A 288,358-nucleotide genomic window follows, 5' to 3' on the forward strand; every position below is an offset into this window, starting at 1 on the left:
ACTGCTTGCAGCCATCTCGTAGCTATTTGGAAATTAAAAAGTATCGTTTGAAGTGGTGTGCTGTGCCGAGGATTGCGGTGAGATTGTTCAGTTGACCGAGGGTCCGCCGTGACCACTGTTATCTGCCATTGAGGATTTTGAAGTGTGCAGCGTTCTGTTCATACACAAAGCTTTTTATTGGAGTTTGTTTGTGAGTGCAACTTTTGGAGGTTTACTTATGTGTTTATATTAAACTGGTCTTACGTTTTTACACTATTGTGCACCTCTCTTTTTTTGCATTGCTACTTGGAACATCCTTACATTTAATACTGGAATTCATTGACTGGTGACACCGTGGAGATATTTTTATTTCAAGCTCGTTAGCCAAACACGAGAGTGGGAGGCATAGCATTGTGGTGAGTGTCCACTGTGAGGGGGATTGGAGCACTGAACACTGAGGGTGTGGTGGAAGTTCTGAAAAGTGGATTAAACACACTGAAGCTATATGAACTTTTTTCTTTATACTTCACGTCTTTTATGTTTCAACACGGACTTTTTTTCACTTAAATTTATTATTAATATATAATAATTTTGTTGCATGTTTTCAATGTATGAGTTCAATCACTTTCAATTGTGTTATCACATTGTACACTTGCATATTTTTAGTTTTGAATATTTATTTATTCTCATAGCGCTGTGGTTTTATATTGGCACTTGATGTTTATAATATATTCCTTTATTTTTCACATATTATTTATTTAAACAGCAGCTAGGCGCTTTAATTTCTTTTCCACATTGGCGCAGTAGTGGGTTATCAGTCGGGCGCTTTTGTGATATCCCAATTACTACACCAATGGGAATTGGTAAGCATCTTTTCACTAGTTGCTGGAAGATTGTACCTTACCATTCTGGGCTTACTTCAGAGCAAACAAATGCGTCTTAAGCGCCATACACACGGGTCTAATATTTGTCCAATAAGAACCGGGCGACAGCCCGTGTGTACACCAGCCTGTCCGTCAGAAGCTGACCAGTGGGGGAACAGTCCCCCTGTCGGAACACAATAGCTCAGCGGGGTGATTGCTGTACTTGCATCCCAAGCTCCTTGTTGTGCAATAATGCGCTAGTCCTAGATGAATATAATTTCTTTCAATGGGCCCATTCACACCTGAGCATTGTTTGTTTCCTGTCATATGAAGTGCAAAATAGTATGAGCTTCTTTGGGGAAGGAATGCCTATTTTTGGTGCTGTAGACTTTTTTTTATAATAACCACTTCTCCTTGCAAACATTTTTCAGTTGCATAACGTTTGTGGGTCTCTTTGTATAAATTTCCCATTTCAAAACTAGCCTACAAAGTTTCAATGGCAATTAAGTCAGGGCTGTGACTAGAAAAGCCCATGCCTCTCCATTACGCCCCCCCCCCCCTTTTTTTTTTTTTTTTTTAAAGCTATTGAAGAATTTGCTAGTTTTGCTTTTGCATGTTTATTGTGTTTTAAGACTTCTTTCCAGAATTTCATGAGCTGTGACAGTGATAAAATGGATGGATATCTGAGGGGCATTAGCACAGGAGACATTATGCTCCTCTCCCTGGTATATACTGCATAAACCTGTTTTGTGTTGCTTGCTGGGGGCAGAAACTTTATGGTCATTGTGTGTAATCATCTGTCTAAAAACTCAACTTTGTGCTCGAGACAGGAATGAACTTTCATGACTTCTTTAACCACTAGGCTACCGTCCGCCGTCAAATGACGGTGCAACGACAAGCCTCTTGTTCTGGGAGGACGTCGTATGACTTCCTCACCTTCCCGAGCCACTAGGGGGCGCGCGCACCCGCCGCAACACTGGGAACCTGATGTCCGCTGGGCACCCGCGATTGCCCAGTAACTGAGCAGGACCGTGGATTTCTGTGTGTAAACACAGAGATCCACGTTCTGCCAGGGAGAGGAGACCGATGGTGTGTCCCTTGTACATAGGGACACCGGTCACCTCCCCCTACAGTTAGAAATACTCACTAGGGTACACATTTAACCCGTTGATTGCCCCCTAGTGTTAACCCAATCCCTGCCAGTCATATTTACACAGTAATCAGTGCATAGTTATATTATAAATGTGAATGGTCCCAAAATAGTGTCAAGTGTCCGATGTGTCTGCCACAATATTGCAGTCACGATAAAAGTCGCGGCCATTACTAGTAATAAAAATGCTATAAATCTATCCCCTATCTTGTAGCCGCTATAACTTTTGTGCAAGCCAATCAATATACGCTTATTGTGATTTTTTTTTTTTTAATAAACAAAAATATGTAGAAGAATACGTATCGGCCAAAACTGAGGAAAACATTTGTTTTATTTATATATTTTTGGGGGATATTTATTATAACAAAAAGTAAAAAAATTGCTTTTTTTTTCAAAATTGTCACTCTTATGTTTATAGCGCAAGAAATAAAAACTGTAGAGGTGATCAAATACCACCAATAGAAAGCTCTATTTGTGGGAAAAAAATTATTAAAATTTCATTTGGGTACAGTGTTGCATGACCACGCAATTGTCAAAGTGTGACAGCGCTGAAAAATGGCTTGGGTAGAAATGGGGTGAACGTGCCCAGTATTGAGGTGGTTAATGATGACTCAAGGATGTGATTTACTGGGACCCAACTGAGGGTGTTTTAAGACTGGGCAAGACCTTGTTGCGAAAGATTTAAGGAAAGAATGATTGTGGTATTTAATACAGCTTTCTGTCATCTTACCCTCTTTTTCCTTGAATTTACGAATATTCCTATTCCTTCTTAGAACCTATGTATACCCATTTGTAAATAAACTCAACACTTCTTTTAAGATCCAGTTGTCCTTCGTTAAAATCAAGCCATCTCTGATTGATAGAGAACTTTGTTCATTGAGGTACGGCTACACAATTATAAGAGACTACGCCCCCTCCCATCTGCTGAGACAGAGGATCCGAGCTTGTGATGTCACGCAGCCACGGTGGTGAGCGATCGGACGCGCTCAATACATGTAACAAGCGAATTTTGTTTTTATATCTAGTAAGTGTCCTCTTTTAGAGGGGTTTTATAGCAGAGAGCACTCATGTCAGCTGTGTTTTTTGATTACATGATAGATGAGTCCCTTGAAGTGGAGGAACAGCTGAATAATTCCGGAGATCAATCCCCTATCTGAGGGACGCATTAGGTGGAGTGGAGATTGTGAAAGGAAGAAATTAAACAGCTGAGTCCTGATAGAAAGAAAAGATATTTGGGGAGTGAAAATAAAGGGTTAATTTTGAGTCTTAGTGACTTATCCTTGAGGTGAGCAGATAAAATAGCTGGTGGTGTGCACAAGCAATAAGAATTATTGAGAAGCACAGTGATATAATTACACTGAAGCACTACTATCAAGATTTTATATTGATTTATGGGACATTTATTATGATTTTTTTTATTTTTATTAATTTGAATTTTATTGCATGTATGTATAGCATTGAATTATTACTGCTGCACTGTGTGCCTTTTGGTACATATAGATAGATGGATTTTTAAAGTCTACAGTGGCTGCAATTTTGCACTTGATTAGGGTGGCACGGATTGTTTCACCCATTTGTAAGACCCCTGTCACACTGGGGTGGTGCAGGCATTAGCGGTTAAGCGCTGCCAGTTTTAGTGCCGCTTTACTACTGTTCTAGCAACACTTTTTGGCCACTAGAGGGGTGATTTTTAACTCCTGCAAGTGGCTGAAGGAAGGGTTAATGGCCCCCATGTTGCGGTGCTTCTGCAGCGCTGCCTATTCATTTCAATGGGCAGGTACAGTGTATAAACCACTCCCACTCCGCCCCGAAGATGCTGCCTCAGGACTCTTTATTTTATTTTTCTCCCTCGTCCTGCAAGCACACCGCCCCAGTGTGAAAGCACTCCAGCTTTCGCACTGGGGTGGCTTGAGAGGTGCTTTTCAGGCGCTATTTTTAGCACTAAAATGCCTCAAAAGCCCCAGTGCGATAGCGGTCTGAGGAACTGGAGTCTGCTCACATAATTTTGTAATAAAAACATGTTTGTCATTCTGAAGCTTCCCTCCAACCACTTTGCATAATTTTTTATATATACTGTGATTCTGTACTTGCCAAATATGCTTCAGCAATTCCCCCCTCCACGAAGTTGCTGCAGCCGTTTTAACTGTGGGCAGCTGAAGCTGCTGCCTGTTCACTTCCTGGATTTACACAGACACGCACAGAGGCACACCTGCAGCTCTCATTGGCCCTTTTTATGACCCCCCCGGCAAACACTCTCTCGTGAGAGCTGTGCATGATGACATAAGCCTAGGCTAATGACCAGACAAGAAACAGGAAGTGGGCTGTATAAGGTATTTCCCCACAGAAAGAAAATGTTTTACTATCCAAAGGTAAAACAAGGGCAGAAGATTTAATAGATGGAAAGATGAAAAAATTACTGAAGGTCCACTTTAACCGCTTGCCGACCGGCTCATGCTGATATACGTCGGCAGAATGGCACGTACAGGCATATCAACGTACCTGTACGGCGCCTTTAAGACGTCGCATTGTGCGCTCCGTGAGTGTGATTGCGGGTCCTGCGGACTCTTATGTCCGTGGGGATACCAGTGATTGTCTCAAGGAGAGGAAGAACTAATGTAAACAAGCATTTCCCCATTCTTCCTAGTGACCACCGGACACTGATCACAGCTCCCTGTAATCAGGAGCAGTAAACAGTGTCGTGACACGAATAGCCCCGCCCCCTTAGAACACATCCCTAGGACACACTTGCCCCTCCTGGTTAACCCCTTCACTGCCAGTCACATTTATACAGAAATAAGTGCATATTTATAGCACCGATCGCTTTGTAAACGTGAATGGTCCCAAAATAGCACCAAAAGTGTCGAATATGTCTGCCATAATGTCGCAGTCACGATAAAAATCGCTGATCGCTGCCATTACTAATAAAAATGCCATAAAACTATACCCTATTTTGTAAACGCTATAACTTTTGCGCAAGCCAATCAATAAACGCTTATTGCGGATTTTTTTTACAGAAATATGTAGAATAATACATATCGTCCTAAACTGAGGGGAAAAAAATATTTAATATATTTTTTGGGGATATTTAATATAGCAAAAAGTCAAAAATATTGCTTTTTTCTCAAAATGTTTGCATTTTTGTTTTGTTTATAGCGCAAAAAATAAAAACTGCAGAGGTGATCAATTACCGCTAAAAGATAGCTTTATTTGTGAGGGGAAAAAGGACATTGATTTTGTTTGGAAGCCACGTCGCACGACCGTGCAATTGTCAGTTAAAGCGACGCAGTGACGAATCGCAAAAAGTGCTGTGGTCTTGTGCCAGCCAAATGGTCCGGGGCTGAAGTGGTTAAAGAAACCCTATCCTTAAATCTTTCTAATTTTCAAATTAAAACTCAGAATGACAACGAAAGGGTAAATTCAATTATACATGCTGCAATTTTGAAAACTTGCTCTGTTCACACCTTTTCTCCCCTGTTTCAATGCTGTTCAAATCAACAATTCCCTGAGGTGTGGAATACAAGTTTACACACTTCCTTCATACCTGCACATACTCTGACTAGTGAACAAAGTGTGCCAAGACGAAACAGGCACAAGTGGTTTCTTGCATTATAAAAGACTGATTTCGTCTTGAAGGCCAGCTCATGAATTTTCCCTGTGCAACCTCCGGTCCTTCTAAACACCCCCTTATATTGCTCTATTTACATTTTTGCCATCACTTGTCCTGTAACTAGAGAAATTACTTCAGCAACTGACGCAGACATCACTGGGAGCTTGCTGCTGATCCGCTAAAATTTTTACATGTATGGAGTGGGCACAGGTGTGGGAGATCAGTAATGAAGGTCTGCTTTGTGGCGCTGACATGTTAAAAAAAAAAAAGATAGTGGCACCCAGAAGCATTTCCACAATATTTGGGGCATGAAATAAGTTGTGTACAATGATAACTATGAGGTAAAATATTTAACATATTTGTAAAAAAAAAAAGGGGGACAGGGTTTATCGAATTAGAACTTAGCGTGTCTTCATTTATTTGACTCTGCTTCTCTGCATCCCAGGTTTCTGCCCACCGCCAGTCTCCATCCTGCAGAATTTTGCTCTATTGAAGTATATGGAGCTTTAATTTGGCAATAAACGATAATATGGCTTCACCATGGCAGTTCTCTTTTTTTACCTTTTTGGTTTCATGTCTTCATCCAATGCTGAGGCCCCGTACACACGACCGAGTTTCTCGGCAGAATTCAGACAGAAACTCGATCGGAACCGTATTCTGCCGAGAAACCCGGTCGTGTGTACACTTTTGGCCGAGGAAGCAGACGAGGAACTCGTCGAGCCAAATAGAGAACATGTTCTCTATTTCCTTGTTGGTCAATGGGAAAACTTGGCTCGCCGAGATCCTCGGCGGCTTCACAAGGAACTCGACGAGCAAAACGATGTGTTTTGCCCGTCGAGTTCCTCGGACGTGTGTACGGGGCCTGAGTGTTTTTTCCTCTGCTGGACACTGGATGTCTGTTTCTCATAGAGATACATGCGCGTTTGACCATTATAGTCTTTGGTCCTACAGATCTGGTAAGATGCATCTGACAACACTACAATTGTGCTCATAAGTTTACCTGGCAGAATTTATGATTTCTTATTAATCTTTCAGGGAATATAAGTGATAACACAAAAATATTTCTTTCACTCGTGGTTAGTGTTTGGCTGAAGCCGTTTATTGACAATCAATGGTGTTTACTCTTTTTAAATCACAATGACAACAAACTACCCAAATGATCCTGGTCAAAAGTTTACATACCCCATGATTTTGGCCTGATAACATGGACACAAGTTGACACAAAGGGTTTGAATGGCTAATAAAGGTAACCATCCTCATCTGTGATTTGTGTGCTTGTAATGTGTGTGTGTGTATATAAAAGGTCAATGAGTTTCTGGACTCCTGACAGACCCTTGCATCTTTCATCCAGTGCTGCACTGACATTTCTGGATTCTGGGTCATGGGTAAAGCAAAAGAATTGTCAAAGGATCTGCGGGTTAACCACTTGGTTACCGCCCCATAGTCAAAAGACGTCCTGTTTTTAAAGATGGATATCTCGGTAACGGCAGTAGCTGCTGCCACAACCGAGGTATCCATCTTTAGTGCCAACGGTACTGTAAACGATAACGGCGGTCTCCGCTGCCGTCGGTAGCGGCGGAGGCGATCGGGTCCGTTCGGCAGCTGACTGGGGTTGCGAGTGATGGAAAAATTTCCTTCACCCGTCCCCATAGCTCTGCTGGGCAGAAGTGACGTCAAAACGTCAGTCCCGCCCAGCGTCTTAAAGCAACATTTTTTTTTTTTTTGGTCATTTGAAAAAATTAGTTTCAAATTTTTTTTTTCTTGAATTTTAGTCTAAATATGAGATCTGAGGTCTTTTTGACCCCAGATCTCATATTTAAGAGGACCTGTCATGCTTTTTTCTATTACAAGGGATGTTTACATTCCTTGTAATAGGAATAAAAGTGATAATTTTTTTATTTGTGTACAAAAATTATAAACTAAATAAAAATAAATAAGAAAACAAAAAATATTTTTTTTTAAAACGCCCCGTCCCGACGAGCTTGCGCACAGAAGCGAACGCATACGCGAGTAGCGCCCGCATATGAAAACGGTGTTCAAACCACACAAGTGAGGTATCGCCGCGATCGTTAGAGCGAGAGCAATAATTCTAGCCCTAGACCTACTGTCACTCAAAAAATGCAACCTGTAGAATTTTTTAAACGTCGCCTATCGAGATTTTTAAGGGTAAAAGTTTGACGCCATGCCACGAGCGGGCGCAATTTTTAAGCATGACATGTTGGGTATCATTTTACTCGGCGTAACATTATCTTTCACAATATATAAAACAATTGGGCAAAATTTATTGTTGTCTTATTTTTTAATTCAAAAAAGTGTTTTTTTTTCCAAAAAAAGTGTGCTTGTAAGACCGTTGTGCAAATACGGTGTGATAAAAAGTATTGCAATGACTGCCATTTTATTCTCTAGGGTGTTAGAAAATATATATATATAATGTTTGGGGGTTTTAAGTAATTTTCTAGCAAAGGGTGTTAGAATATATATATATATAATGTTTGGGGGTTTTAAGTAATTTTCTAGCAAAAAAAAATGTTTTAGTCTCGTAAACACTGAATCTGAAAAACAGGCTCGGTAATCAAGTGGTTAAAGTAGTTGAACTGTATAAAACAGGAAAGGGCTATAAAAAGATATCCAAGGAATTGAGAATGCCAATCAGCAGTGTTCAAACTCTAATCAAGAAGTGGAAAATGAGCGGTTCTGTTGAAACCAAACCACGGTCAGGTAGACCAACTAAAATTTCAGCCACAACTGCCAGGGAAATTGTTCGGGATGCAAAGAAAAACCCAGAAATAAATTCAGGTGAAATACAGGACTCTCTGAAAACATGTGGTGTGGCTGTTTCAAGATGCAAAATAAAGAAGGCACTTGAAGAAAGAAGGGCTGCTTGGTCGAGTCGCCAGAAGAAAGCCATTACTACACAATTGCCACAAAGTATCCCGCTTACAATACGTCAAATAACACAGAGACAAGCCTCAAACCTTCTGGCACAAAGTCATTTGGAGTGATAAGATCAAAATTTAGTTTTTTTGCCACAACCATAAATGCTACATTTGGAGTGTCAACAAGGCCAAAAATAAAGGTACACCATTCCTACTGTGAAACACGGAGGTGGATTGCTGATGTGTGAGCTACAAAGGCACAGGAAATTTGGCAATTGATAGCAAGACGAATGCAGTATGTTATCAAAAAATACTGGAGGAACATTTGCATTCATCAGCCAGGAAGCTGCACATGGAACGTACTTGGACATTACAACATGACAATGATCCAAAACACAAGGCCACGCCGACCTGTCATTAGCTACAGCAGAATAAAGTGAAGGTTCTGGAGTGGCCATTTCCGTCTCCTGACCTCAATATCACTGAGCCACTCTGGGGAGATCTCAAATGTGCAGTTCATGCAAGACAGCCCAAGAATTTACAGAAACTGGAGGCTTTTTGCCAAGAGGAATGGGCAGCTTCTGAGAAGATAAAGAGCCTCATCCATAAATGCCACAATTACTTTTTTTGCCTTTTTCAATTTTTTTTTGCACTTTATGAACTCGTTAAAGCGGGATTCCACCCACATTTTTTTTTTAAAGTCAGCAGCTACTAACAGTGTAGTTGCTGATTTTTAATTAAGACACTTACCTGTCCTAGTCGCCCGCGATGTTCCCCGACGGCGATCGCTCAGTCCTGGCGCCTCCATCCTTACTAAGGGAAACAGGTAGTGAAGCCTTACGTCTTCACCGCCTGTTTCCTACTGCGCATGCGTGACTCGCACAGTGCTTTGTGAATGGGCGGCTGCCTCCTGGGATACACACAGTTCCCAGAAGGCAGCGCGGCTCATTCACAAGAAGACACGGCAACGTAGGATGAGCCAGAAGATCCACCGCGGTGGAAGAAGAGGCAGAGCATAGCAACCGACCTTTCAGGTGAGTATAACTTTTATTTTATTTTTTTAAGATTTTTAGGGATAAAAGAAAAAAACGGGTGGAACTCCACTTTCAGTTTATATGGTCTCTAATTTGACCTGATTGGTCCTTATGGTTTGCATATTTACTTTATATGCACTTAGGAGTTGTGCTTTATATGCGTTTTGATATGTTTATATGTCGCATTACTTTTTACTTTGTTTATTAGTGCTGCTTACCTTAATTTTTCATTGATATTAGACTGGTATCACCGTTTACTAAGCTGCTTATTTAATTTGATTTAGCACAGTGTTCCTAGATATTTTCCATTCTCCATCATTTTCCTAGGTGAATGACATCAGTGCCCCCAGCGCCTCCTGGGGGCACTGATGTCATTGGGGGTTGGCATATCTCTGTCTCATCAATGGGCTGTGCCAAAAACCAGAAGAGCAAGTGCAGCTCCCAGTGACATCACAAAGTAATATGGCTGTAGAGAAGAAGCTTTCAGCAGGACAATGCTGGATCCTCTGTGGATGAGTTTAAGTGTGATCATCTAAGCATTAGGTAAGGGGACAGTGCAATTATTCTTTAACTGTGGAAGCTATGCCCATAGGCAGGCAGGCAGAAGGCAAAGACTAGCCATCAGCATTCACTATGGACTCCCTTATGAATTACCATGCCTTGTTCTGCCGTTTGGGTCAGGACTTTGCTTCCTTGCATTAGAGCAGACCCCCACATTGATAACTGATGGGTGAATAATGCAGCAGTAGAAGAGAACAAATCCACAGAATTAATAGAGCAGATGCAGAGACACTATTGCACAGTAGACCCCCAGGTACAGCTTCTTCTTCAGCAAGGAGAACCAGAGAAGCACAGTTGTGACATCCACTAATCCCTTTCCAAACCTTGTGAGACTAGCAGTCAGAGGTATATAGTACATTGTCTTAGATGCTGCCATGCTGCAGATGAACAGTCATGTTGGTATTGTCCTCTGTATCGGAAATAACTTTTTGCAATCAGTTTTGTGTAACCTTCTACCAGTCTGACATCACCTCAGTGACATTCTTGATCACTTCTTCATATAACATTTCAGTTGCAAAATGTTTGTGGGTTTCCTTGCATATTTTTCCCATTTGCCTACAAAATTTCAATGGCAATCAAATCAAGTCTGTAATGCCCCGTACACACAATCGGAATTTCCGATGGCCTAAAATCTAATGGAATTTTTCGTTGGAATTCCGTTCAAGCTGTCTTGCATACTGTCAGACCAAATTCCGACCGTCCAAAACGCGGTGACGTAAAACACTACGACGAGCCGAGAAAAATTACGTTTAATGCTTCCGAGCATGCGTTGACTTGATTCTGAGCATGCGTGGGTTTTTTCTCCGTCGGAGTTGCACACAGACTATAGGAATTTCCTATCGTTTTTTTTCCCCATCTGAAAAAAATAAAACATGTTCTATTTCTAAACACCCACACACGATCGAAAATTGACTTTTTTTATCGGAAATTTTGATCGTGTGTATGCGACATTATGCTCCATTTCTTCTTTTTTGCATCATATATTGATACATTTGCTTTGGATGATTATTGTGTTTGAAAGACTCCTTTCCAGTTCAACTTTTGGCCAGATGGCCTCACATTCGAATAAAGAACACTTTGATATTAGGCAATATGTGTAGCTGACTTGATGGCTGCAAGCTGCCCAGGCCCTGGAGCAGGAAAGCATCCTCCTAACTTTAACCTTTTCACCACCATACCTCACAGTTGTTATGAGGGGATTTTCCTAAAATACTGTCTTTGGTTTGCAGCAACAATGTCTACTGTTGGGCCCCATGTACACTGCTGTTGCTAAACTGACGTTCAGAGGCAGTTGGACACTGTTTTCAACTGCCTCTGAACTAATTCAATGTTATCTTATGTGTACATGTACACAGGTTTGTTTACTGTCGTTTTTAGGCAGTTGGGTTTTATAGGCTTTTTTTTTAAAGCAAAAAAACATGAGTTCGGACACCAAAGTTTCCATCTTTTCAGGCGAAAAACGCGATAACCCGCGTTTATCCACGTTTTGTTTATAGTCGTTTTTTTTCAAATGCTTCTAGACGCAAACGCAGCTAAACGCGGCATGTAAACGCAGCTAAGCGGACATTTTTAGACACTGGTCTAAAAGCAGTCAAGTTAAATCGAGTCAAGTTAAATCGTTCAGGAGAGATTGGACCATGTCCTGTGTACATGAAGCATTACTATGGCCAAACTCTTTGATTCGTCTTCAGCCCATCCTGTTCAAGAAAGCCTGGCCTGTGCATACACTGTATGTTTAGTGGCAAACTAAAATCTTGCTGTTTTTGACACAGCAAAGGCTTTTGGTTATCGCATCTCTCGGTGCAATCTTTTTCTGATTGTAAATGCATTCACTTTGATTCCAGCTGTTGCAAGAGTTACATGAACACACTGCAGTGAAATTTTGGAGTTCTTGGAGGCTTTTAGCATCAGTCAGCTCATGCATTGAATTTCTGGGCAGGCCAGTGCTGGACTAACAATTTGAAATCTACGTCACTTTTGGGCTCCATGCACACTGTCTTTTTTTTTTTAACCTAAAAAAACACTGGTTATGGTGTTTTTATACTAGAGTTTAGAAACATTTAGCATTTTATTGGCGTTTTTTGCAGTTCCTTTTCATGTATTACTTTTTCCTGATTTCAGTGCGATTTTATCTTTCATAGATAGACTAATGTAAATCACACTGAAGTCGCGTGACCATATCCGCACGACTTTGAGCCACTTTCACTTCATTAAAAAAATAATTATTTTCAACCCCTTCCAAGTTAAATAAGAGTGAAGGTCCCCTCCAATCCATATCATGCACTTCAAACTTGGTATGGTATGATTTTTTTTTATATTTTTATTTTTATTGCATGGTGTCCCTGTCTCCCCCCCCAAAAAAAAAACCATACCAGGCCCTTGTCTGCATGCAACCCGGCAGGCCAGGAAAGGGGGTTGACAAGTGGAGCTGAAGTCGCAATCGGACCAAATCGCAACGATTTAAAGTTGCACTCGGTGTGAACAGTTAAGGAGGGGAGCAGAAAAAAACGCTGTTAGCATTTTTAGGAACTTTTTTTCTTTTTTTTTTTTTTTTCTTTTTGCTGGAAGGACTCTCCAAAAAAAACTATACAAAAACAATTATTTTCTGCTCCTAAATGCTAAAACTCAAAAAACGCTAATAGCCTAAAGCAGTGTGTGTGGACACATAGGATTACACTATTTTAGCTTTTAGAAGCAGAAAAAAAATTCTACTCTAGGAGCTTAAAAAAACACTAGTGTGCATGGAGCCTTTGATTATTTATTTAACTTACAGTGGAATAATTATTTAATTTTTTTAGGATCTAAAGTATTCATACCCCCTTTTTTCACATTTTGTCATGTTGCAACCAAAAACGTAAATGTATTTTATGTGCTAGACCAACACAAAGTGGCATATAATTGTGAAGTGGAAGAAAATAAATGGTTTTCAATTTTTTTTTTACAAATAACTATATGAAAAATGTGGCCTGCATTTGTATTTAGCCCCCTTTACTCTGATACACCTAACTAAAGTTGTGGGGAAGTTTAAAGCAGTGTTAGATTATAAAAAAAAAAATACTCCAAGCTTTGAACTGTTCAATCCATCATCCAAAAATTGAAAGAGTATGGCACAACTGCAAACCTACCAAGACATGGCCATCACTTAAACTGACAGGCCGGGCAAAGAGAGCATTCATCAGAAAAGCAGCCAAGAGTCCCATTTTAACTCTGGAGGAGCTGTAGAGATCCACAGCTCAGGTGGGAGAATCTGTAAACAGGACAACTATTAATTGTGCACTCCACAAATCTGGCCTTTATGGAAGAGTGGCAAGAAGAAAGCCATTGTTGAAAGAAAGCCATAAGTTTAATTCGCAGTTTGCGAGAAGCCATGTAGGGGACCCAGCAAATGTGGAAAAAGGTGCTCTGGTCAGATGGGACAAAAAATTTACTTTTTGGCCTAAAAGCAAAATGCTATGTGTGGCGGAAAATTAACACTGCACATCACCCTGAACACACCATACCCACTGTGAAACATGGTGATGGCAGCATCATGTTGTGAGGATGCTTTTCTTCAGCAGGGACAGGGAAGTTGGCCAGAGTTGATGGTAAGCTGTATGGAGCCAAATACAGGGCAATCTTGGAAGAGAACCTGTTAGTCTACCAACTTTGGGCATCTAATCATCTTTTTCAGAGACAAACCCAAAATGATTTGCAGCTGTAATTGCAGCAAAAGGTGATTCTACAAAGTATTGACTAGGGTTGCACCAATACCACTTTTTGAAGACTGAGTACACGTACCGATACTTTTATTCAAGTACTTGCCGATACTACTTTTTTATTTTTTATTTATGTATGTTTATGTGACAGTAGCACCAATATGTGGCATGAACTGTCAGTAGGTTTTTATTTTAATTATTTTTACAATTTTATTTTTTACAATTAATTGACCCCTGGCATCTCCCCTTTTGAGACAAGGAAAGGAACTAATGACACACATTTCCCAATCAATTTCTCTGCAGCCTCATCTGCACTGAAGATGAATTGACAGGAGACAGAGGCTCCTGTTCAATTGTAAACTTAAGCATTGTAAACCGCCTTTACGAACTATTAGTTATGAATGGACCGAGTCAATGTACACTGACTCTGCATTCGGAAAAGGAAGGAGCCAGTAAATGATAGATTTGCAAGCAGTTACAAGCACAAATCTCCCTGACGGCCACGGGAGAGGGAGGAGGAGAAGCAGCTGTCAGAAAAGTTATACAGGGAGATCGGTGATTGTAACTGCCCCCACTGCCACACCAATCATCTGTGAGCCCCCCCCAGTTTCACTGAGAATGCTGGGTGTACTGGCTTCCTGCCAGGTATCGGGTCAAGCATCAGAGGATTTGTACAAGTTCTTCTACACATGCTCTGTATCGGCATCTGTGCAACCCTAGTATTGACTCTGGGTAGAATACAAATGCACACCACACTTTTTAGATATTTATTTGTAAAAAAAAAATGTAAAACCCTATATCATTTTCCTTCCACTTCACAATTATGTGCCACTTTGTGTTGGTCCATCACATAAAATCCCAATAAAATACATTTATGTTTTTGGTTGTAACAAAATGTGGAAAATTTTCAATGGGGTATGAATACTTTTTCAAGGCACTGTATTTATTTTTTACATATGCGAATTTACATTTTTGTTAACGTACTTTTATAATAGTAGTCCCTAAGGACAGCATGATGGCTACTTTCTAAGCGAGTTCGGTAATACTATAGTTAACTGAACACACGCAGATAAACTTGAATGGTTTAGTTATTTTTCAATATGAAACTGTTAACATTAATTGTACCTGGAAGCTATGCTAGGGATACACACAAGCTCTGCTTCTTAAACCAAGCCAACCTGTTCTTCCTGATTTTTTTCTAACTTGCTGCCAAGCATTTGAGATTTAGTAATAAACCAGTACACATTGTATATCTAAGCTAAAGTATATGGAACAAACATTGTTTTTAATTGGGTAATGTGGGTTCAAAATGTAATTGGGTAATGTGGCTCAAAATGTAATTCTCAGACTAGAATGGTAGATTATCATTCTGTGGTTGACAAGTGTTAGTATGTTTTCACTTCCAGAGTCCTGGTGAAGCGAGATTGGAGAGATTTCTGGAACAGAGATGAAAGATGTTCATCTGGTTGGCAGTTTGTCTGTGCCATACCACACCGGAAATTTGTTCTGATAAACATTCTGGAGAGAAGGAACACATGAAAAGATTCAGATTAATACTTGCAATATAAGGTTTCTTTTTCTTATGGACAATTTTGTGCTGCATCTGAAAGCCCAACAACGAGACTTGTGAAACATTTTTCCAGAGTCTCTCCTGTCATTTTTGCTTGCAAATGTACTATGAATACAAGTGCAATGGGTTAGAGGTTGGGAAGGAATATTACCCATCCAATCCTTCAAAAAAAGAAATGTAACATTTTTTTTTTGTTGGAGGGAGGAATTGAAAGAAGCAAAGGTTTTTAATGTGCGACATGTACTGACATAACTGAATTAATATGGTGCAGGTACCCAGGAGACTGGCACTTACATATAAGTAGGATGGCCGTAGGCCAGACTAGAGGGTGCCAGGTGACACATCAATGGGGTGAAAATTTCCTTGTGGGGGGGTGTCTCATTCTTGGCAGTCCTACAGCAAGGTTCTCGGGGTACTGGACATGTCGGACACCAGAGCTGGACATAGGGGAGATACACCTGGTTGACAGCTCACCTGAGAGGTTGAAACCCTGCACAAGTAATGCCTGTGACTACACACAGGAGCATGCTCCATTAGATAAAGGCTACCAGGGTAACAGTATGCCTTCACCACATGGCGCTTCAACATCTCACAGTGGTTGATAAAAAAGCTATTACCATATATGTGCTGAGTATACACTGAATCAAGTGAGGTCATTGTACCAGTGGCTTACTCCCAGAGATGTGCGGACACAGCATGAGATTAATTCAGGATGCTTATTTCTGAGGAGTATATGAAAGAGGAGGGATGTATTCAGCACTATATTGGGGGGGGGGGGGGAATAGGAGCTGGGATGGGTGTTAAGGGGGTGGACATCGGTCTCCTGAGAAACAAACTCTTAGCCATAGATTCAGACAGTAAGCAGGGCTTTGTTACTTGGAGAGAGATTGGTGGCATTATTAACATTCAACAAAGTCACATAATTACCTTGTTAAAGTGGCTCAAGATTTTATCCAGTATTTTAAGAGGCTGGTAGATAGTGTGGTGATACAGGGCAAAAATATGTCATGGGCTCTGGTGTGCACGCAGGGGAAGGCGAAGTTATCAACCAGCATCAAGCTGATTGTGCAATCCCTGTAAGAGCGGCAGTGGCCTTAGAAATTGGCATCACCGCTCAGAAAGACTTTGCCAAAACACGTTGCTTACACTAATCCAAAGTGGTGGTTGAATGCCTTGATGGGCTGTATTAGTTTGGATTGTGAAAGGTGTTATGCTGCCTCATTGACCCCATATACAGAAGTGCCGACTAATATATTTGGTGGCATCAATGGGTTTACTGACTGGAGAGTCTACCTTGTTGCTTTTGAGGCTAAATTAGCCACATTTGATCAGAGAGGATGGAAGCTGGAGGCAGGTTGATATTTCTCTGTGTCGAAGGCGTGACCATGAAGTTTTTTTGAATGCCAGGTCAATACGCGGTTGTGAATGAGAAATGTTGGGAAGATATTTCACTCTGGGTCCTGGATCGAGAGATCATTGCTGAGAAGGAAGCACCTGGGTATTATTTGGGACATAGAGGAGTTTGTTTCTTTGTCCTAAAGGATACCAATGTAGCATTGGTCATGGAACTAGGGTGTTCCTTGAACCTAACAAAATAGGTAGAGGTGCATGGGTATATCTTGGGCATGGTCTCTGAAATCCAAGCACAGGGATGGAATTTTGTGGGTTTTGTCATTGTTTCAAGTTGTGTAATGTTGGACTCGACATTTATATAGAAAGGTATCCCATTTATCCCATTATTTATTTATATGCAAGTTAAGGGACGAATTGACGGTAAGTGCTCTTCGTACAAGTTAGAGGCTTTGCTGCCAATTCAGAGCCCTGAAATACCGCTGACGTGCCAAAATTGCTGTAGGAAAGGCCATTGTGAGCAAGCCTGCCTAATCCTGACCCGTATCTAAAGTGAAGAGTTATAGGAGGTTGGGAGCAGGATGCGTCATTTGAACACACACACGCACATACACACACACACATATATAGGTAATGAGTTGATTTATGTTAAGTTATGGTATGGTACGGTACCTCCTCGAGACTCTGTATCTGAAAGCTGGTTAATATGTTGCTCTGAGTGTGTGCTGGTAAATGGTGAGTGAATGGACACCCCTTGCCTGTATTGCACCGGAAAGGAAAAGGTACAGAAGACACAGAATGGCGACATGGAAGCTGTCGCTGAAGAATGATGGCGGTATGTCACTCGGCAAAGCGGCACATTGGGAAACGCAACACGTTAAGACAGTTATGGACTGTTCTATAGGAGCCGTGTCCGAAGAAGGGTGATATGCGCCCTTTAGGCGCAAAGCAGCATATGTTGGAAGGCTACATGGTTTAATATATTTCTGTCCCATATGGCACTCCCTGGTTGATACAGGCAGCTGGCCCCACCAGTTACTTTCCAAAGCTTTGGAGGATATCAGAATCTGCATCTGAAAGTTAGACGTTTAACAAAGGCTTGACTCCGGGCCGACTGGTGTGAAGTACGCGGCAAGTAAGCTTCAAAGAGAGCCATGGCTGCCAGGATGATTGATGACGGTAGGTTACAAAGATCAAAGGATCAACAGGCACTTGGAGATGATACACGGACAATGCTGCCCCTAGAGGCCAATACGGCATGACGGACAGTAATATAATCCATGGAGGAGGACTGCCTCGTAAATACATTGATTCGTCCAAAAAACTAGATGGGCTGACAATGGGGTGGGTCTGGAGGGTGTGTGATTGAAGTTTAAAAAGGGCTGACTAAGATAGAGAGCTCTCTTTTGCCATCCTGAGCCCAGCTGATGAAACACTATCTTGAGGAAAGCATTGTGATAAGTTTCTTTGATATTCTTTTGTCATATACTCTGTACAATTTTCGATCGTATTTTCATGCTAACATATTCTTATTTACTTCCCAAGAAAATAGGATGTTGTTTTATTAAGCAGTAAATTTGTTTTCATGGCTAACCTTATATCATTGTGCTTATCAGCGTTTAAATAAACTAGCTAACAATGGGAATAGACAAGTTAATACATATATGCAATAGAGTGAATCGTAATCACCTTCGGAATAATATTTATTGTAGCAATCACTTCAACACCCATAAGTGAAAATGTCCAAATGGGACCCAAAGTGTCAATATTTTGTGTGGTCAGCATTATTTTCCAGCACTGCCCTAACCCTCATGGGCATGGAGTTCACCAGAGCTTCACAGGTTGCCACTGAAGTCCTCTTCCACTCCTCCATGACAACATCACGGAGATGGTGGATGTTAGTGACCTTGCGCTCCTCCACCTTTTGTTTGAGGATGCCTCACAGATGCCCAATAGGGTTTAGGTCTGGGGGCATGCTTGGCCTTTACCCTCAGCTTCTTTAGCAAGGCAGTGGTCATATTGGAGGTTTGTTTGGGGTCGTTGTCATGTTGGAATACTGCCCTGCGGCCCAGTCTCCGATGGGAGGGGATCATGCTCTGCTTCAGCATGTCACAGTACATGTTGGCATTAATGGTTCCCTCAATGAATTGTAGCTCGCCAGTCCTGGCAGCACTCATGCAGCCCCAGACCATGACACTCCCACCTCCATGCTTGACTGTAGGCAGGTACACTAATGTATAGAAGGATACCAATCACCTATAGTACACGGTTCAGGCGACTAATAGGACACATAAAGCCTCGTACACACAATAGGTTAACCAGAGGATAACGGTCTAAAGGACTGTTGTCCTAGGTTAACCTATGAAGCTGACTGATGGTCCGTCGTGCGTACACACCATCAGTTAAAAAACTGATCGCGTCAGAACGCGGTGATGTAAAACACAACTACGTGCTAAAAAAAAAACAAAGTTCAATGCCTCCAAGCATGCGCCGACTTGATTCTGAGCAAAATTCCTGGACTGCCGCACTCCTTGAAACAATTGGGTAGATTCAGAAAGAGTTAGGCCGGCTTATCAGTAGATAAGCCGACCTAACTCCGAATCTACGCCGCCGTATGTTTAAGCGTATGCTCAAACAGAGATACGCTTAAACATATCTAAGATAGGCCGGCTTGCGCCGTCCTATCTTAGATTGCAATTTTTCGGATGGCCGCTAGGTGGCGCTTCCATTGCGGCCGGCGTAGATGATGTAAATGAGCTTGTACGCCGATTCACGAACGTACGCCAGGCCGCCGCAGTCGAATTACGTTGTTTCTGTAAGGCCTTAGGCGGCCTAAAGTTATTCCACCTATGAGGTGGAATAACAATGTTAACTGCTTGCCGACCAGCCGCCGTCATTCTACGGCGGCAGGTCGGCTCTGCTGGGCGAGAGCCCGTAGCTATACGGCGGCTCTCTGAGCCGCCACTAGGGGCGCGTGCTCGCCGCCGGAGGCGCGCACGCGCGCTCGCCCCCGACTCCCGTGCGTGTGCCCGGCGGGCGCGATCGCCGCCGGGCACACGCGATCGCTCGTTACAGAGCGGGGACCGGGAGCTGTGTGTGTAAACACACAGCTCTCGGTCCTGTCAGCGGGGGAAATGCTGATCTTCTGTTCATACAATGTATGAACAGAGGATCAGTGTTTCCCCTAGTGAGGCCACACCCCCCCCCCACAGTAAGAACACACCCAGGCATACTTAACCCCTTCCCCGCCCCCTAGTGTTAACCCCTTCACTGCCAGTGGCATTTTTATAGTAATCCAATGCATTTTTATAGCACTGATCGCTATAAAAATGCCAATGGTCCCAAAAATGTGTCAAAAGTGTCCGAAGTGTCCGCCATAATGTCGCAGTACCGAAAAAAAAATCGCTGATCGCCGCCATTACTAGTAAAAAAAAATATTAATAAAAATGCCATAAAAATACCCCCTATTTTGTAAACGCTATAACTTTTGTGCAAACCAATCAATTAACGCTTATTGCGGGTTTTTTTACGAAAAATATATAGAAAAATATGTATCGGCCTAAACTGAGGAAAAAATATGTTTTTTTATATATTTTTGGGGGATATTTATTATGGCAAAAAGTAAAAAATATTATTTTTTTTCAAAATTGTCGCTATATTTTTGTTTATAGCGCAAAAAATAAAAACCGCAAAGGTGATCAAATACCACCAATAGAAAGCTCTATTTGTGGGAAAAAAAGGACGCCAATTTTGTTTGGGAGCCACATCGCACGACCGCGCAATTGTCTGTTAAAGCGACACAGTCCCGAATCGCAAAAAGGTCTCTGGTCTTTGGGCAGCAATATGGTCCGGGGGGTAAGTGGTTAAAGTATGGCCGCCGTTCCCGCCGCGAGGTTCGAATTTTTTACGTCGTTTGCGATACCACTGACCTCTCAGTTCTCGATCTTCAGTGAGCAGGGAGACGGTGACTTTCAGTCATCGGCTCTCTCCTCTGCCTCCCCAGCATTTACTAGAGCGCTAGGCTGTGGAAGGGATGGTGGCCTCTGGCTCAGTCTCCCAGTGGCACATTTAAGTTGGTATCTCTCCAGAGCCTGGACCAGCTTACTGATGTGGGCCTGAGCCCACTGCCAGCTGAATCTGGGTCACAGTCATGCAAAACTAACTGCACTCTTGTGATCCACAAGAGAAGTAGGGCCAAAAGAACTTTGGCCCTACTTCTCCTTTAGAGCCGGTTCACACTGGGGCGACTTGCAATCCGACTTCATGTCGCCTCAAGTCGTCCCAAGTCGCGCTGTCGAGAAAAACAATGGAAGTGAATGGGAGCGGTGTTATTACACACGACTCAAGGCAATCCGACTTCATAAAAGGTTCCTGTACTACTTCAATCCGACTTGTAGGCGATTTGTACCCATTGATTTCAATAGAAGTCGCCTCAGAAGTCGGATCACTGTCTTAACTGAAGCGACTTTCCAGGAAGATAACATACATTTCTCAGGCAAACCTCTCCCTCCCCCTCCCTCCCCCTCCCTCTCCCAGAGCTGATTGTTGTTTTATTGGCCACTGGAATGTCTCCTGTCCTGGAGACGACTTCAATTTGTGTTGTAAATCGCCCCAGATCGCCCTGTGGTTCATGTTCAAGTCGTGTCGGAGTAGCCTCTGAAAGTCGCGCTGGAAGTCGTGTCGCCCTAGTGTGAACCGACTAGCCCATGCATAGTATTGTCATGGTGACTTTTTTGAAGATTTTATTTAGGAGTAGGTATCTACTGAACTACTTTCCAGATAACGTTGCATTTGTAAACAGCATCACACAGCATGACTGGAAGTTATTAGGAGGAAATGCCATAGTAACACTTTGTAAGATAAAAACAGCTGGCCTTATTATTAATGAAAACCAATGCGTGCACATTTTTAGACAAGTGCTTAGTTTATGCTGTCATATTTATTTATTTTTTGCTTTTTTTTTAGGTTTCATGCACGCTAATTGAAGATATCTGACTTCACAATACTTGTCTCTGATATTAATGTAAATGTCAGGCTGACGCTGGTGGGTAGTAACACTAAAAAGAGGAGAATTGGAGGTTACCATCTAACAGATTCACAAGACACTGTTTTCTGCTTAATTTTAAAGCCTAAATATACGTCAAGATGATGAGATTCATTGAGGATGAAGTGCGAGACGCTTGAAAGCCCTTCTTTTTGCATATGTCAGAATGAAAACACTTTCAAAGCTATGGGATATTTGCATATACTGCTCTGTAGGATTTACCTTTCAAAGCTCTTCTCCCAAGAGATAGAAAGAGAGAGAGAGGATTGTTCTAATTTCTAAACCTTATCAAGGACAAGGGCATACAGTGGGAAACAAGGACATCCCGCTGAATTTCCCTGGCTAATTAATTCCAGTCTTGTTAAATTCTCTTATTATTGGTGTTTAAGCAGATGCTGCCTTAATTGTAAAACTAAAAAAAAAAAAAAATTGACTTCGGAAAGGTTGCTTAAGCTGTGCTCTTCTGTTTCCATCATAAGTCCTGCAGGGTTGGAAACAAGGATACAAATGCTATAAAAGGTCAATAAATATAAAATATGTCTGTTGACTAGCTCTTAATAATATCAATAAACATAAAATAGTGGGAACAGGAAGTAGAATGTGCAGAGACCAGAAGCATTGAGCTCCCAACACAGTTTTTCAATCATATTTCCTGGGGTTCTTATTCAGGGTTTCCTGGTTGCAGAGTTGTGACATCAGTGCTACATAAGAAATCGCAAGGCTGCGCCTCTCCTTTGTGCTTTCGCAACTGCAGGCATGTTGGGTCGATACTACACATATGGTGAGATTGCCCCAAGATCAGGGGCCGATGGAATATAATCTTTTATACTATAAGGAAAACTACGGGCTTGCCCATCCGAAAGACCCCTCAATTTGCTCTTTTAAAGTTCCCGTACCCCCGGGACCCCGAAACTGGTCCAACTTTTTTCATGTTTATTCTCCTTGGGACCAAGCTAACGATCGCTCGAGCCTGAAAACAATCTACTGTTTCCTTTCTCTTGAACAAAAGGAAAATATCATGGATTATGGCCCAGGAAAAAACAGTTAGCATCCTCTTGGATACTGCTGACAAACATGATGCCATCTAGGAACCTTGGACCAGATACATATCTCTGACACCTACCACCTCTCAACGTCTTCAAGTATTTTTTTCCAATTTTTTTTTTTTCCTTCTCTCTCTCTCTCTCTCTCTCTCTCTCTCTCTCTCTCTCTCTCTCTCTCTCTCTCTCTCTCTCTCTCTCTCACAATTTTTTCCTCCTCCAAAGGGGAGGCATTTACAGCTCATTACGATAGCAGATTGGTTAGAAACCTAGATCTTCAGATTGAAACCACCTGTTTATCGTACTCCCGCATGTATGAATCCCTTTGGCTTATGATAGTAAATACAAATGTCTAGTCAAGGTAGTCATACAATGTATTTCAAAATTAGTATTGTTGTTCTCTTCCCTTTTTGTTTTTATTTATTTTTGGCTAGGGATGAGCGGAACACCCCCCCCCCCCCGGTTCGGTTCGCACCAGAACATGCGAACAGGCAAAAATCTGTTCGAACACGTTCGAAAAAGTGCTAATTTTAAAGGTTAATATGCAAGTTATTGTCATAAAAAGTGTTTGAGGAACTGGGTCCTGCCCCAGGGAACATGTATCAATGCAAAAAAAGTTTTAAAAACTGACTTTTTTTGGGAGAAGTGATTTTAATAATGTTTGAAGTGAAACAATAAAAGTGAAATATTCCTTTAAATTTCGTACCTGGGGTGTGTGTATAGTATGCCTGTAAAGTAGCAGGTGTTTCCCGTGTTTAGAACTGTCCCTGCACAAAATGTAATTTCTAAAGGGAAAAAAAGTAATTTAAAACCACTTGTGGCTATAATGAATTGTCGGGTCCCGGCAATACAGATCAAAGTCATTGAAAAAAACGTCAGGGGTTCCCCCCACAGTCCATTACCAGGCCCTTTGGGTCTGGTATGAATATTAAGGGAAACCCCCGAACCAAAAGAAAAGTGTGGGGTTCCCCCCAAATTCCATATCAGGCCCTTCAGGTCATTTTAAGGGGAACCCTGCACCAAAATTAAAAAACAAAATGGCGTGGGGTATGCCCCAAAAATTCATACCAGACCCTTATCCGAGCACGCAACCTGGCAGGCCGCAGGAAAAGAGGGGGGGGACAAGAGAGCGCCCCCCCCTCCTGAACTGTACCAGGCCACATGCCCTCAACATAGGGAGGATGTCCCCATGTTGATGGGGACAAGAGCCTCATCTCCACAACCCTTGCCTGGTGGTTGTGGGGGGTCGGCGGGCGGGGGGCTTATCGAAATCTAGGGGACCCCCAGATTCCGGCCCTCCATATGTGAATTGGTAACGGGGTACATTGTACCACTACCATTTCACAAAAGAAAGTGTAAAAAATGTTAAAAATGTTAAAGTCCTTTATTAAAAATACAAAATCCAAAAACCATTCCAGCGTTGTAATCCATTCACTACGTCCCGCGGTGATCCATTTTACAGCGATGCCCCAGTCTTGACTCCACACGAAAACCCCCATGATGCGAAAGAGGGGGCGGGGTCACCGTCCACGTCATTTGGTAACCCCCGACTTTCTCCAGCAAGCAGGGGTTACACAATGACATGGGGCGGGGTCACCCATCCACATCATTGGGTAACTCCCCGGACTGCTAGGTTGCGTGCTCGGACAAGGGTCTTGTTTGGATTTTTTTAAAATTTTGGTGCGGGTTCCCCTTAATATCCATACCAGACCTGAAGGGCCTGATATGGAATTTGTGGCGGACCCCCACGCTTTTTTTTGGGGTTCTGGGGGGGGGGGCCCTGCTGTTTTTTTCAACTTTGATCTGTATTGCCGGGACCCGACAATTCATGAATAGCCACAAGTAGTTTTAAATGACTTTTTTTCCTTTAGAAATTAATTTTTTTGCAGGAAAAGTTCTAAACACAGGAAAAATGCGCTACTTTACAAGCATACTATACACACACCCCAGGTACGAAATTTAAAGGAATATCTCACTTTTATTGTTTCAATTTAAGCATTATTAAAATCACTGCTCCCAAAAAAACGGACGTTTTAAAAACTTTTTTTTAAAAACCTTTTTTTTTGCATTGATACATGTCCCCTAGGGAAGGACCCAGGTCCCCAAACACTTTTTATGACAATAACTTGCATATTAACCTTTAAAATTAGCACTTTTTATTTCTCCCATAGACTTTTGCTGATATCTCAATAGAAAACGATTGAAAGCAAAGAAATTGTAAAGCTCTGTACTAACTACGGTCAAAAATAGAATAGATAATAAATGACAGTCTCACCAATAGATAGAATACGAATGTTTAGAAATTGGTAGTATACCTCACTAGGGATGAGCCTACCTGAACATTTGGCTAGCAAGATTCGGTGGGAATTTCTGCCTCACCTCAACAACTACCGACAGACAAATGGATCTGTCAGCAAGTAAGACAGGGCCACACACGGGATCATGGTGCCTATGCATGGACCTCTGTTACCTGCTGGTTTCTTTCCTTGGCTGCTCCAACTTTGATAGACCCTGTCTTACTTGCTGACAGATCCATTTGTCTGTCGGTAGTTGTTGAGGTGGTTACCCCCCCTCTACTGTTTGGCCAATTGTTAATCTGCTATTTGGAGTCCATTCCAGTCCAAGGTCTGCCAGTGGGATCCTGGTTCATACACACTGTTTACCAACAGTTTGTGCTATATTTTTACCTCCGTACCTTTAGACACAACGAGTACCTACCACATGCCCGGGAGGCTGGTTAGGTCCAAAACGTTGTACATTCCTTACCACACAATCAGTGGTTGGATCGACTCTTTGAGATTCGATTGACCCACCTTTATGCTCCTGATGAAGCATCCTGTACGCGAAACATGTCGAGAGTAAAAGCAAGATCTACTATTATGCATATTGGATTCAGCTTCAAACACTAATGCCCTGTACACACGATTAGTCCATCCGATGAAAACGGTCTGATGGAAAATTTGCTTTGATATACAAGTGCTTTTGATTACAATCATTCTTACGGAAAAATTATGCTTGCAATCCAAGGTTTTACTGTAGCATGGTGAGGAAGGTTTGTGGTCCAAGATAATAGGACAGTCAAAATTAGAAGCAGCCCCCCCCCCCCCCGGAAGCAGTGTGGCCGCTGGACTAATTTGCTTCTCAGCCCAGTCCGCCTAATTCCGTGCTGCCCCCCTGCAAAGTGCTGCCCTAGGCATGGGCCTTGTTAGCCTAGGCTAGGACACAGCATTGATACTAAATACCTTGGAATGTCCACTTTCCAAAAGGGGTCATTTGGAGGATATTTGTAATATGCTGGCATTTTCAGGTTTTAAGAAAGTAGATCAGGATTGATACATTTTCAGATATACAGTGGGTATAGAAAATAATCACACCCTTTAAAATAATAACATTTTGTTGCTTGCAGCCTGAAATGAAAACCGACACAGTTTTTGTTTTATCAACCTGTATTTTCTTAGTGCAACTTATAACACCCAAGTGAAAGATATAGCACCAACATGTCAAAAAAATAAAAAAATTAAAATAAAAAACAGAATTACTGAGAGACTGTCACTGTGACTCAGGAGCGGACGTGTCGTGTTGGCGAGGTGTCATCATCATCATCTTCGCTGCTGCACACTTCTGTCAGTGTCACTGAGAGAGTCAATTTCATGTGTGTTTGCCTGCCCATTTTAATTCCTTGCAATAATATCTATAATATCTACCTTATATCACACTGATAATTGCATATTGTACTTGTTTGTAGCCTAAATACTGAAATTGGCACTTAAAACTGTAATTTTGACTTTTGGAAATGCCAGTAAAGACTTGACTGTGCCAGTAAATTTTTGGTGTTGTGTTCAATCTGGTAGGTTGGCAACACTGCTCGCTAACTCTATGGGCCCGATTCCCGAATAAACTTTCACACATGGATGGAACGGGAGAATGATCTTGGGGAAACTATTGACCAGTCAGACCGGAGCAAGACTTGGCTGGTCACTTCAAAATGCTCTCTCAATGAGGAGAATGCATACAGGGTTCTATCGTGTTGGTATATGACACCAGACCATATTGATTATTCTGGTGCCTCTCCAAGTGATTTATAACTCGGTGGGGGTGGCTTAACTGGAGGAAAACAGAGATCTGTGTTTCTGCTTAGCAGAAACACAAGATCTCCATTTTCCTCTCTGATAGAACAGCGGTCTGCCTTGTTTACATAGGTAGACTGCCGTTCTGCCTCTCCTATCAATGATCGTGGATCCCGGCGGACATTGTTCCTGCCGGAACCACTGATTGGCTCCCGCTGTGTCCAATCACAGTATATACAGGTACGTTGTTTCACACATCCGGACCGCCCTGCCACAGTAAATGTGCAGTGGATGGTCTGGAAGTGGTTAAAGGAGAAGTATGGCCAAAGCTTTTATGGCTATACTTCTCCTATGGATCACAGGAGTGCAGTTTGTTTTGCACTCCTGTGACCCATTTTCAGCCGACAGCAGGCAAAAGCTTGTTGTTGGCTGACATCACTCAACCAGTCCAGGCTGGGGAAAGATCCCGACTTTATAGTCGGGATCCACCCAGATGCCTAGACGGAGAGCTGGCTCAGCCTCTCAGCTGTGCCGCTGTGAGACTCCGCTGCTCCCTCCTCTCCCCTAGCCTGGTGCTTCAGTGAGTGCTTGAGGGACAGAGCAAAGAGCCTGTGACTAACAGTTACCACTCTCTGCTCAGAGCGGAGAAGAGAACTGAGCCATCAACGGTATTTAAGCGCTTAGTTCTCAGTGCAGAGGTGGCGGGGAACAGTTGCTCTGAGATGAGTATACATTTTTTGATGTAAACCTAGAACTTCTCTTTTAATGACACTTATGCTAAACTTCTCAAGGTTTGGACCCCATTGGTGAGTTACAACAGTCATTTGAACCTTGACTATTCTCTGCTTGTATATTGCCTTGGCAGGCATACTCACAATTGGGGTGTTGGCAAGTCCTCAGTCCCTAGGCCTCATACACACTGGACGTTTTAGAAACTCTTCTATGCTTTTTTCCTCCTGGTAGCAAAAATGCTTGTAAACTCATCAGGGCCGATCCTAGGGTCACAAGTACCTGGGTGCAGAAATATTAACCTGGGATCCTTACATGATCTCTTAACAATAAGCAAAATACAGGAAGAGAAGCAGAGTACTTTATTGGGACCTGGAGGGGAGTCTCTCTGATGGACACAGAGAGGGTTTCTGCTAGAGAGTCTGTTAGAAAGACACTCAGACATACTACAGACATGATACAGAAGATGGTCAGAGACTGTAGACATGATACAGGAGATGGTCAGAGACCACAGACATGGTACAGGAGATGCTCAGAGACTGCAGACATAGTACAGGAGACGGCAAGAGACTGCAGACATAGTACAGGAGATGATCAGATACTGCAGACAGAGTACAGGAGATGGTCAGAGACTGCAGACAGAGTACAGGAGATGGTCAGAGACTGCAGACAGAGTACAGGAGACGGCCAGAGACTGCAGACATAGTACAGGAGATGATCAGAGACTGCAGACATAGTACAGGAGATGGTCAGATACTGCAGACAGAGTGCAGGAGATGGTCAGAGACTGCAGACATAGTACAGGAGATGGTTAGAGACTGCAGACATAGTACAGGAGATAGTCAGAGACTGCAGACATGATATAGGAGATGGCCAGAGACTGCAGACATAGTACAGGAGATGGTCAGAGACTGCAGACATGATATAGGAGATGGCCAGAGACTGCAGACATAGTACAGGAGACGATCAGAGACTGTAGACATGATATAGGAGATGGCCAGAGACTGCAGACATAGTACAGGAGATGGTCAGAGACTGCAGACATGGTACAGGAGATAGTCCATTAGACCCCTTTCACACTGGAGGCATTTTTCAGGTGCTTTAGCATTAAAAATAGCGCCTAAAAAAAAGCCTCATCTACAATCCCAGTGTGAGAGCCTGAGTGCTTTCACACTGGGGCGGCGCGCTGGCAGGACGTCCAAAATATTCCTGCAAGTAGCTTCTTTGAGGCGCTTTAGGAGCGGTGTATACATTGAAATCAATGGGCAGTGCCTGCAAGGTGCTTCGGCACTGGCACCTTTGAACCCTTTATTTGGCCGCTAGTGGGGGTTAAATGTACCTCTAAAATGACGGTAAAGCGCCGCTAAAACTAGCGGCGGTTTATCGCCGATGCCCCCGCACTGTCACTGTGAAAGGGATCTTGGTACATCTCATTATACATCACATCTGTAGATGGACTACTGAGGCGCAGGAATGGGCAGGGGCTGTGTATCCTATGCAATCTATCATGCCATAAAACATATAGAGCAGGGACAGCCCAGAGCACATGTAAAGGGATGCTGGGGATGCCATCACACAGCACACTGAACACTGTGACTCACCTTGGTTCTCTCTCTGTACAGCCCGAGATAGAGATGGGAGGGGGAGGCATTCCAAATGGAGTTGGTGGAGACAGTGCGGGATCCAAAACTCCCAGTGTGAGGAATTCATTCCTGCACATCAGCACTCGGGAGCCACTAAACACTAGAACCCTTGTGTCAGGAAGAGGAGCGGTCCCTCCCCCGAACACTGCCAGGCTGGACGGGCTGCCCTATGCTCACACATCAGTTCTGGACGAACACACATCTATGCTCAGAACCCTAGTTCTGGACTGACACAAACAAGGAAAGAAAGAGGGAGGGGAGAACTCTGGCACTTCGGCGCCCCCACCTCTGCAGGCGCCTGGGTGCAAAGCACCCTGCCTAGGATCGGCCCTGAAACTCATGTAACGCATCTAGGTGCATCAAGTGCTTGGGCATTTGTTTAATTGGCCAGAATAATAATTTACTAGCACCTAGGCACGTTTAGATGCGCTACACACGTATAGGTGCCTCAACGTTTTTATTTTTTGTCAAAACTTTGCTGCTTCTGAACGCACTGGCTGTGTTCTTTTTTCTGCCTCTAAATGCCTATGTGTGCACAGACACATAAGCCTCATACACACAATCGGACTTCCATCAGACAAATCCGTGGAATTTTGTCCGAAGGGCGTTGGCCGCGAACTTGTTCTGCACACAGAGGGCAGAACTTTTTCAGCCAGCATACAGCAGCTCTTTAGCGCCACCCTTTGGGCAACTTCTGCTAATGTTGTCTGATGTTTAGCATTGGTTCGGAGCATGCGTTTTTGTACTTTGGATTTTAGTCCGACGGACTTGTGTACACACGATCGGATAATCTGACGGAACACATTTGTCGTCGGACAATTTGAGAGCAGGACTAACCAACATTTGTTGTCAGAAATTCCGACAACAATTGTCCGATGGAGCATACAGACGGTCAGATTATGCGACAAAACACGTCCATCACACAATTGTTGTCGGAATATCGGATTGTGTGTACAGGCCTATAGGCTAACATGCAGGGGCGTTTAGAGCTGCTCGTTAAAACCCCCGCCAAATTACCCTAGGAGCAGCAGAAAAAATGTCCAGTGTGCATGAGGCCTAAAGTTCTTCTTCCCCTCTGCTGTGTTTCTCCTATTCCTCTCTAAGGACCCTTTTACACCTAACGCAGTGGGATGCATTTTGGACTGCACGCCATCTGCATAGACAGCCCAAAATCAAGGCTATCCTATGGGCATAGTTCACACCATTGCAGTGCACTGCAGAAAAGTACAGCAAGCTGCATTTTTCCAAACCACAAACACAAAATCACCTGCAAATGCACTGCAACACATCACAGTACAAATTAGAAGCCCAAGGAAAGAAAGAAGAAGGAAGTGACCTCACAGGACAAATGCAGATAGAAAAACGTGCTTCAACTGTAAAATGTGCATCTAATGAATGCATAGGTGCAAGGAAAAACTGCTCAATTACTTGCAGTCACTGGAGTGAACGGGCCCCCAGGCTGGGTTAACACCGGCGCACTGTGATTTGGGAGCAGCGCCATTTATCTGCATTTTGCATGTGGTTTTAGGTGCACTCTCATTGACTTCTATTAAACCGTGCATTTTCTGAAAGAACATCAAAGATGCTGCATGCAGGATGCACTTTCATGAAATCGCAGGGTCTAAAGGCCCATTCACACCAGAAACTGCACATACCGGTGTGTTTTTGTCTGCATGTCTACATGTATTTGAAGCGGTCTCGATGCATGTTTGGTGTGCACTTGAATGCGTTTTGCGCTGCGTTTGCAGTGCATTTTTCTATATGTTTTTGGGCTTGGCTGTCTTGGCTTAAAGCAAAGTTCCAGCCTCTGATAAAAAATATAAATATTGTAGCTGCTGACTTTTAATATAAGGACACTTACCTGACCATCGGCTCGGGTGCAGGCACCAGCATTGCAACTAAGGCCCCTTTCACACTGACACGTTTTTCAGGCGGTATACCGCTAAAAAAAGCGCCTAAATACCGACTGAAAAAATCCTGCCCTGCAGTCTTCAGTGTGAAAGCCCGGAGGCTTTCACACTGAAGCGGTGCACTAGCAGGACCGATCCAAAAGTCCTGCTAGCCACATCTTTGGAGCGGTGAAGGAGCGGTGTGTTTACCGCTCCTCCACCTCTCCTTCCCATTAAAAGCAATGGGAAACTACAGTAATACCGGCAGAGGCGCATTGCCGGCGGTATTAACCCTTTTTCGGCCACTAGCGGGGGCTAGCGGCCGAATATCGTGGTAAAAACGACGGTACAGCGGCGCTAAAAATAGCAATGACAATGTACCTTGACGCAGGGAGGTAGGACAGAAGACCTGCAGGAAAACAAACAAAAGTTACAAAACAGCAAAAGAAAAAAAAAGAAAAAAAGGGGGGGGGGGTATTGGAGGGGGTGTGGTGGCCGATTGATTAAGAGCTAGTTAGTTTCAATTTAGCCTGGAACTTTGCTTGAAAGGGGTGTGGTGCAGTGCATTTGTAGAGCTTTTGTAGCGTGTTGTCTGCATTTGTGGTGTGAACTGCGTTGAACTGCAATGAACTATGCCATTAAGATTACATTGGGCTGTCTATGCAGTATGAATACAATTCAAAATGTATCCAACTGCATTCGGTGTGAAAAGGCCCTTGTAGAAATCAAATGTGTGCACTGAACACAGGTAAATTGCACCCCACGCAAACCGCAGCCCACTGATGTGAACCGGGTCTTACTCCTTTCTTGCCCTTTCCTTTATTCAACTCAATTTATAGTCACTTGGGCTCATAATGTGCATTTTAACCCCTTAGTCAGATTTTGCTCCCTGAGTCCTTTAAAACCCTTTTCACACTGGGGCCAGGGCCGCGGCCGCATCAGCGCTACTCATTTTAGCGGCGCTTTACCACTGTTTAGACCCCTTTCACACTGAGGTGGTTTTCAAGTGTTTTAGCGCTATATATAGAGCCTATTAACCACTTCCCGACCGCCGCATGTATATGTACGTCCACAGAATGGCACGTACAGGCAAATGGGCGTACATGTACGTCCTTGCCTTTCCGCGGGTCCGATCGGGACCCCCCCCGCTACATGCGGTGGTCGGGTTTCCTCGGGGAGCGATCCGGGACGACGGCGCGGCTATTTGTTTATAGCCGCTCCGTCGCGATCGCTCCCCGGAGCTGAAGAACGGGGAGAGCCGTATGTATAATAAACAATGCAATTTAAATGCATTTTTTGCTGTGAAAATGACAATGGTCCCAAAAATGTGTCAAAATTGTCCGAAGTGTCCGCCATAATGTCGCACGAAAAAAATCGCTGATCGCCGCCATTAGTAGTAAAAAAAAAATAATTAATAAAAATGCAATAAAACTATCCCCTATTTTGTAAACGCTATAAATTTTGCGCAAACCAATCGATAAACGCTTATTGCGATTTTTTTTACTAAAAATAGGTCGAAGAATACGTATCGGCCTAAACTGAGGGAAATTTTTTTTTTATATATGTTTTTGGGGGATATTTATTATAACAAAAAGTAAAAAATATTGCATTTTTTTCAAAATTGTCGCTTTATTTTTGTTTATAGCGCAAAAAATAAAAACAGCAGAGGTGATCAAATACCACCAAAAGAAAGCTCTATTTGTGGGGAAAAAATTACGCCAATTTTGTTTGGGAGCCACGTCGCACGACTGCGCAATTGTCTGTTAAAGCGACGCAGTGCCGAATCGCAAAACCTGGCCTGGGCATTTAGCTGCCTAAAGGTCCGGGGCTTAAGTGGTTAAGCGCCTCCCATTCATTTCAGTGCAGTGGTGGCTGGTGCTCCAAAATTGGGGGGGGGGGCGCAAACAAACAACAAGTGAAAAATTCTTAAAAAAAACATCAATTGCAGCCTCAATGTGCCATCAAACACAGCCACTGTGCCATCAAACGCAGCCACTGTGCCCATCAATTACCGCCACGTTGCCCATCAAACACAGCCACTGTGCCCATCAAATGCAGCCACTGTGCCCATCAAACGCAGCCACTGTGCCCATCAATTTCCGCCACTTTGCCCATCAAACACAGCCACTGTGCCCATCAAATGCAGCGACTGTGCCATATCAAACGCAGCCACTGTGCCATATCAAAGCTCCCACTATGCCCCATCAAATGCTCCCACTGTTCCCCATCAAATGCTCCCACTGTGCCATCAAATGCTCCCACTGTGTCATCAAATGCTCCTAATGTGCCCATCAAATGCTGCCAGTGTGCCCCCCCTGCCTGCCATCTGCCTGGAGCTTACCCTGTCTCGGTGGGGCAGCGGGTGACGGCGGCGGGCGGTGAACAGCGAGCGGTGTCCTCCATGCTCCTCGATGTCTTCTCTCATCCTCTGGTATGATTGGACACCTGATGTTCAATCACAGCGCCTGTCGTTTCAGCCAATCAGGTGACGGGTAACAGACCCGAGCACCTGATTGGCGGAGAGGCGAATATTCATTCACTTTTCTAACACAGCTGGGTTAAATGCGAGCACCAAGCATGGCGCTCGCTGTTTACCTTTTTTGATGCCTATTAGAGTCTATGGCTCTAATCAGGTGCTTCAACCGCCCCCGTCCCTGTACTTCAGACGCCTGGCGCCTGAAAAGGGGTCGGGCGTCTGAATAGAGGGTGGCAGCGGCAGCCATAGATAGATTCATGCAATGCATGAATCTGAAACAACCGCCCCCTATTCAAAAAAAAAAGAAAACGTTTTGCCTATAGTTCTACTTTAAGGCGCTTAGCTTCTGTTCGACCAGCCTGTTGAGAAATGTTTGCACTATCAGTGCTGCAGACTATAGCGAGCAGTGCTGATCAGTGTATTCTAAGGTCAGGAAAGTCTCCTGACTGGCAAAAAACAAAGGTATCCACCTCAAGTATGTGAATGGGGGAATCTAGTCAGTTCAAAAATGCAAAAAGTGACTGATATATATATGACCAGTGTGACCTTGTGGGTGTACATGCAAACATGCACACCCTCCAATGCAGGGCGAAGATGGCATTCTCTGCGTACCATGTGGGACTGACTGGTCCAGGCATTTCTATAGAGACACATAGGTGACCAGAACAGGCCATGTGCATGCTTGATGTATGTGGACATACTGTAAACACACCTAATAGACCTATATGGCCGTTTACTGTACGCTACGTCCAGACTAGGTAAAAGTAAGACCTGTGCATATAGCACGCGGCCAGGCTGCACACTCCACTAATATCTGCACTCATAGCACCGCCCCCTAGTATAGCCATCTTCCGCATCACTCAAGCTGCTCTCCGAGGGCGGAGCTTACCGTAGTCACGTGCTCCGCCTACTGAACGGGACTGGGTAGCTGCGCAGATACGTGTGGACCGTTACTTCTCCGTTGAAGGCAAGGAGCTGGCGACAAGGTCCTGTGGAGGGTAAGACTAGTGTTTAAGTGTGCTGGGTATTCTCCCATCGCTAGGAGGGTGTCTCTGACTAGGTTACATACATCTGATAGGGTGTCTAGTGGTCCTGGAGAAAATACTAGAACCATCAGTACAGTATGTGACGGCATGCAGGGGTATCAGCTAGGTCTGTTAGGTGTGTTTACAGTATGTCTACTTACATCAAGCATGCACATGGCCTGTTCTGGTCACCTAGGTGTGTCTCTATAGAAATGCCTGGACCAGTCCCACATGGTACCCAGAGAATGCCATCTTCGCCCTGCATTGGAAGGCGTGCATGTTTACCCCACACCCACAAGGTCACACTGGCTATATATATATATATATATATATAAATATATATCAGTCACTTTTTGCATTTTTGAACTGACTAGATTCCCCCATCCACATACTTGAGGTGGATAGAGGAATCCATCCAATAGTACCTTTGTTTTCTGCCAGTGAGGAGACTTTCCTGACCTTAGAATACACTGATCAGCACTGCTGGCTATAGTCTGCAGCACTGATAGTGCAAACATTTCCCAACAGGCTGGCCGAACAGAAGCTATGCGCCTTAAAGTAGAACTATAGGCAAAATTTTTTTTCCATTTTGGATAAAGTAAAGGTAGGTTACAACTCCTGTAAGGTTTATTTTTTACCATCTTTGGCCTGTGCGGAAATTTCCCTTCACTTCCTGTACCATAGCTAAAACAGGAAAGGAGAGGAAATCTCTGCAAATAAAAGTGGGATGTTCATCAGAAAATGAAGTCCTGCTAGATGACTTCAGGCTGACCCCTTTTGCAGAAAAAAGATTAAAAGAGAAGTATGGGTTTCTCCCCCCCCCCCCCTATTAATACTTACCTAAGTGCATGCATCATGGGTTCAATGCTGCATCTGTCCCCTGGCGTCTCTACACTGAGAACCGAGCGATCGAACATCGCAGATGGCTCGGTTCTCACAGCTCCGTGTGCAGAGAGCTGTAGACTGTCAGTCACAGCTCTCCGCTCTTCTCCCTCCTCGCTCACTGGAGCGCTGAGCTGTGGAGGGGCGGGGAGTGGCCGGCTCAGGCTCTCAGCAGCTCTCTGGGAGGCTGAGACGGGTGTCAGTCAAGGCACCTGGCGGATCCAAACTTCATTGTCGCTATCCCTGGACTGATTGATATCTGTACCGTCAGCAGAAAGTGGACTTTTTTACCTGCAAAAAAATGTGCATTTATTATTTTTTTTCTAAAAAGTGAACTTATCCTTTAACCTCCTGAGGCCCGCGCTATAGCCGAATGACGGCTACAGCGCGGACCTGAAAATCCAAGTGGACGTCAATTGACGTCTGCCCCTTTGCTCGTTCCCCGAGCGCGCAGCGGGGAAACTGTGCTGGCCGTGTCCCTTGGACACAGCCAATCACAGATCGCTGTGAATGGCCAATCGGAGTGGCCGTTCGGTAGGCGATCTGTGCGGCCAATGAGAGATGATCTCATATGTAAACATATGAGATCATTTCTCATTGCCGGCTCTCACAGACAGCGTGCTGTCAGGGAGAGGAGACCGATCTGTGTCTCTTGTACATAGGGACACAGATCGGTCACCTCCCCCAGTCACCTCCCTTCCCCCACAGTTAGAACACTAAGCAGTATACACATTTAACCCCTTCCTCACCCCCTAGTGTTAACCCCTTCAATGCCAGTCACATTTATACAGTAATTAGTGCATATTTATAGCACTGATCGCAGTATAAATGTGAATGGCGCCAAAAATGTGTCAAAAGTGTCCGATGTACCGCCATAATGTCGCCATCCCAATAAAAATCGCAGATCGCCGCCATTACTAGTAAAAAAAAATAATAATAAAAAATAATAATTCTGTCCCCTATTTTGTGGGCGCTATAATTTTTCGCAAACCAGTCGCTTATTGCAATTTTTTTTTTTTTTTACCAAAAATATATAGAAGAATACGTATCGGCCTAGACTGAAAAAAATGTTTTTTAAAAAAAAAAAAAATGAGATATTAATTATAGCAACAAGTAAAAAATATTGTATTTTTTTTCAAAATTGTCGTTCTTTTTTGTTTATAGCGCAAAAAATAAAAACCGCATAGGTGATCAAATACCACCAAAAGAAAGCTCTACTTGTGGGGAAAAAAGGACGTCAATTTTGTTTGGGAGCCACGTCGCACGACCGCGCAATTATCCGTTAAAGCGACGCAGTGCCGGAAGCTGAAATTTCACCTGGGCAGGAGGGGGTTATATGTGCACAGTAAGCAAGTGGTTAAGCAATGTCTTTCTGGAAAGTGACTTCCCCTCTGCTGCTGGAAACAGAGAATCACTTGCACAGCACCACGATGTGCCAGTTCACACTTATGCGCTGTAAATTCGGTGTAAATTTAAAGCGGTACACAGTGCAAATTAACATCGCGATTTTATTGCTTGCCACGTGCGATTTCAATGCAAAATTGGTGCGAATTTGTGAGGGGAGTGATTTAATTCTCTATGTCTAGGCAAAAAAAATAAAAAATTGCAGTGATGTGAACACTGGACTGCGATTTCAATCTGGTTCTATACAAGTCTATTGAGCTGAAATTCACGCTGTACTGAACTTGAACAGGAACCCTTTTTTGAACCGGATGAAATTTGCACCGCATATATGTGAACAGCCTTCATTAGAGATAAGGCTTTTTTACATGACATGCGTATCTATGCTTTTTTGGATCGCATCTGATCCGCATAGAATTTGCATAAGTGTGAACCGGCAATCAGAAATAGCTTTGTATATTTTTTTAAATGAATACAAAGCATGCTCTGATTGGCCGAGGTGCAAAGACAGACAGGTGGCTACACAGTTTCCACCTTGGCCAATCAGAAGGCTTTTCAGGCTTTACTTTGCAGCCATCATTTACATCATAAGTGCTCAACCTGTGGTTCTCCAGCTGTTGCTGAAGTCCCATCATGCCTTTGCCTTCATGAGTAATTATTCTAATGCCGCGTACACACCATCACTTTATGTGATGAAAAAAAATGACGTTTTTAAAAACGTCACTTTAATTGACTGTGTGTGGGGGAAAACTTCGTTTTATGTCTTGTAAAAAACGACCAAAAAAAATTGAAGCATGCTTCAATTTTATGTGTCGTTTTTCAAAAGTGCACTTTTTACTTCACAGAAATTGACCGTGTGTAGCAAAAAACGTCGTTTTCTAAGACGTTTTTTCATCCACGCATGCCCAGAAGCAAGCTTCAATGGTAAAACGTGGTGGAACGTAACCTCACTTTGCAAGATCATTGTGAGAAAACGATGGTGTGTAGGCAACTTCGTCTTTGAAAATTGAAGTTTCAAAAACGTCATTTTTTACTTCACAGAAAGTGTCGTTTTTTTTTCATCACATAAAGTGATGGTGTGTACGCGGCATAACTGTCAGCCTTGCAATGCCTCATGGGACTTGTATTTCCCCAACAAGTGGAGGACCATAGGTTGAGAACCCATGATTTACATACATAGCTGCGCACACTGCATGTACTTACTTATGTATGTAGGGGGCTTTTGAATTTTTTTTCAGTATTTTTTTATTTACAGTATTCTTATTAGTATTTACAGTAGTATTATTTACTCTTGTACTTGTTTTCTTTCCCCTCTTTTTTATTTTTTTATTGTGTGGTAGTGGGTGCAATAAATTATGCTTGAGCAGCTCTGTTCTTGGCCATAGCAGCCGAGGAATGACAGCTCTGAACCCAAAAGTATTTGCAATCACTGGAGGGGAGAACAGCAAACAAACACAGAATCATTGTATATTATGTCACTTCCAGGGTCAGAGCTCTTATTCCCTGGCTGAACATCTGTTTACTGATCTCCATACACTGTTCCTGGTGAGACCTGCCATGCCTGTCCCCGGCCTGCAGGTGGGACAGCGGAGCCCAAAATCCATGGCAGGTTTATTTCAGGAGTGTGTGGAAGTGATGGGGCAGCTGTAAAGCCGTCGGTCGGCTTAATAAATGTAAGCACAGTATATAGCAGCCTGGAGTGTATGTAAAAGCCTGCGCTTCTTATGTGGTAAGCCTTATATTAATGGCAGCCAAATAGTTAAAGTGGAGTTCCACCCTGAAAAAAGAAAATACACCAAAATGCTGCAAAAAAATCGAAAAAAAAAACAATTTTTCTTTTTACTCACCCGAAATAGCGGTTGCTATGCAGAAATCCAAATCTGCCTCTTTCTTATCCGCGGTGGGTCTTCTTCTGCATCCTCCTCGCGTTGTGGTGAATGGGGCGCGCTGCCTTCTGGGAAGTGTGTTTAATCCCAGAGAGCAGCTGCCCATTCACAAATCGTCGCGAGACTCGCGCATGAGCAGTAGGAAACGGGCAGCGAAGCCGCAAGGTGGCGTGGGACCTGCAATGATCGAGGGATCGGCATCGGGGGGGCCATCATCGCGGGCACCTAGGACAGGTAAGTGTCCTTATAAAAAGTGCCGCAAGGTGGCGCGGGACCTGCAATGATCGAGGGATCGGCATCGGGGGGGCCATCATCGCGGGCACCTAGGACAGGTAAGTGTTCTTATAAAAAGTCAGCAGCTACAGTGTTTGTAGCTGCTGACTTTTAAGGAAAATCGTGGGGTGGAATCCCGCTTTAAAAACTGGAGCTTTCCAGACCTGTGTTAGATGATCTATGGGTGACCAGATGTAAATGGATTTGCATCTGTATACATCAGACTATCTCAGATCCATCAAGTTTAGGTCTGATAATATAGAAAAGAAAATGCAGACCTTTTAAAAAAAAAATTCTCTGGACGGACTCTTAAGTAATCGGATCCCTATTTATACCTTGTCACCCACAGACTAACATGGAGTTACCGATTACAGTGGGGCAAAAAAGTATTTCTCTTATCGTCCATGGACAGACACAGCTCCTTAAATCTTGACAAGTGGGTTATGTTCCCTGTTTACAGGAGAGGACTAGGCAGAAACATGTTAGATAATTAAATACATGTTACATTAACAGAGTTGAACAGCCCCGCCCAGGGGGCGGTCCCTCCAGACATAACCCTCCTCACTGCAGCATGCAGCCTCAGCTTCATTCTGCCTATCAAGGAGAAGGACGTATGGCTCCCTTTGGGCCCAGCGCCCTGAGGAGAAATTTTATTTTATTTTACCTTTTCCCTTGCTGCATTTCTAACATTGCCGCTGTCGGGGGGGAGGGGGCATTTCTGAGGGGACTGTGTTATCTGGCCTGTGTTTTTTCTTTTTTGTATGGGGCTTTCCTGTGAGGGTTTTTTCACTGTTAAAAAGCCCTAGGAGGCTTTTCCTGTTTAAACTGCCGGCAGCGCTGGGCAGTCTCCTCCTGATGTGAGTCTCCTGGTTACCCCTGATCAGTGCAGCAAGTGGGTGAGAGGCCCTGAATAGGAGCTTTTGTTTATTTGTAAGGACAGGTGTGCATATTATACATACACACCATGTAAATATTATTAATATTTGGAGTCAGTATCTGGGTCCTTCCCCAACATGCTGGTGGTGGCAGCAGGTGTTAGCACCTGGCATTCCCACAGAGGTTTTATTGTTAGTCCTGGACACGTTTGTGCCAGGGTGGGGGTGGACTGCGGACGGGCGGTAAATAAAAGAGTGCCCCCTTCCCCCGTTATCCCCTGGGGAATGCTCTGTTATGGAGCCATGGACCAGGTACCTGGGTAGTAAAAAAAAAAAAGGCATTTATGGGTGCGCTTCTCACTGCTGCAAGGGACTCTCTTAAGCTGGATAGTGCAGCTGGGGTTCTGCCGAGGGCTCGGTCTTTTTTGGATCACACAAATCAGACTGCTCTGTGTAGGTTTTTTCCTTCTGTGCCCTTCTTTGATAATTTCTAAGAGGCGGAATGAGAACAGCCGCTGAGGGCTTTTGTAGTCCCTCACCGCCGGGCGGTTCAGTGCCCCTTTGAGGAGAGCCTTTTCAAAAGGTGGGCTTCTTCTCCGGTGGTGGACCCTCCAGGTGTTATGTATAGGTGACCACTCTCCCTCCGGCCATTTTGTCGTAGCCGTGCTATGGCGCAGCTTACATTGCAGTTGGCCATTTTACTGTGGCCGCGTTCTGAACGCTTGGCGGCCATCTTGGAGTAGTCCTGACCCCTAGTGCTGTATACAATTCACAGAGTGAGCATTGCACCAGACAATGGAGGAGCACCGACTCTCTCCCGAAGTTATTAGGCTAGCGGACCAGCTGGTCCAGGGCCTCATATAGGTCTGTGATGCTTCATTTCATGCTGCGCCCTTTTTATCCAGGGCTTCTGTTTCAGAATGGTTTTATGCACACGGTGGTGTAGTGGTCAACTCCATTACTTGGCAGCAAGAGAGTCATTGGTTGGAATCCGGACACTGACGCCAATCTGCCTGGAGCTGGCATTGTCGCTCCCTGTGTCTGCGTGGGTTCCTCCGGGTACTCCGGTTTCCTCCAAAGGCATGTATGCATATACACCTACATACTATTCATACACACTATGGGTGTGTATTATTTAGGGGGCAACCTCCTCAGGCCGTCAAAGGCCCAGCTGGGGGAGTAATCCATCCCTGGGTGCGTAAGCCGATTACGCCGGCACCCAAATCCTGCCAATATATGTAGCCTTCCCTCCCTGTCTCTAGGTGGGAGGGGCGACTTGCAGGTTCACAATTCGGTGAAACCTCCCTGCTCTCCGACCAGTGGGTCTGCGAGGTGGTCTCTTCAGAGTACTAGACCAGTGGGTCTGCGAGGTGGTCTCTTCAGAGTACTAGATAGGGTTTCCTCCTATCCACAGAACAAAGTTCTTTCCTCGTGTCTTCCTCTCCCGGCCCGTCGGTCTGCCTTGGGCAGTGTGGGACTTGCTAAGCTGCAAGGTAATTTTACCTTTCCTGCAGGACAAAAGGTTTGGGATTTTCTATGGGCCTCAGGCCCTAAATACCTTTTGTGAATGTCGGGTAGTTCCGCATGGAATCCATTTGTTCGGTGGTAGTTGCGCTCCATCCGGGGGGACGTCCTGGCGTCCTCGGACATCAGGGACGCATACATGCATGTCCCGTTTTGCGCATGTCACAGTGTTTTTTTCTGTGCTTCGTGATGAGAGAGGGTCTCTGTCAGCCTGTGGCCCTCCCTTTTGATCTGGCGTAAGCACCATGGGTTTTCAGCTGGGAGCTCGCACTTATCCTAACTTTGTTGGGACAGCGAGGCTTTGCCTCATTGTAAAAAATTGTGGTAGATGGCGCACGATTATCAATGCATCTAATAACGATCAATGGTAAATGGCATATAGTCCATAAAAATGCAAAGAATTTGATCAATAGTCCATAAAAGTCCAATTTATAGTCCAAAAGATATATATAACAGCACTAGCGGCAGCAACCCTATAGCAGAAGCAGGCTCTGGAAAATATTGTAAAAGAAGGAGAGATGCGCCCATCTAAGTGCAGTAAACATAAAATTTAATAAGGAATGACATAAAACGAACAGCCAAGTGACTACTCACAATCATCACAAGTTTGAAGGGCATGTAGGTAATGGTGGCCGACCCGATGTCACTGGGGTGGTCAGCAGTTCATAGGTCTCAATCCGCTAACACAGGATCGTGGGGGCGCTGGATGTCACAAGAGCGGTGGAAGTCCCAACGGTCCCGTACCTCAGAAGCCTTGACACGCCACGGGAGAGCAGGGAACCAAGAAGCACTGTTAGAGACTGCGTGCATGTCGGCGTGGAACGCAGCGAGCCGTCGTCACACCGGTAGTGACGTGGGGAGCCGGGCCAGCCAATGGGATGACGCGTTTCACAGCTCTGCTGTTTCCTCAGATCCATCTGATCTGAGGAAACAGCGGAACTGTGAAACGCGTCATCCCATTGGCTGGCCCGGCTCCCCACGTCACTTCCTGATTGAGACCTATGAACTGCTGACCACCCCAGTGACATCGGGTTGGCCACTATTACCTACATGCCCTTCAAACTTGTGATGATTGTGAGTAGTCACTTGGCTGTTCGTTTTATGTCATTCCTTATTAAATTTTATGTTTACTGCACTTAGATCTCTCCTTCTTTTACAGGCTTTGCCTCATTGGCTACTTGGACGACTTTCTTCTGAGAGCAGCTTCTGTCTCAGACCTAGTGGATGTGTTATTCCCATTCAGACCCTCCGAAGATTCGGGTGGGTGTTAAACGTTTAGGCCAAAAGGTGTAGCTCAGTGGCAGCAAGCCACTCCATGTGTGCGACCCAGGGTTCAAATCCTGGGCATGCTAGGTTCCGACTCAGTGTCGGAGTATCTAGGGTTGATCCGGACTCCTCGTGGCGAAGGTCCTTTTTCCCCTGGAGAAATTGCAGACTCAGCGGTGAAGGTATTGGCATCACACAATCTGTCTTCTCTCCGGGCGCCTGATGGTCCGGGGCCCGTGGGTAGCCTCCACACTCGGGTTTTCCACTGGAAATACTGTCCAGTAATGGATTTCAGATCCATTGATTTCAATGGGCAGGAGCGGTAAACACACCGCTCCAAAGATGCGGTTAGAAGGACTTTTGGAACGGTCCTGCTAGTGCACCGCTTCAGTGTGAAAGCCTTCGGGCTTTCACACTGAAGACTGCCGGGCAGGATTTTTTCAGGCGTTATTTAGGCGCTTTTTTTAGAGCTAAAACGCCTGAAAAACGCCTTGGTGTGAAAGGGGCCTAATTCAGTTGGCCGAGTGAAAGAGTCCTAAGGTTACAGGTTTACTTTACTTGTCATATACTGTATGCAACATAATGGGGGTGCTTCTACCATCTTTTACCCACTAGAGCTTATTTTATTTTTATTTTGTATTCTTTCCTTTTCCTTTTTTACCTCTACTTTTTTATTACTGTATATGTCAACATATAGCTTCTCAGATTTTACTTGTAATGCAGATGTGACATAATTCTGTGTCCAGGCTCGGACATTATTCCATATCTATCCCTGTTCATTCCAGTGGCGAAAATCTGCTGATTCTTGCCGCTGGAATATGCTAGCTGCAGGTAATCGGCCAGGCGAAAGAGGCCTTACTGGTGCTTACTTTTTTTGGGTTTAGTTAATCAATAAATAGAAAAGCAGGAGTAAAGCTTCATGCACACAATTGGACTTTCCGATGGTTGTGATGATAGGCTGTTGTCTGATAATCCGACCGTTTGTACGCTCTATCGGACAATTTTTGTCAAATTTTCCGCCAACAAATGTTGGATAGCATGCTTTAAAATTGTTTGCCAACAAATGTGTGTACACAAGGCCATCGGACAAAATGCCAAAGTACAAACACGCATTCTCAGAAGCAATGCTAACCGTGACACAACATTAGCAGAAGTTGCCCAAAGGGTGGCGCTAAAGAGCTGAAAAACAACTTAGTTTCGTGTTTGTTGGCCAGCAATTCTTTGCCGTTTGTATGCAAGACAAGTTCATGGCCAACGCCCTTTGGACAAAAGTCCTACCCTTTGTCCGCGGAAAATCCGATCGTGTGTATCAGGCTTTAAGAATAACAACTCGGGAGCACACACCTTCAAAAACAAGTCAGCAGTGGTATCACTAATATTTCTTTCCTAGTAAATTTTCTTTACGTTAAAGCTAAACTCCAGCTTTTGTTACACTTTAAATCGTTTGTCCCTCACTAAGATGTGGGGCTGCTGTATGTGTGGTATAAACTGTATGTAGCTGAGGCTACATACAGCATACAGTACTGTGTTCTGGGTGTGAGCTGAGACTTCCTGTCTAGAGTAATACTGGAACACAGTAGAGTCTATCTGTTTGGTGCTTAGCAATTTATAGAAAGCAATGTATTCTAGTAATGAATACAAATCTTCTCTCTGAGACAGAGAGCGGACTGATGATGTCACAGCCTCTGACTGAATTTAGAGAGGTGGGCTGATGTCACAACTTCTGACAAAATCTGCAGTTTAGCTGTAAAATATTTGTTACCCTAGAAAGAAAAATGGATCTTGCTCCTTTAAAGCATGTTATACAGCAAAGTGTTTGTGCTGTGTAATTTCTCCCCCTGTAATCACCTGGCTGATCCTGCCTGGTTCTGCCCTCCCCTCTGTAAACTGACCACAGTTTATCATGGCTGCTAAGCCCTGACACCATGGTCAGTTTACGTGCCTCCGTCATCTGCAGCTCTTCTGTCCTCCTCCCCCTCTCCCTCCCTGCCTGTCAACTTGTGACAGTGCCCGCCCCTTCCACTCCTGCTGCTAAAATTACTTTTAATGTGTCATACAATCCTGTGTGTATTTGCTAATCCTAGGGCCCTGTCTCTTATAAAAATAATGCCGTCTATACCTAAATTCAGAACGCCGCTCGACACTCATGTGACCAGCCAACTCTCTCCTCCTCTCCTCCTGGCTGATGTCTAGCTCGAGAGAGAGGGGAGAGGCAGCCGGTCACATGAGCGCCGAGTGGTGCTCTGAAATCAGGTATAGACGGCATTTATTTATTTATTTTTTATAAAACACAGAGACTGGGCACACAGTATTAGGAAACAGAGAGGATTATATAAAGATATGACAGTGGCTTAAAGCGGTGGTTCACCCGTAGAGGGCACTTTTCCCCCTTAGATTCCTGCTCGTTTTTACTAGGGGAATCGGCTATTTGTTTTAAAATATGAGCATTACTTACCGTTTACGAGATGCATCCTCTTCGTCGCTTCTGGGTATGGGCTGCGGGACTGGGCGTTCCTTCTTGATTGACAGGCTTCCGAGAGGCTTCCGACGGTCGCATCCATCGCGTCACGATTTTCCGAAAGAAGCCGAACGTCGGTGCGCAGGCGCAGTATAGAGCCGCACCAACGTTCGGCTTCTTTCGGCTACGAGTGACGCGATGGATGCGACCGTCGGAAGCCTCTCGGAAGACTGTCAATCAAGAAGGAACACCCGCTCCCGAAGACCCATACCCCGGAAGCGACGGAGAAGATGCATCTCGAAAACGGGTAAGTACAGCTCATATTTTAATACAAATAGCCGATTCCCCTAGACCGAACGAGCAGGAAGCTAAGGGAAGAAAAAAAAAAAAAAAAAAAAAGAAATGGTTGAACTCCCGCTTTAACAACCACTTTAACTTAAAGAAAGTGTTAAATTAGGAAATAAATATTAGTGATACAACTGCTGAATTGTTTTTAAAGGTGTGTGCTCCCAGGTTGGCAGCTATGAACTATATAAAGTGTAACAAAAGCTTGAGTTCAGCTTTAAACCTCTTACCTCTCATACCACTGACATAATGTTCAAGTGGAACTCCAAGAATGATCTTTTTTGCAAACCAGCTTGGCTCTATGTAAGTATTCTTATCTAATATCCGGAGGTCCATTGGGGATGCTAAAAATCACTAGTAGTCGGCTCCAAGTATTATTGCTGTGCACACTGACACTGGGGGGCCACTTGCTTGGACACAATCTCCAACTCTTCCAATCAGAGAACACCTTGTATATTTATAAAAAAAAATACAAGGTGGTCTATGAACGGTGAAAATACTGACCAAGTGACTCCCTGTGTTCAGTATGCAGAAGGGAAGCTGCACCCAGAAGATCATGGCTATCATGGACTACTACAGTGAAGATTATGGCTATCATGGACTACTACTAGAGGTGCACCGAATGGAAATTATGGGGCCGAAACTAAGGATGCACCTGGCCGAAACCAACAGTTTTTAAAAATATATATATATTTATATATAGTTGTATTTTCCACTTTTTAATTAATATCATGAATTGAAATAAGTATGAATTAAGATAAAAAACCTTCTGTGTGCAGCAGCCGCCCTCCAGCACCCCCTAATACCTACCTGAGCCCCATCTTTGTCCAGTGATATCCACAAGTTCCTCAACCGTTCGGGAACTCTCTGCCTGATTAGCTGAGACACAGCAGTGGTGCCATTGTCTCCCGCTACTGTCAATCAAAGTCAGTTAGCCAATCAGTAGAGGGGGGGGGCGGCGCCGATCTGGGGCTCCGTGTCTGAATGGATACAGGGAGCTGTGGCTCGGGTGCCCCCATAGTAAGCTGCTTGCTGTGGGGGCACTTGACAAGAGAAAGGGGCCAAGAGCAGCTGCGGGGACCCGAAAAGAGGAGGATCTGGGCTGCTCTGTGCAAAACTACTGCACAGAGCAGGTAAGTATAACATGATTGTTATTTTTAGATGGAAAAAAAATTGACTTTACAATCACTTTAAATTCTAGGTACCATGTCTTCACACTGGCCCGTTGTGCTTCCGCTGTGGTGTTAATCTTGCTTGCCGGTCAGTTAAAAAAACACACCAATAACGCACCTCCCCTTTGAAATGCATAAAAAAAAAACAAGAGCGCATTAATAACGCACCCGTGTTACGATTTTGGCCTGTGGCACTCTGGATAATGCTTGCAAAAAAGATAAATCCTGGGGTTTTGCATTAAAGCCTAAGTGCAGCCAAAACAACAAACATAAAAATCAGCACAAGGGACATAACTAGCAGTCGGTAGGATGTGTCCCTTGTGCTGATGTCTTTTTTTTGTTGGAATTCTCCTCTGTCTATGCCCCCCCCCCCCTGTAATGTTTTGGTACAGCAGGGATTAATACAAATAAAAGGCTTTCACAGGCTCTCGTCAAGGGCATACACAGTGCTACTTTATGGGTTGTATGGAATGAAGGAAAGGTGAATATGTACTGCTGGGGTACCATGCCCTGCATGAGCAAAGCACAGATTTTCGTTGAGGGTAATGGGCCCTGTAAAGAAGATCTTAATTTTTAAATACAGTTAGGAATTCTATTTGTCTGCAAAAAAAATTATAATCCTCAGATTGTTTTGATTAATATGAAGTACCTATCCATTAGTGCTATGTTTAACCATGACCATATATATTTCAGAGAAACTTGCAAAGTGTGGACATGGATCCTCCAAACATTCTGAAATTACCAGAGGAGCGTGACTGTATCAGTCCATTGGGACTGTTTGAAAAATTCGGGCTGGAATCTCTAGTACACACGTCAGATGATTCTGACTCTGATGTACAGTTTGTGTCAGAGTTGGTACCTCCACATATCACCCGGAAGAGTAAGAATTCCACAGATAGGCGTGTTTCTCAGGATTTGGATAAAGCTTCAATTTACACTAACTTGATCACCACCATTAAAAAAGTAAGTTTTATGAGCTTATGTTCCATACTTCTGTTCATTGCCATTATTTTTATTTCTGCCCCATTTTCTTAGCTCTCTGTTGATTTCCACCATTGTAGAAGCATTGTATTCCCAACAATTTGTAAAAGGGTCTCCTATGGAGCACAAGATCAAAAGCCCAGAAGCTACACAATTTAGCTCCTGGGCTTAGCGCTGAACCCCGGCTATCATTGTCAGTGGTTCCAGTACTAACGCAAACGGGGGCCTCAGAAACCACTGCGATGGAGTGCCATTTTAAAATGGTGCTGGGGACTCAAGTGATTGTAGCTGGAGCTCCTAACATAATGTAAAAGTATGCAGAGCATTTTTGCACATTATGGCTTGTTTACCTTACAAAGTGCCCACCTCCAGCAATGTGACTTTCCACGTTCCCATCACTTCATCGCCGGTCCTTCTGTTTCCTGGGTCTGGAGTCTTTATTTGTCTTGATTGGTTGGTATGATGTAACTCCCATGCATATGTGTGCACGGCTGCCACTATACGATTTGTAAAGAACTGGGGAATAGATTTTATGGCAGAAGAGATGTATAGTGTCTCTGCTATCATAAATACCTAACTTCTAGATTTTTTTACATTGCAAGTTTAGTTCCCCTTTAATAGCTGACAATAACCTCTATAATGTAATTCATACAAACTTATGTTATGTGACTATGCATTCTGAAATTAAAAACTTGCTCCAGGGGTGAACAGTTGTTGTGGCAGCCTTGCTATGAAGTTAAAGCAAAACTATAGGCAAATATTTTTTTTTTTCATTTTGGATAGCGCAAGGATAGAGTATAACCCCTGTTAGATTTTTTTTTCGCTATCTCTGTCCCATTTTGGAGATTTCCTTTCACTTCCTGGCCCATAACCAAAACAGGAAGTCAGAGGAAAATTAAGAAAATTCCCTGGGGATACCCAGGTCACCAGAACTAGTGTCTTCATTGGAGGATTTCCCCTCTATTATTTTTCTGGGGACAACCCATAATTTGTGTTTTCTTTTACTTTTACTTTCAATGATAATGGTAAACAGGAAAAATAGAGAGGATGAATCTCCCTAACAAGGGAACAGACAGCCAGTGCCGATCCTGACCTCCCTGGGGCCCTAAGCTAAGCAAAATGACATGTCACATAAATTTGAGAAGGGGGGGGGCAGTTGGGAAGCGGGGGGTGTTCTGCTGTCGGAAATTACATCTTACATTAAAGTGAGAAGCGGGGGGTGCTGACTTCTTACCTCTTCTCCCATGCAGCCAGCGAGTTGAGAAGCGGGGTTAGGGGCCCGAAAATGACTTCTCACCAGGCGGGGCCTCTAGTAATTTGGGGGGCCCTCCGCAGCAATAAAAAACCGACAAGCATTTAAGCATTTTTTTTCCTCTCCACTCGATCCAAAGCTAAAAAAATTGTTTTACCTTTAGTTAATTTAATCCATTGTTCATGAGAAGTACACATTCAAAGTATACCTGAAATATGTGGTAGTCTGTCATTAAAATGGAAAAAAAAAAACATTCACTAACATACAGTATGTGGTCATTATATGAGTACATCTATCATCCTGACAGTTTGATATCTGATCAATGCTAATTAGATACTGGTTGGCTTTCAGACTGTTTTTGCTCCTGGTATATAGAGTAATTATTTTCAAATTCTCTAAAACAGCCATTATAACAAACTAATTTTGGGAACCTTTAGATACCAGCTGGTCTGACAAACATCACAGTTTTTTTTGCTTTTAGTGGTTTGCAGGGATGCCAGGGCTTTTATCAAGCTTGTCCCTTATCCAACCACATTTCTGAAAAATGTGCACGTTTATCAACGAATATTCACAGATTGGAGCATTAGAGTAACACGCAGAAAAACACATATTTCTGCATATTACTGTAACACATAGCAATGATAAGTGTGGGTTGTTGTTGAGCCATGCAGTGTGCATGGCAACCTAATGCACTATACAGTGGCAGCCAATGCATGTGGCGTATGTTGCAGTGCCATATCTGCTTTTTTGTGCTTTAAGGTATGCCACCAGTCTATTCAAAATTATTTCAGGTATTTTAGTACAACACATACCGTATATACTCGAGTATAAGCCGACCAGAGTATAAGCGAGGCACCTAATTTTACCCCCAAAAAATGGGAAAACGTATTGACTCGAGTATAAGCCTAGGGTGAGAATGCAGCAGCCACTGTAAGCGGAAATGAGGGTCAACAATGCCCATTTTCACGCCTCACTGTGCCCATTGCAACCTCACTGTGCCCATTGCTACCTCACTGTGCCCAACCTCACTATGCCCATTGCCACCTCACTGTGCCCATTGCAGCCTTTCTTTGCCCGAGTCAGTGTACCTGAAATTCTTGACAGGCTGCGGGCGTCCATTCATTATTTAAAAGTCGCGGTCTCCTCCTGGTCCCGTTCCTTGATAGGCGTTTCCCAGCAACCTATCACAGATGTCTTCTCATCCTCGGACTTGGTTTCCCAGCAAACACTGTGTTCAGTGTTCCGCCTATCACGGACGTTCTCTTGTCCGAGGATGAAAAGGCATCTGTGATTGGCGGAACACTGAACACAGTGTCTGCTGGGAAACCGAGTCTAAGGATGAGAGGACATCCGTTATAGGCGGAACACTGAACACAGTGTCTGCTGGGAAACGTCTATCACGGAAGGGACCAGGGGGAAGCCACGACTTTTAAACAATGGACGCTTGCAGCCTTTCGTGTACACTGATTTGAGTATAAGCCGAGGGGGGTATTTTCAGCCCTAAAAAAAGGGCTGAAAAACTTGGCTTATACTCAAAGATATATAAGGTAATTTGAAGGGGGCCTAACAGTATTCTTTTAAGCCCAAACCAGTAATATGGTCTATAAGCATTTTTTTTATTAGCCAAAGGCCCACTTAGAGTGGTTGTAAACACTCTTATAAACCCAGTGATGTGAATCGCCTCAGATGATATACAAGGTTGAAACACAAATCTTCCTACATAAGTTTTACTTGTTTATCTGCAGTCTTCTCTTCTCTACACCCCTTCAAAGGGCTGAATTAAGATCAAATCCTTCTGCATCTGTTAGTAGCACATAGGAGGGGGCAGGGAGCTGCAGTTTGAGCGAATGTACAGCATTTGAGTGGATTGGAGGAAAGGGAGATTGGAGGAAAGGGACACTTCCCCTTCACACATGGCACAGGAACGAAGAAACGATGCAGAGCTGTGTTGTGAATAGGCAAGCTGTGCGCTGAGCTCTTCTCCCCGTCACCATTTTATCTCGTGTTAGGACAGCTTGTCTGAAGTGACATGTGCTGATAACAGAGGAAGGAAGCACCAGAGAGAAATGACACTTAGAGCTTTTACAGAGATACAAGTAAACACTACAGATATATAGTATGTTCTTTGTTCAGATTACTGAGCATTACAACCACTTTAAATACTTCAGTTTAGTTAGACGCTGAGATGTAATGTAAACAAGGGCATAGCTATTGCTATGAATAAACCTACCACCACAGCGCTCAGGTAACTTCAGCTTCCAGTCCATTTATAGATGGACAATCAGGTGTACAGTTCCAAAGACAAAGGAGAGGACCATAAGAAAAACCTGAGATATTGTAGCTTCCTTTAGTGATCTGGGCAGATTCAAGCTGAACATGAAGACAAAAAGAAAGGATCCCATGAAAAACATAGCTACATTTATTGAATAAAAGGTTATAGGTTGAGCTTTCTTAAGATCATTCATTTTATATACCTTATCCATAAATTAGTTTTTGGAGCAATTCTTTTTCAACTAGTGGAATTGACTTTTGGAATTGTGGAATCTGTGTGGTCCAACCCTAAATCCAAAAAGACCAGTATCCTGATCATAATCCTGAACATGGCTAAATGGCAGACCATGGGTATTGGCATTATAATACTTAATTAATGATGACTGGATTCTTGTTAAGGGGCCATCCAGTGTAACAATAATGCCATCTATATAGCGGCTGTAACATATAATTTTACAGGCAAATTAGTTATTATTCCCAAAAGAACAATGTTCCTAATACCCCATAGATAGATTTGCGTAGCAGGGCGCAAAACTTGTTCCCATAGCCATTCCGTGAATTTGTAGATAATATAACCCCTTAAATACAAAATAATTATGTTCATAACAGAACTTGGCTGCCTCTAGGATGAACTGGTCTTGGGCACCATGCCTCCCTATATCACTAGTAAGGAAATGTTTCATAGCTCTAACTGATAAATGCCGGTAAGACATTGGGCATTTTGATGCCGGTTTTATTTTTACTGCCTCTCCCCTGTCCCAAGCCTATTTAAAAAATTGGTACTGTATAGGGACTGGTTTGAAAAACAAGGAACTCTTTTGGAGATGCGTTACTGCCCCTCTGACAGTAATGAGTTCCCCTCTGACACATAACGGGGGTGGCGGACGTCATACAAAGTGAATACCAGCTGTCATGCGTGGCAGGTCAATCTTGAGCCGGCTTTGGGACCTTTCATCACTGCTGCTGCCAACAATCCCTTGCCCTGGAACATAGTCTGCTTTCTAGCTGCCCACATACAGAGCTGCTGTGATGTAAGTGTTCTTTAATTTTTTTTTTTTTATAAATATGGATATGTTTTTCATGGGATCACATGTCTTTTTTGCCCGTCTTTTTGTTTTCATGTTTAACTATAGCTAAAGCAGACTATGTGAGTGCTATGGGGCCCAGCAGCATTGGAGGCCCAGGACTGCCTTGCTACTCAATGGTTTATGCAGGTAGCAACATTTGACAAATATATTTGGATAAAATGTATATGTAGTTTAGGGGGCTGTATATAATTGCCCTGAAAGCAACAGGCGTTCTATATTACTAGAATAACATCCTTTGCAGATTGGAGATTAGAGAAACAGGGGGAACCCTTAATGGTTTTGCTATGGGACCCCATCACACAGAATGAATGTGCACTTATATTCCAAATCAAGTTTACTCTCTAACCCAGGGGTCCCCAACCACCAGGCTGCGGCCCACTACTGGGCCGTGGCCTCTCTGCAGCGGGGCCGCGGGGGGTAGGCGGATGAGAAACCCGGGTGGATCAGAGAAGTGGGTGAGCGGATGAGAGACATCACCGCTCTTCCACCTGCAGAGCGCGGGCCTCTTCAATGACTGAGGTGTGGCGGGAGAGCAGAGAAATTACATCATCTCCTACCGCCCGCCCCACATCACCGCTGTTCCGCCCGCAAAGTGCGGGCCTCTTCAAAGACTGAGGTGCGGTGGGGGAGCAGAGAAATTATATCATCTCCCACTGCCCGCACCGCATCACCGATCTCCTGCCCTCACTTAGAACCAATCACTGTACAGAGACCTGCCTCTGTTCTAAATGGACCAGTGCTGCCACCAATGCTGTGACAATCCACATCTGGTAGCACTGGCAGGCGACATGGCAAGTGACATCCACATCTGGTGACAGGCAGCATGGCAAGTGACATCCTCATCTGGTGGCAGGCGATGTGACAAGTGACATACTCATCTGGTAGTAGACAGCATGGCAAGTGACATTCTCATTTGGTGGCAGGCAGCGTGGCAAGTGACATTCTCATCTGGTGGCAGGCGATGTGACAAGTGACATACTCATCTGGTAGTAGACAGCATAGCAAGTGACATTCTCATTTGGTGGCAGGCAGCGTGGCAAGTGACATTCTCATCTGGTGGCAGGCGACTTGGCAGGTGACATTCTCATCTGGTGACAGGCAGCGTGGCAAGTGACATCCTCATCTGGTGGCAGGCAGCATGGCCAGTGACAATCTTCATCTGGTGGCAGGCAGCATGGAAAGTGACATCCTCATCTGGTGGCAGGCAGCGTGGCAAGTGACATCCTCATCTGGTGACAGGCAGTGTGGCAAGTGACAAACCGCATCTGGTGGCAGGCAGTGCTCCCACTGATTCTGCATTATAGTGAGTTGAACTATTTAATTTTATATTACAATGTAATAATATAAATAATTTGCTTCAGTTATCCTGACACCATAACAACCATGGTGCCGGGATGATTGATGCGGCAACACCAGCCATTGCCCCGACAAATTGTCTACGAAAAATCGATTAACAGTTCTTCAGATTAGAGTTACTTAGAAGCTCTGGTGCTAGAATTATGGATCTCACTCCAGCGTGTACAGTGATATATAACATTGGTAGGGTAGTCACCATTTTCGTATGTAGGCACTCAACACATGTGTTTTTGCTTGTGTGGAGGGTGACTCTAGAATTTATTTTATGTCTCTTTGAATTAAATTATTGTATATTTTTACCTTGTATTGAGTAAGTTTTGAGTGTAACTTAATTTCCCTGTTGGAATAAAGTATTCTGTAAATGTTTAAACATAACTTTATTGCTATAAGTGACCAATAGCCCCCTGTGTGATTGCATATAGGGGACATATTCTCCTTTTGGAGACATCTTGGGTCTCCCCTGTACTCCACTGCAGCTGATGGGAACACAGATTGTGGTCTATCAGCTGTGATCCTAAAGAATGACAGGGCTAGACCAGGCAGTGGTATCATACATGTCACTGCCGACCCATTTACAGGAGGATGTTCGTAGAGCTCACACCTCCATTCCCAGTGAAACCTTCCATGACCACACCAGGTCCACAGTGGGATAGCAGAGCACGGTATATATTGGGGGGTGGGGGGGCTCTCATATAAGGGTGGCAAATTACTGATGGTTGTGGAAGTGATTGGGTGGCTTCACAGCTGCTTTTCGCCATTTTAAAACGGCACTGAGACTCAAGTGGTTAAAGAGGAAGTAAACCCTCTTTTTTTTTTTTTAACACCATGCAAGACAAAGGCATAATGAGCTAGTATACATAGCATACTAGCTCATTATGAAGTACTTACCTGAGATTGAAGCCCCCGCAGCGGTGCTCGATGCCCTTCTCCAACGCCATCTCTCCGCTAGTCAATTCCGCATATCACGTCTCCGGCGCTGTCACTGGCCCGAGCCGCGATGACGTCACTTCGGCGCATGTGCGCGGGTGCCGCCACTAACGTCATGATCTCTGTTAGCAGCGCTACGCTCAGTGCACCAGCACCCCGTTGTCTACGGCACATGCGCCGTAAACATTAGTGCCTTTCTTTTGCAAATATCTCCTAAGCTGTGTAGGTTTAGGAGATATTTATTGCACCTACACCTACAGGTAAGCCTAGATTAAGGCTTACCTGTAGGTTTAACCACCTGCTTACTGGGAACTTAAACCCCCTTCGTTCCGGGACCAATTTTCAGCTTTCAGCGCTCTCACACTTTGAATGTTAATTACTCAGTCATACAACATTGTATCCAAATTTATTTTTTGTCCTTTTTTTCATACAAACAGAGCTTTCTTTTGGTGGTATTTGATAACCTATGGACTTTTTATTTTTTGCGCTATAAATGAAATAAGACCGAAAATTTTGAAAAAAAATGAATTTTTCTTAGTTTATGCGATAAGATTTAGCAAAATATGAATTTTTCTTCATAAATTTTGGCCACAATTTATACTGCTACATATCTTTGGTAAAAAATAACCCAAATTAGTGGATATTATTTGCTCTTTGTGAAAGTTAGAGAGTCTACAAGCTATGGTGCAAATCATAAAAAAATTATCACACCTGTTGTACCAGTGCCTATCTAACTTCTTGGGGGCCCTGAACACGCCAGGAAAGTACAAATACCCCCCAAATGACCCCTTTTTAGAAAGTAGACATTCCAAGGTATTTAGTAAGATGCATGATGAGGTTTTTGATGTTGTAATTTTTTCCCATAATTCTTTGCAAAATGAATATTTTTTTTATTTATTTTTTCCCCCTCACACAATTGTCATTGTAATAGGTTATTTCTCTCACATGGCATGTGTATACCACAAATGACACCCGAAAATACATTCTGCTACTCCTCCTGAGTATGGCGATACCACATATGTGGGACTTTTTCCCCGCCTGGCCACATACAGAGCCCCAATATGCAGGGAGCACCATCAGGTGTTCTAGGAGCATAAATTACACATCTAACTTGTTGACTACCTATTACACTTTTGAAGGCCATGGAGCACCTGGACAATGGAAATGCTCACAAAGTGACCCCATTTTGGAAAGCTAACATCCCAGCGTATAATCTATGAGGCATAATGAGTCTTTTGAACGATTCATTTTTTTCCAAAAGTTTTTGGAAAATGTGGAAAAAAAATGAAAACGCAATTTTTTTACGCAAGGTTGTCCATTTATAAGATATTGCCAACACATAGCCTGTATATAGCAAAACTGACACCCCAAAATACATTCTGCTACTCCTCCTGAGTATGGCGATACCACATATGTGGGACTTTTTCACAGCCTGGCCACATACAGAGCCCCAATATGCAGGGAGCACCATCAGGTGTTCTAGGAGCATAAATTACACATCTAACTTGTTGACTACCTATTACACTTTTGAAGGCCCTGGAGCACCTGGACAATGGAAATGCCCACAAAGTGACCCCATTTTGGAAAGCTAACACCCCAACGTATAATCTATGAGGCATAATGAGTCTTTTGAACGATTCATTTTTTTCCAAACGTTTTTGGAAAATGTGGAAAAAAAATGAAAACGCAATTTTTTTACGCAAAGTTGTCCATTTATAAGATATTGCCAACACATAGCCTGTACATCAGGTGTTCTAGGAGCATACATTACACATCTAACTTGTTGACTACCTATTACACTTTTGAAGGCCCTGGAGCACCTGGACAATGGAAATGCCCAACAGGTGTTCTAAGGACACATAGCATGCACATGGCAAGAATTACACCCCAAAATACATTATGCTAAGCAAAGGGTAAACAAAAAAAATTACCTGTGGTTTTAGTAGTGCAGTTGTCCACGGGACGATAGCACTGGTCCAGGCAGCAGGCAGGGACTTGGTCAGCAAAAGCAAATGCAATTGTCCAGGCAACAGGCAGGGATATTGTCCATAGTCAGTACAGGCATGATGGCATAGGTCCTACAGGCAGCAGGCAGAAGTAGGGCCTCGTTCAGGACAGAATGGGGACAGGGGTAGAGGCTTCTCCCACCCAAATCTCTTTGAAGCCTCCGGGCAACCAGACCCTAATCTAGAATGAGAAAACAAACAATAGTTTTCTTCATCCAGAAAAACAATTCTGGAGCCCCTCACATATGCGAGACCCCTGTGCTATGAATCCCACTAGTCCACTGGAAGGGTAAAAGATCAGTTCAAGAGGCAGGCAAAAAGAATGGTCAAACAGTCCAAGGTCAGTTCCAGATCAGGCAGAGGTATAAACAGAATCGGTAGGCATAAGCATGGTCAAATAACAGTCCAGGGTCAGTTCCATATCAGGCAGAGGTATAAACAGAATCGGTAGGCATAAGCGTGGTCAAATAACAGTCCAGGGTCAGTTCCAGATCAGGCAGAGGTATAAACAAAATCGGTAGGCAGAATCGTGGTCAAATAACAAGCCAGGGTCATAAGCAGAGGTATAAGGGGTGTGAAGGTAAATGGCAGGAAGGGACTAATAATTTAGACGGGTATGGTAACGGCTGAAACAGCCAACTACGCAGAGGCCTGGTTTGGAAGGGCATTGGGGACAATAAAAAGTGGTGTCTCTTCTCACTCCTTCTTTGGAGCACACCCGGCATCTTTTTTGGGATTTTTGGCCTGTTGGTCTGGGAGGGATTTTATCTGGGAAGTGGCGCTCGTAGAGTCGGCTTACCACATCGGATCGAATGTTTGCTGATGGGTTGCTGGGGTATAAAAGGGCAGTGGTGATTTCCTTCTGGAAGTAAAGGTAGGATTTGGGTCTTGGAGTGGATTTCCGATATAATACATAGGTACATGGCCAAATTGAACAAGTAAATGGAAACTTTCTTGTACCACTGGTATGATTTTCTTGTGGAAAGATAGGGTTCCAGCATTTGGTCGTTCAAATCGACCCCCCCCATGAACTTATTGTATTCGTGGATACATTTTGGTTTCTGTATTCGCCCATTCCTCCTCGTTCTGGTCTCAACGAATGTGTTGTTGTGGATGGTAGAAAGCACGTACACATCCCTTTTGTCCCTCCATTTCACGGCCAGAACTTCCTCATTGCGTAAACTCGCCGTCTCCCCTTTTTTAAATTTTTTGGTGACAAGGCTTTGAGGAAAGCACTTCTGGTTCGACCGTACGGTGCCGCATGCTGGTGTCTTCTTTCGGAAAAGGTTTCGGAACAGGGGCAAACTTGTATAAAAATTGTCCACATACAAGTGGTATCCTTTCTCCATGAGTGGGTTTAGGAGTTCCCAAACAATTTTCCCGCTGGTCCCAATATAGTCTGGACAATTAGGGGGGTGTAGCTGGCTGTCCTTTCCTTTGTATACGTTGAAGGCATATGTATATCCTGTGGCTCGGTCGCACAATTTATAGAGCTTCACCCCATAGCGGGCCCTTTTGGAGGGAATAAATTGTTTTATGCCGAGCCTGCCAGAAAATTTTACAAGTGACTCGTCAACGCATATGTTTTGGTCCGGGGTAAACAACTGGGGGAAAATTTGGGAAAAATAATCAAGTAGTGGCCGAATTTTATAAAGTTTGTCAAAATTTGGGTCATCTCGGGGAGGGCACTGGGTATTGTCATTGTAGTGTAGGAATCTCATGATACTTTGATATCTGGACCTGGGCATTTTTGAGGAAAAGATGGGCATGTGGTAGATGGGGCGGTTTGACCAATACGAACGTACTTGGCTTTTATGGTTTAGTCCCATACAAAATACGAGGCCTAAAAATGTTTTGAACTCCTCCACTGTTATGGGTCTCCACTGGAAGGGACGGGCATAATAGGACGTGGGGTTACTTGATATGAATTGATCCGCATAAAGATGTCCACTTGGACTCCTGGCTGGGCCGTGAAAGGGGGAATGTTGGCTTCTCCTGAATTAGGAGGAAGCCACAAGGGGTACTGAAGGGAATAGGGAAGGCTGGCATGGGACCTAACCCTTTGGGACTGAGGTGCCACCCCACTGGTACGTAACCTTGCTTGCCGAGGTATTGCGGTTCTGGTGGATGGCACAGCGGTGCTGGTGGATGGCACTGCGGTGCTGGTGGATGGCACTGCCTCCTTAGCAATACGCCTACGTCTGGCGGGGGGACCCTCCTCCTCTTCTTCCTCCTCCTCCTTCTCCGGGGATGTCTCTGCTCCACTGCTAACTACCGGCTCGTAGTTAACGTCAGATTCGTTGTCTGAATTTGCAGGGGAATCCGAATCGCAGAGCTCCCCGTTGCTCCCGTCGGCCGCAATAATTTCATACGCCTGCTGGGCTGAAAATGATCTTTTAGCCATTGTTGGCACTGATGACACTGACGTGGCACTGACGGCAAATGGGACTGGCAGATGGCACGGGCAGATGGCACTGATGGCAGGTAGCACTAATGGCAGGTAGCACTAATGGCAGGTAGCTAATGGCAGGTAGCACTGATGGCAAATGGCACAGGTAGATGGCACGGGCAGATGGCACTGATGGCAGATGGCACTGATGGCAGATGGCACAGGCAGATGGCACAGGCAGATGGCACGGGCAGATGGCACGGGCACTGATGGCAGATGGCACTGATGGCTGATGGCACTGATGGCAGATTGCACTGGCAGGTAGCACTGGTAGCAGATTGCACTGATGGCAGATGGCAGGGGCAGGTGGCACGGGCAGATGGCAGGTGGCACTGATGGCAGGGGCAGGTGGCAGTGATGGCAGGGGCAGGTGGCACTGATGGCAGGGGCAGATGGCACTGATGGCAGGGGCAGGTGGCACTGATGGCAGGGGCACTGATGTGAATACACTGGCAGGTGGCACTGGGTGATTTCACTGGCAAGGTGGCACTGGCAGGGACTGTGGGCACTTTTTTTTGCGTGTTTACACTCACTGTAAACTCACTGAGAACCGTTATACTGATCTCTCCTCACACGCTGTCTGTGTGTGAGGAGAGAAAGCCGGCGATGAGAGATGATCTCATTTGTTTACATTTGAGATCATCTCTCATTGGACGGCTAGATCGAGTGCTGAATGACCGCTGTGATTGGCCATTCAGCACGATCTGTGATTGGCTGTGTCCAAGGGACACGGCCAACACAGTTTTTCGCCGATGCGCGCTCGCGGGGGCGCGCAGGGAGACGAAAAAGAAATGACGTCCAAAGACGTCCTGTTGGCACCTCAGAACCGCGCTGTTGACGTCTTTTGTCAATAGCGCGGGTCTGAAGTGGTTAAAGTGGTCTGTAAGGGTTTAAAACCACTTTGAGCTTTAAAGGAAACCTGTATTGAGAGAAATTGGTATACTGCCAATGCCATTGCTGACTACCTGAAAAGGTTAGTTGCCTGGCTTCTTTGCTGGTGTAATGGTTTCACTGTTGAGCTGATTACCAAAAATAACCAGTGGGTGGGTCCATAGCTTCTATTAAGTCCTCTGCCATGTCCTGTCAGTCAAAAATTGGGCGGGCCAGATGGAGAATTTGTCTTTCAGTTCCCCCTAAGGCTCTGCCTGCTCAATGACACAAGTAATTTCACTTTTATGGACAATACCATGTTTGGGTGATGACACTACTGTCCTCAGCCCATTTGTTTTGATCGGGGAATCTCCTGGCCAACAGCTGAATAGGGCCAGGGATATTGTAATATTTGGGAAGCTGTCACATATATAACAACTTTGCTCTTTCTGACTCCTGGCCTACATCTGTACACCAGCTCAAAGCAGGTCATAATTACAGCTAGTTTCCCAAACTGTGAGTTGGCAATAATTCATTAAGAACCTGTCACTACCATAGCAAAAGGTTCTTAAAGTGGGAAATCTATTTAGGGTCTCTAATCATGCAGAGGTTAAATAGTGGATGTGTGCCTTTGCCTGGGAAGAAGGTTCCAAGGTTTGATCATATGTTGTCAAACAGGTTCATCTGTGCATTACCACCCTTACAGAAGGAAGAAAGATTTTGCAATTGTACTAAAAACCTGTAGAATTCCCTTGCATACCGTATTTTCCGACGTATAAGACGACTTTCTGGATGCAAAAAAAATGCATCCAAAGTCGGGGGTCATCTTATACGCCGGGTACGGTCTCCGTGCTGCGAGAGTGTCAATGGTTTAACCAGTTCCGGACCGCCTCATGTACATATACGTCAGCAGAATGGCACGGACAGGCACATCAACGTACCTGTACGTGCTCTGCTTGACGTGGGTCGGGGGTCCAATCGGGACCCCCCCGGTACTTGCGGCGGTCCGGTAATTTTCAGGAGCGATCCGGGATGAGGGGGCAGCGGTTCGTTTTTGTCCGCCCCCTCCGGATCGCTCCCCAGCCAATCCGCTTCCTCCCCCGCCCTCCTCCGCCTGCATTGTAAACACAGGCAGAGGAGGAAGTGATGTCACCGCTCCTCCCGCCGGTATATTCGTCCGGCGGAGGAGCGGAGACATCACACAGTGAGTACACAAGCACTACACTGACACCTGTACACATAGGCATACAATCCCCCCCCCCCCCGGTCACCCCCCCAGCCCCCCCGTCACACTGTCACTAAATAGCAGTGATCATTTACTGATCACTGCATTTAGTGTCAGTGTGACAGGCAGTTAGTGTCAGGCAGTTAGTGTTAGGTCCAGGATAGCCCCCTACCCCCCCAATAAAGGTTTTAACCCCTTGATCACCCCCTAGTTAATCCTTTCACCCCCCTTTTGCCAGCGTCACTAAGCGATCGTTTTTCTGATCGCTGTATTAGTGTCGCTCGTGCCACTAGGTAGCTAGTTTTTTTTTGAGGTTCGCCGCCATGTTTTTATAGCATTAGAAAATTTATGGGGGTACCTAACGCTATAAAAACATGGCGGCGAACCTAAAAAAAAACTAGCTACCTAGTGGCACGAGCGACACTAATACAGCGATCAGAAAAACGATCGCTTAGTGACGCTGGCAAAAGGGGGGTGAAAGGGTTAACTAGGGGGTGATCAAGGGGTTAAAACCTTTTTTGGGGGGGGGGTAGGGGGCTACCCTGGACCTAACACTTTTAACCCCTTGATCACCCCCTAGTTAACCCTTTCACCCCCCTTTTGCCAGCGTCACTAAGCGATCGTTTTTCTGATCGCTGTATTAGTGTCGCTCGTGCCGCTAGGTAGCTAGTTATTTTTTGAGGTTCGCCCGCCAGGTTTTTATAGCGTTAGGTACCCCCATACATTTTCTAATAAATGTTTTAACCCCTGATTGCCCCTAGAGTTAACCCTTTCACCCCCCTATTGCCAGCGTCACTAAGCGATCGTTTTTCTGATCGCTGTATTAGTATCGCTGGTGCCGCTAGGTAGCTAGTTATTTTTTGAGGTTCGCCCGCCAGGTTTTTATAGCGTTAGGTACCCCCATACATTTTCTAATAAATGTTTTAACCCCTGATTGCCCCTAGAGTTAACCCTTTCACCCCCCTATTGCCAGCGTCACTAAGCGATCGTTTTTCTGATCGCTGTATTAGTGTCGCTGGTGCCGCTAGGTAGCTAGTTATTTTTTGAGGTTCGCCCGCCAGGTTTTTATAGCGTTAGGTACCCCCATACATTTTCTAATAAAGGTTTTAACCCCTGATTGCCCCTAGAGTTAACCCTTTCACCCCCTATTGCCAGCGTCACTAAGCGATCGTTTTTCTGATCGCTGTATTAGTGTCGCTGGTGCCGCTAGGTAGCTAGTTATTTTTTGAGGTTCGCCCGCCAGATTTTTATAGCGTTAGGTACCCCCATACATTTTCTAATAAAGGTTTTAACCCCTGATTGCCCCTAGAGTTAACCCTTTCACCCCCTATTGCCAGCGTCACTAAGCGATCGTTTTTCTGATCGCTGTATTAGTGTCGCTTGTGCCGCTAGGTAGCTAGTTATTTTTTGAGGTTCGCCCGCCAGGTTTTTATAGCGTTAGGTACCCCCATACATTTTCTAATAAAGGTTTTAACCCCTGATTGCCCCTAGAGTTAACCCTTTTACCCCCTATTACCAGCGTCACTAAGCGATCGTTTTTCTGATGGCTGTATTAGTGCCGCTAGGTAGCTAGTTATTTTTTGAGGTTCGCCCGCTAGGTTTTTATAGCGTTAGGTACCCCCATACATTTTCTAATAAAGGTTTTAACCCCTGATTGCCCCTAGAGTTAACCCTTTCACCCCCCTATTGCCAGCGTCACTAAGCGATAATTTTTCTGATCGCTGTATTAGTGTCGCTGGTGCCGCTAGGTAGCTAGTTAGTGCCAGTAACGCTTACACCCACGCGCAAAGCATACTCCCCCCATATGTGGAATTACACCCCAAAATACATTCTGCTGCTTCTCCTGAGTACGGGGATACCACATGTGTGAGACTTTTTGGGAGCCTAGCCGCGTACGGGACCCCAAAAACCAATCACCGCCTTCAGGCTTTCTAAGGGTGTACATTTTTGATTTCACTCCTCACTACCTATCACAGTTTCGAAGGCCATAAAATGCCAAAATAGCACAAAAACCCCCCAAATGACCCCATTTTGGAAAGTAGACACCCCAAGCTATTTTCTGAGAGGGATGTCGAGTCCATGGAATATTTTATATTTTGACACAAGTTGCGGGAATATGATAAACTGATTTTTTTTTGCACAAAGTTGTCACTAAATGATATATTTCTCACACATGCCATGGTTATATGTGGAATTGCACCCCAAAATACATTCTGCTGCTTCTCCTGAGTACGGGGATACCACATGTGTGGGACTTTTTGGGAGCCTAGCCGCGTACGGGGCCCCGAAAAGCCTTCAAGATTTCTAAGGGCATACATTTTTGATTTCACTCCTCACTACCTATCATAGTTTTGAAGGCCATAAAATGCCAAGATGGCACACAACCCCCCCAAATGACCCCATTTTGGAAAGAAGACACCCCAAGCTATTTGCTGAGAGGCATGTTGAGTCCATGGAATATTAATTTTTTTTGCCCCAAGTGATTGAATATTGACCAAAAAAAAAAAAAAATTACAAAACGTTGTCACTAAATTATATATTTCTCACACATGCTATGGTTATATGTGGAATTGCACCCCAAAATACATTCTGCTGCTTCTCCTGAGTACGGAAATACCACATGTGTGGGACTTTTTGGGAGCCTAGCCAAGTACGGGACCCCAAAAACCAATCACCGCCTTCAAGATTTGTGTGAGTGAAATCAAAAATGTATGTCCTTAGAAATCTTGAAGGTGGTGATTGGTTTTCGGGGTCCCGTACGCGGCTAAGCTCCCAAAAAGTCCCACACATGTGGTATCCCCCTACTCAGGAGAAGCAGCAGAATGTATTTTGGGGTGCAATACCACATATAACCATGGCATGTGTGAGAAATATATCATTTAGTGACAACGTTTTGTAATTTATTTTTTATTTATTTTTTTTGGTCAATATTCAATCACTTGGGGCAAAAAAATTAAATATTCCATGGACTCAACATGCCTCTCAGCAAATAGCTTGGGGTGTCTTCTTTCCAAAATGGGGTCATTTGGGGGGGTTGTGTGCCATCTTGGCATTGTATGGCCTTCAAAACTATGATAGGTAGTGAGGAGTGAAATCAAAAATTTATGCCCTTAGAAATCTTGAAGGTGGTGATTGGATTTCGGGGTCCCGTACGCGGCTAGGCTCCCAAAAAGTCCCACACATGTGGTATCCCTGTACTCAGGAGAAGCAGCAGAATGTATTTTGGGGTGCAATTCCACATATAACCATGGCATGTGTGAGAAATATATCATTTAGTGACAACTTTGTGCAAAAAAAAATCAGTTTGTCATATTCCCACAACTTGTGTCAAAATATAAAATATTCCATGGACTCGACATGCCTCTCGGCAATTAGCTTGGGGTGTCTACTTTCCAAAATGGGGTCATTTGGGGGGGTTTTGTGCTATTTTGGCATTTTATGGCCTTCGAAACTGTGATAGGTAGTGAGGAGTGAAATCAAAAATTTGCGCCCTTAGAAATGCTGAAAGCGGTGCTTGGTTTTCGGTGTCCCGTATGTGGCTAGGCTTCCAAAAAGTCCCACACATGTGGTATACCCGTACTCCGAAGAAGCAGCAGAATGTATTTTGGGGTGCAATTCCACATATAACCATGGCATGTGTGAGCAATTTAGTGACACTTTTTTGTAAATTTTTTTTTTTTTTTTTGGTCATTATTCAATCACTTGGGACAAAAAAAAAAATATTCAATGGACTCAACATACCTCTCAGCAGTTTCCTTGGGGTGTCTACTTTCCAAAATGGGGTCATTTGGGGGGGGTTTTGTACTGCCTTGCCATTTTAGCACCTCAAGAAATGAGATAGGCAGTCATAAAATAAAAGTTGTGTAAATTCCAGAAAATGTACCCTAGTTTGTAGACACTGTAATTTTTGCGAAAACCAATAAATATACGCTTATTGCGATTTTTTTTACAAAAGACATGTGGCTGAATACATTTTGGCCTAAATGTTTGACTAAAATTTAGTTTATTCGATATTTTTTACTTTTTGTTATAAGAAAAATCATTTTTTTTCAAAATTTTCGGTCTTTTTACGTTTATATCGCAAAAAATCGCATAGGCAATCAAATACCATCAAAAGAAAGCTCTATTTGTGGGAAGAAAATTTTCGTTTCGGTACAACATTGCATGACCGCGCAATTACCAGTTAAAGCAGCACAGTGACAAACTGTAAAAACACCTTGGGTCTTTAGACAGCGTATTGGTCCGGGGCTTAAGTGGTTAAAAGACGCTCCTTCTCCTCAGTGTGTTCTGTGAGAGGCGGAACACAAAATTTCCCAGCAGCGCCTCTGTTCTGTGTTCCTCCTATCACAGATGCCTTCTCATCCTCGGACGAGATGAGAAGACGTCCGTGATAGGCGGAACACAGAACAGAGGCGCTGCTGGAAAATGTTGTGTTCCGCCTAACACAGGACAGTCTGAGGAGAAGGCGCGTCTTTTAAATCATTGACGCGCGCAGCACGGAGACTGTCACCGCACCGCCTCGCCTCGCCTGAAGTCTATCCAGAAAAAAAAGTGAGTGATGGCACTGTTTGCAGTGATTGCACAGTGGGGGCAAGTTCAGGCACAGTGGGGGCAAGCTCAGGCACAGAGAGGGGGCAAGCCCAGGCTCAGAGAGGGGGCAAGCCCAGGCACAGAGAGGGGGCAAGCTCAGGCACAGAGAGGGGGCAAGCTCAGGCACAGTGAGGGGCAAGTGATGGCACAGTGAGGGGCAAGTGATGGCACAGTGAGGGGCAAGTGATGGCACAGTGGGGGCAAGTGATGGCACAGTGTGGGCATGTAATGTAATGGCACAGTGAGGAATGTAATGTAATGGCACAGTGAGGAATGTAATGTAATGGCACAGTGAGGAATGTAATGTAATGGCACAGTGAGGAATGTAATGTAATGGCACAGTGAGGAATGTAATGTAATGGCACAGTGAGGAATGTAATGTAATGGCACAGTGAGATTTGAAAAAGCCTGTTTCTGTCAGCGGTTCTGGCTACCCCTCAGCTTCCAGAAAGACTAGTAAGAAGGGGGTAGTCTTATACAGTGAGTATATCCCAAAACCAAAATTTTTCCTGGAAAATTAGGGGGTCGTCTTATACGCCCAGTCGTCTTATACGCTGGAAAATACGGTAGTTCTGAAATATATTGCATAGACATTTATTCTCTTTTTAAAGCCTTATTAGTTGACAGAAAGCTTCTTTGTATATAAAAAATTGCAATAGCATGAGCTAAAAAAAATTGAGATTTGACAAGGTAATTGGTTGTCTGAAATAGATTTAGTTTTCTATAAATGGGGCAATTTTTTTTATTTTACTATAATAGCAAGTAATTTGCAGTAATTTATTTTGTTAAATGATTGTAAAGCTACATTTTTGTTTTTATTAAAATAACAACTGTGCAATGGTATTAAAAAAAGCAATCCCAAACCTCTTTTAAGGGGTTCTGCATGGGTCCTCTCCTAATAGCAAGCCACTTGCTATGGGGTACTTATGTGGTCACACTCCCAAGCACTGCTTGATCCCACCCCCTGCTCCCTCCTCACAGGATTTGACTGGCATACCGGGCCTATTCTGGCACTTCTCTCCTACATGTACAAATCATCATTCTTTTGCTAGAAAATTACTCAGAACCCCCAAACATTATATATGTTTTTTTAGCAGACACACTAAAGTGATGGTAATTGCAACTTTTTATCTTGCACGGTATTTGCGCAATCATTTTTCAAACACCTTTCTTTGGGAAAAAATAACAAAACAGTAAAGTTAGTCCAATTTTTTTGCACACACTCATGGAATGGAGCCAAACTTCGATGCTTAAAAATCTCCATAGGCGATTCTTTACAGATTACCAGTTTAGAGTTACAGAGGAGGTCTAGTGCTAGAATTGTTGCACACTCTCTAACGCACGCGTCGATACCTCACATATTTGGTTTGAATGGCGTTTACATATGTGGGCGGGACTTACATGTGCGCTAGCTTCTGAGCACGAGCTACCAGGCACAGGGACGTTTTACATTTTTTTTTTCTTATTATTTCACATTGGGATTGCAGATGAGGCTTCTTTCAAGCGCTTTTTTTAACAGGATGTTTTAGGCGAGGCCGCGATTTCGGCCTAGCCCGCAGAGCGCCTTTTCCCAGGATCGCGGCGAGCTGCGGGAAGGATGTTTTAGGCGAGGCCGCGACTTCGGCCTAGTCCGCAGAGCGCCTTTTCCCCAGAATCGCGGCGGACTAGGCCGAAGCCGCGGCCTCGCCTAAAAACTTAGGACCGGCGCTACGCGGACCAGGCCGAAGCTGCGGCCTCGCCTAAAACATCCTGCCCGCAGCTCGCCGTGATCCTGGGAAAAGGCCATGAGTGGCATCCGGCCTGATGCCGCTCGCGGCCTTTTCCCAGGATCGCGGCGAGCTGTGATCTTCTGCCTTAGCTCCGTCAGTAGTGATGCTGCCTCCCGAACCCAGGGTTCCCATGCCTGAACGATTCACTGGGGATCGAATCAAGTTTCGGGACTTCCGTAACGCTTGTCAATTGTATTTTGCCCTGCAACCCCAAACCTTCTCTTTAGAGGCCACAAAAGTGGGATTCGTAGTCTCGCTACTCCAAGGGGAACTCCAAACTTGGGCGCACCGTTTGTTGGAGGAGAATGGCACCCAAACAGAGACTTTTCTGGCTTTCTTCCAGACTATGGCGCAACTCTACGACAATCCCCAAAGGAGTGTTGATACTCAGTGGAACAGCGCAGCTCTGCGACTTCAGTTACGTTTAGGCCTTTCAGAAGCCCTGAAAGACGAGCTGGCCCGAATCGGGGTACCTGACACCTTAGAGGATCTGATCTCCAAGGCCATACAGATCGACAAAGACTACGAGAACGACGGGTGGAACGATCTTCCCAGCAGAGTCGCCCAGTGTGGGTCACTACTAAGGCTCCCATGCCTGTTTCCCACTATTTACCACCTGTCTCTCGGAGTCCTGCTGGTTCTCTGGACACTTCTGAACCTATGCAACTTGGTGTCATGCGACCCACCTTACCTCCTGAAAAACGGGCATGCCGCCGCCAATTGAACTTGTGCCTCTATTGCGGTGAAGCGGGCCGCAACTGTCCCGCTAAAATGCGTAAGTGCCATTCTTCAGCTCCTGTTAATGTTTCCGCTCTCTCAGCCAACACAACCCACCTTGCTCTCTCTCATTACAGCTCCAAGAAAAGACGGTTCCAGTCAACGCCATTATTGACTCTGGTGCGTGCAGCTGCTTTATTGATGCCACCTTTGCTGACCTGCATAAAATTCCTCTACGAGAAAAGGATTTTAGACTCTCTGTCTTTCTGGCTGATGGCTCCCACATAAAGTCAGGACAAGTGACCCGGGAGACCCTTCCTCTGCCTGCCACTACCTCTTCTAACCATAAGGAACTGTTAATCCTGGATGTCATTTCCTCCCCTCTGTTTCCAGTGATGCTAGGCATACCCTGGCTCCGGGTACATAACCCACAGGTTTACTGGATATCCGAGGATATACTGTTTCCATCTCGTTACTGTCAGAAACATTGCCTACCCGGACTCCCCAGTCCGTCCCCCACTTTGCTATGTTTGAACTCTGATCCCAATCTGCTCCAGTCTGTTCCGGAATCATACCACGAGTTCATCGATGTTTTCAGTAAAAAGAGGGCAGACTCCCTTCCGCCTCACCGCCTTTATGACTGCCCGATCGAGCTCCTTCCCGGGGGGCGAGATTCCTTTTGGGCGCATCTTCCCACTCTCCGAAAAAGAACAGGACGCCTTAAGGGTTTACATCGATGAAAATCTAAACAAGGGGTTCATCCGCCCATCCACCTCACCAGCCGGCGCCGGAATATTCTTTGTCACCAAGAAGGATCAGACCCTTCGTCCATGTGTTGACTACCGAGAACTTAACAACATCACGGTTAAAAACCGTTACCCACTGCCTCTGATACCTGAACTATTCCAAAAACTGAGATCTGCCATTATTTTTACTAAGCTGGACCTGAGGTGGGCTTACAACTTGATCCACATCAGGGACGGTGATGAATGGAAAACAGCCTTTCGTACCCGATATGGCCACTACGAGTACTTGGTCATGCCTTTCGGGTTATGCAACACTCCCGCTACTTTTCAGCATTTTGTCAATGACGTGTTTAGAGATTTTTTGGACATCTTCATCATCCTTTACCTGGATGACATTCTTGTCTTCTCCGGCTCACTAGATAAACATCGGGAGCATGTCTGTAAAGTTTTGAATCGCCTCCGCTTGCATGGCCTATACGCAAAGGCAGAGAAATGCGAATTTGAGCAACAGACCATCCAGTTCCTGGGCCTGGTGATCTCCCCGACGGGAATCGAGATGGATCCGAAAAATGTATCTGCTATCCTGGACTGGCCAGTACCCCTGGACAAGAAGGGGTACAACGTTTTATAGGGTTCGCAAATTTCTATAGGAGATTCATTAAGGGATTCTCTGCAATCGTTGCACCCATTACGCAGATTAATAAACAGATTCTTCCAAGCCTTCCAATATCTCCCTAGATTCCAGGGATGGTTTACTCTGGAGAGGAAGCCAGATTTTTGTACCAGAGGATATCCGGGTAGAAGTTCTGAAGCTCCTCCATGATCATCCACTGGCAGGGCACTTCGGGGTTCGTAAGACCCTTGAATTGGTGCGTCGCACCTTCTGGTGGCCCGGCCTAGAGGACTTTTGCAGATCCTATATCAATACTTGCCCTATCTGTAACCGGAATAAAACACCTAAGAACCAAGCCTGGGGTCTACTGAAGCCTTTACCCGTGCCCGATAGACCATGGAAAATGGTCGCCATGGACTTTATTGTAGAGCTTCCTTGACCAAGGCCCAAGCTGACAGTAAGAGGTTTTTCGACAAGAAAAGGAGAGGAGAACTGAATCTTAAACCAGGTGATCAGGTATGGCTTTCTACAAACAATCTCAGGTTAGCTTGCCCATCCAAGAAATTGGAACCTAAGTTTTTGGGACCTTTTCCAGTCAAGAGAAAGATCAATGTAGTTTCATGAACTATCTTTACCTGACTCTCTTAAAATGCATCCTGTGTTCCATGTCTCTCTACTAAAGCCTGCAGCTCCTGACCCCTTTCCTAATAGGGGGACCAGACCTCCCGAACCTGTTCATGTTGATGGCTGCGAGGAATATGTGGTGGAAGCCATTCTGGACTGTAGGAAGCGGCAAGGGCAAAAACAGTTCCTGGTTAAGTGGAAGGGATATGGGCCAGAAGACAATTCCTGGGAACCCAAAGGTAATATCCATGCCAAGAGACTGATACGTGCATTTTTTCTTGCCCATCCTGACAAGAAGGCCCGACTAGGCATCCGGAGGCTGCCCCTTGGGGGGGGGGGGGGGAAATGTCAGGAACCTACCTCTCAATCCTGGCGGACTACCATTCAGTTGAGACAGCAGCGCTTGCCTGTAACTGCACGCCATAGCACGTCCAATGCGCGCGCGTGCACAACGGGAAGGTGCGCGGCGGGAGCGCGCGTGCACGTTGATTCGGCTTGGTGCCAAATCTCCTTTAAAAGCTCACCAGTTTTCCCAGCACATTGCTGTCTGATCTGCAGCTTTTGAGTACTAATCTGCATCTGAACCTGATTGTCTCTTTAAACCTTCTGACCCGGCTTGTTGACCATCCGTACCTCTCCAACCTCGGCTTCCGTTGACCCTGCTCCATTGATTGATCCACCGCTACCAGACCCTCCTGCCTGTATCACGACTACGCTTCAGCCTTCCGTACCTGATTACCTGATTATCCGTTGTGACCCGGCTTGCCTGACTCTGCTATTACCTGCTGTCCACTAACCAGCTTACCTTACCAGCTTGTTGCCGTTGTACCTGCACTTCCAGTTAGGGTCGCTGACCCACTCCCTCCGCTTCAGTGGTCTCCAGCCCCACCGCTCCAGAAGGGATCAGCAACCCGCATCTACTACACGCTACTCCGGCACTCCTACCCCGCCGTGCTCCCGAGCTCGCTGTCCTCAGCAGCTCGTGAGCCGGAGACGTAAGAGAGGCCTTCTCCTGCGATCAGGCTCTGGCTACCAGGTACGTGGTACATAACAAGCACCTTTAGGCTTTCAATGGCATGTGTTAGATATTGTCATTGCCTGGATGCATAGCGGGGCCAAAATTCAATGAGCACCTTCAGGCTTTCAATGGGCATACATTTTTCATCAGATTTTCTGACTACCTATCAAGTTTCTTCAGGCCTTGAAGTGGGAAGACAGAGCAGCGGCCACAAAATGAAGCCCTTTTATAAAGTATACCCTCCAGCATATTTATTTGGAGGCATGGTAAGCCGCATAAAATTTAAATATATATTTTTTTGCACTCAGCTGACAAGCTGACAAGACATGCTCTGCTGTTTTTTTTGCCTTCCTCTGGATCAACTGTGGGTATAGAATTGGGTATATGGGATTTACGATATTTTTTATTTTATTTATTTTTATGGTTGAACTATATGGACTTGTTTCTTTTTTCAACCTATGTAACTATGTATATGCAGTTTCACAGGGTGAATAGCGCTACCATTTTTTTTAACCCTCCCAAGATTAAAACTGTATTTAACTGTGCATCAATTAACTGGTAATAAATATGAGATTATCTCAAAGTTGTAAGCATATTATACCCATCTTCAGGCATAATTGTTTGCACAGCATGTGGTAAACTATGGATGTGCATCTCATTAACAAAATATATGTATTCCTGATGGTCTAATGAGTTATATACTGTAGATGGATCAGTTGAATTACTGATGGAAGGATTCCTGCTGATTTTCATTAACAGCAGCAAACATAGAAATATACAGTACATATATTAGTTTAAATATATTATAGTAGTAGATGTATTGGCACCTGTTGGCTGGTGCAATTTCACAAAGGGGCCTCAGTGACTGCTTGCCTCTTTCTTCCTGCTGGCCAGGGCTCTGTGTAAAGCAGATAAAGGAGAAGGTGGTAACTAGACATAGCCTGCACTAGGGTTGTCCCGATACCACTTTTTTAAGACCGAGTACAAGTACCATTACTTTTTTTCAAGTACTCGCCGATACCAAATACCGATACTTTTTTTTTTAATGTCATGTGACAGTCTTTTTTTTTTACACAATTTGTATTTTTTACTACTTTTTTTTTAGGGGGGTAGTGGATTGTCAGTGTGTGTTTTTTTTCTATTATTATTATTATTATTATTTACATATTTTTTTTTTATTGCAATTTTTTTTCTTTTTTTTAATTAGCCCTGTTGGGGGGCTTTGGTGAGATATCAGGGGTCTTAACAGACCTCTGATATCTCCCCTTTAAGACAGAGAAAGGGACTATGGATACAGATTGCCCAGTCCCTTTCTCAGCTGCACTGGAAATGAATGGACAGGAGACAGAGGCTCCTATCCATTCATAAACTGAAGCATCGTAAACACAGTTTACAATGCTCAGTCATATGAATGGACAGAGTCAGTGATCACTGACTCTGTTCATTCAGAAAAGGTAGGAGCTGGGTTTAGCGGCTCCTACCGCTGCTCTCCATCTTGACAGAGGGGGCGGAGGAGGACAAGGAGGGGGGACACAGATCACGGAGGGGGGCATCAGCGGCACGGAGGGGGAGAGCAAAACAGAGGACAGCAGCGGCACGGAGGGGGAGAACAGAGGACGGCAGCGGCACTGAGGGGGAGAACAGAGGACGGCAGCGGCACTGAGGGGGAGAACAGAGGACGGCAGCGGCACGGAGGGGGGGAACAGAGGACGGCAGCGGCACGGAGGGGGAGAACAGAGGATGGCAGCGGCACGGAGGGGGAGAACAGAGGACGGCAGCGGCACGGAGGGGGACACAGGAGCATGGAGGTAGAGTCAGGTATCGGTAAAGTATCGTAGCATTTTCCCGAGTACAAGTACTCGGGGAAATGCTTGGTATCTGTCCCGATACCGATACTAGTATCGGTATCGGGACAACCCTAGCCTGCACCAGCTGACAGGTAAGCATTTCAGCGGTGCAAGGGGAGTGTTTTATAACGGGCAGTGCAGGAAACATTAAATACAAAAAAGGTACAGCGCTAAAAATATTGAGTGATAATAACCAAATAAGTGAAAAATAGTGACAAATTCAAAAGAATGTGAATAAGATGATATAAAATAAACGTTTGAAACCAATATTATATCAATGTAAAAGTCCCAAGTAGTGAAGTGGTTAATAATTTGAAAAAAATATTAACCACTTCACTACTTGGGACTTTTACATTGATATAATATTGGTTTCAAACGTTTATTTTATATAATCTTATTCACATTCTTTTGAATTTGTCACTATTTTTCACTTATTTGGTTATTATCACTCAATATTTTTAGCGCTGTACCTTTTTTGTATTTTATGTCTTTTTTACTATGGGTATCTTGAGTAATAGGTACTAGCGGCTTCTTTAATTAGGTTAATATATATTTATTCACGTGTTAGCGCAGTGTTTTTTTCCCTAGGTAAAGAATCTCTTATATACCTAGTGCAGAAAACATTGGTGCTATAGTCCAGATTTGCAGGAGTCAGCTTTAAATTCTTAACTGCTCTTCTAGGAATAAACTATTTCAAAATGTTTCACCATCACTAATATCAGCATTCTTTTAACTGTGATTTGAAAACGTTGAACATACACATTTGTACATGTAGCAGTATGTATGGTATATATTGTGGAGGTGACATGATCAAAGATGAGAATAAAAGGTCAAATTGAAGTAACTTAATGGATAGATAGTCAATTTTTATAATTTTATGCTTTCTGTGACATGAACCTGTTCAACAAGGGGGCCCTAATTGGTAATACGTCATTGTTTTTCAGTGACCGCATGTGTTCCTTTAATGCATTGTATAAAAAAACTGCAAGCTGTTTTTTTGACAGTAGCTTACCCCTTTCTTCTCTGCATTATAATCCATCACATCTTGTCGGTAGGGTTAACTCATTTACATGATGTCACTTGGTAATATCGCTGCATTACAGCATGTTTTCTCTTTATGACTCAGGAGGAAGACTTTGTCCAGGCAAATGGTGTCAAAGTTGTATTTTATGTATGTATTTTATTTTTTCTTGTCTTTCTTTTATTTAGGTTAATCTTTGTTGCAAAGACATCAATATTTAAGGTCATGATGGCTTTTGCAATTAGGAAAGAAAGATTTTCAATGCACCGACCCATATTTACAAGCTTGTGAACCACAATTTAGCATTCATTTTAATTGCACCTTGAAAAAAACATTGTTTGATTTGCGGAACAAGTAAATAGATAGACTTGAATGCTTGTTGAATTAAATGGATGCAAATAACGGAGAAGTAGCTTCTGTTGTGTTTTGAAATTAGTTTTTGAGAAACTTTGTATGATTGTTCTCGGAAAAGGCAGATCTGACTACGTGACATAATCCTTGAAGGTTATAATTCTAAACAACTAATTAAATAGCATTTATGTTGCTCTTAACTCTTTCACAAGCAGAGCTCATTTATGCCTAGATGCTTAGTACAAATTTAGCAGCATGAGTGTGTTTATTAGTTAAATTTTTTTTATCCAAAAAACTAATTTATTGTAAAAGAGAACCAATAGAATGGCATAGTATAGTACACATCAGGAAGTACATAGGTAGTGTCCAGAGTATTACATTTCAATGCAGAATTAACCATCAGATCCCATCAGGGTAAGTACAGTAGTGATATAATCACATAGCATCAACATTTAAGGCGTAGGAGGCATAGATAGTGTTGAGGACAGGATCACAGGAAATCACCACAGAAGGCCTACACATAACAATGCTTCCATCTAGGGTGGGATGTAATTTCAAACAGAACATACGGATACATATATATATATATATATATATATATATATATATATATATATATATATATATATATATATATATATATAGGAAACTGCTAAATATTGAATACAAAACACAGAGCCCCCAGGGCAGTATCATACAGCACAGGTGTTTGGCTGCTTGAGCCACCTATCTCGGAAATCAACTTGGTGGGTTCCGTACCTGTTATTATACCTACCAAAGGTAGGGACTGGAGAGTAGGAAATGTGTCTGGGAATTCGGCATGGCAGAATAACATATGGTTCGGTAGATCAAATTCCTCTTTCAGGGTTTGTAATGTCCTTGGGCCTGTAGATGTGAGTACCTGATGAAGGCGGAGGACTCCTTTAGAGGCCCATAAATCAATACTAGGGATGGAAGTACGCTCAGATAACTGAAGATTATGCCTAGGGGAACGTGCATAAGCGGCAGTGCTGATCCATTTCAGGGCCAGCTCCCAGACTTGTCTATGGTGTTGCAGGAAAGGCTTATATGAAGTCAAGGCTCCCGACCGTGCACCCACTCGATCACCTGTAGGGGGCAGCCTGGCACTCGGTTTGACTGTCTGCAAACTAACATCTGGTAGTGGTCATATTCAGTCTTACCTAAGTGGTAAAATTGAGATAGTTGGGTTGCCAGATAATAATAGTGGAGGTCAGATAGGGCAGTCCTTCCCACGGTGGTCAGATTCTTAAGTGTAGCCAGGGCAGTTTAAGTCTACTCAAACCTCGATTTTAAGAGGGAGTAGCGCTTGGGAGTGCCAAAACATGTATAAGAATTTGGGTAGAAGAATCATTTTTACAAGGTTTATTCTTCCTGTAACCTGTAGAAGTCTCGCCCAGGACTGTGTGTGAAACTTAAAAGTAGTGCATCTCTGTTAAAAAAAAAAACTTAAAAGTAGTAGCAGTTCAATATTGTTTACAATATAATCCTTCAGCTCTCTAGTGACCTGGACCCCCAGATATATGGATGCCACTCTACATAGCGGGAGATTAGTGGAGCTACGAGTTAGGGGGTATAAATCTAAAGGGAGGATTTGTAATTTACTCCAGTTTATATGCAGCCCAGAGTCTACCCCAAACGCCTTGATAACATGCAGGGTGGTTTGCAGTGAAGGGCTGGAATCCTCCAGGTAAAGTATCATGTCATCTGCATACAATCTCATGGTTTCCACAAGGTGACCTGAACAGGGACCACAGATATCAATGTGCATTGTACGTGAAATGGCCATGGGTTCAGCTGCTAGGGCTTCTAACAATAGGGATTAGGGCAACCATGCCAGGTTTGGAGAGCAAATGTAACAGGGTGCCCAATTAAAAAAAACACAAGTGTATTTGGCAAGAAATGCCCGCTGTAACTGTAACTGTAACAGGAGAGTCATCCATCCCCAACATAGGCAACAAATGGAAAAGGCCTGAAGAGGCAACTTCACATGTAGAAGATGGAGTCTGGGGAGAGTCTTCCACAAAAATTAAAGGCAGTGCAACTAGGGAAGAAGGCAGAGTACACATGGCATCCAGGGCTTGAGGGTGTCATCATGTAGGGTGATTTCTGTCAGTGTCACATTGATAAAGCCAGCTCAGGGTCTTTGAAAAAATCCACCTGTAGGCGGATAGAAAACAGCATGGTGTACTTTAGATGATGAATTTGAAAGAGCTGTTTGACATCTGTGAAGTGGGAGTGTTGCTTATGGACCTCCACCAATAAGTCTGGGAACTCTGACACTCTAAAATTTTGAAAGTGGATGTTGCCCCTTTTCCTTTTAAGCCAGAGAACAATGTCCTGATCTATTTTAATTCAGTAGTTTAGCTATAAGGGTACGGAAAGGTGCACTCTCCGGGGGCTGTCGAGTTGGCATTTGGCGTGCACTCTCCATCACAAAGGTGGTAGAGAAGGCTGCCCTGTCAAAGGTAGTGGTCAGCAGGTTCTTCAAGAAGGTAGCTGGGTTAGAGCCTTCTGAGTGCTCGAGAAGGACAATGAATCAGAGATTGAAGCGTCGGGCACGGTTCTAAATGTCGTCCTGCTTCTGAGTGAGCTGCTGGATCTGGTGCTGCACGGCCTCATAGATGTGCTGTAGGGGGATGAAGATTATTCTCTACATATCTGATCTGTGCATGTCCTGCCTGATAAGGGATATGTCCACCTCTATTTTCACCATCAGAGTGATCTGGCATGTTGAGATAGCCTCAAGCACTTTTGTTGTGTTGGCTGTGGCAGGCTATTGAGCTCCTCAGCGGATGTAGTGGCGGCGCCATCCAGGGAAGGCGTAGATGGAGCAGCTTTGCGGGGAGGCGACTTGAGGAGGGAGATTGACTGTTCTCCAAGCAACGGAGAAGTATAGAAATAGCGGCAGCAGGCACTTAGAACACTAAGGCCCCTTTCACATTGAGGCGTTTTTCATGCGGTACAGCGCTAAAAATAGCGCTGCTATACCGCATGAAAAAAACCTGCCCTGTACTGTTCAATGTGAAAGCCCGAAGGCTTTCACACTGAAGCGGTGCGCTAGCAGGAGCGCTCCAAAAGTCCTGCTAGCCGCATCTTTACTGCGGTATAGGAGCGGTGTGTTAACCGCTCCTATACCGCGCCTTCCCATTGAAATCAATGGGAGTACCGCGGTATTAACCCTTTTTCGGCCGCTAGCGGGGGTTAAAACCTCACCGCTAGCGCCCGAATATCGCGGTAAATACGACGGTATAGCCACGCTACAAATAGCGCGGCTATACCGTCACCGCGGCTCTATCCCCAATGTGAAAGCAGCCTAAAGGCAGGATAAACCGGGAGCAGAGCTCAGCACACGTATGTCCTACTGCGCTGCTATCCAGACCACCCCCCCCCCATTAGTTATTATTAACTATATTTAAAGATTGAAAAAATGAGACCAAGTGAGTATAGGGTAAAGGCTGCTTGAGACCTATTTCCTATCAATAGTCACAATGTCATAATGTAAAAGCATATTTATTAACATAAAACAATATAAAGTATATTGTTTTATGTTAATAAATATGCTTTTACATTATTCTATGGTCATGTTATCAGTGCCTTGAAAATCCTAGCCAACACCTTTTTGACCTGTGACTATTGATAGGAAATAGGTCTCAAGCAGCCTTTACCCTATACTCACCTGGTCTAATTTTTTCAGTTGTATATTCTGGATGATGGCACATTGATATATACCTTTACCAGTCTTAATTGAGGCTATACTCTCCCCTTTTGCCTATATTTAAAGATGTTATTTGGTACACTGATAGAAATAAAAAAAACTTGTTCTGTTTATAAATGCATAAAGATGTAGTAAGCATTAGAAATGTATTTTAAATACATTTTTATGGAGTATTCTGTAATCCCTTACAGGGGAGCCATTGGAGGATAAAGCAAAGCTGAACTCAGGGCACAAAAAAATGATTTCAATATATTCCTCAAATCCATATAGGATATAAATCTACTTTGTCTGCACCAAACACTTTTGCAAACCAAGATATTACTATCCTTTACTGTCTGCCCTCATATTGTAAAGCACTGCCAAAACTGTTGGCGCTATACAAATCCTGTATAATAATAGTATTAGGCTAGCTAGGTTGGAGGTAACGCTAGATCAAAAGTAATTTGTATTCTCCATGTTACAGCAAACAGAAGTCAGTATTGCGACTTAAGCGTACCGTTTCCGCGGATAAATCCTCTCGAGGATTTCAGCGGATTTCCATGCGATGGAGTGTACTCACCATCGCATTGAAATCCGCGCCGAAATCCTCTGGCGATGACGTGTCGCGCCGTCGCCGCGATTATGACGCGGCGACGTTCGCGACCCTGTCATATAAGGAATTCCACGCATGCGTCTAATCATTACGACGCATGCGGGGGATCCCTTCGGACGGATGGATCCGGTGAGTCTATACAGACCAGCGGATCCATCCGTTGGGATGGATTCCAGCGGATAGATTTGTTTAGCATGTCAGCAAATATTTATCTGCTGGAATCCATCCCAGGGGATAAATATCCGCTGAAACAGATCCGCTGGAGTGTACACACCATAGGATCTATCCGCTGAAACCCATTCGCTGGGATTTTTCAGCGGATGGATTCTATTGTGTGTATGGGGCCTTAGTGTCATATTGGGATTTAGCTCTTGGAAAATTAATGTCTGCGTGTGTCAGCATTCTGACAATGGATTGCTGTCTTTCCTCAGTAATTTTGCAAGATCTGCGTCCTGATTGTACACTTAACATCTATCACCCAGATAGCACATATTTAATCTGAAGCCCTGATGAATAGGTGCTCAAATGTGTTGGTTATCAATCAAAAAAATCTACATAACCACACCTGATCATTCTAGTGATCATTCTAGTGATCCATTTTATTTTGATATCCATTTCCTTGTTACTTTACATTGTGCTTGTCAAGGTTCCCTGCTGCTTAATTGTTTAGATCTCTACACTACTGAATGTAAAACCAACTACAGTTAGTTTTTTTCTGAGATGTCAATGCATTTGCTTGTAGGTCTAGTATTGACACTCAATATATACACAAAGTTTAATTTTAGTGCATACAAACACAATATATTACCCATTTTTTTAATACAAAAGATGAGGTTGCGTCATAAAAATAGGTACCAAACATGTCCATCTTTAAAATTGTGTCTGTGTGTGAAACAGTGACAAACTACAATGCCCAAAAATTTCTATAGACAAATTGCAATTGTAATTTTCGTACACGGGCAGTGTTGACACACATGTTTACGTGGGGCTATAACATCTGTGATTTTTTTTATTTTACTGCTAGCACATAGGGACTGACAAGCCCTTATGTGTTACCATCATGGAAGTAACAGGCTCTCTTTAATGGTTATTCACTGCAAAGAGATGTTCACCGATCATCATATGCTCACCCTGATAACACTACCTGTGGAATGGCCCATTTCAGCTGTTCAAAACAGCTCCAGTAGAAATAAGACAGTTTTGAGTGTGTGTGAGACCCTTTTCACACTGCAGCAGTTTTCAGACGTTTTAAAAATAGAAAAAATGGAGTTTACAGTCACTCTAAGTGAACCTTTTCATCTTGAATAGATATGAAATTAAAACTACTTTGATAGAGAGCATGATCTGAATGTTCTATTATACCCCTTCTCTTATTAAAATGATAGGTGAGGGCAGACATCTTTTTAACCTGTAAATTTCACCTTTCCCAATAAAAAAAAATTGAAACATTCTTTGCACTGTGATCTTTAGGACAAAGCATACACATTTGCACCTGTAGGTATATGTCTATTTTTTTCTGAAATTCAAGTCTATTCTGATTAGCCTTTGACAGTGGGGAAAATAGTTATTTGATCCCCTGCAGATTTTGTAAGTTTGCCCATTTACAACGCAATGAAGGGTCTATAATTTTATCATATGTGTATTTGAAATGATAGAGGCATAATATCAACCAAAAATCCAGAAAAAACACATGATACAAATGTTATAAATTGAGTTTTAGTTCAGTGTGTAAAATTAGTATTTGATCCCCTACCGACCAACAATAATTCTGGCTCCTAAAGTATGTGCTCATGTGGTACACAGATTAGTCCTGTCAATTTAAGAAGGTGCTTGACAACTTGTTATGTGTATAAAAGACACCTGTCCACAGAATCTCTTTCATGGGCAAGATCAAAGAACTGTCAAAGGATGTCAGGGTTGTTGTAGACCTGCACAAGGCTGGAATGGGCTACAAGACCATCAGCAAGAAGCTTGGTGAGAAGGAATAAACGGTTGGAGCGATTATTTTCATATGGAAGAAATACAAAATAAGCATCAATTGTCTTCAGTCCATTCAAGATTTCACCTCATGGGGTAAGGATGATCATGAGAAAAGTGAGGGATCAGCCCAGAACTACACAAGGAGCTTGTGAATGATCTCAAGGCAGTTGGGACCAAAGTCACCAAAGAAACTATTGATAACACAATACGCCTCCATGCATTGAAATCCTGCAGTGCCGGCAAGGTCCCTCCTCCTCAAGTAGGCACATGTAAATGCGAATCTGAAGTGTGCCATTGAACATCTAAATTATTCAGAGGAGGATTGAGAGAAAGTGCTGTGGTCAGGTGAGACCAAAATTGAGCTCTTTGGCATTAACTCAACTTGATGTCATGGAAAAAAACAACGTTTTTCTCAACATGATTTGTCGTGATTCCTCTTAAGCCTGCCTTGCATACACACGACCGTGAAAAAAAAAGCTTGAGCAAAGCGCAGTGACGTACAACACGTACAACGGCACTATAAAGGTGAAGTTCCATTTGAATGGTGCCACCCTTTGGGCAGCTTTTGCTAATGTCCCCGTCTCATAACTTGCTTCTGAGCATGCGCATTTTTTCCCCCTCGTTAAAGCATACACACTATCGTTTTTCACGACGTGAAAAACTACGAGAAAAAATAGAGCAGGTTCTAAATTTTTAACGCCTTACAACCCCTTTTAGGATTTGGAGAAGATCTGTAAAGAGGAGTGAACCAAAATCACTCCTGAGATGTGTGCAAATCTGGTCACCAACTACAAGAAACATCGTACCTCTGTGGTTGCTAACAAGGGTTTCTCCACCAAGTGCTAAGTCATAATTTGCTTGGGGGTCAAATACTTATTTTACACACTGAACTGCAACTCAATTTATAATATTTGTATCATGTGTTTTCTAGATTTATGGTTGACATTCTGTTTCTATCATTTCAAATACACCTATGACAAAAATTATAGACCCTTAATTTATTTGTAAGTGGGCAAACTTAAAAAAGCTGCAGAGGATCAAATAATTATTTTCCCCACTGTAGCTAGAGGGATGTTCATTTTTAAAATGATTTTCTCAGCAAGAAAATAGATACATAGTCAAATGAGCTGCTTGTTTCAAAGTGATTTTGTTTATTTTTTAATGTAAATGTTTTAGCATGTATGACCTGGACACAGGTTTACGTGGGGCACAGGTTTAAGCTGGTAACTGCCAGGTTGTAAAATTGACAGCAATACACACGTTATTAACACCAATCATCTTCATTAAGCCATGCCTACACACAATCTTTACCAATATGAGGTTTCATGTTAATATGTGTTTTTTTGCTGCACTCCATAAATGCATCAGTTAGCTTTAAAGGCTTTACTAAGAACATTTTATAGTCATAAAGAGCCATTGACCTTTATCTGCTACTTTCACACATCCAGACATGTTTGTCATCTTGGCATTTCTCAGTGACAAAGAAGTAGCAAGGCTGGCCAGTTGGCCATTTACAGCCAGTCCTGTATTGTTTTATCTTTCATGGGCAGTGATAAGTGCTAGTGACTGTGGTCAGAACTGTTCACATACACATGCAGGCTTGTTTTAGAAAATGAGATTGTATGTATATGTGAAAATTGAAGAAGGGTCTTTTAAAGGAGTTAGAAACTGACTAAGTAGATACCATCTTATGTACATGAGAATTTTGAACTAGTTTCTCCTGAACATTTGTTGAATGCTTGTTTCAGAGGCAAGAAGGAAAATCCTACAGACTTTTGGGATCATGTAATGCAGACTGCAGGAAAACACAGGTATTAGACGAGCTTGAGATCCCTGCCGATAAGCCACAGCAAAGTCCTGAGGTAAGAAAAGTTCTGTGTCTGTTTAAAGAGGAGTTTCGACCACCCCCCCCCCCCCCCAAATTTTTTTTTAAAATAAAACTACAAATACTGTAGCTGCTAACTTTTAATATTAGGACACTTACCTGTCCAGGAATCTTGCGATGTCGGCACCCCAGCCAATTTTTTTGATCGACTCGCGGGTGCTGCTGCCGCCATTCGTAGTAAGCCGGTTCCCTACTGCGCATGCGCAAAGCGTGCTGTGCTTTCTAACTTGTCTGACGGAGGAAGGGGGGGGGGGGGGGGGGAGGTTGCCGCTTCGAGGTCTCCCGGGAAGTGGGAGATTGGTATTGGTACTTTGTTTAATAGAGCGTAGAAAGCTAAGAAGTCCCGTCAGGTGCTTATTGCTCTCTGTGTGTCCTGCTAGATAGATTCAGTTAACATTGTGCCCAGAACATAATATGAGGGGGAAATACAAATTTCAGAACAAGAGGTAAGAGTAAATCTTTGAGTGGGGACAACTGTTCTGGTAAAAATTGTCTGAAAGGGAAATATTTTTTTTTTTAAATGTCCTCACAATTTCTGTTCAGTATCTATGACAGGAAGTGCAAGGAAATGTCCCCAGTAGGACACTATAATAAAATATACTGATGGGTTTTTAACCGCTAACCTACTCAACCCTAGACAATACATTTTTTTTTGGTTAAACATACACGTTAACACAAAAAAGTTAACCATTCAAGAATATCAGGTGTATATGAACTGCAGTAATATCTGAAATAGAGCGAAATATGCATGTAGGAATTAACTGTCAGCTTGCATTAGGTTAAATTAAAATAACTTTTCAAAAATGTCCTCCTTTTCTTCTGTCATCGCAGCTTCTTTCCTTAGAGCTTGTTCATATGTGCTCTGGTCTCTGAAGAGCGATCTGCCTTTGAACTGCTTCTCAGAGAGCATTTGACAGGCAGTGAGGAGGTGTCATGTTGCCTCCTCACCACCTGCTCTAACCTTTTGAATTGCACACCAGCATGCTGGGGGCTTTTTAGATAGAGCTCCCCTGTTCACTTCTGGCTGCGGCATGTGTACACCCCTGCCTGCTGACTTTGCAGCTAAAGGGGTAGTGGTTGGAGGAAATTAAAAGCACAGCTCAACCACAGGGCTTTACTGCCCACAACATCCAGTGTAAACAAGCCTTTAAAGAGTAACTCCACTTTTATTAGGAAAAAAAAACAATCTCCCCTGGGTGATCTATGTACAATGCAGGGATTTTATAAAATTTTGTTTCAGATTTCTACCTGCTCTGAAGAAACAGCTGTTTGATGCACTTTGTGCTTTTTGGATACTAATTCTAAATGGGAGTGACTTTTTCATTATAAATCGGCTGATGGATTTGCAGTGCTCTAATGAGGAAATTTGCTGTTTCAGTACCTCTCTAAGAATATTTAACCCTTTGGGAATAGCTCACCAAAAATGAAATTTCTGTTGCAGAGGATGCCTAAAATCTGACTTGTATCCTAGTGTAGACCTCTAGGAAAATCAGTGAGCCGATCACACAAGAAAGAAATGGCATTTCTGTGTACAGACTACCTCCAGGTAGACATGTTGCATTGAATTTTACACAAATTTACAGCGATGCAGATTAAAATGAAAAGGTACATTTTAATCATATTTAAATACTACATGGCTTTTGTAGCAGTTGTATATGTCAGGGCTCGACAAACCCCAGGTGCCGACCTGGAGCCTGGGCAGGAGACTGAGATCTCCAGATCTCCAGGAGACTGACTCCAGATCCTTCACTATATTCTGCTGTAGCCAATGACAGGTCGACTTTGCCTTGTGTTTTGGATCATTGTCATGTTGGAATGTCCAAGTACGTCCCATGCACAGCTTCTTAGCTCATGAATGCAAATGTTCCTCCCGTATTTTTTGATAACATACTGCATTTATCTTGTCATCAATTTTAACCAAATTCCCTGTGCCTTTGTAGCTCACACATCCCCAAAACATTAGCGATCCATCTTCGTACCTTAAATCATAGGCCTTGTTGACTCCTGTCCAAATGTAGCATTTATGGTTGTGGCCAAAAAGCAAAATGTTGGTTTCATCACTCCAAATGACTTTGTGCCAGAAGGTTTGAGGCTTGTCTCTGTGCTGTTTGGCGTATTGTAAGCGGGATACTTTGTGGCATTTACACAGTATTGGCTTTCTTCTGGTGACTTGACCATGCAGCCCATCTTTTTTAAGACAGATCAACATACAAAAGAATGTCGAAAGACTTTGGTTACTCCTGGTTATTCATGTACACATGATACTCAGTCAATAAACAAATTTAAAATTCACATGTCTCTTGTAGTTATTAAGTGTGTAAGTGCAAGAAGTGACCAAACATTTTTGAAAACTTTACAAGGTAGCAATGTAGATCAACATGGTGAGGTACGTGGGACGACAAAATAATAACATAACAGTGTATTCACCTTGGGGTGAGGGTCAAAGGGCTAGCCATCCACATGCCCCATATTTTTTTTAACATTTTACTTCTCTTACGAGTCTCAAATGTAAGCTTTTATAATGGCATTTATGTTGATTTATGTTGATACATAAATTTTCTCAGTCTAGACCAGCCAGATCCTATCCTCTTTTCCTTTATAATGGCAGAGAGTCATTAATCAACTTAATTTAGAGGGATCTCAGAGGTGTCTGTGATCCCTTCCATGTCAACAGGATAGATTTCCTTACATAAAAATACAAAATGCGGAGTAGTCTCTTGGCATGAGAGGGTATAGGCATTTTGCCAAAGATGGCCAAAAGGCAGTTCTTGGGATGAATAATATTAGGAAGACCCACTGTTGAGTATATAAAGGAATTTACATCCACCCAGAAGTCTTGAACCACTGGCCTGGACCAGAAGCAGTGTATAAAATCAGCCATTTGACCACAGCCTCTAAAACATTCAGCAGAAGGAGACAGCCCCATTCTATGCAGCCTAGCTGGGGTAAGGTGAGAGTGGTGATTTTAACGTGTATAATGCGGTCCAAAGAAGAAATAACTTAGGACTTGTGTGTCACTAAATTCTGAGCAGTCATCGTCTGTGAGAGAAATGTCCATGGAAGTCCATTTTGTTTGGGCCTTCTGAAATCTAGGGTTGAGGGCAGCATAGTATGTGGAGATATGCTTGGTAGGGTCAGGATGTCAGCATTTTCTCCAGTGGGGGTATAGTTATATGGTTGTCAAGGGAGCCAAACTGAGCATGAACAGCATTTCTGAGTTGATAATAGTAGAACAGGTAAGAGCGTGGTAGGTCAAAGTCAATACGCATTTGATAAAAATACTGGAAATCTCAGTCTCCTGCCCAGGCACCAGTGTCAAAAATATTTAACCCCTCTAGAGTACCAGCATTTGGGATCAGGTAGTGAGTACAGTTCCTGCATACTGGGGTTGAACCACAAGGAGTTATTGGGAGAGGACGACCACTTGTCCTTAGACAATCTGAGACAACAGATTTAAAAAACGAAAAAAAGGTGTCTAATATAGACGTACCTGGACGTGCCGGTACCCGACCTCTATAGATAATGTTATGGAGGGTCTCTAGAGAGGAGGCAATAGCGCCCTCTGCCGATGTACAGGCATTTTTTGCAACCGGTGCAGCCAGTCATGAATACAGTTGGGATGCCAGATAATACAGATAGAAGCTAGGAAATGCCAAGCCTGCCAGATGAGTAAGCAACCTCAGCGTTTCAAGTGCCACCTTGGTGGGTCGGCCATTCCATAGGAACGTCATACAGATTATGTCTATACGTTTAAAAATAGATTTAGGGATTTTACAAGGGGAGTTGGCTAGAACGTACAATAGCTTAGGTAGATATATAATTTTAAGGGTTTTGGCCCTGCCCATAAGATCTAGAGGTAAATCCATCAATTGCTTGGTTTGTACTTGTAACTGAGTTAATAAAGGACACAGATGATTGACAATATAAGAAGATAGAGGTAGTTGCACTATGACCCCCAGGTACCTAAAGGATGCCAAAATCTGTAATCTGGAGTCTGGGTGAATCAGGGGAACTGCATTGGGATCCAAAGGGAAGAGATTGCATTTGTCCCAATTCACCCGGAAGCCAGAGAAGTTGCCAATCTCGGACAGTAGAGTTTTTAACGATTCTTGAGTGTCAGCCAGGTAAACCAACATTTGCGTACAGCGAAATCCACTCCTCTATAGTAGCAATAGGGAGACCTTTAATTAAGGGGGAACAACGTATGCTCACAGCAAGCGGTTCCATATGCAGGGCGAATAGGAGAAGTAACAACAAACACCCTTGCCTAGTGCCCCTGGTAATTGGGAAGGTATCAGTAACATGAGAATTAACTTGTATTTGGGCCAATGGGGATGTATAAAGACAATATATCCAGGCTATAATGCGGGGGCCAAAGCCATATAGTTGTAACACCTAAAATAGATAAGGCCATTCCACACTGTCAAAAGCCTTGCATGTGTCCAAAGACATAATAGCATGGGTGGGGAGACAGTCATGGGGGTACTGTAGATTGTGGAACAGTCTACGAATGTTCATCCTGGTAGAGCTACCAGGTATAAAGACTCCCTGGTCACTCTTGACTCATTTCGCAACCACAGCATTTAGACAGGAGTATAGAAAATTTTCAGGATGGGAACCCTCGGAGCATTCAGGAAACCCCACAAAACAGGGGTTGTTCCTGCGTGACCGATCCTCTGAGTCATTGAGTTTAGCACAGATGGGTGCCATCTGACTGGTAGTATCACGCACCGTGACGCAGGGGGTGCACAGTATCCTCCAAGGAGCTTATGCAGTCCTCAGTGACCCCAGTTCTATCACGTAGATTCTGGACATCCTGTTTCAGGAGCAAAAAATCCATACGGATAGAAGCTATCTGGTTTGAGAGTGAGGCCTTGCAATCCTGTATGGCCAGCATGGTATTTGTTAGTGTAGGCTCATTTGATGAGGAATCAGTGGCCTGGCAGCCCTCAGCGTGCTTTGAGGGGTCTTGGGGCAGCAGAGGGTCTATTTGGGTAGTGAAGATAGCAGGAGTGGAGTCACTCACCCAGGTGGCAGAGTCTCTGTTGGCAGAAGAGGAAGCCCGCAGTGTGTCAGGTGTCCCTGCCTGTGTCCCAGCACCATCTTGCTGCCGGAATCGAGCCAGTTGTTCCGTTACAGATGGTGGCACGTATTTGACCATTGCAGCCAGCCTGGTAGGTACCCACAGCCATGGGGAAGGACACTGCTTTGTATGTGACTCAGGATGAAGGCAGGATATCAGTTTAGAGCTGGAGCGGTGTAACTGTGTGGCCGCTCGCTCTCCCATCAAGCCATGCCCCCCCCCGCCCATCTTTCTTCAAGTGCTTCCTTATTGTGCATCTTGAAACAACCAAACCACATGTTTTCAGAGAGTCCTGTATTTCACCTGAAGTTATTTGTGGGTTTTTCTTTGCATCCCAAACAACTTTCCTGGCAGTTGTGGCTGAAATTTTAATTGGTCTACCCAACCGTGGTTTGGTTTTTAACAGAACCCCTCATTCTCCACTTCTTGATTAGAGTTTGAACACTGCTGATTGGCATTCACAATTCCTTGGATATCTTTTAATATCCCTTTCCTGTTTTATACAGTTCAACTACCTTTTCCCACAGATCCTTTGACAATTATTTTGCTTTCCACATGACTCAGAATCCAGAAACGTCAGTGGAGCACTGGATGAAAGATGCAAGGGTCTGTCAGGAGTCCAGAAACTCATTGACCTTTTGTACACACACACACACACACACCACTAATTACAAGCAAACAGATCACAGGTGAGGATGGTTACCTTTATTAGCCATTCAAACCCCTTTGTGTCAACTTGTGTGCATGTTATTAGGCAAAAATCACCAGGGTATGGAAACTTTTGATCGGGGTCATTTGGGTAGCTCCTGTTGCCATTATGATTTAAAAAGAGTAGACACAGTTGATTGATAATAAATGGCGTCAGCCAAACACTAACCATGAGTGAAAGAAATGTTTTTTGTTATCATACATATTCTCTGAAAAATGAAAAAAGGGATGGTTCATACCACAATAAATGCGTTCCAGATGTTTTTTTGCATACACCTTTACATGTGTTTTTTATACTTTTTCAATGCATTCCAGGTGCATTTTTTTGTTTCTTCTTTTTTTTGACACTTGAAAATACAGAACAGTGGGCATTTTTGGTGTTTTTAAATGCGTTCTGGTGCATTTTTGCGGCATTCCATACAGAAAAGATGCAGCAGGTTCTACTTTTGTTGACTCCATTGAAACTAACTGCGAACTAGGGCCATTGGAATACATGGAAAACATTGTACATGCTTTTTTCACACAAATTAAGAATAAACTGGGCTACATTTGGTGTGAGCTAACCCTAAAAGTGCAAATGGACAAATCTCCCACTGCGGGTAATGCATTCTAACAAACTGCACCTCCAGCTGTCAAAATACCCAAACAGTGTCTGCATCTATTTTTCACCCAGCTCCTTTCGACAAAAGTACATTGAAAAATTTACAGTTGTTAATTCAGCTGTTCCTAACGCCCTCCAAAAGATCAAATGCTGGCCCATTCAGTCTAATTCAATTGATTCAAAAAAGAAGGGGGGAGAAGAGGAGATAAGGGAGAAAGGGGAGGAAGAGAAAGAGGAGAAAAGGAAAAAGGATAAAGGAAAAAGGGGTGGAAACACAAGGATAGCACTCACATGGGCCGCATCTGTAATTATATTAAGGGGGAAACAATACCTAGCAGGTAGACATTGATGATCAGACTTTCAGGCCAAGGAAGTATGTTTAAAAAATTATTTAATAGCATATAAATTTACAAACAATAATACAATATAATTTACAGCAATTGACCACTGTACGTTCCTCAGAAGTCACCAACGCACGTTTCGCCGTGGGGCTTCTTCAGGACGAAGACGAGGGGTACATGATTAGCAGAAAAACAAAAAATTATATGACAAATGGTCCTCCAGCGGATGCATCCATAAGGCATAAACAGCACAAGTAGGAAAAGTCAAGGTCAACAATGAGCTTGAATAAAAGTTTTCATGAACCAAGATCTTGAAATGACCAATAAAGGTCAGAACAGAGATCCATAGACTTGGAACTGAGCGCCACAGGAAAGATTGTATCACAAGTAGACTATCATATATGATCCTGGGCCCACTGGGACAACAGATATCAGCAAGACGGCAAGCACAGATAGCCCTGTCAGAAGGGGCGTTGATTAACAGCACCCACAGTAGACAATAATATTGAGGGTTGTATAAAGGCCATACAGCTGGGTAAAGCACCGCGTCTGTGTCCCAGGGTGTACACGGGGTAACACCTGGGACACAGACGCGGTGCTTTACCCAGCTGTATGGCCTCTATACAACCCTCAATATTATTGTCTACTGTGGGTGCTGTTAATCAAGGCACCTTCTGACAGGGCTATGTGCTGTTTATGCCTTATGGATGCATCCGCTGGAGGACCATTTGTCATATAATTTTTTGTTTTTCTGCTAATCATGTACCCCTCGTCTTCGTCCTGAAGAAGCCCCACGGCGAAACGTGCGTTGGCGACTTCTGAGGAACATACAGTAGTCAATTGCTGTAAATTATATTGTCTTATTGTTTGTAAATTTATATGCTATTAAATAATTTTTTAAACATACTTCCTTGGCCTGAAAGTCTGATCATCAATGTCTACCTGCTAGGTATTGTTTCCCCCTTAGTCTAATTCAATTGAAATTCAGTGCGCATACAAAAACTAGAGGATAGCAGAAATGTTTGGAGGCCATTGAAGTACTTTGTTCATTAATTTCTGCATTTTTATTTCTGACCAGCAGTGTATTAATTTTTCCAGAACCATGCCATATAGTATTTTTTTTTATTTAAAGAGGATCTTCAGCTGCTGACTTAAAAAAAAAAAGAGACACTCACCTGTCCAAGGATCAAGTTCTATCGCCACCTGAACAGTTTAATCTAAAGTTTATGTATTTAAAAAAAAAAAAACAGGGTACAGCACCAAAACCATTAGTTATGAGTAATGGTGTGTATCCTTTAACCTGCAGTCGACTGCTTTTTTTTATTTATTTTTAATTATTTAAGGGTAAGTAACAGGACACATTAGTATGATATTAGCTCACATTCTTGATGGGAATCAAAAGCGTACCATGTAGACTATGTAAAATATAAAGGGTAATCGTCTATGAACCACATGACATACCAAGTGTCTAAACAGTAACACGTAGTAACTAACAAATTGGGGTCAAGACACCCTCAGGGGAAAAAAACACAGTGAAGTGGTAAAAAATACATAGAAGAACTGGACTTGCATGGACATACTGAGAAGATCGTATCACCGACAGGCACATGTCTAGTATAAGGTAGGGGCAAACTTTGACCCTCTATAATATGGGGCACCCTGCCCAGACTTCAAAACAGTCCTACCTTGTAGTTGTAGCATTCTAAGAAGCATTTTTTCTACTGCTTCTTGTAAAAAGCCTCTCTTTAGAGCAGGGGTTCCCTGAATTATTACCCTCCAGTTGTTCGGGAACTATGATTCCCATCATGCCTAGTCATGTCTGTGAATGTCAATTTTACAGTGCCTCATGGGACGTGTAGTTCCACAAGAGCTGGGGGACAGTAGTTTGGAGATCCCTGCTTTAGAGCCACCGATTCTTCACAGAGCATCTGTCTTTCAGTGCTGTATCAGTTAACAGTAGCTTCTGCTGCTGAGAAAATAGTGCCGCTCAACCGCACCCTTCTGCCCTCTTCGCCATTTATACTCCTTACTGGATAATTAAACCATCATGTTTACTGAATAAGTGGTGGAGATCCCATCATTCAGCTGCTCCTCCTCAATCCACAGAATGCGACCCATTGTGAGAAAGTGGTAATTCAAGCCATATGAATGGCAGAGAGGGCAGAAAGGGGTGGGTGAGTGGCACAACTTTTCTTACTAGCAGTGGCTACTGTAAACCCATTCAACACCAGAAGACAGCCACTCAGGCTGGGTTCACAATGTGGGTGTCATTTGAGCCCATAATTTTGTCTGGCTCAAATCACATTGCATCTGCACGAAAAAGGTGATGGCACCTTTTTATTGCCGCACTGGAATCAGATCACATAGGTGTTATTACCTGTGAGATCCGATTCTAGCTAATACACAGTGTTCTGTGACCTGCTTTTGGGGTGTTGTTAACTGATAATTGACACCTGCAACAGGTAGCATGAACACAGTGCAATTTCTATGTGATGCGATGCAGAAAGTGCAGCGTTTTTTGCATCACATCATTGTGAACCGAGCCTTAAGGCAAAATCCAGCAGCTCTGAAGGAATCACTGAAAGGCGTATTTTTACCAGAAGCAACTGCCGGCAGGTAATGGGATACACACAATTGCACATATCTAATGTGTTTGGTGCTGTACCCTCCAAAAAAATATAAAATTCAGCTTTAAAGAATGCATTTCATCAGCGTGTTTAGGTGTATGCTTTAAACAAGAGTCACCATTCCATTACTGTAGCTAACCCAGTAGTGTTATGGTATTCATACATAAGCATCTTAACTAGGCATGGATTTTCCATTTGCTCTGCAACTGTGATATGTTAATTCATTGAGCGTGACTCCACCATCCTATCTTTTTTATTATCTTCCATGCTGCTACACACTCAGCTGTTTCCCAGGAGTACTTGGCACATACTTTGTGTGTTTAGCTACTTCATGCTCAGTAGGATCTACTAACTGTACAGCAGGGATTAGAACAGTTTATGGAACAAATGGGAGGGTCATGATAACAGTGCAATATGACAGTGTGCAGCAGCCAGAAATTAAAAAGCATATTTCATAAATGAATGCTCATCAAAGCAAGCTGTTAAGCAGTAAGTGTCACTGGAAGAAAATAACATTGCTGCTGGACAGAATCCCTGAGCAGTTTCTTTGCCATGTCTCATGCTCAGTCATCAATAACCGTGGATCTTACTATTTTAAGAGTACCATCTTAGGTGAATATTTTAGGATGTCTGGGCTAATGGAAAAGCAGTTTATTTTAGAATGACATATTGTTGAGATCATCAGATGTATATGTTTTACATTTTTACACACTTTAGTCGTGAAGGTGGAGAAGCCAATTTGCAAACCAGGACATGACCATTTTTGGATTTTGCTTATAAATGTTTTTTTTACAACAGATTAACACAATTTACACCCATCCACTGCCAAATATCTGTATGAGGGGTTTCCACCATCCCTGCAAAGTTTGCAGTAATTTTGTATGTCTTATTTGTGGTGTGTATTATATGTAATGTTACATATCACAGAGACCGGTATTGTGGTAATATTGAAGTTCTTTGAGATTTCCATACATGGTTCCGCCATTATTGTGTTATTGATTAGTTAGTTAGCGTTGCACTTTTTTGTTTTTTTTCTCATGCCAACATTTACTTGTGCCACATGCTGATGTAAAGCAGCATGGCCCAGATCTTTCTGTGGTGCAGCTAGGGATGTGCTCATACAGTTGAGTTGTGCTCATAAGTTTACATACCCTGGCAGAATTTATGATTTCTTGGCCATTTTTCAGAGAATATGAATGATAACACAAAAACTTTTCTTTCACTCATGGTTAGTGTTTGGCTGAAGCCATTTATTATCAATCAACTGTGTTTACTCTTTTGAAATCATAATAACAACAGAAACTACCCAAATAACCCTGATCAAAAGTTTACATAAAACCAAAAATGATGAACCAACCCTTGTGTGTGTGCCGGTGTGAGCCTTGACCCCCGGTTCTCTGTCGCTCCCCTATTGGAGGTTACTGCCATAGCCAAAATCATGCATAAATAATAAATTGTATCTCTTTGGGAGCTTCTAAAAAGAAAGAGTCCCCAGAGAGATGTAGTGGACAATAACGGGTCATAGATATAAAAAACATTATCAATTTTAATAAATGTATCAAAAGTCAAGTTACACAATAAAACATATCGCTCTTATAGCAAGTATAATAACTAGCTGCTCTTTTTTATAACAGGTCAGTGTAGCACCAATAAACCATGGTTTATAGTCTGTGCACAAACAAAAAACACAGACATTAACAAACAAACAATGAACTAATACAGTCCGGACGCCTAGATATCCACACTTGCAGAGTTCCCAGGCGGTAAATTCTCCGCTGATCTTATTTAAAAATTGAGTAATAATGGGAAATCTGAACAGGTATGTCCCCCCAGGGGATGCTGAGGAGTATCAGATGTCTAATCGCGCAGCTGACTCAGAGGCCCCATACACACGTCCGAGAAACTCGACTGGCAAAACACATCGTTTTGCTCATCGAGTTCCTTGTGAAGCCGCCGAGGATCCCGGCGAGCCAAGTTTCCCCGTTGACTAACGAGGAAATAGAGAACATGTTCTCTATTTGGCCCGACGACATCCTCGTCGGTTTCCTCGGCCAAAAGTGTACACACGGCCGAGTTTCTCGGCAGAATACAGCTCCGATCGAGTTTCTGGCTGAATTCTGCCGAGAAACTCAGTCGTGTGTATGGGGCCTGAGTAAAAAAACCTGAATGCTAGATTGAAAAAAAAAAACCCTACTCATGTGATTTAGAAAAAAATTCTTCATAACAGTCCTTGTTTTGAAAATCTCTTGGCCGTATGGTTAGAGGGCCAGTAATACACAGGAGTCCTTCCAATTGTGAAGGCTTGCAATCCTAATTGTAGGGATGCTTGGGTCTTGGACGTAAATAATGAGCTGTGATCGTGTACCGATCTGACATCGGCAAGGTAGATATACTGGTTTCTAAAAATTCGAATGTCCTTGCTCATATTTTACTTTGAATTACACTGTGATCCTGTGTTGGATATGGAGGATCATCATACGTACAATGCATTCATTTTGTTTTAATCTGTAGACCGGACGATGTGAGTCCGTGTAGAGATATATATCCAATCTGGTTTTAGTGACTGAACACTGCTTTATATTGCTTCAAGTGCCGGGTACCCTGCGGGTCAGTCCGTTTTTCAATTAGACTCTAATATCAAATAAGGCACTTGTGGTCTAAAACAGATGATTCAGATATAAACAGATAGTGAAAAACATGAAGGAAAAAGACATTTCTGCTTTACCACCTCCGTTCGTTGCCTGGGATGTGGTATGGGATTTTTTTCTCCTTTAATCAGTGGTGGATAATCCCCTTCTGCTATATTCCCGGTTCTTCTGTGTGTATATACATATTAATGGAGGGTAAGTAGATAGGGAGCCCTGCGTAGTATAACGCTGGTGGATTTAAGAAATCCTTCCTCATAGATTTCAAAGACAAGTCAGCTTTTTTCCTTTTCGTATTACGCGCTTGTATCTCCTCCCTGCATCTCCCATTTGGTTGGGGATCACTCAGGCGGCGTCATTGGGCTGTGACGTCAACGCGTTTCACAACTATAACTGTGTGTTACGTAGCTTCGTCTGGACCCCCCCTAAGATAAGCAAATACTCAACCTCCCCACTCTGAATAAAATCCCACCTACACCACTCTCCACAAAACCAACCCCAAATGTAACCACCCCACTTCGTGTCCTGGCGAAGTTCCTGGGGGGCGGAACGAAACATGTAGACGTAAATGCAGGGACGATCCCTCTGCAGATGGCCCAACCACCGTTTACCCCAGGATAGCCGACACTTATTGAACCGGACTAACCCGCAGTATACCGGGCTGTCCATGTGATTGGAGATTAGAGCCGCTGTCACCCAGACCAGCCCACTCAACAAGGCATGGAGATCTAGGTTGCTGCAAGTGATCAGTAGATGATATGCGTGAGTTGAGAGGCGGCTTTTTTTCTCCAGACCAGCATATGTGGATGGCAGTATGGATGGAGGGCTGTGAGTACATTTGACACCACTATACTTGACATACGGCTGCATAACAAACAGGTTTAGAGGTACCTAATAGATTTGGGACCATCCCTGGGTGTGCAAGACGCGTTAGATATCATGTGGTAGTCTTCCTTGTACAGCAATCAGCATATACATCAAGATCTATTTAATGCTATCCCATACATTACTGCCTATATTCGTTTGTTGCTGGTTACACTTCTACATGTATGGACAATCCAGCTCCTAGTATCGGCCTGTAAGTGAGGTTTCTTCACATGCTCCAGGATTGACCAGTAGCGCTTGCTAGAACCCTTTGCAAACCATATTCATCATCACATTGGCCACTGTCTCCAGGTGTTTATATCACAGATGCACATTTTTGCACAAACCCTTTGACTGACAACTCTTTGACACTTAGCTGCTGGGTCAAGCAGGGAACTACGGACGGGTCCTACAGGTGGCTGTTTCTGCCATACTGTGGTGAGGTGCCCCATTTGCCCATAGTGGCTATAAGATGTGGCACCCCCCACAGTGGGGCTTGACTCTTTTTACGGTGAGGTGGTTGATAGGGTCCTTATCTGAAGGGGATTTGCTTGGGGAGGGTAGGCCCAGCTCCCTTGTGGGGCTGTATTCTCCACCCCATACTTCTTGTATTTAGTGTGGGGTGGTTCCATTTGGTGTTGCTTTTGGGGAGGGTGGTGTAGGGGATATTTTATGTAGGGTAGGGAGGTGGAGTACTTGATTATGTTAGTGGGCTTGCCTGGTGCTTTTATGCTGAATTATTTTTGTTACTGATATATAATACATTTTGTGTAGTTAAAGTGATTGTAAACCCCGCCTTTCACCTTGCACCTACAGGTAAGCCTAGATTAAGGCTTGCAAAAAGAATGTAAGATGATGAAACTCTCTAAGGAGTGTCAACAAATTAAAACAGCGCTATCAAATAACTGTGCATATTTGACTATATAAAATACATTACTACAACCCATATGTAATGATATACAGTGATAATAAACATAATATATCCAGTTTAAGAAATAAACACTAAACTGTGACTGTAATAATAAACACCCGTGATTGACTTAAACGTGAAGTGAACGCACTGAAAGTGCAAGAGACAGTCTTTAAAAATAATTTAGAACGTGGCCAAACAAAGCAAAGTTCATGTGTATAAGGATCCTGCGATCTTCAAATTTTTCCAAAAACTTCCACCACACCCGACAGTGCTCAGTGACTCCTCCCCCATCAAATGGACACTCACCGGATAGGTATGCCTCACACTCTCGTGTTTTGGCACAAAAAACCTTATCAGATGTAGTTGTTCCCGTCAATAAAGATGTAATCCAAATATGACATCCAATCAGTTCCACATATATGTCAGAGAGAGACAAAAGAAGTGCAAATAGTGTGATACCATCAAAGGTTTAATAGCACACCAAAATAAAACTTCAAACAGTGCACTCACAAACAAAATCTTGTAAAACAGCAGAATATCACATCAAGAAACTCCTTCAAACGTCAAAATGGTGAGAAGCGGTCACGGCGGACCCCCGATCAGCGAGAAAAAGTGAAACCAATTCTCCTACTCACGGTGCCATGGACTTCTGTCAGATGCAGCTGCACATCCACTTAAATAAAAAACTTCAAACGCACTCTGCATCCAAAAACGCAGCACTCACTAGTAAAATTAGACTGTATGGCAATACCCCGACATGTTTCGTTATAAAAACTTATTCATGGGACTAACCACACAGTCATAAATGGTTACCTTATATCTGATGTAGTCAGATCAATCAGCCTATCAGTCCTGGGCGTTTTCCCACTTCCTCCACAACTGTGGGCGGAAGTAAACGATAATCCCAAACTCCTGTGGGCTGACAGCATCATCCACCACCACTGGCTGGTGTATGAATCAATCAGCCAGTGCGATAGGCGTGGCGCCAGTACCCAGATTCCAAAAGGTGAGAGAGGATGTTAATCACATCCCCCAACAGCAGCAGTCTGAGCCAATCACGTGCTGCACAGCGCATCCCGCTCCGCCTACAACGATGGGCGGGCCTAGAGCGCTTATGCAGCCAAAGCTAGGAGGAAGTCAGCGCCTCCTCCATTGGCTGGCTGTCTTACCCAGCAGCCACAGCTGTAAGCCGACCTGATAGGTCGAGCAGACGCTGCTCATGATAGGCTCGCCGCGGGGAATGGCTTCTAACAACACAACAGGGGCAAATCAGCTGTTGTATAGGTACAATCAGCTGTTGTATTACCTACAGGTAAGATTAAGGCTTACCTGTAGGTGCAAGAAATATCTCCTTAACCTACACCACAGGTGTCAAACACAAGGCCCGCGGGCCGAATCCGGCCCTCCAGGCTATTTCATGTGGCCCTCGCACCTCTCCTGCAGCTGCAGGAGAGCTCAAGCCCTTCTCTGGTCCTCCTCCAGACCACCACTTTCTACTTTCAAGAAATGCATCCAGCTTCTTCCCAGTAGCAGCATAAGGAAAGAGGGGTGCACTGTGATGTAAGGGAGAGTGAGGGACTCAACTTCTGATGGTGGGGTGGCTCTTGACATCTAATGTAAGGGGAGGAGATGTGCGGGACATCTAATCTTACAGATACAACCGGCCCTTTGGAGGACAATCATAATGCCGATGCGGCCCACGATGAAATTGAATTTGACACCCCTGACCTACACGGTTAAAGAGATATTTGCAATAAGGAATGTACCGATGTCTACGGCGCATGCACGCCGTAGACAACGGCGCAGGCACACTAAGCGTGCCGTTTTTTGTGAATGGCATTACAGTGTTAATGCCATATTCCCGTGCATGCGCAGGGATCTGCCGGTCCTACGCGCATGCGTGGGAGTGATGTCATCGGCGCTTCGGCCAATCACAGTGCCGGAGCGGCAAAACAGGAAGTTTTGACAAGGAGACATGGCGACTGCGGTGGACGGGACCGAGGAGGACTACGGGGGCTTTGATCTCAGGTAAGTGTCACATAATGAGCTAGTATTCTGTGCATACTAACTCATTATGCCTTTCTCTTGCAGGGTCTTTTACTTTTCTGTTTTTTATTGAGAGGGGTTTACTTCCTCTTTAACTCTGATTGGGAGTGTTGAGTCTTTTCTGTTTTTTGTGGTTTTTGTTGTTCTAATTTTTAGACAACTCCCTACTAGCATTTCTAGGTGAGTTCTACATTCATTTATACTACAAGCAGGATTCCCATGTTTATCTCTGGATACTGTATCTATACCTGCAAAAGAAGCCAGCATGAAGTGATCTAGAAAGACTTAATTTTCTGACTAAAGTTCTGCTTTAAGGTTTGGATATACTGAATATATATTTAGTGTATGCAAAAAGACAGCATATGTACTGTAGCATTCTATTGGCATAGGGGAGAATAAATAACATTTCTGTATTTTTGTAAAAAAAAAAATTGGGTGTGAAAAGTTGGGTTTTCTCTTTAAGGCTAAGAATACAGCAAGTCTCTAAATGATATACCTTTTTTTCTTTTAGAATGTGTATACAGTTGTTGATGAAAACCCTCCAATTATATGTGAAGATGATTCAGAGTTGTCTGAGCCATGTTGTGCAGTCCTGCCTAATGAGAGAGATGGAAGAGACAACCAGCAGGGGTCAGCTAAGGCACACAGTAAGTTATTATTTTTTATCTCTATTTTTTATTTTCACATTTATATCTCTGTGGAAACCAAATTATAGTGAGTCTGTTGAATGTGTGTATATTCTCCCTTTCACTCACATTTCTGGGGTGCTTATATGCAAGAAATATCATTCCAGGGGGAACAAGTGAATGAACAAGGTTAAAAGTTGGATGAAGGATGGATAGCCGCACTCCAAAAACCGTACAGGTTGTCTTTTATTAAATGAACAGCAAATACATGCTTATTCATGGAGCCATGAATAAGCACTGATCTTGTGCGAAACGTCGGCTGTTCCCCTGTTTCTGTTGCTGTGATTTGGTAATGTATTTGCTGTTCATTTAATAAAAGACAACCTGTACGGTTTTCGGAGTACGGCCATCCATCCTTCATCCAACTTTTATGCTTGCCCAGTGCACCGCCAGCACCCTTGGAATCCTGTATTAGTGTGTGACCATATAGTAGACCCACCTGAAGCGGTGACTTTCTTTCTTCTGAATGAACAAGGTATGTGGCGAAAGTGTAAGCCAAAAGTAAGGCTGGCCAATAATGACATAGGCTGATCAAAAAAACAAACAAAAAAAAACAAACATATTCCCTCATCGAAACAAAGCAGGTGAATGAAGTAATCCTCCTTGCTGTGCCATCGGATTTTGACAGTGGGACTCCTTCACTGTTGGAATACACTGATCAGGGGCTGCAGCCCATTGGCTGCAGCTTCTAATTGAGAACATTTTTCCAACACGCATATTCAACAGAAGTTGATTGTTAGATTGACTTCTATCCAGCAGGAGTGGACTGGCCAAATTTCAATCCATCTATGGCCAGCTTAAAATGTGAACAGGCAGGATTTTTAATGCAGAAAAGACATGCTTTTTCTCTTGATGATTAAATTTACCTATCTGCCTGCCCCTTTAATGCCAAATCCTACTGAACTCCCAAGCATTTGCAAGGATGACATTTTATCAGCCAGGCCTAAGATAAACTCAATACCCGAAAGCTTGTCACTCTGAGGTGGGGAGCTCCAGGACATCACATCACTGGAGCTAAGGTGAGCATAGTTCTGCCTTAAAGCAAACGAGAGTAGTTCTAAGAAAAAAGGAAATGAAATAGAAAGCAGCAATGAGAAGGGACCCAGGTGAGGGTGGGAGGAGAATTATTTGCGGAAAGGAGGGGTGGGTGGAAAGGCAGTATGAATGTGTGGAAGGGAAGGAGGGTGAGTTGGGTTCTGCTGGGCCCCAAGATCGCAAGCTGTTGGTGGATGAAGCTGATCACAGGCTGCAGGAAAGTAATTCCCCCATCAATGCAGACAGTGTTAACAGGGGAATCCCTCCCACTGAACCATTTTGTTCTGGCGGGGGAAGCAGTCCCTGCCAGTGATTATTGCTAGTGACTGTACCAGCCACTAGTGATAATTGCATGTAAAACCTGAAAGGCTGGTTGTACATTCAGCCTACCCACACATGGTTCAAATCTCATCCGGTTCCTGTTGAACTGGCAAAGATTTGAACCGTCTATGGCTGGCCTTAGAGTGTCTCCACAGTTTCAGTATACGTGCCCTAGCAGTATTTAAAGAATTCTTATTGTTTTTGTTGAATTTGTTGAGGTGCAAAAGGTATGTGGACAGTTGTAAGTATAACTGAATGGCTGTAACTTTGTAGATGAGATATTTAAAGAGGAACTTCACCCAAAAGGGGAAGTTCTGCTCTTCTTCCTCCCCTCCCCTCCTGATTTATATTTGCTACCTTTTTTTTGGGGGGGGGGGGGTGTAAGCTACAGTAGTTGTGGTTCCTGACTTAATTTTTGGGGAGCTCCTCTTTAAATTTCAGCCAGTATGGTTTCAGAATTGTGCAGTCCCAGAAGAGTATGTAAAAGAGTACATAGACATTTACCTCTAACTGGTACTCTGTACCAGTTGCTTATGATCTTAAATCCAGCCGTTTGTGTCTTTGAGTTAGAGAATTTATGTAGCTTTCACTGTCTTGGAGAGTGTATGTCGCAAACACATTTTTTAAAAATGTTGTGAAGGGTTGCAGGAAGTTAAGTTTGTCTCTCTGGGACTTAAAGTGATTGTAAAGTCACGTTTTTTTAAAAACAACAAACATGTTATACTTACCTGCCCTGTGTAGTGGTTTTGCATAGGGCAGCCCAGATCCTCCTTTTCTCTGGTCCCTCTTTGGCTCTTCTGGCCCCTCCCTCCTGTCCAGTGCCCCCATATTAAGTAGCATGCTATAGGGGCACCCGAGTCCATAGAATGCATTAAGATAACAAACCTTCTGACTTTACAACCACTTTAAAGTGTTACTAAACCCACAATTGTAAAATCAGTCTGTATATGCAGTAAAGCATGCTTGTTATACTCACTGTGGAACCTCTGCGTTGTGTGAAAAGGCTGTTTAATCCTTTTTCCTCTGATTCTCTTCTCCTTCCACAGTCACCCAAATATTTCCTGATAATACAGAGCCAGGGGACGGGCTGCACACGTTCAGTTTTGTGTGCGTTGCTAGGGAGCTATTTTTTCTTGGGAAGGTGCATGTGATCAGCACAGGCCCATAATCACTGTCCAGATAGAGGAACAGGGGTCCTGCATCCTGATAGGACAGTCAGTACAGAATGAAAACTCCAACTACAAGCTTTAACCAGACACTTATAAAAGTCACAATACTGCTATATACTGCTCATGAGAATTTAGCAGTTTATATTTACTAAAATAATGGCTGTGCACTGTGGGAGACCAGATATAGTGATTGCAGGCTCCTGGGTTTAGTAACACTTTAACATAGTGAATGAGCTGCATGGCACCCCAGTGCTCAAAAGGAGGGTCGACCTGTGTTTGATTTCTTAAATAGAAAGTCATTGCAGGTCTGTGGTTATGGTATAATTGTGTTTGGACAGTGGATGTACCTCTGATCTGATGTCAGTCAAATCCAGTGAGGAGAGTATGGGGCCGTGTTGTGTATGTCTATGGACGCTGACAGCCCAGCTTTAGAGTGCGTCCACTTGTGTGCCCCAATAGCACACTGTTAGATATGGAGGCACGTGGAGAAGAGGAACAGTGCTGATGGGGAAACCCCAGAAGGGGCGGTAAAGGACTGCTCTGTGAAATATCCTAGCACAGAGTTGACAAATATAAACCTTTTTTTCAGGACAAACATTTGGAGCCTTTACTATTACTTTAGACATAAGCAGGTGTTCCATTGACTTTTCTAGTTATGGCAGGGAAGCCTGAGTTGGTCACTTGCAGTCAAACTGCCTCCAAAGTAGATTTGATTGTGTGACCGCTTTCTTTCAGTGTCAAAACGTTTCTTACAATGAAGACATGTCCTCTTTACAGCATTGAACTTCCAGGACTAGAGGCAAAACTTTTTTTTCATTTTGGATAGAGTAAGGGAGTATTTTTCCCATCTGTGGTTCATTGAGATTTCAATTCACTTCCTGTCCCATAGCCAAATAGGAAGTGAGAGAAAATCCCTCCAAAGTGAGGGATTTCATGGTTGCCACCAGGGTCATCAGAACTAGTGTACCCAATAAAAAGTTTTCCTCCAGTTACTTTTTTGGGGACAAACCTAAAATTTGTGATTTTCTTTCATTTTCACTTTTGGTGATAACAATAAACAGAACAGGTAAATCTCCCTAATAGGGGCAGAGACAGTAATAAAACCCAACAGGTGTTTCTCCACTCCATCTAAAATGTAACAAAGAGAGGAAATGGATAGCCGCACTCCAATAACCAAAAAGGTTGTCTTTTATTCAAACGAACAGCAAATACATCACTTCACAAGGTCACAGCAAAGGAACAGGGGAACAGGCTAGCCATGATTAAGCACTAGCTCAGTGCGAAATGCGTCGGCTGTTCCCCTGTTCCTTTGCTGTGACCTTGTGAAGTGATGTATTTTCTGTTCGTTTGAATAAAAGACAAACTTTTTGGTTATTGGAGTGCGGCTATCCATTTCCTCTCTTCGTATCTCATGAATGGTCAGTGCATTGCCAGCACCTACGGTATCCTGAGTCAGTCTAACTTTACATAGCGGCCCACCTGGATCGGTGATCCTCTTTTTTCTCTAAAATGTAACAAAGCTTTATTTTTCTTTCTAACCTTGCAGCACATTGAAGAAGTCCCGATAGACGACCCTACTGTTCTCTCTTCCATTCAGAATAGTCCTTGTTTTGCTCTAATAGAATGCAACGTGTTCTGTAAATAGGGATGAGAATCCATTTATCTGCCATTCCCCCTGGTCACAGAATGTGTCGCATTCTGTGTAAACAATACAGGGACTTTTCTTATTTTTCCAGAATGCACCAGTCTGGCATTTCAGATTTCTGAATGATGGACTGAGTTTGCCATTAACAGTATCTGTGTTTGATATCAGCAGGAATTAAAGCGGATGTGCCACTAAACAAATATATTAAAAGCCAGCAGCTACAAATACTGCAGCTGCTGACTTTTAATATAAGGACACTTACCTGTCCTGGAGTCCAGCGGTGATCGCAGCAGATGACGAGCCGATCGCTCGTCACCCTGCTGCTCCCCCCTCCATCCACGGTGAGGGAACCAGGAAGTGAAGCGCTCCGGCTTCACTGCCCGGTTCCCTACGGCGCATGCGCGAGTCGCGCTGCGCCCGCCGATTGGCTCCCGCTGTGTGCTGGGAGCCGAGTGTTCCCAGCATACAACGGGGGACGGACGGGAAGCAGAGAAAAAACCCGTCCTTTGCCCGTATCGTAGGGCCGGAAGTGGGTGCAGATACCTGTCTGTAGACAGGTATCTGCACCCCCCTCCCCCCTGAAAGCTGTCAAATGTGACACCGGAGGGGGGAGGGTGCCGATCAGCGGGACTCCACTTTAGAGTGGAGATCCGCTTTAACATAGATTTTCCGTTGCCTTCAGTAGAGTGTTGAATACTTGCTCTGCTTAAATTGTGCATGAAATGCAATAATGGGCGATCATAAGCCTGAAAAGAATTGACCTTTACTGATATTTTACCCACAGCTACATATCAAAACAGCAGCTTATGTCTGAAAAGCGTACCCAGTGTAAACAAACTGCATAGCGGTGAACATGTTATTCCTTTTTTTCACCTGCTTGTGGGTGTTTATATTCTTTTGGCCAGCAAAAACCCTTAAGCCTCGTACGCACGGGCCAGAATATCGTCAGGAAAAAAAACGTAGTTTTTCCTGACATGACAAGAATCTCTTGCCGCCCGAATGTACAGACTCTCCTTTTAAAAGAACCACGGTTCTCTTGAAAGGCAAGAACGATGTGACATCATCGCGTACAACGATGCGCTCGTCACATGCGCTCGTCACATTTGATGCCGTCGCCGCCATCTTGCTGCACCCTACCTATGCCTAGGAAGCTACCGCGCATGCGTCAAAGTCATTTTGAACATGTGCGGGTTTCCCCGGCGACAGGTAAGTATACAGACGCTCGGGTTTCTCATCGGGAAACAGGCCGACAAGAATCTCAACGAGAAAATAGAGCGCAGGATCTCTATTTTTCTCTTCCCAGACGAGAAACCTCAAAGCCTCGTACACACGCTCGGTTTACTCGGCAAGAAAGCTCTTCTATCAGTTTTCTTGCTGGTTCTTGCCGAGAAAACCGAACGTGTGTACGAAATTTGATAATTGTAGACAGCCCAGCCAGTAGTTATATTGTCCCCTATGTAGGTCATGAAAAATCTAATTTAGAACTAGAAGCCAGGTTTAAAAACATGGGGGCTAGGAATACGCAACCCCTGGAGTAATTTTGCTAAATATTTGCTAAATATAAAAAAAAAAACTGTGTACAGTCATGTACAGTCAGGTCCATAAATATTGGGACATCAACACAACTCTAATCTTTTTTGGCTCTATACACCACCACAATGGATTTGAAATTAAACGAACAAGATGTGCTTTAACTGCAGACTTTCAGATTTAATTTGAGGGTATTTACATCCAAATCAGGTGAATGGTGTAGGAATTACAACAGTTTGTATATGTGCCTCCCACTTTTTAAGGGACCAAAAGTAATGGGACAGATTAACAATCATCAATCAAACTTTCACTTTTTAATACTTGGTTGCAAATCCTTTGCAGTCAATTACAGCCTGAAGTCTGGAATGCATAGACATCACCAGACGCTGGGTTTCATCCCTGGTGATGCTCTGCCAGGCCTTTACTGCAACTGTCTCCAGTTCCTGCTTGTTCTTGGGGCATTTTCCCTTCAGTTTTTTATTTAGCAAGTGAAATGCATGCTCAATCGGATTCAGGTCAGTTGATTGACTTGCCTATTGCATAACATTCCACTTCTTTCCCTTTAAAAAACTCTTTGGTTGCTTTTGCAGTATGCTTCGGGTCATTGTCCATCTGCACTGTGAAGAGCCATCCAATAAGTTCTGAAGCATTTGGCTGAATATGAGCAGATAATATTGCCCGAAACACTTCAGAATTCATCCTGCTGCTTTTGTCAGCAGTCACATCATCAATAAATACAAGAGAACCAGTTCCATTGGCAGCCATACATGCCCACGCTATGACACTACCACCACCATGCTTCACTGATGAGGTGGTATGCTTTGGATCATGAGCAGTTCCTTTCCTTCTCCATACTCTTATAATCACTCTGGTACAAGTGGTCCCCGTCTATCTCCCCAATGTCTTCCTCCCACTTCCTACGGCTTTTAATGGAGGCATGGTTCTGAATTGTTGCTAGCAGTCCCTCATATATTTTTGTTATCAGTCCTCTCTGAGCTTCTGCTTGCAGAACCGCCGTCATCAAAGGTGGAGGTGGTGTTACCACCAGCGATCGTGTTTGTTGTTGTTTCCGTAGAGCATGCCGGAGCTGTACCTTTATTATTCCGCGCAGATCCTCAAGGTCTTACTTTCTGCTCCCAGAATCAGATTTGTTGATTTGTTACATTCTGGCGCCAGGATCAACAATAACAGTGATCAGTGCTTGATTTATTATGGCTGAAGGACTGAATCTGATGCTCAAAAAGCAGCCACTTGAGCTCCAGAAGAGTTTACCCCCTTTATTTTTTGCTATATAAGCGTAATAAGACTAAGGTAAAAAAACAAACGATTTTTTACTTTCAGCTATAAAACATATCCATAAAAAATAATAAATCTTCACAAATTTTGGCCAAAATGTATTCTGCTGTTTGTTTTTGATAAAAAATCCTAAAAAGTGTATATTGATTGGTTTGTATGAAAGTTATAGCACCTACATATGGTATATAATTTTTATTTTATACTACTAAGCAGTGCAGCAACTGACTAACTGCCATTGACATCACCAGTGACTAATACAGTGATCAGTTATAATACTATGCACGGCCACTGTACCAATGACTAGGGTTGTCCCGATACCACTTTTTTAAGACCAAGTACAAGTACCGATGCTTTTTTTTCCAAGTACTCGCCTATACCGATTACCGATACTGACTCTGTACATTCGGAAAAGGTAGGAGCTGGATTTACCTCCGCTCTCCATTCTGACAGATCGAGGAGGTAGAGGAGGAGAACGGAGTGCTTGCGTTTGTCCTAAACCCGAAAGCAGGCAGCAACGTACGGGTCACTTTGCCTACAGCGGCAATTCACCCGCAGTACATTGCCAAGTGGTTGGTTATAACAGAAAGCCATTCAGCTTTAGGGTGTGTCCTTGCCTCTCCACACACACACATGCTGTAGCTTGCCTGCGTTGTGGTATCTGTACCTTTTACAGCGCAATTTTTTTATGGTTCTGGAGCTGACATATATCTACTTGAGAAGCGATAGGGGGAGCATTTGGGCATGGGATATTTCCCAACATGCTGATATAGCTATTCCTCGTTGGGAGGTGGGTGCTGAAATGCTGGTCTATTTTTAGGTAAAGCTTGCACTGCATGATAACATAGCAGCTAACATGATTTTATTGGCAGTCGTTGGTGTGTAAGACAGACCGAGCTAAGTTTGTTTCATGTGTCGGCAGCACATATCTCAGTCTGTCTTGTGTAACGTGTCTGTCTTGTGTAATGGGAGTGGTGCCAGCACCCACAAGTCACCTATAAGTGATCAGTGGCTCTACAGCTGCCCAGATCACCCTTACACTAAAGCCCAGAGCCTACTGCACAAAACTGCTACTACAGCTGTGAGTTTGTTTTCACCTCTCAGCTCTCTAAACATATTGGCACATCCAATTACCTAATTACCACTTACCTTTTCTAGAGTGAAGAACCTCTTTAAACTCAGGGTTTAAAATGTTTTTACTTATACTTCTGTATCCTTAGTAGTTATTATACATGTATATACTGATAAAAGATAAGTGCAGCGCAATCACATTACAAAGGTAGTGATCAATGAGGAACCACAAGTCCCAGGCTGAAGAATTGGGAAGACACAGTGAAAAGATGAATCCAGTCCACTGAGAAACAAAGTGGCAAACCCTGCACCAGCTGACGTATAATGCGCTTACCAGATGTGATGGACCCCTGAGTGAACTTGAAGTCAAACACACTTGTTTCCACTAGTGGCAAGTGTATGGATCGCCAGCACTCCAGTGAAATGAGGTCAGCCCAATCCAAAAAATAAAACACACCCTAAGTGCTCTCCGTTGGTAAAGTTTGAATGTCATTTATTGCTAAAATGGCTCAATCACATAGGATGTCGTGAATAATATCAGTGAAATGGTAAACTACCGCTAGTCAGCAGAAATACAATTCCGTATATCTCCGTGGTATTGCACAGGATGGAAGCGGGTGACGTCCGCAAAGAGGCAGGACCCCTGTACACGTTACGTCCTGAAGTGTTCAGCTTGCAATTTTTTAGATTTTTATTTTTTTTATTTGCACTGATTGTGCTATCTTTATATTATACATGTATAATAGCATATGACAAAGTCAGATACCTATTAAAAACATCTATGGCAAAAGGTGAAGCATATAATGTTTTGTTATTGCATTATAGAATTCCAGATCTGAACCTAACATCACTATTAGCAGGTTATTGGCAAGACTGAGCAGTATGGTACCCATGGACAGTATAAATTCAAGCTGTTAATTCAATGCCTCTGAGACTCCCGAAACCATATGAGAACTGAGGGACCGTGCTAGTCATGTGGCTGCCAGGGTGAAGACACAGGCATTTGGAGATGTCAGATCAACAAGAAAGATTCATAAATAAGAACTTGTATATGTACATGTTTTTTTTGTATAGCAAGGCCACATAAAGAACTTTCACGATGTGCAAACATTAGTAGCTATCAAAAAACGACCAGACTTCAGCTTACTTCACCACAACACATTTCTAGTGTGAATAACATTTGCAATACATTTTCTTCCCGATAAGTCAAAGGAGCACATGGCAGGGTGCAGTTTTGTGGGTGAGTAGTTGTAAGTGACCATCAGGTCTGTAGGGGAACTGTGAGTGCTTGTTGAGCACAGAGGTTAATTTTTATGGGGTTGTGGATCATAGTAATCATTAGTCAGGGAATGGGTTGCTTGCAGATTATCATCTTTCCAGGAGAGAGTCATGGGTGTTTATCAATTAAGGGGATTGTAGAGGGTGGTCCTCAGTTTGGGCCTTAGTGGGTCATGTGTTCATAAGTCCAGGCTGCAGTTACCTGCTTATGTTTCCTGATGGAGGTCATTTGTAATAATCAGTTCAGGGGGGTTGGGGGGAGCTGTGTGTACTCATCTGCAACTTTTAATTTGTTGTTACATGTCTGTATCAGCATACATAAATAAACCTTTGATTTGAGTAAGGCTTCATGCATGCATGGCATCTGTTTAAGCCTCTCTGAACGTCAGAACTTCTGGCAGGTAAAAGCTGTTTAAAAAAAATAGTGAAAATGCCGCATATTGCACACACGTTAAGACACGTCTAGCTTTTGACCACTAATACATTCTATGGTCCAGAATAAATTAATATTCTGGCCATTGGAATATAATAACTCAACACAGCCATTAATGTCTAAACCTCAGGCAACAAATGGGAGTACACCCCCTAACTGAAAATCCAATTAGCCATTTTCCCTCCCCGGTGTCATGTGACTCGTTAGTGTTACAGGGTCTCAGATGTGAATGGGGAGCAGGTGTGTTATTTGGTGTTATCGCTCTCACTCATACCGTTCACTGTAAGTTCAAGATGGCATCTCATGGCAAAGAACTCTCTGAGAATCTGGAAAAAAAAAAAGAATCATTGCTCTACATTAAGATAGCCTAGGCTATAAGAAGATTGCCAAGACCCTGAAACTGAGCTGCAGCACGGTGAACATCCAGCGGTTTAACAGGACAGGTTCCACTCAGAACAGGCCTCGCCATGGTCGACCAAACAAGTTGAGTGCATGAACTCAGCATCATATCCAGAGGTTGTCTTTGGGAAATAGGCGTATGAGTGCTGCAAGCATTGCTGCAGAGGTTAAAGGGGGTGGGGGGTCAGCCTGTCAGTGCTCAGCCTATATGCCACACACTAGATCAAATTGGTCTGCATGGCTGTCATCCCAGAGGGATGCCTCTTCTAAAGATGATGCACACGAAAGACCACAAACAGACTAAGAACATGTATTACTGGAACCATGTCCTGTGGTCTGATGAGATCAAGATAAACTTTATTGGTTCAGATGGTGTCAAGCGTGTGTGGCGGCAACCAGGTGAAAAGTACAAAGACAAGTAAAAGTTTGCCTACAGTCAAGCATGGTGGTGGGAGTGTCATGGTCTGGGGCTGCATGAGTGCTTCTGACACTGGGGAGCTACAATTCATTGAGGAAACCATGAATGCCAACATGTACTGTGACATACTGAAGCAGAGCATTATCGTCCCCTTCCTTCAGAGACTGGGCTGCAGGGCAGTATTCCAACATAACAAACCCAAACACACCTCCAAGATGACCACTGCCTTGCTAAAGAAGCTGAGGGTAAAGGTGATGAACTGGCCAAGCATGTCTCCAGACCCTATTGAGCATCTGTGGGGCATCCTCAAACGGAAGGTGGAGGAGCGCAAGATCTCTAACATCCACCAACTTCATGATGTCGTCATGGAGGAGTGAAAGAGGACTCCAGTGGTAACCTGTGAAGCTCTTGTGAACTCCATGTCCATGAGGGTTAAGGCGGTGCTGGAAAATAATGGTGGCCACACAAAATATTGACACTTTGGGCCCAATTTGGACATTTTCACTTAGGGGTGTACTCACTTTTGTTGCCAGCAGTTTAGACATTAATGGCTGTGTGTTGAGTTATTTTGAGGGGGTAGCAAATTTACACTGTTATACAAGCTGTACATTCACTACTTTACATTGTAGCAAAGTAATTTCTTCAGTGTAGTCACATGAAAAGATATAATAAAATATTTACAAAAATGTGAGGGGTGTACTTACTTTTGTGAGATAATGTATGTTCAATGCTAAAGAACATTATTTTTTTTATCAAGTTGTTATGGGTAAAGTTCCACTGTCTTTTTAATATTTATATGTGAAGGTCAGCTAAATATTGATTATCTTATCAAAATGTGTTAATGTTTTAGCAATATTTTTTGTCCCATTTATAACATATTATTGGGGTAATGCATATAATTGGGACAATCATCCTTGCTGGTTACATAAACAGATTTTGATTCCCACTTATCCTATCCTATCCAATCTCTGATTCAATGCATCTGTCCCTACTTCATCCCTGAGTGCTTATTTTTGTACTTAAAAAAAGGATATTCTCTATTTTTACATGTTGAAGGATTGACAGATACCATTTCCTAAAGCAAAACTTTACTCATAACAACTTGATAAAAAATAATGTTCTTTAGCAAGAAACATACATTCAACATGAATAATTCTGCTATCAATATTAGTGTGTGCTGTAAATCCCATTATTCCAGGAATGTGACTGCTTTTTGAAACCATTAACTCGATGGGTTTATTTTCACTTTATGGTTTACTGCAGGGGCTTTGGGCTTCAGGAAAATGTCAGCCTCCAGCAAAAAGAAACAGGAGCAATGCTGGATGGAGGCTGCCATTTTCCTGAAGCCCAAAGCCCCTGCAGTAAATCATAAAGTGAAAATAAACCCATCGAGTTAATGGTTTCAAAAAGCAGTCACATTCCTGGAATAGTGGGATTGCTAACAGTCACATTTGCTTGTGTCCTTAACCAAACTGTCAAACCATCAAATGGCTGGTGTCATAACTGATCACATGCGCAGCACCATGGCATTTGCAGATCAAACAGAAGCAGCTTCATTAGCTGTAAAGGATAGGAAGGTTTAATTCCACTTTAAGACTGTCAGCAGATCGGCTTCTATAAGCTTGACATAGTGCCTGAAAATACCTAAAAATTAAGAGCAACTGAGCATATGCAGAGCAGGGTGAGATAGGACTATACTGTATTACTGGGTCTTAAACAGTATATCACTTATTTTTAATTTTTTATATAGCTATACCTGCTAAAGGTGCCAACCTGGAGTGATCTAGCAGAACCAAATTGTCTTATTGATTCTTATTCTTATTGATATTAAACCCCAAAACAACAATGTAATCAATTGCAGCTTAGCATTTTAGAGTGTCTGCATTACTTTCTCTTTTTTAAGGCTTTTCCTACCAGTTTTTTCAGCTTATTTTAACAGACTAACCTGTCCAGCAAAAGTGGCAGTTAGAGGGTTGAGACAAACCATTTAACACCGACAAGAGTGCGTATAATGATCAGCTTTTATTCACTTACTGTATGTAAGACCTTTATCCCAAAAGGAAAAAGAAAACTGTTGCTGTAATTTCTTAAGGCCTCGTACACACGACCGAGTTTCTCGGCAAAAAACAGCAAGAAACTTGCTGGGAGATATTTTTTTGCCGAGGAAACCGGTCGTGTGTACATTTTCGTCTAGGAAACTGTCGAGAAACTCGACGAGCCAAAAAGAGAGCAAGTTCTCTATTTCCTCGACGGGAATGGAGAAACTTGCCTTGTCGAGTTCCTCGACAGCCTAACAAGGAACTCGACGAGGAAAACCATGTGTTTCGCCCGTCGAGTTCCTCGGTCGTGTGTACGAGGCTTCAGGCCTCATGTACACTGCAGCTGGTAAACGGATGTTTAGGACCATTTGGGCATTTTTTTCAGCAGCCCCTGAGCTCTACTCAACGTTGTCTTATGGGTACATGTACACTCAGGCATTTATAGTAGTTTAGAAGCAGTTGAGGTTAGAAGCATTTTTTTAAAGCAAAAACTTGTGTTCAGGATGGAAGTTTGGGGGCATTTGAAACGCCAAATGCTTGTAACAGCGTGTAAATGCGTCTAAGCGTTGCGTTTATAAATGTTTTCGTTTATAGGACGTTTTTAACTGTCGGTTACTAGCTGAAGAGTTTTTCAAACATCCTATGTACATGAAGCCTAAAAGTGTTAGCTGGAGTCCAGCTTTACTTTGTTAGTTAAGTCCATCTAAATCTACTAGTGTAACACTACTTTCTCCCCATATTGACAATGCTGCTGTTCAAAGATGTTTCCAGTGAAATATAGACACCCTACGACCCCTTTCACACTGGAGGCATTTTTCAGGTGCTTTTGTGCTAAAAATAGCGCCTGAAAAAAGCCTTAGCTGCAATCCCAGTGTGAAAGCCAGAGTGCTTTCTCACTGGGGCGCTGCACTGGCAGGGCGTCCAAAAAATTCCTGCCAGCAGCTTTTTTGCAGCACTTTAGTATTCACCGCTCCTAAAGCGCCCCTGCCCATTGAAATCAATAGGCTGCGCCACTGTATTGGTGCTTTGGGGACGCTTTTAACCCTTTTTCGGACGCTAGTGGGGGGTTAAAAGTGCCCCGCTAGCGGCCGAAAAGCGCAGGAAAAACTACAATAAAGAAAAAAATAGCGGCACTTTACCACCAACGCCCGGGAGCTTTCAGTGTGAAAGCACTCTAAGACCGGGAATGTGTTACTGGCCTGATCACCAGGTGAAAAAAAATGTCAGGAAGGAAAGAAAGAAAGAGAAGTTTTTTTTTTTTAGATTCATACTTACCTAGGTGAATACAGCATCATCAGATGCTGCATCTGTCCCCCGCCGGCTCCAAGGCTGAGAACCGACCGATCGCTCAGTTCTCAGTACTCCATGAGCAGAAAGTGTCAGGGATGGGCTCTCAACCCTTCCTTCTCTGTGCTCAGATTGCTCAGCTGTCAGTTAATTGCCTGTACTCAACGTTCCACAGTGGCTCGCCTGTTGATCATCTCCTGCTCGTCAGTCAAGCCCACAGCCAGCCCCTTCTGGCTATTCAAACTGCCTGGTTCATTTCATCAATTGCCTTCGCCTTGGTCAACATATCTAGAGACACTCTGCTGTTGTTCCTGTTGAAGACCCTTCTGGTTCCTGATCCTGTCTGCTGCCTCTGACTAAGCTGATCTCTGGTTTCCTGATTTTCTGGCTCGTTCTGACTACCCAATTTGGCTTCCAAACCCTGGCTATGTTTGACTACATTTACCAGTTGTACCATTTTATTAAAAGGTGTTATTTCTCTTTCGTTCATAGACGGACACAGCATCCTTTGACCTTCGGGTTATGTTCTTCCTACCAGGAGATTTTAGGCAGAATTTCCACAGCACTCAAGGTGTTAAAACTTTCCCTCATGCCGCTCCTCCCAGGGGGCGTGGCTCCCCCAGGCATAACCCACACCCTGCTCCAGCAGCTTCAGTTTGTTTCTGCCTAACCGTCAGGAGAGTCAGGCTCTCTCTGGAGTCCTGGACTCTGGAGTTTTTTCTTGCAAATTTTTTTGCATTTTGCGAGTTTTTTCTCGCTTTTTTATTTTATTTTTATTTTGAATCCTGCGATTCTTCTATCAACAGCCGACTGGGTGACAGGCTGGGTCCTCGACCCTTGTAGTCCCCCCAGGTTCGGCCTTCGAGCGTGTGCCGGCCCTCAGCTCAGCTTTGGGACGTCCACGACGGGCCCCGTTGCTCCAGGGGCGGCCGGGGAACTTCGGTTCTAGGGCACACATATGACCGGTCTCTATGGCTTTGTCACAGTGTGTCTGGCCGACAGCCATGCCGTTCGCGGACGTTGGTTCTGTCTGGGATACCTCCAGCCGGGTAGTCGCAGGACAGGTAAGTAGTGGCCCCTTACTCAGGTAAGTGGTCTGGCTGGAATGTTTTCCCTTGGGAGGTCGACTGAGGGTTTTCCCCTGCTTTCCTCTCTCCCTTATTCCTCTCCCTCCTTCCCCCTTTGGGTGACGGCTGTGCAGGGGGTTTTTTCCCTGGGGCTCATATTTTTTATATATTTTTTTTTTTTTTTCACTCGGGTATGGCTGGGGCTGTTCTGTGTCACTGCAGGGGACTGTGGTGGACATTCTGGGCATTTTTGTGTGTGCTGTGTGCTGTTTTGGTGTACTGTCATTTTTGGGTACACTGTCTTTTTAAAACTGCGCAACGGCGGCCATTTTGCCGGAGCCGCGCTTGTATTATTCGGCGGCCATTTTCTTGTGGCCGGCGCCGTTTTCAGCACTAGTTCGGCCTCTAGTGGCCGTTTCGGCGGGGAAAAAAGACCGCGAATCATCTGAGGGGACAGACGCAGCGCTGCAGCTTCTCCTCAGCACACACTTGTCCTTCACAGACCGCGCTGTACCAGGGGGGTGGTGAGTCTCAGGGGGCCCCAGACTGTGCTCTAGCGGCCGGGAGGTGACCTGTGGGGGACTTTTTTCCTGCCATTGGCAGTGGGGGTGACACGGCAGCTGCAATATGGAGCCTGAATCAGGCCCCTCATTCCTCACAATGCCGGAATTAACCCTTAGCGCCCCTCCCCCTGCCACATCTGTTGAATCGGTGTCGGCTGTCCTGGAGTCTTTTCTCACCAGGTTTGAAGCTGCCAGTGCTCGGTTGGGGGGTAAAAAGCGCCCCCCCCCGGAGGCTGTTTCTGGGGATATCTCTGACGCAGAATCTGATAACGCTGTTGCTGCTTCTGGTTCTGTCATGTCAGAGGATGCGGGCTTAACCCACATGGACAGCGAGGATGACTCTGCTGCGGAGTCTGCTGACAAGGAATTTGTTGGAGCTCTTATTACTGCGGTACGTGAGACTCTTCATTTAGAGGATGTGGCGGAGACACCAGCGGTGTCAGTCCCTTTTGGATTCCGCAAACCACCGCGTACCGCTAAGGTATTCCCCTGTGTTCCTTATTTGGACAATTTGTTGTATAAGGAATGGGATACACCGCAAAAGGCTTTTACTGTTCCTAAAAGCTTTGCTACCCGTTACCCCCTGGAGGAGGACTTTTTAAAAAAGTGGGTCACTCCTCCGTCGGTGGACCCTCCTGTGTCCAGACTGAGTAAGGCTACTACGTTGCCTGTGGAGGGGGCTCCTGCTTTCAAGGACCCCGCTGATAGGAGAGTGGAGGCCGTGGCCCGCTCCCTGTTCTCGGTGGTGGGTTCGGCGGTAAGGCCGGCTCTGGCCGGCGCCCTGGTTGCTCAGACGCTAACTGAAAGGGCGAAGCTCCTGCTGCAGGATCTGGAGGTCCAGGGTGCTTCCGAGTCCTCTAGGGACCTGGCTGAGCAGTTGATTCAGGGTCAGAAGTTTCTCTGTGAGGCGGCTATGGATTCGATTCCTTTGCTTTCCAGGGCTTCTGTCTACGCAGTGGTTCTGCGCCGCCTTATATGGCTGAAGTGCTGGTCGGCTGACCAGTCCTCAAAAAAGGCCTTGGTGGATTTGCCCTTTAAGGGCGGACGGCTCTTTGGGGCATCCCTGGATGACATCATTAAGGATGCCACTGGAGGTAAGAGCAACTTGCTCCCTCAGTCGGGGAAGGGTAAGGAACCTCGCCGCAAGCAAGGTCCTACTTTTACTACCCCTAAGCGGTTTTTTCGTGCGCCCAGCGCGGCTGGAAAAGGTCCGCAAGGGGCAAAAGCCCCTGCTGCCGGGCGTAAGCGCCCCTGGTTTAACAAACCAAACAAGCCTGCGGACAAGCCTGCTTCCGCATGAAGGTCTGCCCCCGCCCGGGTCTCGGGTGGGGGGACGGCTTCACGACTTCGCGGATCGGTGGAACTCTCTTCTGACCGACCGTTGGGTTTGCGAGGTGGTCGCCTCGGGGTACAAGATAGAGTTCCTCTCTTGTCCCCCAAACAGATTTTTTCCATCCAACCTCCAGCTTCCTCAGGATCGGCGGCTAGCCCTATCCGGGGCTGTCCAGGATCTTCTGGACAGAGGGGTGGTTGTGCCGGTTCCCTCGCTGGAACGGTTTCGGGGGTTCTACTCCAATCTGTTCGTGGTTCCCAAGAAGGGAGGGGTTCGCCCTGTCCTGGACCTAAAGGCCCTCAACTCCTTTGTCAAGGTGCAGCGATTCAGGATGGAGTCGGTCCGTTCTATCATAGCGGCCCTCCACCAGGGGGACTTCATGGCGTCCTTGGACATCATGGACGCATACCTGCATGTCCCCGTTTGCACAAGCCACCAAAGATATCTGCGTTTTGCGATCGGGGAGGACCACTATCAATTCGTGGCCCTCCCGTTCGGGCTGGCGTCGGCACCACGGGTGTTCACCAAGGTGCTCGCCCCGATCCTGGCCTTGCTAAGGCAGCGAGGGATCGCTATCGTGGGATACCTGGACGACCTTCTCCTGAGAGCTTCTTCAAGCTCAGAGTTAGAGGAGGACGTGTCCATCACGTGTCGGACTCTGCAGGAGTTCGGCTGGCTTCTGAATCTCAAAAAATCAGTGTTGGTTCCGTCCCAGAGGCTGGAACACCTGGGGCTGGTTTTGGATTCGGGGGAGGCAAAAGTGTTCCTCCCATCGGAAAAACTGCGGACCCTGCAATCTGCAGTGAGACAGTTGTCGACCCAGAAGTGGTCGTCTCTTCGCTTCTGCATGCGGGTTCTGGGTCTGATGGTGGCCTCCTTCGAGGCGGTTCCGTATGCCCAATTCCACACCAGGGTACTACAGAAGGAGGTTCTGTCACGATGGGACAGGGTCCCATCTTCTCTGGATCGCCAGATTCGGTTGAGCCATCTGGCCAAGTCTTCCCTGGCATGGTGGCTGACGTCTCCGGTGCTTCGGTCCGGGAAGTCTTTTCTTCCGTGCCGCTGGACAGTGGTCACGACGGATGCCAGCCTCTTCGGCTGGGGGGGCGTCTGGGGCACCCAGTCAGCCCAGGGGCGCTGGACTCAGGAGGAGTCCCGCCTGCCGATCAATATCCTGGAGCTCCGAGCGATCAAGCTGTGCCTTGTCAGGTGGTCCCTGGAGCTGCAGGGCCGTCCTGTCAGGATCCAGTCCGACAACGCCACGGCCGTGGCGTACGTCAATCATCAGGGCGGCACAAGGAGCTCGGCCGCGGCGACGGAGGTCGCTCACATACTTCGGTGGGCCGAAAGGTCCGTTCCGGCCCTGTCAGCGGTATACATTCCGGGAGTTCTGAATTGGCAAGCCGACTTCCTAAGTCGCACGACTCTGGATCAAGGGGAGTGGTCTCTCCACCCGGAGGTTTTTCAGATCCTGTGCCAAAAATGGGGCACTCCAGACGTGGACCTTCTGGCGTCCCGTCTCAATCGGAAGGTACCACGGTTTGTGGCCAGGTCAAGGGACCCCTGGGCAGACGCGTCAGACGCGTTAGTGGCTCCCTGGGGTCAATATCACCTGATTTACGCCTTCCCTCCTCTAAGGCTCCTACCCCGCCTGCTGCGCAGGGTGGAAGCCGAAGGGATTCCAACGATCCTGATCGCCCCAGATTGGCCGCGTCGCTCTTGGTACGCGGACCTGGTACGTCTGGTGGCAGACGCCCCCTGGCGCCTCCCTCTGAGGGAAGATCTCCTGTCTCAGGGCCCGATCTTCCATCCTGCTTTACGGTCACTGGCTTTAACGGCGTGGCTGTTGAGAACCAGGTACTGAAGGACCGGGGCCTGTCGGGCCCGGTAATCTCTACCATGATGCGTGCACGGAAGTCCACTTCTCGAAAAATTTATCATCGTACATGGAAAGCATACATCTCTATGTGTGAGGAGATGAAGTGGCACCCCCGTACTTACGTGGTGTCCCGGATCCTGCTGTTCCTACAGCGGGGAGTGGACCAGGCTCTTGCCTTGAGCACGATCAAGAGTCAGATTTCTGCTCTGGCTGTTTATTTTCAGCGTCCCGTGGCAGCGCACTCTTTGGTTCGCACGTTTGTGCAGGGGGTCCGGCATGTGGCCCCCCCGGTGCGCCCTCCGCTACCTTCTTGGGACTTGAACTTGGTCCTCTCGGCGCTTCAGCGTGCCCCCTTTGAGGACATTCGGGAGATCCCCTTGCTGACTTTGTCGCAGAAGGTGGTCTTTCTGGTAGCTATTACCTCTATCAGACGAGTGTCTGAACTGGCGGCCTTGTCTTGCAAGGCCCCCTACTTGGTCATCCATCAGGATAAGGCGGTGCTGCGCCCGCGACCTTCTTTTCTTCCGAAGGTCGTTTCGGCCTTTCACATTAACGAGGACATTGTTGTTCCATCATTATGTCCTCAGCCGAAGAACCCGAAGGAAGCCGTTTTACATTCTCTAGATGTGGTTCGGGCCCTTCGAGTTTACTTGTCGGCGACAGCTCCGTTCCGGAAGTCGGACTCGCTGTTCGTGTCTGTGTCCGGTCCCAGTAAGGGCCTGGCAGTCTCGTCGGCCACCATTTCCAGGTGGATCCGACAGGTTGTGCTTCAGGCCTACGCCCTGAAGGGGCGGGCGCCTCCCTTTCGGGTCACGGCGCATTCGACCAGGGCGATTGGAGCCTCCTGGGCTTTCCGACACCAAGCCTCTGTGTTACAGGTGTGTAAGGCTGCGACCTGGTCGTCGGTCCACACTTTCTCAAAGTTTTATAAGGTGGATGTGAGTGCATCTTCTGATGCCTCATTCGGCCGCAGGGTGTTACAGGCGGCAGTTTAAGGTTGGAGTTCCTCCGTTGAGTAACTCCGGTTTTGTTTGGGGTGTAACCTGTTGTTTGCTGTGTTATTTTTCCCACCCCTCGTTTTTTGACACTGCTTGGGGACGTCCCGAAGGTCAAAGAATGCTGTGTCCGTCTATGAACGAAAGAGAAAAAAGGATTTTTGTACTCACCGTAAAATCCATTTCTCTGAGTTCATAGACGGACACAGCACCCACCCCTCCTTGGTTTGTACTGCTTGTTACGAACTGAAGCTGCTGGAGCAGGGTGTGGGTTATGCCTGGGGGAGCCACGCCCCCTGGGAGGAGCGGCATGAGGGAAAGTTTTAACACCTTGAGTGCTGTGGAAATTCTGCCTAAAATCTCCTGGTAGGAAGAACATAACCCGAAGGTCAAAGGATGCTGTGTCCGTCTATGAACTCAGAGAAATGGATTTTACGGTGAGTACAAAAATCCTTTTTTTTACGGCATTTTCTGTCTCCATCTGTTTCATGGTTCCTGACAGAAAGCTAGTGACTGAGAGTCACCCCCCCCCCCCATGTTTCTCACTGGAGCACTAGACCGTGGAGGGGGTGGGAGCGGCTTGCTCTGGCTCTCAGCGGCGGCTCGCTGAGAGGCTGAGCTAGATGCTGCTCCAGACTAGTGGGGGGATCTCGACCATATGGTCGCAATCTTTCCTGAGCCTGGTCTGGCTCTCTGACATCAGCTGACAGCAGGCTACAATGTGCTGTCAGCTGAAAACAGGTCACAGAAGTGCAGAATGATCCACAGGAGAAGTGCAGCCAAACAAGCTTTGGCTGTACTTCTCCTTTAATGAAGACACCTCTTTTAATTATTGGTAAGCTGTAATATATAAAAATTATGTTTTTGGGCTCAATACTGCTTATCAGATGTCTTTGTCTCATTTTTCATTCCCCTGGGCCATTTTCTAGCTCTTGGTGAAAGTTTCTATATCTTATGGCCTTTGCTAACCTCTCCCCCTTGTCTCTAAATCAACTTACATAGTCTTTGGTGTCTTGGATCTCATAACATTTCTTTTTTATCTTTTCATTTCTGGTTATGAAGAATGTAAACAAGCACATCACGTACAAATAGCAAGAAACTACGAACCAAATAGACAGGAACAATAAAAAACAAACAGAGCATAGAGATAACATCAAAATGACATATTGACCGAATCCACTGCACAGGGACAGATAACAAGATTACAAGTAGGAATCATCTGGGCTTTATGAGAAAATATACACCAAACATACCTGTTTGCTTTCTTGCAAGAGTAAGTGCTCCTTTTATGAAAAAAGGATTTGATCTTTTGATTCACTACTGTGCCGAACATTAAAGTAAACTCAGGAAAGTGGCTAAATGATCAAACGAAGCAATATATTTTTTTCTCTGTGTCCATTTTTAAGAAAAACATATCAATGATGTTTAGATACAAGACGTGAATGTCTGTTGCTTCGGAAGGCATTAGAATTAAGTATTACCTTTTTGTTACTTAATGTTCTTCTGTTTGTATATTTAGTTACTTGTTTGAGTATTGCAGTTTTCATTATTTTCTTTCTACCGCAGCATTTTTTTTTTTTATAACACAGAAAGGCCCTTTTTTTTTTGTATTAAAGTCACTTAGTATAATGAAGAAAAGTGGAGATATTTAGAATAATTTGATTTCTATTCATGGAATCCGAGAGACTTCGTCTTTATTGTGATAACCTGAAAGCGGCTTTGGTAATATTTTTCAGCTTTGAAAGAGAAACCATACCATAGCAGGTCTCCATACCATAGCAGGGCGGAAGTGACGTCAAAACTTCACTTCCGCCTGTAGCTCTTAAAGGGCCATTTTTTTTAATGACAACATTTTTATTTTTATTTTTTTGTTGCATTTAAGTCCAAATATGAGATCTGAGGTATTTTTGACCCCAGATCTCATATTTAAGAGGACCTGTCATGCTTTCTTCTATTACAAGGAATGTTTACATTCCTTGTAATAGGAATAAAAGTGACCCCCCCTTTTTTTTTTAACAAAAAACAGTTTTAAAATCAATAAAATTAAGTAAAATAAATAAGATATATATTTTTTTAAGCGCCCCATCCCGACGACCTCGCGCACAGAAGCGAACGCATATGAAAACAATGTTTAAACCACACATGTGAGATATCACTGCGATTGTTAGAGTGAGAGCAATAATTCCAGCCCTAGACTTCCTCTTTAACTCAAAACCTGCAACCTGTAGAATTTTTGAAACGTTGCCAATGGAGATTTGTAAGGGTAAAAGTTTGTCACCATTCCACGAGCGGGCGCAATTTTGAAGCGTGACATGTTGGGTATCAATTTACTCGGCGTAACATTATCTTTCACAATATAAGAAAAAAATGGACTAACTTTACTGTTGTCTTATTTTTTAATTAAAAAAAAGTGATTTTTTGTGATTAAAAAAAGTGATTAAAAAAAGTGATTTAGTGCCCGCTAACAGGTGCTGCCATGATGGATCTGAAATGACAGGTGCTCTTTAAATGTAAGGACTTTTTCTTGCTGGTAGTTAGAATCTTTAATATTTGCAAACAAAATAAAGGTTTCCTATTTAGAATAATAAGCTGTCAGGCTGTAATCATACAGTGCAATAAAGTGCACATAGATTTTCCAAACAATTGTATAAACGAATATTCCTGAACTTTGTTTTATCTCATGGTTACTGTGAAATTGTGTGAATGCATCAATGCAATGCGTGTTATCTCAGCTTGAAGATTCATTAAATGATTTTTCATATTGCAGAATATACAGTCTCATGCTACATAACTAAGCTCCATTTCATGCTGAATCAACTAAAATATTAATGTATCCTAAATAGAAAACTCTTTATATAAATTATTACTCCAAAAAGCATTTTATTAAAATAAATGTGTTAAAAATTTTTTAAATATCAATTTAAATCAATAAAAATCTGATTTGTTTAATTTTTTTTAATCATTGATTTTTTTCCACCCTGATATACTGTGATATGCTGCATAAATCTCTCTCCACAAAGTCTGGCTGCATCCATTTTAACTGGCAGCTGAAGCTACTGCCTGTTTACCTCCTGGATTCACACAGACACTCACGTTCAGCTCTGCAGCTCTCATTGGCCCTGTTATGACTCATCCTCCCTCCCTTCCTGGAAAACTCACTAGAGCGAGAGAGAGCTGTGCATGATGTCATCATAACCCAAGGCTTTTTACCAGAGAAGAAACAGGGAGTGGGTGCCTTGCAAAAGTATTCACCCCTTGGCATTTTTTGTGTTTTGTTGTCTCACAACCTGAAATTAGCATGGATTGTTTGAGGATTTGCATCATTTGATTTACAGAACATGCCCACAACTTTGAAGATTTTTTTTTATATTGTGAAGCAAACAACAAATAGTACAAAATAACAGAAAAAGTCAATGTGCATAACTGTTCACCCCCTAAAGTCAATTCTTTGTAGAGCGACCTTTTGCGGCTATCACAGCTCCAAGTCGCTTTGGATAAGTCTCTATGACTTGCCACATCTTACCACTGGGATTTTTGCTCATTCCTCCTTGCAAAACTGCTCTATCTCCTTCAAGTTGGGTGGTTTGCGCTTGTGAACAGCAATCTTTAAGTCTGACCACAGATTTTCTATTGATTGAGGTCTGGGCTTTGACTAGGACATTCCAACACATTTACATGTTTCCCCTTAAAGGAACACTAAAGGTTTGTTTTTTATTAGATCAATTGATTGCTGTAAGCTAGAGCATTTAAATGTCACTTACCTCATTTTTACTTTTGACCTCCAAAATACAGTAATCCAGGTTTGAAAATGCCATTTCCTGTCACTCCTCTTCTTGCTTTCCACCAGCATCTGAGCCGTTTTGCATGGTGGAAAGCAGAATGTGCTCACCCCCTCCCTATGACTACAGCCCTGCGTGAAGATGCTCTCTTATCCCTCACAGGCATGGAGGCTAAGCCTAATGGGAACTGTAGCTCCCATTAGGCCGTGATGTAGCAAGAATGAATGCGCACCGCAAACCAGGAAGTCAGTGAGAATAATGATTCAGGAGTGACGCAGGTGAATAAAACAGCTCGATTTCAACAGGTATCAAACTATGGGACTGTGACATCATAAGAGGCCTATATAAATCGGTGCGAGCCGCGCACCCGGCATTACAGTGGGAAGAAGCGCCGCGTCAACATCGAAAGAAGAGAAGAAGGCAGAAGATGGCAAAGAAGAGTGGGCTGCGCCGCCGCTAGTAATTGAGTTAACACGAAGATAGCGGCGGCCAGCCCTGAAGGAGAAGGCACCGGAGAGCGAGCGGGAGAAGAAGAAGCGAGGAGCGCCGAGACGAGAGCGGAGAAGATGAGAGGGGAAGAGAACCAGACGGTGGTGAAGACCGACACCCCCCCCCCCGCCGAAGACGTCGAAGAAGAAGGCCCCCCCTCGTAAAAGAGCTAAAGAAGAGAGGGGGGCCCCCGGAGCTGACTAATAAATTACTTTAAAAACCCTGTGTTGTGTGTTTATTTTTATTGACATTTTTCTTCCAGGTGAATGGGTAGGGTTACGATGTACCCCATGTTCATTCACCTAGGGTGGGGGGCCGGTATCTCCCATATTCCGATAAGCCCCTCCGCCCGCAGACATCGACAACCAACGGCCAGGGTTGTCGGGAAGAGGCCCTGTCCTTATCAACATGGGGACAGTGTGCTCTGGGGTGGGGGGGTCGCAGTGCGCCCCCCTGCCCCAGATCACCCATCCCCCCCATGTTTAATGTTGAGGGCATGCGGCCTGGTACGGCTCAGGAGGGGGGGGGGGCGCTCGCTCGTCCTCACTCCTTTCCTGACCGGCTGGGTGGCGTGCTTTGGATACGGGTCTGGTATGGATTGTGGGGGGACCCCCACGCCGGTTGTTCGGCGTAGGGGGGTTCTCCTTACAATCCATACCAGACCTAAGGGCCTGGTATGCCCCTGGGGGGAACCAATGCCGGGTTTTTATTTAAAATTTGGCATGGAGTTCCCCCTCATGATTCATACCTTTTGCCGCAGGTAGAATTGGCGGGAATCCAAGTCGGATCCCCGTCGCTTCTATGATGGCTTTTTCCCCATTGCGGCAAGCCGGCTCGTCGCTGGCTCCCGCGATGGGGCTCGTAGGTGGTCAATCTCACCAAGAAAGGGAGCGAGATTGACACAATATCGCGGTCACCCACTGTACGTGCCTCACTGTGCCATTATTACATGCCTCACTGTGCCTTATACATGCCTCACTGTGCCATCATTACATGCCTCACTGTGCAATTATTACATGCCTCACTGTGCCATTGCCGACCTCACTGTACCATTCCATTCTCTGCCTCAACGATCTCCCTACCTTCTCCTGTTTGCAGAGTATGTCAGATGGCGGCCATCCATCATTCAAAAGTCGCGCCTCCTCCTCAGGCTGTTCCGTGATAGGCGGAACACTCATTTTCCCAGCAGAGCCTCTGTTCAGTGTTACACCCATCACGGATGTCCGAGGCCGAGGATGAGAAGGCATCCGTGATAGGCGGAACACTGAACAGAGGCTCTGCTGGGAAAATTAGTGTTCCGCCTATCACGGAACAGTCTGAGGAGGAGGCGTGGCTTTTGAATAATAGATGGCCGCTGTCTGACACACAGGTACCCCGCGTATAAGACGACCCCCGACTTTTGTGGCATTATTTTAGATGCAAAAGGTCGTCTTATACGCCGGAAAATACGGTATGTGTTGAATTATTTTGAGGGGACAGCAAATTTACACTGTTATACAAGCTGTATACGCACTAATTTGTAGCAAAGTGTCATTTATTCAGTGTTGTCACATAAAAAGTTATAATAAAATATTTTAAAAAATGAGAGGGGTGTACTCAGTTTTGTGAGATACTGTATATAATACGACCTGAGCTCAGTTTTAAGTATCTGTCATAGCAATTTAGTGTCGACCATATCATGTGTAAAGCACAGTATACAATGGGTAAAATAAGTATTGAACATGTCCACCATTTGTTTAGGTAAATATATTTCTAAAGGTGCTATTGACATGAGATTTTCACCACATGTCGGTAACAACACAGGCATCCCTACATACAAAGAAACCAAAACAAATAAGTCCAAAAATGTGGTTATGTGTAAAACAATGGATCGACACATGGAAAAAGTATTGAACACACTAACTCAAATGTATTTAATGCGTGTTGCAAAATCTTTTGTTGGTAATGATAGCTTCAAGACACCTCCTGTATGGAGAAACTAGTTGCATGCAATCCGGTGTGCTCCACGGAACGCCATCCTCCTTCTCCTGCTACCGAGAGTGTGTGGTTCGTTCACAGCTGCCAATAGAGGCAAGGAGCAACGGGGATTCCGCCCTACAACACTCTGGGCAGACAAAGCATCCATCACATCCGGGCACATAGTGGACAAAACCATTTACAGATAAGCCCTATATTACTGCTCTTTTGTGAGTGTTACCTTTATATAAATTTCTTTTGAATAAAGATTCTAACTACTACGCTTAGAAGGCGCTGCTTTTTTCCCTTTTGTTACTGTTTCAGATGCATCTTCTATCTGCAAGCTGGCAGCCTTCTCTGTGCTAGTATAGTTCACTTTTTAATGGACTAATATATGCAGTCCTTTTCTCTCCCCCTACATCTTATTAGATCCCCCTTCATTGTATTAGTGTTTTTCAACCTCATCCGGAGTGCACTCGATTAACCCCTGGTTTTCTTATCATCCTGGTAGATGGCTGCAGATTTTTATCAAGAATATCTTGGTATATTTTCCCATCCAGCCTTTCTTTAGTGAAATTAAAGCGGTGGTTCACCCTAAAAACTACTTTTTCTAATTCCACTGCCCCCCCACATTACAATCCGATTAAGGCTCTTATTATTTTTTCCATGCTGTACATACCTTAGTACAGCATATTCACCCGTGCATCCGGGTTGCGAGTCCCGCAGGAGTGGGCGTTCCTCACATGTGTGTGATTGACGTTTTGCCCAAAAACGAGCTCCCCCCGTCGCGTAAGCCGCGTCACGGTTGGCGAAAGGAGCCGAGCGGCGAGTCGGCGATATACTGCGCATGCGCATCGCCGTTCGGCTCCTTTCGCCAATCGTGACGCGGCTTACGCGACGGGGGGAGCTCGTTTTTGGGCAAAACGTCAATCACACACATGTGAGGAACGCCCACTCCCGCGGGACTCGCAACCCGGATGCACGGGTGAATATGCTGTACTAAGGTATGTACAGCATGGAAAAAATAATAAGAGCCTTAATCGGATTGTAATGTAGGGGGGCAGTGGAATTAGAAAAAGTAGTTTTTAGGGTGAACCACCGCTTTAAGTTTGCCAGTATCGTATGCTGAAAAACAGCTCCACACCATTATGATCCCACCTCCAAACTTCACTGTTGGTAGGCATCCAAACAGTTCAATTTTGGTCTCACCTGACCAGACTATATTCTCCTAGTATTTCACAGGCTTGTCTAAATGTTGTGCAGCAAACTTTAAACAAACTTCAACATGCTTTTTCTAAAGCAATGGAGTCTTGCGTGGTTAGTGTGCATATAGGCCATGGCGGTTGAGTGCATTACTTATTGTTTCTTTGAAACAATTGTATCTGTTAATTCCCGGTCTTTTTTAGGAAGCTCTCACCAAGTGGTCCTTGGCTCTTGGACAACTCTTCTGATAATATTTTTCACTCCTTTGTCAGAAATCTTGCAAGGAGCACTTGGTCTTGGCCGGTATATGGTGAAATGATATGCTTTATGGTCCCAACAGTGCTCACTGGAACATTCAGAAGTTTAGAAATCATTCTGTAACCAATGCCATCAGTACAATAAGGTTGCAAATGTCTTGAAAGAGATCTTTGCTTTTACCCATCATGAGATGTTTCTTCTGTGACACCCTGGTAGCGAGACACCTTTTTATGAGCCATCAGTTGAGACTGAATCAGCTGATATTAATTTACACTGACAAGGGCAGGATTGCTTTTTAATTACTGATAGATTTCAGCTGGTATCTTGGCTTTCCATGCTGTTTTGCACCTCCCTTTCTTCATGTGTTCAATACCTTTTCCCTGTGTCATTCCATTTTATTACACATAACTTAATATTTGAACATATTTTTTTTGTATCTTTTTATGAATAAATTGCATGGGTTTTTGCAGATCTGTGGTGACAATTTCATGTCAATAGCACCTTTAGAAATATATTTACCTAGAAAAATGGTGACGTTTTCAATACTTATTTTACCTGCTCTAATTCAATATCTTCTTCTCTTTCACCAATGAAGTCATAAAATGCTTCACCAGAGGGCACAGACAATATAAAACAAGTATTCTATTGTATTCCCATTAATGAGAATATAAACCATGAGACATAATTGCACCAAACTAATGTCAGAAAACATTTGCATAATTCATTCAAGCAGACCGAAAACTGCATGACTATTCTTTTAAATCATTGTTTTCTGCTTCTTATCGAATGTTCCCAGGGCTGTTTTATAGGCCGACCACAAACAAATGTCTACAATTTGTTCCATTCTGTTTTGATTTAACACAGTATGGGCCATCTCTGCAAACCGATTTTTTTTTTAATTACATGCAATTAGCATATGTAAATAGTAGTGGCAATATAGAAATCTGCCATCATAGTATAAGATACTTAGGTTTCTTTTGTGTAGTGTAAACATCCGATGCAGTCAGAGGTTAGAAGCTGCTTTTCCTATCTGTTTGACTATTAATGGCTTTTTATTTTGTATAAACACCATCTGAATTTTAAGTTTCCTCTGTGATAGATTTGGTATTTATTGATCGTAAAACGATATAAATGCCTATTTGCTTTCATAGAGAGACTTGGGGGATCAGAAGAAATATTGGTATACAGTAAATGTAGTATCTATCAATTTTCCCTCACATTAACTCCTTCCCACTGAGCTTACGCATATATGCGGCCTTAGCTTTAGGGGGTTATACCAGGATAATGCCTGCAGATGCAGGCATCATCCCGGTACAGTTTTTTTAGAGCGGGCGGTGGGCCCTTCAGGAATAACAACCGATACAGCTAAATATTGCTTGGCTTTTAAACCGGAGGAGTGAGAGGGGACGTCCCCCCTTCCGCGGCACTTACCGGGCCTCCCGTCCCACCGGGAGACCCGAGACACGATCCTGCACTTCAGCTGGCTAGAGTATTACTGGAAGGAAGCTGGAAATTGATTTATTACAGTCTTCTTTCTGTAAACACTGAAGCAACGTCACAACGTCTCTTCCAGTTTACTCGGCTGCCAATGGCAGTTTAAAAAAAAAATTACAGTATTCAGAATTGCCGTTTTTTCGCCGATCTGAATACTTTGAAGTGCAAATAAGGGATTTGGGGTCCGATCCCTCCATAAAGAGTACCTGTCATCGCCTATTACTGTCACAAGGGATGTTTACATACCTTGTGACAGCAATAAAAGCGATACATTTTTTTTCCTCTAAAAGTAACAATGTAAAAAAATAAAAGAAATGAGAAATATATATATAATTTTAAAGTGCCCCCGTCCTACCGAGCACGTGGAGCAAAGAAAACGCACACGTAGGTCGTGCGCTCACATGTAAGAAGTTACGTATCGCCGCAATCTTCAGAGCGATAGTAATAATTCTAGCATTAGACTCTGTAACTCTAACCTGGTTACCGTTTTTTTTTTTTAAAGCGCCACATATGGAGATTTTTAGGTACCGTAGTTTGTCGCCATTCCACGAGTGTGTGCAATTTTTAAAGCATGATATGTTGGGTATCTATTTACTCGGTGTAACATCATTATACAAAAAAATTGGGCTAACTAGTATTTTTTTAATTCATGAAAGTGTATTTTTTCCTAAAAAAAATTGCATTTGAAAGACCGCTGCACAAATACAGTGTGACACAAAATATTTCAACAACCGCTATGTTATTCTCTAAATTCTCTGTTAAAAATATATATATAATGTTTGGGGGTTCTAAGTAATTTTTTAGCAAAAAATACGGATTTTATTTTGCAAGCAACAAATGTCAGAAATAGGCTTATGCCCTGTACACACAATCAGTTCGTCTGTTGAAAACGGTCTGATGGGTTTTTCCATCAGTTATCCGATGAAGCTGACTGATGATCAGTCGTGCCTACACACCATCAGTTAAAAAAACGATCCTGTCAGAACGCGGTGACATAAAACACAACGACGTGCTGAAAAAAAATGAAGTTCAATGATTCCAAGCATGCGTCGACTTGATTCTAAGCATGCACGGATTTTTAACCTATGGACAGACGATTGTTTTTTTCTATAGTTTTTTTATCCATCAGATAATTTTAAAGAAAGTTCCTAGTTTTTTGACTGATGGATAAAAAAACGATGGGACCCACACACGATAGGTTAGTCTGATGAAAACGGTCCACACATGGGTCTTTTTTTAGTGTCAATGAGCTTTGGAGTTTATTGTCTTTTTTCTGAACGCCCAAAATTTGCGTTCAAAGTGCCGTTTTTCGGCGGGAAAAAGCGATGCAAAACGCTAATAAACGCTCAAAAACGCTGGCTACGGCGTTTTTTTGCGTTTTTTTATCCATTGATAAAAAAAAAGCTAAAAAACGCTACACTGAAAAACGCTAATAAATGCTATTTCAAAAACGCTAAAAAACTTTGAAAGGTTCCCTGCAAAGCTACTGGCGTTTTTTATGTGCATGGAGCCTAATAGTAAAATATCAAACATATACAAACCAGAGGGTCATCATACTGATTTTGGGGTTGGATACATTTCTGGGGAAGTAGGATTGGGGGGTGAGACACATGAGACACAGGACAGAAAGAAAAAGAAGGGTGAAGGAGGATGTAGTAGTGTGAGAGGACTGCAGGCCATGCCCCTTACAGGTGGAGTAGCTGTGTTAAAACCAGAGGGTATCATTCGGTCAGCCTGGGGTTGCCAGATCGCCAAAAATGTCATAGTGTCTAGAAGTCTGGCCTGAATCTTCTACTGGAGCATTGCCCGAGTTATTCTGGTCTTCCAGCTATTGTCTGCAGCTGTAAAAATAGGGACTGTCAGTCTATGTTACTGATACTTTTAATCCAACATACCGTATTTTCCGGCGTATAAGACGACTTTCTGGATGCAAAAAAATGCATCCAAAGTCGGGGGTCATCTTATACGACGGGTACGGTCTCAGTACTCACTTTTTTTTCCCCCAGCGGTGACAGTCTCCATACGGCGAGCGCGAGCGTGAATGATTTCAAAGCCGCGCCTTCTCTTCAGAGTGTTCTGTGATAGGAGGAACAAAAATCTTCCCAGCAGCGCCTCTGTTTTGTGTTCCTCCTATCACAGATGCCTTCTCATCCTCGGACGAGATGAGAAGACGTCCGTGATAGGCGGAAACAGAACAGAGGCGCTGCTGGGAAGATTTGTGTGCCGCCTATCACAGAACACTCTGAAGTGAAGGCGCGGCTTTGAAATCATTCACGCTCGCGCTCGCCGTATGGAGACTGTCACCGCTTGCACAGTGGCAATGTGGGGGCATGTAATGGCACAGTGGCAATGTGGGGGCATGTAATGGCACAGTGGCAATGTGGGGGCATGTAATGGCACAGTGGCAATGTGGGGGCATGTAATGGCACAGTGGCACAGTCTGGGCATGTAATGTAATGGCACTGTCTGGGAATGTAATGTAATGGCACAGTCTGGGCATGTAATGTAATGGCACAGTCTGGGCATGTAATGTAATGGCACAGTGAGGAATGTAATGGCACAGTGAGGAATGTAATGGCACAGCGAGGAATGTAATGGCACAGTGAAGAATGTAATGGCACAGTGAGGAATGTAATGGCACAGTGAGGAATGTAATGTAATGGCACAGTGAGATTTGAAAAAGCCTGTTTCTGTCAGCGGTTCTGGCTACCCCTCAGCTTCCAGACAGACTAGTAGGAAGGGGGTAGTCTTATACAGTGAGTATATCCCAAAATCCAAAATTTTCCTGGAAAATTAGGGGGTCGTCTTATACGCCCAGTCGTCTTATACGCCGGAAAATACGGTAAATAAGGGCTTTATATGGAGTAACTACAGTGTACAATATTTATTTCCAGAGATGTGGCTCGCCTCTGTGGTTACACCCAATCTTGCTGTGTAAACATCTGGACACCACTAGAGGACATCATTTGCAAATGGAAATTCTGTTCTTCATTTAGCTGAAAGAACAATCTGGCTTACAGAAGCACATATTCCAGGGCAAAGCAGGATACAGAGCAACATTTCTGAAAAGCTGACCTTTCCTGAAAAAATAACACATTGGCTAGGATTTTCCCAGAGCTGGCAGCCTCGTCCGTGTCTCATCTTTGATAAAGATAATGTCAACTTGAGATCTGTGTTTTACTTCTTACCTAGGGTTATGTCCTCTTCCTCTTCCCAAATCATGGAAGGACATTGTGCTCCCCATGGTAAGGGCTGCCAGGGTAAATGCTATGAGTTCCTTAAAGTGTTTGTCAAGGCAATATTTTTAAAAATTAAGTTTAGCACAACTGTACAACACATGCACATTTTCACATGTTTTATCCCATGCTACAAATACAGAAAAAAACTGTTGTGCTAGAAATATATAGCCAGATTCAGGTACACGTGCCTATCTTTAGGCGGGCGTAGCGCATCTCATATACGCTACGCCGCCGTAAGTTAGAGAGGCAAGTACAGTATTCACAAAGAACTTGCGTCCTAAGTTACGGTGGCGTAGCGTAAATGGGCCGGCGTAAGCGCGCGTAATTCAAAGTAGGCTGTAGTGGGCGTGTTGTATGCTAATGAATTGTGACCTCACGTAAATGACGCGCCTAACGAACGGCACATGCGCCGTCCGTGGACGTATCCAAGTGCGCATGCTCAAACTTACGTCGCAAATACTCAATGCTTTCGACGTGAACGTAACCCCATTCACGGACGACTTACGCAAATGACGTAAAACGTGTAATATTCTACGCTGATCCGACGTCCATACTTAACATTGGCTGCGAAATTAAATACAAAAAACTCTCTATTATAAAATAAAAATATAATACTAAATTCCAAAAGTGTCTCTGTGTCCAAAAAAAGACCCCTCAGAATCTGTAAAAAAAGTCCCAATAAGTGTTCAATCAATGCATCGCATGTAAATGAAAAAACAAATCTTCTTTCTTGAATATTCTTTATGTGCAAAAAGGAAAAGGAAAGCCGTCACCAACAAATCCAGTGTTCTTAATCACCCTCTAATTGGTGTTGAAGCAAACAAATGTGCTTACCAGAATTAGTGGACTATTATGGTTAAACAATAGTCTGCTAGACATATGCAGGATTGTGCCTGCATGCACATCGGACAGGAAATCAATAATGAGCCTCAATGCCAGGGATTCCAGATAGGATATAAAATGAAACAAAAAAGGCAATGGAGATGCCAATAGTGTATTATCGCTTTAAAATTTATTGTATAAAAAAATAGAAAAAACAAAAGACAAATGGCCCAGATGGCCTCTTACTTCTAAAAGTGCCTACCCGGCACTGGGGCTGCAGGCGTATCACCGCTACCTTGCGGTGCGGTAAGAGGCAGGGTCGTCTGGTCCGGTGCTAACTCCGTAGCACGGCTCGGCGTCCCAGCTGACAGCTCGTACGGGCAGGGAGGCACGTCACGTGATCGGGTCCGCCTCCGACGTACGTTTCGTCAGGTACAACGTCTTCAGGGGGGCGTGCCCGATCACTATTGCATGACGGTATATGTAGTCTCAAAGAGACTACTGATTGGTCCAAATTAGAAGGGTGAAATGGAAGCAGCCGCGGTGCCGTTTAACCTCCCTGGCGGTATGATTCTGTCAGAAAAAACATGCTAAAAGCGGTACCATTATTTGCAAGGAAATTTGGCGTTTTATATTGTAGGTCTGTAATTTTTAGAAATAACTCACTTAAATCTGACCAAACAAGATTCTAATAGGCATCCCAGGTATGACATTTTTTTAAAAACAAAATTATAAATTATAATATAATAAATAATTATAAATAATTATAACAAATAATAATATAATTATAATAAAAATTATTCAATAATGTAATCAAATCAAAATCACTGAAATTTGCTCAGTTGCAGAATTGTTGCTGTCATTATTTTTTTTTTTTTATGACGAATTTCCCCACAAATCGCTATCGCACAATTCTGCAAGTGATTATAATTTATTATCGCTGTTTTCTAGCTGATCTAAAACTATTTTTGACATAAAGGGACACTTTTGGTTGCTATGGACAATCTACAGTTTGCAGGGAGAAAGAAACGTTTTTATTATATAAAATGACATGCATGCCACAGGACAGACCACTAGGGACAAGGGGGGTGTGTTTTTTTTACATACAGTACTGTAATCTATAAGATTACAGTATACTGTATGTAAGGTGTTTGTTTACTTTTTTGAATTTGGCGCCGTTCTCCGTCCCCGTGCGTCGTAACGTCGCAGGGAACGGAGATCGGCGTCACACGGAGGCACTGTGTGAATCGAGCGAGGTCCCGCTCGCTCACACAGCGCGGTGGCATCGCTGGATCCAGGGACAAGGTAAGTAACTTGTGCCTGTGGATCTAGCGAGGCAAGCCCGAGTCTGACTCGGGGTTTCCGCTCGCAGCAGGAAAATCTAACCCCGAGTCAGACTCGGGAAGACCGCCAGGCAGGTTAAGCTATATACTAAAGCATAACAATCAAGTTGTAGAATAGATCATTACATTATAGTTTTACAGCAACGGATGCTTTAATAATTTGCTAAATAGACCCAAAAAACACAAAAAACAACTGAGTCACACAAAAAAAGCCTAGCAAATAACAAAAAGCCGGGGGATTCTGAAAAATACTGCACTCGCATCCCTCCGGGTGTGCACACTAAAATCCATCATGAACACCAATATATATTAAAGAACCATCTCGCAGGCCAAAAAGCTACATAGAAGTGACTTATTGATAGAAATAGGGCATAGTAAAGTGTCGTAGACATTATATGAGAGATCCACAACATTAACAACATAAATTGGGGTAACTGGATAACTTTGCCTTTGTATATTTTTTTATACAATAAATTTTAGAGCGATAATACACTATTGGCATCTCCATTGCCTTTTTTGTTTCATTTTATATCCTATCTGGAATCCCTGGCATTGAGGCTCATTATTGATTTCCTGTCCGATGTGCATGCAGGCACAATCCTGCATATGTCTAGCAGACTATTGTTTAACCATAATAGTCCACTAATTCTGGTAAGCACATTTGTTTGCTTCAACACCAATTAGAGGGTGATTAAGAAGACTGGATTTGTTGGTGACGGCTTTCCTTTTCCTTTTTGCACATAAAGAATATTCAAGAAAGAAGATTTGTTTTTTCATTTACATGTGATGCATTGATTGAACACTTATTGGGACTTTTTTTACAGATTCTGAGGGGTCTTTTTTTGGACACAGAGACACTTTTGGAATTTAGTATTATATTTATATTTTATAATAGAGAGTTTTATTGTATTTAATTTCTCACCCAGCACGTTGGTTTACTATTCAGTAGCACTGAGTGGTTTAGCGCCCTCTACACATTTTTTCAATTATCACAATCAGTATTGTTTTTGAGGTGCAGCTTTTATTTTATTTTATTTTCCAATTCAATTTAAATTATTTTGTTTGGCGCTGAATGTTAATTTTTCATTAACATTGGCTGCGCCATCTTTTTGGTGGTTTATCTTTACGCCTGAAAACGCCTTACGTAAACGATGCGACGGGCGTGCGTACGTTCGTGAATAGGCGTATCTTGATCATTTGCATATTCTCAGCGTAAATCGGCGTACGCGCCCCTACCGGCCAGCGTAAATATGCAGCTAAGATACGACGGCGTAGGAGACTTACGCCGGTCGTATCTTAGCAACAGAGAAGCGTATCTCAATTTGAGCATACGCTTTAAGATACGACGGCGCAGATTCGGACTTACGACGGCGTATCTACTGATACGCCGTCGTAAGTCTTTGTGAATCTGCCTAATAGTGTGCTCACTTATTTTTCTTTTACATGACAACACAGTGTATTTGGAGATGTCAAGTTGTCAGCCCTGCCTACTTAATTTCTGATGGATTACAAAAAATACAGCACTCTCCTCATACACCTAAAATTACCCCTTTTTTTTAACCACAGTGTTTTTTTGTGGAAATGAAGAAACATGCTGGTACTATGGGCGTTAAACACTGAGTTAGTAATGGTCATCTAGAGTCATTAATGTGCAGGTCATACACAGAGGGAGGAGGCAGTGAAGGGGTTAATGTACTGATTACATACAGTGGCAGGATAGAGGTGAGGGGGTTAATATTCATATGGACCAGATACGGGAGGTGGGGGGTTAATTTACAGGTCACTAGGGACATTATTTGCGATAGTATGTGTTGGAGAGAAGGGATCAGGAAAAAAAGAATCCTGTGTATTAGCACCAGAATGATTAAATCGGCAATTGCAACTGCTAAACCATTCATTCTGTGCCCATTCATATTTACACAATCTCTCTCCTTCCCCTGCTGTAAGGAGAAGGGGAGGGACCAGTACTGTATATTGTACCTTTTGATTGCTGTGATAACCAATCACAGTGATTGCATGGTACCGAGCTGCTTGGATTGGCTGAGTGCAGTGACCCTGTGTTCCCAGCTGTTTAATGAGGCTGTTTGTGTGGCACTGGAAAGCTCCGGGGGTTTTACACTAGAGTACACAGCTAATAAATGTTTGAATGTAACCATGTTAGACTTTCTTTTTAGATTTCAAAGACTTTGGGGGTTATTTACCAAAGGCAAATCCACTTTGCACTACAAGTGCAAACTACAAGTGCAAAGCGCACTTGAAATTGCACTGAAAGTGCACTTGGAAGTGCAGTCACTGTAAATCTGAGGGGTAGATCTGAAATGAGGGGAAGCTCTGCTGATTTTATCATCCAATCATGTGCAAGCTAAAATGCAGTTTTTTATTTTCCTTGCATGCCCCCCTCGGATCTACAGCGACTACACTTTCAGTCCAATTTCAAGTGCGCTTTGCACTTGTAGTGCAAAGTGGATTTTCCTTTCGTAAATAACCCCCTTTGTAATGTTCCTGTATTTTTGTATTGCAATTACCACAGTAGAAACAAGGAGTTTTTCCTGATGGATGAATTATTTTGTTTGTGGTGTGTAATTCAGTGCAGTTGGCCACAACAACTAGAGTTACTGAGATCTGCAGAGGAACACTTGTTTTTTTCATGCTATATTACATTTTATTCTTTACCTTCTTACAGGGTGGGGAGCAATGTGTTTAAAGAAGGCAACGTGTACAGGGAGTGGAGCAATGTGCACAGAGGTGAACTGTGCACAGGGAGGGGGGGCAGTGACTGCAGGAGGGGGCAGTGTGCACAGAAAAGAGAGAAGTGTGTACAAGAGGGCCGTGTGTACTTGTTGGGGGGGGGGGATATATATACATGGAGGGGGACAATGTGTATAGTGTGTACAGGAAGAGGGACAATGGCCCAGATAATGTGCGCCTTGCTCTCTGTGAATCTGGGCCAATGTGTATAGGGGGCAGTGTGTACAGGAAGAGGGATAATGTGTATAGGGGGCGGTGTGTACAGAAAAGAGAGAAGTGTGTACAAGACGGCAGTGTGTACTTGTTGGGGGGGAGAGATATATATACATGGAGAGGGACAATGTGTGTATTTGGGCAGTGTGTACAGCGATGGGGCAAGAACAGTAGTTTGCTATCCATTCACATGAGAATGCAGCTGATTTTGTTTACTTGATGTCTATGATACTTTTTTGGCTGGACATATGAGTTACATTCCTTCTCCCCTTGTGTTTAAAGTGATACTAAAGTCTTATTTCTTTTTGTTAACAATAACAAACATGTTATACTTACCTACTCTGTGCAGTGGTTTGGCACAGAGCAGCCCATATCCTCCTGTTCTCGGGTCCAGCGCTGCTGTTCCTGGCCCCTCCCTCCTGCCAAGTGCCCCCACAGCAAGCAGATGTGGGGGCACCCAAGCTGAGCTGCTGCTCTACGTGTCCATTCAGACCCGCCCCCTCTTTCTCCTTATTGGCTCACTGACTTTGACAGCAGCGGGTGCCAATGGCGCCCGCTGCTGTGACTCAGCCAGTCAGAAAGGAGAGTCCCAGGCAGCAGAGGTTCTCGTGCAACATTGCTGGATCGAGATGGGGCTCAGGTAAGTATTTGGGGGGGGGGGGCTACTGCACACACAGAAGATTTTTTATGGTAATGCATAGAATGCATTAAGATAATAAAAATACCTTCTGCCTTTAGAACCACTTTAGGAAACAGAAAAAGCAGGGCTGAAATGGAGCTTGCATACTGCTTGGTGGGCAGAAACGGAACATGGTAGTAATGGGTTTCAGGGATTACTTAGTACTCCAAGTAGACAAACTCAGTAATGGAGCTCTAGATAGATGGAAACATTTGGTGTACTTTGTTCTACTGACCACCTTACCAATTGTTGTTTTGTTTCATCCATTTTATATTTTCAGTTGTTATAGATGAATGAAGTATTCTCTAAACTGTTAGCCTTATTTTTTTTGTATTTAAACCCCTTTCACACAGGGCAGATCTGTTCGAGCTGAATCTGCCTGCTCGGTGGGGGACAAGGACAGAGCCTGCTCTCCTCTATGAAGCTGTCAGATGGAAAGGGACTGCATGTCCCTTTCCATCTGATTGACATCCGATCTGGCCCGCTGGCATTCGCCATCCGTCTGTTTTCAGTGGATTGTGTCGGATTGGATGCCAGGCAGGTGTCAGTAGACACATGTCCGCTGACATCTGCCTCCCCATAGAGGACAATGGGTGGCCCGATCAGGTCCACCTGAAAAAAGGGCAGGCGGACCTGATCGGTCCAATCGCGTGAAAGAGGCCTAATAACTTATAACAATAATTTTGTTTTTGTTTTTTCATACATAGGTTCAAAATTATGCCCAAGCAAAAAAACATCTAGAAAGAAACCTTACAGAAAAGAGAAAACCTCAGCATCCCACAAGCAGGCCTCAGCAGTGTCAAAGGAACAGATCCGGGCCACATTCGTACAGGGACTCAGTGATGCTCTGCTGAACAGGTACAATAGAAAATGTAAATGATACTGCACAACATTTCATTCTAATACAGTGGAACCTCGGATTGTGAGTAACGCAGTTAATGAGTTTTTTGGTAATACAAGCTATTATTTTTTTTTAAATCCTGACTCGGTTTGCGATTGTTGTCTCGCAAAACGAGCAGGATTCAAGAATTTGTGGTGTGCAGTACGGCATTTGGCCAGAGGTGCGGGGTGCCAGTGACACTCGGAGCCGATCGGAAACACTCCGTTCCCAAGTGTTTCCGAGCCTTTACGAGTCTCGGGAACGGATAGTTTCTGAGTATTTGCGCGCGGTCTCCGAGTATTTACGACTCTCTCCAGCACCCCCCACCTCTGGCCACACGCGGTATTGCATGCGATAGAAGTCAATACGGAATTAATTATCTTCATTTCCCATTGACTTCTATGGGGAAACTTGCTTTGATGTGCAAGTGCTGTGGATTACAAGCATTCTCCTGGAACGGATTATGCTCATAATCAAAGGTTCCACTGTACTAAAAAAATTGTATAAAATTATATTGTATTAGGCTGGAAATATATTAAAGCATTTGTTTCTCCCAACACTTCATATTCCTGATATGTGCCTGCTGTAGCATGTACTTGTATGAGAAAGTATCCTGTTCTCTTTGTATTGCTTTCCATATGTGAAATCCCTTGTGTCCCTGCGAGTCCCCTTGCTTTCCCATTAAAAACTGACCACATAAAGCAGAAGACCACACAATGGTCAGTTTTCTAGCTTAGCTGGGAACTCTCCTCCAATGATCAGACCTGTCCTGACACGCCCCTGCTACACAGCCATTCACTGGGAAGCTCATTGTGCTGCTGCTTCTCCTTTACCCAGCTCTTATGAAGCTGAGAACAGAGGAAATGTGATCACTTATAAAAAAGGTATTTATAATGTTTTTATTATATCGAAACACAAATGTTTTGCCTCTCATTTCTATTTTAAACTGAATGGGTTGTTTTACAAAGTGATCGTTTACCATCACTTTAACCAGTTCCGGATCACCTACCGCATATATACTGCGGCAGGGATGCCTGGCTGCACAAAATCACGTACAGGTGCGTGATTTCGTGCATGTGGGTTTGGACGCGCACCGCTAGAAGACCGCTCTCGCTGTGATTGGACACAGCAGGAGCCAGTCAGAGGGATCTGCTGCTCGTTCACAGGAGAGACAGATCAGCAGCTCGCTGACAGGCTGAGACTGCCATCAGTCCAGGCACCTGGTGTATCCAGTGAGTGGATACAATTTCTGCAAAACAATTTTCTCTCTCCCCCTTTTCCCATTCCTCCTCTTATTTCTGTCACAAGAGGAAAGGTATCTACCTGTTTTTCTAGGTGGGGATAATAAGTTTTCTTCTTCTTTGGAGGAGATTCGGAGTCTTCCCATTCCAGTGCAGCTTTTACTGCCATAATGAATGGTTGCACCATTGCGAAATCAAAGCCTGAAACTTCAGGATCCTCTGCCGAGGAGAAAGCGGTATCTTCTCCCTCTGCCTGGAAGGTTGGCTGTTGTCTGGGTAATCAGCCTGCCTAATCCACTGGGCTAGAGTCACCCCTGAAGTGCCTGGCCCCTCTGTAACTAGAAAGGGTTGAATGGCTTGGCTTAGACCTGGTGCAGGGCCCATACTCTGTTTGTCCGCCTCTGTCCCTGATTGTCCGAGATGACTGGAAAATTTTGCCAGGGTGTGACAGACTACTTGCTTGAGTAAGGTTGACACCTGTTGACTCTCGTACTCCTGGTCTCTGGCAAGCTGTCTGAAGCAGTTGCTGCAAGCTAGCTTTCCCAGCATAGGATCATCTCCACATGACCAACATTTGCCTTTCAGTTGCTGAGCCCTTGGAGGAGAAGCAGTGCGCTTTCTCTTAAGTGTGCATGTGCGCCCTTTGTACTAGGGTCTGCTAGGACTGGAGGAGTCACTTTCTGCCCCAGAAAATTCTTGACAATCCAGAAAGTCTCTGGACCTTCTAGAGCGGGAGTCTGAGCAGCTGGGGCTGAAATAGACAAGAAGACACACTCGTCAGGGCATAACACACTCTTTTCTCCCGCATCCTCTTACTTACCCAAAGGTGGCCCTTACCTGATAGTGCAGGTGTCTTGGTTATGTGGTGTTAGGCTCATGCTGGCGGAAGAACTGAAAGGTGCAAAGGGGACTGCATGGCAACAGAGAGAAAAAAATAAGGGAAGCAAGAGAGGGAAAAATACATATATACCCCCTTTTATTTTTGGGCAAATAGAAACAAATTTTAATACAAATAAATCTGGGCTCCACAGCAGTCATGCCACAAGAGGGACATCATGTCTGATCAGAGAACACCTCAAAGGGTGTTTGTTCTCAGAGGCCCCAAAAGACCACCAGAAGGGGCTCCTCACCTTGTTGGTGCATTAAGCAGCCTAAGATGTGGGACTGCGTTCTGGGAGAGGCTTGAACCCAGACGGACTGTAACGTAGTTGGCAGGTAAGAGCTTATCCTGAGTGTAACAGTCTGTAGGTGTTGATCTTTAAGGACAAAAAGGAGAAATGAGGAGGTAGCTCTTAGTAAGACTTTTATAGAGCTAAACAGGTCCTGTGGGTGAATATAGGGGCGGAGCTATATCATATGTATGTTGGCATCAGGAAATCCTATTATTGCACGTCTTTGGGAGGCAAGTGTCTCTTTGATGCATCTTTTTTTTTTAACAGAGATATCTTTGATGCATCTTTAGATAACTTTATCAAGGATCCCTGCTGAACCGATCGAGATTCAAACCGCATATGGGCAGGCTGTACCAAGTTGATCAATCCCCCACTCTCCCCCCTCCCCCTGGGAGAATACAATGGCTCCATGGCAAGAATTTCCCTATCAACATTGTGTTGATGGGGGAATCAAGCTAATTTTTTCCTGCAACCTGTGGTTGCAATAAATATAGTTGCACCATGTATGACAGGCCTACCAGCTTCTGTGGAAACACATACACAATATTGGTATAGTATTCAGCGCTAAACTATCTTATGAAAAAAATTTAAAGTTTAAAATCTAAATGAAAAGGCATGCATCTGCATGCTGATACATGAAGGTGCAACCATGTGAATGGTGAGTGAATTGAAAGTTCTGGGGGATGAACCCCAAAAAATTAGTCTCTAAAAAAGTCTCTAAATTAAAGCTGTAAAGGGAGCGAGGCTGCTTTAGGCACGGGCTGGGGAACCCGATCACTGTGACCAAAAGGAAAGCAAAAGGACCAGAGAGAAGTGCCAAGCCAATCCTTTAAACAGCTTAAAGGGTCACTAAAGGATTATTTTTTTTTAGCTAAATAGCTTCCTTTACCTTACTGCAGTCCTGGTTTCATGTCCTCGTTGCTCGTTTTTGCTCTGATGTTGCTGTAAAACTGCTCTGTTCTGGACACTTCCTGGTTGTCTGGCTCCTTATGAAAAAAGTCATGGGAGAGTTTAGTTTTGTTTTCCTAGCCATGACTCTCTATGGCACTGTCCAGCACAGAGACATAAAATAACATGCAAAGACTAAACTACTTTCAGTTTCGTTTTTGCATCTAAGAGGCACATTATATGATTGATTTTTATCTATTTTTAATCATTTTTACTGTTTTATGTCTCTATATCCTGTAAACAGTCATTTTAGCAAAAAAAAAAAAATTTCCTTTAGTGATCCTTTAAGAATTTATTCAGTATATAAGTATGTAACAACACTAAAAACTTGCTTGAAAAATGTTGAAGCACTTGCAGAGTGCTAGAAGCGGGTGGGAACTTCCACATGCAGTGTCACAGGACACTCCTGTGACACTGCATGTGGAAGTTCCCAACCGCTCTAAGTTTTTAGTGTTGTTACATACTTATATACTGAATAAATTCTTAAGCTGTTTAAAGGATTGGCTTGGCACTTCTCTCTCCTCCTTTTGCTTTCCTACTAGCTTCTGTACATAGCAGTGAAACCTCATATTGTCTCAGAAATATTTTTGTGTTCTTTGATAAATTCTAATGCAAGGCATACACTGAGAAAATTTCTTTCCTGCAACCACGGGTTGCAGGAAAGACATTTGCTTGATTTCCCTATCAACACAGACAGTGTTGATGGGGGAATCCCTCCTGTCGAGCCATTGTATTCCCCTGGTGGGGACGGCTTCCCTGCCCCCTGAAGACAGTGATTATTGGTAGCGATAATACCAGCCATAAGCAATAATTGTATGTAAAATCCTGCAGACTGGTTGTACCCAAGTTAATCAACTGGGTACATTTAGCCTGGCCATACATACACCAATCTAGCGGGGTCTCGCTGAACCATCTGTGATTCCAAACGTCTATGGTGGCGTAAGAAAAGGGTTATACAGTGTTTACAAAAGTCCTGTTTTATATAGGTAGTCCTCTAAATAAAAAACAGGAATTTTACCTACTGAAACCCAAAGTGATCATTTTCCCCACAGTGGTTCTAAAGCTTTTTTTCCCTAAATTGCAAACAGTGTTTATTATGTCCTGGTTGACAACACAAATGTAATGCTTACAACACTCCTTGAGTGTCCTTTTGGTATATATTGGTAAAATCAATAAAAGTTTATTAAACCAGAAAAAAAATATATAACAATTTTTACTGATACTGCAGGATCCAAGAGACAGAAAACGCCCAGGAGGAAACTGTGAAAGACCTGGCAAAAACTGTAGAGCAGGAAATGTTTGACTTGTATTGTGATACTGGAATAAGATACAAAAATAAGTACAGAAGTCTGATCTTCAATCTGAAAGACACCAATAATAAGGTACATTCCATATTTCTGTTTAAAAAGAATATTTGCATGTGGGGGCTGAAACAATATGCATTACAAATAAATGACAAATCTAAGTTAGCACTGATTTTATTTTTGCATAATATCCAGTCTTGGCATAAGACCTCTAATGCCCTGTATACACGACTGGTTTTCCTGTCGGAAAAACTGCGATAACAGCTTTTGGCTGTGAATTCCGACTGTGTGTATGCTTCATCGCAGCTTTTCCGACGGGAAAACTGCCGAAAAAAAAAAAGAGAGCAGGATCTCTTTTTTCCCCATCAGGAAAAAATCCTAGTGGGAAAACTGTTCGTCTGTATGCTTTTCCGACGGGGAAAAAACATGCATGTTCGGAAACAATTCTCCGCATGCTCGGAAGCATAGAACTTAATTTTGTCGGCTCATCGTAGTCTTTTACGTCACCGCGTTCTTGGTAGTCAAAAGTTCACCGGAATTTTGTGTGACCGTGTGTATGCAAGGCAGGCTTGAGAGGAATTCCGTCTGGAAAACCATCGTTTTTTTTTTTTCGACAGGAAAACTGGTCGTGTGTACGGGGCATTATTCTTAAAGCAGATAGTAAACCGCAACTTAAAAAAAAAAAGCCCTGCAAGACAATTATGAAATACTTACCTTAGAACAAAGCCCTCCAGAGGCGCACTGTCATGGCTGACAGGGCTTCCATCTTCACCTGGTCTTCCTTCCATGTTCGCATGCTCCGGCCATCTGATTGGCTGTCCCTTCAGAGCGCATGTGCCGGTGATATCACCAGCTTCATGCAGTGTGAATACCTCCTGAACACTGCAAGTTTAGGAGATATTCACTGTACCTACAGGGAAGCCTTATTTTAGGCTTCCCTGTAGGTACAAGTAAAATAAAAGACTTTACTACCACTTTAAGTGCAGTTATCAATTATCAGAATTAATTCTGCTGAGGTCAACCAAGATGGATTCTGACTTGTTGCTATGGGTCGTTGCACATAGAAACACCTTTTTTAAACGTGTTGAATAAAGCTGTTTGTGAGTTGCATGAGATGTTTACATCAAAGCTCTGCATTCTTTTCTAGATATTTTTCCAACGTGTTATAGAGGGTGAGATCACGCCACAATGCCTTGTTCAGATGAGTACTACACAAATGGCTGGGCCAGAGTTGTCCGACTGGAGAAACCAAGAAAGACGACATGTGAGTAATGTTTTCTCATTCCATGTATTGTTTATGAACAAGTTGTTCTTAATATAGATGTCTTATTATCGTTTCCCCCTAGAATCTAGAGATCATTGAGAAAGCTGAGAAGGATTTCCAGCCCAACAAGCAGAAGATTAAACTCACACATAAGGGACTTATTGAAATTGAAACACCACTAGATGAGTTCCTCACTCTGGAAGATCTGTCTGTAAGTAGATTCCAAGAGTACACATATGGAGGTATTATAGCAACCTTCACCTGAAAAGTACTATTTGGTACCACCTATCATAGTTTCACATTCTTGCTGCTACATATTTTGAAGTCTATCTAAAGCCTTGGGGGAGGTGGGGGTGGGGAATGTTGAGCCAACCTGGGCTATGTTGCTTACAAGAAAAATGCTTTCATTTGGGTAGCATGGGGTGACCTTATAAGTGTGCTGTGTCCCGTCATAGACTGGAGTCTGTGACTAGACTAGATCACTTATTGTAACTGTAGTGTAGCCTAGATCCTATGACAGGATGTACAGAATTACAAAGCCTTTTGTAGGTAAAACAATTTTGCATGTGTATTATACCCGTGTAGATAACTGTTTGTCTGAAGTACAGCCTAATGAGCAAAGATTTGGATATGATTATTTTGTGCACTTAGAGCGAACTGTAAATCCAGAACTTCTTATACACTGCCCATTATTAGAGAATCAATCATTGCAGCCTGTATGCAGTTGTATCATGCTTGCTTGTAAATATTTATTAGATTACAGGATGCATACAGTTTGGCCCCTTTCACACGCTGCGGATCAGTAATGATCCGCCCCGTGCACCTCTGCTTGCTCAGCGGGGATCGCTCCGTTGATCCCCGCTGATCTCCACTGTGCAGGGACCGCTCTGTCTTTTCTCCGCTCTCCCCTATGGGGGGATCGGATGAACACGGACCGTATGTCCGTGTTCACCCGATCCGATCCGCCAGACGGAAGGAAAAGTAGTTTTTTCCTCCGTCATACTTTGGCGGATCGGAGCGGGTCGGATGTCAGCGGGCATGTCACCGCTGACATCCGCGGCTCCATAGAGGAGTACGGAGCGCCCGTACAGGTCCTCAAAAAAAAATGACAGACGGACCTGTACGGGCGCTCAGTGTGAAAGAGCCCTTTGAGGCAATTACTTTTTTGTGTATCTGCAGTAATAGTTTGTATACTAATAAGGCAGCTGGTAGTATTAGAGCCACAATGCACAACGAAACGGCTTTCTATTCCCCACTTGGTCTAGTAGAGTGTTCACAAGTCCTTGCCCACTATGTGTAAATAAACATACTTGCCATGGTGCTACATATGATCTTTTGAAAATATTTAGATAATTTTATGAATGGTTGTGAAATACACAGCCAGGGGACAAAGAACATGGCGCAAGATATAAGATAAAGTAATATAGCTAATAATAACATTTCTATTCATTCTATTTTAAAGGTTACCTGAAATGAAACACCAGTAATTATTGAAAACATTAGGTCTATTATGAATCCCTCCTCAGTTTAGTTACTACTTTTATAAACAGACTGGGGCAATGGGAGTGTATCAATTTAATTTATAATTAGTGGACTTTTGGTAATTTTTTTCAACTTTCCGTCTATTAAATCCTCTGCCCTTGTTGTTTTAACTTTGGATAGTAAAACATTTTTTTTTTTTATGCCAGTAAATACCTTATACAGCCAGCTTAATGTTTCTTGTCTGGTAAAAAGCCTAGGCTTATGACATCACGCACTGCTCTCTCATTCTCTTGAAAGTTTGCCAGGAAGAAAGGGGGATAAGTCATAAGGGGGCCAATGAGAGCTGCAGAGCTGGAGGTGTGACTTTATGTGTCTGTGTAAATCCAGGAAGTGAACAGGCAGCAGCTTCAGCTGCCACAGTTTAAAGGGGTTGTAAAAGGTACAATTTGTTTTCCTAAATAGCTTCCTTTACCTTGGTGCAGTCCTCCTTCACTTACTTTATCCTTCAATTTTTGCTTTTAAATGTCCTTATTTCTTCTGAGAAATCCTCGCTTCCTGTTCTTCTGTCTGTAACTCCACACCGTAATGCAAGGCTTTCTCCCTGGTGTGGAGTGTAGTGCTCTCCCCCTCCCTTGGACTACGGGGGAATCAGGACGCTCTCTACGTTGCAGATAGAGAAAGGAGCTGTATGTTAGTGGGCGTCCTGACACTCCTGTAGTCCAAGGGAGGGGGCGAGCACGACACTCCACACCAGGGAGAAAGCCTTGCATTACTGCGTGTAGTTACAGACAGAAGAACAGGAAGTGAGGATTTCTCAGAAGAAATAAGGACATTTAAAAGCAAAATCGAAGGATGAGGTAAGTGAAGGAGGACTGCACTAAGGAAGCTATTAAGGAGAAAAACAATTGTACCTTTACAGCCCCCTTTAACTGGTTGCAACCAGACTTAGTGGAGGGAGGTTTCTACAGCATTTTTGGCAAATACAGAATTACAGTATATAAAAAATAATATGCAAAGTGGTTGGAGGGAAGCTTCAGAATGGCAAAGATGTTTGTATTACAAATTATGTGAGCAGACTGAAGTTTTTCCTTAAGTATGACATAAATATCTTCCTAGGATACGTCTTTGAAGGTAAAAGTTCCTCCAGAGGTCATTGACACCACATCCCAACACAAGAGTCATCTGCTGGATGTAAACTGTGGCATCTGCATGGGTAAGCTGATAGATAGATAGATAGATAGATAGATAGATAGATAGATAGATAGATAGATGCATTGATTTTGATTTCTGTAATTTATAAATTAGTCACATTATTGCTAAGACTTCTAATAACTACAGAAAGCATATACATATTTTAAAGTCAAAGACTATCATGATATCAATTTATTTAGACATTTCTTATAGGATGTAACTAATGATGCTAGTATTTGCTATCCATGTTTGTTTGTTGTATTTAAAAGATTTGATATATGGGAGTCATGCAGATACTTATTGTTCCCACCCTTAGCATTTGTGCTAAAAAGATGCTTTGTGCAGGAAAACTTACACAATGATTAATAAGATGAGATTTCTGCAGAAAAATGGCCAGAGTGTAAACTACCAGTACACAGAACCGTTATAATATTGGAATGATTATACTCTAGTCCTCCCACAGTCTATGATTACAGCAGTGTGCTGATGGTTGGGACATTGATCAGATGCGTTCCACATATACTGCTGTAAGAATAGAGCATTTAGTGTTTATTGTCCAGTAGACATGCTTGTCAGTAGAATGAATGAACAGCTAGCTGTTCACCCTCCCGCTTGTCAGTCCAGTGTGCTTTCTTTTGGTGCGACCCATATACCTTTGATAAAGTCGCAGTCTAGTGACGCAACACGTCAGAGATGCATCCAGATGACGTCAGCACTCACAAGTGGACCAGAAGTGAAGATTTCCCATTACATGTATAATGGGAATGCTAATGTATTTCCTAAGGGGGCAATTTTATGGGTTACAGTGCACTTATTTTCTGAGTGGATATATTGCTTTTTAAATAAACGAAGGCAAATTTTTATGACATATTGTGCAACAAGAGTTATTTTCTATTCTCTGAGCTGAAATTGCTGTGGAACCAATGGTGATATATGATGTGGAATGAATAATACTGATGGTGAAGAAGAAATCGGTGTAAAGTGGAGTTGAGAAGAATATCCCTGTTGGTGACATAAGAAGTAGTGGCCCTGCTTAAAGGGCAAGGCTCTCTTTGATCTTACTGTGAAGTAAGTCATTTCTATCTGGTAATCAGATAATTTGAAAGGTGGAGGAGCACAGCACTCGTGGTGAACATTAATGTTTATTGGGCACAAGCACGATTATTATTGGAGATACGCACATTTATATAAAGAAGACACAAGTTATTCTTTTGGGACTTTATTTAACAAACTATTATGGACAATTAAAGTATTCACATTGATATTGTACATGCACATGAGAGTAAATAATGCATAGTGATTGCACTCATTTTGTAACAATACTTGAGAAAGGTGCTTAGGTTATTGCTAAGTTTGTAACTCACTGTTGCGTTTCATAGGAAAAATCAGACCTTCAGATCACGAAGACATAAATCATTGGACATCATGGAAGCATCAAGATAAAGAGAAGGAAACCAATAGTACAGGAAACTTTTATTCTCACACAGAAATGATCACACAGACCATGAAAGAGTTGGGTATTCACAATGATTATATATTTTTTTAAACATGGACTTAAAGAGGAAGTAAACCCTTTTCAAAAAAATAAATAAAAAAAAAACACCCTGCAGGACAAAGCCATAATGAGCTAGTATGCAGAGCATACTAGCTCATTATGAATTACTTACCTGAGATCGAATAATCAAACCTCTAAAGATTACCTGAGAGCACTTTACATGTTGGTCAAATCTTCAAAGTACAGTGGTTAATCTGACTTCTTTCTACATTTCCACCATAGCAAGATTGTTTAACGGTTGTAGTAGAAATTCTGTTATCATGCAACAATTACTGTAGATGATCAAATCAGGACAATTGCTTATTAACCTGAATTTTTCTATGTAGATTTGTAAAAAAAAAAAAAAAATTTAAAGGCACAACTCCAGGGAAACAGTTAAATACACATATGAATCAAGTGGTGAGCATTCCACTGAGCTTAAGACAAGTGGATTAAGTATCAGACATTTTTTCATAGTACCGGCGTTTACCTTTACCTGTTTCAAGTCCTGTTGAGTGCTTACTACTTGGTCTGTTGAATGCACCCAGGCACTACCTCTGCAAAGTGAATATATTATATCTTCCTGAAAAAATAAAAATAAAAAATATAGATAAATAGAGAGATTTACTAAAACTGGAGCACTTTGAATCTGGTGCAGCTGTGCATGGTAGTCAAACAGCTTCTAATTAGCTTGTTCAATGAAGCTTTGAAAAAAAGGCCCCATTTACATGGGTGTTCTGTTTGTCTGTTTTTCCACTGTCCGTTGACAGATGAAAAACAGACCCCAATATATTCCCATGGACAAGCAGGTGTTAGCGGATGAATATTCGTTGACATCTGCTGACATCTGTCTTCGTTATGCTCGGTACATACCATCTGATTATCGGACGAATGATCGTCCGTTTTATTTTATTTTTTGCATGCTAATCTCACGTCGAATCTGATGAGTTTACTAAAGTCACGAAAATTCTCGTATGGCAGAATAAAAAATCGGAAGTGATGTCATGTGTTGTATTGCATTTTTGCACAACAGCTGTACTGATTAAACGAAAATCATACGATCTGGCATCATACGAAATAAATTTCCGTGCATGTCCGATAGAATAATATCGGTGAACTGTCGTGATCGGCTCTGTACTAACGATACGATTATCGTACGATCGTTTCGAAAGTGGCATTTTTCGTACGATTTTCGGATCGTGTGTACGGGGCTTTAGCGACCATTTTTTGAAATGGAAGAAAGCCCTATTTTTCTTCCGTTTAAAAAATGGAGGCAGACCTAAATGGATGTCAACGGACAAACGGTCTGTATTTGAATCCGTTAAAAAGCGGCACCCACCGGTGTCTTAACAACCAATCAGTCAACTGAATTTAAAAACAATTGCCAGCAATTAAAAAAAATAGAAAAAAACAGCATGGGGTGCCCTTCTGGTCTGATATGGATTTTAAGGGGATCCCATGCCAAAATAAAAAAATGGCGTAGCGTCCCTGCAAAATCTATACCAAACCCCTTTCCTAGCATGCAGCATGGACGGCCAGGAAAGGGAGGGGATAATGGATTTGCATTTATTCAGGAGCATCACAAACTGTAGTATTCTGATATGTACATTGATTACATCATAACTACCTGTAACATACAGCTAGTTGTTATAAGGTAGAAGGTCTACCTAATGATTTTTCTGTTTCCAGGGATTATTTAAATGTGGCACCTCAAGAGATGTCCCTAGCTATCTGGAAAGGATTCATCCAAATGTTTTCAATAAGGCAGTTCAAAGTTACAGCCGATCAAGTGTCCGGTTACAGTACCCACCTTTGCCAGGTGAGCCTTTCATTAAAAGATACACTGTTGTTGTGTCCACTGCTGTGTGCATCTTAAGATATGACCGCTAGTTGTGTAGACCCAAAGATATTTTACAATGCATTGTCTTAGAATTTATCCAGTGGATTTCAGATCATAAAAAGCAATACCATTTTTATGTTTTCCATCTGTGCTAGTTTATTCCTCTAATTAAGTTTTAATATATTCCTCTTGTCAAACAAATTACTGTGGGCTATAAATCACTTGCACTTACTTACTGTTATAATAGTGAACTTCAATTGACTATAAAAAACTCAAAAGATCTGTTAGAGTAAATTATTTCATAACACATCACTTCTTAACAAACAATTCAAATCACAATAGCTCAGTTAAATGTCATTATGTGGCGCTTCCTATCCATGTAGTTCTTGGTAATTTAGACCTAATAAATGCACCCCTTTCATGACATGCTTATGGCACTTTGTATAACCGTATCAGTATAAACATCATACTGCAACGCAGTGGTGTATTTAGGTTTCGTGCTGCCCTAGGCCTGACTAAACTCGTGCACCCCCTAATTTAAATATAAGCCACCCCTTCCTGTCAAGGTCACGCCCCTTTCTGTTTAAGACCCGTCCTGAAATTTTTGAGTGGGGATTCTAGTTCTTAGGGCCTGGGGGGGGGGGGGGGTTGGATGGATTCCCTTAATTTGCATAGATTTCCTCTCACTTCCTGTTTGGCTATGGGGCAGAAAATGAAGGGAAATCTCTGCAATGGGACGGAGATGGTAAAAAATAAACTGACAGGGGCCATAACCCTCCCTTACTCTATCCAAAATGAAAAAAAAAAGCGTCCAGGATGATAGGACAGTCAAAATTAGAAGCAGCTTGCGTTACACTAACAGTGTAGTGCAAGCCGGCAGGGACTCTTTCCGTGCTGCCCCCCTGCAAAGTGCTGCCCTAGGCCTGGGCCTTGTTGGCCTAGGCCAGGATACAGCGTTGCTGCAACATATAACCATGCTGTTTGTGAAGACTGCAGCTTAGCTTTCCTTAGTAATGTGAACTGAAACTAGAGTGTATTTTCAGTAAATCCATATTGAATAATATGACATTTTCTAAAAGTATTTTTAATACTTCTGTGCACTTCATACTCATTTATATTATTTTATTTAAGTTTTAGGTCGGGTATTGCAAAGATTATCTTATACCCTGCAATAAATTATTAAGAATGTTTGGATTCCCTTTGGAGTTCTGTGACCTTTATGAATACACTGACTACAGTCTGTTGCATCTATATGGACGCTGAAATCTTTGTGGAATCAATATTGCCGTATCATTTACTGTTGGAGATGCACTCTAGTTTGGAAGATGCTCCTTTGAAGTGCTTATTGCATTTTCTGTAAACTATGAGTGTAAGGATCGGATTACATATGAGCCGCATCCGTCACACAGCAGGGGTCCATTGCGTGCTTGTTCACTGTTTCAGGTCTAATTTCAGCCCGAATTTGGGCTGAATTCAGACCTAAAATGGACCAAAAAAGGCACACGTTTTTCCTGCAAAGTGCACCAGACCTGCTGCAGGCATATGTGAATTGGCTCCATAGAGAGCCAGTCTCAAGGCGCATTTACAAGGCGCAGCTACAGTATTTGTAGCTGCTGACTTAAATTTTTTTGGGGGGGGGAGGGCCTGGAGCTTTTATTAAAGTGTGCAAATGTGCTTAAAGCTAAAAATGTTTTACACGCCAACATTTGTAAAAAGATAAAAAATAATAGATAAAAAATAGATAATTATTAGTTACTTTGGTTTTTCATCAGCTGCACTGTTTAGGAGTAGCATTAAAGAGGTTGTAAACCTCCCTGTTTAACCTCTCTGGTGGCAGGGGCGGCGTTAGGCCCGGGCTTAGGGGGCTGGAACCCCGAATGGGTCCCTGTAAAGCCCCGAATCCCGGGCATTTAGCTAGCCGTTGCTAGCCCCGAGTCTGGCCGAGTGCGATCGCAGGCTGCTGGTCCCACCTTCTGGAGCCCAAGCCTATGATGGGCGTCCCACTGATCCAATGGCGAGACCGCAGGACCTGTGACGTCCATCATAGGCGCCGCAAGCTTAGAAGGCAGGAATTACAATGCCACCCCCGCTCCCTGCTTGGTTCGGCCGGCGGCTCTCCACGGCATGGCTCCTGACCTGAGCTTCCTACCATGGGCGCGCCAGCGCCGCTCACCATGGCTGCCTGCCGCATCCCTGCGGCTCTCCTCAGCTCCTAAGGGGAGAGCATATTCAACCAGGTAAAAATATGTTGGATTGTCTAGGCAGGTCCTCACATTTTATAGCTGTTTTTGAAGCTAGGAGATTGTAAAGTTGGATTGTAATGTGTATTGACAATTCTACAACTTACTGCAGAGCACTGGGATCATACCAAGGACATTATCTGCATTGAGTTTGTAAACTTTCTTTGTGTTTGTATGAGTTTCCTCACACATTTCAAAAACGTACTGGTAAATTTGACTTAAATCTGGCCCTAATGTGTATGCATATGTATTAAATTGTTCAGCTAATTTTTACATTTCTTGGAGGCGACTTAGCCAGGACAGGTCAGTGTATGTTGGTCAGGACAGGTCAGTGTATGTTGGTCAGGACAGGTCAGTGTATGTTAGGCAGGACTGGTCAGTGTATGTTGGTCAGGACAGGTCGGTGTATGTTGGTCAGGACAGGTCGGTGTATGCTGGACAGGACGGTGTATGTAGGACAGGACAGGACGGTGTATGTAGGACAGGGCAGGACGGTGTATGTAGGACAGGACGGTGTATGTAGGACAGGACAGGACGGTGTATACAGGACAGGACTGTATATGTAGGACAGGACGGTGTATGTAGGACAGGACAGGACGGTGTATGTAGGACAGGACGGTGTATGTAGGACAGGACGGTGTATGTAGGACAGGGCAGGACGGTGTATGTAGGACAGGACGGTGTATGTAGGACAGGACAGGACGGTGTATACAGGACAGGACGGTATATGTAGGACAGGACGGTGTATGTAGGACAGGACGGTGTATGTAGGACAGGACGGTGTATGTAGGACATGTGTCAGAAACAACCCTGAAAGACATCCTAAGGCCTCGTACACACGACCGAACATGTCCGCTGAAACTGGTCCGTCGGACAAGTTTCAGGAGACATGTTCGGTCGTGTGTAGGGCCGACCGGACAGGTTTCCAGCGGACAACTGTTTCTTAGCATGCTAAGAAACATGTCCGCTGGAAGCCTGTCCGCCGGACATGTCCGATGGTCAGTACGACTCATCGGACATGTCCGCTGGCCCGAGAACCCGCGCATCGCGTCGAAGTGATTCGACGCATGCGTGGAAGCATTGAACTTCCGGGTTCGCGCACGTCGCCACGTCATCATCGCCGTCACGTCGCCGCGTCGTCACCGCGTATTCTGTCCGCGCGGAATTTTAGCTGATGGTGTGTACAGCCATCAGACCAAATGATCCCAGCGGACATGTCCGATGAAAACGGTCCACGGACCGTTTTCATCGGACATGTTAGGTCGTCTGTACGAGGCCTAAGAGCTTCCTTGCATGCTGATCTCATAGAGTGTGTAACTGACATACATACACACACTGACTTGCATGTCTGTGTGTACTGACACACACACACGTTATTGTGTAATGACACAAACACGCGCGTGTAGGTCAGGGTATGTGTGTCAGGTAATAATAATTATAACAAATAATAATATAATTATAATAAAAATTATTTAATAATGTAATCAAATCAAAAACACTAAAATTTGCTCAGTTGCAGAATTGTCGCTGTCATTATTTTAATTTTTTTATGATGAATTTCCCCACAAATCGCTATCGCTCAATTCTGCAAGGGATTATAATTTATTATCGCTGTTTTCTAGCTGCACTAAAACCACTTTTGACATAAAGGGACACTTTTTGGTTGCTATGGACAATATACAGTTTGCAGGCAGAAAGAACAGTCTTTATTTGATAAAAGTACATGTAGGACACTGGGCAGACCACTAGGGACAAGGGGGGTGTGTATTTTTTACATACAGTACTGTAATCAGTAAGATTACAGTATACTGTATGTATTGTGTTTATTTACTTTTTTGAATTTGGCGCCGTTCTCCGCCCCCGTGCGTCGTAACGTCGCAGGGAACGGAGATCGGCAGCACACAGGCACTGTGTGAATCGAGCGAGGACGGTGCTCGCTCACACAGCGGGGATGCTTCGCAGGATCCAGGGACAAGGTAAGTAACTTTGCCTGTGGCTGCTGCGTGGCGATCCCGAGTCTGGCTCTGGGATACCGCTTTTGGTCCTGAAATCTTACCCCGAGCCAGACTCGGGAATACCGCCAGGGGGGTTAATTTGTAGCTATAGGTAAGCCTTAGAGCTGCACGAATTCTGGCTAATATGAGAATCACAATTTTTTTTGCTTAGAAGATAGATCACGATTCTCTCACGATTCTCGCGGCGTAACCTCATCTTTCACATTAAAACAAAAAAAAAATGTGCTAACTTTACTGTTTTTATTTTTTCCCCCAAAAATGCATTTGAAAGACCTCTGGGCAAATACAGTGTGACATAAAATATTACAGCAATTGCCATTTTATTCCCTAGGGTCTCTGCTAAAAAAAAATATATATAATGTTTGGGGGTTCCAAGTAATTTTCTAGCAAAAAATATTGATTTTAATTTAAGAAATAAGTGTCAGAAAAAGATTTGGACTTTAAGTGGTTAAACTTCCTGCATTTACACACAAACCTTTGCTCTAAGAATGAAGTTACTTACAATGTTTCAGGTTAATACAAACTTGGCAGACTGCCCATTTTTTCTTTACACAAAGAAGTTTATCCCTGTGATCTAAGAAGGAAGCATTAGTTACAATGTTTCCCATTAAGAATATATTTTCTTTTGACAGCTGAGTGAGCAGATAAATTCTCTCCACTTGTTATATGAAAGAATCAGCAAACTCTGCATTGGAGATCATCAGGGGGGTTGAATCGAGATCACGATTTTTTAACGATTAATTGTGCAGCTCTAGTAAGCCTAAAATTAGGCTTACCTATATGTACTGTAAATCTCTTAAATCTGCGGCGTACAGGTGATATTTACTGTATACTGCGCCGATTATGTCATGGGCGCACTCAGCCCGTGCCATTTCTTCAGCAGCGTGTTCTGTGACAGGCAGCTCCCACGCGCATGTGTGGGAGTGATGTCACTCGGCTCCGGTCAGTCACACAGCCGGAGTATATGGCCCCCGGAAGGAAGATGGGCGAAGATGGATGCAGCCACCAGTGGGGACAGCGTGGGCTTCGTTTGCAGGTAAGTGTCACATAATGTGCTAGCGGCGATGCCCAGCTTGACTCACTGTCAGGCACAGGCGAACCTTTGTAATCCTTTATGTTACTGGCCGCTTCCTGTATATGGATTAATCGGGTAGTGTGCGGGTATTCTGTTACTTCCTCGATGCCGCAATGTCTCCTGGGAGCTTTTGTCAATGTTCCCAGGAGACATTGCGGAGGTCTGCCGCGAGTTATCGAGGGATCTAGAAAGAACTTGCTTAAAAAAAAACATGCACTTTAGTAATTATGCATATGAGCGTATCATTTTTTTTTGGTGGGGGAGTGGATCTGTGGGTGGGAGTTCCCACAATTTTTTCCCCAGGACTTGACCCCTGTGTGCTAGTATGCGATGCACATTATGCCTTTACTTTGCAGAGAAGAAAAAAGGAAGAAAAACCCATCAATGCAATTACCTATGTATTAAAAAGGTGAATACATGTATTTTAACCACTTCCTTACTGGACACTTAAACACCCCTCCTGACCAGACCAATTTTCAGCTTTCAGCGCTCTCACACTATGAATGACAATTACTCAGTCATGCAACACTGTACCCAAATGATTTTTTTGTCCTTTTCTTCATACAAATAGAGCTTTCTTTTGGTGGTATTTGATCACTTCTGGGTTTTTTATTTTTTGCGCTATTAATGAAAAAAGACTGAAAATTTTGAAAAAATAAATGTTTTTTCTTGGTTTCTGTGATAAAATTTTGCAAATTATTAATTTTTCTTCATAAATTTTGGCCACAATTTATACTGCTACATGTCTTTGATAAAAATAACCCAAACTTTTTTAAATTATTTGGTCTGTGTGAAAGTTTTAGAGTCTATAAGCTATAGTGCAAATCCTAAAAAATGATCACATCTGATCACACCTGATGTACTGAAGGCCTATCTCATTTCTTGAGACCCTAACAAGCCAGAAAAGTACAAATGCCCCCCAAATAACCCCTTTTTGGAAAGTAGGCAGAGATGGGTACTGAGGCGGCAGAGATGGGTACTGAGGCAGCAGAGGTGGGTACGGAGGCGGCACTTCCATATTAACCCCCCTGGCGGTATTCCCGAGTCTGGCTCTGGGTGTAATTTCAGCACCAAAAGCGGTAACCCCGAGCCAGACTCGGGATCGCCTCGCAGCAGCCACAGGCATGGTTTACTTACCTTATCCCTGGATCCGGCAATGCCGCCGCGCTGTGTGAGCGAGCGGTGTCTCCTCGCTCGATTCGCAGTGTCGCTGTGTGCCGCCGATCTCCGTTCCCTGCGACGTTACGACGCACAGGGGCGGAAAAACGGCGCTAAATTAAAAAAAGTAAATAAACACAATACAAGCAGTATACTGTAATCTTACAGATTACAGTACTGTATGTAAAAAATACACACACCCCTTGTCCCTAGTGGTCTCCCCAGTGTCCTACATGCACTTTTATATAATAAAAACTGTTCTTTCTGCCTGCAAACTGTAGATTGTCCATAGCAACCAAAAGTGTCCCTTTATGTCAAAAATGGTTTTAGAGCAGCTAGAAAACAGCGATAATAAATTATAATCACTTGCAGAATTGAGCGATAGCGATTTGTGGGGAAATTCATCATAAAAAAATAAAAGTAATGACAGCGACAATTCTGCAACAGAGCAAATTTCAGTGATTTTGAGTTGATTACATTATTGAATAATTTTTATTATAATTACATTATTATTTGTTATAATTATTTATAGTTATTTATTATATTATAATTTATGATTTTGTTTTTCAAACCTTTTCATACCCGGGATGCCTATTAGACTCTTGTTCGGACAGATTTAAGTGAGTTATTCCTAAGAATTACAGGTCTACAATGTAAAACGCCAAATTTCCATGCAAAATAATGGTACCGCTTTCAGCACCTAAAATCTGAAGTAATCATACCGCCAGGGAGGTTAATTCTGTTTATATGATACCTTGCCTAGCTTTTACATTTTTTTATGTGTTTTGTACAGGAATTGCCAACTGTCATCACATCCAAAGGCTTCATCTGTCCAGAATCTGTGTGGGAATTTGTGGATCTTATTTGGCCAGCTTCCACTAAGGTACTGACTAATTCACGATAAGAAAGATTCTAAGGCTCACAGCAGGGGTCTGGTGCCTCTCTGTTCACTTTTTCATGTCCAGTTTCAGTCCAAACTTTTGCCTGAAATCGGACCTGAAATGGACCAGAAGACGCACATGACTCCTGTGCAGTTCGTTCCGGAGATGTTTGAACCGACTCTAATGAGAGCCAGTCACAGTCTCCTGACGTGCGAATTGGATTGCGGGGATATTTGCATCCAATTCGCAATAGTGTGAACCCAGCCTAAAATGTTCAGTTTTAAGGAGTAAGCATACCAGGAAACTATAACAAATTTATGTTTAAATCCTTCAGTTATTTTTTACAGGGTAGATTTTTTTTTTACATTGTCTGCTAACTTCAAGTCATTCTAATTTCTATGTGTTGTTTGACTTTAGTGCATTCCCTGCATTAAGGTAAAAAAAAAAAAAAACACTCTACTAAATATAGCCCACCCCCAAACACCTGACTCCTCTCTCGATCCAACGCTCTCCCAACTGCAGAAGTGCTGCTCTCTCTTCCTAGTATTACTGGAGACTCTGAGAAGCGAGAACCATAGGCTCCTGCTACTGTCAGGCAAACCAGTGGGCGTGGCCAAGGCATGCTGTGTTGTCTATGGACCCACACAGCTTGGCTTGGGAGCACACTCACAAAGGCTTCCTATGGAGGCTCCTGCAGGAAGAAGGAGAAGGGAGCTTCGGAGACTGCAATGGTGAAGCAATGGACTGCCCTTGTGCAATATTGTTGCACAGAGCAGGAATGCATAAGCCGTTTTTTCTTTCGTTCATAGACGGACACAGCATCCTTTGACCTTCGGGTTATGTTCTTCCTACCAGGAGATTTTAGGCAGAATTTCCACAGCACTCAAGGTGTTAAAACTTTCCCTCATGCCGCTCCTCCCAGGGGGCGTGGCTCCCCCAGGCATAACCCACACCCTGCTCCAGCAGCTTCAGTTTGTTTCTGCCTAACCGTCAGGAGAGTCAGGCTCTCTCTGGAGTCCTGGACTCTGGAGTTTTTTCTTGCAAATTTTTTTGCATTTTTGCGAGTTTTTTCCTCGCTTTTTTATTCTATTTTTATTTTTGAATCCTGCTATTCTTCTATCAACAGCCGACTGGGTGACAGGCTGGGTCCTCGACCCTTGTAGTCCCCCCAGGTTCGGCCTTCGAGCGTGTGCCGGCCCTCAGCTCCGCTTTGGGACGTCCACGACAGGCCCCATTGCTCCAGGGGCGGCCGGGGAACTTCGGTTCTAGGGCACACATATGACCGGTCTCTATGGCCTTGTCACAGTGTGTCTGGCCGACAGCCATGCCGTTCGCGGACGTTGGTTCTGTCTGGGATACCTCCAGCCGGGTAGTCGCAGGACAGGTAAGTAGTGGCCCCTTACTCAGGTAAGTGGTCTGGCTGGAATGTTTTCCCTTGGGAGGTCGACTGAGGGTTTTCCCCTGCTTTCCTCTCTCCCTTATTCCTCTCCCTCCTTCCCCCTTTGGGTGACGGCTGTGCAGGGGTTTTTTTCCCTGGGGCTCATATTTTTTTCACTCGGGTATGGCTGGGGCTGTTCTGTGTCACTGCAGGGGACTGTGGTGGACATTCTGGGCATTTTTGTGTGTGCTGTGTGCTGTTTTGGTGTACTGTCATTTTTGGGTACACTGTCTTTTTAAAACTGCGCAACGGCGGCCATTTTGCCGGAGCCGCGCTTGTATTATTCGGCGGCCATTTTCTTGTGGCCGGCGCCGTTTTCAGCACTAGTTCGGCCTCTAGTGGCCGTTTCGGCGGGGAAAAAAGACCGCGAATCATCTGAGGGGACAGACGCAGCGCTGCAGCTTCTCCTCAGCACACACTTGTCCTTCACAGACCGCGCTGTACCAGGGGGGTGGTGAGTCTCAGGGGGCCCCAGACTGTGCTCTAGCGGCCGGGAGGTGACCTGTGGGGGACTTTTTTCCTGCCATTGGCAGTGGGGGTGACACGGCAGCTGCAATATGGAGCCTGAATCAGGCCCCTCATTCCTCACAATGCCGGAATTAACCCTTAGCGCCCCTCCCCCTGCCACATCTGTTGAATCGGTGTCGGCTGTCCTGGAGTCTTTTCTCACCAGGTTTGAAGCTGCCAGTGCTCGGTTGGGGGGTAAAAAGCGCCCCCCCCCCAGAGGCTGTTTCTGGGGATATCTCTGACGCAGAATCTGATAACGCTGTTGCTGCTTCTGGTTCTGTCATGTCAGAGGATGCGGGCTTAACCCACATGGACAGCGAGGATGACTCTGCTGCGGAGTCTGCTGACAAGGAATTTGTTGGAGCTCTTATTACTGCGGTACGCGAGACTCTTCATTTAGAGGATGTGGCGGAGACACCAGCGGTGTCAGTCCCTTTTGGATTCCGCAAACCACCGCGTACCGCTAAGGTATTCCCCTGTGTTCCTTATTTGGACAATTTATTGTATAAGGAATGGGATACACCGCAAAAGGCTTTTACTGTTCCTAAAAGCTTTGCTACCCGTTACCCCCTGGAGGAGGATTTTTTAAAAAAGTGGGTCACTCCTCCGTCGGTGGACCCTCCTGTGTCCAGACTGAGTAAGGCTACTACGTTGCCTGTGGAGGGGGCTCCTGCTTTCAAGGACCCCGCTGATAGGAGAGTGGAGGCCGTGGCCCGCTCCCTGTTCTCGGTGGTGGGTTCGGCGGTAAGGCCGGCTCTGGCCGGCGCCCTGGTTGCTCAGACGCTAACTGAAAGGGCGAAGCTCCTGCTGCAGGATCTGGAGGTCCAGGGTGCTTCCGAGTCCTCTAGGGACCTGGCTGAGCAGTTGATTCAGGGTCAGAAGTTTCTCTGTGAGGCGGCTATGGATTCGATTCCTTTGCTTTCCAGGGCTTCTGTCTACGCAGTGGTTCTGCGCCGCCTTATATGGCTGAAGTGCTGGTCGGCTGACCAGTCCTCGAAAAAGGCCTTGGTGGATTTGCCCTTTAAGGGCGGACGGCTCTTTGGGGCATCCCTGGATGACATCATTAAGGATGCCACTGGAGGTAAGAGCACCTTGCTCCCTCAGTCGGGGAAGGGTAAGGAACCTCGCCGCAAGCAAGGTCCTACTTTTACTACCCCTAAGCGGTTTTTTTCGTGCGCCCAGCGCGGCTGGAAAAGGTCCGCAAGGGGCAAAAGCCCCTGCTGCCGGGCGTAAGCGCCCCTGGTTTAACAAACCAAACAAGCCTGCGGACAAGCCTGCTTCCGCATGAAGGTCTGCCCCCGCCCGGGTCTCGGGTGGGGGGACGGCTTCACGACTTCGCGGATCGGTGGAACTCTCTTCTGACCGACCGTTGGGTTTGCGAGGTGGTCGCCTCGGGGTACAAGATAGAGTTCCTCTCTTGTCCCCCAAACAGATTTTTTCCATCCAACCTCCAGCTTCCTCAGGATCGGCGGCTAGCCCTATCCGGGGCTGTCCAGGATCTTCTGGACAGAGGGGTGGTTGTGCCGGTTCCCTCGCTGGAACGGTTTCGGGGGTTCTACTCCAATCTGTTCGTGGTTCCCAAGAAGGGAGGGGTTCGCCCTGTCCTGGACCTAAAGGCCCTCAACTCCTTTCTCAAGGTGCAGCGATTCAGGATGGAGTCGGTCCGTTCTATCATAGCGGCCCTCCACCAGGGGGACTTCATGGCGTCCTTGGACATCATGGACGCATACCTGCATGTCCCCGTTTGCACAAGCCACCAAAGATATTTGCGTTTTGCGATCGGGGAGGACCACTATCAATTTGTGGCCCTCCCGTTCGGGCTGGCGTCGGCACCACGGGTGTTCACCAAGGTGCTCGCCCCGATCCTGGCCTTGCTAAGGCAGCGAGGGATCGCTATCGTGGGATACCTGGACGACCTTCTCCTGAGAGCTTCTTCAAGCTCAGAGTTAGAGGAGGACGTGTCCATCACGTGTCGGACTCTGCAGGAGTTCGGCTGGCTTCTGAATCTCAAAAAATCAGTGTTGGTTCCGTCCCAGAGGCTGGAACACCTGGGGCTGGTTTTGGATTCGGGGGAGGCAAAAGTGTTCCTCCCATCGGAAAAACTGCGGACCCTGCAATCTGCAGTGAGACAGTTGTCGACCCAGAAGTGGTCGTCTCTTCGCTTCTGCATGCGGGTTCTGGGTCTGATGGTGGCCTCCTTCGAGGCGGTTCCGTATGCCCAATTCCACACCAGGGTACTACAGAAGGAGGTTCTGTCACGATGGGACAGGGTCCCATCTTCTCTGGATCGCCAGATTCGGTTGAGCCATCTGGCCAAGTCTTCCCTGGCATGGTGGCTGACGTCTCCGGTGCTTCGGTCCGGGAAGTCTTTTCTTCCGTGCCGCTGGACAGTGGTCACGACGGATGCCAGCCTCTTCGGCTGGGGGGGCGTCTGGGGCACCCAGTCAGCCCAGGGGCGCTGGACTCAGGAGGAGTCCCGCCTGCCGATCAATATCCTGGAGCTCCGAGCGATCAAGCTGTGCCTTGTCAGGTGGTCCCTGGAGCTGCAGGGCCGTCCTGTCAGGATCCAGTCCGACAACGCCACGGCCGTGGCGTACGTCAATCATCAGGGCGGCACAAGGAGCTCGGCCGCGGCGACGGAGGTCGCTCACATACTTCGGTGGGCCGAAAGGTCCGTTCCGGCCCTGTCAGCGGTATACATTCCGGGAGTTCTGAATTGGCAAGCCGACTTCCTAAGTCGCACGACTCTGGATCAAGGGGAGTGGTCTCTCCACCCGGAGGTTTTTCAGATCCTGTGCCAAAAATGGGGCACTCCAGACGTGGACCTTCTGGCATCCCGTCTCAATCGGAAGGTACCACGGTTTGTGGCCAGGTCAAGGGACCCCTGGGCAGACGCGTCAGACGCGTTAGTGGCTCCCTGGGGTCAATATCACCTGATTTACGCCTTCCCTCCTCTAAGGCTCCTACCCCGCCTGCTGCGCAGGGTGGAAGCCGAAGGGATTCCAACGATCCTGATCGCCCCAGATTGGCCGCGTCGCTCTTGGTACGCGGACCTGGTACGTCTGGTGGCAGACGCCCCCTGGCGCCTGCCTCTGAGGGAAGATCTCCTGTCTCAGGGCCCGATCTTCCATCCTGCTTTACGGTCACTGGCTTTAACGGCGTGGCTGTTGAGAACCAGGTACTGAAGGACCGGGGCCTGTCGGGTCCGGTAATCTCTACCATGATGCGTGCACGGAAGTCCACTTCTCGAAAAATTTATCATCGTACATGGAAAGCATACATCTCTATGTGTGAGGAGATGAAGTGGCACCCCCGTACTTACGTGGTGTCCCGGATCCTGCTGTTCCTACAGCGGGGAGTGGACCAGGCTCTTGCCTTGAGCACGATCAAGAGTCAGATTTCTGCTCTGGCTGTTTATTTTCAGCGTCCCGTGGCAGCGCACTCTTTGGTTCGCACGTTTGTGCAGGGGGTCCGGCATGTGGCCCCCCCGGTGCGCCCTCCGCTACCTTCTTGGGACTTGAACTTGGTCCTCTCGGCGCTTCAGCGTGCCCCCTTTGAGGACATTCGGGAGATCCCCTTGCTGACTTTGTCGCAGAAGGTGGTCTTTCTGGTAGCTATTACCTCTATCAGACGAGTGTCTGAACTGGCGGCCTTGTCTTGCAAGGCCCCCTACTTGGTCATCCATCAGGATAAGGCGGTGCTGCGCCCGCGACCTTCTTTTCTTCCGAAGGTCGTTTCGGCCTTTCACATTAACGAGGACATTGTTGTTCCATCATTATGTCCTCAGCCGAAGAACCCGAAGGAAGCCGTTTTACATTCTCTAGATGTGGTTCGGGCCCTTCGAGTTTACTTGTCGGCGACAGCTCCGTTCCGGAAGTCGGACTCGCTGTTCGTGTCTGTGTCAGTAAGGGCCTGGCAGTCTCGTCGGCCACCATTTCCAGGTGGATCCGACAGGTTGTGCTTCAGGCCTACGCCCTGAAGGGGCGGGCGCCTCCCTTTCGGGTCACGGCGCATTCGACCAGGGCGATTGGAGCCTCCTGGGCTTTCCGACACCAAGCCTCTGTGTTACAGGTGTGTAAGGCTGCGACCTGGTCGTCGGTCCACACTTTCTCAAAGTTTTATAAGGTGGATGTGAGTGCATCTTCTGATGCCTCATTCGGCCGCAGGGTGTTACAGGCGGCAGTTTAAGGTTGGAGTTCCTCCGTTGAGTAACTCCGGTTTTGTTTGGGGTGTAACCTGTTGTTTGCTGTGTTATTTTTCCCACCCCTCGTTTTTTTGACACTGCTTGGGGACGTCCCGAAGGTCAAAGGATGCTGTGTCCGTCTATGAACGAAAGAGAAAAAAGGATTTTTGTACTCACCGTAAAATCCATTTCTCTGAGTTCATAGACGGACACAGCACCCACCCCTCCTTGGTTTGTACTGCTTGTTACGAACTGAAGCTTCTGGAGCAGGGTGTGGGTTATGCCTGGGGGAGCCACGCCCCCTGGGAGGAGCGGCATGAGGGAAAGTTTTAACACCTTGAGTGCTGTGGAAATTCTACCTAAAATCTCCTGGTAGGAAGAACATAACCCGAAGGTCAAAGGATGCTGTGTCCGTCTATGAACTCAGAGAAATGGATTTTACGGTGAGTACAAAAATCCTTTTTTTTTATTTACATTTTTTTTAACTTTTAGATTTTAGAACCATACCAAGATATAAGAATGACCAGCACAGATATATTTGCCCATTCCTTGAGGAAGTTGTTGAACTGTAGGGACCAGCCATGATTGTTGTGCGACCATGATTGCTTAACTTTTTAATGTAGAACAGTGGTGGAGCACACATGCTCTCACAATTTTTTTTTAACTGGGAATTTGCTTGTGCAACAGAAGGCTTCCAACCTCAGAAAGCATTATTTATTTTCCTGTAGGGGGCAGAGTGGGCCTTGTTAGGTCATAGGTTGTAATTATCAGGCCGTCGATGCTTGCTCATAGTAAATATAGTCGAAAAAAAATAAAGTCTATCATGGTCAACCTACTGATTTTAATACTGTTTTATTACTCTTGTAACAGAGGAAGGAAAGCTGCTAAGTTTTTTTTACAGCAGGTATAATTATCTTCTTTTTATTTACATAACCTTGCAGTTTTCATTGTCTTATTATTTAACAGATTAAAACAGAGACCTGCTAATTTAAAGGCGTTTTTTATAACTTGTTAATTATATTTGTTTTATAACCTCAACACAGTCCCAGAAAATGTTTCAGTCAACATCTGATGGATGGACAGGGGACAGGAGTATAGGATATAGATCTTTTAAAAATGTTACTTTTTTTTGTTAGACCTCTTTTATTTGTCATACGTAGCCCATTCCTAGCCCAGTTAGAACATGAAAATCTTGTTATAACTTGTAGGGCAACCCTAGCTAGCACTCCTGGCCACTAGCAGTGCTTCCTAACATGTAGAGACTTGCAACCCTGTGTATTAGGTGTTAGTTGTTCAAAAGCAAAGCAAATGTTAGCATATCAAGCACTGATAGTTTTACTATTTTCTTTTCTCAGTGAGACATATGCCTATCATACATTATACTGTAACTAACTGTAACTGTAACTAACTAACTGTTCTGCTTAGTCTATACCCTGTCAATCCTGTGTCTGTAGAGCTGATCCAGTTAAAGTGGAAGTAAACCCTTCAATTTGATAGTTACAAAAACAGTTAACATTCCCGGCATGCCGGAAATGCTAGCTGTCACATTTGTTTGTGCTCTCAACCAAACTGCCAAACCATCCAATGGCTGATTTCATAACAGGTCACATGTACAGCACCATGGCAGTTGCAGATTAAACAGAGGTCAAGATGGCCGCTTCCTTGGCTGAAAACGATAGGAGGGTTTATTTCCACTTTAATTAATTTAAGCACAGTGCAGACACTTACAGTGCGTTTATATGAGCCTCCTATTGCAGAAGATTCACTGGTTTTATATTTTGCTTTCTTATAACTGCCTATAGCTATGTGGTGGAATAACTATATTAAGTGCTCCTTACCTGACCAACAATGATCATTCATATGTTATGCTCTGATGAATTTATCTAGGTTCACATCTATGCAGGCTGCGCTTGATGCGTTTTGCGGTGGGTTTTTAAACTCTAGTTTTTTATGCGTTTTTGCCTGCAGTGTTCATGCATTTTGTGTTTTTTTTTTTTCTCTTTAAACACACTGTATATTGCTAAGCAGCAGGCCGGGAAACCGGCCGCCATGTCCTTCACAATTGATGACCCTTCAGGCATCGGGGTCCCCCCCAATATCCATACCAGACTCGTATCTGAGCATGCAGCTCGGCAGGTCAGGAAAGGGAGGGGTGAGCGCCCCCCTTCCCGACAACCCTGGGCGGTGGTTGTGGGGGTCTGAAGGCAGGGGGCTTATCGGAATCTGCCCCGTATGTGAATGAGTATGGGGTACATGACACCACTACTTATTCGCCCAAAAAAGTGTCAAAAATAAAGAAAACCAGTAGATGGTTTTTGACAAGTTCTTTATTAGAAAAAAAAGAATGACCCCCTTTAAAGCTCCAAGGCAACCTCGTTCTCCAGGACGGCCACCAATGTCTTCTTCCTCCGGTCTTCTCCCTCCGCTGTCTTCTCCCTCCAGTGGTTTCTTCTTCCTCCGCTGTCTTCTCCCTCCGGTGATGTCTTCTATAGAGGTAAATTGTTGTTAAGAAGGGAATTTCTTTAAAGTGTTCTCCATTTAGGGATGTGGGCATAAAGGGCATAAACAACTACATTTATAAAAAAAAGTGAATAAACTTTATTGTTAAATATCAAACATAAAAATTATATAAGTATACAAAAGTTAAAAATAAAGGATGCGATTACAGCAAAGACAGTGATGTAGATTCACGTAGCTGCGCTTTAAGTTACGGCGGCGCAGCGTAGTGTATTTACGCTACGCCTCCGCAACTTACAGGAGCAAGTGCAGTATTCACAAAGCACTTGCTCCGTAAGTCGCGGCAGTGTTGCGTAAATGGGGCCGGCGTAAGCGCGCGTAATTCAAATGGGGAAGGGGGGCGTGTTTTATGCTAATATGTGATGACCTGACGTGATTGACGTGATTTACGAACAGCGCATGCGCCGTCCGTGTACATATCCCAGTGTGCATTGCTTCCAAGTACGGCGCAACGACGTATTGGTTTCGACGTGAAAGTAAATTACGTCCAGCCCTATTCGCGAACGACTTACGCAAACGACCCAAACAATTCAAATTTGGAAGCGGGAACGACGTCCATACTTAACATTGGCTGCGCTACCTAGTAGAAGAGAAGGAGCAACGTTACGATGAAAACAACTTACGCAAACGACGTAAAAAACTACCGCCGGGCGCAAGTACGTTTGTGAATCGGCGTATCTAGGTAATTTGCATATTCTACGCCTAGCGGCCAACGTAATATTGCACACAATTCTACGCCGCCGCAATCAAGTTACGTCGGTGGAGGAAGCCTGTTTTTTAAGCGTATCTGCCTTTGAGAATCGGCGTAAGGATACGCGGGCGCGGATTTCAAATTACGGTGGCGTATCTGGAGATACGCCGCCGTAAAAGGTACGTGAATCTACACCAGTGTTGATAGTTGATCAAAGCAGATAAACATGGACTTCTGTCAACCAACAGAGCACGGGGACTGAAATAACCAAACACGTTTCGAAATAAGCGTATGTTAACTTCTTCTTCAGGGGTGAATAATTTTTTTGACATTATGGCGGACACTTTAGACAATTTTGACACATTTTTGGGACCATTGTCCTTTTCACAGCAAAAAATGCATTTAAAATGCACTGTTTACTGTGGAAATGACAGTTGCAGTTTGGGAGTTAACCACAGGGGGCTCTGAAGGGGTTATGTGTGACCTAATATGTGTTTACAACTGTAGGGGGGTGTGGCTGTAGGTGTGACGTCATCGATTGTGTCCCCCTATAAAAGGGATCACACGATCGATGACGCCGCCACAGTGAAGAACGGGGAAGCTGTGTTTACATACAGCTCTCCCCGTTCTTCAGCTCCGGGGACCGATCGCGGGGCTCCAGCAGCGATCGGGTCACGGAGTTTCGGACCGGGTCGCTAGGAGCGCGCCGCGGGCGCGCGCCCGCGACCCCACGACTGGGCCTAAAGAGCAACCTACATATAAGTTGATGTGCCCAGCCGTGCCATTCTGCCGACGTATATCGACGTGCAGTGGTCCTTAAGTGGTTAAAGTGGATGTCACAATGTAGAGTATAAGATTTCCTATCATCTGTGCCCAGTCTTGCCACACAGAGTTAATCTAGCTCTGAGCAATCCTCTTTTATTGTGAAAATTAACAGACTTTCCGAAAGCCTCTCTCCTTGCTTTGAGTGACAGGTTATTTACATATCTAGCTTGGACATGTTTATCATATGTTATGTTATGTTTATCATAATATGAGGTGATCCACAGGTCATTGTATATTACCAGGATGTGTTATGTGGGGGAGGGGTGGATTTCTCACTTTTTATACTGTGGATCACCTCATATTATGATAAACATAACATAACATATGATAAACATGTCCAAGCTAGATATGTAAATAACCTGTCACTCAAAGCAAGGAGAGAGGCTTTCGGACTTTTAATTTAGACAGGGTTTTATCTGGAAGTCTGTTAATTTTCACTGAACAATAAGAGGATTGCTCAGAGCTGGATTAACACTGAAGGAGTTTTTCAGGCATTTTAGCGCTAAAAATAGCACCTGAAAACCACCTCCCATGCCACCCCAGTGTGAAAGCCAGAGTGCTTTCACACTGGGGCGGTGCACTAACAGGACATTACAAAAAGTCCTGCAAGCAGCATCTTTGGGGCGGTTTGGGAGCGCTGTACACACCGCTTCTAAACTGCCTCTTCCCATTGGAATGCATGCGCAGTGTTTCCAAAGCGACGCAACACGGGCAGTTTTAACCCTTCGGTCGCTAGCAGGGGTTAAAAGCGCCCCACTAGTGGCCGAGGAGCGCCGCGAAAAAGAGCCGCGCTTTACTGCTAACACAGCATGGCCCCAGAGTGAAAGTAGTCATAATAAACACACACTCACCTGTCCCTCGGTCCAGTGATGCGAGCGCCCAAACCCTCACTCCTCTCCCCTGCCTTTCTGCGGTGCTGGCATTACTACGGTGGCCACCCGACTGTGAGACTGTGACAGCTTGCGACTTCACAGCCGGGTGCGCATGCGCGGGTCGTGCTGCATCTCGTGAATGGCTGTGCAATCTTCTGGGACACGTCACAGGTTTGCAGGGAGGGAGGGGGCTGCCTAAAGGGAGAGGAGGAGTTGTCTAGGTTGCCCAGAGCTGAAGTGGGAGCTGGGTACCAGTCAAAAACAGGTACCCCCCCCCCCCAAATGTGGCATGTCAGGGGGTAAGAAGTACTTAAAGTGAAAGGTGCAAGAAGATAAAGTGGTTAGGAAAGAGAATTCCTTTATTTGTGTTTTGTTATGCATGTATTGTATGCTATTAAATATGGATGAAATTATAGGCATGCTACTATCATTTCCTTTCTTGTGAGAATTTACAATGCCTTGTGTGATGTTGATACAATAACAAGCTTCTTCTTAACCTTGTTGTTTTTCATTTTTTATTTGTTATCTTTCTTGGCACAAACATTTCTTATTTATCTACTCACCACGCCTCATTTGTAGTATACACTTGGCAGCCTTCATGTTGAAATCACAGTTATCTGATCCTTAAAGCACTGCCTGTGTAGATTATCAATAGCTAAATGCACAAGGCACTTGCTGCTTGTGTTCTCCAGAGCAGATCATTTTATCTCAATGTAAAATTTTCAGATATTTTGGAGACAATATATGGGTATATTTTAAAGCGATTGGTGCTCTGAAAAGGTTTAAATGATTGTGGGGATCAAGGCAATTATTCCTAAACAAATTTGTAGCCATTCCAAAGATTGGGGGTGTCAGTATCAAGTCAGGCTCTTTGGGCCAGATTCACAGAGCAGATACGACGGCGTATCTCCTGATACTCCGTCGTATCTGTTGTTCTATCTATGCGACTGATTCATAGAATCAGTTACGCATAGATAGCCATAAGATCCGACAGGTGTAATTGTTTTACACTGTCGGATCTTGAGATGCAATGCCGCCGCTGGGGGGAGTTTGCGTCGTAAACCAGCGTCGGGTATGCAAATTAGGAGTTACGGCGATCCACGACGGTTTTTCGCGTTCGCTACGTCGCCGCTAGTCTAGTTTCCTGTTGCAAAGTTAGTCGTCGTTTTTGGTGCCTTAACTTTACACAGCACACGTATGTGCTGTATAAAGTATGGCCGCCGTTCCCGCGTCGAAATTTAAAAATTTACGTCGTTTGCGTAAGACGTCCGGGAATACGAAAATACGCTACGCACGTCGCCGTTCTAAAAAATGACGTCGCGCAAAGCACGGCGGGTAATTCAAAAGGGAGCATGCGCAGTAGGTCCGGCGCGGGAGCGCGCCTAATTTAAATGCCACACGCCCCTTTGAATTACGCGGGCTTACGCCGGAGGCCGCCGGCGTAGTTTTCATCGCAAGTGCTTTGTTAATCAGGCACTTGCGATGAAAACTTGCGGCGGTGTAACGTATATACGATACGTTACGCCGCTGCGATTCTACGTGAATCTGGCCCTTTGATCTCTACTGCAGTAAAAGTTTTACAATTTATAAAATGAAAAACAAACATTTCAAAGGGGCACCCCCCCCCCCCCTTTTCCATAACAAGGCATGTTGAGGCTGGGTTCACACTTGTCCGACAAACGGTCCTACATTGGGAGCCTCATGTAGCATGACGTGTGAAAATCAATGTTTCCCTATGAGAGCTGTCTTAACTGGTCCTACACAAGTCGGTCCAACTTTGTCTGGACAGCTTGGTCTGAAGTTGAAAAACAGCAGACCAAACCACCAGGTGAAAATAAAGGCGATACGTCTTAAAAAAACAAACGAATCCAGACATCACATTTAAGATTTGGTGAGCTGCTGTTTGCTTTTGGATTTAATACTGCTTTAAGTTAACTCTAAGACCCCATTCACACCTGAGCGTTTTTTAGCTTGAAGCCTGAAGCTACAAAAGGCTGGAGGGGAAAAAATCAATTATTCTCTATGGAGATGGTTCACATCTCCACTACAAAACACCTGAAGCCAGAAGTTCCAAAACGCCTGAAGCTCAAACAAGTCCTGTGACTTTTTTTTAGGCAGATTTGGGCGTTTTTCTGCTTTTACATTGGTGACCCTTTGGACCTGTCCAAAATTGCGACAAAAAAACCCTGCAAAAATCGCGACAAAACGTGTTAAAAAACGCTGCAAAAATTGTGGAAAACGCTACGCTCAGGTGTGAATGCAGCCTAAATAGATGAACCATAAATGTGCACCTAGGACGCAGCTGAATACGTAATTGCTGTTTGATCAACACATCCCACGTGCCAGAGAGAGATGAAAAATTCCAAAGTCGTAATTTAAGTTAACTCTAAATAGACGAGCCGTAAAGGTTTTTAAGTGTTGCTTGGGTATAATTATGGGGATCGTAATTGTGAGACTTTTTGCTGGCGCATGCAATTTTGAGAATTGACATATTTGGTATTTATTTACTTCACAAATCATCTTATCTTTTATATTTTACAAAAAAAGGTAGACAAATTCATGTTTATGTGCACTAAAACTAATTCTGGTTTGTTTTGTTACTGAAAATGTAGATGTAATAAACATTTGTGCAAATATAGTGCAACATAAAATATGACTACAGTTATTTTATTTTAAAGTACATCTGTTTTCAGAAAATATATGGGGGGAGATTTACTAAAACTGATGCACACAGAACCTGGTGCAGCTATGCATAGTAACCAATTGGCTTCTAACTTTAGCTTGTTGCCATCTCCACCATAGTTTTGTGGGATTTTTCTTTAGCTAATTTTAGGCCAAAAATGCAGTGTGTGTGTGTGTGTGTACACTATATTGCCAAAAGTATTGGGACACCTGCCTTAACTTGAACTTTAATGGCAGCCCAATCTTAGTCCATAGAGTTCAATATTGAGTTAGCCCACCCTTAGCAGCTATAACAGCTTAAACTCCTCTGGGAAGGCTGTCCACAAGGTTTAGGAGTGTGTCTATGGGAATGTTTGACCATTCTTCCAGGAGCACATTTGTGAGGTCAGGCACTGATGTTGGATGAGAAGATCTTGCTCGCAGTCTCCACTCTAATTCATCCCTATCGTGTTGAAGTCAGAACTCTGTGCAGGCCAGTCAAGTTCCCCCACCCCAAACTTGCTCATCCAAGTCTTTATGGACCTTGCTTTGTGCACTGGTGTGCAGTCATGTTGGAACAGGAAGGGATCATCCACAAAGTTGGGAGCATTAAATTGTCCAAAATGTCTTGGTATGCTAATGCCTTAAGAGTTCCCTTCACTGGAACTAAGGGACCAAGAGCAACCCCTGAAAAACAACCCCACGCCATATTCCCCCTCCCCCCAGTAAACTGACCACAGTGTATCATAGCTGCGGAACCCCAACACTGTGGTCAGTTTACACGCCTCCATCATCCGCAGCCCTGCTCTGTCCTCTCTCCCCCTCCCTGCCTGCCTATAAGCTCTGTGTCTGTGCCGCTCTGCTCCCCACCTTGCTCCCCTCCTGCTGCTCGAATTATGGTTAACCACTTGCCAACCAGCCGCCGTCATATTATGGCGGCAGGTTTGCTCCCCTGCGCAAATCACTTTAGCTGTACGGCAGGCGCTTTAAAGGGTATAGGGTGGCACGTGTGCGCTGCGTGATGACGGCGGCATGTGCATCAGAGAGACAGAACGGAGATCTGACAATGTAAACAGACAGATTTCCATTCTGTCTGTTGTACCTACTGATTAGGAACAACGATCCGTCTCCTCCACCAGGCAGTCCCATCATAGGACACACATTTAAAATACAAAATGCCATAACTCTATCCCCTATGTTGTAGACGCTATAACTTTTGCGCAAACCATTTAATAGATGCTTATTGCGATTTTTTACCAAAAATATGTATAAGAATACATATTGGCCTGAAGTGATGAAGAAATGTTTTTTTTTTGTTTGTCTTTTTAATTTTTTGAAGGATATTTATTATAGCAGAATGTAACAAATATTGTGTTGTTTCTTTCAAAATAAATTTTTTTTTGTTTATAGCGCAAAAAAAAACAACCGCAGGAGGTGATCAAATACCACCAAAAGAAAGCTCTATTTGTGACGCTGTACCCAAATTGTGTTTGGGTACAGTGTTGCACGACTGCACAATTGTCAGTTAAAGCAACACAGTGCCGTATCACAAAAAATGGCCTGGTCAGGAAGGGTGTAAATCCTTCTGGGGCTGAAGTGGTTAAGTTCATAATCCTTTCTATGTATTATTGTAATCTGCCCTGTGTCTATGCCTTATAAAAATTATGCTGCAATATACCTGTTTCAGAGTGCTGATCGGCGGTCACATGATCCAACGTCTCTTTCCTCTCTCGCATTACAGCTGCAGCGTGCAGGGCCTCGTCGCTCTTCCTCTCCTTCTCCCCTCCTGGCTGACATCAGGCCGAGAGAGGAGAGAGACAGCGGATCACGTGACTTACCGATCAGAGCTCTGAAACAGGCATATTGCAGCTTTATTTTTATAAGGCATAGACACAAGGCACATTACATTAATACATAGAGAGGATTATGTCATTTTATTATGTATTTTATGTAAGAGGATTGGCAGGTATAATGATTTTTAATATCAATGTTGTAACCCTTATGTGGATGGGAAAAAGATTTCCCTTTTATCATACTCATTTAAGATCCGAGTACAAGTACCGATACTTTTTAAAGTACTCGCCGATACCGATTACCGATACTTTTTAAAGTCATGTGACAGTGGCACTAATATACAGCACTGATGGGCACTGTCAGTTGTTGCACTTCAAAGAAATCAGCAGCATGAAATACAAATGGGTCATGTGAGAAAAGTCCCAGTAAACAGCACTACAACTTCATGCACAAACCACAGCACAGAGTAAGCAGGTTTGGTTTGGTGTGCAGTAAAAATGTCAAGAGTCCCTTTAGGTCTGGTATGGATATTAAGGGGAACCCCGCCGTCAATTTAAAAAAAAAATTACTTGCGGTTCCCCCTAAATATCCATAACCAAAACCGTCTGGTATGGATATTCAGGGGAACCCCGCCGTCAATTTAAAACCAGACCCGTTATCCGAGCACGTTGACCTGGCCGGCCGCAGAAAAGAGGGGGGGACAGAGTGCGCCCCCCCCTCTCCTGAACCGCACCAGGCCACATGCCCTCAACATGGGGAGGATGTCCCCATGTTGATGGGGACAAGGGTCTCATCCCCACAACCCTTGCCCGGTGGTTGTGGGGGTATGCGGGCAGGAGTTTTATCAGAATCTGGAAGACCCCTTTAACAAAGGGGACCCCCAGATCCTGACTCCCCCTGTGTGAAATGGTGATGGGGTACACTGTACCCCTACCATTTCACAAAGGAAGTGTAAAGTCTTGTAAAAAAAACACACTGACACCGTAGAATAAAGTCCTTTATTAATAAAAAAGAAAAAAACTCCAGCGGTGATAATCCACTCGTTCCCGGCTTCCTGCTTCAACGTTGTCCTGATCCCGGCCGGCCAGGTCAACGTGCTCGGATAACGGGTCTGGTTATGGATATTTAGGGGCAACCGCGTGTCATTTTTTTTTTTTTAAATTGACGGCGGAGTTCCCCTTAATATCCATACCAGACCTAAATGGTCTGGTTATTGAATTTGCAGGGACCTCCGCGCATTTTTTTCCCCCCTGAACTCCGATCCCGGACCCGAACTTTTTTCAATTATTCGGGTCCGGGTTCTGGAAAAACCCAAAGTCCGTACCGAACCCAAACTTTACAGTTCGGGTTCGCTCAACCCTAGTTATGAGCTTATTAATGTACTCTGAGTAATTTTTTTGCACCAAATCATTTCCCTTTGGATCCTCAATGCATTTCATGCATCAAAACAATGCACATGCATATATGATGTTGAAAGTGTACTGTGGAACATTTGTATTATTCCGTGTATTGTTCTGTCCAAATACTGTACATCATTCCTTTTTGCAATTTGAATTGATCCAAGATGAGGTCATTGTTGCTTTTACTGGATGTGGTGCAGACACACATTGAGGGTCTTCAGCTGCTTTTGAGCTGTGCTGGGCCTCTGGTATGTGGCTGTACCTTTAAAGATGAGAGGGCTGCCTCCATATAACCTGCACTTAGTTTAAGTATTGCTAAATACTGTATATCCCATAGTTGGGAACTCAAAAAGTGTTGCATTAAGGACCACAATTCACAGAGGTGCATTGATGTGGCATTGTGACTTCAACAAAGAATTGTAAATATATGCAATATAACCTTAGTTGAAACTGTTTACTTATTTTTTGCTGGTTTTCATGAAAGTTTGCTAGGGAACTTTTGTATTCATCATAAATTAATCCATATATTGTGCTGCTTACTTGGCTTTTTCAAATGTTATTTCTTGCCATGGAAAGCCCCCATGTGTCCTGCAAATAATGGCTGCTGCCTTACCCTATTATGTTTTTAGCTGTCAGTCATACACTGCAGCCTCAGGAAAAAATAGAAGGTAATCTGAAGATCATTTTTTAATGTTAATCCCTACCTAAATATCACCACAATCAGACAAAATTCTGGATTCGGGATTAAAGTCAAGGGTGCCTGAAGTTATTTGAAAGTAAAGTGTATTTCTAAATAAAGTGTACAAGCGCATGTTAAAGCCAAACTCCAGGCAAATCTAAAAACACCATTTAATTCAGATATGCATTCATTTAAACTGTAATATTGGATAACTAGAACTAGCACGAACACTTCATATCAGCCAGTTGTAGTTGTCCAATTGCAGGCTGGGAGAGAGGATGGAAGGCCACAAGGAGGTCCATATGTTGACTTTTCCGTCTCAGTGGTGTTTGGTCCACAGGATAAACATATTTACAAATGGTTTGGAATGTAAAACAGTTTCTTTTATGCGTAGTGTATTTCCACTGTGCAATTAATTGTTTTCTTATGCCACGTACACACGATCGGTTCGTCTGATGATAACGGACCGATGGATTTTTTCATCAGATATCCGATGAAGCTGACTTTCATCAGTCTTGCCTACACACCATCAGTTAAAAATCCGATTGTGTCCAACGCGGTGATGTAAAACACAACGACATGCTAAGAAAAATTAAGTTCAATGCTTCCAAGCATGCGTCAACTTGATTCTGAGCAAGCGTGGATTTTTGACCGATGGATTTCCCCACAGACGATTGTTTTTTTCTATCGGTTTTTTAACCATCCGATGGGGAAAAAAACGATGGGGCCCACACACGATCGGTTCGTCCAATGAAAACGGTCCATCGGACCGTTTTCATCGGACGAACCGACCGTGTGTACAGGGCATAAGAGTTCTACGTTTTTTTGTTATCTTTGAGGAAAAAATGGGAAATTTTCACTTAACTGGCCTTCAATTAATAATGTCAGTGAGCAGGCGATCTTTAACCACTTCGTATCCGGGACAATTCTGACACTTCGCTCCTACATGTAAAAATCGAATCCTTTTATGCTAGAAAATTACTTCCAACCCCCAGACATATATATATATATATATTTAGCAGAGGCCCTATAGAATAAAATGATGGGTGTTACAATTTTTATATGTTACACGGTATTTGCGCAGAGGTTTTTCAAGTGCTATTTTTTGGGGAAAAATACACTTTAATGTGTTAAAAAATAAACACAATATTTTCCCCGATTTTTTTTATATGGGAATACAAATGAGGGGAGATGGGGTGTAATAAAAAAAGTCTGCCATGGTCCACAATGAAAATCATACAAAGCTAAGTACATGTAGTGCACAATAAATTCCTAATGGACTGTAAGGGACTGTAAGGCAGACTCATAATGTAAAGTAAAAAAAAATATACATTTATATTTTTATTTTGACATCAATATATATTGAAAGATAAAATGTAGAAAAATAAACATGTACATACAACATTAATCAGACATTAGTGTATTCGCATATAGCGGCAAAAAAGCATGGCATCCAAAGAGCTACCCATATCCAATTCCAGGTTAGCTCCCATGAACAGTTGTGATGAGACCCAACATGTTTCAGACGTTTTAGAGTGTTTCCTTAGGGCTTATAGACTGGGTATTTTTTTTCCTTCTAGAAGGCAAATATATATTGTATAAGTAAGCATTATGACACATATAGCTGTATTACTGCAGCTGTCTTGCATGCATATTGTAATAGTGTTATATATCACAAAAGCTATTATATATTATATATACTATTATATATACTATTATATATATTATATAAGCTATTATATATACTTGAACATATAATATATAAAACATTAGTTCCTGCTGGATGTGGCGGCTGTACAAATGAGCCCCGTGGCCGATGAACAGAAAAAAACACAGTCTAGGCCAGATTCACATACGCAAAGACCCCAATATGGGCAGCCCAAATGGCACCAGTCAATCGGAGTGATGATCTACAAATAAATAAACATTGGGAGATGATAATATATTGATAAGATATAAGGGTAGTTGTAAAAAAAACGGCTCAATCGCCCAACAACCACAAAGTGTTTAAACTACCCTGCCAAATCCATAGAAACAATTTATCAAGGGATATGTTACAACAGTATGATGAGTATTATAGTACATACTAGGGAGAATACAGATCCAGAACAATTAAACAAGATAATGTACCAAATTTCTGATGCTAAAAGATATTGCTCTCGCTCTAATGTTTGCAACAGTACCTCACATGTGTGGTGCGATCACTGTTTACATATGTGTGTGGGAGTAACGTATGCGTTCGCATTTGGGCGTAAGCACAGGGGTGCTTTACCTTTTTTTTTATAATTATTTATTTTATACAAAAAAAAAAAAATTGGGCCCCTTTCATAAGGGCTGTCCGATCAGGTCTGCATGTTGATTTTTTTTCAGGCAGACCTGATTGGACCATCCATTCAACCCTATAGAGCGGCGGATGTCAGCCGTGACATGTCCGCTGACATCCACCATTATCCGAACCTGTCCACCAAATCCAGATGAATAGTGGTCCTATTTTCTATCCGTCTGGCGAATTGGATCATATATGATCAAGTGAAAACCAACAGGCGGTCCTCCTGCACAGTGAGCAGAGATGGGCCTGTCATCTGCCTTCTCAGCGGAGCGATCCCCCGCTAAGCAAGTGGAGTCCACCTAGCTGAGGCGCCCGTGTGAAAGGGACCTTACACTTTTTGATTACTTTTATTGCTATCACAAGGGATGAACAACATCCCTTGTGACAGCATTGGCCGTGACGGGTCTTCTTTATGGAGAGATCTGTGGTCTACTAGACCCTAAATCTCTTGCAGATGATCAGACACATATTGGTCTGATCAGCTGCTTTCCTAGCCACTAACAGCCTGGTAAAAAAAGAGGCGCGACCGGAAACGACAACATACTCAAAGGGAATCACCGGTTGAAATAATTAATACAGTGATGATGCATGTATGTGCCGGCAACATCTCGGTAAAACTACTTCCACACGAGGACGTCCATGGACGTCGTGAGGGTGGGAATTGGGGAAAAAAAAATATGCCTAGCACAACAATATCACAACAAAAGCTTAACCCATCACCAAAAATAATAATGTTCTCCCTCCAGAGTGCATCTGTGATATTTGAAAGGTTAGCTGAACAAAAACTTAATAAGAAACATGCTCATCGCTGCACTGTAGCTTGTCCTAAACCTAACTTGTTGAAACCTCCGTTCTCCATCCTACACATAACTTACATAGTTATGCAGTTAGCCTGGTTGAGAAAAGACACAAGTCCATCTAGTTCTACCAGTTATGCCAGGCAGATCTGCTGGCCTGTGAGAAACAAATACATTGCTGGTTTACCATACAAACGGCATTTACTACACAATATAATGCATGCACGCACTCTTCGGTATACTTTATTGTATGTATGCATATTGAAGTCTCATTCTCTATAAACCATATACAAAAACGGCATTATAATGAGATATGTATCCCTAAAGTTCAAGTACCAGGATGTAAGGAACATAATATATAAAGAAATTAAGCTAAGAAATTGCAGTCTCACTCTTTATAATAATTCTATGATCACAGTATACACTTTCATTTTACAACATCAATATTGTAAAAACAATACAAACAATAGTTATTTCTTACAATCCAATATAAGCTTATTTGAAAAATCTCCCTCCATGTTGTGAGTTCTGCCTGTTTGCTGATCATCTCTTTCAACAACTTCCTGGAATCCCTTACATTCTTTGCAGCTTCTCCACTACTGTTTACTTTCAACTTCTAAGGACTACATATTCCATCCCTGTACTGACTCTGCCTCCTAAAACTCCTGTCAGCACCTATGTAGTTCAGAAGACAGGCTCTGTGAAATGTGTGACAAAGTGTGATGCCGCATACACACGACCGTTTTTCGGGTTGTAAAAAATGCCGTTTCTTTATTAAATGTCATTAAAAACTATCGTGTGTGGGCTCCAGAGCATTTTTCACAATGTAAAAAATGGGCATTAAAAATTTCGAACATGCTCTAATTTTTCACAACGTTTTTAACATTGTCGTTTTTAACGTCGTAAAAAATGGTCGTGTGTGGGCTTTAACGACGTGAAAAAAACGCGCATGCTCAGAAGCAATTTATGACACAGGAGCGCTCGTTCTGGTAAAACTAGCGTTCGTAATAGGCCCCGTACACACGACCAAACATGTATGCTGAAACTGGTCCGCGGGCCAGTTTCAGCATACATGTTCGGTCGTGTGTAGGCGCGAGCGGGCCGAATTCCAGCAAACATTTGCCCGCCGGGCCTTTTCCCAGCGGGCAAATATTCCTGGACGTGTTTTAAAACCGTCCGCTGGAATCCTGCCCGCTCGGACATGTACGGTCGTCAGTACAGACCTACCGTACATGTCCGAGCGCCCGCCGTCCCTCGCATGCGTCGAATGACTTTGACGCATGCGTGGAAGCCTTTAAATGGCAGGCCCGCCCACGTCGCCGCGTCATCGTCGCGGCGACGACGCGGACACGCCCCGCGTAGTGTTTACGCGCGGACTTCTGTACGATGGTTAGTACAACCATCGTACAGAAGCCCTCTGGCAGGCATGTACGGTGAAAACAGTCCGACGGACCGCTTTCATCGTACATGTTTGCTCGTGTGTACCGGGCCATAGAGTAAGCATATTCATCACGCTGTAACAGACTAAAAAGCATGAATCGTCTTTTACTAACACTTAGGCCCCGTACACCCGACCGAGTTTCTCGGCAGAATTCAGCCAGAAACTCGATCGGAGCCGTATTCTGCCGAGAAACCCGGTGGTGTGTACACTTTTGGCCGAGGAAGCCGACGAGGATCTCATCGGGCCAAACATGTTCTCTATTTCCTCGTTAGTCAATGAGGAAACTTGGCTCGCCGAGATCCTCGGCAGCTTCACAAGGAACTCGACGAGCAAAAGGATGTGTTTTGCCCGTTGAGTTCCTCGGACGTGTGTACGGGGCCTTACAATCAGCTAAAGCAGCCCCAAGGGTGGCACCATCCGAATGGAACTTCCCCTTTATAGTGCCGTTGTACGTGTTGTACATCACCGCGCTTTGCTAGAGCATTTTTTTTTCACGATCGTGTGTAGGCAAGGTCGTTTTAATGATCGGGTTTAAAAAAAAACGTATTTTTTTCTAGACCATTAAAAAATTATTTTTTTACAACCCTAAAAACGATCGTGTGTACGTGGCATGAGGATCGTTACAAAGTGAACAAACTTCAAGATCATTCAGATTAATATGAGTAGGCTAGAAGTAATTGAAATACAATCTAAAGCCCCGTACACACGGTCGGATTTTCGGCCAACCAACTTCAAAATCCGGCACTTTTCTAATTTCTCCGACCGTGTGTACGTTCCATCGGACCAACTTTTTAGGCTTCAATCGGACAAAAAGTTGGGTCTGTGAACGGACCAACTTTCTGTTCTGAAAAGTCCGATTGTGCAAAGTGCGACCGTGTGTACAGAAAACCATCGGATTTTTCAAAAAAAGCTAAATGCGCATGCCCCGAAATAAAGAGCACCCGGAAGCCAGCTGTCTAGTAAAACTAGCGTTCGTATTTGAAAATGCTCATTCGTCACGCGGCAAGTTTCGAAATCTCAAATAGCAGCGCATATTCTATTTTTCTTTAGAATGTCCTAATATGTACATCTGCTCAACTGGTGATACGGACGGATTAAAAACAAATGTATTTACTTTGGATTAGTGTATTTTCTGGATATGAATCCAGCCTTTTTTTTCTTATTTATTTGAAATGCAAAACCAATAAATATCCCCAATTCTTTATGCTGGGCAAAGTAATAACTACCCTATTTATGTCCCTTCAATTTTAGCAAAGGGCCTGCCTACTCACAAACTTACATTTGACTTTCCACACATAATCCACAAGTTTTTAGCATCATCATTTTATTTAGCAAAAAATGGGAAAAATAATAACAGATCCAAATACAAAACAACAGGAAGGCAGCAATTGAAGAACTGGTTGAGTTGGCAAAGCCTCTGTACCCCAGGGCATACATAAATTAGGTTATAATCTCCAAACTTGGGGACCTAAGCATTAACTAAAATATAAGGAGCCCAAGAAGATTGTGGTCTCCAAAAGATGGGGAGCAGCAGCAGCAGACATATTTGTGCCCAGGCTGTGGTACTTCAACAGGCTGATATTTCAGCATACCAAACTGGCCAACACTCTCCACACTTCACACCTCATCAGCTGAAGCGTTATAATTTTTAACACTCACACCACAATACCAAAAACAATAATATCTAAAAAATAAAGATTTTATGCCATAATTCGAGCATTTTTTCTTAAGCCAAACCAAACAAAACATACTCAACTACAAATAATAGCAAAAATATGTTCAAAATCATAGATATTTAAAGATAAATTAGTATCCCCTAAAATCGGGGCTCTGAGTTGGCCACTGACCCCCATGCTGCTGTGGTGGGTTGGCTTGCTGGGGTGGGTTGGCTTGCTGGGGTGGGTGGGCTTGCTGGGGTGGGTAGGTTGGCTGGGGTGGGTAGTTTGGCTGGTGTGGCTCGGCTTGCTGGGGTGGGTGGGCTTGCTGGGGTGGGTAGGTTGGCTGGGGTGGGTAGTTTGGCTGGTGTGGCTCGGCTTGCTGGGGTGGGTGGGATTGCTGGGGTGGGTAGGTTGGCTGGTGTGGGTAGGCAGGCTTGTGTGGGTAGGTTGGCTGGTGTGGGTAGGCTGGGTGTGCTTGGAAGCTTGTCTGTTGTTGGTAGGCCTGTTGTACATTGGCTGGAGGTGTGTGATCTATATCACAGACATGTGAAATAGGGGTTAGCTCCCGTTTCCTGGCCTTGCTAAGGAGCTGGACCATGATCCCCTCACATAGCTCCCTTTGATCGGCATCAATCTCCCGTAGTTTGTTTGCTATAAAACAGCCAAACCCTTCTGCACTATCGGGTGCTGTGGTGATGACCGATGTGGCCCTACTTAGAAAATCAGCCGTGGCATCATCCAGATGTTGCCTCTTCTTGGCCCTTTTCCTAGGAGGGTTCAGTGTAGGGATTCTACATTGTGTGGACTGTCTGCTGGGCCCAGCCTCTTCTTGGCTGGCAACGTCCTGTGTCTGAAAAAGGAGCATCATTTTATTTTCTTGCCATCATAACAACACATTAACATCATAGTCAGGGGCGTACCTAGAGCATTTTGCACCCGGGGCAGATCCAATATCTGGCCCCCCCCCCCCCACACGTTAAAATGTACAAACACCCCACTGTGCCCCCTGCATACCTCTGCATCCTTCAATATCATTTTGTTACTACTGTGTACCCCTCTCCACAACTGCACGTCTGGACCCCTTTACATTACCCAGCACCCTACACCTCTGGTCATGTCACCCCCCTAGCAACGCCACTGATCATAGTATATCTGAATGCACATATTTTCAGGAATACTATACCTGTGTCAAGCTGAGCTCCTCCTCCTCCTCCTCCTCCTCCTCCTCCTCCTCCTCATCCTGAGTTGGTTCAGCCTCAGTATCTGTGGCCTCTGCTGATGCGGATGCAAGTGTGGACAGATGTTTTCTTGGCTCTGTTTGGTCCTTTAAAAACATCAGGCTGCTGAAGTACCATAGCTTGGGCACATAAACATCATCTGCTGCCGCTCCCGATCTTTTTGAACACTCAATCTTCTTGAGCTCCCTCTTAAAAGTGCTCCTCAGGCCCCCAATTTTTGCTTTTATTTGGGTCTCGTTGGCCCTGGGGTACACAGTCTTTGCTTCTGCCACCAGTTCATCAATTGCTGCCTGCCTTTTATTTTTATTGGAGTAGTCTTTATTGGTGACCTGCCACAGACATGTGTGTGATCTATAGAGATCAATAAAAGCAGTGATGAATGCTTTGGAATTAAGCTTTCCACCCTTTGCTTTCGGCATTATTTGGATGAGATATCTGCAATAAAGGATACAATACGACCAATAAGTGCTTGCTGTAACTTCCTAACCTGCTTATACAATCTCTGTTTGCTCTAAGCTAAATCATGCAGTAACCACTAGTGTCCCAATGTATTCACCTACCTTCGTTCCGCGTAGACCTTCGGCTGCACGTAGAGTCGTTCCGTTAGGTTCGTGCATGCGTCCGTGACATCGAGCGCTCGTTCTTGATTTATATAGCCTACGCATGCGTGAAGCTTCGCTCTACGTGCGTCATGACGCTGGGGCGGGACCACAATCCTTTTTCTTCATGCGACATTCTGGGATGTGTGAGGGAGAATGTGATGGCGGAACCCACGAAAACGAATAGGCCCCGCAGTGGAGGCGTTTATAGAAAACACAAGGCCACCCCCATGAGCAAGGGGGAGATGGTGGAGATGGTTCGCATCTTTGAGAAGTACGATTACGATTGTAAACTTGAAAATTATGATAGGCCCAACAGCCATAAAGACTGGGTTCTGGAGAAGGTCCTCGCGGTATTGGAAGGAGATTATGGTATCCAACGAACGAAAGACCAAATCCGCAAACGATGGTCAGATTTGAAGCACAGAGAGCAAGAAAATTTAGAAGCCATTCACCGCACCATTATCAAAAGAAGTAAGTAAATGTAATTTGAGAATTATTTGTCTGTACATTATAGATGGATGAAATTTAATGATTTAGTTTTCTGGTGGGGCCTACAGAAGAAGTTAATGGAAGTTTAAAAGCAGTTCATTAAAATTGTAAAGTTTTTATTATGTCTTGGCTACTTTTGGCAAATCCTTAATATACTGTATTCTAATTTTTTCAACAGGACAAAGGCACAGAGAAAGACACCACAGGGGACAAAGGGAGGCTTCCCTTGGCCGGGCTCCAACAGGGGAGAGAACAGGGGAGACAACAGGCCCCAAATCTGCCCCAAAACGTAAGTTAATAAAAATGCTTATGTGCTTTTGCCAGTGACAGGGGTGTTTAGAGATAGGACAAACGCCATGGTGTCAGGACTGAACTTAAGGGGTACATTACACTTTATGTTAGATGCGTGGCTCATCACTGACCATTAATGACGCATTTACAGGGTAGAGATGGGTAGAGGAGAGTCCCTGGGGATCAGAGTCACACAGAGTCACGCCTGCTAGATTTCACATCATATAAACCATATTGCCATAGCAAACAAGAGTGATGGGTGCCATCTGCCTGAGTTGTTTAATGTGGCCTAGATATAGACATGTCTTCATAGATTTTATATGACATCATACTCCTGTTCCCTAGCATAGCGTTTATTGTAATAATGCATAGTGTAGTACACTAGTGTGGCGCAAACTGGTTCACCAGGGCAAGGTTGGTGGACTTTAAAAGCAGCACATGTGATTATGTTAATATAATGTAATTTTGGCAACGATTCATAGATGATTTATTCTTTCATTTTAGAGGATTGTGAGTGTGCTCAACACCAACCTTTGCAGGATTTGGAGGATAGTGCCGGACCCAGCAAAGAGCCACCAGTCGACAGCACATCCCCAGACACCAGATATGCTGAGGGTGAAGGAGTGCAAGAAATGCAAGATGAGCCTTCGGAGGTTGTTGTTTGCCCCAGTAAGTTTTTGTAACATGTGCCTTGCAAAATCAACACCTGTTTTTTTTTTCTAGGTCCACACCACACACGCCTACACCACAATAGCAAATTATTGAGTGTATTCAAAATTTGAGCATGTAGAAGGGAGAGGTGGCAGTGGTGTTTAGGTAGATGCATTTGAAGACACATGGATATGCACCTGGCCCAAGATTTACAGAGTATTATCTGTAGTGTGTACATTCACTAGTAGTGTAGGTGTATTATGAAGATGAAAAAGGTTGTTAGGACTAATTGAGTGTCTAGGTTTAGGTAAGTATTTCAAGAAAATAGACCCCATTGTAACATTTTGGTTTATTTTGGGATTGCCTCAGTCACTTCACCATCAAACACATACTAAATTTTTGTCTTTTTCCAAGGCCACCAACTACCAGGATGCACTATTGGTCGGATCAGTGCTGATATGCTGCAGGCAATGACAGAGCTGGAAAATCTCAAGGAGGCTGCCACTGGTGTTCAGAGACGAATCCGGGATTATTACGACCTGTTAGCAAAATTTTAGTTTTTTTCTATCGTTGTTTTATAATTACAAATGTTCCCTCGTGTTCAAGGTTTTATCATGGAAATATTTGTAATTAGCCTTGTTTGCACATGCTCAGTTTGTGATAAATGAAAGAATTTGCACTAATTCTATTTGCACTACGCACATTTTGTAAAATCTGAGTTTTTTCTCCAAAAAAAAGTGTTAATGGTAGGTCATTACCACAAAATGACTATCTTTATGTGTGATTTCAGGGTCTCAGCTGAGTGTTTATCCACTCTTCTTCTCCTGGTGCCTACAAATGTCATTTTGTTATATTTTAAGGGCTTGACCTTAAAATCATACAAAAATGCACATATAGAAATGCCCAATGTATCGAGGCCAAAAGTGGAAAAACTTGTCATTCTGACCCTGGGATTGCACCAGGAGAATGAGAGTTGGTAAAGACTGTGCTAAGGGTCAGTTCACATCAGACGCAGTTCCATTCATTTTGGTGTGCATTTTTGTATGCGACAAAGATGCAGGCACAGGGTTTGACATGCACTCCATTATGGTTCCGGTTGGCTCTAGCTCACAACATGGTAGTCCGTTTCCGGTGATAAGGCTAACTACATGTTGTGAGCTACAGCCAACCACAACCCACGGGGCGCATGGAGACCACTGTGCATGCATTTTTGCCACACCCAAAAATGGAACACAGAATGAACAAAAGTGCATCTGGACAGACATTTACATTGCTAATTTTTTATTTGTTGCGTGAAGAAAGCTGAAAAAGGAAAAATTTTGATGTAAAAAAGTTTGCTATGTCTAGGGCTGAGTTTGAAAAGATGCATGTTTAGCATTTTACCCAAATAATACACAATTGTGTTATTCCTGAACTAACAATGTTTTTTGATTTTGTAAACTGCCAAAAAGTGACATTGGATTGTGCAGGATTGAACAAATATATTTTTTGAAACATTTTGTGGATTATTATTTATCTGATCACTACTACCAGTATATTTGCATATGGAAAAGGTGTGTATCAGAAACAAAAAGGCATAATAATAATACACATAGCTGTTTGTAACTTTAGAAAGGCTAATTAAACATTTGGTTGTTCTAAAATATTTAATGGTAATCACAGCAACATTTCATTAATCAGTAAAATAATAGTAATAAACAAACATAACAGCATCTTGTAAACAAATTTAATGTTTTCAAAAGGAACATCCTAAAGGTTCACAAAAAACTAAAGGACATCTTGCTGCCAAGGCACTGCCCCTCTACCCACAAAATACTCCATATATTGCTCCCGCACCAGACGGGCATTCTGGGAGGAGACAGCAGGTCGAGTTTGTTGCAGGGCTGGCATCACTGCATCTTCAGCTGGACGTCCACCTGAGGGGTCATCAGTATGCCCGGAACCTATGTAGTTAGCAGCATTCCTCCGTAGAAAATTATGGAGGATGCAGCAGCACAAAACAACATGATTTAGTTTGTATTCCGCCAAGTGAATGGCAGTCAGAAAAAGCCTAAAACGACATGACAAAATGCCAAAGGCGTTTTCAACCACCCTTCTGGCACGAGATAGTCTGTAGTTATATATCCGTTGCTCACGAGTGAGGTTCCTCATTGGAAAGGGCTTCAAAAGATGTTCCCCAAGAGCAAACGCCTCATCTGCCACAAATACAAAGTTGAGGCCCTCCACGTTGTCCTGCGCAGGTGGCAAATGTAAGGTGCCAGACGTAAGACGCTGATAAAATTCGGTATGAGCCATGACACCTCCATCAGAATGACGACCATTCATACCGACATCAACATATAAAAACTCATAATTTGCTGAAACAATAGCAAGCAGAACTATGCTGTTAAAGCCCTTATAATTATAAAAAAAAGAGCCTGAGGCCGGTGGAGGAACAATTCGGACATGTTTGCCATCAATGGCACCCCCACAGTTGGGAAAATTCCACTGATTGGCAAACTGGGCTGCAACATCCTGCCATTCCTCACGGTTTGAAGGAAACTGTGGAGTGAAGCAAAGAAAAATTAGTTAAGACTTGAGCAGAAAATATTATCAGCATTTTGAAAACATACATTATAGGGGCAAGAGAACACTAAAATATATCAAAACATTTGTGGAATAACAATTAAGAAGCAGAGCAAATAATATGCTTCATGACTCCCTCTGGTGGCAGATTAAATACATTTTGTGTAGATAATGTTAAATGCTTAAAGCTTGGCAAGTGGTAAGAACTCTCTCCTTTGCCATGGGACCAATATGGTGAACCAAGGAAGGATCAGGTTGCAACCGACTTGGGGTTTTGTGACTGTCACACCAGAGGGTAGACAATAACATAATATATACAAATAAGACAAAGTACTAATAAAATATTTTGGAGAAATCATGAAGTGTATCAAATGTGAAAACAAATAAAAAAACTTACCCGAATATAGTCCTTCTGCAGGACTTGAATAATGGCACAGCAAGTGTCCGGAATTATGTGTCCCAGAGCCTGGGGAGAGATCCCAGTAGTAAACTTTATGTCCTGTAGATTTCTCCCTGTCGCCAAATATCGCAAAGTGGCTATGAGCCGTTGCTCTGCAGGAATAGCAGGCCTCATACAGGTGTCCTTCTTGCTAATATATGGGGACAGCAAGTTTAGAAGACGCTGGAAGCAGGCATCGGACATCCGAAGATAGTTCCGAAAATCATTCGGATTATTTTCCTGCAGCTCCCTCAGCAATGCCATATGTGAAAATTGGTCCCGATGAAGCAACCAATTTTTGGTCCAAACAGTCCTCCTCTTCCTGGTCCTGGTCCGGGCTTGAGCAATAGCCAGAACTCCAAGACCATAAATAGCCCGTTCTCTCGCTGGATTCCGCAACATCTCGTTATCGAGCGAACGCACGCAAAGTAACGAGCAAAAAGGCACGAAAATGGAAATCGGGAAAGCACTCACACGAAACGTAAACTAACTATATAGTAGCTGATGGAACGCAACGCGGGACGTACGAAACTTGAACTTCCTCTTTGAATCGCGTGGCCGTACGTTAAAACGTCACTACGTTCGTGTTGGTTGAGGAAAAAGTCCGAGTGTGTGTATGCTATGGGTGTGATCGGACAAATCAATTAAGTAAAAAATCCAAGGGAAATTTTGTTGGATGTCCGACCGTGTGTACGAGCCTTAAGAATGAATATATAAATTGACATTCAAGCATAAACAGTGTTGCAGGGTTGGCAATAGCAAGGCTAAACACTTGCTCTATAGATTATATACATATAGGGGCAGATCCACAAAGATCATCACCCGCACAGCGTATGGGAGATACGCTTCGCCGCCGTAACTTATTCAGGTTTGGTTTGAATCCTGAAAGAATTTGCGCCGTAAGTTACGACGGCGTAGTCTATCTCTCGCAGCGTAAGATTCAAATGCGGCGAGTAGGGGGCGTGTTTCATTTAAATGAAGCGCGTCCCCGCGCCGAACGAACTGCGCATGCCCCGTCCGTCAAAACTCCCAGGGTGCATTGCTCTAAATGACGTCGCAAGGACGTCAGTGTTTTCGACGTGAACGTAAATGGCGTCCAGCCCCATTCACGGACGACTTACGCAAACGACGTAGAATATTTAAAATTATACGCGGGAACGACGGCCATACTTAACATTGAGTACGCCACCAAATAGCAGCTTTAACTATACGCCGTAAAAAGCCAAACAAAAACGACGTAACAAAATGCGACGGCCGCTCGTACGTTCGTGGATCGTCGGAAATAGCTAATTTGCATACTCGACGCGGAAAACGACTGAAACGCCACCCAGCGGCTGCCGGAAAATTGCATCTTAGATCCGACGGCGTACTAAGGCGTACGCCTGTCGGATCTAACACAGATGCCGTAGTATCTGTTTGGTGGATGCCAACCAAAGATACGACGCGCAAAATTTGAAATTACGCGGCGTATCAACAGATACGCCAGTGTAATGTCTTTGAGGATCTGACCCATAATCTTCCAAGTGGTCATTGGATGGTTTCCTTTTTCTTTCTTTTTTTTTTTTCCTTTTTTTTTTCATGATTTTAATTTATTGTCCAGTCCTAATGTAACACTTGCATGTTTATCTTTCAAGGAAGGCCCTGTGGATTGGATGGACTGTGTAATGTTTATCCTAGCCCCCATAAAATAAACCAGTGCCCTACAGAGATTCATTAGCTAATGATTGCCTATTACTTCCTTTGTGACACTGTAAAAGGCCTACAAAAGCTCTGTTGGGTTTTCATTTCCCAAATGGTTATGCTCATGAAGCATGAAAGATCTTTGCTTTCTAAGACATATTGATCCAGAGCTTCTACTTAGAGAGCCGTCTCACATCTCACATCTGTTAGCTTATGAATATCATCTTTAAGCAAATCATTTCTGCAAAACCTCCAGGTTTTTTGTTTGGTTCCCCCGATGGGACTTTCTGAGAGAATACACTATCAATTGGTGTGTTTCATCCCATGCCCAGTCAAAAGCGGAACTTGTGATGTATTGCTGATGAGGTCTTTATATGGCTTTATGCTCGTAAACTCTATTCTACGCAGAAGCATGACTAACTAAAAACAAATCCATAAAACTCTATTATTCTATCATGGTATAATACAGCTTCCCATGAATTATAGGAAAAATAAACACGAGCAAAGAATTTTAAGAGTTGAAAGAAGCATTAGGGTAGGGACAGAGACTGGTGTAATATCTTTACTGTAGTTAATCTCTGCTGCATTAATAATAATGGAGGGATGGATAATTCCGTATAGATATCATTCTGCTGTCTGCTTGTGGAGCTACAATACAAAAAGATCTCATCTTGCAAAGCTATTAACCACTTTACCACCGGGCCAATTTTCTCCATCATGTAAAACTCACAATTTTTTTGCTAGAAAATTAATCAGAACCCCCGAAACATTATATATATTTTTTAGAAGACACCCTAGGGAATAAAATGGCGGTCATTGCAACTTTTTTTCTCGCACGGTATTTGCGCAATAATTTTTCAAACGCCTTTTTTTGGGAAAAAACGGTTTCATGAATTAAAAAATAACAAATAAGTGAAGTTAGCCCAATTTTTTTTGTACAATGTGAAAGAGGATGTTCCGCCGAGTAAATGGATACCTAACATGTCACGCTTTAAAATTGCGCACACTCATGGAATGGCACCAAACTTCGGTACTTAAAAATCTCCATAGGTGACGCTTTAACATTTTTTACAGGTTACTATTTTCGAGTTTCAGAGGAGGTCTAGTGCAAGAATTGTTGCACACGCTCTAACGCATGCAACGATACCTAACACGGCATTTACATATGTGGGCTGGACCTGCATGCGTGTTCGCTTCTTTGCGCGAGATAATGGGGACAGGGGCGTTTTGAAATTTGTTTTTTTTTTTACTTAATTTTTTTTATTTTTACACCTTTTTTTTACATTTTTTTTTTTTATCACTTTTATTTCTATTAAAAGGAATGTAAACATCCCTTGTAATAGGAATCAGTGTGACAGGTTCTCTTTGGGGAGAGATGTGGGGTCAACCACATCTCTCCTCCAGGCTTACAAGCATGAAATCGGTGAAAAAAAAAATCACCGATTGCGGCTTTGTTTACTTCCGGGTACCGCGCGTGACGTCATAATGTCGCGCCCGGGCCTCCGACGGTCATCTCTATGCTTTTCAGCAGCGCTGACCGATTCGCTCTCCGGGCCCCCGATGGCACGGGAGAGCCCGGAGAAGCACCGGATGGTGGCGGGAGGGGGGGACGTCCCCTCCCGCTGCCTCTAAGAACGATCAAGCGGCGGAACCGCCGCTTTGATCATTCTTATGGTGCAGAGAATCGGCGGCTGAAGATGGCGATATCTGAATGATGCCTGTAGCTGCAGGCATCATTCAGATATCACCGCCCAAAGCCGAGGACGTCCCAGGGATGTCCTTGGTGGTCAAGAGGTTAATAAAGCAGCCTCAGCCAGCTTTATATAAAGCCACGCTCTTAACACGTTTTACCCCAACCACAACATTTGACCTCCATGATTGGACAGGGTAAAACAGGTTGGGGGCGTGGCTTTAGATGAAGGTGGCTGAGGCTTTGTTCACCTGTTTATTAATGGCTTTGCTAGGTGTGTGGTATTTGGGACCTTTCTCTTTGCATATCTGCTGTATGTGAAGACTTAGGAGGACTCCTTCCCAGCCATCACCCACTGCAGTAAACACCAGATGGATTTACAGAAACTTGAGCAGAGACCTTAAGTTGTATGAGGTTACAGATTTTTGCTTGCAGCATTCTTAATACATTTTCAATAGAATTTGTGTAAAAACTTATTTTGGATTCCAGTTTGAATTCCTTGTCTTGTGGAGTAAAAAGGTAAAGGGATGGCACCTCCCTAGTACAGTTCATATCATTTGTTTTAAAGGAATAAACAGTTTGAAACTTAGATCCTCATGGTGGGTTCTTCCCTTTTATTTGATTGCAGTAAAAGTGCACACGTTTCTGGGATGTTTTCCCTTCTTTTTCACCTGTGCATTGTTAAGGACTGGGAGGGAATATTGGCACAGATGAACACAGAAATGGGAATTCTTCAAAAAGACTGGGACCTCACTGCAAAGTATATTCCCCTGGGCAATAAGTTTAAAAGGCTAAAAATAAAACCTATGTGGCTCACGGTCAAAGTAAAAAAAAGCTATAAACAAAAAGAAAATAGCCTTTAAAAAATATAAAAATGAAGGAACACTAGTGTCGTTTAAATGTTACAAAGAATATAACAGGATATGTAAAAAGGGATTCAAGGATGCAAAAATTCAAAATGAACGACAGATTGCAAAAGATAGGACAAACCCCAAAACATTATTTAAATATATTAATAGTAAAAAGGTCAGGTCTGAGCATGTAGGCCCTTTACAAAATAATCTAGAGTGGGTGACTGGGGACAAAGAGAAGACTAATTTATTAAATGCTTTCTTTAGCTCTGTGTATACAATGGAGCATGGGGGAGCTCATGTCCATAATGGGGGTGGGAGTGACACAGCCCCAAATCCACAATGGCTCAAAAGTGATATGGTCCAGAAATATTTAGACAGAATAAAGGTGGATAAAGCACCTGGACCAGATGGCATCCACCCACGGATCCTAAAAGAATTGAGCTCTGTAATTTCAAAGCCACTGTATCTAATATTTAGGGACTCATTAATGACAGGAATAGTACCACTGGATTGGCGCAGGGCCAATGTGGTGCCCATATTTAAAAAGGGAACAAAGTCTTTACCAAGTAACTATAGACCTGTTAGTTTAACTTCTATAGTTGGGAAGATACTGGAACGAATAATAAAAGACCACATGGATGAGTTCTTGCTGGAAACAAACTATTTAAGCAGAGGACAGCGTGGATTCATGAAAGACAGAAGTTGTCATACAAACCTGATTTCCTTTTATGAAGATGTAAGTAAAGAGCCCTGATCTGCACTCATTGACCCGCCGCTTCTCTCCTCTCTCTCTGCCCGACAGATGCAGCGGGCAGGGCCGCCTCTCTCCACCTCCCCTCCTGATTGACGTCAGCAAAGGGATCCTCGGCCCCGCTCACTGCATCCGTCGGCCTGAGAGATAACATAAATAGTGGGTCAATGAGCGCAGATGAGCGCTCTGTAAACAAGGTATATACAGCATTATTTTCATAAAGCACAGTCACAGGGGGCCATTACAGTAAAAAAAACGGAGGATTATGAAAAATTACATTGATGGGTTAACAACCACTTTGGGGTTGATTTACTAAAGGCAAATCCACTTTGCACTAAAAGTGCACTTGGAAGTGCAGTCGCTGTAGATATGAGCGGAAGATCTGAAATGAGGGGAAGCTCTGCTGATTTTATCATCCGATCATGTGCAAGCTAAAATGCTGTTTTTTATTTTCCTTGCATGTCCCCCTCAGATCTACAGCGACTGTGCTTCCAAGTGCACTTTCAGTACATTTGTAGTGCAAAGTGGAGTTGCCTTTAGTAAATACACCCCTTTAAGTCAACAGATGAAAATAATGAAAAAAAAAAAAAAAAGGCTAATCTTCAATATATTACATATTTGTTTTTGGGTTTCATAAGGATTAACACCATGAGCAATGAGACAGGATGTGCTATGAAGCCTATTTAGTGATTCTTTAACCACTTGCCACCCACCATATAGCAGTATGACATTGGCAAAGTGGTTTAGTTATCCTGACCGGAAGTCATATGATGTGATCAGGATAACAAACCGGCATGTGTCCACGGGGGCATGCAGTGTGGTGATCGGTGGTGCAGCGTGTCAGTTTGACACACCGCATCTCTGATCTAGGTAAGAAGCTGATGGAGATTCTTTACCACATGATCAGCTGTGTTCAATCACAGCTGATCACGGTGTAAACAGGAAAAGCTACGCGAGTAGAAGAGAGCCGATCGGCTGCTCCTCTGTTGGGGGGGGGGGGGGGTTATCACCCACAGCCACCCCCCCTCGAGGATGCCCAACAGGGACGCCACCAGGTATGTCATCCATGGCCACCAGGGATGCCAATCACAGCCCACAATTGATGTCAATCAGGGCTCATCGCTAATGCCTGCCAGTGCCTCCTTATCAGTGATGTCCATCAGTGCCACCTATCCGTTCCCATCAGAGCCACCTTTCAGTTTTGCCTATCGGTGCCACCTATGAGCACCCAGTGTCGCATATTAGTGCCCATCGGTGCCACCTTATTGGTGTTTTGTAACAGAAAACATTTTCGGTCTTTTTATTTGTTTAGCAGAAAATAAAAATACCAGAGGTGATCAAATACCACCAAAAGAATGCTCTATTTGTGGGAACAAAATTATCAAAATTAGCAATTGTCATTTAAAAAGCCATAGTGCTGAAAGCTAAAATTTGGCTTGGGCAGGAAGGGGGAAAAGTGTCTGGTACTGAAATGGTTAAAACATAATTGACATAGGTACATTTTGATGTATTCTTGCTCTTCTTGAATGTATTAATTGCGTGGTGATATGCTTCATTGTAGATATTTGCTAATTCCAACCTTGTTCTTTCTTGAAACAATAAGCTGCTTTGCTCCCTGTAACCAAAATAAACCTACTAGTAAACTGAAGACATTAAGGTTGACGTAAATATATTAGTATTTTTTGTCTGAAGAAGCATCCTGTTATACCTTTAGATAACATGTTTTCATTTGTTGGATTTAAAAGTGTGATGTTAAAATGTCAATGAAAACGACTCAGTCAGAGATATTACTCTTCCTGAATGAATATTGATAGCTTTTAGAAAGTCTATAGATCCAATTAGTAGCAATTGTGATAGAAGATAACGGTCATAATTCAGCAGCGGTAATAGCCGTCAGGTCAGGGTAATTCTCAGTTTTGTGTGGAAAAAACAGCTTGATGTGAGATATTAGGTTATACCAAATTATGTATATTTTATATTCAAATTACTAAAAGCCCCACAAAGCTATTTTCCCTGTTGGCTCCCTGTCAGCCCACCCTTGGGTATGCCCTTTCCAGTCTTCATGCAGTCTAATTCATACCCAATTCATAAGTTTGACCCCTGTTTTACAGGGTGGCCTTCCTTTCCTCTCCTCTATGCTTTTAGGATCCAGTGTAGTCTTCTACCTAGCTAGATTAACCACTTAACCCCCGGACCATATTGCTGGTCAAAGACCAGAGTACTTTTTGCGATTCGGCACTGCGTCGCTTTAACTGACAATTGCGTGGTCGTGCGACGTGGCTCCCAAACAAAATTGGCGTCCTTTTTTTCCCACAAATAGAGCTTTCTTTTTGTGGTATTTGATCACCTCTGCGGTTTTTATGTTTTTTTTTTTTTTTTATTTAAAACAAAATAATACATGTACAAATGGTACAACTGAACATACAATATACAATAATACAGTACATACTATCGAGCCTCCCCTTTTAACCTTAGTCATCACAGCCTTACTTCCCACCCCTCCTCATGGTTATCCGGGAGAGACAACGACCCCACCCAAAACAATACATCAAATAAAAAAATAAAAAAAGAGAAAAGAGGAAGAGAAAGAAAAAAAAAAAAAAAAACCCACCCCCCCGCCCCAACCACTCCCTGTTATCCTCTCCCCGCACGTACCCCCACCCCCCCTCCATGTTCGCAATAGCCTCTGTAATATTTGCCCTTACCCTCCTTACATCTCTACCCTGGAATCCAAAAAGGATTTCCAGGAAGTCCATGTTTTTAAGTATCTTTCCTGTTGGTGTCGTGCTGTCAATACTAGTTCTTCTAACTTACTAATTTCCTTCACTTTATTTATCCACATCTCTATAGTTGGTGGGAAGAAACAATATCAAGCAAGTGGACATTGATGGTCAGACTTTCAGGCCAAGGAAGTATGGTTTTGTAAAAAAGGCGACTTCCGAGGAATGTACAGTGATCATTTGCTGTTAATCAATACTATTTTTTGTATTTATTTTTATCTTTTGTATATCTTGTTCAATTAATTTATATGCCATTAAACTATATATTTTTTTACAAAACCATACTTCCTTGGCCTGAAAGTCTGACCATCAATGTCCACTTGCTTGATATTGTTTCTTCCCTAATATAATTACAGATGTGGCCCATGTGAGTGCTATCCTCGTGTTTCCACTTTAAACCTCCCCCTTCTCTCTCCCCCCATTTTTTCTTTTTCTTTTTCTCCTTTCCTTTTTTCTATTTTTCCTCTTTGGTCCTCCTCCCTCCCCCCTTCTGAATCATAATATCTATAGTTGGTGGGACTGATGACTTCCACTTCTTTGTTATGCATGCTTTTGCCGCATCTAATAAGTGGCATATGCTTGTCTCCCTATAAGCTTTCTCTGGGATTTGGTTCATATGTAAAAGATAGAATTCTGGATTTTCAGGTATCTCATATTCTGAACAGAACTGGAGGGCCCTTTTGATCTCTGACCAGAAGCGCTTTAACAGGGGACAATCCCAGAATATATGAAGCATCGTCCCTTTGCTTACCTGGCACCTCCAGCATTTGTCTGACACCTCTGGAAAGATTTTATTTAATTTTTCTGGTGTCCTATACCACCTTGCAAAGATCTTATAATTTGTCTCTTGGGTTCTCGCGCAAATTGATGTTTCATGCGTTCGTTTATATAGACGTTGTCGTTGTTCCGTATTAAATGTCTTTTTTAGTTCCTGTTCCCAGTCTTGGACACACTTCGGAGGGCAACTCCCTGATTGCGCTAGTAGTTCGTAACTCATTGATAGGGTGTATTTCAGTATTCCCCTCTCACTACACATTTTCTCAAATCTCTTAAGTGGTCTCTCAAAAACCCCTGGATTTGGTAATGTATTCAGGAAGTGAACCATCTGGAGTGCGTTCCAAAACTTTAGGCAGAATACGTTCCCTTGTTCCATCAGGTCGGCTATTGTAACCCATTTTCCCATTCGGATATAATTAACTACCTGTATACATTCTCTATCTCTTAAATGTCGGAAAGCGCCCTCTTGGTATCCCATCGGGAACAAAGGGTTACCTATCACCGGGTATAGTGGGGAGGTCCTAGGGTCAATACCAATCATAGAAAATGCTGCTGCACATATCTTCACTGTATTTCCCCATATCGGGTTCTTATTTGTTTCTTTAGGCAGTGCAGCAAACCACCATGGCGCCCTTTCTAATGGTATTTTAGATTGTGACTGTTCAATTTGTACCCATAATTTTATACTTGAGTGCCTATTCCAATCTACTAATCTATTTAGGTGTACAGCATAATAGTATTTCCTTATATCTGGGACCCCCAGTCCTCCCTGTTGCTTAGTATACATTAATTGTTTCCTTTGTATCCTTGGGTTTTTATGTGCCCACACAAACTCAAAGATAACTCTCTGACATTGTTTGAAATACTGCACTGGGATATGTATTGGTAGTGTTTGTAGTAAGTAGAGGATTTTCGGAAGTATATTCATCTTAACGATGTTGCATCGGCCCAACCAAGTATGGAACCCCTGGTTCCATTTGTCAAGTAACAACTTCACCTTTTGCAGTAGTGGTGGGAAATTTAAGTCAAAGATCTTGTCCACTTTCCCTGGTAATTGTATACCCAGATATGTCAATGCTCTATCTGTCCACTTGAACTTATATGTTTGTTTTAGGTATGTTATAGATGTTTGTGGGACATTAACTCCCATTGCTTCTGATTTATTGAAATTGATACTAAGGTTCGAGAGAGATCCATATTTCTCAAATTCCCTCATCAAATTCGGGATTGAGATCAACGGATTAGTGAGGGTAAACAACATGTCATCTGCATAGGCTGTAATTTTGCAATGGTTTTTCCCTATTTGTATTCCTGAGACATCCCGATTTTGGCGCACTATACTCAGAAATGGCTCTAATGACAGGGCGAAGAGGAGTGGGGACAGAGGGCAGCCCTGTCTAGTCCCGTTCGAGATCTGTAGGGGCTCTGACAGTATTCCGTTGGCGCGTACCTGGGCCGTTAGCCCTGAGTACATAGAGAATATCCATTTTATTATTTTGTTTCCAAAGCCTCCATATTGTAAGACTGCCCTCATGAAACTACAATTCACCCTGTCAAAGGCCTTCTCTGCGTCTGTATTCAGGAACACGCATTGCGTCTGAGTTGTGTTTGCTATCTGTACAAGGTTGATGGCTTTAATAGTATTATCGCGTGCCTCCCGCGTAGGAACAAATCCCACCTGGTCCAGATGTATCAGATCTGGGATATGCTGTTGTATCCTGTTTGCTAGCACCTTAGCAAAGATCTTGACATCTAAGTTTAGTAGGGAAATCGGCCGGTAACTTCCGCATAGGCCCAGATCTTTCCCCTCTTTTGGTATCACCGAGATGTAGGCTAATAAGGTTTCTTTCGTTAGATAAGCAGCTGTCCCCAATGCATTGAATAATTTAGTCATATATTTCGATATCGAGGGGAACAGAATTTTATAGTATTGACCCGTATAGCCGTCAGGTCCCGGGGCTTTACCCATTTTTATTGAGCTTACTGCCACTTTTAATTCCTCTTCTGCTATGGGGGCATCTAACCTCTCTTTGTCTGATTCTGATAGTTTTGGAATATCTGATTCCGTGAGGTACCGATCAATCTGGTCTTGGGTCGGGAGTTTACTCTGTATATTATAAAGAGAGCAGTAATATTCTTGAAACTCTTTTGCTATATCATTTGGCTTAGTAACCTTTGGTTTCTTTGGTGGCTTAATCTGTGGAATATAATTGCTCATTTTCTGTTCTCTTAATAATCTAGCAAGTCCTTTCCCGCATTTGTCACCTGATTCATATGCAAACTTTTTACATCTCTGTATTGCTGCTTTTGCTTTATAGTACAGAAGGTCAGTAATTTCCGTTCTTTTCCTCACCATCTCTTCCTCTACTATAGTTGATCTTGTTTGCTTATGTCTACCTTCTAAAGTGACTAATTCTTCCAATAACCTTTTTAATTTTTCCATACGTTTCCTCTTTATTCTAGATCCATGTTTGATTAACACACCTCTGATGACCGCCTTATGTGCTTCCCAGACAATTCCCGGGTCGCACTCTGGGGTATCATTAGTGCCAAAGTAAAACTCCAATTCTTTGATTACGTCTTCTAGGACCTCTTTATCTTGCAGAAGACTTTCATTTAATCTCCATTGGTTTGGTTTGGTCTGATCTGTCTTAAGTCTTTTATCTCATATTCCAGGAAAATCGGTGCATGATCTGACCATGTAATGGGTCCTATTTTGGCCGATCGTACTGAATGCAGTTGAGCATGTGGAATTAAGAAAAGGTCTATACGAGAGTATATTTTATGTGGGACGGAATAAAACGTATAGTCTTTTTCTTTATTGTGTAGCAGCCTCCATATGTCGATCAACTGATTTTTATGCAAAATTTGAGTTGTACGGTTTCTAACCCCATACGGAATAGAAGACTTTCCGGCTGATGTGTCCTCTTTAGGATCTAGCGGGATATTGAAATCCCCTCCCAGAATCAGGTGACCTTCTGTAAAATCTTGCAGACGCGTAATCATTTTGCCTAGGAAGATTTCCTGTTTTTCATTTGGTGCATATACAGTGGCAAGTGTTACCCCCACTCCTCCTATCCTACCTTTCACAAATATATATCTTCCTTTCGGATCTCTCATAGAGTCTACGTACGTCCATTTAATTCTCCCTGCTATAAGGATAGACACCCCCTTTGACTTAGCCTCCTGGTTTGTCGCGTGGTATACTATTGGATATATTCTAGTCTTTAAAATGGGAGTTTTATCTTCTCTAAAATGTGTTTCCTGTATGTACGCCACGTCTACTCCTAATCTTTGCAGATCCTCCATAAGTACCCTCCTTTTTTCGGGTGTATTTAGTCCCTTCGCGTTCAATGATAATACGTTTAATGCTTCCATCCTATTTTCCTATTTCCACACCTATACTTTATTATGCTTATGTGGGAAAAAGGGCCGACAACGAGAGGAGGGCAGGGGGAGGTGGGTACCAGAGGGGGATGGGGGAGGGGAAGAGAGAAAAAGAAGAAGAAAAAAAAAAAAGATAACCCCAACAGACAAAAAATAAATAAATGGAAAACGAGAAAGAAAGGAAAAAAAGGGGGGTATAATCTCCCACTGTAGTCGAGTGGGAGGTCCCCCCTTACTAATATTAGCTACCTTGCTACTAAACACTCACCGTATTAACGGCATTTGAGCGTCGTCCTATGTGTAGGGGCGTGTACCCTGGATGGCTCCTTTGTTATACCATGTCCTTTATCTTATAGAGACTCAGTACAAAAAGAATAAATAAGAAAAGAAAAAAAAAAAGAATCTCAGGACATATATATTCCCTTTTGGGAGAGACAAAAAAAAACAGTTATCCAAAATCGAAAAATTAAGAAAAAAAAATAGAAAAATGAAAAGTTTGCAGCTTCGGGCCTCTCCGTAGCCCCTCTATAGTCGCCCGGATAACAATCTGGTGAGGTCACTCTTTTCCCTTTTCTTTTTTCTTTCTCTCCCCTCCTCCCCCAAAGGGGTATCTACGGGAGGGATGGGGGAGACGGGGGCCTCTGTGTTTCAGAGGTGCTTCAGGAGAGGCATACCCAAAAAAAAAAAAAAAGTCATCACAATTGCCATCACCTGAAGAGGGAGGAGGAGGATCGTGGGACATGTAGGACACAGGAAATCCATATCTTTATCTATTTCAAAGCCATAAATCACTCTGAATTTTCTGCTCCTCCCACACTCCCACCCCCTCTCCCTCTCCCTCATCGTCCCCCCCTAGAGAAGACATTAGGGGGGTAAGCTTCTCCCTCGAGAGAAAGAGAAAAAAGGGCGGGGCAACTAACTTGGACCAGATGCCAAAAGACCTCCCCTCCACTGCTGGGGATCCGCTCTCCCCTCCCTCCCTCCCTTCCCTTCCTTCCCCCTTGACCTCCACCATCTTGCCTCAAAACAGGGGCAAAAAAAAGAAATCCCATTCAAGAAATAAAACATATATATCCTTAACCATAACCATAAACATTTGGTTGTAATTTGTCATATATTATCATACACATAGTCATATACGTTACTTAAACCTTTAGCCTTTACATTTACCCTTTAACTCTCCTTCCACCCCCCTTACTGGAGAGAGAGAAAGAAAAAAACAGACAAGCCAAAAAAAAAAAAAAAGGGGGGGAGGGGTGAACTTTGTTCCCTCCCAGCTAGGCATTATCTTCCATATAAACCGGACAGTGGAAAGCCCCAAAACAAAAAAAAAAAAGTGCGATGTGCTAACGTTAAGAAAAAAGAAAATTAAAAAATAAAGTGTGTGTACTGTGAACTGTGTCCCCCCGAGGATTCCCTCCCCGTTAGCACCAAATTACACTCTATTGTACAGTGGGACATTGTCCTCCATGTACCACTTATTAAGCGGTCATGTGAAAATTTTAAAGGTTTAAATTAATACACCCTGTCTGTGTTATGTTATATAATATGCAGTGGGATAATGTGTGTGTTGTATTATATTGTGTTAATAGTACTTATTGTTTTGTGTCGTGATGTCTGTCATAGTATTTGTGTTTGTGATGTCTACTTACAATTAGTGTCTTAGTGCCCTAAGCAGGAATATGTTTCACATCCCTGAGGTGTCTTAGACCCACACTTAAAAAAACAAACAAAAAAATGCATTAAAGGTGAAAAGGGAGGGGGCCTCCATAAACCCGTCCCTCTTTCTCCCCTACCATCCCAACCGGTTGCATAGCGTTACCCATTATTAGGCCTTCTTCATACTATCCGCCACCCGTACATATTAGGCAACCTAATGAGCAGTTCTTTATCTACTTATTGACTTATTAACATAATGCCATAATCTGCGTACTGGCCTATTGTCCTTAGGTCCTGTACTCTGTCCCATATTCAGATCCCTGGTTCAGACCTCTTCAAGCCATTTTGTTTGTCCCCCCTCCCCCAAGCCCCCCCCCCCAAAGAAAAGGGGGTGAAAGGGTATATCCCTCCCCTCAGTCCAAGCGCCCCCCCCCCCCAAAAAAAGGGGGGGTGGACCTTCCGTTCCAACTCCAAGGCTAAGGTTAAAAAAAAAAAGGGGGGGAGATAGTAGGGTTCAACCCCATTCTCTTCGGTCCCTCCACTACTCTATCTACTCCTTATTCTGAGCAGGTGTATCTCATTGCCTCAGTCCGGCTGTTCTATGCACGTTTTCATTATTTCCATCTTTATCTGACAGCCGGCTCCTTTCTTCTGTTAGGCCTTTCAGGGGTCACCTGGCCTATTCCCATCCACCTGGGTGTAAATTATTGGGACCTTTCCCTGTCCTTGTCCTGTCCTCGTTTGGGGCCTTCCTCTGCTCCCCATATATGTTATGGGAAATAGCCAATTTGATATCTGAATGGGAGGTGTTCCCAGAAACTGAAACAGGTCCGGAAGTTCTGATGGGGTTTTGAGCATGAACGAAACCGTAGACTTACGGAATGTCACCGCAAGTGGGTATCCCCACCTGTATGTGAACCCCTTTTCTTTGGCTAGGTCCAATATAGGTCGCAGGCATGCTCTTCGTTGGAGTGTGGCCCAGGACAGATCAGGAAGAACTTTTATATGTGCACCCTCATGTTCTATGTCTCCCAAGTCCCAAGCCATCCTCAAAATCATTTCTTTCTGCTGGTATCTATACAGTCGGCAGATTATGTCCCTTGGTCTTTCTAAATTAGAGGATTTGGGGCCGGGGGCTCTATGCACCCTCTCTATTTCGATCTCCTTCTGCAGTGATTTTAATATAGCCTCAAAGATCACTTTGATTTTATTGTCCAAGTCCTCATTGTCTGTCACTTCAGGTACACCCCGCAACCGTAAATTACACCTACGGCTCCTATCCTCTAAGACCTCCATCTGTAGCTGTAAGTCAATGATTGTTTGTGTTACCCACTCTACTTCAGTGTCCTGTTTTCCTTCCATTACTTTCTCAATAGCCCCCACTCTTTGCTCTATAGAGACTATTGTGTCCTCTCTCAGCATCACCTTCTCTGTCAGCGTGTTTAAATCGTGTCTTACCGCCTGTAGTTCCTGGCGCTGCGTCTCTTCCACCCGCAGTATCAATACCTCGATCTCCTGCCGAGTAGGTAGTTTCTCGATATCCTGACGAGTGGGGAGAGCTGCCAGCATAGCTTTTATCTCCGCGATCTCTGTAGTCTCCATCTCCTCGGTTCCCACCTTTAAAGCGTCCGTCGAGGTCTGTATACTTGCCGGCGTCTGTGTTTGGGGGCTCCCTACACCGGAAGATCTCCGCTGCGAAGCTGACCTCCCCCTGCTGACGTAACACTCGCTTCCCCGTCCTCGGGCACCTCTGTTAACAGACCCACTCGCTGTTATGAGCACAGGGGACGCTGATGTAAAGTAGCGCTGGATGTCTCCCTGTTTGCTTTTTGCTGCGCTGCTTGCTATAGTGTCGGCAGCCAGGTCTGCCTTCATTGATTCTGCTCGCGTTATACGTCTGCGACCACTATGCATACCGTGCTGTAGTGCTTCATCTGCCGCCAAGAACACACCGTTGGTCGCTAGAGTGGGGTAAGGTGCATGATAGATTGCCGGGCTCATGCTATGTTCCTCATGGGGATATGGAGAAGGCCCAGAGCTCCAAACCAACGTGTCTCTCACACCGCCATTCTCAAGCCACGCCCCCGACCGGGTACTCACGTTGCGGTTTTTAGTTTTTGCGCTATAAACAAAAATAGAGCGAAATTTTGAAAAAAATTAATATTTTTTTACTTTTTGCTGTTATAAATATCCCCCAAAAATATATAAAAAAAAATCTTTTTTTCCCTCAGTTTAGGCCGATACGTATTCTTCTACATATTTTTCGTTAAAAAAGCCCCTGCTAGCCTGCGAGAGAGCCGACGTAGATTGACGGGCTCTCGCGCAGGAGAGCCGACCTGCCGCCGTAGAATGACAGCGGCTTGTCGGCAAGCAGTTAAATAACTGGCTGTCTGTCCATCGCAGGCTATGTCCTCCTGACAAAAGGTTGCAGGAAAACTGTGCCCAAATGCGATATTCCTCTTGCCTTCCTTTTTTTTTAAAACAGAATGAAATTTTATTAGACAAATCAGCATTACATTACAGATACGTCACAGAAATTACACCAATGCAGAAATCAGAGTGTCAGGAGTATACATCACTTCCAGGGGCAGAACCCAAGTAATCGGTAGCAAGTGAGGATTGAGTAAATATCAAACATACATAACGAGTGTTTCTTGTCAGTTACGCCACGGCTACTCCTCTTGCCTTCCTACATCCACCTGATAGAATCTAGTGAATGCATGGACTGAAGACCAAGTTGCGGCCTTGCAGATCTGAGTCATGGAGGTTTGGTGATGCACCGCCCATGAAGCACTAACTGCTCTAGTAGAGTGCACTCTAATTTGTAAAGGTGGAACCCTCCTTTTCAAACCATAAGCTTGAATAATAACTTTCCGAATCCACTTAGAAATAGTAGCTTTCGATGCTGCCTGCCTGGGGCCTTCTGGCTATATGAACAAAACATCAGTTTTTCAAATCTGAGCAGTCACCCTCAGATAGACTCTAATGCCACGTACACACGATAGGGCTTTTGCCCGGCCAAATCACATCGAAAAAAAAAAAAAAATAGAACATGTTCTATATCTAAACTCCGATGGAATTTCCAATGAAAAAGCTCCAATGGGGTTACACACGATAAGACTTTTTCCCCATCGGAAATTCTGATCTTGTGCTCTCACTGCATCCAAGGAAGGAAAAATGACTTTTCTTCCGCAGAACAAAGTTCTGGAAAAAATTAAGGGAGAACAATATCTTGGTTTAAATGAAAACCTGACACTGCCTTAGGTAGAAAGGTTGGATGAGGGCGTAACCCTTCTTTGTCCTTGTGAATAATTAGATATGGCTTTTTACAAGAAAGAACAGACAATTCTAAAACCCTTCTAGCAGAGGATATAGCAACCAGAAAAATCTATTTCCTTGTCAAAAGGACTAAGAGAATATGACATAAAGGCTCAAAGGGCTGCTTTTGCAATACCAACAAAACCAAATTCAAGTTCCATGGACACAAGGGTGACTTAACTGGCGGATTGATCCACATTACCCCTTGTATAAAGGCCCGGACAAAAGAATGCGCAGTGAGCGGTCTCTTGAACAATACCGACAAAGCCGAGACCTGACCCTTTATAGTACTCAAGGCCAGCTTAATTTCTACACCTAATTGTAGAAAGGCAAGAATTCTACCTATGACATACTTTTGAGGATGCCAACCCTTGGATTCGCACCAAGACACATATGCCTTCCAGACTCTATAATATATGGATTCTGGAAGCCGGCTTCCTTGCATTGACCAGGGTAGATACCACCAACCTAGATGTCCCCCGAGTCCCTATAATGTGGGTTTCAGTAGCCAAACAGTTAAAGTTTGTAAGGAAGGGTGGAACACTGGTCCCTGCGAGAGAAAGTCTGGACGAGGTGGAAAGGTCCATGGGTTCCCCACTGCCATCTTTATGATCTCTGCATACCAGGACCTTCTGGACCATTTCGGGCTACCAGAGCCACTGGTCAAAGAAGCCGTGGTAGCAGCTGAATGGGGGGGCGCATAAATCTGTGAAAATTGATCCCAAGGGATTACCAACGCATCCATCCCGTATGCGAGTGGATCCCTCGTCCTTAATACAAAGTTGTTCACTTTCCTGTTGAACCTGGACGCCAACAGATCTACGTCCAGGATCCCCCATCTTTGGCATATGGCCAGAAAGATGTTGGGGTGAAGAGACCATTCCCCCGGAGACAACTGCTGGCAACTTACGAAGTCCGCCTGACAATTCTCTATTCCATGAATGAAGACTGCAGATATGCAGATATGCATATGCCTCTCTGCCCAAGCCAGGATATGGTTCACCTCCCTCTGGGCTGCGTGATTCCTGGTGCCCCCTTGGTGATTGATATAGGTCACTGCTGTGGCATTGTTGGATTGAATACTGACAGGACAATCCTGTAACCTGAACGTCCAGGCTCTCAGAGCCAGGCGTGCCGCCCGTATTGCCAGGATGTTGATGGGCAAGGTCTTCTCAGGTTCAGACCACCTTCCCTGGAAAGTCACCTCTCCTAGGACTGCTCCCTAAACCTGAAAGGCTGGCATCTGTTGTTACCACCTCCCAGATAACTGGAATGAAGGACTTCCCCCTTCTGCATATTCCTGGGCACCAACCGAGACTCTGACGCACCTTTGGGGTCAGACACATTGGGAAGTCCAGAGCTAGGATCTTCTTATTCCAGGAGGAGAGGATACTGTTTTGCAATAATCTTGAACGAAATTGGGCATATGGAACGACTTCGAACAAACCCACTATCTCTCCTAACAACCTCATGCAAAGGCGAACAAATCGAAATGTCTTTGTCTTGGTCACCTGGACCAGTTCTCTTATAGCGCTGACCTTTGCCTGGGCAAAACCACTTTCTTCTGGTCTGCATTTTTGACCAGACCTAAGTATTCCAGTCTTTTTACTGGTTGCAGGGAAGATTTCTCTAGATTTAGAATCCAACCCAGGTATTCCACAGAACAAAGTTCTGGAAAAAATTAAGGGAGAACAATATCTTGGTTTAAATGAAAACCTGACACTGCCTTAGGTAGAAAGGTTGGATGAGGGCGTAACCCTTCTTTGTCCTTGTGAATAATTAGATATGGCTTTTTACAAGAAAGAACAGACAATTCTAAAACCCTTCTAGCAGAGGATATAGCAACCAGAAAAATCTATTTCCTTGTCAAAAGGACTAAGAGAATATGACATAAAGGCTCAAAGGGCTGCTTTTGCAATACCAACAAAACCAAATTCAAGTTCCATGGACACAAGGGTGACTTAACTGGCGGATTGATCCACATTACCCCTTGTATAAAGGCCCGGACAAAAGAATGCGCAGTGAGCGGTCTCTGAAACAATACCGACAAAGCCGAGACCTGACCCTTTATAGTACTCAAGGCCAGCTTAATTTCTACACCTAATTGTAGAAAGGCAAGAATTCTACCTATGACATACTTTTGAGGATGCCAACCCAGGGAAGATTTCTCTAGATTTAGAATCCAACCCAGGTATTCCAGGTACCCGACTCTGCTGACCACGATCTGGTTTATGCAGGCTACTGACTGATCTATTAACAACAGATCGCCTAGTTAGAAGCGGGGCTAGCACCTATGTATATACCTGGGGAGCAGTAGCCAGTCCAAAGGGCAAGGCTACAAATTGATAATCGTGCTGCTCCACTTTGAACCCGCAGAAATTTCTGGCGAGCGGGAAAGATAGGCACATGCAGATATGCATCTTTGATGACGATTGATGCTAGCAGTTTCCCTCCCCGTAAGGAGGACACTACCGACCAGATTGACTCCATGCAAAAAGAGCAGACATTTAGGTACCTTTGAGATCTAGACCTTTGAGATCTAGAACGGGTCTGACATCCCCATTTGGTTTTGGTACCGTGAAGAGATTTAAAAAAAAAACCTCAAAACGTGCTCCACCATGGGAATCTTTATGATCACCCCTTGAGAAATCAACCAGTCTATTCCTAGAAGCAGAGACCCTTTTACTGGATCTTTGGGAACGCTTGATCTCAGGAAAGGAGGCAGTGGAAACTCTCGTAACTCTAGTTTGTACCCCAGAGATACTGTGGAAATTACCCATCTGTCCTGGATCTCTTCCCGCCAAGCTCTTGAAAACTACAGAAGCCTTCCCCCCACTCGATCGAGCGGGGGCGCCCCTTCATAAAGAGGCCTTGGGACTCAGTTTAGTAGGCTTCTGCCCCCAGGGCTTCTTGTGTCCCTGGAGTTGACTTTGAGCTTTCCCTCTTGAACTTGACGGCAGAGGCCGGCGCGACTGCCTAGATGCCCCTGGCCCTAGAGAAGATGCCCGTCTAAATGAAGGACGTCTATTCCTTCTTTTAACTGGTAGAAGAGTACTTTTTCCACTTTGTCCAAATCATCCCCGAACAACTGCTCCCCATGATATGGAAAACCAGCCAAAAGCTTGGCGTCTCAGGTGACCAATTTTTCAACCACAGGATTGTATGCTTATGCACCAACAAGAGCGTAAGGCCTGATAAATAGAATCCTTAATAGCGTCAACTGCAAAACATAGTGCCCTTGGCAGCTCCGCTATGTCCCGTGCTTGTTGAGCAGGGACAACCTTAAGACCCTCCTTCATTTGATCCTTCAGGGATTGACCAATACCTATCGCTGCCACTGCAAGCTGAGCTATAGCACCTGCCACAGAGAAAGAGTTTTTCAATAAGGACTCCAACCTTTTATCCGTTGGATCCCTAAACATCTGAACATTGTCCACCGGACAAGTTAGACTTTTATTCACACAGGAGATAGCAGCGTCAACTGCTGACACAGTCCATTTCTTGGTGAACTTCTCTTCCATGAAAGAAGGGCAGAAAATGTTTATCTGGGTGATCCCAATCTTCGTATATAATCTGTTCCAACAAAGGATGGACAGGAAAGGCATGCAGGGCCTGCGGAGGTTTTAGAGAACCCAAGGAAGAAATGGGCTTTCCAGCTAACTCGGTTAAGGGTAACTTACCATCTCTGTAAGGGATTGCACTAGCAATTTTTCAGATTGCGACTTTGCAAGGCTGAAAAGGGTTCTTCTACAGTTGATTCCTCAGAGGAGGAGGCATCAGTCTGTCCCTCTTCCCGATCCCCTGTGGGTAACTCATCATCCTCTGGCCACTGCTGTTCTGTTCCCCTGCTAGAGGGCCCGGGAAGGGAGATCTACCGCGCTTCTTCCCACTCTGGGAAGAAGATGCGATTTAATGCAGCTAACCTTTCTTCCAACCCCCCCCCCCCCAAGGCTGAAGCAAAGACGTCTTCAGTAACATAGACAGGGGCTGGCAAGTGGGGGGCGGCTGCAGTACCTGACAGTACTGATGACTCACCCCGGACAGCCGCATCTGTTTGTTCAGGGGAGGATGGCACTGTGGAGGCATGACCAGGATCCTCAGAGGCAGATGGTGATGCCTTTGTAGGCTTTGTCCCCAAATTCCTGGAAGGCATAGTGCTAAGCACAAAAGCAGAGGTCCTAATAAAAGACACATGCACTGCTGAGCAATCGTCCAGCAAAAAAGCTGCTATCAATGCTCAGCCTGATGCTGAGCAAGATGTGTCTGTAGGAAATGCCTGCATACATCAGCTTATGTGTCACCCCCTAGTGCTGCTGTGTCACTCATCCAGCCAGAAGCCTTGAAACACAGAGACTTTAAAGGACTGGGCCGCCCTGCGCCGAGCAGCGGCGTGGATGCTGAGCTACATTCTGGCCTCCTCGCTAAGCCACGGCCCTCTGTCATTCAAAACAAAATTCCTGTGCGTGCACGTACCAGCGCCGCTTAGGATCCGCCGTGGGGGAAGACATCGCACACTACCGAGGATCAGAACCCCCAGAGGGGAACCACATGCTGACATACCTTGTGGGGCAGCCGCAGGCTCTGTTGCTATGGGGGACACCCCAGCACACCACCTTCAACATATCTAGTGGCTGCGACCATCCTAGAGGAGGCTAGCTAACAAGCCAGGTACACACAGCGATGCATTGAGGAGGAATGACACAGGTGTGCTCTTTACACCCTCTAGTGGAGAGTCGTAGGCATGACAACATCTGCTCAAAGAAGAATCCATAAGTGAACTACGTTCCTTAGGAATCCTCACTTACCTTTCCTGCCGCAGGATTCTGCTGACAAAACAGCCAGACCCAGTCTTCACCCATCACGGCGGGCCATGTCAATAGACCTTCAGGGACCGGGTTCCTAAAAAGGGTTTCCACTCACCTGGACCTGTATCGCACCCTGCCAGAAGAAAACCTTGGTATCTGGTGCATAACCAAAGCACTGGATTCCAGGGTCCAGCCCTCCTAAGAGAGGCATTACAAAACCTTGCTCTTCTTTTCCAAGGCCCGGGTACCATCCACTTTGGCCTCAGTGGCACTTTGGATGGATTGGTTGCATAGCTTGCTTCATCCCGGAGGATCCTCCAGCGGAGCTCTTCAAAGCACTTCTTTACCGGTGACCAACACCTTAGACACTGGCAAAAAAGACTAAAATTCTCCCAGTATGGGAGGGGTTATATAGGGGAGGGGACTTCCTGTCTTGGGTGTGCCAGTGTCCATCACCTGAAGGTGGCCTATAACCCACATAGTTATTACTATGGCTCTGTGTCCCGTGATGTACGAAACATAAATATTGTGGAATTGTACATACTGAAGAGAAGGGCAGCTAAATTTAAAAGGACATGAAGGACCTTAGCTATAAGAAAATGTATGCTTCTTTGGGAAGTGGTGGTTAAGAGGGGGATATAAATTACTTTATATGCATACATAATTGGTACATATAGTAAATTTAGTTGAAAGCCGTTAAGGATGCAAAAGGTATAAAGCAGTATTTTTTCCTCCCTTAATGCATTCTCTGCATTAATGTAAAAAATGCTCTCTCTCTCTCTCTCTATCCTCACTGGACATGGAGGCAGCAGTGGGAGCCATTGGCTCCTGTTGCTGTTAATCACAGCCAGTAAGCAGGGGGTGGGGCTGAGCCACACTCTGTTTAACAATTGACACACAGAGCTTGGCTTGGGATCAAGCCCGCTATGGGGGAGGATCTGGGCTAGTCTGTTCAAAACCATCGCACAGAGCAGGTAAGTATAACACAAAATATTATGGCAAACTTACCTACTTGTGTGCCCTACTCCAGAGCTGTGAGGTCCATACTTGCTGTAGCTTCTTACTGCTTCCAAAAGGTTCTCTTTGACCATTTTCCAACCTTATAAGCTTAGTAACTTCGTAACTCAGCTTCAAAAAAATGTAGAGGTCCTTCTCAGGAAGCAGAATATATAGGACTATGGGAATTGTTAGAGAATAAAAAAAAAAAAAAATCACACATACACACAGTTGTGTCTTTTCTTTCAACCTTATAAACTCCATGGGGCCAGATTCACCAAGAGAAACGACGGTGTATCTACAGATACACCATCGTATCTCTGACTTACACTGGTCCTATCTATGCGCCTGATTCGTAGAATCAGATACGCATAGATAGGGCTAAGATCTGACAGTGTTACACTGTGTTACACTGTCGGATCTTTTTTTCAATTTAAAAATGGCGCCGGGGGCGTTCCCGCTGATTTTTCGATAAATAATATGTAAATCAGCGAGATACGCAAATTCACGAACGTACGCGGACCCGTCGCAGTGTTCTTACGTCGTTTCCGTAGCGGTTTTCCCGTCGTATACTTACCCCTGTTTTTAGCAGGCGCAGCCAATGTTAAGTATAGCTGGCGTTCCCGCGTCGAATTAGAATTTTCCAACGTCGTTTGCGTACGCCGATTCACGAACACGCGCGTCGCAAGTCCCGCTCACGTCGAAACCACTGACGTCCTAGTGACGTCAGTGGGAGCAATGCACGCCGGGAAATTCCCCGGACGGCGCATGCACATTTAAATCGGCGCAGGAACGCGCCTGATTTAAATAGTACACTCCCCTAGCCGCAGAATTAGAATTCCGCCTGGGGATTTAGGATCCGCCATCGCAAGTTTGGAGGTAAGTGGTTTGTGAATTAGCCACTTGCCTCCTAAACTTGCGGGAGCGGATCTTAATTCACGTAGATCGAGCGAATCTATAGATCCGCTGAGCTACGTGAATCTGGCCCCATAACTATGTAATTGGGAAACCACTGATAATGTAACTCCTGTACATGTGCACAAAGGTTAGATTGTTCTTGGGTACCCAGCTCTGTTTAATGCAGAGAATAAGCCTGTAGCATACGCTGTATGTAGGGGCAAGTGGGAGATGATTTTGGGCAGAAAATACTTTAGATGTTTCTTCTGCCAAAAACTCTACCTCCTAGCAATTTTTTTTCCATTGTGGACTTTGGTTCTGCTGTAATTTTCTGTTATGGCAAATTGGATGAATATGTATGTTTTTTTTTTTATCTAATTAACAATTTGACTACATAACAGACATGAATAAAGGGACAGAACTGTTCTTTGTATTGCTGTTTTAGGACACAAGACCAAGTGATCCTTCCTATACATTGGAACCTCGGATTACGAGCATAATCCATTCCAGGAGATTGCTCGTAATCCAAAGTACTCACATATCAAAGCGCGTTTCCCCATTGAAGTAAATGGAAACGAAAATAATTTGTTACGCATTGACTTCAAAGGGATGCAATACCAACTGCGGCCAGAGGCAGGGGGCGCCGGAGAGCCTCTGAGGCAGCCGAAAAGGCCCGATTACACTTCGGCTGACCTCGGAAAGACTTCCTACCCGAGATTTGCAGAGGTCAGCCATGCTGTCCTTGGGCCTCTCTGTGCATTTCCGAATGACGCCGATCGGCGACGCTCGGCTCCAGCACCCCCCCCACCTCAGGCCAAAAGCGGTACTGCACACTGAGACACTCGCAAACCGAGTCACGATTTTTTAAAATACAGTGCTTGTTTTTTGCGAAACGCTCGTTAACCGCAATCCGAGGTTCCACTGTACATGTATGCAGATCAACACACAGTTCTTTTTAGATCCATCTTCAAATATTCTGTGTTCATTTAATATGAAACACTAAGTAGCAACTTTGGAATTCTTTGAAAATGTGTGTGCCAATTTCAGTGTTTTCAGCAGTATATTGAACTTATTGAGTTGACATGACAAGGTAGTAAGGCTGCATTCACACCTAGGCGTAGGCGATTTGCGGCGTTTTTTGCCGTGACAAAACGCTGTGGTTTTCCCCGCGGTTTTGTACAAGTCATTGGCATCAATGTAAAACGCCCAAGCCGCCCGATTCGCGCGTCAAAAAAGGGCCCGGGACTTGTTTGAAATTCAGGCGTTCTGCGTTCTTTCGGCGTTTTGCGTTGGAGATGTGAACCATCTCCATAGAGAGTAATGTTATTTTTCCCCTCTAGCGTCTTTGAGCGTCACGCTTCAGGCGACAAAACGCTCAGGTGTGAATGCAGCCTAAAGCTTGATAAACCATCTGAACTTCCTAAAATGACATAGATATGCAACTTTGTTATAATATTTTTGCTTAATGTATTCAATGAACAGTTTTTATTCTTCTGAATATGTGTCACCAGGATCTATTTCAATTGAAATATTAGTAGTCCTCTGTGTATTAAGAAGCCAGTTCCTAGTGCATTGTTAAAACCAGATCATTGCCATTCAAGCAACCTTGTATGCAGTATATAAAGTAGTTGCAGCACCACACAAATAATACATACTGTGCAAATAAATATAAATAAAACTAAAAACCGTAAACCTTTTGAATCCAATGTTATCAGTTCTCAAATATACTGCAACACATGCAAATAAGATTAAAATGTGACATGACCAAATCTAAATATAGTGCTTCACATGTAATAATCAATCTATAAAAGTAATATATGCTTATAATCAAATATAATAAACTGAGTATAGTGTAGACAAATCGGATACTCTTCTGGTGCGTGCATTTCTGTTTTATCACAGTAACGTGACAGTTTATGTTTTTGGGGTTTATTTTCGAGATGTGCAAAGAGATCACACAAACACTTGTAGGTAAAAATCAAATAGTAGATAACCTTTAGTTAAAGTAGAACTATAAACAAAACTTTTCTTTTCATTTTGGATAGAGCAGAACTAATGTCCCCATAGGAAGATTTCCCCACTTTTCTGGGGACAACCCAAAATGTAGGGTTTTCTCTTACTTTCAATGATAATGGTAAACAGGACAAATGAAGAGGGTGAATCTCTGTAATGGGATAGACAGACAGACAGCAATAAAAACTGACAGGGGTTCTAATCTCTCTCCACTCCTAAATTTTGCCTCAGTGCTGGCAGACAGTTGATTTCCAGACTTTGGAAGTCATCCTCTCCCCCGACCCTGGTCGAATGGGTAAGTGAAATGAATGGCTTAATGCTTATGGAAGAGTTGCAGGCCAAATCCCTAGACAATTACGCCAAATTTTCCTTCACCTGGGGTGTCTGGAGGCATTACTCCTCCTCAGATAAACTCAAAAATAGACTCCCACCCAATTTGACTGTATTGCCAGCACCAGGGCCTTAGTATAATTTGAGAACATTGGAGTGATGCTCGCCGCGGGGGACCTGAGCACACCGTCTCCCTTGTCCTCTCCTCTACCCTCTCCTTCCTCCCCCTTTCCTATCCCTTTACCTCTTTGACTTTCCTCTCCTCTGTTCCTCTCAGTTTTTCTGTCCTCCTCCTCAGACCGACTTTGCCTGGCTATGATTTTTTTTTTTTTTATGTACTCTGCAAGTTTATTTGCCAGCTTTAGATCTCGCGTGTTTTACAAACTTATTGTTATTTCACAGCTACTTGCACTACTGCCTTACTTGCTTTATTTTTTACTTCCACCTGGCCCTGGGCGCAACAGGTTCCCAGAGGGGCGCCTGGGTCGGGGAAGGGCTTATTGGTCGCAGAGTAGCACGTTGTACTTATGCTTGTATAGCTGATATTCTAATGAGGTAATGTTTGTTCACACTTGCTTACATGTTGCGGAATGCTTATGTTTCCTGTTATGTGGATCGAGCTGCCCATTGTCGGGCGGTCGGTTTGTTTTTTCTTTTGTTATCTGTTAAAAATTGTTCTTTACAATAAAATCTTATTGAACCTAATCTCTCTCCACTCCATCCAAAATTGAAAAAAAAAAAGGTTTTCCTTTAGTTATACTTTAAGTAATGACAGATAGAGATAACAAATGTAAAAATAATGGACAAATGTAATAAAAAAAAAATCCTAGCTATTAATGCCTTTCGCCAAAGAGTCCTATCTGTTTCCAACGGCTTGATGGACGTTCAAACCAGATATATGCAAGTTGTAGCCCTGGTAAGACACTATCTTATGTTAATTTTGGCTGTGGTATATACTGGAATAATTGGTCGTAATCCCTCAAAAGTAGTATTACCTTTCAAGGAAGACAGTACACAAATACAGGGATGAGCAGCTGACGCGTTTCGCACTATCAACTAGTGCTATGACTAAGCACTAGTTGATAGTGCGAAACGCGTCAGATGCTCATCCCTTTATTTTTCTGCTGTGATTTGTAGTGCATTTATCCTCTTAAAATAAAGACAACCATCAAGGTTTTTTGGAGTGCGGCTGTCCATACCTTTTCTACTAATTGCCTTGTGCATTGCCTCACCCTTGATCTCCTGAGAGGACACAGATCATTTAAACACATCCACCTGGAGCGGTAACTCCCTTTTCCCACATTCCTGAACGGGCTTGGTCAGTTTGTAGTAAGGACATATTTGGTTAGTTTGTGTGCAAAACAACTAGTAAGGATATTCCTGCATTGATTGGTCAGATGGGTACATAACCTCTCACTCAGGCTTGGATACATTTTCATGTATTAGTGGGCCATGGCAAGGAAAAAAAATACACGTTCTCCATTAACTACCTATTTAGGTGATAGGATTTGCACTGGAAGAATTAATATATAAGAAGGGTGGATGTTTATCACAGTCCATTTATGCAAGACTGGTGAATGGGACTTTTGAAGAACAGTATCTGATTTGTCTGCAGTTTATTTTATTTATTTATTTTTCATTAACTAATATGAATTGACTGTTATATGTGAAGGACTATAGTTGAGAATTGATCACATGTGATATTTTACTTATTTATACATTTTTTTGCACTTGTTGCACTATACAACAGGATTCACTGTGGTTTACTGTTTTGAGTTTTTTTTTTTAAGTTAATCTGCACAGCTCGTATTATGTGTTTTGCTGCAATTACTTTTATATATACATTCTTTGGGGATTAACATATATCATTCCCTTTTCGCGGGCAGCCTTTAGTATTTATATTAGGGCGAACATTTGTTATTGTGATGTTTGTAAGCTTGTATATGGCTTAGGCATGAAAACGGAAGAAAAGGAGCTCATTTCTATTGCAACTAAAAAAAATACTAGTTTTTAAGTGAAAAGTGAAGACACATCGGCCCGGATTCACAAAGCACTTGCGCCGACGTATCTCAAGATACGCAGACGTAAGTACAAATGTGAAATAAAGGAATATACCATATGCATCAAGTGTCAGTACAAGTCCACAGCGCTATCAGAATATACTAATATTCAAATCTAAATACATCTAAGTGTACAATGTGATATCACAATTATAAGTGAATAAACTCATAAAAGATGCAAGCATGCAAATTAGATGAAAAAAAGTCCGTGATGCTACAAAAAAAACGTGAAGTATTAAGAGGAAAGTCCATATAACTAAATATAGTTGATCCACTCTTCCAGGGCTTCCACCACACCTCAGTGTTCAGTGCTCCAATCCCCCCTCACAATGGACACTCACCACAATACTATGCCTCCCACTCTCGTGTTTGGCTAACGAGCTTGTAATCAAAATATCTCCGATGTGTCGCCAATATGTAAACTCCGGTGTTAGATTCACAGATGTTCCAAATTGCAATGCAAAAAAAGGAGAAGTGCACAATAGTGTAAAAACGTAAGACCAGTTTAATTAAAACACTCAAAGAAACCTCCAAAAATTGCACTCACAAACAAAATCAAATGAAAAGCTTTGTGTAATAACAGATCGCTGCACACTTCAAATCTTTAGCTGAAGACAACAGTGGTCACGGCGGACCCTCGATCAACTAGACACTCTCACTGCAATCCTTGGCACAGCACCCCACTCAAACGATACTTCTTAACTCGGAACTCCAAAGCAGCTTAGAGTTGGCTGCAGCTAGTCCTAGATGTAACTTGGTACTTCAGACATGGATTAGGCCACGCCCCGACATGTTTCGACTTCCTGTCTTATTCATGGGTGTGGCCAAATCACCTCTTCCCCTCTCTTATATGGTCCGCACTCAAAGATCATGTGGTCAAGTGCAGCCAATGTGTGGCGATTACCACACCGCCTAATGCGTGTGTGTCTCAAGAATATTCCGATTGCACACCTTCCGGCAAAATGGCCAAGAAGTAAAAGGGTGCTGAAACGATCACCGGCTGGGAACCGGAAAGTAAATCATATATATATATATTCGCCAGCACACCAGGGATCATCTTAAAAAAACGTCCAAAAATTTAATGCATATCTGTTGATCCAAAAGAGCAACGTTTCGAGGCCACGCAGGACCTCTTCGTCAGGCAAAAGTTGATTTGTAATGCGTGTGTGTATCGCATCATCTGTACCAGCGAGATCGTAACCCGGTCACATGTTTCCTAGCGACCAATAGGGTAAGAACATCGCCGTCACTGTGGGCGGGAGCTGCGTGTAGCGTCTCCTTCGTCACTCCAGCGCTATTTTTTAACTACTTGCAGCCATGCAATCCATCAATTATTTGATGAATAGGCAATTAAGTGCTGACACCATTTTCTCCACTAGTCACGAAATGACAGAATGTGAGGAAGATTATCCAGGAATTTTAAAATCTTTGGAAATTCTATTGGAGAAACAAATAAAAGCCTGGTGGGATGTGTTTACGTTTGAGCACTATAACAAGGAGGGTCTGATTTTTAGGAGCTTAAGGTGGGAGGTGACTCCCCAGGATGGTCTCAATGAGACCAAATATATGGATGAATGGAAAAAATTATTTAATAAAGTGGGGATGGAATTACAGGAGTTGGTCCTGAAAAGGAAATGAATTAAGTTGAGTCTGATTAATGAAAAAATCAAAATCATACAAGACAAATTAGTACCAATTAATGATTCCGCCATGATTAAAGAATTTAACACGAACATGAAGAAAAAACTGGAGAAGGTTGATAGAGAGACGCAGAAGAGAAAGGTCAAAAAATACAATCGAGATTCTGAAGACTTCAAAAATGATAAAATATATGCATGGCAAACTGCTGCAGGAACTGACAACGGGAATGAGGGAGTTAAACCTGCACAAAAAACGAACCCTGTGAGTCAGAAAAAGGATTCGATAAAACAAACTACCGGTAAAGCTACTATGAGGAAAGGTGAACATCTACTGTCAAATCAGAGACGGAACTCTGACTCACAAGCTTCTGGAAGTGGACAGTATGGTCCACAATTTGAATCACCTGCAGCATCTCGACGAGAGAGAGAGATGATTACCAATATGGTCAAAATCATCAATCACCTCGCCCTTATTACACACAGGGTGAACACAACCAAGGTCAATATTACCCTCAACAAGAATATCAACAGTGGTATGCACACCCTGCACCCAACCATTACTATCATCAGCCACAGCCTTTTTTAGGGCAGAGGGGGAGGGGGAGAGGAGCAACCCCGAAGAGACCCCCTCATACTACTCACAACAGGGGGGGGGACAGGAATGGACAACCACACCCTCATTTCAAGAATGGGGACTACCCCCAAAGAGAAGAAGGGGCTGCAGGGCCGGACGGCGAAAGCAATCCAAAGAAAAGACCAAGGAAAACCTAAATACAGGGATCTTTAATTTAAGTAAAGTAGCGCTGAACACGAAAGAGCTCAACATATTAAACACTGGCCTAAAATGTGCACCAAGGAAAGTCATGAACAAGTTTAATCTGTACATTGACACTCATAAATTTATAAGGACTCTTAATATGAAAAAAAAATTTTTGAGTCACCCGGCAGAATCTTCGATGAGGAGTACTGTTGCCCCTGTGCACATTGATAGTGGCCTTAAGAATAGATCCCTATTCAATCCCCAAAATCCAAATAACCATTACATCGAGGTCTTTAAGCAGTTAGTGCTGAAAGACATTGATGAACTCCCACAGAAGAAGAAGGTGAACCCGGAATTCATAAAGGAAGGAATAAGAAGCCTCGAAGCCAACAAGGAGATCATTATCCGTCCTGCGGAAAAGGGAGGCGGGGTGGTCGTTATGGATAAGGATTTTTATCTGAACCAACTGACCACATTGTTAAGTGATCCTGCCACCTACAAGAGATTAGGCTCAGATCCTACTGAGGATTATAAATCTCAGTTAGATGCTCTTGTCTGTTGGGGATATCGGACTAATGCCCTAAATGCCAAAGAAAAAGCCTATTTGGCTCCCTCTGTGTGTAGGACTCCTGTGATATACACGCTTCCTAAGATTCACAAACATCCAACGGTCCCACCGGCCCGCCCCATTGTAAATGGGATTGGATCGGTGACCGCTAGGCTGGGAGAGTACTTAGATAAGTTCCTCCAGCCCAGTGTCCGTGACACTAAGGCGTTTCTTAAAGACACGGCGGATTTATTGACATCTTTGGAGTTATTGAACATCAATCCTGAGTCCAACATCATTTTGGTAACAGCGGACGTAGCGTCCCTATATACTATAATTCAACACCAGGACGCTGCACTGGCACTAAATTGGGCGTTAAGCAAGAGGGACGACATCCCCCATGTCCAAAAGAAATTCCTGGGCCAAGCTTTAGAGTTCTGCATGGCGCATAACTATTTTTGGTTTAACGGCTTCTTCTTCTCGCAGCAGGTTGGCGTGGCTATGGGAGCAAAGTTTGCTCCCAGCCTCGCCAACCTGTTCATGGCGGAATGGGAGGATAGACATATCTTCCACAGTCAGAAACAACAGCTTATATTCTACCGCAGATTTATTGACGACCTCTTACTCATTTGGGAGGGTTCGGAGGTAGATCTTAGATTGTTCCTGACAGACCTCAATGACAACAGAAATAATATCAAGCTTGACTATAGTATCAGTACGAGTTCAGTTAATTTCCTCAATGTCAACATTGAACATCAAAGAGGAAAATTGAAGACCAAAGTACATTTCAAAACTACGGACCGGAATAGTTATTTGTCGATCCGAAGCGGACATCATCCGGCGTGGATAAGTAACATACCGAAAGGACAATTCCTAAGAGTTAGGAGAAATTGTACTGAGGAATCTGATTATGTAGAACAAGCAACTATGTTGAAACACAGATTTGTACAGAAGGGCTACAACGAAACAAAACTGAATGATATTATACGAGAAGTAGCAGAGGTACCAAGGGAACAGTGTCTAAGGAAGAGAGAAGCTGTCATTCCAATAATCAACATCAATGGGGATTTTTAACAGGTTTTCACGCTCAGTATAAGGATATTGAAACAATTTTCCGTAAACATTGGTACATCCTGGCTAGGGATGCACATTTAGGGGTAGTAATACCAAAGCAGCCTCGCTTTATTTACCGAAAGGCACCGAATTTCGGAGACAGGGTTGTCCAAAAAATCCTGGATCCACCTAATCCTTCTATTAAAATTGATTTGAAAGGTTTTTTTCCCTGTAGGAGGTGTATATGCTGTCGAACAGTACAAACACATAACAGGGGGAAATGTGAAGTAGTAGGAAGTGATGGAAGTTCTTTTGAGATCAAAGAATTCAGCACGTGTAACTCCTCCTATGTAGTCTATCTATTATGGTGCCCCTGTGGTCTACTCTATGTGGGGAGAACCAAAAGACTGCTTAGGGTGCGGATCGCTGAACATTTAGCGAACATAAAAAAGGGCTTTGAATATCATAGCGTCTCTATGCATTTCAAAAAGAGACATAAACAGGATCCATCTTGTTAGGTTATTTCTTTCTTTGTAATCAATCGAAATCCAGGTGTTTGAAAGGGAAGATCATTTAATTCAAAATGCAGCAATACATTTTAGTGATGCTTACAAGTTGAGAGAAAAAGCAAAAGAGAGTGAGAAGAGAGGAGCCCCCAGCTTCTCATCCTTACAGTGAAACAACGATAACACTTCTTATTGGCTAAATTAGCTAAGGAAGGTCTATCTGTACCTGGCACAGACTGGCACTTTATTACCAAACAGAGCTTCCTGCACAATCTGTTATCTATACATTACGTATGGGGTTATTAAGAACAAAAGAATATAACCAGTTAGTAACATGTGCTCGGAAGCCATATTAGAAGAATGAGTGTCAGCTCTGTTTTAAATAGACACACAAACAAAACTTTTCTAACATTCCCTCCTCATGTGTCTATTTTTATCTCAACACATTTGGATAATAGTCCCCGTGTTATTTCGGACTGTATGTCATTAAGTTGAGCTTCAATGTCCACATAGGTCTCCTCCGAGGTAAGAACGGCTTGATACATCGTTCTTGAGATTGCAGTTTCAATCAGTCTTTGTGAAAGTCCTCGAATATAGGGAATGCAGCAGCATCCGCAAGTGACCAAAACAATCAAAACCACAGCAAATTAGATGAAACATCATGTGATAAGTCCAGTTTGTGAATGGATCGTTAATACCTGAGTTTTCTGCCAATTCATTTGATAGAGCAGTTAGTCCTTCCAGGGCTCTGGTCACGGTTCCCCAGGAGCTGTATTATTAGGGATAAACACATGCTACCAAACATTTTGCATACCCCTCCTCTTACAACTAGGACCATATCTAAAGCCATTCGGTTCTGCTAGACCTTTTTTTTTTACAGTATCTTTACTAAAGTTTACAAATCATTATTGGTTATAGTATATATATATTTAATCCAGTCAACATTTTTATTTATAGTCACCCACCAGAGAAAAGACCCCAACCCAGCCGTTACCCGATTCCTGGCCTTAAACTCATTTCAGCACCCCGCAAGGAACCCCAATATCATCTAAGTAGATCTGAGAGTTAAATGACCCTTTGGGAGAAGTTTTCCTTTGATACCATTGGTGACTCTTAGTTCACGGGTGTTCTGATATGATTTTCAGGGGCATAACTAGCTGGACCATAGCACAATCCCCTCAAGCATTGGCTGGTATCTTAGTTGACAGTTGCCTATATTACATAATTGCATAACAAATAAAATGATTATATATTACAACAGTCTGATGTGGAAAATACAACCCTGTCTTAGGTGGGCCCCCAAACAAAATCTCATAAGGGCTCAAGTTCTCTGACCTATAAAGTAGGGGTAATCCTGATGTTGTAAAGAAGGAAACAGTTGGCCATTGTTTCTTTACTAACCCATCTACCCTTTTCCTGCATTGATTTAGCTGGCCTGCTTTTAATGACTATACTATACTATACTATACTATACCTTTCTACCTTCCCTGAACTCTGAGGATGATGGGAGCATGGAAGCCTGCTCAATTGCCAAATCCTTGCATGTAATTTGCATGATCTGTCCAGTGGGACGTGTTCCTCTGTCATTCTCTAAAGTTTCAAAGACTCCAAAGCGGCATATTACTTCAGAAAGTATCTTCTTCTCTGTTGTCTTGGCATTTTCTTTAGCCACCAGTCAGACTTCTATCCAGCTTTGAAACATTTCTATGCACGGCAAAACATTTTGATATTGGCCTGATTTGAGCAATTGGATTTAATAAACGTAGTCTTTTGGAAAAGGAATAGTGACTTGGCCAAATGTCTTTGTGTTACTCTGGTCTGTTTTCCTTATTTTTAGCACAGATTATGCATCCCTCAACAAAGTTTTGATATGCATTTCTGGTGTATCGAATAAACCTTCCAGCTTTGCATACGTTTCTCTCAATTGCCTTAGGGCATACATGATTCAGTCCATGAGTGCAGATTCTTGCAAGTTCTTTTACTTTCAGTATTTGTTCTCTTCTTTTTATCTGCTAGAGGCTTCTCCTTCTTTGCAAAATCAGTAATTAGGGTCACGATTGCTTCTATTGGTGTTTAAGGAGTCTTCCTGGCAGTATGATCAGACAACTGTTTCCTTTTTCTTCCATGGGTTGTCCTTCAGTATGTGCGTTGACCTTCGGGGTGGCTACTTCCTTTGGGAGGGTGACTGGTTTAAATAGTTCTTAAACATATTTCCAGCTTTGAATTGATTTTCTTGCAGCAATTGTAAAACTTCTGTTCTTCTTTATGGGTCCATAATCCTGGACTACTTCGACAGCATGCTTGCTATCAGTGTAGATGTTGGCTGTTTGATCCTTTGCGGTCTCACAGGCCCTCATGAGTGCTACCACTTTGGCAACCATCGCTGAAAGTGACGAAGGGAGTATTTGGGTCTCAATCACTTCCTCCAATGTTGTCATCGCATATGCCATTCTTGGGACTCCATCTTTGTACAGGCGTGAACCCTCTGCAAACAGGATCAGATCAGAATTTTCAAGAGGAATGTCCTTTACTGGGAAGATTTACTGCATTTCTTCTTCCATAAGTCTTAAGCAGATGTGGTCACCCTCCTCTTTGAGGAAAAAGCTAGCAGGCTTGATTGTAGTACATCTTTTCACTTCTGTTTTTCCTAATTCAAACAGTATGACTTTATAACATCCATTCCAAAGCATATCTTATTTGCCTTCGTCACCATCCTTTTCTTCATGTAGCTGGTCTCTGGTATCAGGTAAACAAACGTTTGCTCCTCATCCTCCCCACTAAACTTAATAATGTGATTTATCTCAGTAGGGTCAGAAATGGATGCGACTATAAAAGCACCATTCAAACAAAGGCTATCAACAATCAACTAAAATGGTATTAGTTACCCCTTCTATTAAGATTAAGTTCAAGGCCTTCCCCGTACTTGCCCATTCTAAAGGTTCCCTTTTTTTTCTGCCTCCCCGTATGGACGTCTCCTCTAGAGTCACCAGTAGACCCAAGATAAATACTGTCCCTCTTTCTAACCAGCTACAGAGCCCTGGGGGGTAAGGTAAGGGAGTCTTCACCGGTTTGAGATAAGCCCCACCTTGTGCAGAACCTCCCTTTGTAGCCGGACTTTACCAGAGCTCTGCCGCCAACTGACCCTGCTCTGCCTACTGTAAAACCTTTTTTTCAATGGGACTGGTGAGTCCAGGTAGACCTCTCTGCAATCCTTATTGCTGTGGAAGTGGTGAGAAGAATCTGATATGGCCCCTCCCACTTAGGCGAGTGCCAATGTTTCCTTTTTATTACTTTTATCAGGACCCAATCTCCAATATGGATTTTCTCTTCTCCTTAGATTGAACCTTCTGGGATAGAAAAGACCTCCTTACTTTGTTTCTGTTTCAACAACTTAGACATATATTCTGCTAAGGTACATTCAGATTCTTCAACCGTGTTTCATTTAGTAGTAGGGGTATTCTATATGACCTTCCATGTATCATTTCAAATGGGCTTAAACTTTCCTATGTGGGTGTAATATGCATGCTAGTCACAGCTAATGGTAGGCAGTACATTCAATTTTTTTACCTGTTTCCTCCATAGCTTTTCTCAGTTTATTGTTTTTCAGGATCCCATTGTGTCTCTCCACCAATCCAGCCGATTGGGGGTGGTAGGCGCAATGGTTTTCTACTTGGATACCCATCACTTCTGTCAAATGTTGTATAGTTTTATTTACAAAATGGGATCCATTATCACTGTAAATCTTTTCAGGGATTCCAAACCTAGGAATTATATCTCTTAGTAATGCTTTGGCTACAGTCTGTGCGTCCGCACTTCCTGTCGGGAATACCTCCACCCATTTGGTCAAGGCGTCTATGATAACCAAACAATATTTTATCCTTTCACATTTGTCCAATTCAATAAAATCCATACAAATGTGTTGGAATGGATATTGCGGTTTGGGGAACTTTCCTTTCCGTGGTCTTATGCCTCCCTGAGCATTATGTTTTGCACATATAAGGCATTGAGAATAAAAAGTTTTTGAGTAGTTGGTGAAACCATAGGCTGTGCATACTTTATTCAACATCTCAGTCATTCCCCTGTTTGACACATGAGTTACTCCATGTGTCAACACTGCTGCATACCTAAATAGGGATTTTGGCAATACCGGTTTTCCTTCAGGTGATGTGTAAATGTTATCTATTATTGTGCAACCTTTTGTTTTCCAATATTGTTTCTCCCTGGGGGGTGCATTCTGCTGCATATCAGTAAGGACTGTATGATCTATCCATATGATTTCCAGTTCTGTCATTATTTGATGCGTTACTTGTGCCGCTATTTTGTCCGCTTCATCTGTCCTTTAATTTCCCTTCAAAATGGGGTCTGTATGTTTTGTGTGTGCTTGACATTTACATATTGCAAGCTCTTTTGGTAATTGGATTGCATCCAAGAGTTCTAAAATGAAGTCCGTGTGTGAAATTGGCTTACCACTAGAGGTCACCATCCCCCTGTTTTTCCATTGTTGTGCAAAAACATGTACTGTTGAAAATGCATATTGACTATCAGTGTATATGTTTACGGACTTCCCTTTTGATAGTATGCATGCTCTTGTCAGTGCTACAAGTTCTGCTACTTGTGCTGAATAATGTTTTGGTAATGGCCTAGCTTCTAAGATTTCATCGTGTCACTACTGCATATCCGGTTGCAGCTACCACTGCCTGTACACAGGGTAGAAGTGCTCTAGTTACACTGTCTAGTTTTATAGAATAGTAAGCGATCGGCCTCTGGCGCTCACCATGTAAATGTGTAAGTACCGATGTCATGTGACTCTCCCTTGAGTCCACTGTTTGTTCAAAAGGTTTGTCATTTTTTTCCTCTGCCAATCAGTACCCATCTAAGCTGGCATCTATTCAGTAAGGCAGTCAACCTATTTCTTAAGTCTAGGCTATCTGGAGGCAATGAATTCCCTCGCCCCTGTCTGCTTGTCCTCCCCTGGGGTACGGGACTTCTATCCTCACCACTATACCACACCATACCTCATAGGAGGTTTACTTCATCTCTTGGACCCTGCTGGGGCACCCAGTGCATGGATTATGGCGTTGGTTAAAGTTTCAAGGATCGATCTGTTCATCTCTGAGGCTGTGCTACTGTCTGGATAGATTGAGGAAGTAGGATTGGGGTCTTGGTCGGAGGCGGTTCCTCTAAAAGGGGTGGATGTCACAGGGAGGGCGGTATTCTGGGCTGTGGCTTGCACCTGAGGGGGGGCTATTATTAGGAGGTGGTCTTTGGGTACAACAAATGAAATCATCATCTTTGTCCATTGGCTTGGCATTTTTTTTTTGTTCTCTTTCCCTGTGCTCTGATCCTAGTGTGTTCAAGCCAGTGTTCTGCCATTTCTAAACCATACCTTTTTTGGTCTCTGGGACCTAACAATCTCAGTTTATCCACCAAATCCTGACACCCGTTTGCAGTTAATTTACCATTTAATCCAAATTTTGTTTCCCACTGAACAGATTTAGGTTCTATACTATGCATACATTTCTTATCTCCTTCAAACAGCACTACTAGGAACACAACATGAACTTACAACCCATGGCAATGGACACCTTTAAAGTAATCAAAAACATCCCAAGCTTTTCCTTGTCTCATATACAGCAATCCTCATTAATAATTCTACAACATTCTGTTCACTTTCTTCATAGTGCAATTCACGTTTCATGTTCTTTTAAACCCTCTTATAAATAAACTTTCCTTTCTCTACTTTCATGTTCAGTAGCCTGGAATAGAGAGCTAAACATTTAAATAATAATCATGGCAACCTTTGCTTTCTTTGTTTAAAATTAATCCTAGAGTTGCATAACAAAAACTAACAATTTTAACTAGGTTTAACGACGCCACATAATTAAACATTTCTTAGATATTCAGAACGACCTGGCTGCTTTACACAGGAATTTGAAGGGAGGGGGAGGAAACTGCAAAATATAGCAGGCTCATCTCTGTTTTCTGCTTCTCAAACATTTATATAACAATGGCATTGCCTGGTCTAATTCTCTAACTTTGATAGGCTCATAATTAGTTAGTTTCATCACGTTGCATACATTCAAAAACACACATTGTACATTTGTACATTACTCTGTCAACATACACAGAAACCCAAATTGATCATAACTCCTTCTGTTGGTATTAGCATTCATACTTGTCAGCTCTATTATTTCTGCAACAGGTAAAGGAGTTATTTGGCTCAAACTGTGTAACATCACCATTACTTTTCACCATATCATCAACAGAAAGGTTAAACATAAGAAAGAAGAAACTAAAACACACAGAATAAGGTTAACTTCGTGGTCTTCCTAGATCACTCGGCCAACTAGCGCTTAAACTATCAAACATTCAACCTCATATGACGTCAGGCAATCAACCTCTGACGTATTGGTATACCACAAATCTTTTTTTTATCTGTCCGGACAGCGGGCGACGTCTATTTTACCTTAGGCAACGTCCCCAAATGCCTCTGTCTTCGACCATTGGATTATCGAGATTATTATACGATCAATGCCAATGTCGGTACCACAATTCATACACAAACAAACCAGAGACAACCAGAGAGAAGAAAAAGAGAAGAGACTTAGAAAAGAATGAGAAGCAATTTAAATGATCTTACCCTCTCAAACACCAGAAGACTAAGTCAATTTAGATTCAGAACCAGATGGTGGATTTGGGTCAAATCCGGCGCCAAGCAGTCCCTGTTTAACACTAACGTGAGTGGGGTTTCTCAGTGAGCTTTTGAGGTCCAATACTCACTGGATTCTGTCGGTACTGGTGTCAACCCAAGGGTTCCATCCATTGATTTCCGCTCGAAGGACCAAAAATGTTAGGTTATTTCTTTCTTTGTAATCAATCGAAATCCAGGTGTTTGAAAGGGAAGATCATTTAATTCAAAATGCAGCAATACATTTTAGTGATGCTTACAAGTTGAGAGAAAAAGCAAAAGAGAGTGAGAAGAGAGGAGCCCCCAGCTTCTCATCCTTACAGTGAAACAACGATAACACTTCTTATTGGCTAAATTAGCTAAGGAAGGTCTATCTGTACCTGGCACAGACTGGCACTTTATTACCAAACAGAGCTTCCTGCACAATCTGTTATCTATACATTACGTATGGGGTTATTAAGAACAAAAGAATATAACCAGTTAGTAACATGTGCTCGGAAGCCATATTAGAAGAATGAGTGTCAGCTCTGTTTTAAATAGACACACAAACAAAACTTTTCTAACAATCTTTGGTCCAATTCTGTGGGATCGACGTTGTGTACTTTGGTTGGAGGGGATCAAATAGAATAAGGGACCTCTCACAGCGCGAAACCCAGTGGATATATCTGCTAAAATGTCTTCAGCCTCGGGGTTTAAATATAGAAGTTGACTTAAATTGCTTTATAAATAACTCTTGAGTCATATAACTGCTTTTAGGAGATGTATATATATTACATTCTTCTCATTTATGTAGTTTGCCTATATCGCTCATTTATATGGAATTTTTTCTCCTATTGTTCGTTTTTGGTTTGTTCCCTACTACTGAACTGCAACATATTATGCTATACCAGCATGGGCGACACCAGTTTAAACCTCCTTTTTTGCAGTTGTCAGTATTGGGGTTACATACTAAGACATAATTCATCTAGTCATTATGAGGTCTGATAATTATTTGAATTGTAGTACACGTAATCATAATTGACTAACAACCATTCATTCCATATATAGTTAATACTAATTGTTTAAATTCTACTTATATAATATGCACACAGCAATCTAGACTTATGCTTATTCAAAAGAACGGGTATAGGCATTCTTGGTTTAATGTGTATATGTATATATTTTAGTATATGTACTATCAGATCATAGTTATAGTGTATATTCAACTTTTTAAAATAGGTTGTGTATTTTATTTATTTTATTTAAATACTGAATTTATGCTTATATATTGATATGTGTGTCAAAGCTGAGGATTGGTGGTCACGGGGACTCTCGAGAGACCGTTCCCCCTATTTGAGATCATACTTATATCCTCAGCATTTGAGAAGTGCTGTTGTGCCCACACATTTTTGATTGTCAATTTTAAGTTTTTAAGTTCGAGTTTTCCTTTGTTGTTTTAAAAGTAAACTGCTGTGTGATGTGTCAGTGTAATAGACATACACTGCACTTCTGTCTGGGGCATTGTTGCGAATATTGCCCATTGGCTACGGGGTACACGTGACCATCTGGCCGCGTTCCCCGCTGCTAGGACAACGCGGCACCCTGAGGACAGCCCGCTCTCATTCGTCGCTCCGCTCCAGACCGATTGGCTACGAGAGAAGCGCGACGTGATTGGTCGCGCTCCTCGTTGCTGGAGTGACAAAGGAGACGCTACACGCAGCTCCCGCCCACAGTGACGGCGATGTTCTTACCCTATTGGTCGCTAGGAAACATGTGACGGGTTACGATCTCGCTGGTACAGATGATGCGATACACACACGCATTAGGCGGTGTGGTAATCGCCACACATTGGCTGCACTTGACCACATGATCTTTGAGTGCGGACCATATAAGAGAGGGGAAGAGGTGATTTGGCCACACCCATGAATAAGACAGGAAGTCGAAACATGTCGGGGCGTGGCCTAATCCATGTCTGAAGTACCAAGTTACATCTAGGACTAGCTGCAGCCAACTCTAAGCTGCTTTGGAGTTCCGAGTTAAGAAGTATCGTTTGAGTGGGGTGCTGTGCCAAGGATTGCGGTGAGAGTGTCTAGTTGATCGAGGGTCCGCCGTGACCACTGTTGTCTTCAGCTAAAGATTTGAAGTGTGCAGCGATCTGTTATTACACAAAGCTTTTCATTTGATTTTGTTTGTGAGTGCAATTTTTGGAGGTTTCCTTGAGTGTTTTAATTAAACTGGTCTTACGTTTTTACACTATTGTGCACTTCTCCTTTTTTTGCATTGCAATTTGGAACATCTGTGAATCTAACACCGGAGTTTACATATTGGCGACACATCGGAGATATTTTGATTACAAGCTCGTTAGCCAAACACGAGAGTGGGAGGCATAGTATTGTGGTGAGTGTCCATTGTGAGGGGGGATTGGAGCACTGAACACTGAGGTGTGGTGGAAGCCCTGGAAGAGTGGATCAACTATATTTAGTTATATGGACTTTCCTCTTAATACTTCACGTTTTTTTTGTAGCATCACGGACTTTTTTTCATCTAATTTGCATGCTTGCATCTTTTATGAGTTTATTCACTTATAATTGTGATATCACATTGTACACTTAGATGTATTTAGATTTGAATATTAGTATATTCTGATAGCGCTGTGGACTTGTACTGACACTTGATGCATATGGTATATTCCTTTATTTCACATATTATTTATCTAAACAGCAGCTAGGCCGCTTCAACTTCTTTCCATACAGGCGCAGTAGTGGGTTATCAGTTGGGCGCAGTTTGATACCCCAGTCATTTCGTAAGTACAAATGTGCGCCGTCGTATCAATGCGCCGACCCACATACTAAGATACGCCTAAAAATAGGCTTCATACGACCGACGTAACTTGCCTACGCCGTCGTATCGTGGGCGCATATTTACACTGGACGCATGTGGCGCTCCCATTGATTTTCTATTCAAATATGCAAATAAGGGAAATATGGTACATACTAAAATGTACCATAAGGGGTTTTAATTAGTGTTGTCCCGATACCACTTTTTTAGGACCGAGTACAAGTACCGATACTTTTTTTTATGTACTCGCCGATACCGAATACCGATTTTTTTTTTTAAATGTGTCCCCAAATGCAGCCATGTCCCCCCACAAATGCAGCCATATCCCCCCACAAATGCAGCCATGTCCCCCCCACAAATGCAGCCATGTCCCCCCCATATGCAGCCATGTCCCCCACATATGCAGCCATGTCCCCCAACATATTGCAGCCATGTCCCCCATATATGCAGCCATGTCCCCCATATATGCAGCCATGTTCCCCCACATATATCCAGCCATGTCCCCAAACATATTGCAGCCATGTCCCCCCACATAAATGCAGCCATGTCCCCCCACATATATGCAGCCATGTCCCCCCACATATTGCAGCCATGTCCCCCCACATATATGCAGCCATGTCCCCCATATATGCAGCCATGTCCCCCTACATATATCCAGCCATGTCCCCAAACATATGCAGCCATGTCCCCCATACCTAATGATGATGCCGCCGCTGCGTTAATCACCGTGCGGCGAACATTACAGGCAGCTTTCGTTTGAATAGCTGTTTTCCCCGCCACGCCGTGTAAAGGACACTCCCCCTTGCTCGGGATTGTCAGCAGTCAGCAGCTACAAATACTGCAGCTGCTAACTTTTACTAATCGGCACACTTACCTGTCCAGGAGTTCATCGCCGTCCGCAGCAGAGGACGAGCGATCGCTTGTCACTCTGCTGCCCCCCCGCCATTCTCGGTGAGGGAACCAGGAAGTGAAGCGCTCCGGCTTCACTGCCCGGTTCCCTACGGCGCATGCGCGAGTTGCTCCTTCTGATTGGCTCCCGCTGTGCTCTGGGAGCCGAGTGTTCCCAGAACACAACGGGGGGGGGGAAGTGACGTCCTGCCCACAGACTGTGGCCGGTCTGCACCCCCCTCCCCCTGAAAGGTTTTAAATGTGACACCGGAGGGGGGGAGGGTTCCGATCCACTTTAGGGTGGAGCTCCGCTTTAAATGGGAAGTTCACATAATCTATTTAATATTGGCCAGATGTTGCACACACCAAAGCAGCAAATTCCCCCCTATTAAATTATCCATAAGCGATAATGAAGAATTTATTGCAGGCAGCTTGACAACCCCATTTTATGTGTGTAAATGGGCTGGTAGTGGCTGTAAAAGAGGATGGCAGGAACTCCAGCCACTAATGCCCTGGAGACATGGAAGCAATTTAAGCAGTAGACGTGTGCTGCAACAATCCAGCTTCTTTCCATCACTGATACTTAAGTTTTTCGTGGACTAAGCCTTAAACCTGAATTGAAAGGTAATTTCAAGTTTAGGTTTTACAGGTACTCTGGAATATTAATTACCTTGAAAGGAAACAGTGACTTGCACTTAATTAAATGCTAGGTCAGCATACCGTGAACCAAAGGTAAATGCTGTTTTCTTATCACATTAAAGGAAATCTGCTGCTGAAAGTACTGCATGCAGTATTTAATGATTACATTTTTTTGCTGAGGGGCATACGCCCAATCCATAACCCACCGTAGAATCGCTGCCTCATAGTATTTTTCAAAATCGGGGAGGAAAACACCCCCTTTTCTTTAGTCCTAGTTAATATCCGAAAGGCAATACGATTACTTTTGTTATTCCATACAAATCTCTGTATTACTGATCTTAATGTTTTAAAAAAGGCCCCAGGAATATCTACTGGTAAACTTTGAAAGATATATAGAGCCTTTGGAAGGACCATCATTTTAACTACGCTTATACGTCCGAACCATGATAGTCTATGGGCAGGGTATCCTTTGAGTTCACTTTTAATATTATTCAGCAGGGGTATATAGTTATCTTGATATAAATCTATATTTGATTTCGATAGTAGCACCCCCAGATACTTCAACCCCTTTGTTTTCCACTTAAATGGGTACAATCTCTGTGGCAGATTTAGAAGGTGACTTTCGTGCTCCCCCTCTTGGGTCCACACTCACCAGCTCCTTTAACCCCTACAGGGGTATTTTGCATATAAACTAAGATCCTGATGGCTTTGAGCGATTGATCCTCCAAAATCGCGGCGTCTACAGGCTCTTGGGGGTCACTTGATATCTGAGAATTAAGGCAGTTGTAGATACACTCTTGTATGCTCCTCATGAAAAAGAGATAATGGCTCCCATGGTGTAGTACCAAAAATGTATATTTATTAAAAGTTTAAAATCAATTCCATACAGCATAGGTGTTTAGTCCTTGGCAAAACAACAGAAGCTGGTATGCGGTAAATAAACCAAAGCCGGGGATTCACAGCGTGCGATCCAGCTGCTTTCAATCCCCTAGAACAGTGGTTCTCAACCGTACTAGTGCCGTGACCCCTTGATAAAATGTCCTAAGTTGTGGGGACCTCTAACAGTAAAACAAAGTAATTTGCACCCCTAACCCTTACATTTGTGAAGTATTAAAACCCCTTATGGTACATTTTAGTATGTACCACTCTTTGTTCTCCTTTCTTTCCTTTTTATCTCTATCCTAATTTCTTCTTTTTTTTTCTCCCATCCCTCAATCTAGCCATCTTTCTAGCTCTTTCTCTTAATCTTTATCTCCCTTTTTATTTGTTGTTCCCCCTCTTTTCCTTTCCTTGCCACGTATTCTCTATTTTTATTCCTTCCCCTACTCCTTGGGCGTGGGAGAGTTGGGATGAGTGGCAGTGGGGGTGGGAGAGTTGGGATGAGTGGCAGTGCTGGTGGGAGAGTTGGAATGAGTGGAAGTGCTGGTGGGAGAGTTGGGATGAGTGGCAGTGCTGGTGGGAGAGTTCTGATTAGCCAACATAGGTGCTCTTGATCAAGGTCATTTTCTGAACTGAGAACTGTAGTGGGGACTTTTGATGGGAACTATAATCACAGGTAGTGTTACTTACTATGTCTCACACTTCACATTCCTCACCAGTCAGCTGACCTAGAGTCTCTGCCCCCCCAGCCATGTTGTGAAATGAATAGGCGGCTGCAAAGAGGCTGAGTGGGCTCCAGGGACAGCCAACAGCCCAGGATTTGGTGACCCCTGGCAAATCATCATTTGACCCCCGAGGGGGTCCCGACCCCAGGTTGAGAACCACTGCCCTAGAAAGTCAGACTATTGTAACTATTTTAGTCTTAGAGTGTAAATGGTAAATTTCCGCTAGAGATAGAACATTAATTCTTGTATCTTTGCAGGATATGTGTTTGCTCCGCCTATGTCCAAGGACAGCTAGTGATGCTGTGTCCTATAGCCGACTGTTTTCCTACTTGAACCGCAAACTGAGGTATGGGATCATTGGGACCTGTAAAATGGAGGGCTTTGTTGTTCCACTGCCAGCACGTCAACCAATCCCTCCACAACTACGACCATTGGGAGGACCAGGTATGACATAAAAAGTCAAAAGTTAAGTTAAGGGCTTGTACAGTGCCTTGAAAAAGTATTCACACCCCTTGGAATTTTGTCATTTTACAACCAAAGTGGAAGGAAAATGATAAATGTTTTTTTAACATTGTTTATAAATAAATATCTGAACAGTGTGGCATGCATTTGTGTTCAGTCCCCTTTACTCCGATACCCCCCAACTAAAATCTAGTGGAAAACCAATTGCCTTCCGAAGTTATCTAATTAGTAAATACTAATACCACCTGTGTGTACAATTATTATTTTTTGTCTAAATGCAAAACACCATGTGTGGTGGAAAACTAACACTGCACATCACCCCGAACACACCATCCCCACTGTGAAACGTGGTGGTGGCAGCATCTTGTTGGGGGGATGCTTTTCTTCAGAAGGGACATGGAAGCTGGTCAGTTGATGGGAAGATGGATGGAGCCAAATACAGGTCTATCTTAGAAGAAAACCTGTTAGAGTCTGCAAAAGACATGAAACTGGGACAGAGGTTCACCTTCCAGCAGGACAACAACCCTAAGCACACAGCCAGAGCTACAATGGAATGGTTTATATCAAAGCATATTCATGTGTTAGAATGGCCCAGTCAAAGTCCAGACCTAAATCCAATTGAGAATCTGTGGCAGGACTTAAAAAAATTGCTGTTCACAGACGCTGTTCACATCCAATCTGACAGAGCTTAAGCTATTTCTCTTCCGTTCATAGACGGACACAGCCTTCATTGACATTAGGGTTATATCCGCTTTCACTAGGAGAGTTTAGGCAGAAAAAAAGCACTTCACTTAAAGTGTTAACAAACACAAACCTCAGTGCAGCTCCTCCCAGGGGGCGTGGCCCCCCCGGGTATAACCCACACCCTGCTCTATATCTACAATTATACCATAGTCTATATTGGTAATAGTGGTCCTGCTCTTGTTTATTTGTATGTATGTTTTGTTTTTCATAGGTCTTGCGGATGACCATCCCCCTTTGCTGCTGGCTCTTCTTCTTCCAAACCACCCAACATGGACATCTGTCCCTAAAAAGGTCAATCCCATTCAAAAAGAATTTGATATCCCTGATGACATCTTCTCATCTATATTAGAAGATGTGGAGAATGAGATGTCAGAAGAGGAGTTGTCACATACAGGACTTCCGCCCACGGAGGAAACCCCAGATATGGGGGAAATAGGCATGCAAGACCTGATAAGCATCCTTGGTGTAAGGTTAAATAATAACTTTCAAAACATGGCAGGGGAGGATCAGAATAACAATCCAAATATTATCTTTCCTGGCCAGCAAAATTTTACACCAGAAATTAACCACTTTTGGCCAACTTATAATATTGCACCAAACCTTCAACCTCCTAATACTTTTGGTGGTAATCTTGCTGCCATGTTTGATCCATTAGCTATGTATGGCCCACCAAATTTTTGTCCTTTCCAACAATAAAGATTTTATACATTCTGAGGGGTATACTTAAAATTTCAAGACTTGCAGTAATTGACAGGAAGTACCGTATCTAAAAAGTGAAGTGATTTGCCTTCTTACCTGTTACTAGAATTTATGTACCCTTTGCATGTTTTCTTCTCTGTTCTTGTAGTGATAGCTCATAATTTTAGAAAAAAAAAAATCTTTCACTTTCAGGTCTGGTGACCATGGTCACCAAGGACAAATAGAGTCAAGATAAAAAATCTGGATGCCTGTGAGATCCAAAAAACAAACAAAGCCTCCATTCAATAATACCATAAAAAGCACACAGATGTACAAGTGGGAGGGTAATGCATTTCACATTTAAAATGTGCTTGATAAACACGTTAGCCCCCTCCCCTGTTTGTAAATCTGTGTGCTTTTTATGGTATTTTTAAATGAAGGCTTTTTTTTAACTCTCACACTGTGAGCATCTAGACTTTTTTTTATATTGGTTACTGCAGCTGTGACTGGGCAAGCACCCCTAACATGGAGATCATGCCCTTTGTGCTGACTCAGTATGTGTTTGTGGATCCAAGACAAATAGAGTGATTCTCTCCATTGGAGTACACAGAGCACAATAAAAACTTGAAATGGGTTTTAATTCTTCACCACTTTATTCAAAACTACAAAAAATGTTTTGCCTATACATACACTTTAATGTTTCTATACCTTTTTGATCTTGCTTAATTTATACATGAAAAGATCCATATCCTTTCATCTTGACTCAAATACAAAAGCTTTTTAATGCATGTTTTAAAACAACTATTTTAAAAGTTTGGAAAATGTTCTTACTTTGTATATCTTTGGTCACAGTTTTGTGATTTGTTTGCCATAAATGTACACTGCAGTTTTACACCTGTTTGTAATCATTTATATTCAAGAAGAAATAAAAAGTTACTTAAAATAATGGAAGCTGAGATCTCTTTCCACTAGTCTTCCAGATTCTTAACTGAATTCAGACAGTTTTAATGTTATGTGTGTGAAATAGAGGTTTGCTAATTTTCACTGCAGGGATTTAACAATATTTTTCTATTTTTAATGTCTAATTGAAAGTTGAGAAAATGCTAAAAGGGATTATCCAGCTTCACAGCAGCTAATTTTTTATGGGAATCAAGCTCCTTAGTGAATCATGTGTTAATCTGGGTATACACGTATTGGATTTCGGTAAGTTTGTAAGCCTCTCTGTTCAAAAGAAGCCAGTCTAATGACCTTCTGTCGAATTGCCCTGCTGGAAAACCAGCATTCGATCTGTTTATTCTGCTGGGGGGAGAGTCCCCGCTATCAGAATTCAGTAGTGCAGCGGAAGAGATCCCTACATCCACATTTCTGTATGTGGGGATCTTTAAGGTTGTTTTTTTTTTTTTTTTTTTCATTTAACCACTTAACCCCCGGACCATATTGCTGCCCAAAGACCAGAGTACTTTTTGCGATTCGGGACTGCGTCGCTTTAACAGACAATTGCGCTGTCGTGTGCGACGTGGCTCCCAAACAAAATTGGCGTCCTTTTTTTCCCACAAATAGAGCTTTCTTTTGGTGGTATTTGATCACCTCTGCGGTTTTTATTTTTTGCGCTATAAACAAAAATAGAGCGACAATTTTGAAAAAAATTAATATTTTTTACTTTTTGCTGTAATAAATATCCCCCAAAAATATATATAAAAACATTTTTTTTCCTCAGTTTAGGCCGATACGTATTCTTCTATATATTTTTCGTAAAAAAAAATCGCAATAAGCGTTTATTGATTGGTTTGCGCAAAAGTTATAGCGTTTACAAAATAGGGGGTATTTTTATGTCATTTTTATTAATATATTTTTTTTACTAGTAATGGCGGCGATCAGCGATTTTTTTTCGGTATTGCGACATTATGGCGGACACTTCGGACACTTTTGACACATTTTTGGGACCATTGGCATTTTTATAGCGATCAGTGCTATAAAAATGCATTGGATTACTATAAAAATGCCACTGGCAGTGAAGGGGTTAACACTAGGGGGCGGGGAAGGGGTTAAGTATGTCCCTTGTGTGTTCTTACTGTGGGGGGGGGGCCTCACTAGGGGAAACACTGATCTTCTGTTCATACATTGTATGAACAGAAGATCAGCGTTTCCCCCGCTGACAGGACCGGGAGCTGTGTGTTTACACACACAGCTCCCGGTCCCCGCTCTGTACCGAGCGATCGCGTGTGCCCGGCGGCGATCGCGGGCACCTCTCTCTCAGCGCGCCCCTAGTGGCGGCTGAGAGAGAGGACGTTATACTACGTGCTCTCGCCCAGCCGAGCCGACGTAGAACGGCGGTGCGCGGTCGGCTAGTGGTTAACCTGCTAGGGCAGCCATAAATATGTTTTATACTGCAGCAAATACATAGAATTTCAAGAATAAGAACATTTCTTATGCTACTGTGACATTATATTTACACGATCAGCCATACCATTATGACCACTGACGGTAAAGTGAATAACCTTGATAATCTTGTTACATTGGTATCTGAAAGTGCATGGGATTTATTAGGCAGCAAGTGAAACGTTGTCCCTGTAATTGATGTGTTGAAAGCAGAAAAAATGGACCAGTGTAAAGATTTAGGCAAAATTGTAATGGCTAGAACACTGGGTCAGAGCATCTCCGAAAACTGCTGCTTTTTTGTGATGTTCTCAGTCTGCGATAGTCAAGTACCAAAAATGGTCCAAGGAAGGAAAACTGGTGAGACAGGGTTATGGGCAGCCAAGGCTCATTGATGCAGGTAGGGAGGAGTGAAGTCTGGCCTACGTAGTCTGATGCAGTTCAGGAGCTACTATAGCTCAAATTGCTGAAAAAGTTAATGCTGGTTCCAATAGAAAAGTGTCAGAACACACAAGGGTTGATTAATTGCTTGCCGACCAGCACATGACTATATACGTCGACAGGTCAGGGTGTCCCCTATCAGTGCCGTATTTCAGTGCAGCTTCATCAGGGCCGCCTCATCAGTGCAGCCTCATTAGCGTACATCAGTGAAGGAGAAAAAATTTTATAACAAAAACAAGAAAAATGTTTCAGTCTTTTGTCATTTGTTAAGGCAAAAATTAAAAATCCAGTGGTGAATAAATACAAAAAATTATAACAATTTAATATTTGTACATGACCGCACAATAGTCAGTGCAACCGCATTGAAAGCTGAAAATGGGCCTGGGCAGGAAGGGGGTAAAGGAAGGGGGTAAAAGTGCCCAGTATTAAAGGGGATAAACATAAATTTTTCGGTGCATGGACACAGGCCTAACATAAATTGTGTGAATGCAGTTGTCTATTACAAGTAGCAGTTTACGTACTGACTAGGGGCGGATCCAAGGGGGGCAACGGGGCAATTTCCCCCTCCGAAAATTCCACGTGACAGTGTGGGTGGCTCTGCGGGTAACAATGCAGGGCGGCTAGGCGGGTGACAGTGTTGGCGGCTCCGCGGGTGGCTCTGCGGGGTGACAGTGCGGGCAGCTCCACGGGTGACAGTGCCGGCGGCTACGTGGGCGAGAGCGTGGGCAACTCGGTCGGTGAGTGGGTGAGAGAGGGGGTAGCTGTGCAACTTCGTGTGTGAGCAGGCTGCTTGCCAATCGGGGAGCCGGCGGGCAGGGGAGCAGAGAGATGACATCATCTCTCACAGCCCTGCTCCATCCCTGCAGTTCCACCCTCACTGTTCAGGCAGCTATGGGCAGCAGAGAGATTACATCATCTCTCTGCTGCCTGACTCTGGGACATAGCAAGAGACCACCTTAGCAGGAAAGTGTGGAAAGTGATAATTCACCACGTGTGACAGGTGACGTGGCAAGTGACAATCTGTAATGTGTGGCAGGTGAGGTGGCAAGTGACAATCCAGAATGTTTCGCAGGTGATGTGGCAAGTGACAATTCGCAGCATGTGGCAGGTGACATGGCAAGTGACAATTCACGTGTGGCAGGTGACATGGCAAGTGACAATCCGCAATGTATGGCAAGTAAGGTGGCAAGTGACAATCCGCAATGTGTGGCAGGTGAGGTGGCAAGTGACAATTTGCAGCGTGTGGCAGGTGACATGGCAAGTGACAATTCGCAGCATGTGGCAAGTGACAATCCGTATCTGGTGACAGGTGAGGTGGCAAGTGACAATTCACAGCATGTGGCAGGTGACGTGGCAAGTGACAATCCGTATCTGGTGACAGGTGATGTGGCAAGTGACAATCCGAATTTGGTGGCAGGCGACATAGCAAGTGACAATCCGCAACGTGTGGCAAGTGACAATTCACAAGGTGTGGAAGGTGACAATCCGCAATGTGTGGCAGGTGACGTGGCAAGTGACAATCCGCATCTGGTGACAGGTGGCGTAGCAAGTGACAATCCACAATATGTGGCAAGTGACAATCCGCAACGTGTGGCAGGTGACGTGGCAAGTGACAATTCACAAGGTGTGGCAGGTGAAAATCCGCAATGTGTGGCAGGTGAGATGGCAAGTGACAATTCGCAGCGTGTGGCAGGTGACATGGCAAGTGACAATTCGCAGCGTGTGGCAGGTGATGTGGCAAGTGACAATCCGTATCTGGTGACAGGTGATGTGGCAAGTGACAATCCGCATTTGGTGGCAGGTGACGTGACAATCTGCAATGTGTGGAATTTGAAAATCTGCATTTGGTGGCAGGCGACGTGGCAAGTGACAATCTGCAACGTATGGCAAGTGACAATTCACAAGGTGTGGCAGGTGACAAGCCGCAATGTGTGGCAGGTGACGTGGTAAGAGACAATCCACATCTGGTGACATGACGTAGCAAGTGACAATCCGAAATGTGTGGCAAGTGACGTGGAAGGTGCCAATCCGCATTTGGTGGCAGGCACCATGGCAAGTGACAATCCGCAACATGTGTCAGGTGACGTGGCAAGTGACAATCTACATCAGATGACGTGGCAAGTGACAATCTGCATCTGGTAAAAGGTGACGTGGCAAGTGACAATCTGCAATGTGTGACAAGTGACAATCCGCATTTGGTGGCAGGCACCGTGGCAAGTTACAATCCGAAATGTGTGGCAGGTGACGTGGCAATTGACAATTCACAAGGTGTGGCAGGTGACGTGGCAAGTGACAATCTGCATCTGGTGACAGGTGACGTGGCAAGTGACAATCTGCAATATGTGGCAGGTGACGTGGCAAGTGACAATCTGCATTTGGTGACAGGTGACGTGTCAAGTAATAATCCGCATTTGGTGGCAGGCGACGTGTCAAGTGACACACTCGGGGCTTCCACTGATTCTGCATTATGGTGAGTTGAACTATTTCATTTTATATTACAGTGTAATAATAGAAATAATGCGAAACAGTCATCCTGACACCATATCAACCATGGTGCCATGATGATTGAAGCGCCAACACCAGCCATTTCCCCAATAAATTGCCCACAGAAAATTGTATTTTCTGGCAGTGCCCCTCCCAAGACTAGACTCTGGCACTGACAAGAAGTGTACTGATAGGAGGAGAAAGCAGAGTGACAGAAAGTGGAGCTCATGTGCTTCTTATCTATTTCACTGACTAGTCATAGGCTGGGAGTGGGATGCTGGCCATCAGACTAAATACAATTTGTGGCTAAAAGCTTATTTTTGTTATTTTATTTTACAGGTTGTTCATTTTAGCTTATGTTTTCCTTTAGTCATGCTTTAGCAACTTTAGGTTGTCCCTAATTGTGTTATCTCATCAATAGCAAAAATAAACATTATTATTTTATTACATTTCTAATGCCGCGTACACACGATCATTTTTCGCCATGAAAAAAAACGTTTTAAAAAAATGTCATTTAAAATTATCGTGTGTGGGCTTCACATCATTTTTCGGGTTCTGAAAAACGACAATTTTTTTTTCCGAACATGCTGCATTTTTTAACGACGTTTTAAACAATGTCGTTTTTCGGGTTGTAAAAAATGATCGTGTGTGGGCTAAAACGACATTAAAAACCCGCGCATGCTCAGAAGCAAGTTATGAGACGGGAGCGCTCGTTCTGGTAAAACTAGCGTTCGTAATGGAGTAAGCACATTCATCACGCTGTAACAGACAGAAAAGCGCGAATCGTCTTTTACTAACACGGAATCAGCTAAAGCAGCCTAAAGGGTGGCATCATCCGCATGGAACTTCCCCTTTATAGTGCCGTTGTACGTCACCGCGCTTTGCTAGAGCATTTTTAAAAAACAATGGTGTGTGGGCAACGTTGTTTTAATGATGAAGTTGAAAAAACGTTTTTTTTTTTTAATGCCGAAAAATGATCGTGGGTACGCGGCATAACAATGGACAGATCATATTTCAGACTTTGGACCAATAAAAGTTTAATTGATTGTAAACAATCACCTTGTAAAACAACCCATATAGTTTAAAATGAAAGACAATACTTTTTTTAATAGATATATAAAAAAAAAAAATGTATTCCCTTTTTTATAAGTGATCACATTCCCTCTGTTCTCAGTTGGTGGAAGGAGAAGCAGCTGTACACTGAGCTTCCCAGTAAATGGCTGTGCAGTGGGTATGTGTCAGGACAAGTCTCATCATTGAAAGAGAGTACACTGAGTTCCCAGGATAGCTCAAGATTTGACCACCATCTCCTTCTCAATGTGGTCAGTTTTTAATAGGAAAGAAGGAGGACTGGCAAGAACACCAGGGATTTCACATAAAGGAAGCAATACTAAGAAAACTGTGTTTCTTCGTAAACTTAGGCCAAACTGTATTCTGCTATATTTCGTTGATGGAAATAACCCAAATCGGTGTTTATTATTTAGTCTGTAGGAAAGTTATACAGTTCACAAGCTATGGTGTGTGTATATATATATATATATATATATTAGTGCTGTCAAACGATTAAAATTTTTAATCGCGATTAATCGCATTAATGTCATAGTTAACTCACGATTAATCTATCTAATTTATGACGAATTTCCCCACAAATATCGCACAATTCTGCAAGTGATTATAATTTATGATCGCTGTTTTCTAGCTGATCTAAAACCATTTTTGACATAAAGGGACACTTTTGGACAATCTACAGTTTTTCAGGCAGAAAGAATAGTTTTTATTTTTATAAAAGTACATGTAGGACACTGGGCAGACCACTAGGGACAAGGGGGTGTGTATTTTTTACATACAGTGCTGTAATCTATAAGATTACAGTATACTGTATGTAATGTGTTTGTTTACTTTTTTGAATTTGGCGCCGTTCTCCGCTCCCGTGCGTCATAACGTCGCAGGGAACGGAGCTCGGCGGCACACAGGCACTGTGAATCGAGCGAGCACCCGCCGAGCGAGGAGGACCCGCCAAGCAAGGCGGACACGCTCGATCACACAGCGGGGTGGCATCGCTGGATCCAGGGACAAGGTGAGTAACTTGCCTGTGAATCCAGCGAGAAGGTAAGCCGCGCCGCGCCGCTGCACACTCTGCACGTCCACCCCGAGGGCTCCTGCGTTAATCGCGCGATAAAAATATTGACGGCGTTAACATGGGTTTGCGTTAACGCCGTTAATATCGCGTTTAACGCACAGCCCTACTATATATATATATATATATATATATATATATATATATATATATGAAAATTGATCATTCTTGATGTACTGATGACCTAGCTTTCTTGAGACCAGAAAATGACAGGACAGTACAAGTGTCCCCCAAAGACCCCTTTTTTGGAAAGTAGACAGTCCAAGGTATTTAGTAGCTGGCATGGTGAGTTTTGTGAAGTTGTAATTTTTTGTCACATATTTTTGGAGAATTAAGAATTTTTTATTTATTTTCCAATTTTTTTTTAACATACTGTCACCAGTGCAGTAACGTGTCATCATATAACAGGGACACTAACTGGTGACAGTATGTAAATAAAAAAATAAAAAAATTATTATTTTTTTTTAAAGATCATGCCGCAGCACGGCTCGGGGAGCGGACGCAATGCGTGTTCCGGGAGGATTTCAGATGATGTTTACCCAGAACGGTAAATGTCCCACCTGGCCGTCATTTGTCTATAGGCCAGGGGGGAACTGGTTAAGAAGTGCAACAAAATGACAGTGAACTTTTTTAGATTTGTAACTGAAATCTGTCATTGGTAATGAGTCCTGCCACCAGATGGGATGACTTTATGAAATCAGGCTCAACTGTTAATACATGCCCAAATGACTGGTAGTTTATCATAGGTATGTGCTGAATATATTCATTATTATGGAATAAATCTATTTAGACCAGTCTTTCTCGACCTTTTTAACATGGAGGGACCCTTGAAATTCAGTGCTATAAAAATGCACTGATTACTGTGTAAATGTCAATGGTAGGGAAGGGGTTAACACTAGGGGGCAATCAAGGGGTTAAATGTGTGTTCCCTCAATGTGTTTTAACTGTATGGGCATAGAACTGAGAAGGAGAGGTGACATTTTGCTGTTCCTACTTACTAGGAACAAACAACATGTCTCCTGTCCTCTGACAGCACAGGGATTTGTTTGTTTACACACAAAAATCCCCGTGCTGGTGCTCGTGCACGCGATCACACGCGTCCAGACGCATTGGATCCCCTGCCGTGCAGCGGGCACGTGTGCACCCCTCCGATGGCATGCCCTCTGGCAGCTCCTAAAGGAAACCCAGTACAGGGTTTCACGCAGGGGTGCCATTCTGCCCCCGTAAATAGACGTGAGTCGGTCGGGAACCAGTTAAGTGATACTAAAGTCTTTTTTATTTATTTAAAAATAACAAACATGTTATACTTACCTGCTCTTAGCAGTGGTTTTGCACAGAGTAGCCCAGATCCTCCTCTTCTCGGGTTCCTTTTCTGACGCCCCTCCCCCTGCCGAGTGCCCCCACAGCTAGCAGCTTGCTATGGGGGCAGCCCAGCGGCTGCTCTGTGTGTCCATTCAGATACATAGAATATATTAAGATAAAAAACCTTCTGCCTTTACAACCACTTTAAGGTGTCAGCATACCAAGACATTTTGGACAATTTCATGCTCCCAACTTTGTGTGAACAGTTTGGGGATGGCCCCTTCCTGTTCCAACATGAGTGTGCACCAGTGCACAAAAGCAAGATCCATAAAGACATGGATGAGTGAGTTTGGGGTGGAGGAACTTGATTGGGCTGCACAGAGTCCTGACCTCAACATAGTAGAACACCTTTGGGATGAATTAGAGCGGAGACTGCAATCCAGGCTTTCTCATCCAAAATCAGTGCCTGACCTCACAAATGCTCTTCTGGAAGAATGGTCGAACATTCCCATTCACACACTCCTAAACCTTGTGGACAGTCTTCCCAGAATAGTTGAAGCTGTTATAGGTGCAAAGGGTGGGCCAACTCAATAATGAACCCTATGGACGAAGTCTGGGATGTCATTAAAGTTCATGTGTATGTAAAGGCAGGCGTCCCAATGCTTTTGTCAATATAGGCCCGGATTCACATACATCGGCGCATATTTATGCCGTCGTAGCGTATCTCCTTCACGCTACGCCGACGTAGCGCAGAGAGGCAAGCACTGGATTCACAAAGCCAGTGCTGCCAAATCTGCGCTGGGTTTCTTAGGCGTAAGTCGTCGGAAGTGGGCGTGAGCCATGCAAATGAGGTGTGACCCCATGCAAATGATGGGCTGAGTTTTAGACAGATAGATATAATGAACGGCGCATGCACCGTCCTGTAGACGCAACCCAGTGCGCATGCTCAGAATCACGTCGGAACTACTCCCTAAGATACGCCGGATCACTGCCTACGGCGTGAATGTAACCTACGCCTAGTCATATTCACGTCCTACGTAAAATACGTCGGCTTGTGTTCCCTGGTGCAAAGTCCAGTATGGGAAAAGAAAGAAAGTTTACCGCTCAGAGGTCCCAGAGAACAGCAAAGTGGAGTCCAAACACTTGGGTGCAGGCACTGCAATAGTATGCAAAAATGTATAAGAAAGAACCGGGACGGCCGCACTCCAAAAATAAAAATTTGTTCCTTTTAATAAAAACTGGTCACAACATGGATGTCACAGCAAAAAATCAGGAAAAAGGGCTAACGCGTTTCACACTCTCATACAGTGCTTATTCATTTGCACGGATGCTGCTGAGTTATACCTGCTTTATGGGGAATAACTTTACGTAGGACTTTACGCGCACTCCCTCATTTGCATATGTGAATAGAAAAATAACGGGTGCGCCAAATACGTCCAGCGTAAATATGCGCCCACGATACGCCGGCGTAGGAAAGTTACGTCGGACGGATGAAGCCTATTTTCAGGCGTATCTTGGTTTTAGAGTCCGGCGCATAGATACGACGGCGCATATTTGCACTTACGCTGCGTATCTGTAGATACGTCGGCATAAGTGCTTTGTGAATCCGGGCCATAGTGTATCTAACCACTTGCCTACTGTGCACATACACCCCCTTCCTGCCCAGACGAGATTTTAGTTTCCGGCACTGCGTCACTTTAACTGACAATTGCACGGTCGTGCGACGTGGCTCCCAAACAAAATTGACGTCCTTTTTTCCCCACAAATAGAGATTTCTTTTGGTGGTATTTGATCGCCTGTGCGGTTTTCATTTTTTGGGCTATAAACAAAAAAAGAGCATCAATTTAAAAAAAAAAAAACACAATATTTTTTACTTTTTGCTATAATAAATATCCCATTTTTAAAAAAATATATATATTTTTTTCTCAGTTTAGGCCGATACGTATTCTTCTACATATTTTTGGTAAAAAAAAATCGCAATAACCTGGTTTGCGCAAAAGTTATATTGCCTACAAAATAGGGGACATAATGATTTTTTTTTTTTTTTTTTTTACTAGGAATGGTGGCGATCTGCGTTTTTTTTTCGGGACTGTGACATTATAGCGGACACATCAGACACTTTTGACACATTTTTGGGACCATTCACATTTATACAGTGAACAGTGCTATAAATATGCATTGATTACTGTATAAATGTGACTGGCAGGGAAGGAGTTAACCACTAGGGGCCGGGGAAGAATTAAATGTGTATCCTGGGTGTGTTCTAACTGTAGGGGGAGGGGGGTGACTGGGGGAGGTGACCGATCTGTGTCCCTATGTACAAGGGACACAGATCGGTCTCCTCTCTCCCTGACAGGACGAGGAGCTCTGTGTTTACACACAGAGCTCCACATCCCTGCTCAGGTTTTTAAAGATATGACTTACATTGATATGTTTATTTACATCTCGCTTATCTTTTTTACATATACCGTATTTATCGGCAAAAAACACGCAGCGGCGTATAAAACGCACCCTAACTTTAAGAGGGAAGTTTCAGGAAAAAACTTTCTACAGCCCCCTGTGTATATTACTCAGGCACAGTTTACCCTCTATTTTCAGGGTAAAAAAGTGAGTCTTATACGCCAATAAATACAGTACTTACAGTGCCTTGAAATTTATACCCTTGAAATGTTCCACATTTTGTCATGTTACAACCAAAAACATAAATGTATTTTATTGGGATTTTATGTGATAGACCACCACAAAGTGGCACATAATTGTGAAGTGGAAGGAAAATGATAAATGGTTTTCAATTTTTTTTTTACAAATAAATATGTGAAAAGTGTGGCGTGCATTTTTATTTGGCCCCCCTGAGTTAATACTTTGTAGAACCACCTTCTGCTGCATATTTGCCCTCACTAACCTCCCCAGCATGCTATCCTGGGCCCATACACACCTAGCCTATTCACTTAACAATGTTTTTTTTTTCAGGTCCATTGTAGTGCTTTACCCTAAACACCCCCTACAATGTGTACAAATGTTATTGTCCTTAAATTCAGGCAGAGTTCCAGAGGCTTTTTTTGGGGGTCCCAAACTCATTTTGAACCCTCCCCCCACCCTAATATTTTACAATGGGCCATCAGAGGGGGTGAGGAATCTAATAAGTGGACCTCATATTTTTGTTTTTAAATGCTCCTTAAAATAAATGTTATACTGATGTTGGTCAAGAATGTTTGTGTCTAATCTGCTTACAATGTTATGTGCCAAATGATCTTGGCCTTTCTCACATTTGGGTTGGGGTACAGTCCATACTTCCCATCATAGTCGGTCCTCTTCAAGATGTCCACCATCTCTACAAAGGACATATTTGAGGTCTTATATCTCCTGGATCGGGAAGTTTTTTGGCTCCAGGCTTTCCTCCTTGTTACTGCTATTACGCACCTGCTGTGTCTCCGCCATGTGCTCTTCCACTGCGCCACAAGAGAAGGGGCAGGGAATATACTAGAAAGAACGTCAGGGGCGGGCGACATGGACAGAGTTTCACGCATGCGCAGTGTATATAAAGCTAACACGCGTGTGTCATGCCTACGATCTGTGAGCGGAGCAACGAGTTACAGAAGTGCCGATCGTGATAACGAAGGTAACATTTTAACTTGGGGCATCAGTGGCATCAGTTGGGATAAGATTAGGAGAGTTTAGCCTGACATTAGGGTTTGTCTTGCAGAGAAAATGAAACTCTTCAAGGACCATGATTTCCTGCCCCTGTTTATTGACAGGTACAGGGAGCTGCCCTGTCTGTGGCAGGTAAAACACCCCTTATATAGAAACAAAACATCTAGGCAGGCAGCAATGGAGAAATTGCTGGAATTTGTGAAGACGCAGATGCCCACGGCAGACATCCCCTATTTGAAGATGAAAATTGGTGGCTTGAGGAGTAATTATAATAGGGATCGAAAAAAGGTCCTGGATTATCAAAGATCTGGAGCAGCAGCAGAAGACATTGATGTCCCCAGTCTGTGGTACTATGACAGAATAAGTTTTCTGTCAGACTAGACTGAAATCAGGCCATCACTTTCCACACTTCCTTCCACTCTTCCTTCCACCCCAGCTGAGGCTTCCAACGTCCAACCTGGGCCTTCCAACCAGGAAGAAGTGGAGGAGCACAGCTTGAGCAAGGTATGTTATTGTTCAACATATGTATTGTCCTAAAATTAATGATGTTAACTAGATGTTATTATTGAAAACTGCTGGGGTCAGAATGATAGTGAGGGGGGCTGTTTTAAGGCCCCTGAGCTCATGGGAATGTGACAGAATGGGATTTTCAAGCCCCCCCCCCCAGTTAATTGGGTTAGTTAGATAGGTGGGCTGGGCTTGTTTCCTTCCTACTAAGGTTATAATAAGGTTGTGATTTATAGCTAGGCAACCAATGAAAGGTCATAGGTTAAGTCACATGACCTCATGGAATATTCTGGAAGGGGCAAAGGCTATTTAAGGCAGTGCAACAAGCCCACTTTTTGCCAGTTCCTCAAGACCCCTACCCATGAGTTCCCCTCCCTTGTCGCGGTCTTATAATATTATGTGTTTTTTACCCGCTTTTTCATAGTAAAAGGGGATTAGTTTCTATAAATTGATTTATATTTTATGTCAACCTGAGTCGTAGTGGCTGGGTTGCTTACTGTAATATTGTTTTCTGAGTAAATACATTGTTTGTGAATTAATTTGCTAACTATGAATGGTTACATGTTTAATAAAGAAAATATAATACCAATAATAAAGGCAGGTTTCTGTCTACAGTCCCATGAGAGTCTTTTCTATTTATTAACATTCAATTTGCAACAGTCATGAGCTGAAAATTGTATGTGATTGATGAACCAAAAACTAAAACTATGTCCCTTTTTTATACACAGTAAAGCCTCAGCCAGGAGGAGGCTGTGGAAAGTGGCACCCAGGAGGTGGCAGGGGGAAGTGGCAGCCAGGAGGTGGCCGGGCCCAGTAGCCTGACAGAATCACAGGTGCCTCCCCTTCTGCCTTCCAACCAAAAGGCCCAGCCCAAGTCATTTATATGGCCCTAAATAAGAGGCTGAGGGGTGAACTCACAAGAAAAAGCCACATTTGTGAGCTCGACCATCCTCCTCCTCCACCTCCTGCCACAACTCCACCACCAGCACCACAGCCTGAAAGCAAGCCTGGAGGGAAGCGTGGAAGGAAGACAAGAAAGTAATGGCCTGGGTTCAGTGTGGTCTGACAAAAGATGCAGGCTGTTGTATGACCACAGCCTGGGGACATATTTGTCATCTGCTGCTGTTCCCGATCTTTTGGAGTCCTGGACCAGATTGTGCTCCCTATTATATGGACTCCTCAGTCTACCAATTTTGATTTTCAAATAGTTGATGTGTGCCCTGGGGTACAAAGGCTTCGCCAATTTTTCCAGCGTTGCCTTCCTCTTTATTTTGTTATGACCCATAATAAATGGATATATTTTTTTGTGAGTAGGCATGTACATTTCAAAAATACAATGTCAAATTAACAAGGGACACCAACACCAACCTCCTTGAGGTTAAAAAATACAAGATACCGTATTTATCGCCGTATATCGTGAGATGTTCAAAGCTTGGTATATTTTTTATAACCTTACCCTGCTTTAAACTTCTGTATAGCTTTATCCCTGTCCTGTCTGGTGTGTTCCTTGGCCTTCATGATGCTGATTATTCCCTAAGGTTCTCTAACAAACCTCTGAGGGCTTCACAGAACAGTTGTATTTATACTGAGATTAAATTACAAATAGGTGCCTATTTACTAATAAGTTGACTTCTGAAGGCAATTGGTTCAACTGGATTTTTTGTCAGCAGGGCTGAATAAAAACGCACACCACACTTTTCACATATTTATAACAATTTGTATTGGTGTATCAATTAAAATCCCAATAAAATACATTAATGTATTTGGTTGTAACATGATAAAATGTGGACAATTTCAAGGGGTGTGAATACTTTTTCAAGGCACTGTATGTCTAAAAATGATTGAAGATTCTATACATTACCTTTAAGTAAGAAAACAATAATTTCCACCTCTAACCATGCTGCCTGGCATACAGTCACTGCATATCTTTTTCTAGGAAGAATGGGTTATTTTACACTACATTGAGGATTCAGAGCATTTGCCAAACATGAATGATTATCTAACATATACAAAATGTCTAAAACACTCTTCGGTGTCATCCAGTTTTACAGATTAGCAGGTACAACAGAGACCAAATTGTACCTATTGATGCTATCTTTATGGACAAAACTGTTATCCTGGCATGATGATTCCAAACGCTGACTGCAAGTAATTGGGCTTTAACTGTGATAGTCTGAAAGCAAAATCTCAATGGAAAGTTACAGAGTGCAATATAATATTGTATAAAAATGTGTTACTTGTTCTGTTACTGTATGAGCTAAAGACAGGTGGTACTGGACGATATCAGCAAGATGGAAGACCTGATACTCACGAACCAAGATAGACACGAGTTATACGAGCAAACTTGGCAACTCTGGAACGTCTACACTTACTCAGAGGAGGGACAGACCCTTCGAAGACTGACTTAGGACCTCAGACGAGAACCCACCCTCTAAATGAGAGAGATCTGGCCCATCCCCTTGTGGGACCGAGAGACTGTTCTGATAGATACGAAGACCCTTGTTCGCGAGCTGTTCGTCCCCCCCCCTCCTTACCCCCCCCCATGCTTTCTTCTACAGTATGCATACTACCCTTTTTTTGGAGGCCCACTTAAGTGGGATCCCTCCTCTTTGCCCTCTCGGGAGATTCTCGGGTAGAGCCAGTGCTTTTGTTTCTCTTCTTTCCTTTTTCTCTAACTCTTTTAGATAATGGAAAAAGAAGGGCGGGTCCACGGACCCTATTTATCACATAACATCCTATAGGTGTACAGTGTTGTGATGTGTACCTGTATATGTCTATTTTGCTGTTGTGGTCCATGTGGACGCGCCTTTTGTTGTGACTAAATAAAGAATTCTGAAAAAGAAAAAAAAAGTCAGGTGGTACTAATCGAATACCAGGACCAATGTTTGATATTTTTTGTGTAGGCATAAAATGAACACTTTTAGGAGTTTGCCGAAGCTTATGGTTAGTGATCTATATTTCACAGAACAAGCCTTAACCTCCTTGGCGGTATTCCCGAGTGTGGCTCGGGATTAGATTTCAGTACCATTAGCGGTAACCCTGAGCCACACTCAGGATTGCATCACAGGATCCAGGAAGAGGTTACTTACCTTGTCCCCAGGATCCCGCTGTGTCCGGCGACCGGATCCTCCACCAGATGCTCTGTGTTCCGGGTTGCGTTCCCTGCGAGCGTGTCAACGCATGGGGGGTGGAACCGGTGGCAATTTCAAAAAGTATGAAACAACACACAATACATTGTAATCTTATTGGATTACATTACTGTATCAAATCATTTGACCTCAGTTCGTCCCCAGTGCTTTGTCCAGTGCCCTGCCTGCAGTTTTACTGTCCTTTTGACATTCTTTCTGCCTGGAAACTTGAACATGGCATCCAAAAAGTGGCTTTTGATCAGCTTGAAAACAGCGATAGTGAATTAGAATCACTTGCAGAATTGAGCGATAGTGATTCGTCATCAGACACGGAAAGTGACAACATCTGCCCCACCACTGTACCCCACTTCTTATCTGCCCCACTACTGTACCTCCTTTCTCGTTTGTCCCACCACTGTACCCCCTTCTCTTCTGCTCCACCACTGTACCCCCTGCTCATACACGCTTCTGCTATACTCCCCTGCTTTTCTGCCCACCCCACCTCTTGTACCCCCTTCTCATCTGCTCCATCACTGTACCTTATGTTTATCTGCCCCACCACTGTACCCTGCCCTGTATCTCTTGCTCATCCAGACACACTTCTGTACCCTGCTTCTTATTTGTTCCCAACACTGTACCTCCTGCTCATCTATTCCAGGCACTCTACCTCCTGGTCGCTTGTACCCCGCGCTGCACCTCCCAGTTGCTTGTACCTCTCACTCTACCTCTGTATCTGACACTGAGCCTCCTCTTTTTTCCAGACACTGTTCTCTCTGCTCCGCTGCCACTTTCTGGTGGGAGTTTATGTGGCTGTGCGCTCGGGGGCAAGAGCTTGCTGTCTGCGGCAGAAATAAAGAAAAAAATTACAGGTGCCACGCTAGGTCAGTGAAACTGTCTTTAAAGCCAGCATGTGCCACTGAAAAAGGCAGCACGTGCTATCTCTGGCACGCGTGCATGTGGTTGCCAACTCCTGTTCTAGAGGGAGTGAGGATTTGTAAATAATACTGAGTATGAGAAGAAGTCCTGAGTGATGAAACTGGGAGTGGCTACACGGCATACTATTCGTGTTCCATAACGTTCGGACTACCGACCACCGAGTGTACAGTGTTTTGGAGTGAAGAGGCGAACGAACGGAGCAGGAGGTGAGACTTATGGTTGATTCTGGGTCCGCCGAGATCATAGACCATAATACATCACGGTGCTACCGCAAGCTTGTCTTTGGTTTTGGAGTTTACTGCTGAAGTGCCTCTGTTTGTTTTGATAGATGTGAGTGCAATGTGTGAAGGCTACTTGTGCTGTTTTTAATAAATAGTTTTGATATACTTCACTATTGGAGCCATTTTATTTTTACATGTGGAGCAATTTGATTTACTGGAACACTGGTGGAATCGTCTAATACCTTTGGAGACTTTTTTAAGCTGTATTGCCGAGCATGCGAGTGAAAGGCATGTCCTATTGGTAAGCGCAATTCCTTAGGGTGTGGAGTCACTAAGCAAGGTGTGGTGGAAGCTCTCAAGCAAGATTTTCTAAGAAGATTGAGTGGACACTTTGAGTTTATTCATTTATTTCATTATTTTAGTTTCTACACAATATATATATATATATATATATATATATATATATATATATATATATATATATATACATATATGTTTTTTTAGTATATGTGTGATATACTCTTCACAGGGTGATTTATTCATACACTAATTTAGAATTGTTCATTCACTAAACATAGCGCTACTATTTTGTTCACTCAGAATTATTACACATTACTATTTATTTAAAGTAGCAGCTTTAGGTGTTTTTTAGTTTGTTGTTGGGCGCAGTGGGGTGTGAGAAGGTAGAAGGGCGTGTATATTTTCCTTTTTTCACCATTTATTATTAAATCTGAGTATTCATTAAGCTGGCCATAGATAGATCAAAATTTGGGAAGGGATGGTTGGCACTCAGGATGACATACAAAATAGCATTTCTTTATTAAGTACATGTACAAACCTGTAAAACAGTCTATGCGCTTCGGACATTAGTCCTTAGCCATGACTCAGGACTAAAGTCCGAAACGCGTAGGAAGTTTTCACAGCTTTGTACATGTACTTAATAAATAAATACTATTTTGGATGTCATTCTGAGTGCCGACCATCCCTTTCCTTATTCTGGTACATTGGAAGTGTCAGCAGCTTCAAGGTCTGAGCATGGACGGAGCTTTTATGTGTGATGATTGCAGCGCCTATACACCTGCTTTCCATCAAAATTTGTTTGGTTTAGCAGGGACCAGCCGACTTTTGATCCATCTCTAGCCAGTCCTATTCGAGAGTTGTCAATCTATTAATGGACTTCTCAGGAACAAGCATTTAGAAAAACTGTAGTTGAGTTCAATCGGCACTGCAACCAATGGCTTGTTTTGCCATCTTTAGAATACATGAAAATCGCTATACAGGAGAATAGGATCTCATGTATGTTTTAAATTTAAACGATAAGTCCACCTTCGGGAACATGTTACATGTTCAGCCCATTTTTAGGGTGGAACATGAAACAGGTTCCGATCCTGCACTTACTCTGAGGTAGGCTGGGGATTTTCTCCCCATACCTGCTGTCACTATTTGAAAAAAGTGCAGCCATGTGAGGCTCTTCACACATGGGCGTGTCATTGATTCACAGATCCCTTTGAATCAATGAACTACCAGTGTGCTGTTGAATGCTCTAGTAGTTTATTGAGTCTTCCCCTCTTTGTGAAACTGCCTACCCATATGGTGTACAACCACACAAATTACACTGACAGTCTGTAGGAGTCCTGCATGGCACCCACCATCAGCAGTGCTTTCCAGGCCCCTACAAATAGAAAAATAGTAAATGCATATATTTTACCTGCAAAAAAAATGCATTTTTTTTTTTTTGTGAACGTATCCTTTAATGCTAAACAGCACTAGATCATAGTGTATAAGTACTAGAGTTTATTTTTTTTTACATACAACTAGAAGCCAATACAAAGGAGTGCTATTTAGAAATATCAGGTGTTAAATTGCAAAGGGAAACATTGCATAGGTTAATAATGCTTAAAACTTTTTCCACAAAAAGTTCTAGGCATTAACCTTTGAAGCTTTTCTGTACTATGCGATATTGCAGCTTCATGCATAAGGAGGCCTTTGGGACTTTGCTTATTAACTAGAATGGTGACTCCTGTACAAAAACACAATCCTTTAAAAAATGTGAAACCCCTTTATAGCCTCTAAGGCTGTGATCTGTGTTTTGTTCCTTATTTTGTTACACTTGTAATCACTGTTTTAATTCAAGACTAATTGATTGGTCTACAACTATAGCCTCATAGGGAACCATAGCCCTTAAGCAAAAATATGCTGTCTTATACAATATGAGATACAAAATTGTATAGTGTTTAGTTTCCTGCCCAGCCAGATAGTATACTACTGTATATCAAACCATCGTCTGTCCATGGCCATCTTTGTTACCGTTTTCTGCTTACTGTTCAGCTATCCATAGACATGATAAGTCTGAAGAAAGGTGCAAAATATCTTAAATCTCCACTCCAGGCATCAGAAAAAAATTGTGTCGTTTCCCCACACTGCAGTTGTTAAAAGTTTGTTATGTATGAGTAAAGGCACATGCAGTAATGCTTATCCTATTTCTTACTCCCACAGGCTTCCTTCATGCTATGTGACCGATCCTCCAAAACCTCTTCTTTTTGGCACTCTGGTGATTGTACGTTGATGTCATCAAGTACAGTGCAGGATCAATAGTTCTGCAATGTACATGATAATGGCCTTACCACAACCCAGAGCATCTAAAGCCACGTACACACGACCGTTTTTCATGACAAGAAAAATAAAAAAATTTAAGCTGGTCATTAAAAACAACCGTGTTTAGGCTCCAGAGCATTTTTCTCGACGTGAAAAATGGGCATTAAAAATTTAGAACATGCTCTATTTTTTCTCATCTTTTTTTATGTTGTCATTTTTCACGTCGTGAAAAGCGGTCATGTGTAGGCTTTAACGATGGGAAAAAACATGCATGCTCAGAAGCAAGTTATGAGACGGGAGCACTCGTTCTGGTAAAACTAGCGTTTGTAATGGAGATAGCACATTCGTCACGCTGTAACAGGCATGAAGACTGAAAAGCGCGAATCGTCTCTCACCAAACTTTTACTAACACATGGTAACACGAAATCAGCAAAAGCAGCCCAAAGGGTGGCGCCATCTGAATAGAACTTCCCCTTTATAGTGCCGTCGTACGTGTTGTACGTCACCGTGCTTTGCTCGAGCATTTTTTTTTTTTTTTGACGATCGTGTGTGCAAGCCAGGCTTGACAAGAATCACGTTGAGAAAAACATTTTTTCTAGGACATTAAAAAACTGTCGTGTGTACGCGGCATAAGAGAAGGGGAGATTATCAAAAGCCTGCTGTGCAGACAAAAAAAAAATGTATTACAAGGGACATAACTTACAGTCAGTGTGTGAATGCATCCGTTGTCGATGCTCCCATCCTTGCTGCAATCTTCCCATGCGGTGGGGGTTAATAGAATTGTGGGAGCATTAAAAGTGTCTGAAGCCTCGTACACACGACCGGTTTTCTCGGCAGGAAAACTGCCAGGAGAGCTTTTGGCCAGGAATCCCGGTCATGTGTATGCTCCCTAGCAGTTTTCCCGAAAAGAAAACTGCTGGGAAAAAAAATTGAGAACCTGCTCTCTAATTTCCCATCGGGATTGCCGGCAGTGTTTCCTGCCGAGAAAACCGGTTGTCTGTATGCTTACCTGAAGGGGAAATAAACCGTGCATGTCGATAACAATTTGACGCATGCACAGTAGCATAGAACGTAATTTAGCCGACTCGTCGTAGTCTTTGATGTCACCGCGTTCTTGCCATTCAAAAAAACGGCGGGTCTTTTGTGTGGCCGTGTGTATACATGGTTTTTCAAGGCAAGCTTGGCAGGAATTCCGTCAGGAAACCGATGGTTTTCAAACAGACGGTTTGAAAACAAACAGGATTCCCGATCGTGTGTACAGGGCTTTACTATACCTGTCCTTTGCGCCCAGCTCCTCAATTCATAGAAGCCATTCTACAGCTTTCTATAAATAGGGAATGCAATCTGTGAATGGAGGGGGCGGAACTTTCATTATCTGCCCGTTCTCCTTTCATAAATAAGGTTTTTATGTGCATTGCAGTGAGTTTCGAACTTTTCATGTGCATTTTCACACTACATCCCATATCATCACTTTCTCTTCCCTTTTTTGAGTTTACAAAAACTGCATGGGGTTAGGCTGTAATATGACTATAACGTAAAACGTAAAAAAAAAGGGTGTTCCACTTTAATATTCATAGGTTGTGGGGGTATGCAGGAAGGGAGCTTCCAGATATCTAGCTCACCTCTTGCATGGCTACATAGTACCCCTGGTTACTCATTCACAAAAATAACCTGAAATGTAAATCAAATCAAGCACTCCTAAGTAAATTTCCTTTATTGAAATAAGACACAGACATCCCTAAAATATTCTTTATTGAAGAAAAACAAATATCCCCCTCCAGAAAACCCCAAAAACAAAGTAACAAAAAGTCCAGCAATACACACCAGTCACGATGACACCCAACAAAATGTAAACAAAGGGGTGTGTAGCGTCATCCAAAACTGATTAGCACTGCTCCAGACCGAAGCCTCTCCTTTAATGCAGACACTCTGGGGCCCAGCAAAAGAGCCCATTCATGCTCATGATCTTCAGGAGGCAATATAACACAACCTGCACACTGGTAACGCTATCTCTGGATGCCTTTACTCAGCCACAATCAACATGACTGTATACAGTTGTCCTCACTCAGGGACTGGTCCTCCTTGATGCGTTTCATCGTGATAGGCTTAATCATAAGGACTTACAATAAAGCCAATCACTGTGAAGCTTGTGAAAGAGGGGCTGTGACATTGTTTGATAGACATGTGCACAGAATTTTTTTTCTTTTTTTTTTGTTCTGTTTCGTATCGTTCCGTAGGTTCGTTTCCGTTCGTTTTTCGTAAGACGCCCGTTTTCCTGTTCGTTCCCGTTCGTTTTTCGTATGACGAGATTTTTTCGTATTCCGATCGTTTCGTATTTTCGTTACCGTTTTATTTTCGTACATGCGGGATGGTTCGTTATTCTGTTTAATTCATGTTCATTACTTGTTAGACAATAATTTTCGTGAATTTTCGTCAATGATTTGCATTCTGTGTTTTGGATTCCTTTTTCTGTTCGTGTTTTCGGTCGTGTGTTCGTGTGACATCTATGACAGTTTGTTGTGGATGTCATGTGGGCATGCGACTGAAGATACGAACAGAAAAAGGATTTTCGTCATTTTGTACTTTCGTAAATATATCGCGGGGATTCGCGGCACTTTCAACGATTGTTAAGCCCCAAGTGTATCTTGGTCAGACTTTTTTAACAACAAACATAAAAACTATCGTTTTCCGTTCGTTCTCAGAAAATTTGTTCGTTTTTAAACTCCATCAGAAAACCATTTTTGGGTTCGAAAGTCTGGCCAACTGATCTCCCTTCAGATGAAAATCCACAGAAAAGTTTATTTGGCTTTACTTTACTACTCAGCACAAAAGAGAAGCTGCTTTACTAACTACACTCACTGCCCATTCAAAAAAACGAAAATTACATCTATAATAAAAGATTTCTATTCTGTATTTTGGGTCCTTTTTCTTTTGGTGTTTTCGGTCGAGTGTTCGTGTGACATCTGTGGCAAAAGATTTGCATTCTGTTGAATCCAAAATACAAACAGAAAAAAGGAATTCAAAATACAGGGTGCGGGTCTTTTGTTGTGGATGTCATGTGAGCATACGACTGAGGGTGCGAACAGAGAAGGGATTCAAACAAGATACAGAATGCAAATCTTTTGTTGTGGATGTTGTGTGAACATACGGCTGAGGATACGAACAGAGAGGGGATTCAAACAGGATACAGAATGCAAATCTTTTGTTGTGGATGTCGTGTGAACATACGGCTGAGGATACGAGCAGAGAGGGGATTCAAACAGGATACAGAATGCAAATCTTTTGTTATAGATGTAATTTTTGTTCTTTTGCCATTTTCGTTTTGTCGTATTTTCGTCAGATCGTTCGTTCGTATTTGTGGTTGTTCGTTATGCAGCTCATTCGTAATCCCGTCGTTTTCGTATTTTGGTGCTTTTTTTTTCGTATGTACACATTATTCTGCGGGTACGAAAATGAACATTTTCGTACGAAAATAACATTCGTACGAACGGGAATGCACATATCTATTGTTTGATCAAAGGGGTGTGTGATGTCTTTGACCATATATGGTAACTGACATTGACTTGCCCCTTTGTTGACATTCAGACCAGAAAAGTGGCAAGTGTGGGTTGGCAGGACTGCAGGTGGTTCGTTTTGCCACAGAATGTTGCAGGATGAAAATTACAGACATACTGCATATTTCTGCTCTGCTCTGCACATGACACCAGTATTTTGGGGCATATAGAAACAATTATTTTCTCATGGTGCAAATGAGCTCTTAAGTCTGGCTATACACATTCAGTTTTTTCAACCAAATCAGTGAAGTAAAAAAAAAAAAAAACAGACAGATTCCCGCATCAAAACATCAATGTGTGATGCAGAGATCTCACCCCCTAAGCTATTGTAGTGACAGGGCGGGCTTCCCTCGGCAGAATATGCTGATCAGCACTGCAGCCATTGGCTGAAAGTGCTGATTGAATGCTGGTTTGACAGCAAGACCATTTTACAGAAAGCAGCCATTTTTTGCTGGACCGGCCTATTCTCTTTCTGTGTATACCATGGTTTAGTCTTATTTTTATTGTCTTTTCGGCACTTAAAAACACTTTTTAGTAAGCATTATTTCTCCTCCATAATTACATATAATGTATAAACATAGATCGGTGGGCTTTATATGCCAGTTAGTTTTTACTCCCTGTCTAGTACTGATACTAGTTAAATATCACTAAAAAACAAATCCTTCCTTAGGCTTATTATTAAAATATGGTATTTTTTTTTCTTTTACACTTCATACATTTATTTCACTGAGTAAATCTGACAGATATGCTGGATTTGTCACATGACTGAGGGTTGCAATGCTCTGTCCTGTGAAATTTTAATACTGCTGCCTTACACATTTCTGGAAATACATATTACCCAGTGGGGGTGGATGTGGTGGCTTTGGCTTACATTTACAGTGTCCGCAGGCCCCGAGTTGTCACCCTAACCATTCATACTTATTATAATATGCCGCTGCTTGTTAATGTACATGGTGAAATGTGCTTTCATTTTGAATTTCATCTAACCCAGCTGTCATATTTCAGGTCAAATCACACAGCTAGCTCTTCTCTGTCATATAATGTAAAGACTAGTCACATGTATATGAAGATTAGGGCAGTTTCTGGAGATTTATGGCATTGAAAACTTCCGTTTTTTTCAGAAACTTTATCCAGCAATAAGGTGTTGCTTGGCATGTAGACATATTTTCTCTGAAGATGATAGCTCTGCTAAAAAAAAAAATAGAAGAAGAAAAAAAAAAACTTGCAGATAACATTTCAATTGCACGATGTACCATTTATAAAAAGCAGTAACCTGAAAAGATTGCTAGTACCAGAGTTTTAGCCCCACAGCACATTTTTGTGCACAACTATATAATGTGTTTGAAATCATCCATTTGTGGCTAAGTAAAAACATCTACAAAGCAACCAGGCCTTACAATGCAAAACATTACTTGGCTCTTTCTCATTTGTTTGTTGTCAGTTTTTGATGCAATGAAGTCCGTACAGAACTGTTCATATTCCTACATTGTATTGGAAATGGTCTGTTCAAGTGTTTCCAAAGCCTTGGGCCCCGTACACACGAGGAGACATGTCCAAAAAAAACGGTCCGCGGACCGTTTACATCGGACATGTCTCCTGGGAGCTTTTGGTCTGATGTGTGTACACACCATCAGACCAAAATCCCCGCGGACAGAGAACGCGGTGACGTAGAAGACACCGACATTCTCAAACACGGAAGTTCAATGCTTCCACGCATGCGTCAAATCAATTTGACGCATGCGCGGGATTTCGGGACGCTGGTTACACGTCATAACCAGCGGACATGTCCGATTAGGTGTACTAACCATCGGACATGTCCGACGGACATGTTTCCAGCGGACAAGTTTCTTAGCTTGCTAAGAAACGTTTGTCCGCTGGAAACCTGTCCGCTAGGCCGTACACACGGTCGGACATGTCCGCGAAAAAAACTGGTCCGCGCTGGCTCTTGGCGCTGTCTCCCTCCTCACTGGGCAGGTTGAAAGCAGTGGGAGGCATTGGCTTCACACAATTGATTCAGAATAGGTAAGTATAGACATCTTCCCTTTTACTGAGGAGGAGAGAGCAGTGACAATGGCTGCAGAGCCTGGGGAGTGACATCACCCATAGATTTACTTTGGGGCATCTGTTGTCTTCTGTCTCTCCTCTACATTAAAGCTGGCGCTGGGGCGAGATCATGTGATCGGGCCAGAGCCACTTCAGACTAGGTAAGTACTGGGTAGATAGAATTGTTTTAGAATAGGATTGGGAGCGGGTTTAGCCTTAGAATTTGACTGGAATTACACTTTAAAATTAACATGGCTCTACATTTCACTAGTTTAGTAATTTGCTCATATTGTGATGGTTTTTAATTCAAAAAGTCTTACTTGCCATGGGGCTCAAATGATTTTTTTAGCAAAGAACATTGATTAGCTAAATTTACTGCAAATAATTACATATTACTTTCAGGGAATTATAAAGTAATTGTAACGATTTTTATTCATTTTAGTGTGCTGGGATTATTAGAGGTGAAGATTACAGTGGGAGCCACTGGAGTATTACATTTCCATTCAATGATCTTTAATTACACACCACTGGTGGCATCGATGCCTTTGGCGGGAGGGGGGGGGGTCTAAATATGGAGAATCACCTCTAAGCCAAAGCTTATGTTAAGTGGAGTTTATATTTAAAAGCATTTCAATATTTTAAATATAATACAGGTAGATATATTTATTGTATTATGTAGCTCTTTTTTTTATATATAGAGGGACAGCCTAGATTAGGCAGAAAGGGCATTTTAGGGACTTAGGGCAAATGTTGGATTGTTTTATTGCAGTAGCCCGCTACTCAACAAGCTATATATAGTTGTAACTTAGCACACAAACAAGGTAGCATAAGTTAATGATTACATCTATTAGATGATCTAGGTGAATCTACTAAATGACCTCAATCAGTAATTACAAGGAATTTGATTTGTTATAAAACAAATCATAGTTTCCTGTTGTCTGGGTCAGACAATGGACAATTATAAAGGTCCGTACACACGATCGGATTTTCCAACGGGAATTGTGTGATGGCAGGATTTTGTCAGAAAATCCGACCGTTTGTATTCTCCATCGGACAATTGTTGTCTGTTTTTCGATGGAAAATCCGATCGTGTGTACGAGGCTTTAGTGTTAAGGCTTACATACCATCTGGTTTGATGCTTACTAATGATAGCCTGCTGTATGACTGATATTCAACATTTAGTTAATCATGAGGTGATATTGAGGTACCTATATGTTTGTTAAGAAACAGATTTTGAATAATGATGTGGTAATATATTGGCCTAATGGATATTTGCCTGGACACATGCAGACTTTAAATGAAATATTCACTGCCTAGAAAAATAGGAACCCCTGTGCAGTACTGTGTTGAAGGCCTTTGGCCCCAGTAGCAGCTAGGTTCATTCAATGTCTCCTCTAGTCCTGCAGCACCCTAGTGACCATGGAGATGTTAGTGCATTTGTCACATAACTGTATGTGGACCATGAGATGACGAGGGTGTACAGAGGAGGAGGTTATGAGTAAGTGCTAACGAAATGTGTGAACTTTCAGCTGTACTCCACACTGCCTGCCCAAATCCAATAAATGTTGAAGAAGTACAGTGGATTCCGGATCCTTTTCTGTTCGGTTGCCTCTTGTACAGTTCTCATCTATGCGCCCCTGAAAGTTAAGATGGGGACTACAGGGGAGGTGGAAGGGCAGAAGTGCCAGGGTGCAGATATTGAAGACTGGAACTTAGGCACACTGGTATCAGATGAGCAGGATACAGCTGGTGGTACACCGTGGATACTCCAAATTTGGTTGTAAGTGGAGTCAACTTGTACCTGAGATTGAATCATGCCAGCAAAAGTATTCTCCAGGGCTTTCCTGTGATAGGTTGACAACACTCACTGTGTCTCCATGCCTGAGCAGCATTGCCACCCTATGCTTCATGTTTCCAAACCCAGCAGAAATCTGAAAACCAAACCGCCACACCACACAGTCAGTCCTAGCTTCCAATTTTCAATGTATTAACCTGGCAACAGAAAAGTATCCAAAGGGAACTGAACAAAGCCAAATTCCAGGACTCCTGCAGCTTCCTTATAAAGATTTGGCTGATTCAACCAAGGATCAAAAGACAAAATAAACAGGTGAACTCCAACAGGCATTCCACACTCCTATTTGTTTTGTGTTTTCAGCAGAAGTTTGAGGTGCCGGTGCAGGCATATTCAGCTTTAATACCCAGCAAATGCTTCTGCAATGCCTTCTGCTTTTGATTGACAGCAGCACCCACCAGACATCATGGATGCGTACACATGGCTGAGGTGTGCATGTGTTCTGAGACCAAAAGAGGCTTGATGTAACCGCAGAGATGTACATGCCACTGCAACAAACATTGTAAAGGTAAATTAAAAAAGCATTAGAAAAAAAACTGCCCTTATTGGTTGATACAGCTCTTTTTCATTTTAAGCATTTTCAAATTTAGAGTTTAGATATACCTGCTATAAGCCATGTTATCTTAGTGTTAAAATCCCACTAGCTGTAGTCCGAAAAACACTAAAAACAGAACAGGATAAATAAAGCACATTATGCACTTTTGTGAATTGAAATCCAGGAGATGTATAGAAAGGGAAAATAAAAGCCGAACAAGAAAAAACGAAACAAAGATCATTCTGTGTGATTGTCTGCTGTTATACCCATATACAAGCAACAATGTGGAAAGTGTGTTCTAATATTGATCGCTGTATCCCATAATGGTATTGTAATGTTTACTGTTGTCCTATAGTCTAGCAATTTACCATTACAAGCTGAGCCACCTATCTCCAATGTCATTGCAAGAAGTGCCATCCTCCCCCTTGACGTAGCAGATCATTTCATGTGGTGTCTCGTATCTTGGTGCATTCATTTTATACCTTCAGAAATCCCAAAATACTAAAATCATCTATTCCGTGTAGGGTTGCCACCTTTTCTTCAAGCCAAACCCAGACACTTTAGTGGCACACAGCATTTATTTTATTTTTTTAGATCAGCAGTCAGCACCCCCCATTAGAGACCCCATTAGCTCAGAGTCCCCTTATATCAGTACCCCCTCCCCAGGGCTGGTGCAAGGATTTTTGACATCCTAGGTGAAACCCAATTTTTCCACCCCCATTGGCTCTACCCCTGACTTCACCTCCTTTGCCCTGCCCATGTGACAAGAGGCAACGCTATACAGGAAGCATTGGCTATGCTTCCTCTAATGCTGGCTCCAGTGCTGCGCCTCTAATTACACTACTGGCCAGATGGAGCGGCTGTCTCAGACTGAGTTAGTTCCATGCTGCAGCCTGCAGAGCATGCAGACACAGAGGGAAATCAGTTGCCGGGCGCCCCTAGGCAGCAGTGCGCCCTAGTGGTAGCACTTGCCCCTCCACCATAGGAACCTCTATTAGAGAGAGACTCCCCTTATAGAGTCCCATTCTGTTGTATTTTCTATGCCTTACCTGCAGGAGGGACAGTCACTGGAGCCGCTGTGTGATTGGTAACTGGCCAGAGTTAGGGAGGGAATTGGCTAAGTGTTAGGGGGTAGAGCAGAATGGGAGGTAGAGCGGCTGTAAGAAAATCCCATGTGCATGCACAGCAGCAAAAGTTTAGTTGGTTGCTAGGACACTAGCAACCAATGACTGCAAAGCATTCTTAGGGGGGTGGGGTGGCAGACACACCATGGGGAAAAAGGCAGAGGAAGAGAGTGCACAGCTTCAGCAGGAAAATTTACTGAATTCAAAGATACTCTCCACTAATTTTTCCACACTGGCTCCATCCCCAGGACAGATACCTGATGGCAGTGCTGGGACAAGGTCATCCAGCTCCCTGGGCAAAGATGACAAACCTCCCCCCCCTCAATATGTTGTACTCACAGTTCCCATCTCAGTCTCAGTGTGTACACCTCCAGTTGATGCCTCTTTAGCTTAAAGGGGGGAGTGATAGGGAACGGTAAAATGAGGCTCGGCTGCATGTTTTATTGCCCCCAACCGCAAGTGTAAATGACCCAAGGCTAGATTCATACTGTTGCAGGTGGTTGCATGTGTGGGACAGTGTGTAAATGGCACCTATTCCCACAACCACCTGTAGGCAAAGTTCCCAGTGTTTTTTTTACAGATGTCAGTACTCAAACCGGACAGAGCTAAGAATTCTAAAGCAATGCAAATTGTGGGCAGGGTGACAGGCGGGAATGAAAGCATACAGAACCCAAGCAGATCTAAGCATACTAAAGCCTTGCTGGTGGTAGTCGGGGACAGCAGCTGACAGTTTTGATCATCTCACTGAGATGCAGGAGGAACTGAAGCAGCCACTGCCCCCCCCTCCCTTTGCACCAGTTCTGCCTGACGGATTGGGACTAACCGTGTCCGGGTATCAGAAGGACAAAAACCCGGGCACAAGTGTCAAAACCCGGACTGTCCGGGTCATTCCCGTACAGGTGGCAATCATAATTCCATGGCCAACAAACATGTTTTTTCAGAGTACATCTTAAGATCAATCAACATTTTATATGTTCCCTATAAGACAGCAAATCTTCACATTTTGAGTTTAGGTCCACTTTAAGCATGCTAGTTCCTCAAACAGAAAATAACAGTATAGTAAAAGCATACAGAAGGTTATGTCATTACACATACGGTAAATAAAGGGGTACAGCAATTATATTGTAAACAAAATTCCATGGCCCAGAAATGGTTGTGCCCTTAGCACCTCTGTATTATCTATAAAAAAAATAACATTATTTTTCTGCTTATAAGTTGTTCCGTTTCTTGGTTGTTTTACATGTGTTTAGTACATGTGCTTCGAGTTGTATGCATTAGTATGTGCTTCGCTTTCCTTTTATGTAAAGTCATTCCCCAGAGCTGACATTGCTTTTCTGTCTGTGCACTCAGGGCATTTTATTTGCGCAATGTATTCATGGCCTATGAATAATACATAAAGGTCTGTCTGGATAGAGTCCATTCATTCCCAGTCTGGCAGTGTGCTAGTGAAATTCTCGCTCTGGAATACACGATGACATGTGAGTTTTATTCCCGAAAATCCTGACACACCAGTGATATTATGTGTCTGGGGAAATGCATTAAGCCCAATGGATCTTATTTCTTTTGCTTTCCTTTACATGTTTTATGCAACTACTAACCCTCTCCTGCTGTGCAGGCAGTGAAGCATTGTGTTAGGGGTTGGTTATAATGACAACAGATGGGTTATCAGACTGGATAGATATCAGATATCACAGAGAATATCCAGTTATCCAGCAAAATATCCTTCTACTGATAAAATAATGTTTAGTCAAACAATCACTTAACTAGTAATTATAGAAACAGCAATGTGAGATGAAAGCTGCCCTTTGACCTACCTGATGAAAAGTTTATCCAAAAAGGTTATGTATCTTCTATTGAAACCCCAGGCAACCCAGCTTAAAAATCACTATGGGAGTTAACAATGTTTCCCCTAAAAATGATGTTCACATTGTAGGTGATCACTTGTTTGCTGTGTACTGTCGTAGTATAACATTGCTTACCCACTTCAGCCCCCGGAAGGATTTTCCCCCTTAATGATCAGGCCATTTTTTGTGATACGGCACTGCATCGCTTTAACTGACAATTGCGTGGTTGTGCGATGCTGTGTGGCGTCTTTTTTTACCCACAAATAGAGCTTTCTTTTGGTTGTATTTGATCACCTCTGCGTTTTTATTTTTTGCGCTATAAACAAAAAAAAGACAATAAAAAAAAAAAAATTATATATATATATATATATATATATATATATATATATATATATATATATATTAGGGCTGTTACTGATTAAAATTTTTGTGTTCGATTAATCGATTTTTTTTAATCGACTAATTTTGATTAATTATAATGCACATACAGATCCAACTACTTTTAGCTGATCACCTTGCAGGATGATTCCCAGTGCAGCTACCAACCACTGTAAAAATGGATAGCAGGATACAAAAAACACACAGGCAGTGCTCAATGGGAATAGCATTAAAACTTTTATAGTCTTCAAGTAGGTAACAAAATAAATATTGCACTGCAGATAAAATCGATGTAGCTACATAAACTATTAAAATGGTGCGAGTAATACCAAACGGTAGCAAAAGCAGTCATAAAAACTTGTAGCTAAGTATGACACTGGTATAAAAATGGGTACAACGATGCCACTGCTGAATCCAGATAAGGAGAGGTTAACATCAGTCCGTCGGCATGTAGATGTCCCGTGAAGGGAACTATCACAACTCCCAGTGGATGGTTGTAGAATTCCAGGTTGATAGAGGGAAGTGATAGAGGGAAGTGTAACAGCTCTTGCGTGTGGCAGATAGTAAGGTCCCACCGGCATGCAGATATAAAGGCACAGCAAAGGAGCCCTTCAGATGGACACGGCTAGCCCCGCCGGTGTCCGTGACTTCATCGGATCCCCGACAGAACTCCCTGAAGGCCCGGAACCCGGCGGAGAGGTGAGTACCAATCAAAAGAATTTTGATCGATCAAAAAAATTAAAGATTAATTGATGAATTAATAGTTAATTTGCACAGCCCTATTGTTTTTACATTCTGCTATAATACATATCCCCAAAAAAATAATAAAATGTATTCATCAGTTTAGGCCGATATATATTCTCCTACATAAATTTGCAATAGGCGTATATTGATTGCTTTGCGCAAAAGTTATCGTGTCTACAAACTATAGGACAGATTTAGGGACTTTTTTTATTTATTTGTTTTTACTGGTAATGGCGGTGATCTGTGATTTTTCTGTGAGACTGCGACATTGTGGCAGACAAATCTGACCCCAAATTACAGTTTTTGGGGGCCAGTGACATTATTACATTGATCAGTGCTACAAAAATGCACTGATCAATGTAAAAATGACACTGGCAGGGAAGGGGTTAACACTAGGGGGAGATCAAGGGAAGGGGTTAAGTGTGTTCTAACTGTAGGGGGGATGGTTTGCCGGGGACATGACTGAGATCGCTGTTCCCGATCACTGGGAACAGTAGATCTCCGTCATGTCACTAGGCAGAATGGGGAATCGCCTTGTTTACATAGGCAGTTCCCCGTTCTGCCTCTCCTCACCGCGACCGTGGGTTCGCCAATGAATCTCGAGCTTGAGGGACCCATGGGTGCGCGCACGCAGCGCATGCCCGATATCGTCCCTGCATAGACCGACGTAGAGGTACGTTGATTCGCGCAGGAGGTCGGCTAGTGGTTAAAAGAGGCAGTAACCCTAACTAAATATTATACACCAAAACATGAATTCAGATTGGCAATATGTTCCTGCACTTACTGCCATATTGCATATGCTATGCCTGCTTCAGGAGAGTCCCTTCATCTGCTGAAGTCATCTAACCCTAAAACCCATTTCTTCCTTAAAGCGAACCTCCATTCATTTTTTATGACTTTTATAATTTTCCAAGAGCTAAAGTTTACGATTTCTAACTACAACTGTAGAGTAAGGACAGAGTAAAATCTGTCAAAGTAAATAAAGTAAAAAGTTAAGTAAAAATAAAGTAAAAATGTAAAATCTCTATGGAACAGTGGCATAGTAGAGGGCAATTTTAACAATACTGCCATGTCAACTCACCCTAAAATCTAGGGTGTCATTGTTGTTGTTTTTTTTGCCCATCTCACCCTGTCACCCTGACAGTCCTGATAGGTTTAAGTATGTGTCAAATGCCACACTTGTGAGTTTTGTATGCACTTTTGTATATAAATGTGACATAGCACCACTTGTCTTCTGTAAGCTGAATGCAGTAATTGTTGTTATTCTGTATGTATGTACCCTGCACAGTAACTCTTCTCTTGTTCTATATGCTGAGTATAAGCATATGAGGTTTGTCTAAAAAGTTCAGTGAATAGTCCGATATCTTAAAGGCAACATGAGCCAGGTGCACATGGCTATCCAGAGACACATTGAGAAGCGCCACCTAGCGTGGAGTACACATGACCATCAAGGTAAACCCGCTGGAGACAGTTGAATGTACTCAGTGTGAGAGGTAGGGTCACAGTGCAATGGTGCAACGAGTGAACGTCAAGTTCTGCTACAAATTGGGGAAGATGGAGATGCATGAAATGTTGGTGCATGTATACGGTACTGAAGCAGTGAGCAGAAAATGTGTTTATGTCTGGTTCAAATGCTTTTGGGGTGGGAAGGAAATGACTGAAGATGAGCCACGTTAGGGTGAGTCATTGACAAGCCGAACCCCAGCCAGACATGATCGAGCGAGTTCGACAAATGCTGGCACGAGATCAATGACTGACTCTAAGATTGATGATGGAGGAATTGGGCATTAGCAAGGATGCCATCGTCCGCAAAGATTTGGGTAAGCGGAAGATCTGTTCCCAGATTGTGTTGCACAAGTTTACAGACAAACAGGAACCAAAACGGATGGAAACCTCTGGAGATTATATTACTATGTGTAACCAGAATCCATGCTTTCTTGGCTCAGCGCAGTGTACCTGTTCTCGATCATTCACAGTACTCCCCTGATCTGGCAGCTGCGGACATATTTCTGTTTCCCCACCTGAAGAGCATCATGAAAGGTGCACTTTTATGCAAATGTGACACTCCAAGGATTTGTGATAGTGGTTCAGTGTGCGATCGATTCCTAAAGAGGCCTTTGCTGACAGTTTCCAGAAGCTTTATGAACATTGCCAAAAGTGTGTTGTGAAGGATGGTGATTATTTTTAAGGCCAATAAAGGTACTGTCAGATCACCTGAGGCCAGGTGACAGATGCACACCGTTGGGGTTAGGAGTGCACCGCTAATGTAGTGGACCCTACGGCTGACTGCTGCGGATAGAACTCTGGATGGTTCAGAAAGGCAGGTCCACTGGAGCACCAACATGGATCCCACAGGCGCTAGAGCCTAAGATTCCACAGGGCACAGAGTCTAAGAGCCAGCAGGTGTTCACCAGAGCCTCTAGTGGTGAGGATGGACTGTGCTGCAACTGGCTCCAGGTTGCGGCCCCCAGGGTCTCCCAGCTCACGCTCATGGTAGGCTACAGGAGGATAGAGAGGGAGCAGCTGCCCAGGACAACAAGGGATCGTAAGGGGATAAGCCAAAGTTTGGGGCGACTAGCAGACAAGAATAAACAGAGAGCACGCCAAAGGTCAGGGTCACAAGCAGGCAGGGATAGTCGAGAACATGCCAAAGGTCAGGGTCACAAGCAGGCAGGGATAGTCAAGAACATGCCAAAGGTCAGGGTCACAAGCAGGCAGGGATAGTCGAGAACACGCCAAGATCGGTAACAGAGACAAACGTAGAGCACACGGCAAGCAGGAAACCAAACACACAATATTGCACGACAAGGCAGGCTTGGAGAACACAGTGTTAAAGGTGTTGTAAAGGTTAGTTTTTTTATTTTAAAAATAGGTTCCTGTAAGCTAGTGCATTGTTGGTTCACTTACCTTTTCCTTCGATTTACCTTCTAAATGTTTTTTTCTTTGTCTGAATTTCTTAATTCCTGTTTCTCCTCAGTAAGCTTGCCACCATCATCCGAGCGGTGGTTAGTCAGCCAGAACAGCTTACTGAACAGCTTACTGAGGAGGAACAGGAAGTGAGAAATTCAAACAAAGAAAACAAACATTTAGAAGGGAAATCGAAGGAAAAGGTAAGTGAACCAACAATGTACTAGCTTAAAGGAACCTATTTAGAAAATAAAAAACTAACCTTTACAACCCCTTTAAATAATGGTTCCTGTTGAGGCTAGGGTGGAGCCACACTGAGGAAAGATTACTTAACCATGTAGGTGTGAGTACAAGCCCTAAGGCTGATACACAGACCAGGTAAGAGACAGACAGGTCACGAAAGTATTACTGCAAGGTCATGACACGTACTTGTTTGTGTGACAGAACGTCACACGCTCCACTTGAGTGCTTACATCTGTACACTGCTTCTTCCAGTCTGGACCTTCAGATATCAGATATTACAGTCCATATATTGTAATCAAGAACCAGGCGAGACTAGCTCAGTCACAAAACTGCAACAAGGAATGTTTATGGGAACAAACACACAAATATATACACCAGGAGGACATTTCCCCTTGCCCCTTCTGAACATATTAACCTAGCAATACAAACTGTAACCAGAAACCTGAAACAGAATTAACATAGCTAATTAACTAGTCACTTAAAGCAGCCGGGGTAACTCCAAGGTTTGACCTTTCAGGTCAACCTTGCAGTCTTCTAGCTAAGACATAATTTGAGATTTTCCTAGCTTGTGACGGAAAATATTGATTATATGAAGACAGGAGGCGAGTATCTTATGCATTAATCTTCCTTTATTAATGCTCACAGCAGAATGTATTTCTACAAAAACTTCAATGTAAAACTTTTCAAAACAACTACCACCCCCAGCAGTCCATACAGTCTCTAACCACGCCCCTACGGGGACCTCCATAAAAGGGGACTGCCTGAGGTGGTTCTTCCTCTTTCTTTATGCGATGATGTCTAGAGGAAAAAACAGTACCAACGTAGGACAGAGGTGTAACTTCGGAGTCCAGACCAGCCGGTCGACGTCCAACAGCTTCCAGGAAGCAGCTAACCACTGACCGTGACCCAACGGGGTCCCAGGAACGATCAATCCCAACAGGGGATATCAAAGTAGAATCTGTGCATCAGCACGAAGACGGGAGTCCCTCATCCTCCAAACTGAAGAATCCGTCGAGAGGACGTACACGGAGTTTCAGTAGCCTGTGAAGAAGAAAAAACAGCCGTAATAGGGAGGGTAGGGAGGGAAGATACTCGCCTCCTGTCTTCATATAATCAATATTTTCCGTCACAAGCTAGGAAAATCTCAAATTATATATCAGACAGGAGGCTCATATCTTATGCAAGTTCAAAGCTAACTGTAAACAGTATACAATATAATAATACACAGCTATATTAGTCTTAAGAGATAACTGACAATGAGATATGATCCTGAGGTCTGAAATAGAATTGGCGAAACGTGGATTCCGAAGACCAATCTGCTGCTCTCAAGAGATCGGAGAGCGAGCCTCCTGATACGAGAACTTTGGTAGCCATAGCACTCCTGGTGGAGTGGGCACCAAACATGGTAACGTCAATGCCCGCCATTTCCATGGCGGTTCTCACCCAGCGTGCCAGAGAGGTAGACGAGACCGGTGAATGAGGTCTAACATATGACACAAGAAGTTGGGAGGAATCTGCAGGACGTAGAGCAGATGTCCGTAGTTCATATGCCTGTAGGCAACGAACGACACAGAGGAGTGGGTGATCTGGGAATGAGGGGTAAAAAACCGAGGAAATGCCGGTTTTTGTTCTACGCACTATGGAGAACAGAACCCCTTGTGGAGAAAATTGGCGTCTGGAAATATCTAGAGCTCTAACGTCGGATACCCTTTTGACGGAAATCAGACAAAGAAGAACCGTTAGTTTTATGGATAAGAGCTTTAGTGAGAGATTCGTGTTGTCCCCCCAATTGGCGAACATATCAAGCACCTTGGAAACATCCCAGGTCGCTTGGTATCTAGGCCTAGGGGGACGTTGAAATTTTGCACCCCGCAGCAGACGACACACGAGTGGATGTCTGCCAATAGGTAAGGAGTCTACGGGACAGTGATAAGCCGAAATTGCTGACCGATAGATGTTAATTGAGCTGTATGAGCTACCGGAATCAAATGAATCTGCCAGATAATTGACTACTAATGCTACAGGTGCCTGTACGGGATCAACCTGCCGTTGATCACACCAACGGACCCATCGTTTCCAGGCCGATCGATACGCCGATCTAGTCCCGGGGGCCCAGGCCATGGCAAGGAGGTTCTGAGCTGAGTCTGAAAGAACTCTATGAGAGATTGGGACCCGGAGACTAACCACGCGAGAAGTGGAAGGTTGTCCTCTTGAATTAGGGGATGGGATTCCCCGTTCGGACCGGTGAGTAAAAGAGGAAACTGTGGAATCAGTCTGGGAACATCTATGGACATCTCCAGTAGAATTGGGAACCAAGGTTGGGTCGGCCACCATGGTGTAATTAGAACCACGTTCGCTCCCAAGTTGGAAATCCGTAGAAGAAGTCTGGAGATTAGTTGGAAGGGAGGGAAAGCGTAGTGTGTTCCCTCCGGCCAAGGTTGGCGGAGAGCGTCCACTGCATAAGCCTCCGGATCCGGCCTCCAGCTGAAGAAGCGAGGCAGTTGGTGGTTGAGTCGGGAAGCAAAGAGATCGAAGGATAGCGGTCCCCAGAGCTTCTGTAAAAGAAGAAATGTCGAACGATCTAGTCTCCAGTCGCTGGAATCGCGCAGATACCGGGAATTCCAGTCGGCCACCGAGTTGTAGATTCCCGGGATGTATTCTGCTATAGGAGTGATGCCGTGGGCTAGACAAAAATGCCAGAAGTCCTTTGCAATATATGCCAAGGTTCTGGATTTGGTGCCTCCCAGGCGGTTCACGTATTGCACCGCCGCCACATTGTCCATGCGGAAAAGAATGCAGCATGTGGGAGTATAAGGCATGAAACTCTTGACCGCGAACAGGGCTGCCAACAGCTCTAGCGCATTTATATGGAGAGCAGTCTCCGAAGGGGACCAGGTTCCCCCTGTGGAGGCTGCGCCGCACCGGGCGCCCCAGCCCAGACGACTGGCGTCCGACTCTATGACGATGTCCGGGCTGGGGTTGAAGATGGTTCTGCCGTTCCACTCGACTGCGTGGTGAAGCCACCAACGCAACTCCTCGGTGGTCTCTTGGCAAAGGGGAATTTCGTCCGAATACCTGAGGCCCTGTCTCAGGTGCATAATTTTGAGCCTCTGAAGGGCTCTGTAGTGCAGTGGGGCTGGAAATATCGCTTGGATAGACGCCGCCAATAGGCCTACCAGGCGTGCTAGCGTACGGAGGGAAAGGTATCCTCTGCGTAGCGCTGAACGAATTTCTTTGCGGATTAGAGTGAGTTTGGCCTTGGGTAGACTGAGGGTGGATAGGGCGGTGTCCACCGTAAATCCTAGAAATTCCATCTGTTGGGATGGGATTAAAATCGATTTGTCGTGATTGACTACAAAGCCCAGTTCTTGTATAAGGGATATAGCCCAGGACATGTGGAGAAGGGCCTGGTTTTTGGAATAGGCCATGATGAGTAAGTCGTCTAGATAGATGATTAGACGTACTCCCCTGCTCCTCAGAGCTGCCACCACAGGTTTCATGATCTTGGTGAAACACCATGGGGCGGACGACAGTCCGAACGGGAGGCATGTAAATTGCCATATCTTGCCCTTCCATGGGAAGCGTAGGAGGTATTGGGATTCTGGGTGAATGGGAACTGTAAGGTATGCGTCCTTTAGATCTATTTTTATGAGCCAGTCTCCAGGATGGAGAAGGTCTCGAAGGAAGTGAATGCCTTCCATCTTGAAATGCCTGTACTGGATGTACTGGTTCAGACCTCTGAGGTTGATCACTGGTCGATATCCTCCTCCTTTTTTGCGTACTAGGAAGAGATTGCTCATGAACCCTGGGGAAGAAGGATGTACTTCTATAATAGCCTGTTTGGAGATGAGGTCTAATATCTCCTTGTCTATGAGAAGGGTGTTTCGTTTTGCGAACCGAATGGGAGGGGGGATGATGTTGAGAGGAGGTGGGACAAGTATGTCTATCACGAACCCTCTTACTGAGTTTAGAATCCACGCATCTGCCGTAATCGCAGACCAGGCGTGGGTAAAAAATCTCAGACGACCCCCCACAGGAATATGATCGAGTGTGGTGTGAGGTATGCTTACCAGTAGGTCGGGATCGAGGATAACCGCGTCCTCCACGTCCGCGCCATGGTCTGCCTCTGGGAGGAAAAAAGGGCGCCGGTTGAGCCACAGGTGGGGCGTAGGATGGAGCCTGGTAGTGATACTGAGCCGGTGATCTACTCTGTGGCCTATAGTAGTTGGCACGGCCGGCAGAACGGCCTCTACTTCTGCCGGCCCTGTTGAAAACCTTATTGGTTCCTGTCCTCCTTAAGGAGTTCTGTGCCTTGTCTAGGCTGGTGAATAAGCCTACAAATTTATTAATATCTTTAATGACCATGTCACCAAAAAGCATGCCCTCAGCCGATGGGCCGGGTTCGGATTCCGCCAGATGTGAAAGCTGGGGGTCAAGGCGCATGAGGATGGATCTGCGCCGCTCCACGGAGCATGCCGTGTTGGCAGTGCCGGCTAGGCATAGGGCTCTTTGTGCCCAACCCCTTAGTTGTGGGAGATCAACAGGTTGTCCCGAAGCTGCAGCTTGCTCGGACAAGTTGAGTATCTTGGTAAGTGGACCCATGAGGTCCAGGACGCGGTCCTGTATAGAGCGAAAGGATCGTTCAATACCCTTCTTCTGAAACTTCCCCGTCTTAAGGAGGTACTTAGTTAGGACCGGGTCCACCTCCGGTGTGGCTACCACTTTTTTGGGTATGGAGGGCCTAGGGCACTCAGCCCTCAATTTGTTGCGGGCAGTCCTATCTAAAGACTTCCTGGCCCATAACTCCACGTATTCTGCCACATGTGGCAGTGGGGTCCATTCCCCCGAACGCGGATGGGTGATTGCGTCCGGGTGGAAAAAGGGTTCCCCAAGTGCGTCCAGAAGGACTTGGTCCTGCGTGGCAGGATTGGCGGCTGTGTCAAGCGCCGTGGCCCCAGCATCCTCTATGTATGATTCGGCGTCGGAAACGTCCGATCCCTCAGAGGGACCGGCCGAATCGTCCTCCGAGGAATCAACGTATGAGTCCGGCTTAGCCCTCCTAGAGGCTTTATACCCCTTTTGAGTCTCCCTGGGGTCGAGAAGTTTCGGACTGATGCTGGGGTTGGTAGACCGTGGTGGGGGCTACCTGATGCAAACTGTTTACTTCCCCTGCCGGGGAGTCATGCACCACCAAAGTGTGCTTCCTCTTATGTGAGGATTTTCCCTTTTTTGAGGGAGGTTCATCCTGTTGGGATGGTACTGGATTATTGTTAGTGGACTGTAGCGTCCAGGCGGATGGGGTGGTGGATGCTAATGCAGCCTGGATGGACATGTGTATGATGTCCTGCAGTTGAGAGGCACTCAGTGTATGAGAGGTGCCTGTGGGATTTGCATCTCCAATGGGGTTCATTGGGTTAACTTCTGACATGGTATATCTATATTGCGGCTGCACTATTTATTATATGCCAGTATATGTTTAAAAGGGGTTCTATGAGGGGTATTGCTGTCTGCTGGTAATGCAGTTTGGATGGTGTTTCTGTAAGGGTTAATGCAGATTAAAGAAACAGGTGGCTCTGTTAGGGTAATTGCAGTAAACCGGAATTGTAGTGAAACCGGATGGCACTGCAAGGGTTATTAGGGAAACGGTACCTACAGCAGGGCTCTGAACTACAGGCTCCGTCCTGATCTCCCCTCCGTCGGCGCCAGAGTGGAGACAGGGAGGAGGGGAGCCTGAGATCCCAGAGCCCGGGAACGAAGTCTCGCGAGACTTCCCCCGCTGGGCGCTGATTGGACGGACGGCGAGATCGTAAGCTCCGCCCCCCGTACGTGCGCGCTGAGAGAAGGAAGGAGAAGGATCCTCCTTCAGAATGGCGGCGATATGGCGCAGGGGAATCTGTGTAAGGGGACACAGTCTCAGGTGAAGAGGGGGGGAGAGAATCCCCGATTACAAGCTGAATACAGCGCAATAACCATAGGGAAAACAGACCATATGAATGTCACAAAAAATACAGGGAGAAGACACTGTATGAAAGCAATCTATCTATACAGCTATAAATATAGGGAGAAAATACTGAAATAAGAATAACCAAGTGTAATAACAGACAGAAGAATGACAGGGAAACCTGCACTGCCTGCACTAGAAATTGAAATTATAGGAGATCAATACTTATCTTCTCTGTGCTGTGAGCAGAAAGAAAGAGGAAGAACCACCTCAGGCAGTCCCCTTTTATGGAGGTCCCCGTAGGGGCGTGGTTAGAGACTGTATGGACTGCTGGGGGTGGTAGTTGTTTTGAAAAGTTTTACATTGAAGTTTTTGTAGAAATACATTCTGCTGTGAGCATTAATAAAGGAAGATTAATGCATAAGATATGAGCCTCCTGTCTGATATATAATCCACATTATCATAAGTATAAACACAGCACACCTTATTAAAAGGACAATAGCATGAGTCCCCAGTAGCCGACTGTCCGACTCCAGGGGCAAAGATGACCAGCTCTTTCAATTAACATGTATCGTTCAGAATCAAACAAACTAGGAATAGTCTGTATATTTTCTGGGAGATATTGTGGATAAATACTACTGTTCCATTTTAAGTAATCCAAGCCACAATCCTAATGTCCATTATTTTCTTGGTCACTCTGTGCCTCTAATAGACACATGGGGCCAGATTCAGATAGGTCAGCGGATCTTTAAAGCCACGGAATTTAAATTCTGCCGGCTGATTTACGTTACGCCGCCGCAAGTTTTTGAGGCAAGTGCTTTATTCAGAAAGCACTTGCCTCTAAAGTTGCGGCGGCATATCGTAAATCCCCCGGCAGAATTTAAATTCCGTGGCTAGGGGGTGTGTAACATTTAAATCAGGCGCGTCCCCGCGCCGAACGAACTGCGCATGCGCTGTCCGCTAAATTTCCCAGCGTGCATTGCTCCAAATGACGTCGCTAGGACGTCATTGGTTTCGACGTGAACGTAAATTACGTCCATCCGTATTCGCAAACGACTTATGCAAACAACGTAAAAAATTCAAAATTCGACCCGGGAACGACGGCCATACTTAACATAGGATACACCGCATATAGCAGGGGTAACTATACGCCGGAAAAAGCTGAACGCAAACGACGTAAAAAAAAAGCGCCGGGCGGTCGTTCGTTTCTGAATCGGCGTAACTCCTCATTTGCATATTCGTCGCGTATACAAATGGAAGTCCACCTAGCGGCCAGCGTGAGATTGCAGCCTAAGATCCGATGGTGTAAGTCACTTACACCTGTCGGATCTTAGGGAGATCTATGCGGAACCTGATTCTATGAATTAGGCGCATATATACGATGGCCGGACTCAGAGATACAACAGCGTATCAGGAGATACGCCGTCGTATCTTCTTTCTGAATCCGGGCTGCTGTGACTTAGACATAGGAGGTGCATGGGGATCTGAAGTAGGGGTTTCACAACCTCTCCAAGGGATTCTGGGTTTTTTCTATTTTTTTAAAAGTGAGTACCTTCCCTCTGTTCCATTTGTTCTCAGCTGCATAAAAGCTGGGGAGGAGAATCAGCAGTACATTGAGCTTCCCAGTGAATGTTTGCGCAGCGGGGGCGTGTCAGGATAGGTCTGATCATTGGAGGAGAGTACCCTGAGCTACACAGACAGTCTCCTGCGCTTGGGAGCTCGATCACTTAGTGACACAACCAGAGTCTTCCGTTGGAATAGGGAATGACCAGGGATCTTGCTGCCCTCCTCAGAATAATTGGTATTCTTGAGACTAAAATGTAAAAGGAAAGGAAGGGCGCACCGACCTAGTGCATTACCAATGGCTAGGTTTAATTAAAATTGTATAAAAGATCATCAATACTCACAAAACATGTAAAAAGCAAGCGTAAACACCACTCCATCTAAGGGATAGATGCTTCCGGAGGGCCTCCTACTGGAACCCTGAGTTCCCAGCATAGCTAGAGAACTGACCATGCATTGCTCTCCTGCTTTGTGTGGTCAGTTTTTAATAGGAAAGGAGAGGGACTTACAAGAACACAAGGGATTTCACATAAAGGAAGCAATTCAAAGAGAAAAGGATACTTTCTCATACAAGTAAATGGTACAGAAGGCACATATCAGGAATATGAAATGTTAGAAAACAAACACTTTAAGTAATGTCTGTCTGTTACAGAATGACTGTTTGGTATTTAAAGCCAGTTTGTTACAATTACTGCAATGCAGAGCACTTCCCAGTAAATTAAAGTGATACTAAAGTCTATTTTTTTTGTTGTTAAAAAAAACAAACATACCTACCTGCTCTGTGCAGTTGGTTTTGCAAAGAGCAGCTCAGATCCTCCTCTTCTCGGGTCCCTCTTTGACGCTCCTGCCCCCCCCTCCTGAAGAGTGCCTCCACTGCAAGCAGCTTGCTACCGGGGGGCACCCAAGCTGAGTCAGAGCTCTGTGTGTCCATTCAGACACGGAGCCGTGGCCCGGCCTCATCCCCTTTCTCTCCCCATTGTCTAACTGACTTTGATTGACAGCAGCAGGAGCCAATGGCACTGCACTGCTGTCTCAGCCAATAAAGAGGGGTGTCCTGGGCAGACAAGACACTCTGACAACATTTCTGGAACAAGATGGGGCTCAGGTAAGCATGGGGGGGGGGGGCTGCTGCACACAGAAGGCTTTTTATCTCAATGCACAGCAAGGCTTAATTGCTTATTTAGATCTAGGGGATATAGCAAAGAATAGTTATTACCTAATCCTTCACTGTTCCACACTGCTAGACCAGTCCCCACAGCATCTTCTCCCCCATTCTCTAGGGGTCTAAGGTCCTTTGACCTCATCAAGACCAATGCAGAGTCCATTTGCCTTCTTTGGATGTGATGATGCTGAGAGACAGGCTACCACTGGAGTGTGGGGAAGCATCATCTGCCACACCACCAGTTACTCTGCCAGTGATGGTCCAAATTAAAAGACTAGCTATCACTTCCGTATACAGAAAACTAGCTAGAAATGGGAATGTATAACCATACTTTCTTAAAGTAGATGTAAAGCCTTACAAAATACCCAGTGAAATTACTAGCCTCAGGTACACAGAGATGAAACAAATCCTCCTACATATGTTGTACCTGATTATCTGCAGCCCTCTCTTCTCAACATCTGTTCAAAGTGCTGAATTTATACAGCTTATCTGAGCCTTCAGAAAACAGGGGGTGGAGGGCTGAAGGTGTATTCTGCAGAGCTCACTAGGAAGAGCTCTAAGAACTGATTGGAGGGAAGGGGCACACCCCTCTTCACACAGAAACAGAGCTGAGGCTGTCAATCACAGAATGTGTGCTAAAAACTCCTGTCAGAATTGGCTTATGTAGATAGCAGAGAAATTTAGCAGCAGGCAGAAATTACACTTGGTGCTCTGGATTGAGACATAAACATACTATAGAGGGATATGCTTTGTTCATATTTCATGTCTGAGGTATACGACCACTTTAAGTTGTTATAACAAGGCAGCTTTACATGTCAGACATAAAGGTGTGTCCTGTTTGTTCACTTGTATTCTCTCCCTGTCAGGTCAGTATCGGTAATACCATAATGGAGGCCAACTGGCTCCTGCCTGAGCTGAAGGCTGAAACATCACACTATATTTAGATGGGATCAACAAAGTTTTTTTGTTTTCTGTCTGGCAATCCTGACAGCACTTTTGTTATGACAGTTTTTCGAATACCTGTTATCAGGGCTTTTTTTCAGGGGGAACTCAGTTCCACCACCTTTGGCTCAGACCCTTTGGTGCCTGCTCACCACAATCACTTGTAAACACAGAAGTCTGGTTTCTGTGTTTACAAGCAACAGCTCTGCACTCTGTGTGTAACCCCCCCTGAACTCTGCATTCTGTATGTAATGCAATCCTGGTATTTAATGCCCCTTTAAGACCCTTCTACTGTTTGTGAAATCTGAACGGGGTCGTGGTTGAGTTCCTGCACCTATTTTCTGAGAAAAAAAGCTCTGCCTGTTATCATCACTGAGCACAAGCACGGGTTTGGAGCCTGACACTTCTACTCTGACAGGGACAGAATAGAAGTAAATAAAAAACAAATTAAGTAATCCTTGAGAAGATTCATGAGGCAGTGCCAGGTTACACATTAGTGTTTCCAGTCACTCCGTCAGGCAGAATGAACCTCTCACTATTGTTTGAGAAAACATTTTTCATAAAACCATTGTTTTTATCTAACAAGGGTTGTGACAGCCAGGCTATTAAATCTGTTCAGCATTGCTTTTCTAGAGTAAAACTTTAAACCTTCTTCTGACAAAATACCTTTCTGTTTAGGTCCCAGGAGCTTGTACTATTTGGAGAAAAAACAATGAGATTTTGACAAAACACATTATTGTTTAAAACAAATCTGTGCTTTGCTTGTGTAGAGTAATGGAATAGGTTTACTTTAAAGTGGTTGTAAGCCTCAGACTATGAACAAAGCATATCCCTCTATAGTGTGTACGTGTCTCAATTAAGAGAACTAAGTGCCATTTTTGTCTGCTGCCTCGTTTATCTGCGATAAGAATGAAACACTTCTGACAAGTTGTCCTGACACCAAGAGAAAAATGGTGACAGGGGTGTTCTCTTTAGGGAGATTCACCCTCTCTATTTGTCCTGTATTCCTATATCATTAGGAGTGAAAGTGGCTAAAAATCATCAGAACAGAAATAGACATCTTCTAATTGGCACTAGTTCTGGTGACCCTGGGTAACCCCTAGGTAACAATAAATAAAAATAATTTATGACCACTGTAACGGCCACTACCGTTTACGACCTTCCATCAACCCACGACAGCTTATCGACACTCCACAATCAGGCAAACGAACGCGACCCATAAGAATTCCCCCCAGACACGAGACACACAGCTCTGTTCTGGTTTTAAATGTAAGACACTTTAATGGTTAGCTCTCAAGGTTATATACAGTTTAAGCATGAAGGGAACAATCAAACTCTCCACCCACACCTCACACCCTGGGGGGGCTTCAATACACCTTCAGATGGCCAATTGCTAAACATTCCAGACATCTCGGCGCCGGCTATAATTATCACTGCACCTGAGAAGTGACATTCCTTCATTAACAGAATTCAAACAAAACACCATCACACAATAAATCCCCCTCAATCCACATCTTTAGACAGACGTTCCGTCTCCGAACGAAAGGTATTCTCACCTCTGAGCATCAATAGGCTTTAAACAGTGTTATCACACAATGAAAGGCCTTTCAAGAGCCAGCCACATTTAACATGTCAACAGTCTACACAGAGAGATGAGTGATAGAATAAACCAACACTTTGCAATATCTCCGATTGCAATATGAGCTATCAGTAATGTCCCCTGTCCTGTAATTTAGAATATAATTTCTCAGTCACCCTATGGCCCTATCGGACATAAGGTGACCCTAGACATAAGAGTTATTAATGACGCTGGCACAGGAGTACCCCTCATCCTTCCAAAGTCTCTGTTTGTCCCGGGTCATTTCATTACAACCACTTTTAGGGAAATCTCCCCAATGGGACACTGTGTTGGATGACTTAACTTTACGTTAACTTTACTGCCAGCTATTAATATTGGCAGGAGGCAAGGGGAGGTAACAGGCAGAGAGGGAGGGGGAGAGAGGAGAGCAGCAGGATGACAGAGGCACGTAAACTGACTACGGTAATTATGGATCAGCAGCCATGATTACTGTGGTCAGTTTACATAGGAGGACACAGGAAGTGGCAGGATCAGCCAGGTTTTTTACAGCTTAAATAGGGACAGATTAGACAGCACAAGCACAAGGCAACAGAATTTTTTTTTTTAGGGTTACAACCACTTTAACATCATAGTATATGATCATTGAACAAAAAAGTTGTCCTTTCGGTCTGGATTCTTTTTTTATTTGCTATATGATTGGGTCTCAAACAGTTATCTAGCTTATCTATCAGTATTTTATATTAAACGTATATTTGAGTGTCTCACACTTGTATTGTGTTATTAAGCAATCTGCAGGATACTTTGTGCTGAATATTTAGGAATGTCATGTTTGTTTGTTTTTTGCCGATTGAGCTATCTCTATAAATATGACTCGGTACGCTGAGTATACAGTCACACTGACAATGTATTGTTGATTTTGGGGCACTGCTCATAGCTAACTCTATAGATATGAAAGGGATGAGAAGGTCACCGATTAAGCTGATGCCTTTGGCGGCAGAATGGTTAGCTTTGCCACTATGTAACTGTAAAAGTACTATGAACTGTTATGTGGAAAGATTTGACAAGGGAATTGGTATGTCTGATTGAATGTATAGTTTATTAAACCTTCTCCCACTGGCAATGCATCTTTAAACTACCTGCCTCGGGTCAGGTTTGTCAACTCTTTGCCAGTATTGCGGAAGGTGAGAAGACACTGCTTTGGGGAGCTGACATTCACATAGAGGAAGGAAAATATAATGGCTAAGGAAAGAAGCCACAAACAGCAGGGATGAAGCTATAAGAGGTAGAAGATAATGGAGAGCAGTTAGTAATATCTAGCAGATTGCAGGATTTCTCAGCTGACCTTCTGTTCTGTAAATAGAAGCTGTTTTTTTTTCCTTGTGCCCGCTGAACCACCTTTTATATCATCAGATGCTTGCTTGCCATCTCAGCAGCAGCTCCTCTCATCCACTCTGCTCTGCAATAAAGCGTCTTCTTGCTTGACACTAGGTCACTGATAAATTGATTTCTTTTCCCTGCGCATACTTTGTTTTAATTTCACTTTATTTGCAAACTTTCTTCCTGAGGCTTGGCTTGGGCAACCGCAATGTCTGGGCAGCAAAACCTGACTGCAAACCCCTGTCTGTTACAGAAAACACCTGCAGTCTTCCTTATTAAGGCTATTTGCAGAACATCAGAACTATGCTCAATTCAAACCAGATTTTTATCTTTAAAGCGGGGGTTCACCCTAAAAACGATTTTCTAACATTACATCCAGCTCACTGTCTACATTGACAGTATGCCGTTTGTTTTTTTGTTTTTGCTGTACATACCTCGTACAGCTGATTTCTTCCCCGGTTTCCGGGTCGGGACTCCTGCGGGAGTGGGCGTTCCTATCCAGCAGGTGATTGACGTGATGACGAAAACTACCTCAACCCGTCGCATACTACGCGTCACGAGTTGCCGAAAGAAGCCGAACGTCAGTGCGCAGGCGCCGTATAGAGCCGCACCGACGTTCGGCTTCTTTCGGCAACTCGTGACGCATAGTATGCGACGGTCGGAAGCCTGTCAATCAGATAGGAATGCCCAGTCCCGGAGAAGACATACCCGGAAGCGGCGGTGAAATAAGGTATGTACGGAAAAAAAAACAGCCGATTGTCTTTAGGACAACTCGGCTGAATGTAATGTTAAAAATTTATTTTTGGGTGAACCCCCGCTTTAAGCTGGGTATAACAGATGATTGCTGATTGGTTGTTGCAAGTTACAGCTCTTTATGTTATGTTGAATTGTAAGAACTGACATGACTGGATTATTTGTAGAATATTTTCTAAGCTTCCTAATGACACACTAACATTTTGCATATTCCAGAGTTCTCTACTCCAATTAAAATGTGTGTGTTATTTTTTTTAATAAAATAGGTTGTGACCTATGCATTGCGGTAACATGTGTCCAAACATTATATTTTACACTAAGATACAACATTTTCATTTAGAATGGTGCCGCAATGCACAAGTAGACTAGGTAAACATACTATGCATGGGTGCATGTCTGTTTTATTGGTCTGTTGGCATACATTGGCAGCTTGTTCTAAATGAATAGATTGCCTGAATGTAGCGCATGTGAATGTGTAAAAATGTTGCATGTGTAGCATCTGTAATACCTATGACTAAGTAGCGTTGATCTGCTATGCAACGCGTCAGGTGAAGGAAAGTGCCGTCGGTGACGTCATCTCCGCTCGCGGCCGAGAGCGGAGATCTGCTACCTTGTATACAACACTCGCTGCATGCTGTTTTACATCTTGGTAAATGTGAGTGTAATATTTATTTTAATTGTTTTATTAAAACCTTGTTGAACATATTACACTATGGAGCTTGCATTTACTTTCATGTGAGTGGTCTGGAGTTAACCCTTTGTTGGACGTTTTGGAGTGACCCATAGCTTCCTTGGATTGAGAGTGTGCATTGCTGAATCCTTAATTACATCTAACAGGCTGGTTTAACCTGTTCTGAGGTGAGAGGCTAGAATTACCTTCATGTTTGGGTCTGCACTAACTACACTGGAGTATCGTGCGGTGGATTGCAGCACTTATTTATTTGCTTTAAAACACTATTTGCACTTTTTTGGAAAAGTTTGGACTCGCACTTTATTATAAGTCTTTTTGCACCTTTTTTGGAACTTTTTATCAAAAGCTGAGATTGACTTGGAACACTATATAAACTTGAAATTATTAATTATAATATTTTTTATATTTTTTATGCATATATATATATTTTTTACTTGAACGTATTTATTCACAATTATTGATGTTTTGCCTTTTTACATTATTTATCACCCAGAGTTTACACTGTGTGCTTTTGGATTTTCTTATGAAAACTATCACTCACGTTATCACTGTTTGGTGACATTATTGGATTGCTATTAATGTTATTGACTATCAATTAATATTTTTAGTCTTTATCTTAATTCTATTAATTCTCACTATTTCCACCTTGCACATCTCAATGTAGATGCTTTGAAGGTATTGGAAAAAAGGAGTGGAACATATATATTGGATCTAATGATCATTATCCATACGTTGCTGTGCGATATTTGGCATTATAGTTATTTATTTATTTTAACTGGCAAGCGCCTCTACATACCCTTTTTACATATGTGTTTTGAAAGGAATCTTGCCTAAGGTGTAGCAGGGAGCAAGGAGGACAGTGTGAGTATATCAGCACACCCAGGGATTCACAAGTGGAGAGACTGCCACAAGTAGCAAGCCTTTCTGAAGAACAATGTTTCGCATTACCCTTCCTATCCCTTACCCTGGGAGATCTTCAGAGCAGTCAGGTGGGCTGATATTTCTGCAGGAAGTAGAGCTGGGATCAGTGCCCACAGTGGAGTGGGAGATACTTCTATATGCAGCTTACAACTCAAATGTGCTACTTTCTAAAGGGACTGAGAGTTTCTAGTCCTTAAGGGGCTTTTGCATTCTATCAACAGAGACTTTCAGTGTCTGGGAATGAGGACAGTTCAAGATCTTGTACATAGCGAGGAAGTTGCCCCTGGTTATTGTTTCAGTCAAGTTGGACATCCCATGTATCCCTTCACCCATCCAAGTGTTACCTAATAAAATATAAAAAACAAAGCCAAGTGACTGACTTCTTGTGTTTGAATGCAAGCAGCGAATGTGTGTTGCCTGGCTATGCAGAAGTAGGGGAACCAGTTGCCAGCAGCCCCTGGGGGGGGGGGGGGGGGAATGCTGCACATGTTATTGTGCACACAGTAATACAGCCATGGCCAGAAGTTCTGAGAATGACACAAATATTAATTTTTACAAAGTCTGCTGCTTCACTGTTTTTTAATCTTTTTGTGAAATGTTACTATGGTAAACTGAAGTATAATTACAAGCATTTCATATATGTCAAAGGCTTTTATTGACAATTACATTAAGTTTATGCAAAGAGTCAATATTTGCAGTGTTGACCCTTCTTTTTCAAGACCTCTGCAATTTGCCCTGGCATGCTGTCAATCAACTTCTGGCCCACATCCTGACTGATGGCAGCCATTCTTGCATAATCAATGCTTGGAGTTTTTCAGAGTTGTTCATCTGCCTCTTAAGGATTGACCACAAGTGAGTTTTCTTGGCCTTGGGCCCAAAATTTCAATGTTTTGTTCCCCAAGTCAGTTAGTTATCACTTTTGCCTTATCGCAAGGTTCTCTATCAGGCAAAAAAAAGGCATTGTTCGTCAACAACTGGTCTTGGATGGTTGGGAGAAGTTGCTCTCAGAGGATGTTTTTGTACCATTTATTCATGGCTGTGTTCTTAGGTAAATTGTGAGTGAGCCCACTCCATTGGCTGAGAAGCAACCCCACACATGAATGGTCTCAGAATGCTTTACTGTTGGCATGACACAGGACTGATGGTAGCGCTCACCTTTTCTTCTCCAGACAAGGTTGTTTCTGGATGCCCCAAACAATCAGAAAGGGGATTCAGCAGAGAAAATTACTTTACCCCAGTCCTCAGCAGTCCAATCCCTGTACCTTTTGCAGAATATCAATCTGTCCCTAAAGTTTTTTTTCTGGAGAGAAGTGGCTTTTTTACTGCCCTTCTTGAAACCAGGCCATCCTCCCACTTATTTCTCCTAGTACTGGTGTTAAATATAATCTTACCCTTAGGGGCCAGTTTATAATAAATTTGCTTTGTGAATGTCTTAACATTTGTGCAAGTATAATAAATAATTCCCATAATGTTTGTAATATGTGTGTAATAGTTTCCTTGTTGCTTTTTGCCAGGCAAATGTAACATTCCATGTTCAACCCTAAGAAAAAAATAGCTTAACCACATTTGGTCATGAGAGTTAATAATTTAAAAACACACAATCATTTAGGCTGGGTTCACACTGGAACCGGCTGCGGATCGCACAGGAATGCTTTGTGTCCCCATTCTCCGATTCATGGATGAATCAGGGCCCAATCTGTGCCTGAATTTGGCCCTGAAACTGAGATTTCAGGGCCAATTTGAGTGCAGTGCGCTCCGCACCTGCCCAGAGATATGTGAACCGATTCCATAGAGAGCCGGTCACATTCTCCTGCTATGCAAATCAAATGCTCAGAAAACCTGCATACAATTTGCACAGGTGTGAACCCAGCCTTACACTTGTATTTGTATTGTACGTCTCCCATGAACTCACATTTGTGGTTATGTACATGTGTGTACAAATATGTGTGAGGGTATACATACTGTATGCAATTAATCATTTATTTTATCTTATTGCTTCATTTCTTCTTTTTCATTATTTATTGTATATGAATTCACCAGCTTTTTCTATCCTGTTTTATATGTAAATTATACGAACCTAGTATTCAGTCTTAGATCATTATCACATTGTCCTTTAGGATAATGAGATATGCAAATTACACCATTTAAGCACCCTGTTATGATCATGATAATTATTTTTAATGATATATATATATATATATTTATACACACACACATCAAACATTGAAAATACATACACACTCACTGGGCACTTTATTAGGTACACCTTGCTTTTACTGGGTTGGACCCCCTTTTGCCTTCAGAACTGTCTTAATTCTTCAGGGCATAGATTTAATAAAGGTGTTAGAAACATTCCTCAGAGACTTTGGGCCAGATTCACAAAGCAGATACGACGGCGTATCTCCTGATACGCCGTCGTATCTGTTGTTCTATCTATAGTTTTACACTGTCGGATCTTAGGATGCAGTACCGCGGCCGCCGCTGGGGGGAGTTTGCGTCGTAAACCAGCGTCGGATATGCAAATTAGGAGTTACGGCGATCCACAAAGCTTTTTCCCGTCGTTACGTCGCCGCGAGTGTTAGTTTGCCGTCGCAAAGATAGGGCACCTTTAACAAAGTGGAAAATGACTCCACCATGTTAAAGTATGCCCGTCTTTCCCGCGTCGCTTTTGAATTATTTTTAAATTTTTTAATTTTCCCGGCGTAACTCTTTTTTGACGCCGCGATTCACAAAACGTTGGCGCGTCGTAATTTCGCGCAAAGCACGTCGGGAAATTTGCGACGGGAGCATGCGCAGTACGTCCGGCGCGGGAGCGTGCCTAATTTAAATGGTACCCGCCCCATTTGAATTGGCCGCCTTGCGCCGGACGGATTTACGATACACCGCCGCAAATTTCCAGGTAAGTGCTTTGTGGATCGGGCACTTAGATAGAAAATTTGCGGCGGTGTAACGTAAATCGGTTACGTTACGCTGCGCCCACTGTACGTGAATCTGGCCCTTTGTTCCATATTGACATGATAGCATCGTGCAGTTGCTGCAGATTTGTCGGCTGCACATCCATGATGTGAATCTCCTGCTCCACTACATCCCAAATATGCTCTATTGGATTGAGATCTGGTGATTCTGGAGGCCATTGGAGTACAGTGACCTCATTGTCATGTTCAAGAAACCAGTGGTGAGATGATCTGAGCTTTGTGACATGGTGCATTATCTTGCTGGAAGTAGCCATCAGAAGATGGGGACACTGTAGTCATAAAGGGATGGACATGGTCAGCAACAATACTTAAACTTTGCTCAATTAGTACTAAGGGGCCCAAAGTGTGCCAGGAAAATATCCCCCACACCATTACACCACCACCAGCCTGAATGTTGATACAAGGCAGGATGGATCCACGCTTTCATGTTGTTTACGCCAAATTCTGACTCTACCAATCTAAATGTCGCAGCGGAAATCGAGACTCCTCAGACCAGGCAATGTTTTTCCAATCTATTGTCCAAATCTGGTGAGCCTGTGTAAATTGCAGCCTAAGTTTCTTGTTCTTAGCTGACAGGAGTTGCACCCGGTGGGGTCTTCTGCTGCTGTAGCCCATCTACTTCAAGGTTTGATGTCTTGTGCATTCAGAGATGGTATTCTGCATACCTTGGTTTGAGTTCCTGATGCATTTCTATGATCTGGAACCAGTCTGCCCATTCTCCTCTGACCCCTGACATCATCAAGGCATTTTCATCCACACAACTTCCTCTCACTGGATATTTTCTCTTTTTCAGACCATTCTCTGTAAACCCTACAGATGGTCTTGTGTGAAAATCCCAGTAGATCAGAAGTTTTTGAAATACTCAGACCAGCCTGTCTGGCACCAACAACCATGCCACATTCAGTCACTTAAATCCCCTTTCTTCCCCATTCTGATGCTCAGCTTGAACTTCAGCAAGTTGTCTTCACCATGTCTAGATACCTACATGTATTGAGTTACTGCCATGGCTGATTAGCAATTTGTGTTACCAAGCAATTGAACAGGCTGAGGA

The 288,358-nt window shown here is 43.5% G+C and overlaps 1 protein-coding gene across 1 annotated transcript; it reads left to right on the forward strand.

Annotated features, from left to right (window-relative positions):
* Positions 1-34,447: 34,447 nt before the first annotated feature.
* Positions 34,448-234,637, forward strand: SPOCD1 (SPOC domain containing 1). Its single transcript, XM_040337069.1, has 14 exons — positions 34,448-34,571; positions 47,374-47,643; positions 82,458-82,571; positions 98,934-99,069; positions 137,794-137,944; positions 142,556-142,709; positions 143,779-143,895; positions 143,978-144,106; positions 146,494-146,590; positions 147,948-148,080; positions 149,792-149,921; positions 157,224-157,313; positions 232,775-232,961; positions 233,935-234,637. Exons 2-14 carry the CDS (start codon positions 47,395-47,397, stop codon positions 234,417-234,419), a joined length of 2,172 nt encoding a protein of 723 aa, XP_040193003.1. The 5' UTR covers positions 34,448-34,571; positions 47,374-47,394; the 3' UTR covers positions 234,420-234,637.
* The last annotated feature ends 53,721 nt before the right edge of the window (positions 234,638-288,358 follow it).

This window comes from Rana temporaria, chromosome 2 (genome assembly GCF_905171775.1).
Source record: "Rana temporaria chromosome 2, aRanTem1.1, whole genome shotgun sequence".
Taxonomy (NCBI): Eukaryota; Metazoa; Chordata; class Amphibia; order Anura; family Ranidae; genus Rana; species Rana temporaria.

Coding starts and splice junctions, on each gene's coding strand:
- SPOCD1 (XM_040337069.1), top strand. CDS start 47,395: ATGGATCCTCCAAACATTCTGAAATTACCAGAGGAGCGTGACTGTATC. Junction 148,081..149,791: donor ATCACACAGACCATGAAAGA/GTTGGGTATTCA, acceptor TTCTGTTTCCAG/GGATTATTTAAATGTGGCAC. Junction 232,962..233,934: donor ACGACCATTGGGAGGACCAG/GTATGACATAAA, acceptor TGTTTTTCATAG/GTCTTGCGGATGACCATCCC.